The sequence below is a fragment of the Stegostoma tigrinum genome, chromosome 17 (genome assembly GCF_030684315.1).
Source record: "Stegostoma tigrinum isolate sSteTig4 chromosome 17, sSteTig4.hap1, whole genome shotgun sequence".
Classification (NCBI taxonomy): Eukaryota; Metazoa; Chordata; class Chondrichthyes; order Orectolobiformes; family Stegostomatidae; genus Stegostoma; species Stegostoma tigrinum.
In genome coordinates, this window is record NC_081370.1 from 62,328,320 (window position 1) to 62,616,677 (window position 288,358).

At 43.2% G+C, this 288,358-nt stretch overlaps 2 protein-coding genes across 3 annotated transcripts in view; both read left to right on the plus strand.

The window, feature by feature from the left end:
• The first annotated feature begins 19,924 nt into the window (after positions 1-19,924).
• On the plus strand, positions 19,925-228,198 carry ano1a (anoctamin 1, calcium activated chloride channel a). Of its 2 annotated transcripts, XM_059652199.1 has the most exons (28): positions 19,925-20,098; positions 33,140-33,330; positions 61,403-61,687; positions 65,789-65,878; positions 73,425-73,523; positions 77,212-77,363; positions 82,651-82,705; positions 94,257-94,308; positions 94,708-94,763; positions 97,071-97,112; positions 129,504-129,568; positions 132,040-132,174; positions 139,452-139,612; positions 160,995-161,077; positions 161,200-161,211; positions 162,709-162,783; positions 163,477-163,554; positions 168,774-168,848; positions 170,639-170,840; positions 173,211-173,322; positions 174,339-174,396; positions 174,689-174,789; positions 186,364-186,509; positions 200,184-200,336; positions 206,740-206,792; positions 219,321-219,505; positions 220,640-220,745; positions 226,568-228,198. In XM_059652199.1, the coding sequence occupies exons 1-28, from the start codon at positions 20,008-20,010 to the stop codon at positions 226,856-226,858; spliced, it is 3,204 nt and encodes a 1,067-aa protein (XP_059508182.1). In that variant the 5' UTR covers positions 19,925-20,007; the 3' UTR covers positions 226,859-228,198. The 2 variants fall into 2 exon arrangements, with proteins under 2 accessions (XP_059508182.1, XP_048401898.1); XM_048545941.2 differs by lacking the exons at positions 19,925-20,098; positions 33,140-33,330 and adding an exon at positions 54,248-54,669.
• Positions 228,199-284,109: 55,911 nt separating this feature from the next.
• The window catches only part of fadd (Fas (tnfrsf6)-associated via death domain), a 7,434-nt gene continuing 3,185 nt past the window's right edge, over positions 284,110-288,358 (plus strand). Inside the window, exon 1 of the mRNA XM_048545613.2 lies at positions 284,110-284,532. Coding sequence (XP_048401570.2) covers positions 284,220-284,532 — 313 coding nt within the window. The 5' untranslated portion in view covers positions 284,110-284,219. The remainder of the gene's footprint in view (positions 284,533-288,358) is intronic.

Sequence of the window (288,358 nt, forward strand, 5' to 3'; positions counted from 1 at the left end):
ATATCAACAAACAAACATTTAGCTAATGGAAACAGATTTCCTTTGGTAACAAAGAGTGGAGCTGGATGAACACAGCAGGCCAAGCAGCATCTCAGGAGCACAAAAGCTGATGTTTCGGGCCTAGACCCTTCATCAGAGAGATTTCCCTTGGTACTATTTACATAATAGCATTGGCCCACCATGAGCTGTGCATGCACTGATGAAGAAAGCTTGACAGTCCCTTCCCACCTTTAAGAAAATTCAAGTGGTTACAAAAATGAAGTACAAGAGTGATTCTTGCCCATGTTCCTGGTTTATCTTCTGCAAACTTCTTCACACCTTGCATTTAAATGTTCTTCTGAAACATTGCATATTTCTTAACTTTGTTATCAATGCTAGTCTTTCCAAGGTGCCTCTTAATAATAACATTGTTAATGCATAAGAAAGATTTCTGGTACTGGTTGAGGGCAAAATGACTCCTGGAACTACCTCATGTGTAGAACGTGTCTCTCACAGACTAGTCTCTCGGCTATCAACAAAAGCTCCCTATATAAAGCAATCCCATTCGCAATGGAAAGATGCTGATAACAGTCACAGGTAGACAAAGTAGTGAAGAAGGCATTTGGTACAGTTGCTTTCATTGGTCAATGCAGGAGTTAGGAAGTCATGATACAGCTGTACAGCACATTGGTTAGGTCACTTTCAGAATATTGTAGAATATTGGCACGAGGTTCTGCCTGACCTGCTGTATAGTCATGATGACTGTCGTGGCACGTGGCTAACAATGACATCAAAGTAATTATTGCACCGCGATAGGTATAAAAATGTTGTGATTGGCTGAGCTGGGAAAGTTAGAATGTCACTGCTGCTCTGATGAAGGGTCTAGGCCCGAAACGCCAGCTTTTGTGCTCCTGAGATGCTGCTTGGCCTGCTGTGTTCATCCAGCTTCACATTTTATTATCTTGGAATGTCACTGGCCTCTCTTTGAACTAGGCTGTGATTAAGAAGGCACCTCGGTGAGAGCCAGATGCAGAGCAGTCCCTGGCCTCTCCCACATGTGTGGTAAAAGAGCTCTGAATAAATGTCACTTGTACTGCTGAACACAGAATTCAAGACCCCCTGTTTGATATCTCTCCCTACAACAAAGTAATAGCAGAACATTGAAAAATTATTATCCAATCAAGTTGAGTCAGCAGGGCATCAAGAAAGGGAAATTGTATCTGATTAATTTATTGGAGTTTTTTGAGGGGTAGAGGGAAACCAGTAGGTGTGCTGTATTTGGACTTCAAGAAGGTGTTCACCAAGGTACCTCACCAAAGGTTAAGCCATGAGATAAGAACCTTTTCGTGTTGGAGGTAGCATATGGGCATTGATAGAGAATTGACTCACACCAAGGAAACAGCAAATGGAGACGAAGGTTTCATTTTCAGATTGGTGACCTCTGTCTAATGAGGTTCTACAGGGATCAGTGCTGGGACTAAAACTCTTTATAATATATATTAATGACTAACTTACCATATTACACTATTAATATCCCTCCAACTAACGTTGTTTACCAAATATATATTCCAAAAAGCAAGGTCAACAGGCTTAATAAATACCCACAACAAAATCTATTCTACACAATGTTAAGGGACCCTATATAGCTGTTTATGGCATTACTGACATAACTTCCATCATGAGGGGCATGGATAGGGTGAATAGCCAAGATCTATTTCCCAGGATAGGGGAGCCCAGAACTAGAGAGCATAGGTTTAAGGTGAAGGGGAAAGATAAGAAAGGGACCCAAGAGGCAACGTTTTCACGCAGAGGGTGGTATGTGCATGGAATAAGCTGCAGAAGGAAGTGGCCAAAGCTGGTGTAATCGCAACATTTAAAAGGCATTCAGATGGGCACATGGGTAGGAAGGGTTTAGAGGAATATGGGCCAGATGCTGACAAATGGAACTAGATTAATTTAGGATATCTGGTTAGCATAGGTAGGACCAAAGGGTTTGTTTGCATGCTGTATAACTCTATGACTTGATGGAAGAAGTGAATGCACTGTAGCCAAATTTGCAGGTGACACAAAAATAGGTGGAAAGGCAAAAGGGATAGAACATACAAAATACAAAGAGTTTACAGAGAGATATTGGTAAATTAAGTAGGTGGTCAAAATGTTGGCAAATGTGGTATAATGTGGAAAAATGTGGTGTTCATTTTGAAAGGAAAAACAGAATATTATTTAAATGGAGAGAAATTGCAGAAAACAGCAACAAAAAGGGATTTCGGTATTTGTGTATGAAACACAGAGAGCTAACACACAGGTGCAGCAGCCAATCAGGAAGGTTAATGGAATGTTTGCCTTTATTCCTGCTGCTACTTTCAAGGTGCTGGTGAGACCACATCTGGAGTACTGTGAACTGTTCTGGTCCCTTTTTTAAGGACAGATATTGTATCGTTGGAGGCATTTCAGAGAATGTTCACTTGGATGGTCCCTATTATGCAGGGATTGTCTTAAGAGCAAAGGCTAAACAGGTTGGGACTCTACTCACTGAAGTTTAGAAGAATGAGAGGTGATCTTATTGAAACATGTGGGATTCTTAAGGGGCTTGACAGGGTAAATGCAGAGAAGATGTTTCCCCTCATGGGAGAGTCTAGGACCGGGGGCATTGCGTCAGAATAAAAGGGAGCCAATTTAAGACTGCGAGAAGGAGGAATACCTGAGCGTTGAATGTCTTTGGAACTCGTTGCCACAAAGAGCTGCGGAGGCAGAGTCCTTGTGTATATTTAAGGCTGAGATAGATAGATTCTTGATCAGTCGGGGAATCAAGGGTTACGGAGAAAAGGTAGGAGAATGGATGTGAGGAATATCAGATCAGCCATGATCCTATTGAATGGTGGAGCAGGATTGAAGGGCTGAATGGCCTACTCCTGTTCCAATTTCTTGTGGTCTTAAATTGATAGAGTGAGCGCACAAAAACTGGGCATATTGGGGTTTAATGTAGGAAAGTGTGAGGTCATGCACTTTCGTAGCAAGCATCAAAATATTATTTAAGTAAAGAGAGAAATGAACAATTGCAGCCCAGAGAGGTCTCTGCGTTGCTGCATGCAAAAGTTTGCATGCAGATGCCACAAGTAATTAAGAAGTTAAAATGAATGTTTGACTTATAATTGCTTGAGGATTGGAATTTAAAAATAGAGAAGTCTTATTACAGTAGTATGGGGTGTTGGTGAGGTCATGCCTGTAATACTGTGCACAGTTTTAGTATCTGTTTTTGAAAAAGGACGTACTGGCATTGCAGGTAGTTCAAAAGTGATTCACTTGGCTGACTCCGGGAATGAAGGGTTGACTTACCAAGAATGGTTAAACAGGTTTAGCCTTTATTCATTAGAGTTTAGAAGGATGAAGGTCATCCTATTGAACGTATTAGATTCTGAAGAGGCTGAATATGTTAGAATTGAGACGATGTTTCCACCAGCAGGGATATCTGCAACCAGGGACCTATTATAGAATTAGCTGATACTCTTGTGAAACCGGGATGTAAAAGAATTTATTTTCCCTGAGGATAGTAAATGTCTGGAATTCTCTACTCGAGAGAGTTGTGGAGGTTCGGTCATTGGAAGTATTTAAAGAGGAGGTAGAAAGATTTTGGAAAAGTTGAATTGTTGAGGGCTGTTAAGAACTGGCATGAAAGTGGAATTGAGGCCGTGGGTAGATCAGCTACGATCTTATAGAATGGTGAAATAGGATTGGAGGAGCAAGATTGAAGGGCTGAATACCCTAATGTTTTTCCTTTCTAATGCTTGTGCCAATGCCACAAAGGGAAACATGGCAGTCCTGTCTCTCCCATTGCTGCGTTTGGACTACTTCGCCTTGCAGTAGTTTCTGTTTAATGTGCACAGATTTGTTTAGAGACGCAGGGTGCCTTCAAGCTGTTCATGATAGGAAAAGGTTACATTAACCCTCATTGCTAGGCTCCACATCACATGTGAAGCCCGACAGCAGCACCTTCTGATTAAAGTAAAACATCGCAGGTGCTGAAAATCTGAAATGAAAACAGAGAACATTCGGGAAATTCAACAGGTTTGTCAGCAGCTGATGATAGAGAAAAAACTGAGTTAACATTCTGAGTCCAACATGACTCTTCAGAACATTCTGCTTACCCACTGTCATCATTAAAACAGGGAGCTGGGATGAAGTTTGTGTGTTTTCTGCCTCCACAGGACTGGATTGGCTGGTTGGAGTTGTGGGGCAAGATGTGTGCTGTGATCACGACCCCGTGCCTGAAAATGGGCCAACTCCTACTTTTTTCCTGTCGTTTATATTTAATGCAAATACTTGATTTCCCTCCTTTTCTTTTAGTTTCAGAAACACCGCTCTACCATCTTTGATACACACCCTGGGAATTTAATAAAGACCCTAATCCTTTCTTTTATTAATTTGCATTGCAGTCAAATCATATTTGTGCAATCATTATAATAAATTCTTGGCAATATCCTGGTCAAATTGTTACCTTATCATAATTTAGCTCCTTACATAGTCACAGCAGCTAGCCACTCATCTTACAGCAGTCTTTTGCAGGAGATTCCAGACATGTTTCCTAAAACTTTCTTATTTCCAGCAGTCATGCTTCAAGTTGAATTGAAGAACATTTTCTACTGACCAAGAAAGGCGGACAGCACATTAACTCAGACATTAATTTCACTTGCCTCACCAACTCATGATCACTAGAGATAAACACATTAAAATTAAAAGTAAGTTCAATAAATTACACTTGCAGAGAAAGGATCTCCAGCAAGCTGCTCGTGTATTATAAACACAGCACACATGATGTGCCATTGCATTTCAGTGGTTTTATGTGGATATTTAAGTTTATTAAAGATTCAGCAAACAGATTTGATTACTGCAGACAACAATTATAATTTTGAATCTGTGGCCAACATTCTAACAGTATATAAAATAAATCTGATTTTAAGATTCATAAGGGATATAGTCACATTATAAAGAACAGCATTGCCTTTAGGTGCTATTATTGTGATAGAATCCCTTCAATGTGGAACTAGGCCATTCGGCCCATTAAGGATTGTCTGGGAAGCTAGGGAGGAGGTGGCAGAGCCTTTGCCCTTGATCTTTGAGTCCTCATTGTCCACAGGTTTAGTACCAGAGGACTGGAGGATTGCAAATGTTGTGCCCATGTTCAAGAAGGGCAGTAGGGATGACCCAAGTAATTATAGACCTGTGAGCCTTACGTCTGTTGTAGGAAAATGTTTGGAAAGGACGAGAAGAGATAGGATTTATAATCATCTAGCAAGCAACAATTTGACTGGAGATAGTCAGCATGGATTCGTCAAGGGCAGGTCGTGTCTCATAAACCTCATTGAGTTTTTTGAGAAGGTGACCAAGCATGTGGATGAGGGAAGGGCAGTTGACGTGGTGTACATGGACTTCAGTAAAGCCTTTGATAAGGTTCCACATGGTAGGCTATTGGAGAAAATACACAGGCACAGGACTGAGGGAGATTTAGCAGTTTGGATTTGAAACTGGCTTTCTGTACGAAGGCAACGAGCTGTGGTTGATGGAAAATATTCAGCCTGGAGTCTGGTTACTAATGGTGTGCCTCAAGGATCTGTTTTGGGACCACTGCTGTTTGTCATTTTTATAAATGACTTGGACGCAGGCATTGGTGGATGGGTTAGTAAGTTTGCAGATGACACTAAAATCAGTGGAGTGGTGGACAGTGTGGAAGAATGTTGCAGGTTGCAGGGAGACTTGGATAAACTGCAGAATTGGGCTGAAAGGTGGCAAATGGAGTTTAATACGGATAAATGTGAGGTGATTCACTTTGGGAGGAATAATAGGAAGGCAGAATATCGGGTCAATGGAAAGATTCTTGGTAGTGTTGCTGTGCAGAGGGATCTTGGTGTCCATGTACATAGATCCCTGAAAGTTGCCACCCAGGTTGATAGTGCTGTTAAGAAGGTTTACGGTGTGTTAGGTTTTATTGGTAGAGGGATTGAGTTCCGGAGCCAAGATGTCATGCTGCAACTGTACAAAACGCTAGTGCGGCCTCATTTGGAATACTGCATGCAGTTCTGGTCATCCCATTACAGGAAGGATGTGGAAGCATTGGAAAAGGTGCAGACAAGATTTACCAGGATGTTGCCTGGTCTGGAGCGCAGGCCCTATGAAGAAAGGCTGAGGGATTTGGGTCTGTTCTCATTGGAGAGAAGGAGGCTAAGAGGGATTTAATAGAGATGATCAGAGGATTAGATAGGGTGGACAGTGAGAGTCTTTTTCTGAGGATGATGACTTCAGCTTGTACAAGGGGGCATAGCTACAAATTGAGGGGTGATAGATTTAAGACAGATGTCAGAGGCAGGTTCTTTACTCAGAGAGTGGTAAGGGTGTGGAACACCCTGCCTGCCAATGTAGTTAACTCAGCCACATTAAGGGCATTTAAACAGTCCTTGGATAAGCAAATGGATGATGATGGGATAGTATGGGGGAGGGGCTTAGATTAGTTCACAGGTCGTCGCAACATCGAGGGCCGAAGGGCCTGTTCTGCGCTGTATTGTTCTATGTTCTATGTTCTAAGTCCACACCAACCCCTCCAACAGCATCGCACCCAAACCCAGACCCATTCCATACCCTATCTCTGTAACCCTGTATTTAACTTGGCCAACCCACCCTAACATGAACACATTTGGACATTGGGAGGAAGCCGGAGCACCCGGAGGTAACCCACACAGACACGGGGAGAATGGGTAAACTCCACACAGACAGTCGGCCGAGGGTGGAATCGAACCTGGGCCCCTGGTGCTGTGAAGCAGCAGTGCTAACCACTGAGCCACTGTCTACACCCAATTATTGTAAAAATCTACTTGGTTCACTTCAAACGCTGGACACCTACATCCCATGAATAAATAATAAAAAAAGTCTCACTTGCCTTTTATGCCCTTTCCCCATATCCTGAATATTGTTTCTCTTTAAATAATCATCCAATGCTTCTCTTAAATGCTTCTACCAAACCTGCCCCCACCACATTGTCAGAGATAATGGGGACTGCAGATGCTGGAGATTCCAAGATAATAAAATGTGAGGCTGGATGAACACAGCAGGCCAAGCAGCATCTCAGGAGCACAAAAGCTGACGTTTCGGGCCTAGACCCTTCATCAGAGAGGGGGATGGGGGGAGGGAACTGGAATAAATAGGGAGAGAGGGGGAGGCGGACCGAAGATGGAGAGTAAAGAAGATAGGTGGAGAGAGTGTAGGTGGGGAGGTAGGGAGGGGATAGGTCAGTCCAGGGAAGACGGACAGGTCAAGGAGGTGGGATGAGGTTAGTAGGTAGCGGGGGGTGCGGCTTGGGGTGGGAGGAAGGGATGGGTGAGAGGAAGAACCGGTTAGGGAGGCAGAGACCGGTTGGACTGGTTTTGGGATGCAGTGGGTGGGGGGGAAGAGCTGGGCTGGTTGTGTGGTGCAGTGGGGGGAGGGGACGAACTGGGCTGGTTGAGGGATGCAGTAGGGGAAGGGGAGATTTTGAAACTGGTGAAGTCCACATTGATACCATATGGCTGCAGGGTTCCCAGGCGGAATATGAGTTGCTGTTCCTGCAACCTTCGGGTGGCATCATTGTGGCAGTGCAGGAGGCCCATGATGGACATGTCATCAAGAGAATGGGAGGGGGAGTGGAAATGGTTTGCGACTGGGAGGTGCCACCACATTGTCATGCAGTGCACTCCAGGCCCTAATCACTTGCTGGGCATAAAAAAATTTTCTTGCTTCATATTTGCTTTCTTTGCAAAACACTTTGAAATTGTGCCCTTGGATTCTTGACCCATTTAAGAATAGGAACAGTTTCCCCCTTACCACTCTGACAGGACTCCTCACAATTTTGAAAACTTCCATCAAATCTCTTCTTAGTCTTTCAACTTCAAGGAAACCAGTCCCAAGGAACTATTCTCATAACACTCCTCTGCAGTCTCACCAATGCATTCATGTCCTTCTTAAAATGTGCTGCCCAGAATTTTACACAGTATTGTAGTTGAAGTCTACTATAACAGGTCTCTCCACCTGTCCTGCTGCATTTAGCGACTCATGTACGTATATACCCAGTTGTTTCTGCTTCTGCACAGACTTTCGAATAGTACCCTTTATGCCTCTCCATACATTACCGTGCGCTTCTCTGCATTAAACCTCATCTGCCTGCTACCTGATCATTCCAACAACTTAACAATATCCAGTTGATGTTCTGCACTATCCTCCTCACAGTTGACAATTCTCCCAAGTTTTATGTCATCCATAAAATTTGAAACTTTCCTCTTTACACCAAGTCAAGAATATTCATATATACCTAGAAAAACAAGGGTCTCAATACCAACACTTGGGGAAATTCACTATAAATCTTCTTCCAGCCTGAAAAAAAATCCCGTTTATCATCATCCGTCTGTTTTCTATCACACAGGCAACGTTGTAGCCAGGTGGCAATGACTGTATTGTAGTTGGGGGAATAGTAGAGCATCACAGACCTGCAAATAAAACAAAGAACTGGAGATCTGAAACAAACAAAAACACAAATTGCTGGAGAAACTCAGCAGGTGCAGCAGCATCAGTGGACAGAAAACAGAGTTAATATTTTGAGTCCACTGAGGGTTTACCTTGAGCAGCTGAGATACTGAGTCCATTCCTCCAGCACCACAGTGGCTTGCTTGATGACAGCATGGTTATCAGACGAGTCTCACTATATTCAGGCTGCCCCTATGTAGTCAGTAGAGGTTTCATGGAGCAGGTCTGAAGCTGGTTTTCTTTGTTGCCCAGCAGCTGATTCTTTGTGGTGGACCAAGGATGGTGGGAAAGGCTGAGTGGTGCAGTCTGAGTGCATTGTGTCTGTTACCATGATAGAGACCTTCTGACAATGGTCACACACCAACTATATATTAATGTAATACCCATATGGTTGCTGTATGTTCACCATTGACATATCAGACCCCTAGACCCATGTGCAAACAATGCCTGGATCTTTTAAATCCACATTCCAAGAGCAGCACAATGGCTCAGTGGTTAGCACTGCTGCCTCACAGCACAGGGACCTGGGTTCAATTCCACCCTCGGGCTACTGTCTGTGGGCTCATCCGAGTGCTCTGGCTCCCTCTCACAGTCCAAAGATGTGCAGGTGAGGTTGGATTAGCCATGCTGAAAATTGTCTGTAGTGTTCAGGGTTGTGAAGGCTAGGTGGATTAGTCATAGTAATTGTGGGATTATGGGATATGGTAGCAGGCTGGGTTGGGGTGGGATGCTCTTCAGATTGTCAATGTGGCTGCGATGGGTTGAATGGCATCCTCTGCACTGTAGGTGTCCTTATAATCCCTTCTATCTGGTTAGTGAGGAATCCTCTCCATCCCCTCTCAATCTATACAGGGCCTCTGTCACCTGCAAAAAGCAGCAATCAATGGCCATCTGTAAGATGTTGTCAATATCACCAATCCCAATCCGGATGTAAGTGCTGGTTTAGAAATTCAGGGCAACTGTTACCTTGACTTCAATTAAACCAACTCAACAGGGATGTGAGAACAAAGAGAGAATATTAGAAAGTAAATCAGGGTGCACACATTACTGGGAGAGACAACTCACACTAAACTACAGAAGAGTAAGTTAATAGATGGAGCCGGAGTAAATGAGTAAGCAGTGAAGTTTAAATCAGGGTTACACCGCATGGATGTGAATGCATGGAGTATACTTAATACGTCTGGGGAGTTACAAGTGCAGGTTGCCCTTTGGGTTTATGACATTGTGGAAAAATGGAGATCTGCCTTAAGGAAGGGTGGATCTGGATGTTAAATGTTCCCATTTAGAACATGCTCGGGAATGATAGAAAGGGAAAGAAAATCGGAATTTTGGTTAAGAGCTTTGCAGTGCTGGAGAAAAAGGATGTTTCAGAGGGCAGAATCAATTTGGCTAGAGCCAAGAAATAAAGATACCATTCCTTGCTCAGTGTAATGGAAACGCCACTCACTAATGAAAGAGATATGCAGGAACAAGTCTGCAAGGAAAAGGAAATTGCACAAAGGTGTAGACACTGATGGAGTAGTTACAACAGGGGACTTTAATAACCCATATTGTGACTGACATCATAGTATTGTGAGGGCTACTAAAGGACAAGTGTTTGTAGATGTGAGTTTCCTATGGTAGGATGTGTCAAGATCAAAGGAAAAAGCATTCATTGAAATCTCAACATTTTCTGTAAATACAAATTATTTATATTTTTATTCATAGAAACTATAAATAGTACAAGAGTGATAAAGGAGGAGTAGGGGATTTAGAGGATTTACAGTTGGAGTGAGAAACATGGTTAGATGTTAAATCAATACTTTGCATCTGCTTTCACCTACAAGACAGATGCTGACCAAGCCTTGCGACAGAAGGAAACCCAATCACTAGAAGAGTTTAAAATTGATATGGAGGAGGCACTGGATCAACTGCTGTGACTAAAAATTGATCAAGAACCAGGATTGGATGAGAGGTATCCAAGGGGATTGAAGGAGAGGGCATGAGAACTTCAGAGGCAGTGGCAATAATATTTCATCCTTCCCTGAAGGTGGTGCTGGAGGACTGAAGAATTGCAAACGTTATCCCATATTCAAAAAGAGTTTGTAAAGATCAGCCCAGGAATTATAGACCAGTCAATTTAACTTTGGTGGTGGAGAAACTTCCAGGAACAATTATTCCGGATAGAGTTAATAGTCAGATAGAAAAATGTGGAGTGAATGAGGAAAGTCAGCATGGATTTACTAAGGAAATTGAGTTTAACCAACTGCAAAATTTTTGGAAGAGGGTCCAGAGAAGGTTAATGAAGGAAAGTCTGTTAATGTGGCGTATATGGACTTGCAAAAATACAGCAGCACACATCAGACTTGTGAGGAAATTATAGAGCGTAGAATAAAAGAGATAGTGGCAACACAGGTACACTATTGGCTGAGGGAGGGGAACAGAAGGCAATGGTTGTTGGGCAGTTTTTGTCATGGAATTCCCCAGAGTCAGTATTGAGACCCTCACTTTTTATGATAAATTAATGACTTAGATCTTGGTATGCAGAGATCAGTTTAAAAGTTTGTGGATGCCACAAATCCTGGGAGAAGTGTAAACTGTGAGGAGCGCAATTGATAATATCAAAAGGACATCGACAAATTAGAGGGGTGAGCAGATAGGTGACAGATGAAGTTCAATATGGAGAAGCAGCAGGTGATGTACTTTGGTACAAAAAGCTCAGAGAGAGAGTATAAAATAAAGATTACTATTTTCAAGGGTGTACAGCAGCAGAGGGACCTGGGAACATTTTTACAGAAGTTATTAAAGATGTAAGGGCTAGAGAGAGGCGGTAATAAAACAGACAGTATGCTAAGCTTTATTATAGGGGCAGGGAGTACAAGAGCAGGATGAGGGTTATGATGACCCTACATAACACATTGGTTAGCCCTTAACAGGAGAACTCAATGGTACGGCTTTGAGGAGGAATGCAGAAGCAGAGGGACCTTGGGCATTCAAGTGCATAATTCTCTGAAGGTGGCCAGGCAAATTAAAACAGATGTTGAGAAGGCTTATAGGATCCTTGGATTTAAAAACAGAGGTATACAGTATAAAAGCAAGGAAGTGATGGTACACTTCTACAAATCATTGGTTGGATCACCAGTATTGTGTTCAGTTCTGTGCATCTTAATAAAACAAGAATGTTAAAACCCTGAAGGGAATGCAATGGAGATTTACGAGCATGATACCAGGAATGAGGGATTTTACATACAGGGAAAGATTAGAGAGGTTGGGTTTATTCTCCCTGGGGCATGTCGCAGCTGTACAGGACATTGGTGAGGCCACTTTTGAAATACAGCATTCACTTCTGGTCTCCCTTCCGTAGGAAAGATGTATTAAACGTGAAAGGGTGCTGAAGATATTTACAGGGGTGTTGCCAGGGTTGGAGGGTTTGACCTATAGGGAGAAGATGAATAGGCTGGGGCTATTTTCCCTGGTGCTTTGAGGCTGAGGGTTTACCTTATGGAGGTTTATAAAATCGTGAGGGGCATGGATGGAGTGAATAGCCAAGGTCTTTTCCTCAGGGTTGGGGAGTCCAAGAGGGCATAGGAGAGGGGAAAGATTTAAAAGGGACTTAAGGGGCAACTTTTCCAAGCAGATGGTGGTGTGTGTTTGAAATGAGCTGGCAAAGGAAGTGGTGCAGGATGGTACAATTACAGCATTTAAAAGGCATTTGGATGGATATATGAATAAGAAGGGTTTAGAGGGACATGGACCAAATGCTGGCAAATGGCACTAGATTAATTTAGGATATGGATGTGTTCGACCAAAGCGTCTTTCTCCATGCAGGACAACTCTATGGCTCTGTGACTCTAAGATTAAGGTGTGACCTTAATGAGGTGTTCAAAATTATGAATAATGTAGACAAGGTAAAGAAGGATATTCTGTTTCCACTATGTGTCACTAACTGCACGCCACAATTTCACAATTGTCAGCAAGAGCTAGGAATGAGATGGGGAGAAACCTCTTTATTCAGAGAGTTTTTAGGAGTTGGAATGGGCTGCCTGGGAGGGTGGTGAAGGTGGGTTCCATAGGAGCTTTCAAAAGAGAGCTAGATATATATTCCAAAGTGACAAATTTAGAGGGCTGCGAGGACAGAGCTGGAGAACAGGATAGCTGGGTAGCTGTCAGGAGCCGATAGAGACATGATGTATCCAATACCCTCCTTCTGTACTGTCAAATTCTACAATGCTTGATTCTGTTCTAACTGTGTACAGTTCTGGACATCACATTTTACGAAGGATATGAGTGCATTGGAGAGAAAGCAGGAAACGTTAATCAGAACGTATCCAGGGATGGGACACTTCAGTTTTATTTTTTATTTGTTTATGGGATGTGGGTGTCACTGGCTGGGTCAACATTTATTACCCATCCCTATTTGCCCAGAGGATAGTTGCGAGTCAATCTACGTGCTGGAGTTGGACGTAGGCCATGCCAGGTAAGGGCAGTGGTTTCCTTCCCTGAAGGACATTTGTGAACCAAATGGGTTTTTACAAAAGTATTTACATGGTCAACAATGGATTAGCTTTTCATTCCAGACTTTTTACTGAATTAAAAATTCAACAACCGTTATAGTGGGATTCAAACCCTTGTCCCCGGAACATTGGACTGTGCTGGATTACCTGTTCGGTGAGATTACTCCCACTATAAATTGTGAGAATAGTTTGGAGGAGTTGGAACTGTTTTTCCTGGGGAGGGGAGGGCTAAGAGGAGATTCATCAGAAGTTTTCAATACAGAAGTGGTCCACACAGTGTGGATAAGGGAAAAATTCCCACTCGTGAAAGGATCAAGAACTAAAACAATTTCCAAGAGAGTATTTCAAAGTGTTGTAAGAAGAAAATACAATTTGAGAAAAACCTTTTTAAACACAGCAAACAGTTAGGATATGGAACTTACTGCTTTGAAATGTGGTCACACAGGTTCAAAGCTTTCAAGACGGTAGTGGGAGTGGAGGATTTTACAGACACAAACAATACAGAGGGTACAGCAATAAGATAGAAGACCAGCTAAGTTGCAATGTTCAGGGAGCCAGTGCATTAACAATGGGCTGAATAGCCTCTTTCTGCACTGGAACATTTCTGAGATTCCATGAAAAACACGAGCAATGTCCTGTTCAGCCCTCTTAAACACATTCAAATATGTCCCGGAAGTAGAAAAAATCATATCAAAGAGAGAGTGGCAATTTGAGACCATGTTGGCTAAGGGCTGGAGAATGCAGTGGTGAAGAGATGTTTTCCAAGTGGAGGAAGGGATGGAGTGACATTGCAGGGATTGGTACTAGTACCTTTACTACTCTTGTTATAATTACATGACCTGGACTTCAGTATAGGCATTATGATTTCAAAGCTTGATGATCAAATGGAACTTTTTGATATAGTCGTCATCAGCAATCACTTGCTAAATGAGGACGATTGTCCTCCAAGGAAATTCCGTGTCAGTGGTCATGGGTTCCATAGGTTCTCGTGTGGTTGTTGAGCCTGATTTTAGAGCCACATCTCCCAATACATATTTGGCAGGTGTTTCCGGGAGATGCAGTTGGTACTTAGGCTTGAGATCATTGGCATTCCTTTCTCCAGTTCCCTTTCCATACATCCTCTTGCTGTTGGGTATTCCTGAACAACTGCATTTCTTCATAAAAGTGCTTCCTCCGTGCTGGTTTCTTCCAAATAAGGTCTCCCATGCATTCATATACATGCTCCATTTCTTGAGTCAAGCCTTTAGGGACACTTTCAATTGTTTCCTTTGTCCTCCTCTCATTCAATAGCTATTGATACGTCAAAGATGCTGATGTTTGTGTGTCTGTCCTCACAGCTGATACAGAGATTCTGTCACAAACAGCATTGAAGATATTTCCAAGGGCCACCGGTCTTCAAGAGAGCAAGAAAATAGACTTAAGGGACCATCTACTCTCCATCTGTGAGAAGATCATCCCTGAATCCTTGCCAGGCACCTTCGTCCAAAAATCTGAGAAAACCCTACTGGTTATCTGCAGAACAACTGATAAAAAAAATTCACGCTTACTCTGTTCACAAAGAGCCCAGATGGACATAAACTGCCCATAAGGGATAATGAATATTAGTAAGTCCCTCTAGGGAAATGCAAGATCAAAGGCTCCAAGCTGAGAAAGGGTTATGTTTACAATGATGGTTACATCAGGTTTTGAATGAAGAATTAATTGACCAATGTAAATCTTGACTCAATGATAGTGTTTTTATCTTTGAAACAGAGATTTCAGCTTCACACCTCACTGCATATACTTATAGGGTCTAAGATTGCAGTCTGCTGCACAGGACAATGTTACTCTGCCACAGGGGCTGCCTTTCAGGTGAGAGTTTAAACCTACTCTCCTGGGAACATAAAAGATTTTCACAAGATGAATTGAACAGTAGGTGATTTCTCCAGGTGTTCTGGCAAACATTTTTTTTATTCATTTGTGGGTGTGGGCATTTCTGCCTTGCCAGCATTTGTTACCCTCTCTAGATGCGCTGGGGCTGGTGATGCTGAGCTGCCTTCTTGAACTGTTGGAGTCTACTGCTCCCTTCCCAACATCCGCACCGCCCCTCCCCCAACCCAAGCACATCATTAAAACAGATTACCAGTATCCAGTCATTTGTCTCATTCCTGTTTCTGGCAATTTGCTATGCAAAGATTGCCCTGCCATATTTCCCTATGATACATCAACAACTGTTCTTTATTATCTGTTGACTCGTTTGCGCCATCCTCAAGTCGTGAAAGGTGCTATGAAAATGCAAACGACTTCAGGATCTACTGCCAGAGGCATTGCTACTTCACCTGCTGTTCCATCAGGATATTGGCAACTTTGAGACAATACCACAAGCCCTGGTTCAGAGCTTCCTTACATTCCCAAATCGTGCTTTCATATGTAATTAGCTATTTCACATGTGAAATCTATTAAGGAGTCCTTTTCTGGGTGGAATTTTTTAACACTCTGAGACAATATGAAGTATGAATAAAAGTCTATCTACAACAAAAGAATTAACTACTAAAGGAAGCTGAAACAGTGAATGGGTTACAACCAAGGGGAAGTGATGGCCTACTGGTATTGTCGTGAGACAATTAATCCCAATACCCAGGTAATGTTCTGGTGACATGGTGCTGGAGGAGGCTCGCTAAACCCGAAATGTTAACTCTGATTTATCGCCACAGATGCTGCTGAGATTTTCCAGCAATTTTTATTCTTGTTTCTGATTTCCAGCATCCGCAGTTATTTTGGTTTTCCTCTGTCTGAGGAAATCCTCTTGTAAGTCAGTGTGGCTTGCAACCAAACAGTGGAACCACAAATATGATTTCAACTGCTTGGTAACTCCAAGAGAAATGCCAGGAATAACACCAACCACTCTATGTGGCCTTCATCCACCTGACAAACATTTTTTACTCAGTAAATCAGGAAGTGCTATGAAAGATCCTGTCAAGGACCGGCTGTCCAGTGAAACTAGGACATAGAACACAGAAGAGTACAGCATAGGACTGGGCCCCTTGGACCACAATGTTGCGCTGAACATGATGCAAAATTCACCAATGTCCCCCATCTCCCCCACAACAAGATGTCAGTGACAGTCCTCACTGACAGTGATCTGGCAGAATCCTTTCAGGCCTATGTGTGATCACCCCCACCCTTTTCTCTATTATCCTCACCACCAAACTTCATCTTGTCAACAACAAGCTTCCCAGCAGGGGAGATATTATTGACAGGATGAATGGGAAACTTTCCAATGCCAATCGGTTGAAATCCAAGAAGGAAATGACATCAAACTCGCTTGTGGAACTTCAGTCTATGGATGGCAATATCATCTCCACAGTCTAGGAAGGAATCTTCAAACTGTGCTTACCACCTTCACCGATGAATTGATCTCAGCCTCAACCTCAAGAAGACTCAAGTCCCAGGTCATGTTCTGGTCTATCCCTCCATTAAGATCAACAGGAATATCCTGCCAACTGTGAAACAAGTCCCCTAACTGGACAGCCAACTCTCATCTAAGTCTGACATCAATGCAGAGATCCAACAGCTCATCCAATCTGTGAGTACCATCTTCTGATGAGAATATTCAGTCCTGATGAAGAGTTTTGGCCTAAAACATTGATTTTCCTGATCTACAGATACTGTTTGACCTGCTGTGTTTGTGCAATTCCATGTTAATGATTCTGGCTTCCGACATCTACAACCCTTACTTTCTCCTGTTCAATAACTGTGGCACCTGTGATGAGACAGATCTTGTGTCTAAGATAGTCATCCTTCTGACTCTCCTATATGGCTGTGAAACTTGGACTACATATAGATGTAACACCAACATAGTAGGTAGTGAAGAAAATATGGATGACTGAGATTGGTTCATGGAAAGGGCAGACAGATGGCAAATGTAATGAAACCTCGATGAGTGATGCAGTTTGAGAAAAACAATATGGGGAATAAGTGAAATGGCGTTGTGCTATAGGGGACAGTGGGACCAAAGTATGTATTTACAAGGACTTTGAAGATGGCGAGGCAAACTGGTAGGATTTTTCAAAAAGTGAATGGGATACATGGATTTGTGTCTATGTGTGCATAGAATTATAAAATGGGGATGTCATCCTAAAATCTTTTATAAAGCACTGATTAGGTCTCTGATGGAGCATTATGCGCAATTCTAAGTGTGATGGTTTTCAGAAGGTCAAAGGAAAATATGAAAACTGCTATTAAAATTGTGGGCAAAAGCTTTCCTCTGGCAAGTGAGTCTGTGACCCAATTTCAGGATTTCAAATAGTTGATAAAACAACTAAGGGACTAATTGGAAAGTTATATTTTCTTCACATTCCTGTGAAAGTCTAAAACACAGCCTGAAAAGGCAGTGGAATCAGATTCCATTGGAACTTTCAAAGTCATCTAGGCTTGTACATGAAGTGGACTGACTTACAGGGTTAGACAAGAAAACCACTCCTCACAGAAACAGGAACAAAAGCAGAAGCTGCTGGAAAAGCTCAGCAGGTATGGCAGCATCTGTGAAGAAAAAATCAGAGTTAACATTTCGGCTCCAGTGACCGTTCTTCAGAACCCTCCCCAAAGAAATAGCTCAGGATGAATATCTGCAGTTAATAACTTGCTGTGACCACAGACACATGATATGCTGGGGGTTGAGGAGATAACTGGTGTGTTAGATTGATTTCAGTTGCCTCTTAGGTAGAGCCAGTACAGGCATGACATGCTGAAAGGACACCTGTGGTGCTGTGAGATTCTATGATGGCAATGTGCTCAGTAAATCCTAGCTCTTTACATAAGATTTTCTGCCAACTGTCTGGTCTTCTGCCTTTGGCTGGCTCTGGGTCAAATCTGGTTTGATGAACCTCCCATGCAGCACCTTCGACTATGTCCTTCCATCAAAGGCTTTACATAAATGAGACTTTTAATTCCTTTTTTGGATGTGAACATCACCGACTGAGCCAAAGTTTATTGCCCATCCCTAGTTGCCCATTGAGAAGGTGGGGCTGAACTGCCCTCTTGAACCACTGCAGACCACATGCAGTGGGATGACCCACAATGTCCTTAGGGAGGGAATTCCAGGATTTTGACCCAGCAACACTGAAGGAATGGTGATACATTTCCAAGTCAGGATGGTGAGTGACTTGGAGGGGAACTTGTATGGAGTGGTGTTCACATGTATCTGCTGCCCTTGTCCTTCTAGAAGGGAGTGATTGTGGATTTAGAAGGTGCTGTCCAAGGAGCTAAGCAGTGGCAGTAGCTATGCCCAGGACTGGTTCTGATGAAGTTGACCAGCACCAAACCAGAATGATCTCTCAGTCCAATCAAAGTCTCCCACACAAGCTTCACCAGGCTTGTTGGCCTGTACAGAGTCTGGACATTGGGCGATTGCGCAGTGGGGTCCCAGATCCACTTCCATGAATCAGAGATGACCTCCAATTTGTTGCACGTGGTTACATTTGGCTAATGGGATTGTGGATGTTGGGGTTCCCTATGAATGGGGTGGAGGAGGGGGCTCTGAGTGAAGTGTGGGATGGGGCTGCACTCTCTGGGTGCGCTTTCAGCTCAGACCTGAAGCCTACAGCAATAACCGCAAAGTAGCATTTGATTTGCAAGTTCTGAGTGGCGGTAGACCCGGGGCTTGGAGACAGAGGGGGTGATTTCTGAAATATTGATGAGAGACAGCGGACCAAGTGCAAGAACAGATCCAGGTCCAGATGTGACAGAAAGGGAAGCTGCCGGCCCATTGGCACAGCTCCGTCTGTTTTATTTCTGTGTCTGTTTATAAAACTTCGGCGCACTTGTTACATGTTTGCTTTGTGTCCCTTTTATAGAATAAAAAGGGTTTCCAGGACCCAGAAACGCAAGTGACAGGAGGACTTGCTCAATGATTTCGGTCTCGGGGAGGAGGTCACACTGGTGAATGGTGCTACCCCAGGCTGGTATTTGCGACTTGTGGGGGGGGCGGGTGGAGATTACACAGAGTTTGTGCCGCTTTCTCCTGCCGCTCACATGGGCTCGGTGCTAATAGGAGTGGCGACAGGGAGTGCGGGGAGGGGAGAGGGGGTCGCCTATAAAGGAGGGCTGTTGTTTTCGGGGGCGTGCGTGTGAACAAGGCACAAGGACAAAGTGTAAAAGGCAGGAGCTCGCCGCCCAGCCTGGACAAAGTGAGCAGATCCCGGGGACTGGAGGAGCCGAGACCAGCGGGATATCAGCATGAGCAGGAATGGGCGCATTCTGACCCGAATTTGCGGCCAGCGGACCGGCCTGAGGGGTGAGTTTACACATCCCGGTGTCCCCCTGCTCCAAGGGAAGTGCCAGGCGCTACTCGCTGCAGCAGCCGTTTCAATAGCCGCCACCCCCCCCACCCCCCGGCACCCAGAGAGAGAGCCATCCGAGCTGACAGTCAAAATGATCCCCTCGGGCGATCGCTGGCAACCACTTGGCCGGCTGAGGGGCAGCCAATTTAAATCCCTTCCTGGAGGCTCTGAAATGGGGTTTGAAATCGCTTCCTTAGAGATGTTCCGTGCGTTGGCAGTGAAATCCCCTTCTTTCTAACATTAGTCACAGGTGGAGCGCACTGGGGCAATGTCTAATTGCTCAGAGAATCGTAAACTGCAAACGGCAGGAAGTGTTAGTGCGACCCATCATCTCCGTACTAGCCCTTTTAAAGACTCGGTTCAAAAGTAGATCGATTTGTGAAGTGCTTGTGAAGTGCCCCGTTGCTATTTGAACAGCAGGTTGGATACACTGTGCCTTTAAATAAAACAGGCAAGATTCAGATGCGTACTGGCAGCGCGCTGGCAGGGCAGGGAGACAGGGTCCCTGTGAGGGGGCAGGAGGAAGAAGTGGGCGGGGGGGGGGTTGGAGGTGGTAGAGAATGTGCTAGCCCTGCCTGCCCCCACCCGGCGGGCAGTGTCTGCTCACTGACACCGCTAAGGCATGTCCTTGGAGCGGAGCCCGGGACGTTAAGCGAGAGGGAGAGCGGCGGATGGAAGCGAGCGGAGCGGCGGCGGTGGCCCGGCGGTCGCTGTGGGGGCTCCGGGGGCGGCACCGCACTCTCCCGCAAGGCCAGCGGCAAGGTGAGCTACCCGGGCGGGAACATGCATTCTACCCTGAGGGCCTGGCCGAGTGGTCATGGCATAGCCTCACCCCCACCCTCCCCCTCCCCCCAAGGGTGAATGTCCCGGGGGCACGGGGAAATCCCATAGCGACAGGTAGAGAAACCTGCATTCAGTTAATCTATCTGGGTGCGATGTGCAGGGATGCGGGCTCAAGACAAGAGACTGGCACTAGGGGATATAACGGATCGATGGGCCGAATGGCTTCCTTCTGCCCTGTTATAATCGGAGATTCTGTCATCTGATGTTATTTTAAAAACCCATCTGGTTCACTAATGCCCTTTAGGGAAAGAAACTGCCATCCTTACCTGGTCTGGCCCACATGTGACTCCAGACCCACAGCAATGTGGCTGACTCTGAGCTGCGCTGTGACCCAGTGTGGAGAGCCACCGGGGAAAGGGGCTGCTCAAGAAACGCTGAAAATCGGAGGGGGAGTGGGATTCATTTGGTTTGACTGCCAGGCCTAGGGAGATTGGTCCTCCTCCCTTTGCTAGAACAGTCGGTAAGGTCACGATGGGCCGCAGGGCCTCTTCCCGTGCTGTAAAATAACCTCTAAAGGTGAGCGAGTAGACCAGAGCTCTGTGAGAGAATAAAGGGCCCGGTGCTGGGCCGGGTTGTTGCATTGCTTTATTCAAACCGGGGAGACGTTTAGACCCTCCGGGCAAGCCTTTCCGGTGGGCTCGGTTGGGGCTGAGCGGCCGCACGGGTTGGAAAGTCCTCCTCCCGGTCCCAGCATCCGCAGTGCCGCTTACAGCCAGTGAATACCAATCGGCAGCTGGTAACTCACTGCAGCATTTCTACCTGCACCTGCGCTGGTACTACCCAGCAGCGGGGGGTGGACGGGCTGAATGGCCGCGCCGGGCTCACTGGTAAAGGGACTTGTGCTGGCGGCAGGAGAATGCAGGGGGCTGTGGGTTTTATGTGGAAAGCAGTAGGGGTGGGGGCGGCGGGTAATTGATGAGGCTCGAGGGAAGAGGGGTACAGGTCCGAACGAAGCGCACTGTCTCTCACCCCCACCCCGGGGCACTTGCTGATGGTCTCCGGCCTGTGGCCAGCGGAGAGGAGCTTCAGGTTTCCCAGCCTCATCGACCTCATCCCTTGTCCCTGACCCTGAACCCGTCCCCAGGGAGCAGGGGCAGAATCAGGAACCAGGGCCGAATCTCCGCGGCTCCGCTACCGGGGACATCCTTTCCCCCACTAAGGGGCAGGTTTGGACTCACTCTCCCTCACTCTCCCTCTCCCTCTCTGAGGGGCAGGATTGGACTCTCTCTCCATCCCCATCTCTCTGAGGGGCGAGTTTGGACTCCCTCTCCATCTCCCCTCACCAAGGGGCAGGATTGGACTCCCTTTCCATCTCCCTCTCTCTGAGGGCCAGGTTTGGACTCCCTCTCCCTCTCCCCTCTCTGAGGGGCAGGTTTGGACTCCCTCTCCATCTCCTCTCTCTGAGGGGCAGGTTTGGACTGACTCTCCCTCTCCCTCTCTCTGAGGGGCGGGTTTGGACTGCCTCTCCCTCTCCCTCTCTCTGAGGGGTGGGTTTGGACTCCCTCTCCATCTCCCCTCGCTGAGGGGTGGGTTTGGACTCCCTCTCCCTCTCCTCTCTCTGAGGGGCAGGTTTGAACTCCCTCTCCCTCTCCTCTCTGAGGGGCACGTTTGGACTCCCTCTCCATCTCCCCCTCTCTGAGGGGCAGGTTTGGACTCCCTCTCCATCTCCCCTCACAGAGGGGTGGGTTTGGACTCTCTCTCCCTCTCTGGTCTCTCAGTGGAAGTGCTGGCCCTGGGACAGATCACTTATGACTATGAACCGACTCAGAGCAATGTGCCATAATTGGCAGATAGTGCCCTTTCCTCAGCATCTCAAGGGGCAAGGACTGGGTAGCCCTGGGCAAACCCAAACAAACCTCATCTAACTACATGTTAAGTGAGCTCAGTGAAGGTGTGAGCGCCCCTCCCGTGGCATTACTGTGAGGTGAACGGTATCATCCTTGATAGCATTGTACAATGTACAGAATGCTGAATGGCCTGGACAGATGGATGTTGGGAAGATGTTTCCATTGGTAGGAGAGACTAGGGCCCAAGGGCACAGCCTTCGAGTAAAGGGAAGACCTTTTGGAATGGAGATGTGGAGAAACTTCTTTGGCCAGAGAGTGGTGAATCTACAGAATTCACTGTCACAGAAGACTGTGGAGAGCAGATCATGAGTACATTTAAGAGTGAGATAGACAGGTTCTTGATTATCAAGGGGATCAAGGGTTACAGGGAGAAAGTGGGAGAATGGAGTAGAGGAACTTATCAGCCATGATTGAATGGCGGAGCAGACTCGATGAGCCAAATGGCCTAATTTCTGCTGCTATGTCTTATAGTCTTATGGTCTAATGGTCTAATGTGCCAAAGAGGTCTGCCAGCCCATTGTACCCATGCTAGCCCTTTGTAAGAGATATCCAGTTGACTCTACTGCTTTATCTGTCACTACACACTTGCATTGTATTTGTTCAGGGCAAGTGAACGGCATTGATTATTCATATTGTTTGGGAAAAATAATCATATTGAACTTGAAATCAGAGCTCTGTCATTCTCTCTCCCCAGCCACCCCACGCCATATAAGCTGCTGCCAGCTTCATCAGCACTTTCTGTTTAAATTTCAGAGCTCCAGAAACCGCAGAATTTTGTTGTAATTTATTTCCCATCCCTGATTGACCTTGAGAAGATAGTGGCCAGCTGCCTTCTTGAACCACTGTTTAACCCTCTGGTCAAAGCTACAGTCACAGAAACAAACAGAGAATGCTGGAGAAACTCAGCATGTCTGGCAGTATCTGTGGAGAGAAAAACATATCGAGTTCAATATGACTCTTATGTTCTGAATAAGAGTCACTGGACTGAACCTCTCCACAAAAGTTGCCAAACCTGCTAAGTTTCTCCAGCAATTTCTGTGTTGATTTCAAATTTCCAGCACTGGCAGTATTTTGCCTTTAGCTAAAGACACAGCCGTAGCACTGTTAGGGAGGGAATCCCAGGATTTTGACCCAGTGATGCTGAATGAACAGTAATATATTTCCAAGTCAGGGTGTGAGCGTCTTGTAACTGATGGCATTCCCATCTACCTGCTGCCCTTCTCCTTCTAGATGGAAGCAGTTGTGTGTTTGGAGTGTGCTCTTAAGGATGTTTTGTGAATTTCTGCAGTGCATCTTGTAGATAAAACACACTGCTGCTACTGAGCGTCGGTGGTGGAGGGAGTGGATGTGGTGCCAATCAGGTGGGCTGCTTTGCCCTGGGTGGTGTCAGTTCCTTGATTGTTGTTGGGGCTGCACTCATCTGGACAAGTGGGAACATTCCTGACTTGTGCCTTGTCGATGGTGGACAGATTTTGGGGAGTCAGGAGGTGAGATAACTGCTGCAGGATTCCTAGCCTCCAGTTTACTTTCTGGTCAGTGGAACTAGGATTTTGGTCATGGAGATTAGTAGCGGTGATGCCCTTGAACATAATATCCAATGATTGGGTTAGCACTTAATTCTAAATGTTACTGAATTGAATCTGCTAAAATGAGATTTGAACCCTGTTCCCAGGACATTAGACCGAAGGGTCTCAATTATTAATCCAGCGAAATTATCTTGACACCACAGCTTATGCCCAGAAAATTCCCTCCAGAAGCTATCCAGGTGTATTTGCCAAAGACAATGCACTTACAACTTTTCATAAAGACCAGAATAAGTGATGGGATTAGATTAGATTCCCTACAGTGTGGAAACAGGCCCTTTAGCCGAACAAGTCCACACCGCCCCTTGAAGCGTCCCACCCAGACCCATGCCCCTATAACCCACACACCCCTGAACACTACAGGCAATTTAGCATGGCCAATCCACCTAACCTGCACATCTTCAGACTGTGGGAGGAAACCGGAGCACCCGGAGGAAACCCACGCAGACACGGGGAGAATGTGCAAACTCCGCACAGACAGTTACCCGAGGCTGGGATCGAACCCGGGTCCCTGGCACTGTGAGGCTGCAGTGCTAACCTCTGAGCCACCATGCCAATTAAAATGATTGATCTGAGAGAGTTAATAGCTTGCTCATTATCCAGTTCACTTTTTTCCCTTGTGCCCATTATCATGAGGATGTTCGCTCAGCTGGCATCTCAGCGGGGCTTTTTGTCTAAAACACTTCAGAAATTCTTGGTGACATTTGTCTGTCAATATTTTGGAGACAGACAAAAGTTAAAATTATGAGCGAGATTGTTGAGTCCCAGTTGATGTGACATTTATCCAGATCCATCATAGTTATCAGACAGACATTGAACTACAAAGAAATGACTCTGCTTCCTGACCATTGGATTAAAAATGTGTCCAAGGGGAATCCCAGTTGTTTTATGTCAATAAGATGACCCGATACTTATGAAAGATAGTTTTACAGATCTATTTTTAAATTGGTTCTGCTGCTCCTCTGATGACTATAAACAAAATAGCTTGTGCTATGAGCCAGCGATGTTGTGTCCACCACTATGTGCATGCCAGAGTGCTCCTCTCACGTAATCTGTCTCACAAATACTGTTAGCACCAAGTGATTGGCATTCATTTCACGGTCGCAAGCCCATATGCAGGATGTTGGTGATGCCCAGTGCATCTAGAGACCGGAACAATGGTATAAATAGTATGTACAATGGCGTACAATTTATTCCAGTGGTGAAAGCAATCTGATTCCACATCTCTGACATTGTGATTTATGATGGTCATACCTGTGGTGGAATTAAATTATCTGTCTAGCATTTTGGCTTTGCATGGTTCTTGCTCAAAAAATTGTATGAGTTATTTCCAAGATGTTTTCTTTTCTCATAAACAAAGATCCATCATGAAGAGGTTTGTGCCCTTCTGTTTCCTTGGAGATGTTTGTATTGCTGCCCATCCCTTTGAAGTGAATGGTGTGTCAGGGCCAATTCAGAGCCAACCTCCATGCAGTAGACCTGGAGTCACATGCAGGCTGGCTAACGATGGCAGATTTCTGGCTAAAGAGAGTTACAATGATTAAAAGTTACAACAAGCAACAGGAATACAATGATCACCTTCGCAGAGATTAGCTTTCGATTCCAGGTTTCATTATTTGAGTTTAAAAGTTCTGTCAGCTGCTGAGCTCGAATTTGACCCCATATCCCTACAGCTTTGAATCAGACCTCCAGTCTAGTGACATTACCACAACACCACTATGTCCATCACTGTTAAATGGAAAATTATAAAAAGTACAGCACAGAAACAGGCCACTCAGTCTAAGTGCACTGTGCTGAAGTCTATACTCCACACAAGCCATCACCTAACATCCTTCATCCAACCCAATCTGCAGATCCTTACAACAAAAACAGAGTGTGCTAGAAAACTTAGCGGGTCTGGCAGCGTCTGGGTGAGAGAAACAGAGTTAATGTTTCAATTCCAGTGACCCTTCCTTAGAACTGATAGCATCTTGGAAAAGGTGCTGTTTAGTTTGATGACAAGGATGGGATGAATAGTTGGGGATGAAACCCAGAGAGAGAAGGAGAGAGGGGGAAACAAAGGGATATTAGTCAGTAGGACAGGGAAGAAGAGAAGCTAAAAGGAAATAATGAGGGCTCTGAGTAGGTCAAGACGAGTTGACTGAGCTGAAAGCAAACTGCATATCCTTGTATTTCTTTCTCCCTCATGTGCATATCTAGCTGCCCCTTAAAATATCTCTGCTATTTTCCTCAGCTGCTCCTCTTGGTAGCATGTGCCACATTTTTACCATCCTCTAGGGAAAGAAGCTGCTCCTTAATTCTGAACTGGTTTTATGACTAACTCCCCTATTTTTAAGGCTCCTAGTTTTGGACACCCTCACTAGTGGAAACATTTCTATATTTGACTAATTAACATCCTTCATTGTTTTAAAGACTTCTTTTAGGTCGCTCCGTTAATCTTCTCTAAAGGAACTAACCCTGACCTGTTCATTTTCCTGACAGTTATATCCTCACATTTCTGGCATTATCTTTTTGAATCCTTTTTCTCATATGCCAAATTTTTCTATATCTCTTCTCATAATGTGGTTCCCAGAACTGTGGACAGAGTCCAAGTGTAGTCTAATCAAGGTCTGCACAAGTTTAAGAATAACTTTTCTGCTTTTCAGTTCTATTCCTTTGGAGAGGAGAAGGGGACTTGATTTGCATTGTTCACGGATTTTACTGTGTATGATTCTAGACCCCTCTGCTCCTCTCTTCCTCTGAGAATGTTTTTTCTAAGGATAATAGAGCTTCCTTGATAATCATATCTTAAAGCACCTCTCCTCACTTACGTATATTAGAAGTAATTTCACATGTTCATGTAACTTGTAGCAATTTCTAAAGAAAGATGAGATTAAGAGATAGCATTGAAACTATAACTGAAATTAACTGCAAAACGGGCCAAATGTTCCCAAAGTTGTTGTGGTATGAAAGCATTCCTGTCCACCATATATTCAAAGAATAAGGCAAGAAGCAATTAAGCTGTTTCTTTGTCTACGTTCAAAGTTTCAAAATATTGATTTTATTCCTTTGTGCTCACTCTCTCCTCACTCATTCTATCAAGTCTTGCTGTTAATGTGTTGTTGCCAACTTCCTTGTTACTTTTATTTCTGTCCAGTTTGTAGTTTGTTTCTCTGTGTTAGAGCACACATAAAGTGCTGAGAGTTAGCACAGTGGACAAATGTCAGTTCTAGCGTTGTCAACATGTGTGACACAATGAAGGGAAAACAAATATTTTCGGCAAGATGTGAACTATATTTCCAAATGGTTGTGGCATCTGACTTTCAATCAGATACAATAAATACTGCAGAGCAATGAAAGCCACTGAAGGAATTATGGATTTTAGAGGAGTATTTCAGATGTAATAACTATCATATTTATCAAGTTTCAATTATTCCACTCTTTGACAGCATCATTGATAGGAATTGCAATTAGATAAGGGGTTTGGATCTGCAGCAGGTGGTGAGTGAACCAACAAGAGGGAAAAACATACTTGACCCCATCCTTACCAATCTGCCAGCTGCAAATGCATTTGTCCATGATAGTATCAGTAAGACCAACCATCTCCACAAGGACTGTGAAATGAAGACCCACCTTCACATTGAGAAAACTCTTGATCGTGTTGTGTGGCATTATCACCGTGCTAAATCGGACAAACTTCAAACAGATTTAGCAAGTCAAGACCGAGCATCCATGGGGCAATGTGGGTCGTCAACAGCAGCAGAACTGTTCTCCAGCACAATCTGTAACCCCATGGCCTAGCATGTCCCCCACTCAACCATTACCATCAAGCCAAGGTTCAATGGAGAGTGCAGGAGGGCATGCCAGGAGCAGCGCCAGGCATACCTGAATATGAGGTATCAACCTGGTGAAGCCACCGAACAGGACAAGTTACATGTCAAACAGTTTAAGCAGCAAGTGATAGACAGAGCTAAGTGATGCCACAAACAATATGTCAAGTCTAAACTTTACAGTCCTGACACATCCAGTCGTAAATGGTGATCAATAATTATGCAACTCACTGGAGGAGGATGCTCCACAAATATCCCCATTCCCAATGATGGAAGTGCCCAGCATATTAGTGAAAAAGATAAGGCTGAAATATTCATAGCAATCTTCAGCCAAAAGCGCTGAGTGGATGATCCGCCTTGGTCCTCTGCAGTGGTCCCCAGCATCGTGGGTACCAGGTTTCTGCCAACTTTGTTCACTCCATGTGAAATCAAGAAACAGTTGGATAGTGCAAAGGCTATGGGCCCTGACAACATTCTGGCAATAGAAATGAAGACTTGTGCTCCAGAAATTTCCACATCTTTAGCCAAGCCATTCTAGTACAGCAGCAACACTGGCATCAACCCAATAATGTGAAAAATTGCCCAGGTATGTCCTTTACCTGGAACATGGAATATTGTCATTCATTGCCAGAGGGATGGAGTTTAAAAACAGGGAGGCTATGCTGTAACTATATTGGGTCCTGGTGAGCCCACACCTGGAGTACTGTGTACAGTTTTGGTCTCCTTACTTGAAAAAGGACGTGCTGGCACTGGAGGGGGTTCAGAGGAGGTTCTCGAGTCTGGTTCTGGAATTGAGAGGATTTATGAGGGGAGATTGAGTAGGCTGGGACTATACTCATTGGAATTTAGAAGAATGAGGGTATCTTACAGAAATATCTCAAATAATGATGGGAATAGATAAGAAAGAAGCAGGCGGGTGAAACTAGAACAAGGGGCCTCAAAATAACAGGAAGCAGATTTAGGATTTTGCTGGGGAATAACTTCTTCACCCAAAGGGTTGTGAATCTGTGGAATTCTTTGCCCAGTGAGGTAGTTTGAGGCTACCCCGCTGAAGGTTTTTAAGGCAAAGATAGATTTTTGAACAGTAAAGGAATTAAGGGTTTCAGTGAGTAGGCGGGTAAGTGGAGCTGAGTCCACGAGAAGATCAGCCATGATCTTACTGAATGGTGGAGTAGATTCAATGGGCCAGATGGCCTACTCCTGCTCCCATTTCTTATGTTGCACAGAAAGCAGGACAGATCTAACCCGGCCAATTCCCACCCCATCAGTCTCCCCTCGATCCTCAGTAAAGTGATGGAAGGTGTCACTAACAAAGCTATCGAGCAGCACCTGCTCAGCAATAACCTGCTCAGTGATGCCCAGTTTGGGTTCTGCTAGGGCCACCCAGCTCCTGACCTTGTTACAGCCTTGGTTCAAACCTGGACAAAACAGTTGAATTCAGAGGTGAAGTGAGAGTGACAACCCTTGATGTCAAGGCTTCATTTGAGTGGGTGAGGCCTCAAAGAGCCGTAGCAAAACCGGAATCAATGTGAATCAGGTAAAATCTTTTCAGTGATTTTAAAGTCTCAAAATGTAGATTGTTGTAGCTGCAGGAGGTCAGTCATCTCAACTCCAGGACATCTTTGCAAGGAAGTCTCGAGGTAGTGTCCAAAAATCTTTAGCTGCCTCACTAATAATCTTCATCCGTCATAAGGTCAGAAGTGGGGATGTTTGCCAACGATTGCAGAATGTTCAGCACCATTCACAACTCAACAGGAGCAACAGGGTGGCTCAGTGTTTAGCACTGCAGCCTCACAGCACCAGGACCCGAATTCGATTCCACCCTTGGGCGACTGTCTGTGTGGAATTTGCACATTCTCCCCATCTCTGTGTGGGTTTGCTCCGGTTTCCTCCCACAGTCCAAAGGTGTGGCTGTGCTAAATCGCCCATAGTGTTCAAGGATATGTAGGTTAGGTGAGTTAGCCATGGAGAATATAGGGTTACAGGGATGGGGTTGGTCTGAGTGGAATGCTCTTCGGAGGTTTGGTGTGGATCCAAAGGGCCATTTGTCCTGCTTCACACTTGTGATTCTGTGATCGTATGAATAGATAGCAAAACAGTCCATGTCTAAATGTAGTAAAATGTGGACAATCTCTATGTTTGGGCTGACAAGCAGCAAGTAACATTTGTGCCACACCAATGTCAGGCAACGACCATCAACAAGAGTGAACCTAACTATACTTCCTTGATTTTCACAAATGCTAGTATCACTGAATCCCCCACTATCAACACCTCGGGGATTACCATTGAGCAGAAATTGAATTGGACTAGCTGTATAAATACAGGGGCTACAAGAGCAGATTAGAGGTTTGGAATCCTGCAGTGAGGAACTACAAGGGCTGGCTGTATTTGGGAGACACAAAGTTTTGATCCTACAGTAACTCACCTCCTGACTCCTCAAAGCCTGTCTGCCATCTCCAAGGCACAAGTCAGGAGTGTGATGGATTACTCCCCACTTGCCTGGATGAGCGCAGCCCCAACAACACTCAAAAAGCTTCACAATATCCAGGAAAAAAAAACAGTTCATCTGATTGGCACTACATTCACAAACATCCACTCCCCCCAACACTGATGATCAGTGGCAGCAGTGTGTACCATCTACAAGATGCACTGCAGAAATTCATCAAAGATCCTCAGACAGCACCTTCCAAACACATATCATGGCCACTTCCATCAAGAAGGACAAGAACCACAGATATATGAGGACACCACCACCTCCAAATTCCTCTCCAAACCACTCACCATCCTGGCTTGCAAGTATACTGCCCTTCCTTTAGTGTTGCTGGGTCAAAATCCTGGGATCCCTCCCTAACAGCACTGTAGGTACACCTACACCAAATGCAATGCAGTGGTTCAAGAAGGCAGCTCACCGCCACCTTGTTGAGGGCAACTAGGGGTGGGCAATAAATGCTGATCCAGCCAGTGACTCCCACATCCCATGAATCAGTTTTCAAAGGAGCTATATAAATTCAGTTTGATTATTGTCCCGCCTGTGGTGTCCCATTTTGGAGGAGACGGTGTTAAGTGAATGCATTTCCTCATCACACTGGAAAAGTGATGGTTTCTAATTGGATTGTCAAAGAATGAATGAAGCTATTTCTGTGACTGTGCGGCAGATATTTTGAACCACACGGATTGATATTTTTAATTGAAATGCTTGTCAATTTCAACAACCTCTGGCCCGAGGACTTCATCTTCCTCAACATCATTGGTCTAAATGTTAATTGACAGGAACAGGTGGCTGGTGCCGAATGAGACATTAAAACTTGAAATGTTTTGCATGCGACCTAACTCAAACCCACATAGTCTACTTTTCGATTTAACAGATGCTGGGTACTGGGTAGGGTAGCCAAGCAGCTCTCACCATAACCATTAGTTAATATGATATTTTGTTGAAACAAACAGAGGAAATCGTTGTAGGTTTGGCAGCGTGTGTGAAGAGAGAGAGAGAGAGAGAGAGAGAGAGAGAGAGAGAGAGAGAAAAAAACAGAAGTCATATCAGGCCGGAAACGTTAAACTCTGTTTCTCTCTCTATTGACACATTTCTCCAGCATTCTGTGTTTGTTTCAGATTTCCAGCATTTTGCTTTTATTCTCATGATGTGTTCAGTCTGGCTGTCTCTGATTGAATCTGGAATGGACTATTTTAAACTCGGCCAAACTCATGAAGTGTAGGGGAGTTGAGTTACTGTTGTGACTTGTTCCTGACTGGCAGCTAAATTCATTGAATAAAAACCGAAAGAACTGTGCATGCTGTAATTCAGGAACAACAGAAGTTGCTGGAAAAGCTCAGCGGGTCTGGCAACATCTGTGTAGAGAAATCACGAGTTAACGTTTTGGGTCCGAGCTGGAACCGTCTGAGCTATTCTCAGGCAGGGAACTGACAAATCCGAACATCCCAAAAGGAAAAACTGAATTTCCTAACAGAGATAGCAGGAACTGCAGATGCTGGAGAAACTGAGATAACAAGGTGTGGAGCTGGATGAACACAGCAGTGACTGTCCTCCTCACACCGATGCACTCAACGACATGCTTCTGAAGATTGAGTAGAACAGACCTCGGTCTTGGGTACCACTTTACCCCATCGCCCGGCGAAAGTACCTGCCTTCAATTACTAAATGACACTTTCTTCAACTCTCTCCCTAAATCCTTCCCTTTATGACCTTCTATAAGATAAAGCTCTTTGTCCAAATTTTCACAGGGAAAGGGAGCATGACGATGAACTTAAATTTGGAAAGGTTTTTTTTCACGTGTTAATCGCATGACTGAGATATTGTTTGAGTTCCTTCTTACACCCATCCGGACAGGTGGGATGGTCTGAAAGTTCCCAAAACCCTGGTTTCCAGATTCCAATCTTTCACACAACACACAGCAAAATCTTCAAAGATGATAATGTCGAAGATTGTTTTGTGAATAATTCTCTTCAGAATGTCAGAGGAGCGATGCATTACACATTCACGTAGACCAGTTCTCAGGAAACTGTGGAAGGCAGAATGAGATAGGTTACAAGTTATAAGTTTTGGAAAATCCAGAAATATCAAAAATTAGTTCGTGTGAATTTCAACTTCCCAATGTCAGAGTTCAATTATAGTTCAGTGAGTGAGCTGGGCTCCATACTGTTCCTTCTAGCAGTTAAAGTGTAGGCACTTCTTTTCCAGCCAGGATCTTGGAGACTGGGATCAAGTGTCTGAAGCAGGCTGCCAACTCCTGCCCTCTCTGGATGTATTTGTGATGGGCTGAAGGGTTACAGAGAGGGGGCAGGAAAGTGGAGTTGAGGCCGAGATGAGATGAGCCATGGTATTAAATGGTAGAGCAGGCTATAGGGGCTGAATGGCCTACACATTTGGAAAGATGTTATAAACCAAAGAGTATACATAAAGTAAGAGAGAAAATTTATTTTTGTAATGATAAGCAAACTGACAGGAAGGGATAGGCAGTACAAATCACAGGGTTAACAGTGAAGTCTAGAGGTTACAAAAATAATAAAAGGAAAAACTATTAGTTCTGCGTCTGATCTTTCTGTCTTTACTATCATTAACTATTCCAGTCAACAAATGATGTTGAGCCTGTCCCTTTGAATTTTTCCTATTGTCAGTATATCTCAATGAAATTCACTATTACATCCAATAATAAACTGTAGAACTTAAACAACAATCTTACGAAACGTATGTCTCTCAATTACCTTGACAAGAATCAATTTTATCTCCAGCCTTCAAGCTCAGCAAATATAAGTTTAGCATATGGAAGTTCTGAACTGACACAATTTTCCAATTTCATGTACAACATTTTATATAAAATCAAAAAACGTTAATCCCAGGTATTATTTTGCAATTAATACTTTACCGACAGCTATAAGGCACACATCACCCTGAGTTGGAAATAATGTCATTGGGTCAAAGTACTGGAACTCTCTCAGAAGTAGCGCTACATGGACTGTTATGATTCAACAGATAGCTCAACACTATCTTCTCTAGCGCAGTTAGCAATAGGTGATAAATGCTGGCCCAGAGAGCTCTGCTTCCATCTTATGAACGAATGAAAAGATAAATTGGGAAACTTGTAAATAAATATAAACACTTTTCAAATGAAGTTTTAAAAATTTGAACCATTTAATACTTCTGTAAAACATTACAAACGTTAGGTTTATACATTATCACTTTTTACTGTTTCTTGCCTCTTTTAGATACAAGCAAGGGACAGGATAAAAAGAACACAGCAGCCCTGACTGAATCTGAGGAGAAGCAGCAATCGTTCAATAATCCCACTGTGTTACAGAATGAGGTGCACTGTTCAATAACAGTAGAAGCAAAAGGTGTTGATATTATCAATATAAAAGAAATTGATGATATAGGATATACACAGCAAGAATCTATGGTAAGTCAATGGTTCTTTCTGAGCTAGTTTTCTACTTATTGATTGTTAACGGTAGGAATATACCAGTTTCAGTGTCATATGGTAAATATCTCAAGCATTGGCTAAGCCAAATGGAACAATTGCATCTAAATAAAAACTAGACACACATGAGGGAGGAAGAACTGGATGGTCATTGTGAGAGTTACATGAAGAAGGCTGGAAGGAGGCTTGTGTGAAGCATAAATACCAGTGTGGACCAGTTCAGCAGAGCAGCTTGTGTCTGTGTGTTATGTGCATTGTGCACACATTGTCACAGCAGCAATCTGATCCTCATTGCATTAGGGAATTGAAAGTGATACTCAAAGCAACTGGTAGTGTTTCAAATCCCTTCCCGCATAATAATCATGTCCTCCACATCCATTGTCAACTATAAATAGTTACCTGCCCACTGACTGTGTATCGTATGTAACTAAGCCAGAAACTGGACTTCCAGCTACAAGACTGGAAATCCTAAATTCAGTTTAAAAATAGAGGAACAGGAAGAGGCCATTCAGCACCTTATGCATTTTACACTATTCCATTAGACTCTGACAAATGTTTATCCAAACTACATTTATCTGCTTTGCTTGGTTTTGAGATGTTCTAGGCCCGAAACGTCAGATTTTGTGCTCCTGAGATGCTGCTTGGCCTGCTGTGTTCATCCAGCTTCACACTTTGTTATCATCAATCAATCATAGTTTGGAAATGTTCAGTTGAACTCCAGCCTGAATAGGTTTTGGATTGTGAGTTGCAAAATTTCATTATGCTTTGTCTGAAGGAGTGTTCCTGACACCATTCCAACGCAGCATAATGCTATGTTTCTGCCCTTACTGAACACTCCTTCCAGAAAATATTGTTGTTCACCTTCAATCTTATCAAATATTCTAATCGTCTTAAATGCACATTAGATCAGCACTTAATATTCAGTACTCAAGAAAATACGAGTCTAGTCTTTGAAATCTTCATGGCCTTGTAATTTCTCCATATTTCCTTTATATTTCCCATGTCTCCCGTATACCATCATAGCCCCTCCATGATCACTCAGCCAGAATCCACATGAATAGAAATCATGAGCAGGATAATGAAACAGAGAAATTTTTTACATAGATAAGCTGCAAAGCTGGGCTGAGAGGTGGCAAATGGAGTTTAATGCAGACAAGTGTGAGGTGATGCACTTTGGTAGGAGTAACCGGAAGGCAAAGTACTGGGCTAATGGTGAGATTCTTGGTAGTGTAGATGAGCAGAGAGATCTCGGTGTCCAGATGTCAGAACTAGTTACTTTACTCAGAGAGTAGTAGGAGAATGGAACGCTTTGCCTGCAACGGTAGTAGATTCGCCAACTTTAAGTACATTTAAGTCATCATTGGACAAGCATATGGACATACATGGAATAGTGTAGGTTAGATGGGCTTCAGATTGGTATGACAGGTCGGCACAACATCGAGGGCTGAAGGGCCTGTACTGTGCTGTAATGTTCTATATATGTCTATTCTATATATGTTGATCAAATAAATTAATAATCATCCATTCAACATCACAATTAGAAATGGCTTCTCTTTACTGGCTATAAATTTGTTAAAACAAACAAGCAGACATTGAATAACCTCTTAAAAACACTTTGTATCTATTAACTGCTCATAAAACTGTCAAATAGACATTACAGACCCTGCCCTCATGGCAGCTTAAACAACTTTCTGCTGAGCTAAATACATGAGTGGGTCTTGAAGATCAATCCTAATTAGATTCCATTACAGAATCATAAAGCAAAACTCCAGGGCTCAATATACGTTAAAGTTCACATACAGATAGATTTCCAATCAAAGAGGTCAAACGTCTGCACTGCTATTTCCAACGTTCAACAGACATTTACACTTCAAATCAGTTCAAAAAAATCAAAGCACAAATTCTAGACATCAATTTAAAATCTTGATTACTTTATCATAGTACTATATTGCAGCCGAACACTTTAACAATGTTGGTCAATTTAACTGTTACCTTTTCAGAACAATTCCTATCATTAACCAATGTGTTAAAACACACTCAGCTCATAATAAAACATTGCTTCCTGAGACATTGAAGTTGTCAAACAACTTTTGAAGTTACCAAATGCAAACCAACTGTGGACCGGGCTTCTGCTATGGCTCCTGATTACTCGGAGTTGCTGTGAAACGTTGAATTTTTTAGAAAAAGCTACAACAATAAATCATTCATTCACAGGATGAGGACATCACCAGCTAGGTCAACATTTATTGCTCCTCCCTAATTACCCAGAGGACAGTTAAGAGTCAAGCACATTGCTGGGGGTCTGGAGTCACAAGTAGTCCAGACCAGGGTAAGTATGGCAGTTTCCTTCCCTAAAGGGCATTAGTGAACAAGATGGGTTTTCTGACATTCATTAGACTCTTAATTCTAGACTTTTATTGAACTCAAGTTCCACCAACTGCTGTGGCGGGATTTGAACCTGAGCCCCAAGATAATTAACCAGGTCTCTGGATTAACAGTTCAGCAATAATCTGCATGCTATTCAAGCAGATTGTACCATACAAAATGCATCAGGGTAGCAGAATGGAGGGCAGAATACAATGTTACAGCCGTAGAGAAGGTGCAGAGAGAGAGATCAGAATTAACATTTGAGAGATCCGTTCAATTATAGGGCCTGACTCCAAGGAAACTCCAGGGGTTCTAAAATGCCCTGCCGTACAACAAGATGGGCAAATGCAGGAATTATGCATTTACTGTCCTAAGCAACTGGAATAGGAAGGGGGCAGTCGGAGTCAGGTTTGAATCCCACCCACCTTGATTTCGACATGGCCAAAGGCATGAAAACCCAGCCCTGATCTCTGTATCGATCAGCAATGAGAAGCCAGGCAGCCATTACCTTAGAGTAGTATTAGACATCCTGGAGAGAAGCAATACAGAGCCGTCATCAATTCTATAACTATGATCTCCCTGCTCATTCTTCTGAATTTCAGTAAATATAACACTAACCAATTCAAGCTCTCCTCATATCATCAGACCTGCTATCCCAGGAAGCAGTCTGATAAAACTCTGATGCACTCCCTCCATAGCCAGAACATCAATCCTTAGATAAGGGGACCAAAACCCCGCGCAATACTCCAGGTGTGATCTCATCAAGGCTCTATACAAAGTAAGACATCCTTGTTCCTGCACTTGAATCCTCTCACTATGAAGGTCAATAAACTATTTACCTACTACACTGCCTGCTGTACCTGCATACTTACTTTCAGTGAATGATGCATAAGGACACCCTGGTCTCATTGCACCTCCCTTTTCCCAATTTATTACAATTCACATAATAGTCTGTCTTCTTGATTTTGCTCCCAAACTGGATATCCTCAAATGTATCCACATTATACTGCACCTGCCATGTAATTGCCCATTTGGTCAACTTGTCCAAATCACACTGAAGCATCTTCATATCTTCCTCACAGTTTATCTCACTGTCATTTATAAACTTGGAATTATTCTACTTAGTTCCCACATCCAAATTATTCTACCTATTCATCAGAGGGTCTAGACCCGAAACGTCAGCTTTTGTGCTCCTGAGATGCTGCCTGGCCTGCTGTGTTCATCCAGCTTCACACTTTGTCATCAAGTGCAACTGGAGATGGGCAACACCTGCTGGCTTTACCTGCAGTGACCCAGCAAAATATACTCTTAGAATAATTTCAAAATCTCAGTTATTTGCGAAAAGAATGAAGCCACAAAATTCTATCTTGCCCTGTTAACACCTTTCTTGTCATGATCCTTTGCATAAAAGCTCTATCTTTTATCCAAATGATTCTTAAACTCCTTTGATTCTATTTCAGCAAGTATCTTGCTTCAAGGATTCCCTTATTTGGTGACACAGCCCTTAGAAGGGGACATGTCAAGCACTACAGTGACCACATTTTTTTTCATTTAATTGAAGAAAACCAGGTCTTTCCATGTTTTGAAAGCTCCTTTCACTTTGTCTAGACTTAAATAGCAATTGCAAGACAGGACAAGATAAGAAATAATAAAATACCATGGAAGGAATAATTAGCGTAGAAACATCGTAGTCAGCAAAGCCTAACTCTCTTTTCAGCCTTGATAAACTTTGCTTCTCATCATTGATCAGAGCCAGCTGCTAATTGTGAATGCTTTTGTTGGCTTAATAATGCACATACTCTCTCAGACTGTTCATAGTACTCAGGAGCAGTTTTGTTTCCCCAGAATCTAATCAGGAATGCTATAAGCTCAATTTTATGGATGCCTCAAAGAATGACTTGGCCACTTTTTCTAGTATTCATTTCACAACTGAACAGCTAACTAAATTGTTCAGGCTTTACACTGACATGAATGTAGTCCAAGTCAGAACACTCAAAGAGGTAGCTTCTCTCCACTTCTCATTGAAGTATGTTTGATAGCTGATGGTATGAAGTCACTTTAGAGCACACCTTTTACCATTTACAGGAACTGTCACTGTTGAACTCTCTTCGAAGAAAAACCATAGACAATTCTCCAAGCTTTTTTGCTCTTTCACAATTTTCCATCCTTGAACTTCTCTGCCAAATAAAATATGAATACACTGTACTTGCTTCAAGAATGTATTTCCTCAGATTCTTGTCTTCACCTGTTTGACTAATGTTGCATTCACATTGTTATCAAAAGAGAAGATTCATGGACTGAGCCATTGAAACTCAATTTCCATTCCTATCTTTACTGCACAGTGCAGGGTTGCTTTGTTTAAATGTAATTGTTCTGACAAAGCCATCTACATCAGACTTTCGTTCGTTGACTACAGCTCCACCTTCAACACCATTATCCCCTCCAGGCTGATCTCAAAACTGCATGGTCTTGGTCTCAGCTCCACCCTCTGCAGCTTTCTGACTCACAGACCACAATCAGTGAGGATAAGTAACTGCATCTCCTCTAATAATAACACTCTACACTGAAGCCCCCCAAGGATGTGTTGTCAGCCTCCTACTGTACCCAAGGTACATCTGTGACTGCGTTACCAAATTTCAAACGAACGCCATCTACAAGTTCACTGATGACACCGTAGTGGGACGGATATCTAACAATGGTGAGTCAGAATACAGAAGGGAGATAGAGGGCTTGGTGACGTTGTACAATGAAAACAATCTGTCTCTCAACTTCAGCAAAACTAAAGAACTGATCATTGACTTCAGAATGAAGGGAGGAGAACATACCCCGATCTACATAAACAGAATGAGGTCGAGAGGGTGAAGAGCATCAATTTCCTTAGAATGACAATAACCAATGACCTATCCTGGTCTCCCCACATAAATACCACAGTCAAGAAGGCACAAGTACACGTCTTCTTCCTCAGGCAGTTCAGCAAATTTAGAATGGCCATAACATTCCTCACCAACTTCTACAGAAGCACCATTGAAAGAAAATTGTCCAGATGCATAACGGCCTGGTCTGACAACTGCTCTGCCCAGGACCGTAAGAAACTACGGAAGGCGGTGTGCACGGCCCAAAACATCATGGAAGCCAACATTCCATCCATGGATCTATTTACAGCTCGCTGCTGTGGAAAGGCTGCCAACATCATCAAAGACCCATCACACCCTGGGTAATGACATCCTACAACCTCTTCTGTCAGGCAGAAGGTACAGAAGCCTGAACACATGCACAAGCAGGTACAGGAACAGCTTCTTCCCAGCTGTTATCAGACTGTAGAATGGACTCTAGTCTCAAATAATGTAACTTGCAGTATAACCTGTAATTTTTTGGTCTGTACATCCTTTGCTTGTTGTGATCAGACTGTACCATGTGTAAACAAAGCTGTTCACTATATTTTGGTACTTGTGTCGATAAAATCAATCAATTTGGAAAGATTTGCATGCAGCAACTTCTCTATTAAAGGACCTGGGATCTATCAATGCAAAGAAAATGAAGAAATCAGATCTTTCCAAATCTTCCGTCTATTGACACCCAAACAGACAAACCCATAGGGATAGGGCTAAGCACAAGGAGAAATTGAAGGGACAGCGGGCACAAAGTAGGGAAGGATGCATTGTTAGGACATTGTGAACCAGACAATCATAAACTGACATGAGTAAATCTTTCATTGAACACTAGGGGCAACTAGTCTTGGTGCAAGGGCAGTGGCTGTGGCTAAGTAACAGAAATGGATAAAACATGCAGCCAGCTTGAGGAAATTAAATTGATCCCATGATGCTATTTCAAAGCAGAGCAAGACCGTTCTTTCTGACCAATAGTTATCCCTCAATAATATCACAAAAACAGCTTATCTGATTGCTGTTTGTTGAGGTTTGCTGTGCACAAAATTGGCTGCCATGTTTTATACATTACAACATTGGCTACATTTCAAAGGTGCTTCATCATTTGTGAAGCACTTTGAGTGGTCCTGTTTGTGCAAAAACGCTATACACTGGGTAAATGCAAATCATTCTTTTATCAAGCACACTGATTTTGTTTCATTTCATTGCTTTGTGGTTCATTTAAGGCAACAAGATATAGGAGAAGAATTACGCATTCAGCTCGGGTCTGCTCGACCATTTGATCTTGTCTGATTTATTTCTCAACCCAACCCCATTCTCCTGCCTTCTCCTCATAACCCTATGTCCCCTTACTAATCAAGAACCTGTCTATCTCTATCTTGAATACATTTAATGACTTGGCCTCCACAGTCCTCTGCAGCAATGAGTTGCATAGAGTCACTACCCTCAGCCAGAAGAAATTCCTCCTCATCTCAGTTCTGAAGCACCATCATCTCACTGAGGCTGTGCCTTTGGATCATGGTCTCTCCTACTAGTGGAAATATTTTTTCCACATCCACTCCAACCGGGCCTCTCAGTATTCTGTAGGTTTCAATGAGATCCCTCCTCATTTAATGATCTCTAGGCCACCTATTCAAATTTTTGCTTTAATGTTTTATTAAATACTCATTGCCTTTAAGAATCAGTCATAGAGCTATACAGCACGGAAACAGACCCTTTGGTCCAACTCATCCATGCCAACCAGATATCCTAAATTCATCTCGTCCCATTTGCCAGCATTTGGCCCATATCCCTCTTAACCCTTCCTTTTCATATACCCATCCAGACACATTTTAAATGTTGTGACTGTACCAGCCTCCAACACTTCTTCTGGCAGCTTGTTCTATAAATGCACCATCCTCCGCGTGACAAAGTTGCCCCTTAGGAGCCTTGTAACTCCTTCCCCTCTCACCTTAAACCTTCTCCCTCTAGTTTTTACTCCCCTACCCTCGGAAAAAGGTTTTGGCAATTTACACCATCTATGCTCCTCATGATTTTATAAACCTCTGTAAGGTCACCCCTCAGCCCGTGATGCTCCAGGGAATATAGCACCAGTCCATTCAGCCTCTCCCTGTAGCTCAAATTTCCAATCTTGGCAGCATCCCTGTAAATCTTTTTTGAATCCTTTCAAGTTTAATGTTTTCCTATAGCAGGGAGACCAGAATTGAATGCAGTTGATTCTCAGTTCTCATTCCAATGCTGCTTATGTCTCAATCCTAAAACTAGAAGGAAAAGGAATTTTGCAGAATATTTGATAGTAGAAAATTTCAGAACAAAACCGAAAGAACAACTGATAAGTCTCCCAATGGTATCTACCAAGAATGTTCCAGTATAATTCTGTAAAATGTTTTATGCTACAATCCATTGGTTACAAAGCATAAAACAATATGTTAACTTGTACAATTTTTTTTAGTTGTTCAAGGGATGAGGGCGTCTCTGGCTAGGCAGCATTTATTGCCTATTCCTAATTGCCGAAAGGGCAGTTAAGAGTCAACCACATTGCTGTGGGTCTGGAGTCACATGTAGGCCATGAGTGAACCAAATGGGGTTTTCTCCATTCATCATTAGACTCTTAATTTCAGATATTTATTGAATTCAAATTCCACCATCTGCTGTGGCAGGATTTGAACCTGGGTCCCCAGAGCATTAGTGATAATGGGAACTGCAGATGCTGGAGAATCCAAGATAACAAAGTGTGAAGCTGGATGAACACAGCAGGCCAAGCAGCATCTCAGGAGCACAAAAGCTGACGTTTTGGGCTGAGACCCTTCATCAGAGAGGGGGATGGGGTGAGGGTTCTGAAATAAATAGGGAGAGAGGGGGAGGCGGACCGAAGATGGAGTGAAAAGAAGATAGGTGGAGAGGAGAGTATAGGTGGGGAGATAGGGAGGGGATAGGTCAGTCCGGGGAAGAAGGACAGGTCAAGGAGGTGGGATGAGGTAGTAGGTAGGAAATGGAGGTGCGGCTTGAGGTGGGAGGAAGGGATGGGTGAGAGGAAGAACAGGTTAGGGAGGCAGAGACAGGCTGGGCTGGTTTTGAGATGCAGTGGAGGGAGGGGACAAGCTGGGCTGGTTTTGTGATGCAGTGGAGGGAGGGGAAGAACTGGGCTGGTTTTGGGATGCAGTGGGAGAAGGGGAGATTTTGAAGCTGGTGAAGTCCACATTGATACCATTGGGCTGCAGGGTTCCCAAGCGGAATATGAGTTGCTGTTCTTGCAACCTTCGGGTGGCATCATTGTGGCACTGCAGGAGGCCCATGATGGACATGTCGTCTGAGGAATGGGAGGGGGAGTTAAAATGGTTCGCGACTGGGAGGTGCAGTTGTTTCTTGCGAACCGAGCGGAGGTGTTCTGCAAAGCGGTCCCCAAGCTTCCGTTTGGTTTCCCCAATGTAGAGGAAGCCAAACTGGGTACAATGGATACAGTATACCACATTGGCAGATGTGCACGTGAACATCTGCTTAATGTGGAAGGTCATCTTGGGACCTGGAATGGGGGTGAGGGAGGAGGTGTGGGGGCAAGTGTAGCACTTCCTGCAGTTGCAGGGGAAGGTGGCAGGTGTGGTGGGGTTGGAGGGGTGTATGGAGCGGACAAGGGAGTCATGGAGAGAGTGGTCTCCCCGGAAAGCAGACAAGGGTGGGGATGGAAAAATGGCTTGGGTGGTGGGGTCGGATTGTAGATGGCGGAAGTGTCAGGGGATGATGCGTTGTATCCCCAGACCATTATCTGGGTCCCTGGATTAATAGCCCAGCAATAACACCACTCGGCCATCACCTCCCCACATATGTACTAAAATGCAGGTTTAATTACAAGATGACTAATTTGTTGTTGAACCTGGGCTTAAAGTTACTAATTTTCATACACTGTCTGAATGTGGACAAAGCTGAGGCATGATTCACTGAAGCTCTGTGTAACATTTCCATTCACTCTCCTCCCACTTAGCAATAGGACTCTGACAGTCTGCAGCTGGGTAACTTATACGACCCAGTCTTGCAAGTACAACAAAATTTATATTCAAACTGTGATCTTTCAGAGTTTCAAAGCTGTCAGTGCTCTGCCTCAGTCACTGGGGAATGTTTCACTGCGCAGTAAATGCAGCACTGGATGCAGGGAAGGACATTGAGGCTTGAAGACTGCAGTAATATCTTGTGAACCCCTGCTAAGCCAAGACTGAACAAAAATTGTGAACCTGTCTGCGCAGCTGGAACAAGTGATTATATTCTTTTATCAAAATCTGTCAGTGTTGTGCCAAAGAAAATTTGCAAAATAAATTCATTCAAAATCAAAAACAGTGCAATGTGGAACCTGGTCCATTAAAACTAAATGTTCCTTGGGGTTAACTTTTGCAAACATAACAGTAGGTGTAGGTCATTCAACTCCCTCTGCCAGTTCTGTCTTTCAAGGAGATTGTGGCTGAAATGTACGTTAATTTCAACAAAAGCATAAAATGCTTCAGAAACCCAGCAGGCCTGGCGGCATCCATGGAGAGAAGGCAGAGTTAATGTTTGGAGTCTGGTGACCCAACTGTCCACCATTGCTGCCAGACTTGCTGAGTTTCTTCAGCAATTTCTGTTCTTGTTTTGGATTTCCAGCATCCACAGTTTTTTGCTTTATTTTGGTGTATCTTAACTTCAGTCAACGACCATGTTTTGTACCCTGTCTGGAAAACAAAATCTAGCACTCACATATCCGAGACTATAAACTGAGATGTTGGCATTTAATTTCAGTCTGAGGGACAAAGCTCAAAACTTCTACCACTGCTTGAGTGAAGCAGTGTTTTCTAACTTCTCTCCTAAAGGCCCTTGTTTTATTTTGACATGGACTCTGCAACAGAAAAATGAATTATTTAGAGTAAAGCAGGCGAAGGGGAGATTTGATAGCAGAGTTCAAAATCTTGAAGGGATTTTATAGAGTGCAGAAGGATCATTAATCAAAGAAAGAAGATTTAAAGGCAGTTGACAATGGAATCAGCCATCATAGGCAGATTGTTTTTGCACAAGTTACAATGATTTGAATTGCATTGGCTGAAAGCGAAGTGGAAACAGTTTCAACAATAACTTTGAAAGACGTTTGGAAAAATATTTCAAAGGTAAGATTTACCGGTTTAGGTTAAAAGTAGGAAAGTGATGTTGATTGGAAGGCTCATAAACTGCCAGTATAATCGATCCAAGTGACTTCCTTCTCTACAATATCATTCTATTGTGTAGGAACTGAAACTATGAAAGATAGGACCTCTCAGCAGACATCACAAAACATTTTACAATCAATGAACTACTTTTGAAATGGTCATTGATGTAATTTAAGAACAGGTGGACTGCCAGTTTATGCACAGCAAGCTCCCACACAACCATGTGATAATGATCCGATAATGTGCTGCTAAATGGTGCTGATAGGTTGCTTTGTGGTACAGTGGTAGTATTCCTACTCCTGGTCCAAGAGGCCCAGGTTCATGTCCTACCTTGAAAACAAAATAGTTTAAATTAAAAAACACTAAATGATATTGTTCAAGGATTAAACATTGAGCCACTTACTAAAGGTAACGCTTCCCTACTTGAAGACAGTCCTTTACCTGAGAGGGGGTGGATGGCACCCCAGCTTAATATCCCACTAATAAAGCAGCATCTCCAATACTACAGTGCTGCATTTACAACTGGTTATTTTTATCTTGCACTAGCCATGCAGTGGGAACTGAACTCAAGCCTCCAGAATGGAAAGCAGGTGTGTGGCTGCCCACTCAGTTATAGCTGCTATCCAATGAACGTTCTGCAGGAACAACATTTACCAAGTGACAGGTGCAGGAGTAATTATTACAGAAGGCAATTAGCAGACCTTTAATCAGACAAAACACAAATCCATCAATAACATCTTCCCAAAAATACTTCCAACAGCAGTGACAATTGAAGAGCTAAAATCAGTAATAGTGGGCAGGAACCAAGATATTCCTCTCGACTTCACATTTAGTACAATTCCTTTCCCACACAGTGCAATTTGTCGGTTTATCCCTCATTCTTCCAGTTGTAAACTCACGCTTCTGGAATCGCACCTCTATTTCAGGTGGGGAGAATGTTTGAATGAGCACAAACAGCAGCGTCTCAGTGGGGCTAAGTAATTAATTTCCTTAAAATTGATATGTGATTGATTCACCTTCAATTCATAAAAGTGGGAACAACCCCTAGCTGTGTTAGGTGTTGGTTTCACTTGTGGCTTTGACAAAGGATGGAGGTGCAGTAAATCCAATCACCTCTCATAACATCACCTCTTGTTTCATGTCAGCCTTTAGGCCCTAAACTTCCAGCATTTGTTTCTTAACCCTGTTCACCTTTCTCTCCTATGTTAAAATATTCCTAAAAACATATCTCTTATAACAAGTGATAATGGGAACTACAGATGCTGGAGAATCCAAGATAATGAAAAGTGAGGCTGGATGAACACAGCAGGCCCAGCAGCATCTCAGGAGCACAAAAGCTGACGTTTCGGGCCTAGACCCTTCATCAGAGAGGGGGATGGGGTGAGGGTTCTGGAATAAATAGGGAGAGAGGGGGAGGCAGACCGAAGACGGAGAGAAAAGAAGATAGGTGGAGAGGAGAGTATAGGTGGGGAGGTAGGGAGGGGATACGTCAGTCCAGGGAAGATGGACAGGTCAAGGAGGTGGGATGAGGTTGATAGGTAGGAGATGAAGGTGCGGCTTAGGGTGGGAGGAAGGGATGGGTGAGAGGAAGAACAGGTTAGGGAGGCAGAGACAGGCTGGACTGGTTTTGGGATGCAGTGGAGGGAGGGGATGAGCTGGGATGGTTGTGTGGTGCAGTGGGGGGAGGGGACGAACTGGGCTGGTTTTGGGATGCGGTGGAGGAAGGGGAGATTTTGAAGCTGGTGAAGTCCACATTGATACCATTGGCCTGCAGGGTTCCCAAGCGGAATATGAGTTGCTGTTCCTGCAACCTTCGAGTGGCATCATTGTGGCACTGCAGGAGGCCCATGATGGACATGTCATCTAAAGAATGGGAGGGGGAGTGGAAATGGTTTGCGACTGGGAGGTGCAGTTGTTTATTGCGAACCGAGCGGAGGTGTTCTGTAAAGCGGTCCCCAAGCCTCCGCTTCATTTCCCCTAACCCTGCCCTCCAACCCCACCACGCCTGGCACCTTCCCCTGCAACCACAGGAAATGCTACACTTGCCCCCACACCTCCTCCCTCACCCCTATCCCAGGCCCCAAGATGACATTCCACATTAAGCAGAGGTTCACCTGCACATCTGCCAATGTGGTATACTGCATCCACTGTACCCGGTGTGGCTTCCTCTACATTGGGGAAACCAAGCGGAGGTTTGGGGACCACTTTGCAGAACACCTCCGCTCGGTTCGCAATAAACAACTGCACCTCCCAGTCGCAAACAATTTCCACTCCCCCTCCTATTCTTTAGATGACATGTCCATCATGGGCCTCCTGCAGTGCCACAATGATGCCACCCGAAGGTTGCAGGAACAGCAACTCATATTCCGCTTGGGAACCCTGCAGCCCAATGATATCAATGTGGACTTCACCAGTTTCAAAATCTCCCCTTCCCCCACTGCATCCCAAAACCAGCCCAGTTTGTCCCCTCCCCCCACTGCACCACACAACCAGCCCAGCTCTTCCCCTCCACCCACTGCATCCCAAAACCAGCCCAACCTGTCTTTGCCTCCCTAACCTGTTCTTCCTCTCACCCATCCCTTTCTCCCACCCCAAGCCGCACCTCCATCTCCAACCTACTAACCTCATCCCACCTCCTTGACCTGTCCGTCTTCCCTGGACTGACCTATCCCCTCCCTACCTCCCCACCTATACTCTCCTCTCCACCCATCTTCTTTTCTCTCCATCTTCGGTCCACCTCCCCCTCTCTCCCTATTTATTCCAGAACCCTCACCCCATCCCCCTCTCTGATGAAGGGTCTAGGCCAGAAACGTCAGCTTTTGTGCTCCTGAGATGCTGCTTGGCCTGCTGTGTTCATCCAGCCTCACATTTCATTATCTCTTATAACAAGCTTCTGGTCAGAGGTCCTAATGTCACCTATCACTTATTGTTAGGTTCCCCCCAATGAGACTGAGGCAACTTTGCTATGTTTAAGGGACTATATAAATGAAAGTTGTTGTTGTGATTAATTTCTTTTTGCTGGTTTGTTACTGTGAGAATGGAATTTTGGAGAGGGCTGACGCTTCATTGTGATTTCATTGATTGTAAATTTATAGCATCCTGTACGATCAGTATCTATAGATCTATTGGGAGGACAGATTGGAATTTGTATATGTTACATTCAGCTCTCCAGCCTGCAGGACTGAAAGTTTATTGGTCTGCCAGCAATTAATGTCCTGTTGAGCAGTAGGACACATGCTTGTACCATATTTTGTTCTTAAATAAATTGCTGACCAGGCTGCGACAGGAAACATCAAAAATCAGTGGGTTCCTCCTCTCACACACCACCTAGTGGCTAGGTACAGGGTGGTTTCAGCAATGGGTTCAAATTTCACCCGCTCTCACCTTACACAGAGAAAGCGCTGGACATCTAAAACGTAAACGCACAGAAAACCTGCCAGCATCTATAGAAGTAAAATCAAAATACTGTAGATACTAGAAATCTGATATAAATACTTAACATGCCAGAGAAACTCAACAGGTCTGACAAATGTAGAGACAGACACAGTTAATATTTGTATGACTTTTCTGCAGCGGGTTATCTTGTCAACATTGATGTTTTGATAGGCAGAGAAAGATCTACATCCAGAACTTTAGCCAGTGTTTTCTTTTCAGAGACTGACAGGCTTTTCCCCTTCAATTATTTCAACTGTATTTCTTCTCAACTTGAAAGGCAAATTGATTATTTTGATTGGACTAATAGCATTACATTCATCGACCCGCCATAATCGCCAGGATAAAATGCCCCAGTGACTGCTGTCCCAAAAGAGATGTGCACCACTAAATTAAATGTCATTCAAACCAAACTTGCAATTTTGATGTTAGTTTAAAACCGGATTATCACTATCAAAAATGTGAAGCGCTTCTAATGGCACCCACCAGTTCAAGAACACCAGTGGGCCCTGTGTAATCTTCTAAACTTACCCTGTGTGCACAAGGCTTCAGCAGGGAAATAGGAAATGGTGTATGAGGTTATTTTTAAACATAGTGCTGAGGTTTGCTAAGTGCCTAGGGCCATAGCTACATTTTTCTGGAACGTTCCCTGGGGGCAAAACATTGAAAATACGATTGGCACCCAATCAACTTAGATTGCGATATGACTTTAAATAGACCCCAGTTGTCAACATCACCCAGTGGTATCCAGCAGTCCCTGAGCTCTTCAAGCTCAGAAACCTTGGAAGTGCGAAATGTTTCACCCATAAACTTGTGTCGCTAAAGAAAATGTGTATAGCTAAACATTCATGCTTACAATGACAGTTTAATGACTTAATCATTAATTTAGATAGAGAGAAAGATATACACTTTATAAACTTTTATTGGTAAGTTAATGCCTGAGCTGACTAGACAAAGATTATAATTTTGAGATAGTAAGAAATCGCAATGCTGGAGTCTATGATAACACAATGTAGAGCTGGATGAACGCAGCAGGCCAAGCGGCATCAGAGGAGCAGGAAAGCTGATGTTTTGGCTCGGGACCCTTCTTCAGAAAATGTTTAAAGGTTATAATTCTCTCTGGATTGCCATGATGTAGAGGTGCTGGACTGGGATGGACAAGGTCAGAAGTCAGTATATACCAGGTTATAGTCCAACAGGTCTGTTTGAAATCACGAGCTTTCGGAGGGCTGCCCCTTTGTCAGGTGGAGTGGAAGAGAAGCACGCAGATACAGATTTCATATATAAAGCCTGTGATTTCAAATAAACCTGGTGGACTATAACCTGGTGTCCTGTGACTTCTGACCTTTTCTCTGCATTATTACTAAGTTAAAGGAGACACCAACTGCTCTTGTGAAAATGGCTCCTTAGCACTTGAGAACAATTGAACAAGGAGCGGCAATGGGCCAGTCAGACCTTTGAGCCAGCAGTGCCATTTACTAAGACCGCCTCTGATTGGAATGTAATTTCAAATCCACATTCCTGCCCACTGCTAGCCTTTTAGCACCTTTCTTGACAGGAATCTATCTACTACTGCCTTAAATATATTCAAAGATTCTGTTTCCACTCTTTCTTCAGGAAGACAAATCCATTTACTCTCAAGCTTCTGAGATGAAGTTTTTTGGCCTCATCTCCATTTAAAATGGACAACTGCTGACTTTTAAATAGTGAAGCCAAGTTCTTGATTTCCCTCTGAGAAGAAACAATCTCTCCACACCAACAACACTAACAAGTAGTTCATTCTCTGTACTTTTTTGTATGAAAGGGAGAAAGATATCTCTAGGTGATGACACTATGGGCTTAAGGGGATTTAGGAAACAAACAATAAATCCACCATGTTGTTCAGTCACTTGGGAAATTATTTCTGAGAGTTTATAATAGGAATGCTAAACGCAGTTTATTTACAGACAAGCATAATCTCCATGAAAGTGCTCCTGCAGGAGACTTTCTTTAATCTGACATGTGGCAAAAACAATAAAATAAATCATGCTGATGGAATGTCACATTCAGAAAACTGGATTCTGCCAGGGATGAAGGGAGGTTTGAGACAGTGGAACTACATGCACCAGAATAGAGAAGGATAACTTTTAATTTAATCAAGGGTTCAAAAATAACTGTGCTCTTTAGTTGAGAAGTTAGTAATGATTGACGGTCAATTGGAAACCTTCAGGAAGAACACAGAGAGATGTGAGGAGAGTTATTCTTTCCTTTCAAAGTTATTGGGGCACAGACAACTTTGCTGCTGGGATTTGATAACAACCGGAACATTGTTTCTTTTTAAAGAAAAACATTAATAAACATTTGATACAGAGAAAGTAAAACTTTTTGAGGAGTGAGCTGAGCAATAGGAGCCTTTTTGATTTGCTCTACTCAAGACTGTGTGCAAACACAATGGACCAAATGACCCTGTTCTGTACTGTACATGTTTCTCATTGCAAGAATTTCAGGGTACAGGATGGGCACTAACCAATTTTATTTTTTCTGCAGCATTTGATAATGCTAATCAAGATATCACTTACAATTTTTATATGCTGTTACAGAACTAAACTATTGCTGTTAGAAGCATTTTTTCATCAGCCAGCAATGCCCAAATTCCATAAAAGAATTTTTTTTAAACTAACTCAAATAATTTTATTTTTGGTTTTCAGTGCATTTTCAAGCCTCTTTAAAACAGTAATCCCACCTCTAAGTAGTTGACATAGAAGTAGCATAGAATGTTTGCAGAATTTCTGTTCCCTTGTTTCCTGCCAAGGTGATGGCATCTGCGGCAAAGGACAGCTGGCATTATGGAGAATGTGGGGCAATAATTCCTGAAAGATCAGAGTCCATATGGTTTGTATCACCATGGGGCACGTATCTCATTCTTGAGAGTATTGTAGCCTTGGCTTTGGGCAGTGAGTTTTCTCATATTTTAATTCTCTCCACAATGATGGTTCAATGACTACAATTAATTTCAATTAATTTTAGACAGATTATGCATTGAGTCAATCAATGTATTATCTTTTGCTACAACAATGATACACCAGGACTTGAAATAGTTTTATCAACTGTTCCTATTTAAAAACATTGAAGCATTCTAAACATGTCTTGACATCCACAGGTACGTTCTAGTCTTCCTTCTTTGTCTCCTATACTGTACCATGACTAATGTTATTTGTGATCCTCTGGAAACTGCAGTAAAGCACAAAACACAGAGAACAACTTTGATTTAGTAGAACCAACATCACAAAGAAAAAGCATATCAATAAGACATGAAAATTACTTTCTTCTTGGCCACTAAACTCATTGTTCTGAGCCTAATGTTAAATGGGGACAGATTGCCTGATCAATTTTATAAATCAGATTCAAGCAAATGTCGACTCATTCTCATTCCCAAGCACAGACAGATTCCTCAAATAATACAATTCTTGCTGTGATCTTGTTGATACAACCACAACGGTAAAGTCAAAGGGAATCCTATTCCTCTGTATCTTTCATGCGAATGAATCCCATGTGAGCTCTGCTTGTGCACTTGGTTCCTCATTTTAGAACAAATAAAATCCTAGCCAAAAATTTGAAAGTCACATTTGAGCAGTGTCTTCAATTATATTGTAAATTTTCTCAGGAACATCCATGTCTATCTTAAGATAGTGTAATCTCTTGAGGTGCTATAAAGTACAGCTTTTCAGATTTCATTTGTTGGAGAAGAAAATTGGATGAGTTTTATAAACATCTGGAAGCCAGTGAAGAATGGTGCTGATTGTTTACCTTTGCAGCTGTCAAGCTGTCTAGTTTGTAAGGAGCTGTCTGGGATGGGGATAATGGTGGAGAGAATGGGTGTTTTATCACATTAATACCGGACCATCTTTAAGTGTGTTCAATTTGTTTTCATAAATGCTAATGTATGATTTCTTGTTCATGCTATGCTGCTTAAAAATAAAAGTCAGATGATAAGTTGAATGCTAAGATTATGTCTCATGAGGTCATATACCCGAGGATGTGTTTGATCATGTGGCACTACCTGCTCTTGCATCCTGTTTTTGCATTACCAGGTAATTGTGTCATTTACTGCCCCTCCTGTAATAATCAGGAGACAATTAGCAAAATGCAGGCTTTCAAATTGTCAGACTGATTTAATGACACAGTCAATGCCACAGGTTTTAGAAAGATACTGGAAACTATCACAACCCCGAACTCCAGAGCTGTTAAGCGATTGTAAAGCACACAGTCTGTATAGGTACGGTGATCCCTGACATTCTGGATTTACAAATTAACCAACCTTTAGGAACTGGCATTTTATCTGACCCACGCAACCTGTGTATTAGAAATGAACGTGGTTTGTGAAGTATATAACCAAAGGGTAATTCTTTTTTCTTTATTTTTTTCATGGGATGTTGGCTTCGCTGGTTAGACAGCATTTGTTGCCCATTCCTTATTGGCCAAGGAGCAGTTAAGAGTCAATCACATGCAGTGGGCTTGGAGTCACATATAAACCAGACCGGGTAAATAATTTAGTCACGTAATGAAACAAGTTGACCCACTGGTATTCCTGACATGTGCCAAATACAGTCCCAAACTCTTGCCAATGTAGATCACCTACAGCATCTATAAAGTTGCTTGAGTATTCATTCTATGCTACAAACAGTTCAAACACAGCCCTGGCAGAACGTCCTTGAGGGAACCTGAAATTTATCATTTTTTACATGAGCCTCTGTGTTCGTTAGATGTTAGGGTAAGTCCAGATGGATAACAGAGGGTAGATGTGATTTTTTAAAAATCCATTCATGAGATGTGAACATCATTGGCCAGGCCAGTATTTATTACCCATCCTCAATTACCCAGTGGACTGTCAAGAGTTAACCACATTGCTGTGGGCCTGGAGTCATATGTAGGCCTGACCAGGGAAAAACAGCAGATTTCGTTCCTCAAGGACTTAAGTGAACCAGATGGGTTTTTCCTAACAGTTGTCAACAATTTCATTGTCATCATTAGACTTTTAATTCCAGATTTTTTCCATCAAATTCAAGTTCCATCATCTGCCATGGCAGGATATGTCCCCAGTCAATATTACCTGGGTCTCTAGGTTAACAGTCTGCTGATAATACCTCCCAATGTAGAGAATGAGCAATTATTTTGTACCCAGCGAAATCCTTCATGATGGATAACTCTGAGGTTCAAATTATGAGAGATGGGCGCACCATGAAGGATTTTGGGACAACTGTCAATTGGTTGATGTGTGGGGGAAGTGGTGTATAATCATTTGAAATGTCTGCACTCTGCTGAGCCCACTCAAAGCATAGTTACAGCTATTTGTTGGAGGATGTTAGCAGCAAGTCAGGTTTAGCAGAATTACATTCTCATTGCAATAACTTCTCACTTTCCTCTTCTTCTTCCAACATACCTCTGAGATAGTGTACAATTCCAATTCCCATTGTTACAATGTGCTTTTCAAATCAGAGACATGCAGACCCATATTGCCAAATTACTTTAAACAAGTATGTTACAGGAAAACCTTGCGAATATTATCACAGGTAACAAAATCCAAGGCACAATTAAAACTAACAACACAGGGTGTCTCAATTTAACCATGAAAAGGACTCGTTAATGGTGCTCACTTGAACCCCTTGTTGAACTGTCTTTAAAGGTCCAATGTATTTTTCCAGCATTGTTGCTTCTAAATGAAAACATAACAGATAAGAGTAGTTGAATAGAAGTCAGATGGCTGATTATTCATCTCAACTGCACCTTCCTGCCTAGAGCCAAGCCTACAACATCTAGGCAAAATATGTGTTTATTGGAGCCTTATCCCAGACACCCACAATGACTTGGGGTGGAAAATTTGAAGGACTCATCGGAGTCCTAAATAAACGTACCCTGAGATGGTGACCCCTGTTCTCGATTCCCAGCTCTGGGTAAGCTCACTCTCAGTGTGAATCCTCTGAAGCCCCTTCAGAATTTTGTTTGTCTCAATGAGATTATCTCTCATCTTTCCAAGATGTTTTTCGTTAACCTGTTTGAAGATGTTGTTACACACCACTGGAGCAGGGATACCTGAACTTGGGTCTCTTAGCCCAAAGGTTTGGACACTACAACTGCACCTCTTCTCCCTCTTATTTTTCCAAACTCCAGATAATACGAGCCCAAGTTACACAGCCTCATGTCATTGGACAGGTGGTTCTGCTGGAGTCTGGCATTGTTTGACATAACCGCTCAAGTTGGATTTCAGAGTGAAAGGAATCGCCCTTGTTTGTTCTGTTTTAAATCTCTCCAATTTGTTGTATCATTGACTTCAATTTCCCTGATTCAGGAGCAGCTTTGGCCAGCATGTGTGTGTGTGTTAAGAGCCGGGGCTGATTAGGTTCAGTGACCCATTTTTTGGTGTGGTGGCCGTAGATAACATTCACCTTGGTCACATTAAGTGCAAAGCTGGGCTCTGTGGTTTTCCTAACCTATTCATAATCCTAACCGTAAACCAATCCCTGATAATATCATATACTGACCCTGACCTTGACCTTGACCTTAAACCTAATCCTAACCCTATCCCTTTCAGTGTCCCAGGCCCTAACCCTACCCCTATTACAGGAGGGTAACAGGTGTTGCAGGAACGGTGTGAGGAATAACAGCATCAGGTGACAGGCAATGAAGTCTTATCTTGTTTTTTGTTTAATTGGGGATAACTGAGTAAGAACACACAACACATTTCAGAACCAACAGAGCAGTTTGTTCCAGTAAGAAGGGAGTAGAAAAAGAAATGTTATTACTTGAGGCGATTCCCACTTCACCTGGGATGAATAACAAATAGGGACAGCATAGCTCTGTGAATGAGGTCGATCTACTGAGATATTTGAAGGCACCCAGTTAGGTGTTTGCAAGGGAGAATGTTTGTGATCTGTGTAATGGAAAGCGGCCCACAAAGAGATCCCATGAGGGATAGTAATAAAGTGGGCGGGTGACATGAGCAGATGCTAATTATTCAATTATACAACCAGAAGCAGCTCTCAGTGCCTGGGATCGCAGTTGCACCTTCTCTGTCTCAAACAGGGGCTGGAGAATAGCATTCGTCACCTTTCCACAAACACGGTACTCCCTCCCAGAGTCAATGCTGAGCTGTTCTCCCAACCAGCGTTTAGGTACCTCTGCTTGCCTGGCTAGAGCAAGGGGTCACCTTTAGTATGGCTGTTTAATCAGGTCCAGCTACCCAGCCCAAGGAAAAGTTTAGAGTCTGGGGGGAGATGGCCGCTAACCGAGCTGAGAACTTCACTACTGACTCGGAGCAAGCTCCAGACGGGCACGTTGCAGGAAGCCAGTCATCGGCTCAAGAGACTCCAATCTCTTCCTCTCCAAACAGCAAGGATCCTGCAGCCAAGGAGCTGGTCGGTGAGAATCCAGGGAACCAGAATCCGCCGCGGAAGGAGCAGTTGAATGAAGTGAACCCTCCTGAGGAGGTTATTGTAAGTGAACGCTGTCTTCCCTCCAGCAACAAAACCCCAGTTTCCGAACTTCTGTTAAATTGTTTTCTTAGGTCAATCCTATTTCCTACACTTTGGGTTTATTTGGTGTAATCCAATAGATATTGAGATTTAATCTTGATTGAGCTGTGTTTAGAGGTTAAGGCTGAGAGTTCGGAATGTCAGGATTAGAGTCAAAGTAAAATCCAGCGGGGGTTGGAAATCCGAAATAAAAACAACCAAGTTCTACAGAAACTGAAAAGGAACAAAACAGTTCTGAAGGAGGGTCACTGGTCTCGAAGTGTTAACTGTTTATTTCTTTTATTTAAGAACTAGACAGGGAGATTTTGTTTTTAAATTGCCATCTAATTATGTCGTCTACCTTAGCAATCAAGTCACTTACAAACATGATGCTTTTCTCCCTTCTGACCCTATCTCTCTTCGAATTCCAATATAATCAGTAATATTGAAAGCATATGATCTGTCTTCACTCTAATTGGTCTCTTTAATGTCTAGGCCACATTTCCGCAAATTAAAGCCCCCTGTGCTTGCACTTTAACACCAGGCCATAGTGTCCCAATGCCAAATATTCAATCTTAACAGATCTTTTGACCCAGAGAATAACTGGTCTGTGACAGCACAATTACGTTATTATCATCGTTTTCTCTAAATACTAACAAATAGCGTAAGGGACTAATGTTTCAAACAATTTAAGGTACACTTGGAAGTAATCATTTTAAATAGATAAAATGCATTTTAAGTTTAAGGTTTAGACTCTGAAATTGGGTTCCTGTTGTTGAGTGAACACTACATTTGTTTTTCTTGTGAGCATTATTGTTAATGCAGATGTTTACAATTGCATTTTAACTCTACTTACTCGTTATACAGTTGATGTTTCTCAGCTTTGAATGCTCAGGTCTAAGGCGTCCACCTGGGTATGGTCAATCTGTGCTTTTTTTTGAGCATGCCAAAATCTGCTATTATCTGCTGTTGTTGAATGGACCAAGTCAAAAACTACGTGTATGTAGCGAGCACTTGTTCCCTGCAGTAACTGTAAGGATGCAGTATTGAAAAACTGGCTGGGAATTTAGTGTATTTCCAAAAAAAATGGCAATTGCATGCAATAGTTAAACTGAAGCTGTTGTCGACTATCGCAGGTTTGAGGCTACAATGTTATAATATCATTGTACTTCTTACAATACAGTGTAATATATCATAGTCAAGTATCATATATATGAAGAATATGGATGGCAGAGACACAATTTCACAATAAACAACATTTTTGTTTTTCTCTAATGCCCATGAGAGGCAACTGTTAACTGCCACACTCTGCTCATTTGAGATTAATTTCACCACCATTAAAATATCATTCTGTACTTTGATTACCTGAGCAATTAGAGAGAAAGGGGGTAAGACTTTAATTTGATTACATTTTAGTAAAGGAAATCAAATTATCGATGACTCCAGATATTGAGGTCAAAACAGGGCACTTTGTGAACCAGGTATCAATAAAACGAGGTTGGACAGTTTAACACCGCCCTGTGAAGCATGTTGGAATTTGAGAGACAAACATGAGATCTATGGAATTCACCTGTTCAGACATGTTATGACCCACATCTGGAGTAGGTGGGAGATGAACCCCATCCTTCTGGTCCAAAGGAAGGGATGTTACCACTCCAATGCACAAACCCTTTGATAAGCTGGAGTTAAACTGTGGCTGTGCAGTAGTGGCTACAAATGAGCACCACTTAAGCATTAAAAATAAGGAGCACGAGTAGGCAATTCAGCGCCTCCCCCACCCCGAGCCAGCTCTGCCCTTCAATGCAATTGTAGTTGATCTGATGGTGACCTGAAATCTGTGTTCCTGACTACTTCACCCCTTTACTATCCACCTCTGCCTTAAAATGTTCAAGAACTCTGCTTCACTGTTTCAGGAAGAGAAAATCTGGGAAATCTACATTGAGAAATCTTTTTACTTTGCCCTGGTGTCACATCAGGCACTGTAATTGGATCTTATTGACATCTGTGCCAAAATGGGAACATAAAACCAACCAATAGCTTGGGTTTACATTGCCCAATGTATTTAAAGAAAGAGAGTAACAGAGCTAGTTTGTCAGTACAGTGTCTTTTCAGCTGTTGACTATCTGTGCTTCAATCCGAACCAGAAGGGAATAAGGTTTCCCAAGAGGCCGAAGTATCTTTTAGCACACTTGACCTCTCTCTTCAATTGCGACATGACCTCTCCATTCAACAGACCTGCCAATTTTCCAATGCAGAGCTACCTGTTTCTCCAACAGAAGTCAATGAATGCTTTCACCCGTCCATGTTGGAAACCAGCTTCTCTACTTCAGGAAAACTTTCCAACTCATATTGATTTTGCTATTCACAACCTTGCAACTGTACCCTTTTGAACTGCCTAGATACTTTTTTTTTACTATTATATTAAATATATTGATCAACTTCTAAGGCATTCAAGTCTTCTTTAATGTAAAAGCTGCCAACGTATGAATTAGGAGCAGGAATAGGCCATTCAGCTTTTTGAACTTGCCCCATCATTCACTTGGGAAAAATTGTACCTTATCAAAGCACGTTTCCAAAGCTGTTCCTTCTGGTCCCAGGATCAGCTTATTGCTGTGCTCTGTGTTACCTCCAGGGCCCAAGTGGCACCCTTGTGCTCCTAAATATTTACTGTACTGGTGTGGTAAGGCACTGTACTGCATTAGTGTGGTCTCTATAGATTTAAACTTGCTCACAGTATTATGATTCCACCTGATGGACAAGTCAGATTCCAGAGTGAAACGTGGCTTGATAAACCATTGAATTAATTTTTCTTATAGCTTCCCATGGTGGTCAGTCACTGTCAAATATTCACAAGAGGCTGCCAACATAGTTTTAGCAAAGAACGTAAGTCTCTGGCTGCAAAGTGTATCAAGCTAGGCAATAACTATTGGAGCAATTTTATTACAAACATCACAATTAAAGATTCATCCCTGCAACAGCCTCACAACACTTGACCCTCAATGAAGAGTCACCCTGTCTTCACACCAAAACCACTCATTCAATTGTAATTTGCTTTTCTTTCTGCAAAATGTTTGCACGTTAAAATATGATTTCTCCAGATAATGTGTCTACCCAGGCCCTAAAAAAGCAAACTACTAATTCATCTCACTGGCTTAACATGGGTTTCTGAGCTCACATCTTCAACAAACTTAAGATATCTTCCTCTGCAAAACCTCCACAACCTCTGCCTCTGGACTTCTAAGGAGCTCAAAACATCTCTGCAGCCCTGGTTGCTTGGGGACTGCTAATACCAATAGCACTTCAGCTGTTTTGGACCTTTCCCACACCCCATCCCCATTTGGTGGGTTCTGTTGCTTTTTTGTTTGGGAGGGAATAAAGTCTAACTTCACTAAGGTGTAATCCTACTTTCCCTCTAGTTTATTCTTTCTGCTCAAAGGTTGGTGTTGGCAGCGGTTTGTGCTCGAAGTTGATGTGTTGGTTGTGCTGACAGTTAGCTACATGGACCCTTCGAGTGGCCATGCAACTTACAGGAAACACTGGGTTAAAAACTAAAATCCGTTTTCCTCCACTTGAACAAAATGTACAAACACCTCTTCTGCTTTGAGTTTTTTTTCCCCCATTTTGTAATTTAGACCCAAACAGCATTACATCAGGTAAAACCATAAGATCTTTCCAAGGTTTTCTTTGATAAATGCTGTGCTCCTGGTTTTCAGGTGCTTTTTTGATTTCCCCATTGTGATTATAATGCACTGTTCTACGTTCTGTATTGCCACTAATCAGTCCATTATTTTAAACCCTGTCAAGTACCTTTTTGTAAATCCTGGCAGTGACATCCAGGTTTTACTCTTCACCTCCAGCTTGCCAGTTTAAACTGATGCACTTGGGTTTCAGGTCACAGGCATAAACGGAAAGAGCTGTATTGGAAAAGGGGCAAGTGATAACCTAATGGTAGTAATGCTGGACTGTCAATCTGGGTTGCAAGGACAGTTCATGTAATCCCAGAGCCTTTCTACATGACAAATATTCTCTATAGACTCCCTCACTTTTTCCCACTCTCCTCATAGTTCATCAGTTTTTTTAAATAACTCCAGAAAATCTATCCTTTCTAAATCTTCAGCTGTCACCTTTTTTTGTTGTTTTTAACACAAATGCACCTGTTTTAGTTATGATTTGTTGGTTTTTTGGGGATTAAACAAATTGGAATTTTTAAGGTGCAGCAAAACTATATAATGAAAAATAGGTGATAATGGGAACTGCAGATGCTAGAGAATCCAAGATGAAGAATGAAAAATAGGAGCTGCTTTCATCCTGTACTCTCCAGGAATGTTAATGTTCATTCCCTCTCTTGTGAACACCGAAACACAGAAAATAAGGGTTGGAATAGGCAATTCAACTCTGAGTTGGCACCATTATTCAATACGATCATGGCTGATCATGCAAACTCAGTATCCCATTCTCATCCTCTCCTATCCCTTGATCCCTTTAACCATAAGGGCTATGTCCAGCTCCCTCTTGAATGTATTGAATGAACTGGCCCCAACAGCTTCCTGAGGGGGAGAATTCCACAGGCTCACAGCTCTCTGAAGAAATTCTTCCTCCTCTCGGTTCTGAGTGGTCTATCTCTTTTATTCTTAGACTGCGGCCCCTAGTCAGGACTTAACCCAGCATCAGAAACATACTTCCCACATCCAGACTGTCCAGCCACACCAGAATTTTGTATTTTGAGATCTTTTCCCCCACACCCCCACCCCCGTTTCTTCTAAATTCCAGTGAATACAAGCACAGTCAATCCAGTCTTTCCTCTTTCATAAATGTCCACCTTTCTTTCTCTCATGGAGCATTTGGTTGATCGGATTTGAAGAATGTGTTGATCGTCAGACTATTTGAAGCCACAAACTACATTGCCTAGAAATGTTTTTGATGTTACATTTTGTGCCTTCCCTTTAACTTGAAAAGATAAGTTTAGGAAATAGTCTTGTTTTCATTTTAAGCTGTTCCTTCTCATTTACATGCTGAGCTGTGAAGAGCTTTGAGTTAGTGAAGTGTCTCTCTCTCTCTCTCTCTCTCTCTCTCTCTGCTTGTAAAGGTGCAATGCAAAATAACACTATTCTCCAATCTGTTCCTATTGAGCACAATCTTGCAGGAGAAACATAAATTAGTTGGCAGTTGTCAAGAGGCAAATACAATATATTAGACAATTTAAAGCTATTAAGATGGAAGTCATTACCTCAAACACGTATCTGATGCAATGTTTGGACACAAACATTACTTCATTCTAGGAATGATCTTGACAGAGGGGCACGAAGTGTTGATTTTCTACACCCATCACTGAAATCCTTGCTTTGGTCAGCAAAACATCCCTCAACAAGCTTGACACCATCCACTCCTTCCACCATGACGCTCAGTACACACTACTGCTACTATCCACCAGATGCACTGTAGAAATTCTCCAAAGATCCTTAGCACCTTTCAAATCCACAACTGCTTCCGTGGGCAGCAGATACAAGGGAACACCACCACTTGAAATTTTCCCCTCCAAGCCACTCACCGTCCTGACTTGGAACCACATTGTCATTCCTTCAGTCTTTGGATCAAAATCCTAGAATTCCTTTCCCAAGGGCATTGCGGGTCAAACCTTTAGCACGTGGACTGCAGTGGTTCAAGAAGGCAGCTCACCACCACCTTCCCAAGGAGCAGCTCGGGACAGGCAACAAATTCTGGCCAGTCAGTGATGCCCATGTCCCACAAATGAATTTTTAAAAATAGATTAATAACATATGTAATAAAAACGTTTTTCCTCCGGTCCCATTTTACTTCTGCTGGTGCAGTTTCAGATATTTGAAGTGAGCAGCTAAACAGCTTAAAAAAAACTGAATATCATGTCTAAGCTATAGTATTCTTTCCTTTAAAAAAAATTATAGAACTTAAGGATCTGTACAGAACCAGTAACACATACTATGAGACTGTTATTGATTTGTCATACGACCCCATCCTGATCATTTAGTTTTGTTTTTTAAGGATGGAAATTTTGCCTTTACCTAGTCTGGATAATGTGTGACTCAAGACTTCAGCAATGTGGTTGACTTGTCAATGCTCTCTGAGGCCTAAGAAGCCGTCAGTTAAGGGCAGTTTAAGAATGGGCAGTAAATGTTGACCCAGCCAACAGCGTCCACATTCTGTGAAAGATTAAAGAAAGTGAGGCAGACCGGGGAGGGACTGCAGATTTTCCTGTTGAGCCTTTCTTTTGGGACAAGTGACTGAAGCTCAGTCAAAATTTTTAAACTAACATCTAAAAACAGAGAGACACCCCTTCATCAAAGAGGGTGATTTATCTGACCTGCCATCATCTTATCTGACTGAAGCCATCAGTTTTGTACAGACCATGTTTGTTTTAAGATGCTATATAAACACAAATTGTTGTTGGAATTTATGCTTAGGTCATAGGCAACTGGAGGTACAGCTGGCAAAGACCCAGTAGTCTAGAGATGCAGTTCCCCAACTTCAGCCTTAGGAGCACAAGTCCTCAGTGCTAGCTGTAGGGGGGTTCATGGTAATGAAGATGCAATACCATGGAATGATGTGACCGTCCAATTCGGACAATGCTCTTGGAAACCTGTCTACTCCATTAAGCCAGCAGCAGTGTAACCTCTGAACAGCCACACTTCGATGTGAAAACATTCCATCTGTTCTTGTTTCTCCTTTTTTTTTGTTTTAGGTTTTGAACACCGTTCCTGCAGACCAGGATGTTAAAAAACCGAATGGTTTGTATTTGCAAGATGGGAAACGTCGTGTGGATTATGTACTAGTGTATCAGTTTAAGAAGGCCAACCGCAAGGGGCTCAGCTCCCGCCAGCAGAGCACAGCCACCAGTTCTCAGCAGGATCAAACAGAGCCCCCTCTCCAGCCCTCGGAATTTCCGGATGACGACAGGAGAATGCGCAGAGAAGAATTTGAAGTAAACCTTCTCGAATCTGGATTGGAACTGGAAAGCGATGAAGAGGTAATATTCCACTGCGTCAGATCAATGCAAAGATCTTGTAGATCAGCGAGATGTTCAAGAATGAATTGGATGGTTAATCATTACAATAATATGCAAGGATTTATTGGAAGAGGCCGGAGACTGCCAATAGCAAATGATGGTGGTTTGGCTCAGGTTGCTCATTTAACAAGCTGGTGCAGGCTCAGGTTGGCTGGGCGGCGTCCTGCACGATAACTGTTCTGTGATTCCGTGCTGACCCATTTAAAAATAAGTGACTAGGTTTGTTCGAGGAAATATATTTGTGTCTGGGGTTTCTAGGGGGAAGCCACTTAACTCAGTTGGCTGGACGCAGTGTAGATTGAAACGATGCTACCAGCATAGGGTTTCATTCCCCCCGCACCTTCACGGTAAAATCCTCCGTGAGCTGTAGTTTAACAGCCATTGACAGCTCAAAGGTATAATGTGAAGAAGATTGGCTTAATGGTAGCAGTGACATTCAGGCCTAGCCACTCTGATAATGTAGGTGTGAAACAATAAATATAGACATCTCCCACTATTGTTTGGGAAACCTGTGATTATTGTGGACAATCTTTAAATACCAGTCTGTAGCTCACTTTTTATGATTCTCAATAGGAAGGTGACAATCTAATACAGCAATACTGCCGGAATATGCAAAATAGAACTGAGTCACTGTTTTATAGTTCACAAAGATAATTTATTAGCAGAGCTGTTTTCCAGTTGTAATTACTTGGATCGGGATCAGAGGCAATCAAGTCCATATTTTCATCAGATGGACAGCTCATTACCCTAATTCAATTTATTTTGCTTTTGCTAACCTGAGTGGCCACAAATCATCATGCTTGTCCCTAAACTGTTACAATTATTATAAATGTTTAAATTGCGTAGGGCCATGAGCTAGATATAATTGAGCTTTGTCACTGCGTAAATAATTTAGGTGTTCATAAATAATTGCAGTAGGTTTAACAAGAGGAATTTTACACTGTATTTAAGTCTGTAACCGCTAATGCTGCTTGTAATGCATTGTATGTTGTGTTGGCTCACGTTGGACTCCCAAACAGGATGGACAGAAATAAATTGTTAGAGGGGCGTGATGCAGAATTCAGTTAACATAAGCATCTGCCACACTGCAGGTTCACCCTGAAACAACTTTCTTTGCATTGGTTTGGACCCCTTGTAAAACCATTACCCAAATGTTGATGTAGAATACCATTTCAGAGACACCATCTCTCCATGTGAACTCTGCCTGTCAACACCCAGAGTTGTCCCAAGTTTGTACAAACTCTGTTTATTTAACCAACATTATTATTGCGGTTTGTAGCAATTCATGGAGCCATTCCAATTCTTTAACTGGTGATCAATTTACATTGCTGTCAAAAGCTTTATTCTGTTTAATGGGACTTGAGTGGGTGGGGTTTGGGGGAGTGGAGAGGGGCTTAGTGTGTAGCAATATGTTGGGAACATGCATTTCCACTCCACTGAAGATTCTCCCCACAGCTCGCCCGCCTGTAGCATCAGCACCATTCTCTGCCTTGACTTTGCTGAAGCTCCAGATGATGATGGTCATTAACATGAGTAGTATTTCTCTTCCCAGACTGATTTTCATATGGAGGTATGAAATAAAATGTGGTAATTTTTTACATTTGTATATTAAGGATGTGGTACAAGCTTTTGAAGCTTGTTTTTAAAGTTTAAAGGTTTATTTTCTACTGTTCAAAAACTGGTTTATGATATATGATCTTAAATTATCTGGGGTGAGGTACAATTGGACAAGGAATTTCCATTCTTTCACTTAAAGTAAAACTAATACCTATTAATGTGGAATACTCCACTTTTTCTTCTCCTCCTGTTTGATCCGTTTGGGAAACTATATTCCAGATTTTCCCTTCCACAGTAAAATTCGCAGACCTAGTCTAAGTTGGTAATCCCTCCCCTCTGTCACTGCAAGCAAGCATCCTGATTACTCTGTAGAGATGACAGTTGATGTGACAAAATCTATTTTGATGATATATAGGATAATGCTGTTTCCCTGTTTCATTAACTTTGATTTTTTTTAACGTCAAATGTATTCCTTAGTCCAAAGATGTGCAGGTTAGGTAGATTAGCCAAGCTAAATTGGCCCAAAGTGTCCAGGATATGCAGGCTAGGTGGATCAGCCAATGTATATGTGGGGTTATGGGGATTGGGGAGGTGGCTAGGTCTGGTGTGATCCTCTTTGGACAATCTGTGCAGGCTTATTGGGCCAAATGGCCTCTTTCCACACTGTAAGGGTTTTATGATAAGTGACCCACTCACTTATAGCTCTAATCCCTGGTCAGTACAACCTCTTGGCCTTGATTTCCCCAAATCCTGCCAGCCCAGAATGGGCCCTGTGCTTTGGAAGGATCTTCTGTCTGAATGGAAGAATGTCCCCTGTGTAGCTTCCCACTGGTCTGACCCTTTTATGGTCCCAGGCTCTCGGAAGAGGTTTAAGATAATTGGGAGTTTGGCAGTGAAAGAGGCTAATGAGAGTGGAAGTATACAGAAACTGTGCAATGTGGAAAATCTAATGACCTGTTTGGGAAAATGAGAGCAGAATGTTGAGAGAGAATGTCAAAATAGACAACAGTAAACACCCGAGTCCCAAATAGTGCAGGAATTAGGGGTACAGACTGGAAAACAGAGAAACACAACTGCAAAGGTTTTGGCACGGAATGTAGTTACAGACTCAGTTACAAAAATACACCTCATTTACAATGAAGGAGGTCAATTAATTGTGTATTTGACTTTTAATGATCTAACTGTTAATCTTGGTGTTTTATTTCATGCATAATTATTTCAAATTTAAAGTGAATGGTTATGGCTGTATTTTGCTGCTTCATTCCCATTTGTAGTTGCCCCCTGTGGAACAAAATCTCATGACAGTTCTGACCAGAGCTGTGTGTAAACCCAACAGCTGGCTGTGTGGAATTGCTCCTGGTCAAAAACCCTCTTTCTGAATACTTCCAGTTAGTGCTGACGTTCAAATTAAAGCATCCCAAACAAACTCATCACCATCTTCAGTCAATTTAGAATGTGATATTCAATGTGGGGGCATATTTTAAGTTCTCTCGTTATTACCCAGTGTATAAAATGACAGCTACAACGATTCTATTGGAGCCCTCGGTTTGAAAAGTGTAGCTGAAATGTGGTTGAGGTATTTCATTTAAGTGAGTGGCTGTTTGCTAAAGTGATTTTAATCTGCCAAGTTATTTATATATCTAACTTGAGCATTTTTCTAATGTTACTTTATGTATTTAATTCTCTTTTTTAAAAATTTGTTTCTTCAGTATGCGTTACAGTTTAATTGTCATTCAGACGATTTTGGGTTTGTATGTATTAACATCCAGGATAATACAAAATGATTTTCTTCACCATGAAAAGGAATTTAAATGAAATGTATTTGTCAAATGTAGTGTGTGCTGTGAATTTACTGCTTATATGTAACACCTGACTGGATGGGATGTGAGAACTTACTTTCTACCACAGCATCTTTTGGAGAAATGAGGTGAACTTTATTTTGGGATTTCGAAAAAGCATCCCATTATTTCTGATGAACTTGGGGTACTTTGAAGTATTGTTCACTCCCTGAATAAGACTTTTTACTTATCCAGCTGTGAGATGGGCAATAGCCAAGCAAGCTTAAAGGAATTGAAGATAGTTATGCATTCTGATTAAACCGATGTAAGTTAACTCATCTTAGAATGTGGAACACCCTTTAGCAAAGTTCTGCCCCTCAATTGGTTAATTTTTGTCAGTAAAACTGGGCTTTAACCGTTGGGAATAATACAAAATAATTTTAAACATCTAATGAGGCCAAGTTATCCTCCTGGTGAGATGGCACAGTAGTTATTTGCCCTTGCAGTGAAGGGAGGATGAGTCCCAAAGTATTAGTTGTAACATGTTTACAGAATACAGATGATCAAACCTCGGCTGATATTTTTACACCTATTTATTGTGTGTGTGTGTGTGTGTGTGTGTGAGGGAGGGTTGACTTTGCTGTTTTACTTGGTTAAACACTGTGTGTCTGGAATATTGTTTGTCTCTCTTATATTATTCCTCTACTGCTGCTCCCTTGATGCTCAGAATGATCTCAGCTGTGAGTCCAGTCCAGTAATGAAAAGAGTTAATAGCTCTGAATCCATGCAGCAGGATTTGAATGGTGATCCACAACTGGTAGGAGCCACTAAGTAGCAATGTGATGAATGCAATTCTGGTAGCTATAGTCTTTGTAGTGATTAGCCATTGTGTAGTTGGCTGTGTATTTCCTGACTGTCCCAATTATATTTGAATATTAGTGGTGAAATGATTCTTGTAAATTGTGAACTGGGCACTTTGTATTAATACATTTGACTTTCATTTTCCTAACTCCTGTGTTCTCTCCTGCTTTAACTCCGTTCTCATGGAAGGGAGGCGATTCAATGGTATAATGACAGCATCTCTTGGAAATGAAAACTGGCAATATTTGGTTAACTGGATGTCAGACTTAAAAACCCACTGCTATTTGAGTTTCAAAACTAAAGAGTTTGGTACATCTCTCATTTTGCCTATACTCATTCCTAGTCTCAATTCTAGGTGGAAAAAAAACCCAGTAGTCATAAGATAGATGAGCAGAAATTAGACAATTTGGCCCATCAAGTCTGTTCTACCATTTAATCATGACTGGTAAGTTTCTCAACCTCCTCCTCTTGCTTCCCCCCCCCCCATTAGCCCTTGATCCCTTTGACAGTCAAGAACCTATCTATCGCGGTCTTAAATATATTCAATTACCTGGCCTCCACAGTATTTTGTGGCAACAAATTCCATAGATTCACCGCTGTCTGGCTGAAGAAGTTTCTCCTTATCTCTGTTCTAAACAGTCTTCCCTTTTACTCTAAGGCTGTGCCCTCGGGTCCTCGTCTCCTGCCAATGGAAATATTTTCCTAACATCCACTCTGTCCAGGCTGTTCAATATCCTAAGTTTCAACTCCCCCTTCTAATCTCTATTGATTTATAGACCCAGAGCCCTCAAACATTCCTTGTATATTAAGCCTTCCATTACTGGGATCATTCTTATGAACCTCCTCTGCACCCACTCTAAGGTCAGTACAACCTTCCTGAGGTATGGGGCCCAAAACAGCTCAATACTCTACATGTTGTCTGAACAGAGCTTTGTAGAGCTTCAGAAGTACATCCCTCCTTTTAGATTCTTTCCTGACTACCAATACAGCTTGCAAGCTTACTTTAAGAGAATCCTGGACTAGGACTCCCAAGTCCCTTTGTACTTCAGATTTCTGAATTTCCTTCCCATTTAGAAAATAGTCTGTGCCTCTGTGCTCCTGTCAAAGAGCATGACCCCATACTTTCTCCTGTTGTATTCAATCAGCCATTTCTTTGCCCATTCTCCTAACCTGTCCAAATCCTTCTGCAGCCTCCCTGCTGCCTTGATACAACCTGTCCCTCCACTCATCTTTGTATTATCTGCAAACTTGGCTAGAATGCTGTCAGTTCCTTTAGCTAGATCATTGATGTATAAAGTGAAAAGTTGTGGTCCCAACACTGATCCTTGTCACTGGCTGCCATCCTGAGAGAGATCCTTTTATCCCCACTGGCTGTCTGGCAGAAAGAAAATCTTCTATCCATGCTAGTACCTTGCCTTTAACACCACGAGCCCTTATCTTACTCAGCAGCCTCCTGTGCGGCACCTTGTCAGAGGCCTTCTGGAAGTCCAGGTAGATAACACCCATTGGCACTCCCTGGTTTACCCTGTTCATTACCACCTCAAAGAATTCTAGCAGATTTGTCAGGCATGACCTCCCCTTGATGAAACCATGCTGACTTTGCCCTATTTTATCATGCACTTCCAAGTATTTAGAAATACAACCCTTCACCATGGACTCAAGTCATACCAATGACGGAGTTCAAGCTAGTTGGCCTGTAATTTCCTGTCTTTTGCCTTGCTACTTAAATAGGGGGTTGCATTAGCTATTTTTGCCCACTAATCCTCTGGGACTCTCCCTGACTCTCGTGATTCCTGAATGATCACCTCTCATGCCTCGACTGTCTCTTCAGTTATCTCCTTCAGAACTCTGGCATGTAGTCCATCTGGTCCAGGTTATGTATCCACATTTCAGGTCATTGTTTGTTTTTCTAGCACCTTCTCCTTTGTGATAGCCACCAAACTCGGCTAGGACTTCCCCCAACTGATTCTCTGGAATCTTTGGGATGTAACTCGTGTCTTCCACGGTGAAGACTGATGCAAAGTACTTGTGCAGCTCCTCAGCCATTTTTGTTCCCCATTACTACTTCTCCAGTGCCTTTTTCCAGCAGCCCAATGTCCACTTTTGCTTCTCTCTTGCCCGTTAGATATCTAAAGAAACTCTTGCAATCTTCTTTTATGTTACTGGTGTGCTTACCCTAATTTAATCTTGTCCCTCATTCCTTTTTTTTGTTGTCCTCTGGTTTCCCACTGCCCTTTCCTGCATTATATGCTTTCCCTTTTGCTTTCCTGCTGTTCCTGACTTCTCTTTGTTAGCCACGGTTGTCTCATTTTCCCTGTACCATGTTTCTCTTTCCTGGGGATAAATTTTTGCTGTGTCTCCTAAATTATTCCCAGAAACCCCTACCATTGCTGTTCGACTGCCTTTCCTGCTAGGGTCCTTTCCCAGTCAATTCTGGTCACCTCCTCCCTCGTGCCTCTGCAGTTGCCTTTATTCAACTGTAATACTGTCACACAACACCCAAGTACATTTTAAGCTATTCTTGTATTTTTGTAGTTTTTCACCCATCCTTCGTATTCACAGTTGACATTGTTCTTCTGAATAGTAATCAGTCTGAAACTTTGCTATGATCACTGGAAGCATTACAGTTGGATTTCTGTTTGCCAAAGGCATGATTCCTCTGGCCCTGGAAGTAGATCTGTGATGCACTGACATTTCAGCTCAACCGTGAGTGGTTGTGGGGCTAACACAGTTAACATGAGCACCTTGAACTGTGAGGGCAGTCACACTTTGTTTTCCAAATGCACCAGTGTGTCTCCTGCAAACAGGAAATGTTAACATTATTCCTTGCAGTTGGATCCATAATACAGTTCACTGGGAATTACAGCCCAAAAGGAACCACAATGTTATAAAGAGATAGTAGGAACTGCAGATGCTAGAGAATCCAAGATAACAAGATGTGGAGCTAGATGAACACAGCTAGACAGGCAGCATCAGAGGAGCAGGAAAGCTGATGTTTCGGGCCTAGACCCTTCTTCTGAAGAAGGGTCTAGGCCTGAAACATCAGCTTTCCTGCTCCTCTGATGCTGCCTGTCTAGCTGCACACCTTGTTGTCTCACCTTGTTATAAAAATTGCTGATTTATTCCTCTGGCTAGCATCCGTGGGTGTGATTCGTTATGAGCAATGACTACTGACTAATTTGACTCTCAAACTGCCATAATTTGCAGTCATCCATTGCCACTCTTATAGCCTTTCTGATACAGCCCAAGGTGTGGATTTATGTCAATGGGTCAGGAACTGGAATGTTTTCCATCTCTACAAACCTCACCTGGGGATGAAGTGGGCTAATGTTTCTGGGTGACCCTGGAATAATGAAAGGAGACTGCAGAGGTGGACAGCATGCCCTGCTGCATTGGCAGGCTGCTGAGGTTCTGTTTTAAAATACAAGATGACCCCACTCTAGGCCTCACTTATAACCTCCTAATGCTCTCCACCCTTGCTCTGTCCTTGCCAAATCATGCCCACTATGTCAACTTTACACCATTTTGGCCATGGCACTTGGTAGATCCTATTCCAACTCATCCCACACACGTACAACATCAACCCCTCCATTCCAACAGGCCTACCACATTAACACTTATCCTGAGCAGACCTCAATGACAGAATGGAATTTAATTGACAGTATTGAAAAACATCTAATTCATAAAATGTCTTTGCAACTCTTGCATTTCTTCAGCTGAATAAAATCTTAACCTTTCTTTTAATGTGCGTAATTCCTTATCTGTCTTGCTGTCATTTGTAGTCTGATGTCAGTCTGCAACCATCAAATGGAAAAATCTGATACCAACTATGAAAATTGAAATCAATCCTATAGCATTAATTTAGTAATGACCCTCTGGTTTATGTCAACAGAATGAAATAACATTCAACGTTTTGCTTTCAATAATTTTGAAAAGGCAGGACTTTTAAATGCTTTACTACTTCTAACAAATGCTCTTGGCATCTTTTGAAAAGTGGTTTTTGTAGTTGATTCTGACAGCCCTGGTAAAATGATCTCAAATGAGCCCAACAGCAGTAATAGGCTTCTGCATTTTTAACGCACATTAATACTTTTAACAATTCCAATGGTCACCCCATTGCCAGCAAAAGGCATCTTATCTCCCCTGAATGTGTCTCCAAACTAGATTCAAAATGGGTTTACCTTCCACCTCCAAAGGCTGCCATAGCCCTGTAAATACATAATTGTTTATATTTGCTGATCCAGGGCCTAACCTGCACATTTTTTTGGATTTCACACTCCCAAGTCACCAAAATCCCACTTTGGTGAAGGCAACTAATAAATGGTCCAGCCACTTCCGTGAAGTGTATCTAAGGAGAAACATGAGGCAGCCCTATTTTCCAACTCCAACGCACGCACACACTTTTTTCACCCCCCCCCCCCTCCCCAAACCAGCAAACATCCCAATAAAAATTAAAAGCTGTTATTGGGGCCGCATTTGGAATTTTTTGCCAATTCCCTACCTCTCACAGAGGGTCTCCTTCCGATGACAGTAGCAGGTTCTACTGGTTCATTGGCTGAACAAGGCCAGTTGTCAAATGTCCTGACTGATGTAAATTCACTGAGCATGGACACTGGTTCACAGAGCTCAGTACCACGTCATTGCTTACAAAAATGTATGCTAGTGAAGTTTGGAAGCAAACATTTTGAAAGTGCCTGCTCACTCATTACTTGAAAAGGGATGGTTGTTTCTGTTTTTTTTATATTGTTGGTGTGCTGATCATCTGTGCATCATTATTTATTAGCCCCTTGATTGAAGTCTATAGCTTTGTCATGTGTGTGCACATCATATTTGGCAGTCTGATTTTTGTTGGAGGATGAGACTCTCAGCAGCCATTTGTTGCTTGCTGCCAGCATTCAAAACACATTAATCAAAGAGAGAGCAGGACAATATTTCTTGTGCTTATTATCATGCATTTTATCTGGGATAAAAATTATTCATCCAACCCAGCCACTTCAGAGGTCTTGCTGTACATGTAAGTTAGTATTACAAATGTTAGTCGGAGAAGGCATCTTGCCAATTCTCATTCTAATTTTGGTAAACTCTCTGCTGTTCTACATTGTGCTAGTGACAGACGAATGGATTCTTAAGTGGAATTAGTGAATTTATAATTTAGCACCAGTTCCCCTTGGGTACAATTTGAATTAATCAGCACCAAAGCTTGCTTCACCATCATAAGTTGCTGTTTATCAATGGTAACCCACAGCTATCACAATGTGCCTGAGGCAAAACATTATGACAAAACTATCATTTCACTTGCAAAATATTATTGTTTGATATGGATAATTTCATAATTTCTTAAAATTGTAATCATGCAAAGCACTTAAGTATTAAATTTTTGATTTGCCTTGTAGAATTGTGTAAAATTAGTTTCACTCTTGCATTTTGTGTTTTTGGAATAACCTTGATGCTACAGAAGTGTACATTAATTCTTTTGTACAATGCTTATACTTGCAGCTCCATAAGATGAATTCGAACTTTTGAATTGAATTTCCTGTCATTGAAATGACCAAGTTTGGTTGTAGCTGGATCTTCTGATTGCTCCTATCTGTTTCTCAGTCTGCCAGAAAAGTTCGTTTGAGATCAAAGAGTCACAAACGAAAATGTTGAATTTTCACATATGAAGTACCCAGTTCATCATTTTGAGTGTCATTTGGGCGAATAACAGGAAAAAGAGAACACACAGTTCAGGAATATCATTTTTATGTTCCTATAATTCTCAATCTGTCCCACACCATGACAAAAAGCAAAAAAAAATCACTTGAATTTTGGATACCAAAGCATTGTTACTTCAAATTATCTAAATTGTATATTGTTGCTGTTATTCATCCCATCACTTGTTGATTTGTTTTATTCCTTGCTCTTCTGACTGTAGGTTGATAGTTGGTTTCTTTCTGTCTGTGTGTTGGTGGTGGTTACTGTGAAACTCTATGGTAACTTTTTTTTTTACAGTGAACATGCATTGCTGTATGTAGTAACACCTGGCAGCATAACCACATTGTAGAAGTTCATGATCTGTAAATCTGTTGGCGCTCTTTGAGATCTAGACACAAGTGTTCCCTATTTCAGTGTTGAGCAACTTGCTGTTGCCAGTAAGTATCTGAACTAGCTTTGGTCTTTCAAATTGCCTAGTTTTTTTTTTAAATTTACATTGACAGTGACATTATTAAAAGTCACTCTCATTGACTGACCAGTGAGCTGTGAAAAAAAGTGAATTACTATGCTCCACTTATTTGAAGATATAATTTCCTTCCTGTGACGACAATGATGCCTGACATATCATCAGTCAAGGCAAGTGTCAAATTGAGCTTCCAGCCCAAAGAAACTCTAAGCCAGAGTTTATCTCCGAGTACCTGAATTTGTTCCATTTTTGACTTGGTCGTGCCCATTTTCTTTGGGGAAAAGAAGTGACCCGTATATATTTAAGTTGTAGACTTTAGCTCTGTATACCCGGTGCTCACTTCCTTGCCAAATAGATTCCTTCCAGACACAGTTGCATGATCAGTTTAACACAGGTAGTCTAATCTTCAGTATTGCAACTTAATGAAAAATCTTGCATCTAATGTCCAATCTAATTGTTCATCTGAGGGAGGGATTGCTTGAGGTTAGCTTTTGCAGAAGCCAAATCCTTACAGTAGAAAGCTGAGAATTATGTATTCTCTCTTTGTATTTGGTCTAATTGTTAGGGTAGGAGCAAGAATTTTCTATCATGTAACAAGTAATTGTATTTGTTGCCACTTTCCTCAGACTTGTTTGATTTTAAACTGAGATTTCAATACTGTTCACTTCTGTACTGTGTGCTTGCATTTATTGAAGAGTGAACAGCAGAAGATTAAAACCACTGTGTTGCTTTCCTCTGCTGTAGCCAAATATCAGTTTTTTTCTTTTTCATTTTATCCATTTTTACAAGAATTGATTTCCGTTCAGATGATGTTTACCATCATGATACTAATCTCTAGCTACTTGTTGAGCACTTTAATTACAGTTGGAGCATTTTTTTTAGGCTGCCCAACAGGAAAGTGGAATGGGTTAGGGTTAGGAAGTGAATAAACATGGGGATGGATGTGACCGACATAGGACACAAAAGTGAGTGAGGAGCAAAATGGAGAATTACACCTCACTGGAATGAACTTCGATTTCTGAAGTAAAGCACAGCTAATCTCGGAAAGCCCCAGGCAGACTTAACCTAGTCTCCTAAAGTTGGCCAACAGTAAGAAATGGAATACATGCATGTAAAGCACTTAGTGATTGGCACCTGGCTGAATTGCATTGCCAACTGGCTTCCTGGTGGTTGTATGTTAGTACATTGTCAGCAATGCAGTAATAAATTGAGCTTCAAGTCATTAAAAGAAAGTAATTGAATAAAGGCTAAATTTCTGTAAATTGTGGTTAATATTTTTTTTTCATCCTTCCCTTTGCCCTCTTTCACTCCTCCTCCCCCCCACCCACTACTCCTTTCTCAGACAAAAGCTTATGGCTTTGGATTTGTGAAGATACATGCACCATGGCATGTGCTTTGCAGAGAAGCAGAATTTCTTAAGATTAAGATGCCAACTAAAAAGGTGAGCTTGTCATTTTAAGATCGCTGGGTGTCTTGATCAAGATGGCTCCTTTTTGTTGATGAGTTGGGTATCTCAGCAATACTACTAAATCAATATTCAAGAGGCAAAAGAAGATTTAGGGATAAATCCATACTTTAAAAAAAACTGTATTTACTTCATAAAGTCAGAAAATATTAATGGAATCTTGACTACAACTTGTGAATCTAAATACGCTCTTCTTTCTAGTCTAGACATCATCTGTGCCTCCTCCAAATTTCTCCTTCAAGTAATGTCACTGAAAACAAAGAACCGACATGTCAAACTCTAAACCTTAACTGTGTTTTTGTCTCACTGTTGGACCTGCTAAGTTTTTCCAGCACGTGCTTCCCCTCATTATACTTTATGGGCTCTTGCTGTGCATGAAGAACCAGTATTCACCTAGGTGACTACTACAGTGGCATTCTAAAAGTAATTCATTGACATGACGTGTCCTTGGAATCTCAGAGCATGACTTGATATAAAAATTTAAAGTTCTTTGATTTTGTTGCCTACAAAAGAAGAGGAACAAGAAAGCTGCTCGGTTTGGCTGTTCCTAAGTGATCTGGCATCCACCTGTCACTTTCTTATCAATGCCAGGTATTTTTCTTTATTCAGCGTACCTGTTGCTCATGCTTATGAGAAACCAGCACGGTTTCAGTTAAAGAAATTGGTTTCTGTAATCTTTGGGGAAAGACCAAGGCAAATTTTTGACATTTCTCTCAAAAATCAATTTATTTTCTTCAACTTTAGGCAACCACACCTCCTGATGCTGAGCTAATTCTCTTACAAGACTATATCTTGCTGATCACACTTGTAGTCTGCTATTCTGACAGTCAAACAGTACAATGTTTTTTTTAAACTGATGCTTGATAATTGGATCCTAACTCTCTCCTCCTCTTAAATACGAGTGTTAGATCCAAGTCCACTTGATGCAAATTGTAGGTCCATCTGTCTAACCTTACTGTGCCTTCATAGAGGGGTGTACGTCAATAATTCAAAAGTAGAAGAATCTTAATTGCATCAGACTGGTGCATTTATCCCTTTTGTTAACCACTTGGGGACAAATTACGTTGCTGCGAGTCTAGTGTTTGTGTAGGTTAGACGGTGTAAAGATGGCTGATTTCTTCTCTCGAAGCCATTAGTAAACCAGATGGGGTTTGATAGAAATCAATCATACCTTAATGGTCATATTTCTGAGCCTAGTATGACTTATTTTGTACTTCCAGATTTATTTAAGTTGAAACAGTTGCTAGTGAATCTCTAGTGCAGTCTGGTAGAATTCAACCCATTTCCCCAGAACCTTAGCAGGGCCCCTCGATTAGCAATCTAGTGATATAACCATCACCTTCCCCAAAATGCTTAACATTTACACAAAATTAGACCTTATCAATTAATTAGTTTAATGAAGGTGAAAGATCGTTTATTTAAGGAATTGCCCACTAATTTTACCTGAACCATTCTTAAAGCTTAATGCTGTAAATACGCATTTGCTTGTTTGGAATATTGACTGAGATTCAATATACAAACTAGCAGGTTACAGTTCACCTTTCCCAAAGCCTGATATTTTGCTTGCGTGTGCACTCTCTACATTTGGAGATAACTGTGAATAGCAACATGATTCCCAGCTGCTTCAGTTGCTGTTGGCACAGTTTCCAGTTAATTCTTGGTTTCATCGGTAGGTTTCCCTAACTGCTTCGCTATTTCATGCCATTGGGCTTTTTTTGTTGTTTTTGGGATATTCCTGCTGCCAGCAATACTCCTTGAACCAGCTGTGCGCATTTGTAGTCTTTGAAAGATAAATCAACAAAGAGCTGGTTAAAATACCCAGAAAGGAAAAAGGATAGAGGGCTGAGGGAGGAGATATCTATGTCTATATTATTAATGATAAACAAAGATGATGAGTAAAAGTAAAGGGCAGCCAAACAGAATGTTTAAAAACTGCTAAAATTAGATGATGCTTTGGTGGGAAGGGGAAAGGAAATTAATTTGTCAATTGTTTGTAGTTAGTTTGTAATCTTCACTTACAATTGGGGAAACAACTTTCACTTTCAACTTCAAGATAATTGTGATTCCAAAATGTTTACTTTTGTAGTACTATCCCACACTAACGGCAGTGTAATGCTGATCAGATAACTTTTTTGCTTTGCTGATTTGAGGGACATGGGTCAGCTCAGACACCAGCTGTTCTTGGCAACAGCAGTGCCACTAGTTGGTTTGGGCCCAGTTGATAGGGCAGTCAGTTTAACATCTGACCTGGTGACACTCCCTCCATTTTTGAGCAGGAACACCAGCCTTGATTTATGTTCAAGTCTCTGGTATAGCGCCTGAAGCCACAACCCTTCTGTTTGGCTACACAGCTGCCAACTGATCTCATTCGGTCGTTGCCATTTTGATAGATGCTGTGAACATTTTAAACAGCTTTTGACTTTTTTAGCAACCTGTCCAGGGCCTGTCACCCTCCCAACACGTAGGCAGATCAGAGCAAATCTGAATGTGGACACTGTTCATGTTTTAAAGGCCCTTTGGCAGTGATTTGATGCAAATGAGGATTTGCAAAATACAGTGCACGGTTACATTGATCTGTTACTCGTATTCTGCATTCTCCGTCCCTGGTCTCTGAATCGGTGGGGAGACTAGGCTTTCTCCTTCTAGTTGCAATATTTAGTCACGATTTAAATGTCGAATCAGATCAGCATTAATAGATTAGTTCCTGAATACCATATTGAGTTAAATTCCTGAAAAATAAAAAAAACTTAATGTAGTGAAAGAGACAAAGCTCAGATACTCAACTTTATCAATCTCATTCAGATTTTAGTAAATTTACGTTGGAAATGGCTGTAGTAATATGCTGATGCAGATGTCAGGTTAGATTTTGTAGCAGCAGTGAAGCAACTTATCACCTGACCCTGAACAAAGCTGTTCTTGCACATTTATTGAACCATTAAATGGATTTTCCCCTTTCCTGATGTCTGTTTGGACCTGACACCAAATCAACAACCTCTCCACGCATCTGGCAACAAAAATGTTATCAGGCAGGATAAGCTGTCTGTTGCTTTAAAGTTTTTTTTAAAGAAAGAAATTTTAAATGTAATACCCAAATTAATTCCTCACATGCATGGAATTAAGCTAAAGACTAAAATATCAGACTTCACAATCCATATTTGTCATTCCTTTAAGTTATGGAGTTGTTTGACACTCAAACAAAGTTACCCTCATCCCGTTTAGGGTCAGAGGGGACGGTTGGCAGTAGTTGTGTAGTTTGTACACTTGTAAAGTAATCCAGTCAGATCAGTGACAAGGTACAATTTAACTTTGTTTAAACAATGAGACTCACAACATTAATGAAATTTTAGTTATTCCGTGATATCAATTGTAGAGTCTAGGATGCACCTGAACACTTTAATTTTTCTCCAGATTGTGCAGGCACTTTAGCAGCTTCTAGATTTCTACATTGAATGGTGCATGCATGAACTCAAGTTGCTGACTGTTTCAGAGGGTAAATGAGGGTTGCAGCATCAACACTGCAAAACCCAGGCCAATGTGGTCAGGAAGGATAATGTTTGTACACTATACTAACTTTTTATCTTGGTCAAATTTTACCTGAGGATATAAGGTACTAGTTCTCTGTTTAATTGCCATGGAGTTGCTTAATTTACTCCTAATTCTTCAGGTCTATGAAGTAAAGCAGAAAACTGGGATCCTACTGAAACTTTCTAATGTTGTGCATAAAATGACTTCGCCGTTGCGACCAAAAGTGGATGAACAAAGTGATGCTGCATTTAAGCACCTTTCTTACCCCTTCTCCAGAGAAAAGAAGCACCTGTAAGTTTCATCAGACAGTTAATGTTTCATAGTTTGTTCTGTTTTTATTATTTAGGTGTTGGTTTCTCTGGCTAGTCAAGCATTTCTTGCCCATCCCTAACTATTCAAGGGCAACAACATTGTTCGGAATTTGGAGTTACCATGTTAGGACTCCAGATTCCTTTCCATAAAGGACATTAGATAATTTTTAAAAATTATATAATTCATGATGATGGTTACATAGTCACTTATTAGGCTAGATTTTAATTCCAAATTTTTTACTGAATTCAAATCCCACCATCATTATAGATGGTGCTATTGAGCTGGTCATACTTCCTGGTCTGGAGGTGTCAAAGGTTGAACAGTTTTCTGCTCACCCTGTAAGTTAGCTGCACTCCAGAGTGGAGCTTTATAAAGGTGGGCTGCAATGTGGGAATCTGAGAATCTCATGTACAGAAGAGGCCCCTCAACCCATCAGGTGTATACAGTCAAAAATACACTCACCGCACTAGTCCCACTTTCCTGCCTTGAATGTTATGACACTTAAAGTGCTCATCTGAGTTCGAGGTTTCCCAGGCAGTACACTTCAGGTTGCCACCACCCTCTGGTTGAAAAGTATTTTTCCTCTCCCAATACCCTCACTTTAAAGTGATGTCCTCTTGTTCCTTCTTTACCCTTCAACTGTTGCAGTCCGAAGGGTGGCTAAATGTGATGACATCAGTTTGATGCAGTATGTGCTCCTGGTGGGTTTCTCCTTAAGGAGCATTGTGACGTAGGCAGAGAGTGACATATTTCTGCAAGTGGCTGAACTTGATATTGCACAACCCCCATGGCTGACAGTTGAAGAGGGCCTTTGTGAGATTGAAGTAAGAGTTGGGGTAGTTCCGTGCACCTTTTGGGTTGGTTGCATACTGAAATCAGAGTCACTAAGCAATGCAGTTGTGAGTTTTAAACCTCTCCAAATGCGCCTCTGGAATGTTATGTTTGTGCTTTCAGCCGGTCAGTCACCAACTGAGCCTGTAATTACCAAAGACAATGCTATATATACCAACCAGATCTTGTCGGAGGTCTTCCTGCAATTTGCTGTCTCTGTATGAGAGCTCTTGCTGAAACGGCGCCTGTGCTGAGAATACCTCTATGCCCTGCAGCTCACAAGTCAGTTCTGCTGCACCTTAAAGTGAGAGCTGATAACTGCTCAGTCACGATAGAATTGGGCCGTCACAGATATTGGTGAATGACTAGCCAAGGGATCGATCTCCTTAATCCAAACAAGATTGAAAGGAAGAAGCAGAGTTCAAGGCCGTGAAGGATATATTGCAACTAAATTGGGAATAATAAGAAAGGGAGGCTAGAATAGAGAGAAGGCGGCAAGTACAAAACACCTTTTTAAAATCTAAAGAATTCATTACATTAAAAAAAGAAGCTCAGTTTAAATGTTTTTGCACTTGCATGAAAGAAATTTCTATCATTTTGTTAATGCACAGTGCAAGTTTGTTTAGAGGTAAAATAAGGCTTCCCCCACAGATGCTGCTTGACCTGCTGAGTTTCACCAGCACTTTGTTTTTGTTTAAAGGCTGCTTGAGTTGTTAGCTTGGAGTCCTGATTTTTCTGGTCTAAGTTTGGTGGTCAACTGGTGTAAATTGAGCAGGTTCCTGAGAATAACATCAATGCTGCAGGGCAAGATTCAAGGCTTACAGTGACCTTGCATGAAGCTGATTATTTTTGAGATGCAGATCTGGGGTGTGGTGGTGGTGGTCATCTGCTGAATGGGCATTAAATGTGCAAACAGCAAGTATACGCCTGATTCCTGCTACTTGCCTGGGGAACCACCTTTGCCAACTTCTATCTCCCTAAAAGAGAGAGATTACATTTGAGCTCACTCAGAGCTGGTACAGCAGCAGTTCCAGGTTGAATTTCCTCCATAATTCGACCCTGATAAGCTGTGGCCCAGCTGATGAACCTTTTCCCTTTATCCTATTCTAAAACAGCACTTTCTTGCCTTTATTTTGTATGTGAACTAGTTCCTGTCTTCAAAAGTATTAAAGTTAATGGGAGCAAAGGGGAAACTTTTGGATAAAGCCAGCCAACAAGAAAGCCATCCATTTTCAGAGTGAATTGCAAATGAGTAAAAGAAATTTCTTGCCACTTGATGTAGAAACTCAAACGAAGGAGAATGCTCATTGTTGTAGTCATGTCATGAGTTTAAAATGATGTGAAAAGAAATTGATTGAAAATTCTTTTCTCCTTTCCTTAACAGCAAATGAGAAGTTACTGGTGATGAGACTAACAGATAAAAGCTTACAGCCTTCATGTGATAGCACCTGCAACAGCAGCTAACTGGATCATTGCTGTGTTAAAATAGCATACACTCACTCACAGAAATAGCTTGCACACCAGAGGCATTCCTAACCTACCCAAGTCTTTACATTTTGGTTTTGAAATATTCAGGGCTATGCCAGACCTGCTGAGCTTTTCTAGCAACTTCTGCTTTTGTCTCTGATCTATAGCATCTGCAGTTCTTTGAGTTTTTATAATGTATGTTTTGATTCATGTGCTGTTTAGTTCCATCTTTATTGCCTTGTTTGTTCTGGTTATCTCTTACGCTGTCTAGCTTGGGTAAAGTGGGTTCAACAGGATGGTATCTGTCCTGAAGTGGTTAATATTAATGTTACTGGCTCAACCCATTCCACTGTGTCTCAATCTGTGAATGGTGACAAGGAGTTCTCCTCCCAGTTTTTGGAGGGAACAAATATATATGTGCCAACTCCCTAAGATCCGAGACATTTTTTTGCCTGAGCAGTGTGATTGCACTTATTGCCTTCTGCAATAAACTTTGTTCAGAACAGATACTCTGCAGTGATATATTCCTGCTCATAACACCAAGATGGACTAAACGATACAAACAGCATTGTTGGCATCGAACAACCTCCAGACAATCCTTACCCAGTACTCCACAGTGATAGAGAAGAGCAATACAGTAAGGTACCAGGAGTGGACATCTCTGGAAATACGTCCATCAGAGCAATGTGATGTAGTGACCATTGTGGATGTTCTCTAATTGGTAACTTCAGCCTGGGTTAACCCAGACAGTTCAAGTTAATACCTGGCTTCAGTTCACTTGTGAGCTGGAGTTTTGGCAGCATCGTTTGCAATCAGAAGTTGTAAAGTCTGGACTGGTGACAAGATCTGTGTGAGAGAGAAGCCAGACTTAACCCAAGTCTATGATCAAGAGATTAGTTTCCTTAGCTTTATAAAAAGGAGCATGGAGTACAAGAAAAAGGTGATGTAGACCTTATCACTTGTTTGACCTCGGCTGGAGTATTGTGCACAGTTTTGAATACCTCATTATAGAAACAATATGGACAGGTTGAGGAGAATGCTGAAGCAATTCACAAAAAGGCTCAAGGAATGGGAAACTTCGGTATGAGGATACATTAAAGGAGTTAGGACTGTTTGCCTTGAAGCCAGCAAGACTGGGAGTAGATTTTGACAGAAGTTCTCAAATGATAAACGGCATGGATCGTGCAGTTGGGGAGAAGCTGTTCCCATTTATAGAGAAAACAACAAGAGGTCATAGATTTTAAAGTGAAATGCAAATGAAGCAGCAATGATAACTGTTTCGCTGAAGGGGTATTGGATAGTTATTTATAGTGAAATGGTGTCTAGGGAAGAGGCAGAAGTTCGGCACCAGATATTAGAATCAATACCAGTGCAGTGAGCCAAATGGTGTCCTGTACTGTAACAATTGTGCGATTGTGTAATGGGCTAAGTCCTCTTATTGAGGGAGTTTCTGAACAAAAACAGTTTTAAATTGAGTTAGGTCAGTTAATAACAAAATATTCCTTTAAATGCGTAGGATAGTGAGCATTTGAAACTAGCTACCAATACATTGAAAATTCCAAGACCAAATTTGGTTTTTATTGGATAATGAGCTATGCACTAAGGACTTGTGTGAAGGTACAGGTCAGACGTAATTAAGTGTGCAATAACTTGAGGCTAAATGACCAGCTGTTCTAAGTGGTAGCTGAAATCTGGTGTAGGATGATGGAGCCTGATGTGCCACAGGAGTTGTGTGCTGGATCCCTTGTTATTCACGATAGTTATAAAACTGATACAGAACAGAATGTGGGGGTGATGGTACATTTGTGGATGATCTGAATATTGACCAGAACATTAACAGTGGCCTGGGGTTACAGAGGATATAAACAGATTGGCCACGTTGGCAGATCAGTGATAGATGGAATTTAACCCTGTAAAGTGAGATTAAACATTTTGGCAAGGGAATACTCCATTAAAGCCAGGTCACTGGGAAGTTCAAAGGACTTTGGAATGCTTGTCCACAGATCCCTGAAGGTGACAGGGTAAGTGAAGGCATATGGGATACTTTTTATCTTTTATTAATCATGATGAGATAAGAGCAGGGAAATATATTGGAGCTATGCAGAATGGTCAGGCTGCAGCTGTAGTACTCTGTAGTTCTAGTCAGCGCACTGTAGAAAGGATATGATTGCACTGGATGGGATGTAAAGGAGATTCACAAAAATCTCCAGTTCTGAGGAAGGGTCACTGGACCCAAAACGTTAACTCTGTTTTTCCCTCCACAGATGCTGCTAGATCTGCTGGGCTTTTCCAGCAACTTTGTTTTTGTTCCTGATTTACAGCATCCGCAGTTCAGTTTTCACAAGAATGTTGCCTAGGATGGAACATTTCAGTGATGGAGAGAGGCTGGATAAACTTGGGTTGTTTTCTCTGGAGTGGCGAAGGTGTAAAGGGGCACTTGGTGTATAAGATTGAGGAACATGGACAGAGTGGATAGAAAGCAGCTGTTCTCCTTAATTGAAGGGCCAATAATTAGTCATGTGCCACTTTCCCACTCGGTTGTATAGCCATTGAGTATTGACCATCATTTTTGGAAGTCAGTCCCAGACCTCTACGCTAGAGAGAATCCGTCATGCAGAGACCAGACTGCATTAGGATAATGGATCTTTCTTTCTGTGTTTTTTTTATCCAAAGGATATTAGTGAATCAGATCGGGTTTTTAAAAACCCAAGCTAATGTTGACCATATAACCATTGTAATGAATTCACATTTCACCAATAGATTGACCTAAGATAATCATAAACATGTGAACCTGTGAAATGTTCAATAAAATTGTTTAATCTACAGTGCAGATATCTCCAGAATTTTACCCTGTCATTCTGGGCTACACTTGCAGTAATGTCTACACCAAACCATCATTTTGCTCTAATCTAGAAAATAGCTTGGTTGTTTTATTCACTTAGCTTGTTCTTTATTCTTCCTTTTTTAGATTTGATCTTTCAGATAAGGATAACTTCTTCAGCAGTACAACAAGGAGCACAATAGTGAGTATTAAAATGGACTTTGGACAAACATATCTAACTGTAAAAAAGCAATCATTAATGTCCTGCATGAGTTCTGGAATGGTTTGATCTGAAGGACTTTCCATTTAATGTAGCTCCTCCTCCACCTGCTGTCTCCGGTCTCAGTGTGCGCATCTGGAAACATTGGAGTTACCTCCTTGCCTACATCGTATTTGATTCTTGCTTGGAAATTAGGGTTTAAATTTGAGTTCCTGTAATACTGCTTCATAAGTTTTATGTTCCAAGAATCGATCACGTTGCTTAGCATAGATTAAAGTTTTGCTTGGGAACTCATTCCAGATGATCTGTTCTGGATCAAACTGATTTTTATGACCATAAAAGAGGCAAAAAGGTAGAAATACAACTTGTGTAATTTGCTCCCTGTTTGTCGTCTTGATAGATTGACCTAAGTTAATCATAAATATGTGAACCTGTGAAGTGTTCAATAAAATTGTTTAATCTGCAGTGCAGATTCTGGCTTGGTCATGTGTGCTGATGTTAGGTATTTGGATTCTGTTCAGGGGTGAAAAGTTACTGGCTGAAGTAGAACTTCAGACAAACTAAAAGGTGATTAAATTGGAAAGTATGATTAAGTTTATGGGTAAATCAACTTCCTTTTAAACCTAAATAGGGATGTTAGATTTTTGGATCACCGCGGGATGGTCTGCAACTGAACTGTTTTGGGACCAATGTCCTTGCAGGTAGGTTTGCAAAATGTTGGGAGGAGCTTAAACTAGTCTGGCAGGGTGAGGGGTCACCAGTATTAATGAAACAGATACATCGGGCTCCAGCAAAGGAAGCAAGTCACAATGAGTTGAGCTATGTTGAGTGTCAAGAGAGTAGGACAAAGCGAGAGTTGTAATAGGTATGACTGAGTTAATAGCATGGATTGACACATTTATGATATTGTTGCCATCACAGAAACACAGTTAAGGGAACAGCAGGGCTGGCAACTCAACATTCTGGGGGTATATAATCTTTAGACTAGAGAGAGGAGGGTGTAAGAAGGGTGGTGGTGTAGTGCTATTAATTAAGGAGTCAGTTAGAAGGGGTGGATTTCCTGAATATATCCAGGGACGTTTTTTGTATCGACAAGTAGAAGGCCCAACAAGGGATGGCATAATGCTGGGCCTGGTTCTGGGGAAAGAAGGTGGACAGGTGTTTGATGTGGCAGTGAGGGAACATTTAGGCAACAGTGACCACAAGGCAGTACAGTTCAAGTCTCTTCTGTACAAGGAAATGGATGGCCCTCGAAAGAGAGCTCTGGTTTGGTGGGGGGGGGGGGGTGGGGGGGAAGGCACATTTAATTAAAATTTAAAGCAGGATCTGGCCACAGTAGAGTGGAACAAAGCCTTGTGGGTGAGTTCACTACGGAGTAATGAGAGGACATTCAAAAAGGAGCTGGGAAGAGTATGGGTCCAATATGTAGCCTTTATAGGGAAATGTTGGAGCAATAAGTTGAGAGAATCTTTGATGTCTAGGGCAGTTCAGGGCTGGATAACGGATAGTGCTCTTGGCTAGCCCAAAGGGAGAGCAATCCTAAAGTAGCAGTCCTAGAGTAATGCAGGATAGCAAGTGATTTGGTGCAAAAAGTGGGCATGAAAAAGGACTTGCAAACAATATTAGAGAGAATTCTAAGATTTTTATAAACACATGAAAGGGAGGAGGGGTGCATAGGGGTGACTTGTGTGTGAAGCTGCCGGTTACTGGAAAGACGTTAAAGGAATTTTGCTTCTCTTTAATGTGTGTCTTTTTGATATTTCATCAACTTTCACATATTACATCATTTAGTGCAGCATGACCTCCATCTTCCCATTTCTGATATTTTATCAAATCAGAAATGGGAAGATGGAGATCATGCTGCACTAAATGATGTAATATGTGAAAGCTGATGAATTCTGAATGACCAAAACAAGCTTGTGGCTTTCACCATAAATTTACTGATGGGAAAGAATCCTCTGTCTGGCCTCATCTTGTCAGATGTCTCATGTGCCAGACGTTCATCCTTTGGTGAAAAGACATAACAAAACAAACCTCTGTCTAGCTTTGAAAATAAAGTCAATAAGAACTTGTTCTTGCTGCTAGATGTTTAATCAATTTTATCTGTTTTGCAGTTTATGTTGGTAGTTTCTCCATAGACTTTTTTCCCCTCTTATGGCATACGGAAAGTTCAGGCCTGATTTGCATTGACAGTTCCCTGATAGTCAAGAGAAGTACAATATTAGACGAAACCATTTCAGTGGGTGACCTGTGACTGATTACAGTATGTTGGTGACTCAGAACAGGAAATGAGTCAAACACAAATCGCTAGAGAAACTCCACAGGTCTGGCAGCATCTGTGGAGAGAAAAACAATTGGTTTCAAGTTCAATATGACACTCCAGAAGTTTAGACTCAAATAACTTGGTTACTGTCTCCACAGATGCAGCCAGTTGACTGAATTTCTCCAGCATTCTGTGCAAAACGAATATTCATAAGCCTGTTTAAATTACTAAATCACTTAAAATAAAGTTACAATCCTTCAATAAAAGTCTTTTACTTGTGTGATAGCCTGAGTCATAAAGCAGCAATAAATTCCAAAATCAATGGTGTTGTGTGATTTGGATCAAATAGCCTACTTCCCCGTGGAAAGTGTTTACAATCAACCACACTCTAACAGGGCAGAATTTAGTTCCTAGCATGCTTAATCAAATCAAAATTATTGCTTAAAGAATTACTTGATCCTACAAAAGGATTAATTAGGGAAAAGTACCTTTCTGCAACTTGATGTGAAATATAGCTTATTCTTCAAATAGTAACTAAGTATAAGCATGAGATTTCCTTGTCTAGATCTACGCTCTAGAAAGGGTACTCCAGATTTTGCAGTTCTTGGTTGCTGGTGTGAATATTTTTAACTTCATTGAGTGGCAAGCAAGCATTTCGAATATTAAGAGATAAGTGTGGAACTGGAGGTACATGGCAGGCCAGGCAACATTTCTGAAGAAAGGTCCTGACCTGAAATGTCAACTTGCCTGCTCCTCTGCTGCCTGGCCTGCTGTGTTCCTCAAGCCCCAGCCTGTATTCTGACTCCAGCATCTGTAGTTCTTACTATCCCATTTCAAATATTAAGCTCCCCTCTGAATTGTTAAATTATGCTTATTAGTGGTGTTGGCAAATATATATGTGCAATGAATCATACATAAATCTTACTCCCTCTCCAAGCTCTCATCAGTCTTGTTTTCAAATGCGATGGTCATGATATTTTTAGAAGCAGGTGGAACAGTTTTGTTTAGGGTTATGGAAAAGCAGTATATGCTTAAAAAAACACGCATGCTAATGAAGAGCAAACATTAACATCAACATTAACTTAAAATATCCCTTGGTGCTTCATGAATTGAGGTGAAAATTGCAGGAGTGGTAGCAATGTTGGGTCAGAAGCAAAATTCTAAGGAGAACCTTTCAACAAGGAGAAAATATTTTAATGACACAGGCTTAGAGGAGCTGGACTGCACACTTGTGATGCAGTGTGGCACCACAGCATGGGTTCAATTCTTACGCAGGCTGAAGTTACCATGAAGGTTATCCATCCTCCTCCTCTCCCCTCACCTGAGGCATGTTGACTGTCTGGTAAAACCACCACCATTCATGGCTTTCTCTATAATGAGAGAGCAACCATACAGTCTTCTGGGACTATGATGACTTCACAGAGGAAATGTGCATCTGGGCTATTGAAGATGTCAATGTTGGAGTGATGGAGGAGGTTTGGATATTGTGGGGAAGGCAGTGAGTTAGGGAACAAAACCTTCACTGAAGTAGAGCTGGAGGAAGTGCGTGATTAAGAGCAGTGACACACATAGGCAGCAAAGGAGGAAAATGCTTTGCTTTCAGGTACTGGAGAACAGCTCTCTGGATGAGGTTCCTGCCTCACTGGCAAAAATCTAGCCCTTTGAAGACCCATTGGACTTCCAGGGCTTTTGCAAAACCCAGTGTTTGCTGCAGAAGGCTTGATAGTGTGGCCCAGTGGCCTTGGGAGCAGAGCATGGATGGGCATGTTTCAATGATTTGAATTAAAAAGTCTGCTTTTATTTGTTTGGGAGTTTGCCCTAGTTGCTTTAAAAGATGTTAGATCCTGTGGCCTGACGACTTACCCCTAAACGTGAACTTGCCTTGTATCCCCCCTTGCAGACTTAAAGATTCCAAAGCCAACGTGCAGGTGGGGTGAGGGGATTAAAAAAAACTTACTTTGTCTAAAATAACTCTCATACCTCCTGTTTTAAAAGTCATAGAAAAAGAAACCATTCATGAAGCCCATTCAAGTACTTCAAATCTCCAAACCCCTTGAATCCCTTCTAAATACAAAAACACTAATTCTGTCTCCATACCATGGACAGCTAGTTTAGTTTTATTGTAGTGCCATGTACCCAAGTACAGCGAAAAGCTTTGTGAGCAGTACAGGCAGATCAAAGCAAGCAAGGACATACTCTGCCTAGGCACCTTATGATTTGTAAGGTATAAAGGTTACACTGTACAGAAGGTTTCCAAAGCAAGACCAACCTTATGTGAAGTTAGAGAGGTCCATTTAGTAGTATAATAGCGGGGAAGAAGCTGTTCTTGAGCCCATTGGTGCATGTTCAAGCTTCTGTGTCCTCTGCCTGACAGATGTCTTTGGAAGAGTTCCTTTTTTTAATAGCCTCATTTAAACTGTTATTGACAAGGTTGAACTCAGACCCCACCCCCAATGAGATCAGTCACTTTTTTGAAATTGTTATTCACTACAGATGAAATTAATCCTTGGGAAATGATAAAACCTCTATTGAAACAGAGGTTTCATAACCTTAAAGTAGATACACAAGAATATTGATGGTCTGTCTAACCATGAAATTAGCCATGAGTGAAAACTCCATAGAATATTCAGAATGCGTTGCATGTGTATTTTTCAGTATATATTTTCTAGATTATTGGTATGATAATCAAAAAATGCCAGCAAGTATCCAGGCTTGGTCTGACAAATGGCAAATAACACTTGTGCCACAAGAGCCAAGCAATGACCATCTCCGATAAGAGAAGCTAACCACGGTCCCAGACATTCAATGATGTTGCTCTCACTGAATCCCTCGCTATCAACATTCTTGGGATCACCATTGACCAGGAACTCACTTGGACTCGCCATGTAAATAGTGGCTACAAGAGCAGGGCAGAAATATTGTGGCGAGTAATTCACCCCCATGTCTCTCCAAAGCCTACCCACCATCTACAAGGCTCCACTTACCTGGGTGACTGTGGCTGCAACAGCACTAAGTTTGACGCCATTCAGGTTGGCATGGGCAAGCAGTAGGGAATGGGTCAGCCTTCTTGTTTTGAACAGTTCTGGAAGTTGCACTAAGGGATGGGTGTGGATGCTGTATTATGTTTGGTGGTGTGGGTGGGGCCCTGTTCAATTATCTTTGACTTAAATGGACCTAGACGACACCGCTGACCTAAGCCTAGCATCTGTGACATCCACCATTCGGCTCTGACACAAGGATTGTTTGAACCACTGGCCAACCTGATTGGCTGGTGACTTTCAGACAGGACCTCCTCCCACTGAGGGATGGGAATCTTTTCTGCTTGTTTAGCCCTTCAGTGTGTTACTGCTGGGGGCAATGTTTCTAAATTAGGCCACTTGGTGCCAACCTCTCAAACATCTTCACCACCACCACCCCCCCCTTCCCAACCCAAGCACCTTGCAGGGCAATGGCCCATGGGAGTGGGCTTTGTTGTGGAAATGAGAACTTGCCTTTTTAAGGGTTCCAACCAGTGACATTGTTCTAAAATGTGTTCACTGTTGTAAAGTTGGAAACATAGAAATCAGTGTGAGCACAGCAAGACATGCTGTGCAAGAACGTACCAGCAGCCCTTTCTCCTCTTCAAAATAGTACCCTGTAGTTTTTTTAATAGTTCGATGAGAAGACAGCCACTGCCTCCAGTCTAATTTTGTCTGAAAGTGGCACCTCCCAAAACTGACTCCACCTGTTTGCACTGCTTTGGGGTGCTCAACTAGGTTCTAGACTTTAAGTTGGATTTGAACCACAGGTTTCTGACTTGAGCAAGGTTATATCAACTGAGACTTGAGAACTAACCAATCTTTGCTTTAAAGAAAAAAAAGTCCTGTTTTAAATTTTGTCACCATTTTAAATGATCTATGTTCTGCCACACCTCTTTTATTTGAACTGTTATTAATTTTTGTTTCCTTGATCTTTTCTTTTAACCCCTGCTTGAGCATATACTGTGAAAGCAAACCCTTGTACTTAAATACTGTTGTGCCTCATTGCCTAAATGAGGATATTAATTAAAAGGAAGTATTGTTCATTAAGTATCTCAAATGGCAAGAGGCTTAATTTTCCATCCACATAGCAGAACTCTGAAGGCCATGTTTGATTCCATGTTGGCTGCCAACTTTCTTTCAGACTGCTAAATTAAGGTAAACTAGTGCACTGTCATGATTAACTAGGTGTTTGTTGGCTTCTTTCATTTTCTGAAAGTTACTCCCTGTGGGATACCTCCAAGCTCGACAGAATGAGGCATTGGGCCAGACTAATGCTGCCAGAATGAAGGTCTGCAGATGAATGGATTAAAGTTTGGTGTCTGGGATGGTACAAGGTTTTCTGAATGGTGGGAATTTCTCTTGTGTTCGTTACCCAACTAATTCCTGAGTGGATAGTCTTATCCCTGAGCATTCCGTGTCTCTCTTCACATAACATCATTGCATGCCAGAGGCCTTGCAAAGTAGACTAGACTTTGGTACCGTTTTTCATTTTTATTCCTTAGACAGCAGCAGACATTTCCCTCCTCTTCCCCGCGCACCCCCCCCCCCCCCCGCCCAGTGGAGGTATTAGAAAGTCAAAGCTATCACAGGTCAGTGACCTTCCCTGTCCCTATTTAAAAGCTTTGGAATGACGAAGACAGGCAGTAGGCGTTCTGTGGGTATTTGATGATGATTGCTACCATGTGGGATTATATTTTCTGAAATTTTTAGAGAGGTTGGGACAATAAGTTATTTTTGTAGCAAGTTGTTCCCAGCTTTTTTTCCAGTTATTTACAGGAAGTTTTATTCAAATCAGAAGCTTGCTTTTTTGTTTCTGGTACATGAAAATCGTTTGACTTGTTTATTCTTCACATGTTGCAACACAAAGATGAATCTAGCAGTTAAACGCTCTCTGGCTTCCTTTGCATGTACTGAATATTTTAAAAATTGAGTGCTATTACCTATTTGGTGAAATTTTCTTCCTGGAAATATTCCATACCATGTAATAAGGTTATATTTTAATAAGCATTTTTTGTTTTGTTTTGTCAAGATTTTAAAACCCTTTCTGATGAATCTTGTCACTGTTTCTCATCTTTGCACATTTCTTTACCTTAGTCAGAGTTGAACCCAACTTGTTAGTCATCAGCCTGGACTGTTTATTTTCACTGACTGTGTTTCCCTTTTCTCAACAAGCTTTTGTTTTCCCACAGACTGTGATACCCTCGAAACGTAGACATGTTTATAATATCTTGTGTCAGGGGCATTAGGAATATTACCCCATAATGAGCATTGCAGAATGGATCCCGATGGGCCTCCTGTACTGTCCCAAATAAATTAAAAATAGTCCTTGTTAATGACATTTGTCAAAGGCAGTTCTTGCTAATTTCCACTTCCTTTTTAATCCCATGTGCCTTTTGCTTAATCTTATGAGAATTTGCATGCTGCATCTACACAATTTTGGTAACTTTTTAGGCCTTTCTTGAACCCTTGCTGCCTGCTCATTTTTATTCTTGTAGGAATGTAGTAACAAGGATGCCCTTCACATCCCCCCCCCCCCTCACGTGTTTCATCAATCACTTAGGGTTGGCCTGTATCTTGACTTCATCAACTCAACTTTTGTTCCAGGCACCTTAACTGCAAAAGCTGGATGTTTGTAGTTCTAAGATTTTTCGGTCCCCTCTGTGAAAGTGTGTTCCCAAACATAATCACCTCTGAATGACCAATGTCTTGGCACCTTGTTGCAGTTTGCCCAGCTCCAGAAATGTACTCTTGTGGTCTTTTCCTTGTTCTTTTGCTGTTGCTGACTTGCTTAGAAATTCTTTTAATCACTGTGAGCCCTGCTATTGAATCACCTGTAATACTTTATATTCATGTTTTCCTTGCACTGCACATTAAAAGTGGTTTATGAATGAGACTGGGCATTAATGAAATAGTGAAGATTAACTAACCTCAGTTGCTTGAATCTGGTCAATTGTGGGCAATGTCCTCAATTCTTGGTGTTGTGGGGACACTAGATGGAAGATGTACTGTTTTGAAATCTGCCCTGTGAATGGCTGTGTACTGAGGTTACAAAGTTCAAAGATGGTTACTGTGGTGACTGCTACATATTATTCCAGTATATCACTAATTCTAGATCTTTTTGTTCATGTGTTGAGAATGAGAGCACGCGCACGTTTTTAGCTGATCATCAATGTGAAGGATACAACACTGTCGTGACAGACTGTGTGTGCATTTTCCCTCAATTGTTTGTCTCTTCTCCTCCCTTAATACTGTATACCCCTTAGCATTTACAATAAACCGGCATCCCCCTTTTTAATACAGGGGGAGCAGACATCTCTGGGCTGTAGTTTCTCATCTAGCACCAGTTTTCCCAACGGTTTTGTCATAGGCCTGGGAATAGTTTGGGGCAACATTTGTAGCACCAGGTGATGGGATAACCTTTTTTTTCCAAAACACAAGGCAGTTTTTGTCTAGACAAAGACTTTCATATTCTGTGACTGTTTAATCTTCACAAATCTCTCCTTTCCATATGCCAAGTTTAAATTGTACTGTCCCCTTGCCTCAGTGCTGTCAGACTCTAATCCAAGGCAATAAAATGAGAGGCTGGATGAACACAGCAGGCCCAGCAGCATCTCAGGAGCACAGGAGAGATGCTGCTGGGCCTGCTGTGTTCATCCAGCCTCTCATTTTATTGTCTTGGATTCTCCAGCATCTGCAGTTCCCATTATCACAGACTCTATTCAAATCTCATTTCAGATTTGTTCCATCTGAGGAAGTTTTTGACTGAGTCAATTCTGCCTTGTTCCAGTTTGACACATTCCATCCCCTGATTCTGTGCTATTTTGTGAAACAATTAAAATGGTTTGAGTAGACAAGTTGATGCAAGACTTGCTTTGTGCTTTTTATTTGATGTTTTCACAATCCAGCCTTCACTGACAGACAGTAAGAGCTGCCGATTCTGGATTCAGAGATAACCAGGTGTGGAGCTGGAGGAACACAGCAGGCCAGGCAGTGCCAGAGGGGTTTTCCTGCTCCTCTGCTGCCTGGCCTGCTGTGTTCCTCCAACTTCACAGAGTATTTTGTGTTTCTGAAGAAGGGTCCAGACCCAAGATGTCAGCTTCCCTTCTGATGCTGCCTAGCCTGCAGTATTCATCCAGCTCTACCCCTTGTTTTGTCAGTATTTTTTGTTTTTTTTTTAAAGACTTTTGCGATCTGTTCTGATTTCATTTCTCACTTTGCTTTCAAAGCAGTGATCCATTGAATCACCAAAAAGCTGAACACTTAATTTATCCTTTTCCAGTTCATTATGTTTGAATGTCATCTGGAAAACAAAACTCAAGTATTATTTAAAATTTCAAATAATTAATCACTGAAGAACAAGGAGATGCTGAACCTTTGTGCATTTGGACGTTTCAAATTTTGCCAAGAAATGGAGGCAGAATTGGTATTTTGCACTTAACTATATATAGCCACAACTTTTAACATTGTGATGTTTTGATCACTTGAAACTTCTGATAGTCACTCTCCATTCACAATATGCTGTCAAGAGTGAAAATGGTAGCAACTATCAGAAAGAAGTTAGAAAAGTCTAAGCACAAATTCTGATCACTTTATATTCTGCACATATTTATTAACATGATCATGACAGTAAATCGTTAAGGTCTTTCCTCAGTCCCAGTATAAACCAGTAATGAGGTTAAACCTTCACAGTAATCATGACACGAGATCATGCTGCTTATTGTAGTGCCTAATTGAAGAGGGATCAAATGTTGGAGAACAAAGCTGGTGACATCATCTTTTTCCAATGGTTTAGCCAAGTGTATTTCTGAATAGTAATTCCTACCAGTTCCATGTGAGCCTTTCCCAATAAGGGATTGAGCTGGATTTTACAGTGCTAATGATAAAAATGAACGCACACCTTCCTTATCCCACTTAACTCCAAACTTGCAGTCAGTTTCTTTGTTTCGTAAGCAGAATAACGGCAAATCCAAACATTACTGGCATTCATTGCTCCTCAGAAGTGCCCTGTTGTGACTTCCACTACTCCTTTCTCCCTTGACCAAACCACGAACTGATAAAACTGTCTTTATTCTGTCTTCAGAAAAGTTGCATCATGATGATTGAACTTTCACTGCCCATAGCTGCTGCTTACATTGACCCCAAGGGGACAACTTGACATTCCACAAACTTAGAATTTTCCTGTAATAAAGTTGAGCACTTTAATTGTCTCAGCTATATTGTAACAGCTTTAACTGATCATTCATCTGACAGTGTAAATTAAAGATGAAAGATTTTGGTACTACTTTGTGTGTACTACAATGTGGTTGTATGCCTTGCTTGCTGACATTGTAATTGCTGGACACCTGTAGATCCCTTTCACTTGATGCCAGATTCTGTCAGGAAAGTGGCAATCCATGTCAAATATCAGCTCAGTGTTTGAGGACAGCTTTCCTTGTAGTGTCAGTTTGGTCTGAGTTTTGAGGTCCGGCAGAAATCAGCAACAATGTTGAAATTGTCATTTGTTAACATGTGACAGAGCTCATGTAAGTACTGTTTGTACAAATAGCCTGAATAACCCTAAAATGTCTGAGGCAGCTGAAACATGTGATAGTAATGTTTGAGAGGCATACAGGTTGGAAATAGAGGGATGTGGACCATGTGCAGGCAGATGGGATTAGTTTAGAATGGCATCATGGTTAGCACAGACATGGTGGGCCAAGGGGGCTGTTCCTGTCCTGTACTATGCTTCTATGTTCTATTGCTGGTGTATTATTTGGGTGGTGGGGAAGGTGCCCCTTTGAATTTTGAGTAATATTGCCCCAGCACCTGAAATTAACAGTCTCAATCAGACTGAGCGAATATTGAAAGTGAGAGGCTTAAGCCAGAAGACAGCTTGTAGAGAAATGTGAGAAAAACAAAACATGAAAAACCGACTTGAAGATGGAATATTTATAAAAGTTGTCTAGAGTCCTTGAAAATTTGGAAAGATGACTTGAAAGGTGGAGTCTTGTTCTGATGAAGGGTCTAGGCCCAAAACGTCAGATTTCCTGCTCCGAAGATGCTGCTTGAACTGCTGTGTTCATCCAGCTCCACACTTTTTGTTATCTCGGATTCTCCAGCATCTGCAGTTCCCATTATTGCTTGTCCTGATGTCATGTCTAGATGTCTCTACGTGGAAACCATTGGGTAGTCTGTAGAACATGACTTGTAATGGGCAACACAAGAATGTCAATGCTTCATGCAATAATACACTTGTTCTTTTCTCTGCTAGGTTTATGAAATTTTGAAAAGAACAACTTGCACCAAGGCAAAATACAGCATGGGTAAGAGATTCCTTCTCCTCTTAAGTGAAAGACACATTTGTTATGATTGATCTTTATATAAATGGCCACTAAGGCAGCCAATGGGACTAATGTACTATATGTCTGGGTATACACACTCATGAAGGCGAGTACCAATGCCAGTGAAAATATAATTTGTGTAGTTACATGCAACTGACCTGTGTTGTTGTTGTTTCATGGCAAAAATCTACTGCCATGTTTTGAAATTTTCAAAAGGAAAACCTCTTCATACATTACTTTCAGACCTGGGTTCCTTCAGCCCTTATCCAAACATCCGAATAGTTCAATTGTAATAATGAAGCTTTTATTACATGGCAAGGACTTCGCCATGTCATGTAATTCAATTCTCTCATGTTTACAACAGCATCTGTTTCCTCATAGGGATCACCAGTCTGATTGCCAGTGGAGTTTACACAGCAGCCTACCCTTTGCATGATGTAAGTAATACAGTTCCACAAGTCACCTAATGAACAATAAAATGTGTTACATTCCTTGGGGTACAGCCATATTGAGCAACTGTTGAACAAAGTGAGGTTTGTGTTACTAGACTCCATGAGACTTTTTGCAAAGTGTCAATCATGGACAGCAATGGTGGATCAAAGCTAGCTGGAACCCGAGCTCAGGGTCATATTAGAATGAAACATATAGGTCAAACAAAATAAAAAGATAATTAGTGCCATTTGATTCACGACTAGCAAAAACATAATCTAACTGCTGGCTTGAAGCTCTTCCAGAAAGTGATGGACATTTTGATACAGATTCCCCAAGTGCCCCTATTTAAAGATGACAATCCATATGGGCGCTTGGATTTTGGGGAACCATTCCATTCATTGGCCTGCTTTGCAGGGTGATGATCCACTGACTGCACCTCCATTTCTCCCCACCCCATCCCCAAACCCTCAATTCACTCAATACCTACAGTGTTCTGCCTATGTTGGTCTTGGGTTTTCTAACCAGCCTATTCAATTGCACCTGTCCTTTATGGGTAGATGTTAGGGGGAATCCTTCTCATGGGGTTGAGACACCAAGAGTCATGAACTTGTAAACACTTTTCTAGATTTATTCTTAATGTTTGGAGGTTAAGTTGCTGCATTATTTTTCAAGAAGGGGAGTAGAGACAACCCAGGTAATTATAGACCAGTGAGCCTTACCTCAGTTGTTGGAAAAGGTTATAAGAGATAGGATTTATAATCATCTAGAAAAGAATAAATTGATTAGGGATAGTCAGCACGGTTTTGTGAAGGGAAGGTCGTGCCTCACAAACTTTATTGAGTTCTTTGAAAAGGTGACCAAACAGGTAGATGAGAGTAAACCGGTTGATGTGGTGTATATGGATTTCAGTAAGGCATTTGATAAGGTTCCCCACAATAGGCTATTGTACAAAATGCGGAGGAATGGAATTGTGGGAGATATAGCAGTTTGGATCGGAAATTGGCTTGCTGAAAGAAGACAGAGGGTGGTAGTTGATGGGAAATGTTCATCCTGGAGACCAGTTACTAGTGGTGTACGGCAAGGGTCGGTGTTGGGTCCACTGCTGTTTGTCATTTTTATAAATGACCTGGATGAGGGCGTAGAAGGATGGGTTAGTAAATTTGCAGACAACACTAAGGTCGGTGGAGTTGTGGATAGTGACGAAGGATGCTACAGGTTGCAGAGAGACATAGATAAGTTGCAGAGTTGGGCTGAGAGGTGGCAAATGGAGTTTACTGCAGACAAGTGTGAGGTGATGCACTTTGGTAGGAGTAACTGGAAGGCAAAGTACTGGGCTAATGGTAAGATTCTTAGTAGTGTAGATGAGCAGAGAGATCCTTGAAAGTTGCCACCCAGGTTGACAGGGCTGTTAAGAAGGCATACAGTGTTTTAGCTTTTATTAATAGAGGGATCGAGTTCCGGAACCAAGAGGTTATGCTGCAGCTGTACAAAACTCTGGTGCGGCCGCACTTGGGGTATTGCGTACAGTTCTGGTCACCGCATTATAAGAAGGATGTGGAAGCTTTGGAAAGGGTGCAGAGGAGATTTACTAGGATGTTGCCTGGTATGGAGGGAAGGTCTTAGAAGGAAAAGGGGACTTGAGGCTGTTTTCGTTAGAGAGAAGGTTGAGAGGTGACTTAATTGAGACATATAAAATAATCAGAGGGTTAGATAGGGTGGATAGGGAGAGCCTTTTTCCTAGGATGGTGACAGTGAGCACAAGGGGGCATAGCTTTATGAGGGGTGAAAGATATAGGACAGATGTCAGAAGTAGTTTCTTTACTCGGAAAGTAGTAAGGAAATGGAACCCTTTGCCTGCAATGGTAGTAGATTCGCCAACTTTAGGTACATTTAAGTCTTCATTGGACAAGCATATGGACGTACATGGAATAGCGTAGGTTAAATGGGCTTGAGATCGGTATGACAGGTCGGCACAACATCGAGGGCTGAAGGGCCTGTACTGTGCTGTAATGTTTTATGTTCTATGTTCTACCTCCTTTTAATTTAAATCCATCTTTTTGCTTTTCTTATCCTTTTGGCCTCTTCAATGAGTGAGCAATTAATTGTGGGATGTTTCTGTTAAGTACACTCTTTGCCTTTCACGTGCCCTTTAATTAGCCACAGTGCAATATAAATTTGAAAGTTTTCACATTTTTAACCATAGTGAAACATAGTTTTTCTAAAAGAAGATGATTTACTTGTATGAATGGAAGAGGGGTGGAAAATGAATGCAATTCTTACAATATTAAGTCATTGCCTTTGCTGTCCTGTAGGGTCATTATGTAGGTGATTCAGCAGAGCAAAATGATAGGAAGGTAAGTGAAACTTTGAACTAATGCCTGTGCTGGTACTTTTAAATATTTGAGAGAATTTTTCTCAAGTTGAATTTGAGATACCTTAATCAGTTTAACAATTTATAGTTGTGTTGATTAAAACAATAGTCAACTTTGTTTTAAGTTGTGCTGCTTCACTATAGAGCATTTTGCCATTCTTCAGTTGATATGAATGATTCCACTATTGAACATATTTCCGTGAGTATGCTTCAGAGCACAGTTACATTATCTCAGTTGTGGTGGCATTGGTAGGTTTCAAAAACAAACGGAGCTATTTAGAGATAAAACTCAATGTTCTGGGTGGAAGGAAAATATTGTTTGGGCTCTCTAAACCAATGTTTACGACTGTATAATGTTAAAGTCCTTTGTAATCACCTTTGCTTTACAGAACTTTGTAATGTAATAGAATTCTATCTGTTCAATTTGAAGTTTTTACAGTATATTATGATGAGACTGAAAGGAGTAAGGATATTTTGACAGGAAGAATTGTTTTGAAGTTAGTGCAGGCTTTACTTGCTGTCTAACATGACCATAATTTGCTGCCAACATCCATTCCACCCCAGAGCAGCTATAATGTCATATGAGTTTTGTGGAGTGTAACACTGTTAATGTGTGGTGTCAGGAGACCTAACCTACAGTTGTTGGTAGGAAGTAGCAATGTGTGGTATTTCTCCCCTTTCCAGACATCATGAGTACCACAAAGTGCTGATTAAGATCTGAGCTTGTGGGCAGGAGGCAGAATGGATATCTATCTGGCTGAATGGCAAACGGAATGATACAGATAATAGAAGGGAAGGATGAGGAAGTGAGCATCAATGCTGGGACCACTTTTTTAAAAATAGTCATTCACGGGATGTGGTGTCAGTGTATAAGCCAGTAATTATTACCCATCCCTAATTACACTCAGGGCAATTGAGAGCCAAACACATCGAGAACCTGGAGTCAAATATAGGCCAGACCAGGTGAGGATCAGAAATATCCTCCTCTGGAGGACATGAGTAAATCTCTCAGGCTCCTCTGACAATCTGCATGGTTTCATTGTCATCATTACACTCTTAATTCCAATTTTCATTTTCTGGGTGTAGCCTAGTCAAATTAATAAAGGTGGTCTTTCAGGAATCTGTATTTTGATTTGAAGTTTGTCATTGCATCAAGATTCCACTTTCCATTAGACATCAGATCCATGAAACATGAACTGTATTTTCCTGGGGGAGTGTTCAGTGTAAACACTCCCCAATCCCTAAAGATAATTGAGTAAAAATCCAGATGATTTATTTATTGCTGTTGCATTCTCAACATTGCTGTCCCTGGCAAAGCCAATACTGTCTGTTTTGACTAGTGAACCACTTGACCACATCAAAAAAAATTCCAGTCTCATTCTCCTGTAGATTTGGAGAAACACAGCAGGCCAGGTAGCATTAGAGGAGCATGAAAGTTGATGTTTCGGGTCAGGACCCTTCATTTTTCTGAAGAAGGGTCCCACCTAGAAACGTCAACTTTCCAACTCCTGTGCTGCCTGGCCTGCAGTGTTCCTCCAGGTCCACACTGTTGTTTCTGACTTCAGCATCGGCAGTTCTTGCTATCTCCAAGTGATCGACAATCTCATTCATTCTCTAACTCCTTTTCTAATGGAATTCATCAGCATGTGCTTTCCACATTGAGATGCAACAGGGGGCGGTGGATGGGGGTGGGGGGGAAGAGAAAGATGGTGTTGGTGAAGGAAAATGAGGGAACGTTTTCAAGTCTCTAGCAACTCTCCATATTTTTGAAGAGTTCTTCAGTTCTGAGGAAGGGTCATTGGAACTGAAATGCTCGTTCTGCTTTCTCTCCAGAGATGTGCCAGACAAGGGTTTTCCCAGACATTTGTTTCTATTTCTGATTTTCAATTTCCGGTATCTGTAGCTGTTTGGGTTTGTTTTCTCCAGATTTTAAGCGGTGTCTCTGGATCTGTTTACCTCTAACACATACAACATCTATGAATCTATGTATTTTACTTTATTCAAGTGTTTTTCTGACTGCATTGACTCATCATTGGAGCTACAGTAGGTTGCTAAGTCCTCCGTGCCTGCACCACCAATTCAGTAAGGTTCTGGCTGTGGTCTCAACTCTGATTTCCTGTCTGTCTTCCTGTAACTTTTGATCCTCTTGTCTCTCGATAATCTGTCCATCTCAGCCTGGAATAAATTATGTCCCCTTGTTTTATTCTCGCATACCGAAGAAAACACCACCTGGTATCCACCCTAACCCAGCCCCCATTTAAATTCCCCATTTCTTCTGGACTCCAACGTGTACACACCAGACATTGTCAGCCTTTCTTCAGGGGGAAACCTTTCATCCCAGGAATGACTAAAGTGTACCTTCCCTGAACTGCTCCCAAAACAGTTGTATCTCTTTTCAAACATGAGAGCAAACTGACTCGGAAACAATTTTTAATTAATTCATTCATGTGATGTGGTCTTTGCTGGCTCAGCCAGCATTGCTGCCCATCCCTAATTGCCCCTTGAAGGTGGTGAGCAGCTGTCCATGCAGTGGGAATCCAGGATTTTGACCCAGCGACAGTGAAGGAACGGTGATATATTTCTAAGTCAGGATGGTGAGTGGCTTGGAGGGGAACTTGCAAAGGGGTGGTGTTCCCATGTATCGCATGATGTGTCCAATTTAATAATTTGCTTGTCTCTCAGCATTTGAAAACTTAAGCCATAGTCCGATTGTACAAATCGGTTTCTACTGACTCTGAAGCTTTGGGTCTACATGTTGGTAATTGCCTCTCCTGCACCAACACACCGTAACAATGTTTTCTACAGTTTCAGTGTGTTGTTGGGTTGGGGGTGCATGGAGCAGGGGTGTGGAGAAGCAAGATGTCAGTTTTCAGCCAGTGCAAGGAACTTCCATTGTATTGTTGTTTGTATCCATTATGGCATCTTGATTATAAGTTTCCCTATTTCACTGATTGGGACAAGCTACACTCACACAGCCAGCTGGAGGCATATGGATTTTTGTTCCTGAGTTATCTCTTCAGTAAAAATCTGGACTCCCCATTGACTTGAGAATTGACTTGACAGTGAGACCACTTACGTGTGGCAAGAAATCATGTTCCAAATGTGGGCGCAGGAGCTTTGCATTGATGTAAGATGAGTCTGTGCCCTCGCTGTTGGATGATCGTGTTCAGCGGAAGAAATTATTGTTCTGTATGTGTGGTATTGAATCTAAGTTGTCATTTCGAATGTCTCAATTAGACCACTCTTAGACTCCAGGAACTACAAGCCACATTGCCACAACCAGCCTATAATTCAATTGTTAAAACCCGACTGCTCTTTCCAAGAGCAATATGTTAAACCTGCATTGCTGTGTCTCCAGCTGGACTCCATTTGGAACATAATCTGGCTCAGATTCTTCAGCTGAATTATACACATGTCTGGTTTGTATGGTATAAAAAGAGCCACGTTTATGCTGGAGCCTGGGCTCCAAACTCCCAGTAAGTGTCAAAGGCAAGTCTGCTTCTGCTAGGCTGATTCACTTTATAGCCAGTTGCAAGCCATCTTGCCATTCATTAGCATGAGGTGGGCCTTCCAAAGACCAAAACCCCCTCCACAACATGTGGGACCTTCTTCCAGCTTAGACCCTGTTTGTCAATTAAATGGCTGCCTGAGAGCCTATTGTGACCTCGCGATGCCACCAGGTGTGGCCATTAGAGGGGCTCTATGTAGTCATCTCCTAGATCGAGCACTGGTCTGAGTGCCATCTGTCACTGCCAGGTTGTGCCCTAGCATTGGGAAAGGGGTCACTATGTCCTGGCATGTGAAGCAAGATAAACGGAGATAAATGGAGGGGCTTGTACTTTGAAGCAGACCTTCAATGGGCCTGACAGCAACGCTGCTTGCTTGATCAGTTGTTTTCCAGGTTTGACCTGACAGTGTGAGCACTGTGCCAGCCTCTCCCACCTCAAGTAAAATCCTGATGACAGAGGGACGCGGCTCTTAATGGCCATTTGTTTGGCCACTTAAGGGTCACGGAAGTGCAAGGACATACCCCGTCCCCCATCCCAGTACCTGGTAAAATTGCAGTAAGGGCAGGTAAGCAACAGCGACTGGTGTGGCCATCAATTTTATGGCATGCTCTTGCTGCTATCCCAACTCCTGGGATAAGGATTCCTCTTTTAGAAATCTGTATCATATGATTGGCATAATCATAAGTGCCACTACCGTGTGTGACAAGGCTATTTGGCCCATCAAGTCCACACCGACCTTCTGAAGAGCATCCTTTCAGAGTTCACCTTGATCCAGCAATGTACAGAGCCAAATATTCTGGACCTCCTATCTCCGAACAAGGGAAAACAAGCCGTTAATGTTGCTTTTGGAACTGAAAGGGTGGCACGGTGGCTCAGTGGTGCGCAGTGCTGCTTCACAGTGCCAGAACACTGGTTTGATTCCACCCTTGGGCGACTGTCCGTGTGGAGTTTGCACATTCTCCCCGTGTCTGCGTGGGTTTCCTCTGGGTGCTCCAGTTTCCTCCCACAGTTCAAAAGATGTGCGGGTTTGGTGGACTGGCCATGCTAAATTGCCCGTAATGTTCAGGGATGTGTAGTTTAAGTGAATTACAGGGGAATGGATCTGGGTGAGACGTTCTGAGGGTCAGTGTGGACTTGTTGGGCCAAGGGCCCTGTTTCCACACTATAGGGATTCTATGAAAGCCCTGACAGATGACGAGTCTGCTGACTATCTTAAAAATCTGGATAAAATCAATTCAATATTTGTGAAGCTAGACTTTCGAATTGGATCATTCCCTATCCTAACACAAGAACTGACTCAGACCATTCGCCAGTTTCCAAGTAGATGTGGTGGTGGGAGGGCATGGGAGGTGTTGGTGGCAGGAAGGAAGGGAGTATAGTTGAGATTCCCTGCCAGAGCTAGGTAAGAGTGTGGCATCTACGTCTAATGACCATGTTCTAACCCAGGAGTTAAAGCTTGGAATAAATGTGACCTCTACAGTGCCCAGACAATGCCCTGTTTTTGGCATGAATGTAAGCCACGTGGCACCAGAGAATTCGAAGCATTGATGCAGAAAGCAAAGGCCAAAACGAGGCATTTACCAGCATGAGAAGACTATAAGGTGAAGGAGCAGAACTTGGCTGAGCTCATTGAGCCTGCTCCACTATAAAATGATTGAATTTTGTATTTAACTGAGAGAAGTGAAAGAGTCCTTGCCTTCATTTTAAAAAGTCAATAATGAGGGTGAGAGATCAGGATTGGTTAAAAGTCAATAGAGATGTAATTGCAGACATTTAAAGGGATATTACAGAATGAACAGAATCCATTCTTTCCAATGAGGTAAGAAAATTGAGGGATCTCCCATCAGTGGTTAACTGGAAATGTTGGATTGTTTTTCCTTTCAGGGTGATACAATGTAGAATTGTTCAGGTGACGTGCTGGAACATTGCATAAAATGCCGCAAAGAATGACCGTAAATTTAATGATGGAAAAGTTAGTGAGGTCAAGCTATCCAGAAATATCAAAACTAATAGATTTTTCTGTAAAGAATTAAAGAAGAGTTAGCAGGGCTCGTTCAAGACTCTGACTGGTGAATTCAAATATGCAGCACCGCTGTTTTGTTATGGAAAGGCAAATCGGGGCAGGATTATACACTTAATGATAAGGTCCTGGGGAGTGTTGCACTCCGAGGCCCCCTTATTCAGCAGCTCCTCAAAAGTGGAGTCATGGACATGGTGGTGAAGAAGGTGTTTGATGCGTTTGGCTTTGTGTCAGTGTTAAAGCAGTTGGGAGGTTATGTTGCAACTGTACAGGACTTTGGTTAGGCTGCTATTGGAATATTGCATTCGATTCTGGTCTCCAGCTATAGGAAGGACATTGTGAAACTTGAAAGAGTTCAGAAAAGATTCACAAGGTGGTTGCCAGATTTGGAAGGTTTTATCTGTGTGGAGACGCTGAATAGGCTGGGGGCTATTTTCATTGGAGCATCGGAGGTTGAGGGGGTGACCTTGTAGAGGTTTATAAAATCATGAGGGGCCTGGATAGGGTGAATGATCAGGTCAATTTCCCCAGGGTAGGGGAGCCCAAAATTAGAGGACATGGCTTTCAGGTGGAGGCAGTGGGGGGGAAATATACAACGGACCTAAGAGGAAACTATTTCACACAGAAGGTGGTATGTATGTGGAATGACCTGCCAGAGGATGTGTTGGAGGTTGTGCAGTTGCAACATTTAAAAGGCATCAGGATGGGTAGATGAATAGGAAGGGTTTGGAGGGACATGGGCCAAATGCTGGCAAATGGCACTAAATTAGTTTGGGATATCTGGTTAGCAAGGATGAATTGGATTGAAGTGTCTGTGTATGTTGCTATCCCTATGAAAACAAGGGAAGGTAGATGAATTAAGTGGGTATTTCACATCAATCTTCATCAAATAAGATACAAGTCACATCCCAAAAGCTGCAGTAAATTGGGAAATGGGAGGAATTGATGGAAAAAGTTCGAAACCGGCAGGCATAGTCAACATTAGCCTTGTGACGAGTAATCAGTTTAACCAGTCTATTGATCTTTTGAAGAAGTAGGATGTGCAATGGAAAACAGGAATTGGTGAATGTACTGTACATGTTTCTGGAAAGCACTTTTTTTGGTGGGATGCATGTTGCCAGTAGAGTGTTTGCACCCAGTACCCATTGATTGCAGTTTAGCTAGACCTCCTTGATGCCACACTCGGTTAAATACAGCCTTGATGTTTGAACCAAGGCAGTAATGAGGACAGGAGCCGAGTAGCTCTGATGGAACTCAAACTGGACGTCAATGAGCAGGCACTGCTTGATAGCCACTATTAGTGACACCTATCACTTGTGATCAAGAGTAGACTGGGGTGAAAATTATCTGGATTGGATTTCTCCTGCTATTACGTACAAGACATACCTGGGCAATTTTCCACATTGTCTGGTAGATACTAGTGTCGTAACTACTGGAACAGCTTGGCTAGGAGAGTGACTAGTCCTGGAGCACAAGTCTTCAGTACTATTGCTGGAATGTTTTCGGGGTCCATAGTCTTTGCAGTATCCAGCATCTCCAACTGTTTCTTGATATCACATGGAGTGAATGCAGGCTGAAGCCTCTAATGCTGGGAACCAATGGAGGAGGCCGGGGTGGATCATCCATTTGGCACTTCTGGCTAAAGATTGCTGCGAAAGCTTCGGTCTTATCTTTTGCACTGATCTACTGGGCTGTTGCATCAGTGAGGCAGGGGGTGTATGTGTAGCCACCAACTCCAGTGAGTTGTTTAAATGTCACCACAGTTCATGATTGTAAGTTGCAGGACTACAGCGCTTGGATCTGATCCATTGGTTGTGGGATCCATCTGGTTTTATTTCATTTCTTTAAGCCTTTACAGTGATTGGTACAACTGAGTAGTTTGCTGGGCCATTTCAGACGGCAGTTGAGAGTCAACCACATGCTGTGGGTTATGAGCCACCTGCAGGCCTGACCAGGTGAGATGGCAGGTTTCCTTCCCTGAAGGACATTAGTGAATTTGATCAAATGTCCTAGCAAAGGTCATTGCCAGAAATATAAGCTATGCTCTGGGTGTAACGCATTAGCAAGGAAAGAAGATTGGTTGGCTAACAGGAAGCAGTCGGTGAAATGCATCTTCAGGTTGGCAAGATATGACCAGTGTGCCATTGGGGTTTGTTCTGGAACCTTACAACTTTATAATTTACTTCAACCTTTTAATCCAAGCCATTTATGTATGATTGTCAGAAAATTTGGCAATATTTTGCTGTCTATTTTGGTAAGCAGTGAAGAGAACGCAAGCAGATTACATAGAGAAGGACAGAGTGGGCAAAGATTTGGAAAATGAAGTACAGCGTTGCAAAATGTGAAATTGTGCATTTTGGCAGAAAATACGTGATAAATGGTGAAATGCTGAAGTTTGAGATGCAGAGAGATCTGGGTGCCCCAGTGCATGACATAGAAAAGGTTAGTATGCAGTTACAAGTCAGGGCGGCATGGTGGCTTAGTGGTTAGCACTGTAGCCTCACAACACCAGGGTGCGATTCCAGTCTCGGGCGACTGTCTGCGTGGGTTTCCTCCGGGTGCTCCGGTTTCCTCCCACAGTCCAAAGATGTGCAGGCTAGGTGGATTGACCATGCTAAATTGCCCGTGGTGTTCAGGGGTGTGTGGGTTATAGGGGGATGGGTCTCGGTGGGATGCTTCAAAGGGGCAGTATGGACTTATTGGGCCGAAGGCGCTGTTTCCACTCTGTAGGGAATCTATTCTAATTAGAAAAAGCAGTAAGATATTGCCATTTTATTGAGAGATTAATTGAATATGAAACTAGGGAGGTCATGCTTCAGTTATAAAGTACATTGGTGAGATCACTAATGGAAGTATTGTATATAGCATTGGTTACTGTTCTTTGAAGGAAAGCTGAAATGTATTTGAGGCTGTTCAGAGTTTTACTGGACTTGTATCTGAAACGGATGGGTTGTTTTGAGGGAAAATTAGACAGACTAGACTTGGACCTGCTGGCGTTTAGAATAATGAGAGGAAACTCAACAAAAGCATACCACCCTAAGGGATTTGGACAGGGGAGATGCAGGAAGGATGTTTCCTGATGGAGTATTTAAAATTGGGGGTGACCTTTAAAATTTGAGAGTTGCCTTTAAACATGACTCAGGTGAATTCTTTTTCTGAATCTTTGGACCGCTGTTCCTGAAAAGGGAGTGGAAGCAGAACTTTTGAATGCTTTAAGGTAGAGGTAAGTAGACAGTTGTTTAAACAACTGAGGGATGCAAGATTTTTGGGATCCGTGGGTATGTAGATTTCAGGTTGCACTCTGATCTGCAAAAATCTTATGTGAATGGCAGGAGAGGTTTGAGGGCTTGCTGCTGCTCCTCAGTGACTGCCCTTGACATCGAGCCTGTATTTGACAGTGACAAACACCCCCCTAACAAAAGGAGCCCAAGGGAATCTGAGAAAACTCTGCTGTTTAAAGTCATACCTGGTACATAGGAAGGTGGTCATGATTGTTGGAGGCCAGGCATCTCCGCTCCAGGACATTTCAGCAGGAGTTCTACAGGAGAGTGTCCTCGACCTAACCACCATCAGCTGCTTCATCAATGACCTTCCTTCAATCATAAGGTCAGAATTGGGAATGTTAGCTGATGCTGAACATTCTGTACAGCGTTCGTAACTCAAATGAAGCACTCTGTCCAAGTGTAATAGGATCTAGAAAATATCTAGGCTTGGGGTGATAGGTAGCAATAACATTTGTACCACACAAATGCCAGGCACTGACCGTTTTCAGTAAGAGGCAATCAATCTATTGCACCAAGTCACTCAAGGGTGTTACTATCACTTAACCCCCAGGATGTTGATAGTGTTGGTTTACCTCTGAACAGAAACTAAACTGAACTAATAGAAGATGTATTGTGGTCAGAGGCTTGTAATCCTACAGTGAGTAATGCCATCCCTCTTCATCTGCAAGGCACAGCTTGCGAATGTGATAGAATGCTCCCACTTGGCTGTATGGGTGCAGCTGCAACAACGCTTGAAGTTTGACACCATGTAATAGCAGCCTGCTTGATTGGCACCGCATCTACCACCGATGCTCAGCAGCAGTGTGTACCAGCTACAATGTGCACTGCTGAAATTCACCTGAGATTATCAGACAGCACCCTCCAAACCCACGGTTGTAGTTGGTTCTGCTGCAATGCAACAGTAGAGTTCCAGTGCAACATTACGTTATAGAAGATCACCATAGAAATAATGGGTCCTGTGGAGAAAGCTGGATTAGGGGCAGATCATCAAAAAAAAAATCACTCAAGCCTAATACAGGACAGCACAACTTGAATATGTGTTTAATTCCTATTTCATAATGAAATAAAAATACATTTTAACATCTTACCTTAAATGCCAAGAGGTTTTGAGGTTGTTGTGTTAATGCCGGGGCTGAGGGTCATCACCAGCATCAGCTTGAGGTGCAGCTGTTGCAGGGTTGGGGTGAAAAGTAGTCACTCCGGAAGAGGATGGCTGTAGGTCATTGTCGTCTGACTGTATCTTGGGGGTTGGCCTAAAGTCATCCAGCTTTTGCTGCTTTGCCTTTTACCTTCTTTCATGAAGCTGTTCATCGACCTTATTCCACAAACTGCTGTTCTGCTGCATTCTGCATTGTAATTGTTGTCCTCCAAGAGCTGCAACTTCTCTATTACCCTCAGGAAAGAAGACAAAACAAGTGTAAATCTCACATGGTGCTGCATCCTGGATTTCAGCTGCTTCAGCTCCCACTTGCCCCTTAGGGACAAGTTGTAGATCCGCTGTGGAGAGGTCCTCACAGTGGGACTCGAGCAGCTCTTCAACATCCCCACTCCCCACTACTCCAAATTGCATTATAGCCAACACAAGTTCGTATTTCAGAAATAGTGTTCCCCTATTTTTCAGTCACAAAAAGCCAATTGGCTTTGCCAGAACATGTTAGCAGAACCGACTATATTTTCTTCTAGAAGGACAAGGGCAGCAGATGCACCTCCTAGAAGATCCCCTCCAAGCCACTCGTCATCCTGACTTGCAAATATATCACTTCCTTCAGTGCTGGGTCAAAATCCTAAAATTCCGTCTCTAATGACCTGATGGGTCCACTTCGAGCGGGTGGACAGCAGTGGTTCAGGAAGGCAGTTCACTACCACTACCTTCAAGGGCAGCTAGTGGCAGGTGATGAACGCTGGTCCAAATCCCATGAATGAATTAAAGGAAATTTGTCACAATCCAGATGACATGTCCATAGATGAAGAGTCAGCATAACCTCTATGCAAAAAGGGTTAATGGCAGTGCAAGCATTTCTTACACATGACCAATGGGAATACTTGTACCCATTGGAAACGGTAATGGATGATTCAGCAATCCCTGCCAAACAGCACATACTCTGGCTTGGAGATTCCATGTCTATGACTGAAGTCTTTCTACATAACCACTCCCATCAGTCATTGCAGATATTCCATGTTGTGTACACCATGGACCTAGAAATGAGCAGCCTACGGTAATCCCATTACCATTTAACAACTAAACATCCAATGGAAAGGTTCAGTCCAACAGCCAACTTTAATGGCACATGGAAACCAGCAAAATTGTCAGTATAGAATCTGTAGGCTGAAAGACCACCTCTGTGCTGTGATCCTATAAAATTGTAGGAACATAACACTTAAGTTAGGATTAGACCATTCAGCCCTTCGCACCTGTTCTAACAGTTATTATGATCCAAGTTGTGATCACGACTGCACTGCCCTGCCTGCCCTCACTTCCCTGGTCTCTCAGTAACCTATCTAAATCAGACTCAAATAGATTTAAAACCAAATTGCTGGAAAAGCTCAGCAGGCCTGACAGCATCTGTGGAGTGAAGCAGAGTTAGCGTTTTGGGTCAAGTGACCCTTCAGTCCTGAGGGCAGGGTCACTTGACCCGAAACATTAACTCTGATTTCTCTCCACAGATACTGCCAGGCTTGCTAAGCTTTTCCAGCAATTCCAGTCGATGTTTCTGATTTATACTATCAACAGTTGTTAAACACCCACCCTGCAATACTCCCTGCTGAAGAGAATTCTATGTTCAACTAACCCTCAAAACCAATAAAAAGCTCCCTGTCTGTGTCATAAGAGAGACTTCCTTTTCTTGTCAAGAAACATTCCCCCAGGTTTTACTCTGCCCCACAAGCTGGACTGCTTTCCTGGTATCCACCTTATCCAGTCTGTTCTATCAAATGCCCAGAATAAAGACTGTAGCGAGGGCAAACTCCAAAAGGTGTGATGATAGGGGCCAAATTGGAATCACTGTGCAACTTAAAAGAAACTATCCTGTTGCAAACGGAATCAAGGGTTACGATAAGGCAACCAAACTAGCACTCAGTGTGCATCAGCTTCCAACAAAGATCACTAAATCTGGGTGGATAAGCAAGACACCGATGACTTTCAGAGATTTCTACATAGTACAGTTGTGCAGTAATTCATTAAGACATGTAGTTTTCTTGTGTTATTTAGTCTGATTCTTTATCCTTAATGGTTAGGTGTAAAGGGATTTTGTGATGAGGGAATGTGTTTTAAGCAAATATATCCTTCTGTACTACCTCATTGGGACATTGTCTTAGTCCTGCCTCAAGAAGGAGGAGTGGCATCCAATAAACTCCTCGGATATTTTGGGACTGTTCTCCTTGGAGAAGAGAAGGTCCAGAAAATCCGAAATATTTAAAATCATGAGGGGTCTGGACTGAGTAAATATTGAGAAACTATTCCCACAAATGAAAGGATCAGTAACGGAGGGCTGAGATTTGTTTGTTTAACAAAATAATGAGGTGTGTATTTTTCCACAGTGAGCGCTTCGGGTCTGGGAAGTGCTGTCTGTGTAAGTGGTGAAAGTGGGTTCAGTTCAGGTATCCAACAGGGAATTGTATCTTTCCTTTTTTGAAAAGGAGGATTGTGCAGGGCTATGGGGAGAAGGCAGGGAAGGCATTGGGTGAGAGATTTATTGACACTCAATGCAGATATGATGGGCTGAATGGCCTCCTGCTGTACTATAATAAACCTATGATTCTGTTCATCTGCCTCTTTCCCCCCCCCCCCCCACCTCCCCCCCACCATTAATTACTGCTTTATCAATCTCTGATTGATAAATTTGCCTTGAAGAGAAGAACATCGGCCCTCCCAAGATTACAGGTCATTTTAAGTGGCAGAAATAAACCAAACTGAGATGAGGAAAAGTTAGTGAAATAAAACCCATACAATGGAGAGTGAGAAAGAATCGCCATGATGGAAGGGAATAGTGGAAATGGCAAAGGAGAACAGGGTCCTGTGATTGTACCTGTTGGAAATAAAAAGTAGCAACAGCTAATAAACGGAGTTCTGAAATGACTGGGTTGTTGCTGTAAGTTAACTAATGGTGAGCAGTCAATTGATCTGTTGTTGGCTGTAAAGCATTGGCATTGGTCCACCAGCCTTTTGTCTCCCCAAATGATGGGAACAAACTGAATGTCGGGGGTGATGTTTGTCATAAAATTTTAATGCCCTACAGTAACTGTATTTAGAAATGCAGTTCAAAAATATTTAGTCATTTTGGTAATGTGCCAAGCAAAATTCATGTTTTTCTCATACTTTGTTTTTTTTAAACTCTGCATTGTTAGTGTTATTTCATCTGAACTTAACTCCTCCCTCCTATTTGCTCCAAACCCTTCAGGCTCAGTGTCTCTGAGCAGATGTAATTATTTCGACAGGCATTTAAGTGCATACATCTGAGAAAATATAAATATCATTAACATGATGATGTTTTATCTGAACTGTGCTGGAGTTGAGGTGTAGAGCTGGATGAACACAGCTGGCCAAGCATTAGAGGAGCAGGAAGGCTGACGTTCCTGGCCTAGACTCTTCTTCCGAAAATGAGTTGTGCAAGTTCTAAAAAGTCCTATTCAATTTCCATTGGTCTTGATACATGGCAATTGCCAAAATCATATGCAGTATTGATCATGAAGTGATCATGAAATGAAAAGTATCTGACATTCACCAGCTCAATTTCAAATACACAAAACAAAAAGCAAGACTAAGCTATTTTGTTTCTGCTGTTTTTTTCATTGCTATTGCAGCTAACAACTTGTTTTGAAATGTTAGTGAAAACAAATATCAGCTGACTTGTAAGTAGATAATGTCTGTTACAATAGAGATAACACAGCAAAGATAACACCCTTTTCTGAAGGGTCCCGACCCAAAACGTCAGCCTTCCTGCTCCTCCTGATGCTGCTTGGCCTGCTGTGTTCCTCCAGCTACAGTGTTATCTCAGACTCCAGCATCGGCAGTTCTTACTCTCTCCTACAATAGGATGTGAATCTAAAGGAGCCACGTTCTAATATTGATAATTATTCTATGGTCAGCAGTGAGACGCTGCAATGTTAGTTGTGCAGAAAAGTATCCTGACAATGAAAAGTTCGTATGGAAAAGGAAATTTTAATGCCGTAAAGTTGTGTTAATTTTCAGAGAAAGATTAAAATGAGGAAAGGATTAGACAGGCTGGAGATTTTGCTGTGAAACGGAGGGACTTTTTACGAAGAGAGGTGGAGTAGATTGGGCCTATATACATTGGAGTTTACAAAACTGAGGTGGCTTTATTGAAACAGGTAAGAATCTTAAATGATTGTATCGGTGCTGCCTCATGCTCCCATGAGGAGCTTGAACAGTTCATCAAATTTGCTAGCACCTTCCACCCCAACCTCCAGTTCACCTGGACCATCTCTAATGCGTCTCTGTCCTTTCTGGACCTCCCTGTCTCCATCTCTGGTGACTGCCTCAAAACTGACACCTACTTCAAACCCACCAACCCCCACAGCTGCCTGGTCAACAACACCTCTCACCCACCTTCCTGCAAGAATGCCATCCCTTAACCCAATTCCTCCGCTGCATCTGCTCCCGAGATGGAGTGTTCCACACCCCAACATCCAGAATGCCTTCCTACTTCAAGGACTGTAACTTACCTCCTCCGGTGATCAAAAATGCCGTCAAGTGCATTGCTTGCAGTACCCACACTGCTGTCCTACACCATCCGCACCTGCCCCATATAAATAAAGACAGAATCCACCCCCCCCCCCCACCCCCAGTCCTTGTGTATCACCCCACCAACCTCTACATCCAGCATATCCTTCTCTGCCACCCACAATCCAATCCCAGAACCAAAGATAGAGATATTGCCCTCCCCACCCTATCTGCCTTTCGTAGGGTACACCCACTCCACAACTCCCTCACTTGCTCCTCACTCCCCACTAACCCCATCACACCCGACAGCATCTTTTCTCTGCAACAGCAGGAAGTGCTACACCTGCGCCTAACACTACACCGCCTCCCCACACCCCCACCTCCGCCCCCCCCCCCCACCCCCAACACTACACCGCCTCCCCACACCCCCACCTCCGCGCCCCCCCCCCGGCCTCACCAAACAAATCTTCCCCATCAGTCAGAGGTTCAGCTGCACATCAGTCAATTTGGTCTACTGTATCCACTGCTTCCGATGTGGCTTCCTCTGCATCGGTGAGACCAGGAGTAGACTCAGACCGTTTTGTACAGCATCTGCACTCTGACACGGCAATACCTTCTGGTCATGAAACACTTTAGCTCCCCCTCCCAATCCCTGGACAACATGTCCATCCTGTGCTGCTTCCAGTGTCATTACACCTCACCTTGTAAACTGGGGGAGCAGCACCTCATTCTGCCTTAGAAGTCTACAACCCAATAGTCTCAATGTGGACTTTCCCAGTTTCAAAATCTCCTCCCTTCGCCCACCACCCCTCCGCCTGCCCACCCCACTGGCCTCATCCCATGCCCAGTCCACCCTCTCATGTTGCCTCCTTGACCTGACATAACCTAACCATCCTCTCCCACCTATCGGCCCCAATGATCAATCCCCGCCACTCCCTACCTGCACTCACCTATCACCTTCCATAGCCCCACCCATCTCCCCCCTCTCTCTATTTTCCAGCTCCCTTCCCCTCCCCCTTTTTCTGAGGAAGGGTCTTAACCCAAAACGTCAACTTTCCTGCTCTCCTGATGCTGCGTGGCCTGCTGTGTTCCTCCAGCTCCACACTGTCATCTCTGACTCCAGCATCGGCAGTTCTTGCTATCCCTGAAGATTCTTAGAGGAACTCAGCTTTGGCAGCATGTGAAGAGAGAAAGCGGCGACATTGAGTCCACTAGCCCTTCTGAAGACTAGCTCCGCAGCAATTTGCTTTTATTTCAGACATGTAGTATTCTCAATTTGGTTTATTATTAAGGTTAATCGGGGACTTGACAAGTAGACGTGGAAAGGTCGCGTGCTTCTGTAGGCGCATCTCGTACCAGAGGGCATCATCTCTGAATAAGTGATCACTCCCTTAAGACAGTTGAGAAGTGGTTACCTCCAAGTGGAGTGAGTCTGTGGAGTTCTTTACACAGGATTATTGAGGCTGGGTCATTAAATATGTTCAAGGCTGAGAGATGGACAGATCTCTGAAACAATAAGGAATCGAGTTCCTGGAGAAAAGGCAGGAAAGTGGAGTTGAGGATTAATAAATTAGTCATGATCTCATCAAACAGCAAAGCAGACTTAGGCCATTCAGCCCACACCTCATGGTAATAAAGGCCTTCAGCTTTCTCTGCTCCAGAGAATATGTTGGGTAACCCAGTGGTTGTTTATAAAAATTATGAAGGAGATTGTACAGGGGAGATGAAGGGCATATTCTCTCTCATGTAGGGTGTCAATCAGAATCAAACAATATTTTTTCTGTGACTGATAATTTCCGTCAAGATTTTGGATGAACCTGCTTTGTCATGGGGCAGTTCGAATGTAGAACCACATGAGGTTGTTAGTGATCAGCCACTGGCCTTTTGAAAACTTAAGTGAGGTGTGCATGACATCAAGGGTAGGAAGAAGCACCATCCGTGTAAAACAAAAGTGAAAGGAAGCAGGTAGATTGGAGTTGATGTGTTTGGAGCACAAAAACTGTTAGGTCAAATGGCTTGTTTCTGTCCTTTTTTGTATCTTTCCTTCATTTGGGCTGTTGTTCAGAGTAGCTACAGAGAAAGTAACTGCAGTCAATTGTTTGAAATGTGTGCACTTTTTAAAATGGTTCAAATGGCTTTGGGTAGAATGTGACTTTTTAATTTTTAGTAGCAATGGTAAGAAAAGTGGGCAGTAACCAGTTGGAGATTTGAGAAAAGTACCTCCCGAAAAATTCATTTGATCGGATAATGTGAGCTTGGCGCTCCCGTGAATTTCACAGTTACAAAAATATAGCCTCGGAGCTGAGACTGGGCTGTGTGAATTCAAAATCTCAATTCTGTAAACACTAGCTGGATGAAGAGCAAGTACATATACCATTCAAAATGACATCGGCATTCAGTTTATTTTTGTCCCTTCCATTTTTTAAAGTAATTTCTTTGTTTAGAAACAAAATTCCTCCAGTTTCCATGAATAGCAATCCAGAAGAATGTAAGGGCTTATGCCAGTTTAACATGTACTGACTGTATTCACAGGATTGGAATGTATTTCCAAGAGAAGGAGTCAGATTTAAGCACGTTCCTTTTAGGAAGTGTGGATTTGTGTTAGCTTGAGCATATGTTTGAGACATCGCTCTCATAAGGTCAGGTGGCAGTTATGAATCAGGTGGGTGCCTAAACTCTTGAGATGACTCTTAGTCGACAGCATTTCTCAGCTCGGTGTTCTAGATGGTGGGTTCCAATGTGGTACTGAGGGATGGCTGTACTGTTTGGAGGTGTCTTTTGGGTGAAGCCAGGGCCCTCTTTCCTTATTGTGTGCATGGATGGATGCAAGGTTATATGATACAATGTATAAAAGATTTGTAATGGGAGGTGGAATCATATCTCCAGTGTCCAGGCCAGTACTTATAACATAACACAAAAATTCTCCAATTAAAAGGTTATTCTAACATTTTTCACACTGTTTGAGAGAAATTGGCTGCACTACATAGAATCATAGTCATATAGCACAGAAACAGCCTTTTGGTCCAACTCCTCCATGCCGACCAGGTAACCTAAACTGGATTAGTCACATTTACCTGTGTTTAGCCTATATCCGTCTTAAACCCTTCCTATCCATGTACCTTTCCAAGTGTCTTTTAAATATTGTAATTGTGCCAGCTGCCTCCACTTTCTCTGGCAGTTCATTCCACACATGCAGCCCCCTCTGAAAACTTTGCCCCTCATGTCCCTTTTTAAATCTTTCCCCTCTCTCTTGTTAAATCTATACCCTCTGTAGTTTTGGATTCCCCTACCCCAGGAAAAGGACCTTTGCTCTTCACACTATCCATGCCTGTCGTGATTCGATAAACCTCTATAAGGTCACCCCTCAGACTGTGCTCTGGGGGGTGGAGGGGGTGGGAACAGTGTTTTTTCTGAAGGATGTAGGCCTGAAATGTCAGCTTTCCTGCTCCTCTGCTGCTTGGCCTGCTGTGTTCATCCAGCTCTACACCTTGTTATGTCTTATTACATTCTGGGTATGGGTCAGATAATTTGCTGCAAAGTAGAAATTATTGGATATGTTAGAATTGTGTAGGAATATGGTGTGGAGGGAAAGAGGGGTTCTCAAAGGTTCTCTGACTCTCTAATGAAGGTTTCCTGATTTAAATTCCCAAACCTGCAAATGAAGTGCCAAACTGTTAGGTTACGGTTTTACTCTCTCTGAGCTCAAGGCAAATTGTGATCTGACTTGAAGTGATGTGAAGGTGTTCGTGTTGAATTGGGGCGAACTGTCAGAAATCACGTGACGCCAGATCAGTCCCTCTAGGCTGCGCTCCGAACATGAGATTTCAGATAAAACCTGTTGGAAGATAACCTGGTCTTGTCAGAAGCCACACTTTGACATGGTGAGTTTGATTTTTATTTTTCTGTACAAAGTTCAATCTACAATCTGGTCTCTCCAAATTGGTGTTAACAGAAAAAACCCTAAACCATTGTTCACTGTAGGTTGACAGGACTGTTAAGAAGTGTTTGTGTTTCAGCTTTTATCAATAGAGGGATCGAGTTCTGGAACCAAGAGGTCATGATGAAGCTGTACAAAACTCTGGTGCGGCCGCACTTGGAGTATTGCGTACAGTTCTGGTCACTGCATTATAAGAAGGATGTGGAAGCTTTGGAAAGGGTACAGAGGAGATTTACTAGGATGTTGCCTGGTATGGAGGGAAGGTCTTACAAGGAAAGGCTGAGGGACTTGAGGCTGTTTTCATTAGAGAGAAGAAGGTTGAGAGGTGACTTAATTGAGACATATAAGATAATCAGGGTTAGATAGGGTGGATCGGGAGAGCCTTTTTCCTAGGATGGTGATGGCGAGCACGAGGGGGCATAGCTTTAAATTGAGGGGTGAAAGATATAGGACAGATGTCAGAGGTGGTTTCTTTACTCAGTAGTAAGGGAATAGAACACTTTGCCTGCAACGGTAGTAGATTCGCCAACTTTAGGTACATTTAAGTCGTCATTGGACAAGCATATGGACGTACATGGAATAGTGTAGGTTCGATGGGCTTGATCAGTATGACAGTTCAGCACAACATCGAGGGCCGAAGGGCCTGTACTGTGCTGTAATGTTCTATGAAACAGTTTTTCTTTGGATCTGGGAAAAGAGATGTTGAAGTTCATATTCATTTCATTATCTCTGGATATACCAAGGTGCTTTATAACTAACAAAGCACCAGTATAATGTAGGAAACAGAAAGGTAAACACCCCCCCCCCCCCCCCCCACAAACAGCAGTAGGCTTGTAAGCAGGTAACAACCTGCCTTTTTGATGGTTAAGTGATTAATGTTGGCCAGGATACCTGGCAGAACTCTCCCCACTCTTTCACTATATTCCCCAAAGCTGGGCTTGGCACTTGGATGACCTAAAGGGTGAGCCCTTTAAGGCAGATGGCCCCCCTCTATCACACCGTTGAGTTCGGTTAAATATTGCTCTTCAGGCCTCTGATTTTCTTCGTTTGATAACATTCTGACTTGCAAGGTCAGAAATTCCACAAATTGACATCTTTCAGGCTGGGTAACCAGAACTGAATTGAATTGAACCCTCCTCCATTAGTGTGTGTGCACACAACACACGGATCAGTACTGGGTGCATTGCTTTATATTGTCGTTTATAGAAATGATTTGGATGTGAATAAAGGAGGTATGGTTTGCATGGTGCCAATGACACCAAAATTAGTGCCGCAGTAGAAGATGAGGAAGGTTATCTCTGGTACAACAGGATCTTGATCGGGTGGACCGTTGGGCTGAGGAGTGGCAGATGGGGTTTAATTTAGATAACTTGATGTTGCAATTTGGAAAGGCAAATCAGGACAGGACTTGTATGCTTGATAAGGTCTTGGGAGTGTTGCGAAACAAAGGGACCTGGGGTGCTGGTTTATAGTTCCTTTAAAAGTAGAGTTGCGGTTGGACAGGGTTGCGAAGAGTGTTTGGCGTGCTTGCTTTCATTGGTCAGTGCATTGAGTTTAGGAATTGCATTTGTCCTGTTGCAGTTGTACAAGACGTTGGTAACGCCACGTTTAGAATACGGCGTATGATTCTGGTCACCCTTCTACGGGAAAGATGCTAAATTTGAGATGGTGCAGAAAAGATTTTCAAGGATGTTGCCAGGGTTGGAGCTATAGCAAGAGGCTGAATAAGCTGGGGCTCTTTCCCTGGAGCTTTGGAGTCTGAGGGGTGAACTTGTAGAGGTTTGTAAAGTCATACAGGGCACAGTCAGGGTGAGTATCCAAGGTCTTTTTCTCAGAGCAGAGGAGCCCAAAACTAAAGGACATGGTTTAAGATGAGAGAGGAATGATTTTAAAAAGGATCTGAAGGCCTAACTTGCTGAAGCTAGCAGTTAAATGTTAGTGATACATGTATGACGTTTCCGCTTTGGGAGTTAGTCCTTTAGGTAGCCGCCTGATTTTAGGATAAAGGGATGTGATATTTAACCCCCATCTCAGGGAGAAGCTACTGGGAGTCATCAATACCTTATTTCAAAGTGCATGATATCACTAGCAATTTGAATGTAGTGCTTTGACTTCTGTCACCCTCCCATAATCTATCTTTTAAGCTCTTTTACTGTTTTTAATCCCCAAGGTTTTTTTGAAAAAAAGTATATCTTTATGCCAGACTCATTAAACTAAGTTTGAGCTTGCGTTTGTGAATTTATAGAGAATTTTTTGAAAATGAGATATCCAATTACATTATCGATTTTAAGTAATTTAAATGTTGGCCAATCTTCTCAACTTTCTCTACACCATCTTGTAAAAACTCTTATTCCAGGAATGAGCACTTCATTTAAACATCTGCGGAGAGACAGATCACGCTGCCTTGCCATAGCACCTGGAAATGGAAGGGAGTGTGAGGAATGACAGACAGCCCAAGAAACAGGCCCCAGCACAACTAATAGATGACAAATCCTGAAGTTAGATAAAATAAAAGATGTTCATGATTTGGGGCCACTATTATCCCTTTGAAAAAGCCTAATGGTCTGCTGGTTTTTGGGTAACAAGGGTTTTGAGTTTGCAAAGTCTGGTGCCCACTGTCTCCCATGAGCTCTTCAGATAATTGCATTCAGATCTTACTCCTGCTATGGAAAATCTCTAAGGCACCTTGGGATTATTTTTCCTATGTTACAAAGGGCACTATGCAAATATTGGCAGTTGTAACCTCCATGTTGTCAGCCAAGCCAGGTCTCAGTATGGCAGTAATATAAAAGGGAAATGCTGGGGATCTGAACTAAACAGTGGTTCACTGTTTCTCTCTCTCCACAGATTCTACCTGACCTGCTGAGTTTCTCCAGCACTGTTTTTCCCTCTTTATAACAATGCCTTGCAGAATTAGTGCAACGTATCTTGATCCCAAACACCAGTCTTTGCTTTAAGCCAGCATTTTCAGACGCCTAGTCTAACTGCTTCAGTATCCGACTAAAGTGTAAAGTTATCAAGAGAATACATTTTGAATGATGCAAAGCCAACTGCATCATCTGGTTCCACGTGACTACTTGCTTAAAACCCAAGCAACTGCAAAGTTTTTACATCCCCATCATCAGCCAACCACGAGGTAATAGGCACAGCCAGTATTAATTCTTTCAACATGAATTTGGTCTGACACCTTGGAATGCCCAGTTTTAACAGCCCTTATTTTTACTGGAATAAAGATAGGATTTTGTAGCAATTGCTGGGTGCTAAAGGGTTTTTCTCATTTGAAAATTGTTTGACACACAATTTGGAAATAATAGTGAGGGTCAGATTGGTCTGGATCAGCAGCGCATGTTTTATTTGCTTGGCACAGCAGAAAACCAGCTGATTTGATCATTGATAATAAAATGTGAGGCTGGATGAACACAGCAGGCCAAGCAGCATCTCAGGAGCACAAAAGCTGACGTTTCGGGCCTAGACCCTTCATCAGAGAGGGGGATGGGGGGATCCAGTTCCCTCCCCCCAACCCCCTCTCTGATGAAGGGTCTAGGCCCAAAACGTCAGCTTTTGTGCTCCTGAGATGCTGCTTGGCCTGCTGTGTTCATCCAGCCTCACATTTTATTATCTTGGAATCTCCAGCATCTGCAGTTCCCATTATCTCTGATTTGATCATTCTTGTCTTCTATTGATTTAGCAATATTTTAAGAGATTTAATTTCAAACCAAATAATAGTGGCAATGCAATTTAAAATGAGTCTCCAAGGACTGTCTTTGTGAATGTTGGCAGCAGAATCAAGACATGATGGGGAAAAACTAGCTGTCGGTTTTGCTACAGTACCATTTCACACTATTGGTATGGCCTAAATTCACCCCCCAGATTATCTTAAGTGATGTATTAATGGCACTGCATTTAATGCAATGGTTTATGCAGGGAGAGAAGTGATATGCATGAATGCCAGATGGAGTCGACCTACATTAGAATGAGAAAGAAATACCAAATTACACAGTGATATGAAGTAATAGTTTGGAAAGGGGTAACACAGTGTGGAGCTGGAGGAACACAGCAGGCCAGACAGCTTCAGAGGAGCAGGAAAGTTGACGTTTCAGGCCGGGACTCTTCTTCAGAAATCATTTCCTAAAGAAGTGTCCTGACCCGCAATGCCAACTTTCCTGCTCTTCTGATGCTGCGCGGCCTGCTGTGTACCTCCAGCTCCACAGTGTTCTCTCTGACTCCAGCAACAACAATTCTTGCTATCTCCTTGGAAAGAGGTAATGTTGCATTAGCCCCAAATTTTGACATGTTGCCTTACATCTTTAGCCCTTTTGTTGATTATAGTTCATTTTGATCACAGTCCTAGCCCAACAGCATATGTAAATCAGAAAATTCTAGCATGCTCGCACTGTCTGTTCCGCTAAAATTTCTTGGTTTTTTAAACTTTAACCTTACTGTAAACAAGCTAGCTTTTCTAATGCAAAGTGGGTGAAGTAGATTACAGCAGATTTAGTGTCACGCTGTAGTTGTTATTGAAAACGAATGACTTGAAGCGGCTGCACTGAAACTGGATCCTGCGTGAGAGGTAATTTTAACCCAAACCACCTGCTCAGAAGCAACAGTATCAGGGCATTTGTACTTGCCATTGAGTTCAATGGAAAGTAACATTATTGTCAGAAATAATTGCAGCCCAGCAAGGGACAAATCAGGGGAAAAATGGCAGATGAATGTTATAAAGATTGACATCTTTACATAGAGTCTGAACAATGTTCATTACATGCTAACACCCAGTAAAGGATTTTGACTTCAGAGCAAAATGAGCTGATAAGATATAAACTCAAGATGTGGTTCCAATACTGATCATTTGAGCTCATCAATTAATTTTGAAGAATATTTCACATTTGTGACCAAAGGCTAAATTTACTGCAGACAGTGTCTTTTCAGTGCTTTGCATACATTTTTCAAATGTGTAACAAAGTATTTATCTCTCTCACCTTCTGTTGTGCAGCAAATGTTTTATGAGCGAGTGTACAAGTTGACTGTTGTCACAATGTCCCACAAATCATGAAAGAACATGTTATTTGGGTCTGAGAAGGGTAATTCTGAGGAAAGATAGCAGTACCGTCCACTGTAATGTCATTATAGACCTGAAGGGAAAGCAGCTTTAGACAGTGAGACCCAGCATCTGGTCCTTTTCCAAATTTTCTGGATGTGAGTTTGCTCGCTGAGCTGGAAGGTTAGTTTTCAGACATTTCATCGCCATTCTAGGTAACATCATCAGTGAGCCTCCGACGAAGCGCTGGTGTTATGTCCCGCTTTCTATTTATCTGGTTAGGATAACCCAACCTCACCCAAGGAAACCTAACCAGATAAATAGAAAGCGGGACATAACACCAGCGCTTCGTCGGAGGCTCACTACTGATGTTACCTAGAATGGTGATGAAACGTCTGAAAACGAACCTTCCAGCTCAGCGAGCAAACTCACATCCAGAACCTCAACCTGAGCTACAAATTTTCTATATGTTGCATCAAGATGGTAGACATGTACAAAAGCAAAGTTGCTGGAGAAGCTTAGCAGGTCTGTCAGCATCTGTGAAGGAGAAAACAGTTAACATTTCCGGTCTGGTGACCCTTCCTCAGAACTCACATCTAACTAGACATGTCTAGGTAGACATGGAACTAGTTGCAATCATGCAATCTACTATACTGTTGAGTACGAGAGGGTTTTCTAGTTAGACTAGAACTTAGCTTCCCTCTGTCACACTAGACCAGTTTAAGTCCCCTGGCTTCCTGCAAGTAAACAGTAGCAGCAGCAATGGTCATGAGCAGGAGCTCAATACATTATAGTGAGTGCCGGGTGAGCCTGTACCTGTGCACCAGACTGAGTAAGCTGCTTGTTCTTCTGTGATGTTGGTTGAAGATATGTAAGGCTCAGTGAATCTCCTAAATCCCCACAGACATATTGCCAACTAAGAAATTCTTGGCAACGTCGACACAGCAACACCTATAGGCCATATACCATCCTTACTTGGAAATCTAGTTCTGAAGAAAGGTTTGAGACCCGAAATGTTAACTTCTTTCTCTGTACACATGCTGCCAAATCTGCTGAGTTTCTCCAGCAATCTTTTGTTTTTGGTTCTGACCTTCCGGGCATGTGCAGTTCTTTGGATTTTGTCTTTTGGGAATTTTCCCATCCCCTTGCCCCAAGTTGTTGGGTGAAAATCACGGGAGCTTGCTTTCTTAACTGCATTTTATCACACGATATACAGCAGTACAAGAACTAGTCACCACCATTTCATCAAGGATTAGGTGTTAAATGTCAGGATTCTACCATCCCAAGAATTTTTAAAGAAAAAGACACCATATTTTTCATGATTAAAGTGTGGAGCTGGATGAACACAGCAGGCCAAGCAGCGTGATGCTGCTTGGCCTGCTGTGTTCATCCAGCTCCACACTTTGTTATCTCAAATTCTCCAGCATCTGCAGTTCCCATTATCTCTCATAATTTCCATGCATTTTTTTTGATGGATTCCTGGGATCTTACACTATCCATTTGAAATGAGGAAAATGGCCCATTAAACAAACAGTATGTCCAACAGCACACCTCGTATTTTCAGTTCAGTGAATGTCAGGCTCGTCTTGGAGCTTGAATCCTGATCTGGGACTTGAGTCTACAACCTGATTTGAGGGGAAAAATGCCAAAATGTTTGAACTGGACACTTGCAAATAAAGTGTTTTTACTATTGTTTAAATAGAAACACTTGCAGTTAGTTTGATATTTTCCAGGAATAAAAGTTTTGAGCAGTTAAATAAATATCATTTTTTTTATTCTTTCATGTAATTCAGCCTGTCTGAATATTCTGTGGTGGAATCTTTGGTCACTCAGAGCTATAATTTCCAGATCACGTGGTCGGTCCAATACTTTATTTTAACAACATTCTAATTGTTACACACTGTTTCGTCTGTAGTGTTTTTATTTTGTCACCCCTTCGTCCATGCTGTCTCCCTGCCCCAATATTCCCATTCTTTCTGGTTAGTTAGCTACAGAAAATCTGTTTATTTTTCATTTTCTTCATCACTGCAGCTGGTTTTCTCAAGTGACTGAAATAGTCTGCAGGAAGTTGATGATTTGTTATAATGACATCCAAGCTCTTGCGGCAATCTGCATGTCTCATTGCAATTTATATTTTTAATGTGTTCATTGGTTATTATACTGAGGTTTCCTATGGGATTTGTTGCAACCCTTATTTAAGGCATAGTAAAATGTTTTAACCACTTGAGCTGAAGTTTTATTATTTCATGAATGGCCCTAAGCTCTATTGTATTGAATGCAGATACTCTCCAAAGGTCACAGATATGTAAATATTCTCAGGGAAGGGTTCATTATGATTTTTTTTTTGAGATGATTCTTTGTATAGAACAGTCATAAGTTCATCCTGTTCTCAGTTCAAAATATCTTCCCACAAAATAAATGAAGGCCAAAGGTCATGTAAATCTTCTGATCTTCAAGTGCAAGAGACTAATGACGCCCGACTGGTTGACGTCCTCAAAAGCTTTGCTGAACTCCTGTTCAGAAAACATCTGTTGTGATGATTCTGTGTGTGTGTGTTGTAAGGGTCACCTTGGCATGGTAAGTGTGGGAGAAGGGAGAGACGATGGTGTTTCTTGCAATAATGTTTGTAAACAACATTTGACAATTTGGTGTGCTCATGTCACTGCTTGTACACATTATCTGTCAGAATTTGATTTTGCACAAACTAGACCCTAAGCAAATTTTCAGATCTGAGGTGAATAATTGCATATTAATACTCTGGTAACCTAACAATGGATTTTAGTGAACTAAATCTGCATTTGTGCACATTAAGAAATTGATTACTACCTACATTTTATAGTTAAGCACATAAATGATTTTTGAGTAATATTTGCAATTTTTCCTGAAGACCATAATTCCAAAGGAATAGATTGTTCAAACCCTGCTCCATCATTCAGTGAGATCATGACTGATCTCCTGCGCAGAAAGCTCGCTGTTAGCTGGTGCTTTGGAACTTAGTCTCTCATTTTTTAAATAGTGACCTCTAACCTTTATCATTCATTTGCCCAAAGTGACAATCTGAAAAAATGGCCTTAAGGGAACAGACTGTCTTGGCATTTAAAGACTCCAACCCCATGCTCCAGACACAAACCACATGTGACCAAGTCCCAGTTCATTGCTTCACCTCTGGTGGCATCTTGGATTTAAATGGAATGTGTGTAATGGCTGCCAGAGAGTTGTGTACAAAGTCCCTCTCTGCTGAGTTAGGGGTCACCAGCCAGTGTACACAGTGCCACTGAATTCCTGAAATATCCTTTTTAAATTTAAAAATGTACATTGTTATTTCTAATTATAAATTACCCTGTGTGCAAAATCAACCATAAAAACCATCACTCATTAACAGAGCTGTGAACTTTTTAGTCTGCTTCATTCCGTCAGCCTTTGCACCCACAGCCAGAGACTTTTCCCCAGGGCAGGATTGACTGCCACGAGGGGTCATGGTTTTAAGGTGTTAGGAGGAAGGTATAGAGGAGACGTCAGAGGGAGGTTCTTCACCCAGAGAGTTGTGAGCGCATGGAATAGTTTGCCAGTGGTAGTCGTGGAAGCAGAGTCATTAGTGACATTTAAGCGACTGCTGGACATGCACATGGACAGCAGTGAATTGAGGGGAATGTAAGTTAGGTTATTTTATGTTTGGATTAGGATTATTCCACGGCACAACAACGTGGGCAGAAGGGCCTGTGCTGTACCTTTTCTATTACATAATCTAAAAATGTGCAGGCCTTGATCTTGTACTGACTTGGTTCCTGACAGGGTGAGCCTCCGCCTCCTCCGCCGCCTCCTCCTCCACCACCAACAGGGATGCAGTGACTATGTGAAGTCCTCTAATTCTGGTACTTGACTTTGGTCATCTTCAATTGCTTTGTTTACTTCAGTATCAAGCTAATCCAACAAGCTTTCTAGCAATTAGGATGGAAGCAATCAGGATCCAGTACATGAGATAGTAGGAACTGCAGCTGCTGGAGAATCTGAGATAATAAGGTGTGGAGCTGGATGAACACAGCAGGTCAAGCAGCATCAGAGGAGCAGGAAGGCTGATGTTTCAGGCTTCTGAAGAAGGGTCTAGGCCCGAAATGTCAGCCTTCCTGCTCCTCTGCTGCTTGGTCTGCTGTGTTCATCCAGCACTACACCTTGTTATCTCAGGATCCAGTACATCTGATCAATATTCATAGATCAATGTCAGCCACAACAACTCCCACTTTAGAATGATCATTGAGAATATGGCAGTCAGCATAAGATAAGCAATCAGATTTGTTACGCTCAGAGTCCACTTGACCCATTGTGACTGCACCTGCTCTTCACATTCGTGTCACTACCTTGTGCTGATTCCCTGTTTTGTCATTTCCCTTGTATTCTATTTACATCCAGATAAGCATTCAATGCGCTTACAAATTCCTCCATTCAACCTGTTACCACTGTTTTCCAAGCAGTGCATGCCACACAATATATATTCAGTTTGGAAAACCCTTTCCCTCACTTCACGCTTGCTACTTTTGCATAAAACTTTAAATAGCAGTTCCTACTATCTATAAATCTGTGCCAAGATAACAAAATGTGAGGCTGGATGAACACAGCAGGCCAAGCAGCATCTCAGGAGCACAAAAGCTGACGTTTCGGGCCTAGACCCTTCATCAGAAATCTGTGCCCTCTTGTTATCCCTTTTGAGTGGGAATAGTTTGTCCCTATCTACTCTATCACTCGCTTCACTACTTTGACTTTGAAAACACCTATCCAATCTCCTCCATCTTATGCCCGAGGGGAATAGCCCCAACTTCTTCAATCAACCTCGTAACTGAAGCTTTTTGTTCCTGGAACCATTTCTGGGAACTGTTTCTGCACTTTTCTCCAATGTGTTTGCATCTTTCCTATAATTGCCCATAACTGTACACTGTACTGTAGTTGAGGTCTAACAGATGTTGTTACTCTACTGGAACAGTGGAAATGTCAGTGGGATGTATGCACCCATCTGTGTTTCACATCTGAAAATGGGATGTGGTTATTGGGAAGAAGTGGAGTTGATACCAGGATAAGATCAGCTGTAATGGTGTTAAATGGTGGAGTGAGCTCAAAGGATTTAGTAATGTACTCTGCTCCTAATTCCTATTTAACTGGCATCCAGAATGTGGTTAAAATGCAGCTGCTTTCATCCAGCTTTGTTCGCCAGTGACCATCCGTTTTACCAGCTTGGTGAATAACAGGTGGCTTGGCAAGTTGTAGCAAAGTTTCTTCAATGGTGTCTGCATGTGTACTGAGAGCTCATTAAAGATTTATTGAAATCCTTTTGAATGTATGTTCACTCTTCTTCAGATCTTTCCCTTTCAACAAGCTACTAATTCAGTCTGTAGGAGTTGTCACTTTTTAATGATTCCCTTTTTCAGTTCTGACATTGTGTCTAAGACACAATGTTCAGCAGATTTGAGTTCACGCACATGTCACTTTTTGAAATGGCAGCTACCAAGAAGAGATCCAAGCCACATGAAAACGTTTATAAGGAACTGTTCAACAATTAGTAATTGCCAAATTCTGCATACCTCTTCAGAAGCTACTAATTTAAGATTTAGACTTTATTTGATTGAGATGAGCAGATTCTTTTTTGGCTGCCATCTGGAATTCCATCATCTTCCCATTGCAGGGCTTCTTAGCTTTATCTATCTACTTGGGATGAGGGTTATTCCATTACCACCTCAAGCTTACCTTTTGTGGGCTCCATCTAGAGTAATTTCTCTTGGGTCTGTGAACCTTGATGTTGCATGAAGCATCAGTGTCTATCTGACCCTTCACATTTTCTCAAAGGCCGTGCTTCTGCTGTCATCACTGTCAGTCACCATCCAGTTCTCCATCTTTTAGACTTTGAGATGCCATCCTATTGTATGGTGCAGGATGATTTACTGTCCGACAGCTCTCCAGCAGCCATTTTTATTGGCTTGCTTTGCTGTTAGCTAAACCATTCTGTGCAAAGGCAGGGTACCATACAGTTAGAACACTTCTCCCACACTGGGTATGAGCCCCTCCACAATATTTAAATCCCACCCTCTGACCTTGCTCTTTCTGCTGACTCTTCTTAAAATCCCTACTGTGTGGCCCATCTAGTCCACACCAACCATCTGCAGAACCTCCCTCCCAGACCATCCCCCTATTCTATCCCTGTAACCCTACATTTCCCATGGCTAATCTGCCTAACATCTATCTGTGGACGGTGGGAGGAAACCAGAGCACCTGAAGGAAACCCATGCAGACAGTGGGGGAGTGGAGAGGAGGGGAGGGGTTGCAGTACAGAAAGAATGTGCACACTTGTCACAGTCACCTGAGGCTGGAATCAAATTTGGGTCCCCGCTGCTGAGAGATAGCAGCGCTAACCACTGATCTACTGTGCCACCCCTGTGAAATTTCACTGCCTGGTGTATATTCAAATCTTATGTCCCTGCATTACTGACTAGATTCTGCATTACTAGCCCAATGATGTTACCACTATGCCGTGAATACCTTGTTCTCCCCTTAAATATTTCCCCACCCTAATACATTATTCTAAATCACTCTAATGTATCCTTACATAATGCAAAGCCTCATCATTTCTCCTCATCTAATGCTCCAGTTGCAGATTGAGTGACTATCTAGGACCTTATGCTGATGCTCATGTCTGTCGTAAATATTTTTCTCCTCTTCCAGCTGATTAGTATCTATCAACATGATCGTCTTGGAATTTAAGTCGATCTCTCAGGTCGTATTTTAATTGCCTGATCTCCCTCGCTCGCCCTCCCTCGCTCGCCCTCCCTCGCTCGCCCTCCCTCGCTCGCCCTCCCTCGCTCGCCCTCCCTCGCTCGCCCTCCCTCGCTCGCCCTCCCTCGCTCGCCCTCCCTCGCTCGCCCTCCCTCGCTCGCCCTCCCTCGCTCGCCCTCCCTCGCTCGCCCTCCCTCGCTCGCCCTCCCTCGCTCGCCCTCCCTCGCTCGCCCTCCCTCGCTCGCCCTCCCTCGCTCGCCCTCCCTCGCTCGCCCTCCCTCGCTCGCCCTCCCTCGCTCGCCCTCCCTCGCTCGCCCTCCCTCGCTCGCCCTCCCTCGCTCGCCCTCCCTCGCTCGCCCTCCCTCGCTCGCCCTCCCTCGCTCGCCCTCCCTCGCTCGCCCTCCCTCGCTCGCCCTCCCTCGCTCTCTTCCCCCCCCCCGGTTCAGTTTGATGGGTCAGTGGTGTCACGTACTGATAATGGGCCCCCTTTCCCTGGAATGCTTCTGAGCGAACGAGCAGCATCAATATATGGTTCAGAATATTTCTTCAAAGCCCTCAAAATCTCTGCAGTCTGGACTTTCTGCTGCTCAGTGAGGTTGGGGCTGCACTACAGCTCGTACTACTTTCTCTAGCTACTGTAGTGTAACACCTGAGTCTACAGTGCTCTAAATTTCTCTTTAATGCAATTGTAGCTATTTCATCGTTCTGCCACTGAGGTGGTGAGAGGAGAGATTAATTCCAGTTCACATCAGCAGGGAGTGAGAATGCATTATCATTTTGACATCAACTTTTTAAAAACACCCCCTTACTGTTTCTTACAGTAGCTGGCTCTCGCAGCTGAAGATGTGCATGTTTTTGGCTGTACAATGTTCTCTCAAAGCTGTGTGCACACACAGCGTCTGAGTGTCTGAGAGGTCAGTGTGCTATTACCCTTCGCAGCATTGTGCCTGATTCTAGATGTTGCTGCTGTGCCCATACTTCAGAGATCCGCACGGAAGGAAAGTAATCAGCAGGAACACTGTCCCTGATGCCACATTTGAAATGATATGTGCCACAGCCTCCCAGAAAGGGAAAAAACAGTAAAACTTACAAATGGCACATTGATTTGACTCTCTTGCGTACCTCCACATGGAGCTCCTGCTCATTTAGGGAAGACACAGTGGCTCGGCGGTTAGCCCTGCTGCCTTATGTCACCTGGGTGGGTTCAATTCCACCCTCGGGCAACTCTGTATGGAGTTTGCACATACTCCCTGTGTCTGCATGGGTTTCCTCCCATGGTCCAAAGAAGTGCAGGCTTGGTGGATTGGCTGGGCTAAATTGCCCATAGTGTCCAGGGATATGTAGTTTAGGTGGGTTACTGAGGGATGGGTCTGGTGGGGTGTGCTGACGATCAGTGTGGAATTGTTGGGTCGAAGGCTCTGTTTCCACACTGTAAGGATTCTATATTCTGAGTCCTTTTATTTCCAAGGGTTAATGTTTTATTATCACTCTTCCCTTTTGGGCTTCAGGGTGAAACAGATCACATGACAATGGCAAACCAGCCAGTAAATTACAGTGGCATTTCTCCCAACAACCTTGGCCCTGTTCTCTAGAAGCCTCTTGTCCAAACCCCTTTGCCTTTCTTTTTGATGTGATGGGTGTAATTGATGCTTGTAACTCCCTCATGTGTCTTGTTTTATTTGTGCAGTGCCTTGGGATGTTCTCTACTAAGGCTATAGATAAATGTTATTTTGTAGTCATTTTAATCATTGAGCTAATGTGTATTTATAATTGGGTTTGTTGTAGAGATATTCAAGTATTCACTTCCCCAAGTTGTAGGGCCTTGTGTTTTCATGAGCCCGAATGGACAGTAGTTTGCAGTACAGTACCTCTGAGCAATGTCACAGCTGTTGCAGTTGTGATTCTTGCTTTATGTACACAAATAGATGTGGATTGTGCCATGTTCTGGAAAGTGGGACTAGAATAGTTAGCTACTTGTTCTATGCTGTAGGTCTGTGTGATTCTATAAATGTTGTCACTAGGCGTGGCATTTGAGCTCTTAAAGTTTGATTCAAATCATAGAAATATACGTCAGCTTCTTTGATTGTGTAGATGGATAGATTTCAGGAAATAATTGTATAATTAACCAAAATCTGTACCTTCTCCTTCAGCTCCTCTATAAAGAATGGGCTAGTTATGGAATATTTTACAAATTCCAGCCACTTGATCTCATTAGGTAAGGAACATGTGGTTAATTCATTGACTAACTTGCAAAAATGATTTTTCATTTTATTGCGAAAACCTTCTCCTGAAACAATCCTAATGCGTGAGTATAAATAATGCATTTTATAATGATGCCATGCAGAAGTGAGAGCTTTCCAGTCAAGACTTATTTGTGCAAATTTTGTCTTTCACAAGCATTCAAGTTGAAATGAGTTTGATTTTTGTTGTAAAACTTGACCGTTTTTATTGCTTGGTCAATTGGTACATGGTTTTAAAAATTTTCGTAAAGCACACTTTTGAGATCAGTCCATTATGGAAAATACTTTTTTTTTCTCTTCCTGCCTTTTTTTGGTAAGTGTTCAATTTCAATAGGGTGCCACCTGTAAAGGAACCCTCCAAGTGTAGGGAGATGAGCTTATAAAAAGTCATTAGAAAGTGTTATAATTCATTCATTTCTAAATTACATTTAGGAGCAGTAATGTTCAGCTGAGGATTCAGGTGTACGAATGCTAATCACCAATGTACAATTGCCCCTTCACTCCCCCTACCCAACCCCAATCCTGACTCTCTCATATCCTTGCTACCCCCCAACCCCCTCATGCCTGATGGTCAAAACTAATGGTTAAAGGAGACAGTAGGATAGGCTAACATTCCTGATTTTTGTCTCCCCTTCCTTATTTCATAATTGTTACTGCTTCTCCACAAGTAGCTTGTCAGCTGCTATTAAATTACTAATGCCTACGTTAGCCTGCCACCCCTATTCTCATTGGCCCCTTCCCTCCCACCCCAAGGAGCTATGAAGAGGCAGTGAACTCCATAATTTGAGACTGTGCTCTGCCCTTGGCCTTCTGATATCTGTTGTGAAAGTAAACTGCACTCTGTGTGGTTTCCTCAGCGCTGTATGAAGTGCTGGAATCAATTTAATGAGCCTGTATGCTGAAGGTTGAGTTCAGATTTGGCGTTTGAATCTCGAGTATGGGAAAGTGAAAATGACATGCGAGAAGTCACCAGGGTGAGTCTTTCTGGACCACCAGAGAAACTTGTGTTTTTAAGCTATTACAGCAGCTAAAGTCTGTTTTAAATGTAAATAGTTAAAGTAAAATTAACCCAGTTTCACAACTACTTGAAGATAAAGCTGTTCGAATTTCAACATTCGAATCATCTCGACAGGAACAAGATGAGGCCAATCAGCCCTTCAAACCTGTTTCACCACTCACTTGAATAATGGTGGATATGTATCTCCTTGGCCTACCTTGGTTCTGTGACCCTAAATTTGGTCAGACAATAATTAATTAATCTAGCCTCACAGCTCAAGTCAGAAGATCTTGCTGACCTCCGGCAACTTGGCATTATCTTTAAATGAGGTCACTGGAAGAAGTCAGAACAAGAGAACACTTCTGTCGTCATCCATTCCTTTGATCATCTTCAAAGTCCTCGATTAGATTCTCTGTAATCGCTATGTTCATTCCAAATTTATTCAACCTGCCCTTGTCATTTAACCCCAGCGTCACTCTGCACCTCCGTGTCCTAGGGTAATGATTTCTTGCTGAGATTTGGTGCCTGAACGTGGTTACAGTAACTCCCAGACAGGTTTCAACCACGAACTTCTTACAATTGTAACATCATGTCCTCTGACTTTGATTTTCAGAAATCCAGCAATATTTAAAATTATCATTTCACTGCCCACTTTTTTGAATTAATTTTTGTGTTTAAAGCTCTAATTCTCCCATTCAACCACAGTTCCCTAGCTCATACTCACTCCAAGAAGTAATCAGATGTATCTTCATTGAGCCCAAGGTGGATAAACTGTTATCTATTGTGCAATAAACCTAATATGCTAATTTATTTCGTTAATTATTTGCTGTATCTATATGTTTAAGTTCTGATCTTCCAGAGCTTACTGTAAAATCTCAAAAGGATTGATCAGCAATATTTGAATTGTGCCAAAGTTTAAACTTGTTCCCCTCAAGTGAATTTTCTTTGAAGGACTTTTTGAAGCTCATCTTTGCTAACCTGCATATTCCTATTAAATGTCTAAATTCTGAAGATGGCTATCTTCAGTCACAAGAATACACTGGTTAGTCCTCTCTCATTTCTGCAATTGTCTTGGGCAATCGTTCCAGTTGGGAGTCACAGATTGTCTTGCCTTTTGGATGGCTATGTCATTATTTCTCAATTGGTTCCGATGAGAAGATGTCTCTTAGTAATAGATCCTTGGATGGAGTCTCTCTGTGGTCAGATGGTGTGAAGAAGCTTAATTGGTGAGTCACGGATGTTGAGAGCCTCAAACTTTTTCGCGCTGAGCTTTCGAAAGACTATAGCAAGGAAATTCCAATGCAACGAATGGAGAGAGGAGTGTGTTGTTCAATAGGCATTTTAAAAAGAAACACAGCTTGCATTTGAGGATGCAATCTTGATTTTGTTTACATTAATGTTCATTTGGAAACAACTAAAATTTTCAAAATGGGCGATTATCTTTTTCAGGAAGTACTTTGGTGAGAAAATTGCCTTCTATTTTGCCTGGCTCGGAGTTTACACACAATTACTGATTCCAGCATCCACAGTTGGGGTCATCGTATTCCTGTACGGCTGCGCAACTGTTGATGACAACATTCCCAGGTAAAGTTACAGCAATTTATTTATTACTCTATATGACTGGTTTATTACTTTTTAAACTGGGTACTTGACTCCAAACTTCAATTTATTTTTGTTTGAAAGCACCCTGTTAAACTTCTTCCTGAAGAGTTGTCATAACAAAACAAGCAAACTATATCCTGACCCTTCCTTGTGCCGTCAAACACACTGAGCCCATTCCATGTGTTAGCAAGTCTCTGGATCTGGCTCTTTTTGGGCATGTCAGTAATGTGTGACTGTGTAAATAAAAATTGGTAAAAGTAAAAGATTCATTTCCAGTTTTCTTCTGGCTCTCTGAAACAACACTTGGTTCTTGCCCAGAAACCAGTTTGAGCTCGGTGACTGAGGGTAACGTGGCCCCAGATGACCATAGGGCTGCTCTCCCTTTAGGAAAAGATAACTGGTGGTGGTTTAATCCAGATGGATCACCATGCCTCAGGTGAGAGGAGAGGGTGAAAAGGACAGTCCTTCATGTTAACCTCAGCCAGTGAGGGAATTGAACCCAAGCAGGATGGTCTTCACCTGAACAAGAGGGGTACCGATATCCTGGGGGAGAAATTTGCGAAGGCTATTCAGGTGGGTTTAAACTAATTCAGCAGTGGGAGGGGCACCAAAATTGTAGTTCAACTATAGAAAAGGTTGAGAGTAGGGAGGTCCGAGATAAAGTTTCAGGGACGCAAGATGGCACTGGCAAGCAAGAAGTTGGTTTGAAGTGTGTCTACTTGAATGCCAGGAGCGTCCAGAATAAGGTGGGTGAACTTGCAGCATAGGTTAGTACCTGGGACTTCGATGTTGTGGCCATTTTGGAGACATGGATAGAGCAGGGACAGGAATGTTTGTTGCAGGTTCCGGGATTTAGATGTTTCAGTAAGAGCAGAGAAGATGGTAAAAGGGGCAGAGGTGTGGCATTGTTAGTCAAGGACAGTATTACAGTTGCAGAAAGGATGTTCGGTGACTCGTCGACTGAGGTAGTATGGGTTGAGGTTAGAAACAGGAAAGGAGAGGCCACCCTGTTGGGAGTTTTCTATAGGCCTGTGAATAGTTCCAGATATGTAGAGGAAAGGATAGCAAAGATGATTCTCGATAGGAGTGAGAGATACAGGGTAGTTGTCATGGGGGACTTCAACTTTCCAAATATTGACTGGGAACACTATAGTTCGAGTACTATAGATAGGTCAGTTTTTGTCCCATGTGTACAGGAGGGCTTCCTGACACAGTATGTAGATAGGCCAACAAGGGGCAAAGCCACATTAGATTTGGTACTGGGTAATGAGCCTGGCCAGGTGTTAGATTTAGAAATAGGTGAGCACTTTGGTGATAGCGATCACAATCCTGTTATGTTTACTTTAGTGATGGAAAGGGACAGGTGTATACCACTGGGCAAGAGTTATAGCTGGGGGAAAGGCAATTACGATGGGATTAGGCAAGATTTAGGGAGCATAGGATGGGGAAGGAAACTGCAGGGGATGGGCACATGAGAAATGTGGAGCTTATTCAAGGAAAAGCTCCTGTGTGTCCTAGATAAGTATGTACCTGTCAGGCAGGGACGAAGCTGTAGAGTGCGGGAGCCGTGGTTTACGAAGGAGGTGGAATCTCTGGTCAAGAGGAAGAAGGTTTATGTTAGGATGAGATGCGAAGGCTCAGTTAGGGCACTTGAGGACTATGAGGTAGCCAAGAAAGACCTAAAGAGAGAGCTCAGAAGAACCAGGAGGAGACATGAGAAGTTGTTGGCGGATAGGATCAGGATAAACCCTAAGGCTTTCTATAGGTATTTAAGGAATAAAAGAATGACGAAAGTAAGATTAGGCCCAATCAAGGATAGTAGTGGTAAGTTGTGTGGAGTCAGATGAGATAGGGGAAGCGCTAAATGAATATTTTTCAACAGTATTCACTCTAGAAAACGACAATGTTGTCGAGGTGAATACTGAGATACAGGCTACTAGACTAGGTGGGATTGAGGTTCACAAGGAAGCGGTACTCAATCCTTCAGAGGGTGAAGATAGATAAGTCCCCTGGGCCGGATGGGATTTATCCTAGGATCCTCTGGGAAGCCAGGGAGGAGATTGCCGAGCCTTTGGCGTTGATCTTTAACTTGTCATTGTCTACAGGAATAGTGCCAGATGACTGGAGGATAGCAAATGTGGCTCCCCTGTTCAAGAAGGGGAGTAGAGACAACCCTGGTAATTATAGACCTGTGAGCCTTACCTCAGTTGTTGGTAAAGTGTTGGAAAAGGTTATGAGGGATAGGATTTATAATCATCTAGAAAAGAATAAATTGATTGGGGATAGTCAGCATGGTTTTGTGAAGGGAAGGTCGTGTCTCACAAACCTTATTGAGTTCTTTGAGAAGGTGACCAAACAGGTAGATGAGTAAACTGGTTGTGTATGTGGATTTCAGCAAGGCGTTCGATAAGGTTCCCCACAGTAGACTATTGTGCAAAATGCGGAGGAATGAATTGTGGGAGATGTAGCAGTTTGGATTGGAAATTGGCTTGCTGAAAGAAGACAGAGGGTGGTAGTTGATGGGAAATGGTCATCCTGAAGACCAGTTACTAGTGGTGTACCACAAGGGTCGGTGTTGGGTCCACTGCTGTTTGTCATTTTTATAAATGACCTGGATGAGGGTGTAGAAGGATGGGTTAGTAAATTTGCAGACGACACTAAGGTCGGTGTAGTTGTGGATAGTGACGAAGGATGCTACAGATTGCAGAGAGACATAGATAAGCTGCAGAGCTGGGCTGAGAGGTGGCAAATGGAATTTAATGCAGACAAGTGTGAGGTGATGCACTTTGGTAGGAGTAACCGGAAGGCAAAGTACAGGGCTAAGATTCTTAGTGTAGATGAGCAGAGAGATCTTGGTGTCCATGTACACAGATCCTTGAAAGTTGCCTCCCAGGTTGACAGGGCTGTTAAGAAGGCATACAGTGTATTAGCTTTTATTAATAGAGGGATCGAGTTCCGGAACCAAGAGGTATAGCTGCAGCTGTACAAAACTCTGGTGCGGCCGCACTTGGAGTATTGTGTACAGTTCTGGTCACTGCATTATAAGAAGGATGTGGAAGCTTTGGAAAGGGTGCAGAGGAGATTTACTAGGATGCTGCCTGGTATGGAGGGAAGGTCTTATGAGGAAAGGCTGAGGGACTTGAGGCTGTTTTTGTTAGAGAGAAGAAGGTTGAGAGGTGACTTAATTGAAACATATAAAATAATCAGAGGGTTAGATAGGGTGGATAGGGAGAGCCTTTTTCCTAGGATGGTGACAGCGAGCACGAGGGGGCAGAGCTTTAAATTGAGGGGTGAAAGATATAGGACAGATGTCAGAGGTAGTTTCTTTACTCAGAGTAGTAAGGGAATGGAACGCTTTGCCTGCAACGGTAGTAGATTCGCCAACTTTAGGTACATTTAAGCCTTCGTTGGACAAGCATATGGACGTACATGGAATAGTGTAGGTTAGATGGGCTTGAGATCGGTATGACAGGTCGGCACAACATCGAGGGCCGAAGGGCCTGTACTGTGCTGTAATGTTCTATGTTCTATTGGCATCACACTGCATGGCAAACCAGCCGCCTGAACTGAATGGTGTAATTGTATTTTTGTCCTGTTTGTTTCGATTTCATACAATACCACCTTTAAATCCTAGAACAGATTTTAAAATGAGGGTATTTCTTGGGGGATAAAAAGCAGGAGTAGGATAGTGGTTTAGTCAGGTATTGTTTTTCTGAAGTCCATGGTAAGTTTGAAACCAGCTTTAAACAAATTCTTTTCAGTGCATTCTTTTTAAAATGTGAATTTCTTTTGTGGAGTTGAGATGTGATGGTTAATTAATGCGGAGGCAGGGTGAGTCTTTGCCAGGCCTGGGCATTGAAAAGTTTCCTGTTGACTATCAGCTTCATGTTTGCAAAAAGCAGAGCGTTTTTTAAACCCAGTTTCTGCACAGCACAGATTTACAGCAGAAAACAATTCCCTAGGTGGCAGAAGTAACCATAAATGACCAAGTTGTTTCAGACAAACTGCGGGAACACTTTTAAAAGTCAGGTTGATTAACTGTTTGAAAAGCAGTATAGGAAGTTCAAACCCACAATGTGGAGCGTGACCTGAGATCCTTGAAGGTGCATTTTTTTTTAAAAATGTTTTATTCACTGGTATTGTTTTCATGAACCTAGAGCAAGGATTCACCAAAGACTCCATAATTGATTTTGGGGGAAAAAAAGTTTGGCTTAGTTTCATTTTGAATAGTTTTTTAGTATCTACTATTTTTTAGTATCAGTTCTGGGCGCCCTGTTATAGGAAAGATGTGGATGCTTTGGAGAGGGTTCAGAGGAGGTTTACCAGGATGCTGCCTGGACTGGAGGGCTTATCTTATGAAGAGAGGTTGACTGAGCTCGGTCTCTTTTCATTGGAGAAAAGGAGGAGGAGAGGGGATCTAATTGAGGTATACAAGATAATGAGAGGCATAGATAGAGTCGATAGCCAGAGACTATTTCCCAGGGCAGAAATGGCTAGCACGAGGGGTCATAGTTTTAAGCTGGTTGGTGGAAAGTATAGAGGGGATGTCAGAGGCGGGTTCTTTACACAGAGAGTTGTGAGAGCATGGAATGCGTTGCCAGCAGCAGTTGTGGAAGCAAGGTCATTGGGGTCATTTAAGAGACTGCTGGACATGCATATGGTCACAGAAATTTGAGGGTGCATCCATGAGGATCAATGGTCGGCACAACATTGTGGGCTGAAGGGCCTGTTCTGTGCTGTACTGTTCTATGTTCTATGTTCTATCTAGAATGTACACGCTTTTCATCTATAACTTGGGAATATTTGTCCACTTTATTAATTAATTTCACTTTCTAGATGTGTTAAGATTTCTGCTTGTCTGATTCTTTATCCATTGTACATTCATTGTTTCAACATGTTACCATGTGTCAGTATTCTCCTTCAGTGCCTCACTCAGTAACACCACATATGATTACCTCCTCATGCAAGGATGTTTTTAAACTGTGTAACATTTTAATTCCATGTGGGTACAAACTGTAAAAGATCAATAACATGCAAAATTGAGTGCCACTAACATTGAAATGCCCCAAGCTGGTTCTCATTTGCTTGAAATAATTTGACATTTTCTTTTAAGCTGCGTTCTACTAATCCCTAATGATGGAGGGGAAGAAAGTCGATTGCATAGAGCTGTTCAGTGTTAGATTGTTTTATGTAAATCTTTATTCTTCCTTACAAGGAATCTTCTAACTGGAAATACTAATGATGATGTTATAGCTGAAAAATGAATTGAATTAGCTTTAATGAGTACGGTGAAACAAGTTTTTAAGAGTAGCCATACTACAGCACCATGCTAGGTGCAGATACTTAAGATCAATTTCTTAGGAAACGAAAAAAAAGGACAGTGAAGAACTAAATCGTCCAGCATTATCAGCCCATCGGAATAAATTAGAAAAATAAAAAAATTTTAAAACTCCAGCTGGTACTGAAGTGGCTGCCCAGCAGGAGTGTGATGGTAGTTCTTTAAAGTTACTGAGTGTTGATAGCAGCCACACAACGAGTGGCACTCTGCCTACAGTGAAGCCCAGGACCAACCACTATGCAGACCTCACAGTCAGGTCACTTTAAAATGAGATATGGCATCCAAAAATTGTACCCTGATAGTAGGAGAAGCGATGGCCTAGTGATATTATCACTGGGCTGTTAACCCAAAGACCCGGATAATACTCTGGGGACCTGGGTTTGAATCCCACCACAGCAAATGGCAGAATTTGAATTGAATAAATGCCTGGAATTGAGTCTAATTATCACTGAATTATTGTCAAGTGTCAGAAAACCCACCTGGGTCACTATCGCCCCACCTTTTTAGGGAAGGAAACTACTTCCTGTTCATTTGTGGGATGTGGGTATTACTGGCTGGGTCACTATTTCTTGTCCATCCCAAATTGCCCTTGAGAAGGTGGTGGTGAGCTGCCTTCTTGACCCGCTGCAGCCCTCCTGCTGGGGGTGGACCCACAATACCCCTAGGGAGGGAATGCCAGGATTTGAACCCAGCAACAGTGAAGGCACAGTGATCTATTTCCAAGTCAGGATGGTGAGTGGCTTGGAGGAGATGGTGTACCCTTGTATCTGCTGCCCTTGTCCTTCTAGATGGAGGTGGTTGTGGGTTTGGAAGGTGCTGCCTGAGGATCTTGGGTGAATTTCTGCAGTGCATCTCGCAGATAGTACACACTTGCTGCTACTGAGTGGAGGTAGTGGATGTTTGTGGATGTGGTGCCAATCAAACAGCTTCTTTTGTTGTTGGAACTGCACTCATCCAGGCAAGTGGGGAGTGCTCCACTGCACTCCTGACTTGTGCCTTGTAGATGGTGGACAGGCTTTGAGGGGTCAGAAGGTGAGTATTCTTAGCTTCTGGCCTGTTCTTGTAGCCTCTGTTTATGCGGTGAGTCGAGTCGAGTTGAGTTTCTGGGTCAATGACAACACTGTTACCTGGTCTGGCCTACGTGTGACTCCAGGCCCACAGCAATGTGGTTGTCTCTTAATTGCCCTCTGGGCAATTAGGGGTGGGCAGTAATTGCTGCCTGGCCAGTGAAGCCCTAATCCTGTGAATGCATAAAAACAATTTCGGGGACCAATTTGGTTCAAGTGAGCATCATGCAGGATCCTCTCTTACAGCAACGAAAGAACAGAGAGCTCTTCCCTGTAGAAGGGCCACTAAATTCGATACATTAACTGTTTCTCTCTCCACAGATGCTGCCAGACCTGCCAAGTTTCTCCAGTTCTTGTTTCAGGCCTTCAGTAACTGCTGTTTTTTGTTTTTATTTTGGCTTATTTTAACGCCCTTTCTCGGTGCAGGGTTGGCGTGCTTTCCCCAGCCCTACAGACCTGGCCTAAACAGTTGCAGTTACTTTTCCTCTGCAGACTGTAACTGCTGTACACAGGCACGCACACCCCACCCACAACAATGTCACCTTTATTGTCCTGACTAATACTAGAGCCACTGGGACCAATAGGCTGCATCTGAGGAGTTCGCAGTACTTGTGACAAATTTCAACTGAATCCAATTCTGAGATCTGTTGGTCGTCTCTCTCTGGTACCTTGTACCAGCCAATCACCCAGTGTTGGGCTCTGGTTTATCAAATCCATCTCCCTGGATTGTTACCATGAGTAGATCCAGCAATCTTTACCTAGATCACATCCACTGGACCTTTTCATGATAGTTGTGTGTCCATTTTATTTCTTGGTGAACCTCAACTTATGCATTATCCTTCTGTCTCCTGCAGCATGGAGATGTGTGATGAAAGTGCCAACATCACAATGTGCCCTCTGTGTGATAAAACATGCAATTACTGGAAGCTGAGCTCTACTTGTGCCACGGCCAGAGCAAGTCATCTGTTTGATAATCCCGCAACTGTTTTCTATTCAATTTTCATGGCATTATGGGGTAAGGAACTTTTATCTGATGCTTTCCAGTTTTGCATTCAAAAGTAATACAGAATACCAGGAAATAACTTTTTTAGTAAATCAGAGATTCTCCAGTTGCACAGTTTATCATTGTAGCTGTTAAATTCAAATCAAAAATTACAAAAGATAGCCAGAAAAAACAAGTTTTTAAAGGGAGGCTTGTGTGAAAGTGTTAAGGGATTTTTTTTTTGTTCAGTTGTTGTTGAAGTGTCATTCTGTCCTGAAAACAACTTGCTGATAAACCCTAAGTAGAATTTAAAACTGGGTGTGGATCATATGTTTGGATCAGGAATTATGTACAATGTAAAACAGGGGTAGTGAGCTGGAAATAAATCTGGATTAAGTTTGTATTTATCTGTAGTGTAAAACTGTAAAAATATTTAGTCTGGAGAAAATCATTATTCTTATTTAGAAGCACATCAAATATGGAATTATAGAACAGTTAAAGCCTAGAAATAGGCCATTCTGCCCATCCAAACTGTACCAGCTTGAGCTTCTTGCATTTGTTTTAATGTCATTCACATGTCCCTTGGCACTGTTCTCCGTTTTAATTATCCAACTGCCCTCTGAAATGAATTATTTTCCTTGACCACTTGGTGTGGTACTGCATACCACGTTCTCCTTGCTGACTCGCACTCAGTTGAAGAGGTTTCAGCTAATATTCCCTATTGAATGTATTTGTGACGTTCATCTGCTATTGATGATGTCACTTGAATTAGTTTCTCTTCACCTAAAATGTTCCTATGTTTGTTCAAACAGAATCACTTGTAAATTTTGTTCAGTAACATATATTTCAAGATGATTACTTGACTAGAAGCAACATGCGAGGTTATGGGGAAAAGAGAGATACTTTAAAATACTCCTGAGCCAGTGCAGATATGGTGGATTGACTGGCCTCCTGCTCTGCAATAATTCTGCGTTTTGAGGTTTTTCCCTTTTTTAAGGCAACAATTATGTCATCCCTAGCTTTTATCCCTTGGAAGAAAGGAGCCCAAGCATGGTCATCCTCGATCATGCCCCCTACCCACCCCAATAAAAGATGTTAAGTTGCAGTTCCGGTATAATGCTTATAAACATTCCATTTGTTATTTGATTCAGTTCTCTTTTTCCCTCCCCCACCATATAATGTCTGATTTTATAAATGATCTGTGATCCTTTCCATGTCTAACTGCAATGTCTGGTGCCCATCTGCCCACTCATTCTGCAGTTTGGGAAAATCTTTCTTGTGATTTACTGCAATCTTCCACATAGATGGCAGCCCCAAGGTTGGAATCTTTTCCCCCTCCAGGGGGGTGGTGGGGGGAGGCACCTGGGAGTTGGCTGCCTTCTTTTCCCACAGTCTCAGGCATCCAGTTTGGGGCCAGAAGGCCCAATCTCAACTTTCAATTGTTAAATAAAACCTTTGTGTTATCACTTAATCTCTTCACTTCAACACCATGATTAACTGTGTACCCAGCTGTCACGAGCCCTGGCATCCTTACCCATTGGCAAAACTGGAGTAGCCAGTTGGATAATAAACTGTGGAGCTGGATGAACAGAGCAGGCCAAGCAACACCTCGGGAGCATAAAAGCTGACGTTTCGGGCCAGTTGGATTTTGTTGGGGAACAGCAAAGGCTGCTTTCTGTCCTTCTGAATACCTACCATTGCTTCCTGACTTCCAAACCAGACAGACTGTCCTTTCTGCTACCTGCTCCCAATTCTGCGTGGCTTTTTCTCTTTAGCTCGTTATGTGCCAGCTTACTAACAGCCTTTTAGAATTTGGGATCTGCATCAAATACATTAGATGGAATCACCCAAATATTGCTGTGCAGGAAGAAGCCATTCAGTCCATCATGAATTCGAATCAGAATCCCTACAGTGTGGAAACACGCCCTTCAGCTCAACAAGTCCACACCGAACCTCAGTTCATCCCACCCAGACGCATCCCCCTCTAACCCCCACAACCCTGAACAATATGGGCAATTTAGCATGGCTAATCCATCTAGCCTGCACATGTTTGGACTGTGGGAGGAAACCCACGCAGACATGGGGAGAATATGCAAACTCCACACAGACAGATACCCGAGGCTGGAATCGAACAGGGTCCCTGGTGCTGAGAGGCAGCAGTGCTCACCACTGAGCCACTGTGTCGCCCTAACAGTGCCTGCATTGATTCTATTACTTACAGCCAATCTTTCCTTCACCCTGAGCTCCAATCTATCAAAATTATCATCCCTTGCCTACTCCCTCTGTCAGCTCTTCCTAGGCCTACTCGAGAAAGGCAGACATTTTTGCAAAATATATTGACCGTTGATTTTTTTTTAATTTTCCAACTAGAATTAAGATGACTATTCGGGTCAATGGACCATTCTTGTTATTCCTCCTCAATATGTTGTTGGCTAACGATCTTAAATGTTGATTATTGTTATAGCTTTAGATCTGCGCTAAGCAAGTGCTCAGCAATGTACAAGTAGGTACTGAAATGTAACACTCAAACTCTAATCACACCAGATTCCTTATAACCTGCTTTCAAAAAATAAGTAGACAAGTAGTTAACAATACAATATATAGGACCTATCTACCCTCTAATACAGTTTTCTAATGAATTATTGACCCAAAAATGCAAAATTGGAGTGGAAAGTAGACATTCTGACCCTTCTAACCAGATCCATATTCAATAAGATTGTGGTTGATCTCCTTGTTTCAGATTCCACGATCCCATCTTTCCCAATCAATCACAGCACAGACACCCAGAGGGGGGAAAAAAAATTCTCTTAAAAGGATGACTTATAATTTTAAAACAACATTCCCTAGTTCTGGACTTGCCCACCAGGAGGTGGTAGCGATCTGCCTTGAACTGCAGCAGCAGCCCATGTATTGTAGTTCCACGTGTTGTAGGTAGCCACACAATGCCCTTAATTAGGGACTTCCAGGATTTCGACCCAGCAACACTGAAGATACGGCACTATATTTCCAATTCCAGATGGTCAGTGGCTTGGAAGGGAACCTGCAGTGGGTAGTGTTCCAATGTACCCGCAGCCCTGGTCCTTCTACTTGGAAGCCAGCATGGGTTTGGAAGGTGCTGCCTGAGGATCTTGTGTGAATTTCTACAGCGCATATTGTAGAATGGCACACACAGCATTCGTGTATCGAAGGGGGAGGAAATGAATGTTTGTGGATGTGGTGCCAGTCAAGTGGGTTGCTTTGTCCTGGAAGGTGTTGAGCTTTTTGTGTTGGGGCTGCACTCATTCAGGCAAGTGAGGAGTATTCCATCATAATCCTGGCTTGTACCTTGTAGATGGTGGACAGACTTCGGGGAATCAGGAGGTGAGTTACTCGATCAGATCAGAGGCTAGGAATCCTGCAGCTTGTCATTGTTTATATGGTGAATCCAGTTGAATTTCAGCTATTGACCTTGTCTTTGGACCAACACTTTGTCCCTTCTATACAACTGTGACCACTCGCTTTCATCTCTCATTCCCTAGGCTCTTAGTATTGTCCTAGTGTGTATTCCCTTTTTGTAACCCAATCAACATTTCAACATCCATCTCTTTTCCGCTACTTCAGTTCCGAAGAAGAATCTCAGACTCAAAGCATTCGCTGTTTCTGTCTGCACAGACACTGCCAGGCTGGCATCCTCTAGCACTTATTTTTGTTTCAAATCTCCAGCATTTTTTGTTGTTTACAGGATGCAGAACTTCTGTCAATCTTAGCAGCTCGACTTGGTCCAGGTCTGAATTTGCTTCTGTTTTGTCTTGTGGTATATCTTGCTTCTGCAGGCCCTTGTATTCATTCTGATAAACCTCTCCTTTCTCCCTGCAGGGACCAGGAGCAGGAGTAGGCTGCCTGCCCTGTTAAGTCTGCTTTGCCATTCAATATGATCATGGCTGATCTTTTTGCGGACTCGGCTGCACTTACCCGCTCTCTCGCCATGACCATTAATTCCTTTGCTGTTCAAACACTTAGCCATCTTAGCTTTTTGAAAGCATTCCATGAGGAAGCCTCAACTACCTCACTGGGAAGGGAATTCCACAGATTCACAACCTTTGAGTGTAGAAGTTTCTATAAGAAGTTTGTTTACCTCATTTTTAATTTGCTTACTGATCCATTTTGGATCCTTTTTGATTTTTGAGAGAGGATTATATGCTCAAACAGGAAAACTTGTCTGTTGGATGATTTTTTTTCTTAAACATGAGTATCTGGGCAGCATGTGGCTAGCACCGCTGCCTCTTAGTGCTGGGGGCCTGGTTCAATTTTGCCTCAGGCAACTGTTTATCTGTGTGGGGTTTGCACATTCTCCCCGTGTCTGTGTGGGTTTCCTTTGGGTGCTCCAGTTTCCTCCCCCAGCCCAGAGTTGTATAGGTTAGGTCAGTTGGACATGCTAAATTCCCAGGGATGTGTAGGTGAGGTGCACTAGCTGTGGGAAATGCAGGGAAGCTCTTTGGATGGTCGGCGATGGCCTAGTGGTATTATTGCTGAACTGTTAACCCAGAGACCCAGATAATTTTTTGGGGATCTGAGCTTGAATCCTGCCATAGCAGGTGGTGGAGTTTGAATTCAATAAATATCTGGAATTGAGAATCAGGTGATGACTATGAATCCATTGTTGATTGTTAGAAAAACCCATCTAGTTCATCAATGTCCTTTTGGGAAGGAACCTGCCATCCTTGCCTGGTCTGGCCTACATATGGCTCCAGACGCACAGCACTATGTTTGACTCTTAACCACTCTGTGGGCAATTAAGATGTGAAATGAAGGCTCCCTAGCCAGCAACACCCTGGTGTGGACTCATTGGGCTGAATAGCCTGTTTCCACGCTATAGGGATTCTATTTTCAGGAAAAAATTTTTTAAGCTGCATTTTCTTGGCTTTTTGATTACCAAAAAGTTACTTGTTTCATGTTTGTTTTCATGACGTACGTTTGTAAATTCTAATCCACTCTGTTCATTTGTTGTGCCCACAGTTGTAATGAGCAAGAGCTTGCTAGAAAAGTAATAATGTATTGACAACACCCACTGTTATTTATTAATGTAGAAACCTGCAAACAAACTGACAAAAGAGAAAGATACATTGCAAGTTAATCTTCTGCAGGGCTCGCATTTGCTTTGAAGGAGCGGGCATCTTAGGCTGGGCCAGTGTTTGCTTCCCATCCTAAATTGCTTGAAGTTGAACACAGAACATAGAACAATACAGCGCAGAACAGGCCCTTCGGCCCTCGATGTTGCACTGACCTGTGAACTAATCTAAGCCCCTCCCCTGACACTATCCCATCATTATCCATATGCTTATCCAAGGACTGTTTAAATGCCCCGAATGTGGCTGAGTTAACTACATTGGCAGGCAGGGCATTCCACGTCCTTACCACTCTGAGTAAAGAACCTGCCTCTGACATCTGTCTTAAATCTATCACCCCTCAATTTGTAGCTATGCCCCCTTGTACAAGCTGATGTCATCATCCTCAGAAAAAGACTCATTGTCCATCCTATCTAATCCTCTGATCATCTTGTATGTCTCTATTAAATCCCCTTAGCCGCCTCCTCTCCAATGAGAACAGACCCATGTCCCTCAGCCTTTCTTCATATGGCCTGCGCTCCAAGGTGAGCTGTTTCCCCAAACACTGCAATGATTGTAGCGCAGGGGGATTGCAGAACTGGTAGAGAAGGCGTTTAGTCCTTTGCTGTTACTGGGTGAGTGATCCATCTCCAAGTCAGGACAGTGAGTGACTTGGAAAGGAACTTGCATACGGTGGTGTTTCCAAGTATCTGCTCCCTGTGTCCTTCCAGCTGAAAGTGGCTGTGGGTTTGAAAGGTGTTGGGCTAAGAAGTCTTGGTAAATTTCTGTAGTGCATCTTGTAGATGGTGCACACTGCTGCTATCAAGTTTCAGTGGTGCAGGGAGCCAATGTTTGTGGATGTGGCCAATCAAGCAGAGGTTGCTTTGTCCTGAATGGTGTCAAGCTGATTGTGTTGTTGGGGCTACACCCATCCAGGCAAGCGGGGAGTATTCCATCACATTCCTGACTTGTGCCTTGTAGATGGTGGACAGGCTTTTGGGGAGTCAGGAGGTGAATTACTCCCTGTTGGAAAATGTGCTCCAATCATGTACATTTATTGTTTAATCCGAATTGCAATGCAGTGTAGTTCTTCAACAGTGAATTATTGTCTCCAAGGGAAATCAGAAATTTACAAAATTAGTTTTATCTGGTTGTGTTAAGCAATTTTGCACACAGGAGGATATGTGACCAAAACTTTCTCTTCATTGACTGGCCATAGTCTCTATCCAGTACCCACTGGGGCGGCACGGTGGCTCAGTGGTTAGCACTGCAGCCTCACAGCACAAGGGACCCAGGTTCGATTCCAGCCTCAGGTGACTGTCTGTGCGGAGTTTGCACATTCTCCCCATGTCTGCGTGGGTTTCCTCCGGGTGCTCCGGTTTCCTCCCACAGTCCAAAGATGTGCAGGCTAGGTGGATTGCCTATGCTAAATTGCCTGTAGTGTTCAGGGGTGTGTGGGTTATAGGGGAATGGGTCTGGGTGGGATGCTACAAGGGTCAGTGTGGACTTGTTAGGCCGAAGGGCCTGTTTCTACACTGGGGAATCTATGAAAAGTTTCACTATTCGTGCTCAGAGCAGTATTTGAATTCAATAGCAACAATATATCTGTTGGTACGTGGAATTCTTTCAGCATCATGGTAAAGAAGATAAAATAAAACACACTGTGCGTGGCCTGTGGAAACAATCAAACCTGTCAGGGACTTGAACCACCTATTGACTCTCCTGGGAGAAATTAATTTCATGTAAATATTCCCTGATTCCCAAAGGTAATCAAAAACATTTCCAAGATATTTCGCCATCCCCCACATCACCAGTATCGTGTCTTGGCCGACTGCCCATCATCTCTTATTTCCATAGCTGACCCCTACACCCAAGCAAAAGACGTGGCCTGAACTGTTCAGACACAATTGTATCTGCTGTACTATCTGCCTGTTGAGGAGAGCGTATTGTATGATGATATTTTAACTGATGTGTGCTTTGCCCTAGGAGTAGTGATCAAATCTTCCTTTCCAGATGTCGGTGTAAGCACCAAGACCATGTTCCACAGAGTTTCATAAAATGTGTCATTTTCTGTGTTGGACCTCAATGGAAAAGGATGAAATAAAAGTAGTGTTACTGTGTTTGTGGGCAATCTTGATCAGCTCGCCAGCACCCTCAGAAAAAGGAGCCTGAGGCCATGTAATGTTGAACTTGTTTGAATTGAAATCCCTAGATAATAAAATGTGAGGCTGGATGAACACAGCAGGCCAAGCAGCATCTCAGGAGCACAAAAGCTGACGTTTCGGGCCTAGACCCTTCATCAGAGAGGATGCTGCTTGGCCTGCTGTGTTCATCCAGCCTCACATTTTATTATCTTGGAATCTCCAGCATCTGCAGTTCCCATTATCTCTGAATTGAAATCCCTCTTGTTTTTGTTGTGTATAACTATGTAGCCAAAAGAATTGGATCATTTTGTTTAGAAAGTGAATCTCCAGAAAATCAATATAACTTTGTATCCTGTCTTTGCCTTCTCTTGGGCCAACACCATGTCTTTACAGTCACAAAGTACTCCTCTTAAGTGTTGGTACTAATGACAGAAGGAAACAAAAGCTAATTACTTTTTAAAGGCTAAAAAAGGGCATGGTGGTGTCCTGTAGTTGAGCTGCAATCTAATGTTTTTACAGCATGCTTAGAATCATAAAACCATAACGAACAGAAGAGCCCTTCAGTCTGTCAAATCTGTGCAACAAAACCTCTTAAATCTACATTGGTGTCAATTTCCTGCGCATAGCCCATAGTCTTAACTGTTATGACACCAAGTGCTTTTAAAAGGTGAGGTTTCCCTGCTTGATTAGTCTTTTAGCCTGTGCATTCCAAATTCTTACCACCTGGATGAAAATATTTATTTTCAAATCCTGCCCTCCAACCCTCCTGCCTTTCACCTTAAATTAATGTCCCCCTGTTTTTGAGCTTTCAACTAAGGGGGAAACAGCTGCTTTCTATCCTCCCTTCCCATGCCTTTCATAATCTTGTACACCTTGCTTGAGTCCCCCCTTAATCTCCTGTGCTCCAAGCTTATGCAGCCACTCTCCATGGCAGAAATGCATCATAGGCAACATCCTGATGAATTTCTTCTGCACCCCCTCCAGTGTAAACATTTAGTGCAAAAATTAAAGATGTGCGTTTGAGATTTAAATTTTTTTTTATTTTCACCATCAATTATTCAATATTTGGCATGCTCAGCTTGCTGGTGATATTTCACACTTTAACCACCCTTTTAACTCAGTGAACCCCTCCTTTCAAAGGACACCAAAACATCTGGGCTGTAGTTACGTGGAGGCCAGACCATCTAATGACAGCAAGTTCCTTTGCCAAAAGGATGTTTGCACCATCTGGACTTTTTGCAACAATCGATACTTGCTTCATGAAATAAAATCAAACTGCTGGAGAAACTCAGCAGGTCTAGCAGCATCTATGGAGAGAGAATGAGTTAATATTTAGTCTGCTATGAAGAAGTCATATTGAAATGAAACTTTGACTCAGTTTCGCACGCCACTGATACTGCCAGACCTGAATTTCTCCAGTGTTTTCACATTTTATTACAGCTCCCCAGCACCTGCATTATTTTGAATAATCATGGTTTCATGACGCTAGGACTTGAGTCCATTTGAAATCCGTGTGGATGAAAGCCCTCTAATCTAAGGAAGTGTTAGGTGGTGCATATGCTGTTGTTTGTGTGGTTATCTAGGTGAACAAATGAAGAAGCTAATTATTTTAGGTTAGTAACTATAATGTTAGCCAGACAGTATTACGCATGTGCTGTTAAATGTTTTTCACTCTGTGCATATAGGATCATAGAGACATACAGCATGGAAACAGAACGATCAGTCCAACTTGTCCTGGCCAACCAGATATTCTAAATTAATCTAGTTCCATTCACCAGCATTTGGCCCATATCCCTGTAAATTCTTCCTCTTCTTGTACCCTTTTTAAATGTTGTTGTAACTTTACCAGCCTCTGGCAGCTCATTCCATACACACCACCTTCTGAAAACATTGTCTCTTAGGTCACTTTACATCTTCCCCCACCCCAACTTAAACCTGCGGCCTCCAGTTTTGGGCGCTCTCGCGCTCGCTCTCGCGCTCTTCCCCCCCGCCCCACATTTCCCCCAAAGCCACATCTTGGGGGGAAGTCAGAAATAATGGGAACTGCAGATGCTGGAGAATCCAAGATAACAAAGTGTGAAGCTGAATGAACACAGCAGGCCCAGCAGCATCTCAGGAGCACAAAAGCTGATGTTTTGGGCCTAGAGCCTGATGAAGGGTCTAGGCCCGAAACGTCAGCTTTTGTGCTCCTGAGATGCTGCTTGGCCTGCTGTGTTCATTCAGCTCCCCACTTTGTTATCCTGGGGAGAAGTCCTTGTCTATTTACCCTATCCATGCCACTCCTGAATTTATAAAGCTCTGTAAGGTCACCCCTTGCACTCAGGCCCTCCAGGAAAAATAGCCCCTGCCTATCCAGCCTCTCCATGTAGCTCAAACCCTCTAACTTGGCAACATCCCTGCAAATCTTTTCTGAAATATATGGACTTTAATGTTGATAAAATGGTAAAGTGAGAAATGGAATAAGTTTTTCATTGTGTTGACAGCTTTGTTTACTGGTAACATCAGTAAATGTACCAAGAAAATGTGTTTATTCATTAGCTGGAGAAACTACAATAGAATGGTTTTTGTCACCATATCCACTCATGGTTCAACCCCAGTGTTTGTATTGTACGATGCTGTTCTAGTATCAGCAAATGGTAGTCTCAGGTATTACTCCATTGGCAAGAAATTATTTTACTGATGCCCAATCCTCAAAGCTAATGTAACTCTTAGAGGAATAAAGCAGTTGAGGTCGTGCAGTTTACCTTTTTAAAAAAAGATTGATTTAGACCAACTGTCATTTTGGCTGCTTTTCAACTGGTGGAAGGTATTTACATTAAAAATGTTTGCCCCACATGTAGGTTGTACAGTGAATACACTTTTAAAAGTGTCAGAAATAGGAGCAGGACTAGGCCATTCAGCCCTTTCAAGCCTGCTCTGCCATTCAATAGGATCGTGGCTAACTTGACATTCCTCACATCCACGTTCCTGCACTTTTTTCCCCTAATTCCTGGTTCTCCAACTGAGCAAGAACCTTTCTTAGTCTTAAATATACACAAGAGCTGTGCCCCCACAGCTCCGAGACAAGAGGTTCTAAAGACGCTCGACCCTCAGAGATTCCTCCTCATGCTGGTCTTAAATTGGTCCCCATTATTCTGAGACTATACTCTCTGTGGTTCTAGACTCTCCCATGAGGGGAAACATCATCTCAACATTTACCTTGTTAAACTATTTAAGAATCTGATGTGTTTCAATGAGATCACCTCCTTCAGAACTCGAGTAGAGTCCCAATCTGTTTAGCATTTGCTAAAGACCTATATCTACAAGATTGCACTGGTCACTTCCTGGGTCCTAATATAACAGTCAGTGCCACATTGCACTCTCCTATTGGTTTGTAAATGGTTTACAGTTCAGGACTTAGCTATGTTTCTGGTGAAGAATGCTCCTGAATCTGCATCCATTACCTTGGAAAGACAGTGCAATCTAGATCATTTCATTTTTGATTTTTGTTTTTAAAAATCCTCCATGTCATCTGACTTGATGTGTAAAAATGAAAAGTAATTTCCAGACCATTGAACTGAATTGACTTCCTTTCTCTTTAGTCAGGGAACATTCCATTGACTTTGCCCTATAAGGTTATACCAATCACGTACACAAGGCAATGAAAACATCTGAGTTTTTGAGGTATATATGAAATCTAAATGTGTATTATTGAGTCATTTTGGACAGATGAGATTCTGGTAAACGTGAGCCCTATTGATCGTGAATGAGCCAGTGTCATTTCTGTTTAAAATAAATTAACAGAAGGGAAGAAAAATCTAAAGCTGTTGTATAATTGACCAGATGCTGTGGAAGAAAAATATTTTGTGCAGACATTCTTGTTGTGCTAGTTTTGCTTGTCTAGGCTAGCCTCGTTCTTACTCTATGGATTTCTCTTCCTGCTCCCCTGTGCACTTGCCCAGCTATTTGGCATATGTAGAAGAACATCTGTGTCCAAACATTGTTGAATGATGTATCATGCTCCTTCTCTCAGTGGAGTGCACCTGGTACCTGGTTGCAGTACAGTTTGTTGTGGGATTCCCATTTTGCTTAAAAAAAGTAACTGTCCCTTTAGTGTATCTAAAGGAACATCATTCATTGGGGGAAGCCATTGTGTGTGTGTGTGTGTATATATATATATATATATGTGTGTGTGTGTGTGTTAGCTGCTTTTACATAGAGCAGAAATAATAGCTGCTTTTACATAGAGCAGCTATATAACTCCTGACAGGAACCATCAACTTCAATGAGAAGGATGTTTCTTAAAACAATTAGTTGGTGCGATAGTGAAATTAAATAAAACACTTGTCAGAAATGATCTCCTTTACTCTTCGCATCTTTATGTTCCACAGTTCATGTTTCCTTTTCCACTCCTTCGCCCTCTCAGAGCTGTTTCCTGTGTAGGTCGGTGCACATGAGTTTAAATCTCTCTGGCAGATCAGATGCTTAGGAGTGGTTCTCTGTCTCCACTGAAGGATGTGAAATATAATTAATTTTCTTCAGCAACAAGTTATCTGACCTCCCTCTCTGGCTGTGGATTTATCTAAACTTATCTTGGAACTACAGATTGAGTCTTTGCATTCTGGAGATTCCAAAGTGACATTTGTTTATTTGCCAAATATAATTTTTGTATTCCCCATTTTGTTTTTACAAAGCTGCTTCTGATCTTTTTAAACCAATTGTACTGCCATCAATATCAACAAGGCTCCAAGACCCACAGCTAAGGTTCTTGTGAGTGATAATGGGAACTGCAGATGCTGGAGAATCCAAGATAATAAAATGTGAGGCTGGATGAACACAGCAGGCCCAGCAGCATCTCGGGAGCACAAAAGCTGACGTTTCGGGCCTGGACCCTTCATCAGAGAGGGGGATGGGGTGAGGGTTCTGGAATAAATAGGGAGAGAGGGGGAGGCAGACCGAAGATGGAGAGAAAAGAAGATAGGTGGGGAGGTAGGGAGGGGATAGGTCAGTCCAGGGAAGATGGACAGGTCAAGGAGGTGGGATGAGGTTAGTAGGTAGGAGATGGAGGTGCGGCTTGGGGTGGGAGGAAGGGATGGGTGAGAGGAAGAACAGGTTAGGGAGGCAGAGACAGGTTGGACTGGTTTTGGGATGCAGTGGGTGGAGGGGAAGAGCTGGGCTGGTTGTGTGATGCGGTAGGGGGAGGGGACGAACTGGGCTGGTTTTAGGATGCGGTGGGGTAAGGGGAGATTTTGAAGCTGGTGAAGTCTACATTGATACCATTGGGCTGCACGGTTCCCAAGCGGAATATGAGTTGCTGTTCCTGCAACCTTCGGGTGGCATGTCCATCATGGGCCTCCTGCAGTGCCACAATGATGCCACCCGAAGGTTGCAGGAACAGCAACTCACATTCCGCTTGGGAACCCTGCAGCCCAATGGTATCAATGTGGACTTCACCAGCTTCAAAATCTCCCCTTACCCCACTGCATCCCAAAACCAGCCCAGTTCATCCCCTCCCCCCACTGCACCACACAACCAGCCCAGCTCTTCCCCTCCACCCATTGCATCCCAAAACCAGTCCAACCTGTCTCTGCTTCCCTAACCTGTTCTTCCTCTCACCCATCCCTTCCTCCCTCCCCAAGCCTCACCTCCATCTCCTACCTACTAACCTTATCCCACCTCCTTGACCTGCGCATCTTCCCTGGACTGACCTATCTCCTCCCTACCTCCCCACCTATACTCTCCTCTCCACCTATCTTCTTTTCGCTCCATCTTCAGTCCGCCTCCCCCTTTCTCCCTATTTATTCCAGAACCCTCACCCCATCCCCCTCTCTGATGATGGGTCTAGGCCCGAAACGTCAGCTTTTGTGCTCCTGAGATGCTGCTGGGCCTGCTGTGTTCATCCAGCCTCTCATTTTATTATCTAAGGTTCTTGTGCTCAGTGCAGCCAGCATTCTGGCTGGTAGTCATCTCACCATTGGTCCCAAATTTTGAACATTGGACGTTAGCAATCTTGGCATGTGTATAATCTCTTGCAATATCAGGACAGTTTTCTCTCCAGGAGGTAAGAAAACAGTATTTTGAGTCAGAAATTCTGGTACCATTTCAGCAGTATTTAGATAGTCTTTTGTTTTTCCATAGCCTCCAGGACTGTGGGCCAGGAGCTGGAACATAGGATCAGTGAAGTCGGATCTTTGTTGATCTGTGTGGACAGAATGGTCTTGTTTTCTTCTTTACGTGTCTGAAGAACATGGCTACAAATGGCCAGGTCAGCCCTGAATCTCAGACTTGATGGGCTGAGCGGCCTTCTGCTCCCACATTTTGAGGCCTTTTATGCTGGATGTTGTTTTCTCCTTCCACCCAGTACAGTGGAGTTGATAGCAGCGAGAGAACTCTTGCCCCTCTCTGCCTCCAATTTAAGACAGATTGCTTTCAAGGAACATTTATCCAAATCTGTCTTATTTCATGGGGCATGTTCATGGTCTTTTTCTCCCATCTTTTTGGGAAGGTGGGATGTGGTGGTGAGCCTTTACTGTGAAATGATGTTTGATATAATAGAGTAATTTGGTAGTTGAAAGTCAGCCATGTTGACCTGACAGGTGTACCAGAAACAAGCAGGAATGGCCAGCTGCCTTTTGACCTGGCTGCTACAATTGTGGACTAGTCCAGTAGCTTCGTTGATAGCAAGGTGCGGAGCTAGGTGAACATAACAGGGCACGCAGCATCAGAGGAGCAGGAAAACTGATGTTTCAGGCTTAGGGGTCTAGGCCCAAAATGTCAGCCCTCCTGTTCCTCTGCTGCTTGGCCTGCTGTGTTCATCCAACTCTAAACCATGTTATCTCAGATTCTTCATCTGTAGTTCCTACTACCTCAGCTTCATTGATACAATCTTTTTTGAATTCCTTTTGGTTTTAAACTGGTATTTCAAATTTGTAAATTACAAAGATGGCATTCAATCATATTTTCTGGATCAAAAATTTATTTCTCTGGATTCCTTGTCCATAATATAACCAATATCACCCTGATCTATTAACATATTTTTCTTATTTCAGAGAAGTATTTCCATCATCACAAGTGTAGTCTGTAGCACTAGACCAAAGTAGATGGAGTGGAGAGTGAAGATGATTATCTCCATACAATGGGATTATAACAGGATGGGCCAATAGATTGAAGAGTTATAGATGGAGTTTAATTTAAATAAATGTGAGGTATTGCTTTTTGGCAAGGCAAACCAGGGCAGGACTTGTACAGTTAATGGTGGACCCCTGGGGAGAGTTGCCAAACGGAGACCTTTGGTTATAAGTTCATAGTTGCTTGAAAGTGGAGTCGCAGGTAGAGAGGGTAATAGAGGTGGTGTTTGGCACACTTGACTTCATTGGTCACTACATTTGAGAGTCGGAGTTGAGGTGTTATGTTGTGGCTGTAAGAGACATTGGTGAGGCCACGTTTAGAACACCGCATATAATTCTGGTCACGCACCTATAGAAAGGAAGTTGTTAAGCTTGAAAGGTGCAGAAAAGATTAACAAGGATGTTGCTGGGATTGGATGCTTTGAGGTTTGGGAGAGGCTGAATAGGCTAAGACTGTTTTCCCTAGAGCTTCAGAGGCTGAGGGGTAACCTTTTATAGAAGCTTATAAAATTGAGGGGCATGGATAGGGTAAATAGACAAGTTCTTTTTTCCCTGGTGTGGGGGAGTCCAAAACTGGAGGACGTAGATTTAAGGTGAAAAGGGAAAGATTTTAAAATGGACTTGAGGGGTAACTTGTTCACGCAGAGGGTGATGTGTGTTTGGAACACTGACCAGTAAAAGCAAGCGCACCAAATGTGGACTTCACTATCCTGTTGACTTGTGACTCCACTTTCAAGGAACTATGAACCTGCACTTTGAGGTCTCTTCATTCAGCAACACTCCCCAGGACCTTACCATTTAAGTGTGTAAATCCTGCCCTGATTTGCCTTTCCGAAATGTAGCACTTCACATTTATGAGTTGAACTCCATCTGCCACTCTGCCAATTCGCCCAACACGATCATGGTCTTGTTGTACTCTGAGGTAGTCTTCACTGTCCAATACACCTCCAATTTTGGTGTCTGTAAAGTTACTAACCATTACCTCCCATGTTCACATATAAAACTGATTAGGATAAATGACAAAAATCAGTGGATCTAACACTGACCCTTGTGGCACACCACCAGTCACAGGCCTCCAGTCTGAGAAGCAACCGTCCACCACCACCCTCTGTCTTCTATCTTTTGAGCCAGTTTCGTATCCAAATGGCTGGTTCTTCCTACTAGCCGTGTGATTTAACCTTGCTAGCCAGTCTACCGTGAGGAACCTTGTCTAATGCCTTACTCAAGTCCATATAGATCACACCCACTGCGCTGCCTTCATCAAGCCTCCTTGTTACAACTTCAAAAAACACAATCAATTTAGACTTGATTTCCCACACACTTAGCCATATTGACTTTGACTAATCAGTCATTGCCTTTCCAAATACATGTAAATCCTGTCCCTCCAACAACTTGCCCACTACCAATTTCAGGCTCGTCGGTCTGTTGTTCCCTAGCTTTACCTTACCACCTTTCTTAAATAGTGGCACCACATTAGTCAAGCTTTAGCCTTCTGACACCTCACCTGTGGCTATTGATGTTACAAATATCTTAGCAAGAGGGCCAGTGATCTCTTCCCAAGTTTCCCACAGAGGTCTAGGGTATGCCTGATCAGGTCCTGGGGATTTATCCACCTTTGTGTTTTAGGATATTCAGCAGTACCACCTGTGATGTAGACATTTTAAGAGGTTGTTACTTTATTTCCCTGAATTCTCCATGTTCCAGATCCTTCTCCACAGCAAACACGCAGGATGCTTGTTTAGTGTCTTCCCCATCTCCAATTCCACACTCAGGTAGCCTTGCTGATCTTTAAGGGGCCCTTCTCTCTCTCTCGCTCGCGCACCCGCTCCCTAGTTAGCCTATTTTGATCTTGATGTATTTGTAGAATCCCTTTGGGAAGTAGGGTAGAAGACAATCCAAAGTTGGCTGAGTGGTTAGTGTGTGATGCTAACAATATGGCTTCAATTGCCACAGTGGTTGAGGTCACCATGAAAGTGTCTCCTCCTTGACCTCTCCCCTTGCCTGGGGCATGGTGACCATCGGGTTAAACCGCCAAACTCTAATCAAAGAGCAGCCATATGGTCTGATAGGACTGTGGCAACTTTAACTTTCCAACTGCTTGAGTTGAGATTAAAAGGTAAAGTTGGACAGTATATGCTAACAGTTGAAATAAACAAATAAATTAAATGAACTTGTTGAGAGCCTGTAGCCCCAACGGTAATGCTAATTTAATCTCCGAACCCAGTGTGACTCTCCACATTTGATAAATCAGTGAGGTTCTGGGACTGGGAGCAAATTATCTGGGAAGATCCATCAGAATAGACTGCTGGGGAGAGCTTATTCATTCTATCAAGATATATTTAATCTGGATTATTTTTAGAAAGTAAACCAAGAATAGTTTAGGATGACTACTGATGACTAGGATGACTTTCAATTTGACCGAAAGTAAAGAAGCTGCATCTCTTTCGAATCAGCATTGAATACAGATCTTCTCAACACCTGTAGATATATAAATCCTCTTAATCCAGCTGTGTCAAAACTAAAAACATGAATTATGTATGTGTGCTTTATATTTGCCAAGTCAGTGACATTGTAATACTGACCACAGTAGCATTGAGTGGCACGTGGAGAAAAGAGATGAGACAATTTCCTACAACCCTGAAAACAGACCCCGTTCTGAATCAGTAGAGATCAGTAAGAAAACAGAAATCAATGTTGCTGGTCTAAGATTCTGTGGGAACAAACTTTTAATTTTTTTTTCTTGCATGTTGAGCTTTGGCAGGGCCAAAGTTTATTGTCCATCCTAATATCTTTTTGAAAAGCTGGTGGTGAGCTGTGTTGGTCTGCTGTGGCCCATCTGGTGTATGTTCACCCACAATGCTGTTTGGAGGGAGCTCCAGGATTTTAGACCCATTGATGAAGGTAGAGCAGTGGATGTGGTGTATGTGGATTTTAGTAAGGCACTTCATAAGGTTCCCCATGGTAAGTTCATTCAGAAAATATGGAGGTATGGGATTCAGGGAAATTTGGCTGTCTAGTTACAAAATTAGCTGGCTGTCCAAGAGAAGACAGAGGGTAGCAGTTGATGGAAAGTATTCAGCCTGGAGCTCAGGGATCTGTTCTGGGACCTCTGCTCTTTGTGATCATTTATAAATGACTTGTATGAGGAAGTGGAAGGGTGGGTTAGTAAGTTTGCCGATGACACAAAGGTTGGTGGAGTTGTGGACAGCATGGAGGGCTGTTGTAAATTGCAACAGGCATTGACAGGATGCAAGGCTGGGCAAAGAAATGGCAGATGGAATTCAACCCAGAAAAGTGTGAAGTGATTCATTTTGGAAGGTTGAATTTGAATGAAATGAAGAATGCAGGGTTAATGGCAGGAACAGAGATCTTGGGGTCCACATCCATAGATCTCTAAGTTGCTACCCAAGTTGATAGGGTTGTAAAGAAGGCATATGGTATGTTGGCTTTCATTAGCAGGATAAATTGAGTTTAAGAGCCATGAGGTTTTGCTGCAACTCTATAAAACTCTGGTTAGATCTGGTATGCAGGGTAGTTTGATCTTAGGATAATAGGTCAGCACAACATTGTGGGCCAAAGGGCCTGTACTGTTCTATGTTCTGTGACACCAAGGGATGACAATCGTGCCAGGTCTCAGTGGTGTGTGACTTGTGGGTTGAGCTGTTCCAATGTGTCTGCTCACATTTGTTCTACACAGCCAAGATTGCAAATTTGGGAAGGCTCCTACCCGGTTTTCTTTGTTTGTTCAAATGTATGTCTGTTGAAAGGGAATAGGTATCAGACAGTGAGTGGGTGTAGCTGCAGAAACTGTAACTCCAATACCAGTGGATGCAATGGCCTAGTGGTAGTATTACTAAATTAGGAATTCGGAGACCAGGTATTGCTTAGGGTTTGAATCCCACCGCAGCAGATGGGTGGAACTTGGATTTAATTTATAAAACACTGGTATTCAAAGACTAAGATGAGCATGAAACCGTTGTCACTTGTACCGGATTGCTCTTTAGGGAAGGAAACTTTGTGACATGTGACTCCAGACCCACAGTGACATGGTTGATCCTTAACTACCCTCTGGGCAATTTGGGATGTCCGCATTTCATGTCCAAATATATCTACTGGCTAGATAAGTACAAGACCTCATGGGTTTACAAAGTGCTGTTGAAGACACCTTGGTGAGTTACCAAGGAAAAATTCAGATCTGCAGCACAGAAAAGACCCTTCAGCCCCTCACATCTGTGCTGGTCAAAAATAACTATCTAATTATACTAATCTCACTTTCCAGCATTTGGCCCATAGCCTTGTGCAGTTGCGATGTCAATGCATATGTCTAAATACATGAATGAGGGTTTCTGCTTCTGCCATCCTTTTTACAGGCAATGAATTCAAGATTCCCATCAGCCTCTTGGGGTGAGAATTCTTCCCCTTGCCCCCCCCCCTCTAAACCTACTGCCCTTCACCCTCAATCTGTGTCTCCTGGTCATTGGTCCAGCTACCAAGGGGCAAGGTTTCTTCCTGTCTGTCCTATAGTGCCCCTCCATAATTTGATACATCTCAATCATGTGTCCTTTCAATCTTCTCTCCTTTTAAAAGGAAAAGCAACTCCAGTGTGACCAGTCCCTACTTCATTGACACACTCTCCAGCCCAGACAATAAGGATGCGCTGGTTTAATTTGGTAGATTGAGTTTTAATTTAAGTGGGCTGCTCCATCCCGAATGATGCCAACCTCCCAGAATGCAGTTGGAGCCCTCTTGTGTTTTTATAAATGGTGGACCGCAGACTTTATGGAATCAGGAGGAAAAACTGCAGAATATGACGAGTAGTCAGCATGCTCCTCCACTGGCAAGTCTCCCACTGTGGCCATCCACCCATCACCGCTTTGCTGTCCCCATTCAGCCTGCAAGTGTGGGTGCATTTATCCACGATTCAAGACCTGCAGCGGAATGGGGTGTCATAAAACTGAAATTAGAAACTAGTCTTGTTGTCATGGCTACCAATAACATTGATTGTTGTGAAAATCCATCTGGTTCACTCGTCCTTTTTACAGAGGAAATGTGAAAATCTGGAGTCTCTCTCTCAGGCCAGACTCTGTAAGCAAAACAATGTTATTTACTCTTAACTGCCCTCTGAAATGGCTTAATAATCCATTCAGCTCAAGGGCAGTTAGGGATGGGCAGCAAATACTGCCCTTCCTAGTAACACCTTGTTCTCCTGAAATAAATAAGGAAAGAAAAATTAAAAGTTAATACTGAAGACTGAACTGCAAAATGTTCAATGGAAAGATAGTTTGCTCAATAGTTGAATAGCTTTTTATGTAGGAGCCAGGGCAATAATATTACTTTGGTTCTGTTACAGTCGCGTAGTCAAAAATAGAATGTCACCTCAGGTATTCCAAATGCTTTTCTCTAAGAGGTTCGTCTACATGTTACAGAGAAGTTAAGTCTAGCTTACATAAGGTAATTGACTGTTAGCAAAACAAAAAGTTCTAATGGATGATCTTAGTCAAAGTCTTGACTGGCATAATGTAACAATTGCTAAACATTATAAAAGTTGAGCCTCTACTATTTATGAAGAATGTAAACATTAAGAGTGCACTTTTTTATACAGAGACGTTTTGACCAGTTGTTGTTTATAGCTGCAGGACTTATCATTTGAAGTGTAGGGATATAGGAATTCCTAAAGAAAAATTGAGTCTGAAGTATGTATCTTTCGTCTTCAACCATCCTGGTCATTGCATAATATAACAATGGTCGTATTGTTGACTAATCACAAAATCATTCTCCATGAATTAGCATATGACAGATCCAGACAAGCTTGGGGATACCCATCTGTAGCAGAGACTTTTTAGGAACTACAGTCCAAAGTCACCTGTTTCCCTGAAGGCAACATACCCCTTCATATTGCTGGAGCTACATTCATCTAGGCAAATGGGGAATATTCCATCGCACTTAACTTCTACATTGTAGATGGTGGACAGGCTTTAGAGAGTCAAGAGGTGAGTTACTCACCACTGGATTCTCAGCCTCTGATCTGTTCCTGTAGTCACAATGTGTATGTGGTAACACAATTCAGTTTCTAGTCGGTAGGAATTTCCAGGATGTTAATGGGGCAATTCAGAGGTAATGCTACTGAATGACAAGGGGAAATGGTTACATACCTGGATATTTTTCCACATAGTCAGATACTGGTGTTTGTAGCTGTACTGGAACAGCTTGGCTGGGGAAGGTGTAGGCTCTGGAGCACGAGCCTTCAATATCGTTGCTAGAATGTGGTCACGATCAAAGCCTTTGCAGTATCTAATTCCTTCAGCCATTTCTTAGTGTGTGGTGTGAATCAAATTGGCTAAAGACTGGCCTCTGGTGCTTTCAGAGGAGGCTGAGATGAATCATCCACTCGGCATCTCTGGTTGAGTTTGGGGACACTCTCGCATTTCAGACCTTTGTTCTGATGTACTGGCAAGTGTTGAAGTCCTAAGAGAAAACAGCTGGATGACTGGTATCTTTGCAAAAAACCTGAAAACATGAAGAGTAGAAACTTGCGATATCTTGACATCCTGATCAAGATATTTCCAATTGCATGTAATTTTTGGAATGATGGAAATAATTTTACATTCTTGGCGGTGCTGTGGCTGGTGCAGAGATTTTCTACTTCCATATCCTGAAATCCTGCAATCTGTGGTAATGAAGGTGTGGGGTCTGAAGCTCATCTTGTTTCAAAACTGGTGCCAAGTCTGGTTCAGCATCAGATGTTTTTGTAGAGCAGCTATAGGGGATGGTGGCTGGGAACTGAGTTTCAAAGAGGACCATAAGCAGCAGCTTCTGACTTCATCTGAATATATTCAGTTATGCTTCTAACATGTTTAATTCCTTTATCCAAAAATGATTTGAATGCCATTAAACTGGTCTGAGAAACTCTTCAGTTTTTCTAGCTTGTCACTGGAAAAACCTGCAGTAAAACAGGTTTAGAGAGAACTGAATTTATTTTAAATTTTTATGAGCAAAAAACCTTTTTCAATTTATTAAACAATCTATTGTTTTTAACTTATGAGAGAAGCGGTATTTTAATAGAGGACACTTTTGCTTCCAGCTGCCATGTTTATGGAACACTGGAAAAGATGCCAAATGAGGCTCATCTCCAAATGGGATCTCTCTGGGTTTGAAGAAGATGAGGTTAGCCTTAAAAATTTGTTTTCTAAAGATTTTTAAACTCATATTAAATAAACTATCTTTTTATCACTGTTTTTTACAGTTTAATAACACTTGTTTCTTCTTCTGTTGCTGACGGCTTGAAGGAACGATTAAAGGTTGGAACTTTTTAAAATTAAATACTGTATGCCTTTTACAAGCTTTGCCTAGTTATGCTTCTAAGTAGTTCTTGTTTGGGCTGGGGAGGAATCTAATGTGTTTTGAATCTTTAGTGCTTTTGCTGCTCTTCCTACGGGTTGTGTTGTAGGAAAGAAGTGGTAATTTTGGTAGTCGATAAGAATTATTTTAATGTTGGGATCTTTTGCCTTCCAGACTGAAGGATTTTTCATGTTGCCCACTCAGTTATTTCACTTGGGTAACTTGGGATTTCAATGATGACGACAAACTGTAGTGCAGCAACGTTAGGTTACTTTAGAAGCTAGGACTCTGGTGATAATGGTTTATGATTTGCCCTTTGCTTCATTTTTAACCAAGCATGAAAGTAGCAGCATTTAGACATCCCACTCTGCAGTGGAGAGAAAGTGCTTAAAAGGTCAGGTGTAGTGGTACTGACTCTGCCTCTCGGCCTGGAGGTCTGGTTTTAAGACCTGCCTGCCCCGTGGGTGGGAAATAACGTAACCTCGCTGGTTGAAAATAACTGAAATGATGAGGTGAGTATTTAGGGTGAAGCAGTAACCAGTGGGATGGGAATTTGGGGAGCTTTCATTTCCTGTGTGTCATCCCCTGCAATGTCCAGTTGGGTGCCTGCCCTGACGATAACAGGTCAGCAATAGTGGAATAAAACCTCCCGCAAAGTGAGCTTTTCCCCAGAACCTGAGCAAGGATTGTCTCCCTTTCTCTTCTAGTAATATCACAATCCTAATTATGAACTTGGCATCTGGCCCATGACTAGAGTTTGATTTACTCGTCCCTCAATAGCGTGTTAATAGCCTCAGATCAAAGAAATTACTGCAAGCAAAGAGACGCTTCAGTTTTTTTTTCAGTTAGGAAAAGGCAAAAAAAAAACTGGACTGGAACTTTCAGTAAGTGTTGATTGACAGTAGAATAGAGGCAAATGCTTTATACATTATCAAACCAAAAGGAGTGGCTCAGACTCTATCCGAGAACAATGGATGTTATCCACCTTTTGGGGAGCTTTCAGAAAATGTTGCAGCTTCCGTTTATGTAAACCATGAATCATCCCTTGTTCCTTGACATGGTCAATAAAGACACTTTTTAAGTTGAAATTTAATAAAAGAAGCAATTTTTTGCTAGATCATCCCAAAATGATTTGGGTCTCCAATGATTGTAGTAGATCATGCAATAAAATAAAACACAAGAATTGTGGATGCTGGAAATTAGAAACAAAAGTTGCTGGAAAAGCTCAGCAGGTCTGGCTGCATTTGTGGAGAGAAAACGGAGTTAACATTCTGGGTCTCGTGACCTTTCCTCTCCGGCAACTTCTGTTTTTGTTCCTGATAAAATAAGGAGTTGTTCTAGAAATGATTCAGTGGCTGGAAAGAGTGCAGGAAGACAAATAGCTATATTTTCAATTGCTTTCTCTTTTAATTTATAAATGCCAAGATCTTTATTTCTGTCTCTTTGGAAACACACAGGATCATCCACGACCTGAATATGAGGCCAGGGTTCTGAGTAAGGTTCTTAAGCAGGAACTCCAAAAGAAGGAAGAGGTATGAACTTCTTAATGAATGAGCCTTGCATTTTGACTTTAGACTGGGTAAAATGGTTCTATGAAGGTCTGCTTGGAAAATGTCAAAGTTTTTGTGTATGCAACTTCAATTGATTTGCATACTTTTCCAAGTAAAATTACTGTATATTTAATCATTAAGTGCCTTTATTAAAAAGCTTGATATTCCAGAGTTGTTTAATATAATTCAATATAACGTTGCCTGTTTACGTCTAAGGTTAGAATATGAATTCCATCCAGTGTATTGAGCCGTCTTGTCGCACAGTTGGAAGCACAACCCAATAGGAGATGGAGGCTACCTATTGTCCTTACTGGGAGATGTCTTGTCTTGTCTTGTCAAAGACTGGTTAAATAAAGGAGAAACATCTATTCTTATTAGATTAGGGGGCCTTTCTGAGTCTAGGATAATGGTATGTTGTCAGATGAAAGTGGATGGAGTTTCACTGTTAATCTGGCACATTATTAACAAGCCCTGAAAGGGTTTGATGCTAAAACTCCATTTTTAAAATAGATTTCACCACATTGAGCCCACAAGGAAAGTTTATCCCTTTTCATTCTCCTCAAAGAGAATCCTTGAGTTAAATAACTTTGTAGTGGATCCCATTGTAGTCTGTGATAATGCTGTATGATTGAATTTAACACTTCCTATGTGGTCCTTTTCTCTGCCTGACCTCAGAAGTCATCGGAACCAGTGGAAGAACAGCCAAACAAATGGAAAAACAGAGTTTGGTCTGCCATGGCCGGGGTGAAATTGGTACAAGTTGAAAAATAAAACTGCTTATTCTTTTTTTCTTCCCTAAGTTTGTTCAGAAAGACATGGGGCCAAGCTTATTTACTTCAAAACAAAGTATATGTCTAATGTCAGTTGCTATTACAACCCCATACCACAATACAATTACAGCAAATAACTATTGCAGGTTTGGTTCACTGTCAGGAAATAGACTAGAAATTAGTTTTCCTTGTTTAGGTGCACGGTTTTAAAGTGCTGCCTTTTAGGATTATCAACATCCACCATTGGTCATTGGTTTGGCTTATCTCTCTGGCCCACCGTGAAGGTCCCATTCATAATCAACTTCATTAATTAAGATGAAATGACTGCACCATAAATAAGCTAGTGACACATTTAAACCAAAAACAATCTAAATTTTGAAGGTGTATGATCCTATTTGAAGTGCCAGTCTTTCTCAACAAGCTATACTTTCCCAAAGCTTTTTCACATTGTATCTAATGTATCTGATAGTTGGTAATACAGTGTATTTAGAGTGGCTGTGCATGTGAGTAATTATGTGGACACCTTTTTTTAAAATTTGATTTTGTTCCCAGTCACCTTGGTTTGGTTGCCACTGTGCATGTTATTAGTGACCTTTGTGCACCATGTGATGTGTTTTGTGATGCTTGACTAGTAGTAGCTTCATGTATTGTAGGGGGTTTACCATTTCTAAACTCCTCATTTTGATCTTTGCAGTTGATAAATATCATGCATTGGTCATATCAAAAAGTTTGAATTTGCACCTACTTGGTAAGACCACTAAGTAATACTGATGCCCTGCGAGTACTGTGTCTAATGGAAAGTGCGACAACATGGGTGCCCCATAAATTAAAACAAATGATGTAATAGCAATCGCTCTTTTTTTTTTCTGAAATCCTAAAGTACCAGACTTGCAAAGTGGCTTCACTTGATCATGTAATTTGCTATTGTAACTTGATATTCATACTTCAGACTCATCAGAAAGAGGGGTAACTTGTCTTTGGACATTAGTACGAAGCACTGACACCATCTTTATATCTCTTTCTGCCAGCACTTATGTAAATTGACAATTGACCTTTTTAAATTCATATCAGGAAAAGTGAAAGGATGTACAGGATATTTTGGACTGAAGAATGAAGTAGCTAAATACTGTCTAGATAAGAATCTAAGCAAGGCATGGTGAATGAGATTACATAGAACGTCGAACAATACAGCGCAGAACGGGCCCTTCGGGCCTCGATGTTGCAACAAACTGTGAACTAATCTAAGCCCCTCCCCCTACACCATCCCGTCATCATCCATATGCTTATCCAAGGACTGTTTAAATGCCCCTAAAGCGGCGGTGTTAACTACATTGGCAGGCAGGGCGTTCCATGCTCTTACCACTCTCTGAGTAAAGAACCTGCCTCTGACATCTGTCTTAAATCTATCACCCCTCAATTTGTAGCTATGCCCCCATGTACAAGCTGAAGTCATCAACCTCGGAAAAAGACTCTCACTGTCCATCCTATCTAATCCTCTGATCATCTTGTATGTCTCTATTAAATCCCCTCTTAGCCGCCTCCTTCTCTCCAATGAGAACAGACCCAAGTCCCTCAGCCTTTCTTCATAGGGCCTGCGCTCCAGACCAGGCAACATCCTGGTAAATCTCCTCTGCAGCTTTTCCAATGCTTCCACATCCTTCCTGTAATGGGGCGACCAGAACTGCATGCAATATTCCAAACGAGGCCGCACTAGTGTTTCGTACAGATGTACGAATCTCAAACGGGACTGTTCAATAAGACCATAAAGACTGACAATGCTGGAATTCATTCAGGAAGGACAATAGGGAAGTTATGTTAGACTCGTGTGGAATCTTGACCATAGCATACTTGGACAGTTGTAAAATCCTATGGTCTCAATATTCTAAACAGTTGTATGTGGGCACTGGAGAATGTTCTAAAGAGATTACAGAGGAATTCTGAAACTTGGACATTGCATTGTATCAGGATCAAACAGTCTGGAGTGGCTTGCTCGAAAAGTTAGCACTAATGAGCAATCAAATGTTTGTAGGATTTTTTTTTCAGTTGACATTGATTAACTTTGGCTTGCCTGAGGTGGAAGAATTTTGAGCAAACTAACTAAATTGAGTAGGGTATTCAGGAGAAATGTCTTTACAGAATGGTGAGAATATGAAGCGTGTTGCATGTTTTTAAAAGCAAAAAAAAATGGCTAAAGCAAATTTCAGGCACAAATCAGGAGTGTGATGGAACACACTCCACACACCTGGATGGATGCAGCTCCAACAATATTAAAGAAGCCAGGAAAAAGCAGCCACCACATTGACAAACATCCATTCCCTCTACCATTGATGCTCAGCCGTATCTCAGTGCATACAATCTACAAGACGCATTGCAGAAATTCACTTTTGACCTCATCATCCAAACCAGTGACCTCTACTACCTCAAAGCGCAAGGCTTTGACTGTTAAACACCTGGTGTTAAAATATTTGGACAAAGTTTAATAATCAGCAACACCTAGTTATAGATATTTTCCAATCAAAAAGTTCAGATGTTGTGATACACCTCTGGAGCAGGTGGAACTTGAGCCCAGCCTCCTGACTCAGGCAGGGACACTGTTAATACACAGCAAGAACCCTTCCACTATGTAACTTGTAAATGGGTGACAAATATCCACCCAATTCTGTTCTCATCCACATATTCCTTAGCTGACCTATAACCAATGCCCACCATCTAGTTACATCAGGTCTTGTGCATTTCAGACACATCCCATCAGATTTCACCACCTGTAGGTTTCTGGCCAAACAACTCACCATCTTGGTACACAACTATCACAAGTTTCTTCGTTGTCGCTGAGGTTGGAATGTTGGAATGTTGGAGTATTGGATCCTAGCAGCAATGGCTGCCACAGTACCTAAAGAACTACAGAATTTCTTCAAAGAAGCTCATTACTACCTTCTGCAAGGTAATTAAGTTTGGAGAATGTGTTCACCCAACCAGCAACACTCGCTCTCAGTGAATTAAACACAAAAAAAATTAATATAATACAACCTTCTATTCTCAATTTCTTTATCTGAGCTACCATTCACTGACTCAACTTCTGCAATTTAAGGCTATCTTTTTGAATCAACGAGACAAAGAAAAGCTACACTGTATAGACAGGCAGCTATTCCTGCCATTATTTTAGTTTTCAGTGTGAATGGCATAAAACAATTCATAACATCCCGTTCTCCATCTTTCCAAACTGCTCTCAACTTCTCAAATGTACCAAGAATAGATGGCCATTAGTTCATGTGATTATCGGTTGATGGTTCAAATTTTACCCTTGTAACAGTCCTTTTTTTCTAAATTAATTTCATCGTTTGTATATTCCAAAATAAAGATTTGCAAAAGAACTTTGGAACTTAAATTGTTGGAAGAGAAGTCTGCATCTAATTTTGAATTCTGTGCTTGTATTTTTGGGGCAAATACAGGCCTTGTAAGAAGCGCAATGCATTTGCATTTTCGATAGTAATCTAATATCATTTTATAAACACAGTTGCTGGAAAGGCTCAGCAGGCCTGGCGGTATCTGTGGAGGAGAAAAAGAGTTAACGCTTTGGGTCCGGTGACCCTTCCACAGAACTCTAAGTTTTTTTTTCCTCTTCCACAGATGCTGCCAGACCTGCTGTGCTTTTCCAGAAACTTTGTTTTTGTTCCTGATTTACAGCATCCACAGTTCTTTTGGTTCTTAATTTTGTAAAAATGAAGCGTACAGGAGCTGGTTGACTTGTCCTGCAGCTGGTATTACGTTCTGGGCAGAAAGACCAGCAGGGTAATGCGTTTGCTGGCAGTCAGATTTGGACAGGAATGGCTGAGCCCAAAGTTAATCATCCACAACTGGAAGGTAACATTCAGCTGAAGGAACATAGTGCATCCAAGGCTGGATGCACTACAAGCAGAAACCAAAAGGACTGCAGATGCTGTAAATCGGAAACAAATGAAAAAGCTGGAAAAGCTCAGCAGGTTGAGCAGCATCTGTGGAGACAAATCGGTTAGCGTTTCATGTCGCTGGACCCAAAACGTTAACTCTGATTTCTCTTCATAGATGCTAGCAGACCTGTTGAGGTTTTCTAGCAATTTCTCTTGCTTTACAAGCAGTTTGATCGCTCAGGCAGTTCCAGGTTGGAAGGATGAGAAAGGAGAAAGAAGAGGGAACTCCAAAGTTCATGTAGAAGTTTATCCCCACCTGTTAGATGTTTTTTGCCAGTAGTTGGGAGGGGCAAGTAAATCTCTCCAGGTGTTCGGGCAATGAATTTACAGAAGAGAGAGAAACCACTGCTAGAGGCCTGGTGGATGTGTTGCATACCTGGTGCCTCGCTGATTGAGTGTCAATGTAGCTTCACCCTGATGAAGGTGAAGGTTTTCAGATGTTTTCTTATCCATTGCGCAAGAACATTTTTTTTAAAAATCTCTTGGCAAAAACAATACTTAGCTGACATAAATCTAAGTAGTAATTGCTTTTTGCAACCATTCCACCAGAAATATTACAGACTTTCATTGTACTGAAGATCTCTGACATCTGACAGTGTTCTTTCGTGGTGCAGATAGGACTTTGAAAGATTTCTGTTAGCATTGAAAGAATATGTTGGTGTAGAAGTGAAGTTTTTTTAAGCAAGGCTTCATGATAGCTAATATGTCAGCTTTCATTTCAGAGTATTGAGCATCAGACTCCTGTAATAGTGGTGCAGCAAACTAAAACACAGATCATGATGAAATGAAATTTTTGGATAGAAAGATAAGCAGGTAGGGGGTGGGATGAAGCAGGAGAGAGAAGACTCCTGCAAAACGTGAAATCCAGCACAGACTAGCTAACTTGTCTCTGTGCTGCAGATTCTATGTGACCTGTTGGATCCTTGACATTTTAAGAAGCAGTTCGGAATATTACAGTTAAAAGAAAGTGTTATTAAAACACAGGAGTATGGGTTTGCCAATTGGCATTGTCAGTGAGTAGGAGAATACATTCAAGCGTAGATCAAACAATTGAGCAGAATGACTATTGACTTTTGATCCAGGAGTCAAATGTATTGACATTCTGCATTAATTCAATAATATTGAGGTGAAATCTGTTAGACTTCACAATTCCAATCAGGACTAATTTTTGAACTAAAGCTCCCAGCATTTTTTTGAGTCGAAAGACAGGCTTGAGGAATTAACTGTTTTTTTACTGGCTCTGCTTTCAATTTAGACTGAAAAGGAGAAACTGACTTGGAGGGACCGTACCCCTGCTTACATCACCAATTTCGTCGCTGTTCTATTTATGGTATGAATGCCAGTAGATATTTTATGAGCCTTGTTCTTCTGTATTTTAGATAACATTATTTTAGATAACATTGATTTATTATGAGACCTTATAACATTATGCACATTTACAAACTTAGCTATGAACTGAGTTGGTTTAAAAAATGTTAAACAGCACAACTGGAGGCCATTTGGTCTATTGTACTTTTTAATTTGGCTCTCTTTTCAGAACTATCCAATTAATCCTGTTCCCTTGTTCTTTCCCAGTTGCTGGGCATTCTTTCCCTTTCAAATATTGTTCAGTTTCCTTTAGAAAGTTGCTCTTGAATCTGCCTTCACTGCTATTCCTCCAGATCAGCATGGCTCACTGCTCAAACATTCAGCTCCTTTAGCTTCCAAAAATGATCATGTTGACAAATATCTTAAAGCTGTATCCTTCAGTAACTGGCTCTTTCACCAGTGAGAATGCTCTCTTGGTCACACGACCTGAGCCCTCCATTTTAATTTAAATGGCTTAAGCTACAACTCACAGCTGCAGCACTAAATACTTTTTAAAACCTTAGTGTAGCATTGCGATACTTAAGTTGGACATTTCTTCATTCTAATTCTGCTGTTAAAAGCGCACACGAGTACAAAGATGGGAATCAAAACTGATTCCCGGGCTAATAAGAATGAGCATCAAGAAAATGTTAGAAAACCACAACAATTTGGAATGACTTGGAAATACCTCATTGAGAACCTTTTTTATGCTGTCATCTGTTAATAATATTTGAGATCAGAACTGGAGAGTGAGGCTATAGAATAGAACTTTAGGAAATCAGTTTAAGCAAAATTAAAAACAGATATGAAGAATAAATGAGTGATTAAATGAAAGAATCTGCTTGGTAACGGAGCCAAAAATGATTATGAACATCCAGAATGGAACAGGATTTGGTAAAAAGCAAGTTAGGTTATTGTAGGGCTGAGACTGCATTAATCAAATACTTTCTTACATGGTATATGGTCCATGTGTTCTCTTAATGCTATTTTTGTTATAACCATTGCACAGTTTGTAGCTTACAATTTAAACAGTCCAAATGGAACCAACCGAATAACTAGGACACTCCAGTCAATAGTCCAAAGGAAAAGTCTCCAAGATCAAGGAAATGAATTAATTCTCCTTAATCCCTTTAAATACAAATGCCTCTCACTTTATGGCTTGCAGGTCATTTCCATCTACTTGTGCATCTGCTGAGCACAGAATCCTCACTGACATCTGGTTTTATTGTTGTAATCAATTTCCTTCACCTCTGCGCTATTGTCCGGCTTATTTTCACATTCGCCCCTTCCATGGGATGCACTTCTACTTCTCCCGTTCATCACCCTCCTCCCTCAGGTTCTGTTCTCTACCATTTCACTAGCCGGTCATCAACTCTATTGGGTGTATCTGCACCTGGCTACATCCTCCTTATTCCTGCCAAACTTAGATTTCCAACTCGGGATCATCATTAAAGCTCTTATTTCCACTTTAAAACTCCAATATCACCTTGACTGATCAGATTGCTGTGATCAGCTCTAGTTCTGATTATCCAATATCCTATAAGATTCCCAGAGGTATCTTTGGGCTCTATGTAAATACAGGTTGTTCAGCTGCTGACTTTGCCAACAATAAATACAGCAATTACCACTCTGATTCGATGATTAAAATGAAATTATTCTAAATAAAAACTATAACCGTGTGCTTGTATCACAACTTTTTTTAAAAAGCTTTTTAATTTTGTTTTGAGGCACCAAAGCTCTGGATTGTTAACTAAAATTGTCTGCCTTCTCCAGATTGGTCTGACCTTCGCAATAGTATTTGGAGTGATCATGTACAGAATCTCCATTGCAGCAGCTATGGCTGTGAGCCCCGACCCTTATGCGAGAAGCAATGTTAGGGCCATTGTCACAGCTACTGCGGTTATCATCAATTTGGTGGTCATTCTCATTTTGGATGAAGTATATGGCTCCATAGCCAGATGGCTGACAGTAATTGGTAAGGACAAGTTCTAGACATCACCTTTTCATTTCTTAGTTAATTTCACTCGCTTGATGTCGTGTCACCAGAATGTTTGTTTGTTTGTTTTTTAATGCACACATTGCATTCAAATGGTGAGCAATTTCTAAACTCTGTTTGGAAGCAAATGGGTTTACAGAGTAGAAGACCATTCTGTTTGCATTTGTACAATTTGTTGGCTAATCAAATCAATTAGATTCCGCTTGCCCCAATACTAATATTAGCTATTTGTAAATAGCCTTTATTTGAGGTGGTACGGTGGCTCAGTGGATAGCACTGCTGCCTCACAGCACCAGGGACCCATGTTCAATCCACCCATTAGACAACTGTCAATGTGGAGTTTGCACACTTGCCCCATGTCTGCATGGGTTTCCTCCCCGTCCGAAGATATACAGGTTAGCTGGACTGGCCATGCTAAATTGCCCATAGTGTGCAGGCCAGGTGGATTAGCCATGGGAAATACAAGGTTACAGGGATAGGTGGAGGAATGGGTCTAGGTGAGGTGCTTTTCAGAGAGTTGGTGTGAATGGCCTTTTTCTGCACTGTACAGATTCTATGAAAAAACCTGCCGTAAATCTTGCTGCTTTTTTTTGTTTAACCAAACTGAGAGCAAAGACTATTTATCCTACCACCTTATCCACTACTTATTCTAAATATTTTCTGCTTTTCATCATTATATTGCTTGCAGGTTGGTCTGTAACTCAACATTTTTTTAATTCCATGGGATGTGGGTATCGTTGACTGAGCCAGCATTTTCTGCCTACCCCTAACTGGCCCAACACGGAGTGCCTTGATATACTACCATTAAGGGCATTGAGAGTTAACCACATAGCTGTGGGTCGGGAATGGTGTGTAGGCTGGACCAGGTAAAGGATGGTACACTTCCTTCCCTAAAGGATAGTAGTGAACCAGATGGGTTTTTATAAGCGTAGGTAATGGTTTTTTTGTTTTGAATTAGCTTCCAACTTGAGGTTTGTGAATTGACCTCACCCGAGATGAAGATGTAGTAGTATTTGCACCCAGAGAATTAGCCTGGCTTTCTGACGTTACCATAATGCCACCACTTAGCTGTTTTTCCCATAAAAGCTTCAGCTCTGCTTCAGCTGAGAAGTGGCTCAATTGGACCCTGAAGTTCATTGAATTTCACAGCTGTTTGAGAAGTTTACACATTGCCCATTACTAGTAAACCTTAGATTCCAGATCATAGACTTTGTACACTTGACATTTTGAAGTATGATAGATGCTCTTAAAACCTTTGAGAATAAACAAGCAGTCTGTAATGGTAATGGTTATTGGAGGGAGGTCAGAAGAAGTTTAAAAAAGAGAAGAAACTGACATTGGCAGTTCAAGTGCGATTCCCTTAGCTGACTGCTGGCATGAAGGGATTGCCTTCGTAAGAATGGCTAAATAGTTGGGTTTTTTTAGTCATTCGAATTTAGAGGAATGAAGGGGGAATATTTTTTGAGCTTATACGATTATACGGGAGCTTGAGAAGGTGAATGTTGACTAGATGGTTCCAGACTGGGGGAGTCTTGAACTGGGGGGAAACAAGCTACAGATTAAGAGGGTAACAAAATGTGAGGCTGGATGAACACAGCAGGCCAAGCTGCATCTCAGGAGCACAAAAGCACAAAAGATGCTGCTTGGCCTGCTGTGTTCATCCAGCCTCACATTTTGTTATCTTGGGATTCTCCAGCATCTGCAGTTCCCATTATCACAGATTAAGAGGGTACTGGTTTAAAACTGACCCCCAACAAGAACAGCCTTTCTCCTATTGTGCCAGGGTATGACTCCATCCAGCAGAGGGACCCCCCGCCTTCCCAGTCACCCCAGTTTACATTGACTGCAGTTTTGTTAGGACTAAAACAAAAATTGGGATTACTGGAAAAATTGTCGGGTCCGGCAGAAATCAGAGTTAACGTTTCGGGTAGGGTAACCCTTCCTCACAACTTGCTGGGCTCCTTGATGCCACGCTTAGTTGAATGATGTCAAGGGCAGCCACTCTCTCCTCACCCATTGAATTCAGCTCTGTTTGGCCATCTTTAGAGCGAAGCTGTAATGAAGGGATGAGAAGTGTAGAGAGCTCAGGGCAGAGGAGATTAGAGAAGGTCAGGGGTGAGGCCGCCTTTTATCAGATGAAAACATTCTATTTAATATCTTGCAGACTTTCACTGGTTCTTAGTTCTATGAGAATTAGTGAAAGTACAGATCATTTGGAAGGTGGTGTGGGTTGGGAGGAGAGGTGCTGACCAAGAGAAATTGTGCTGTTTCTGCCATTATTTGTCCAATGCTGCTGCATGCTGTTTTAGCTTTATTTAGTGATCCTATTTTATTTTACCCCTTCTACAGAGATTCCCAAAACAGATAAAAGTTTTGAAGAAAAGCTAATCTTTAAGGCTTTTCTGCTGAAGTTTGTAAATGCCTACACTTCAATCTTTTACGTTGCATTTTTCAAAGGCAGGTGAGTGATTTTAGAACAAAATGTTCCCCTTCACGTGCCAACCTAGCAAGGACTCTGATACAATGAAATCGCGCTATGGCCAAAACAGGTTGTGTTCTTGTTGAAGTAATGTGCAGTCTTAAACATCTGCCCCAAGGCAGTGTCCTAGTCTTAACCAAGTTAAACTACTTTCTTCTGTCTCAAGTACAGAACAGGGAATGCTTGCTGTTGATTGCAATATGCAGTCCTAGTCTCAATTAGCGGAGACAACGCAGCAAGGACTGGACACTATTCAAGTTTTCGTTGATTAAAGTAGTGAGTAACATTTGTGAGACACAAGCCAGGATGGAATTTGGCTTTTTCAACTTGATCATGAGGTATCCATGTGCATCATCTGCAGGATGGTACTTCAACTTCCCAAACTGCACCCTCAAAGGGCAAGGGCCACAGGTGCAGGAAAACTCCATCAGCTGCGAGTTTGTCTTTAAGTTCCTTCACATTCCTGACCAAGAACTATATATTCCCATTGAGTTAAAATTGTGGAACTTGCTCCATGTGGGGCATAGCCTCACATGGAGCGTTTGGTTTGTGAAAGCAGCTCACCATTCCCTGCTCGATGGAAGCATTTGCTGAAATTGTCTGTGACACTCCTTTTAAGAAAACAGTTCCGCAGTTGGTTTGGCTAATTGCTGGTGGGGATGAAAAACTCTTTCTGATGGAGCCTCCTTGTGATTTTGACTCTGTTCAACCAAAGTGTGACATAACACAATGTGCCACTTTATTGGGAATATGATTTTTATCAAATATCAGATAACAAGGTGTGGAGCTGGATGAACGCAGCAGACCAAACAGCATCAGAGGTGCAGAAAAGCTGATGTTTCTCCTTTTTGAAGACGGGTCCAGACCCAAAACGTCAGCCTTCCTGCTCCTCTGATGCTGCTTGGTCTGCTGTGTTCATCCTTTCTCCACACCTTGTTATCGCATTCTCCAGCATCGGCAGTTCCTACTATCTCTTACCAAGTATTGTTTGCTTCTAGGTTCGCAGGCCGTCCTGGAAAATATACATATATTTTTCGTCACATGAGAATGGAAGAGGCAAGTTGGTTTTATTTTAAATAATTGAAAATTAGTCTGGAATCATATGAGATACAAGGTGTGGAACTGGATGAACACAGCAGGCCGAGCAGGAAAGCTGACGTTTTCGGGCCTAGAACCTTCCTGAAACATCAGCTTTCCTGCTCCTCTGCTGCTTGGCCTGCTGTGTTCAACCAGCTCTACACCTTGTTGTCTCAGATTCTCCAGCATCTGCAGTTCCTACTATCTTGGAATCATATAGCAAACTTTGCAGTGAGAGAAAAGACTGACTTTTGTTCAATTTATTGTTAAGTGTGCTCCTGGAGGCTGCCTGATGGAACTCTGCATTCAACTGAGCATCATCATGCTGGGCAAACAGCTGATTCAGAACAATCTGTTTGAAATCGGCATTCCGTAAGTATTTACCTTTATCCTCTACAGACTGGTGAAGGACATGAGACTAGTTCGATTACTTGTGAACTTGTGCTTTATTTTTCTTGTTTTTCTTTCTTCGTATTGCTTTCATCAATTATTCAAGCTTCCTGTGTCTTTTGAGCATCTGGCTTGAGGCCTATATCCTTGGGAGGAGGAGTCTAACCTGTACTCCAGCCTTTCCCAGAGTCGCTGGATAAAAGCTACCAGAAGGTGTACAACACCAATGGTAAGCAGTGTCTCTGATTTTGTGACTTCTGTTTGCAGCCTGTCCTCATCGGGAAGGCTGTGATCAAGAGCTCACCAATGGAACAGACAGTCACGCAAACACTATCCTAATACATTCCAAAAGCTGATGAGGTGGTGAGATGTTCTGGGTGACAGCTAACAGCTGTTATTGCATTGGCCTGTTGTAATCTCTGCCTGGTATTGGATTCTGGTGAAAGCGATCTGATATGCAATTGTGTTTCCAGGTGTAGATAATAAAAGTTGCAGCCCCATCCATTTTGAACAATCACCCAAGCTGTGCTCCTCCTCCGATATGCCAATAGTCCTATGTACATCTGTCTTTCAGGTGTTTTATATGATGTAACATCTAAATAGTAAATTATGTTTTTTGGTATTTTGAGATATTAACAAGGTTTGGACTGTTGTGTGGGAAGAGGGTTGATGATATGTTTATCAAATTCATACTGTCAAATCAAGACCATAATTAAAATCAAAGTTGCCATGTGTAAACTTTTTTTATGATTTGCACATTTGGTCAGAATATTCAAAATAGAACATTTGATCCAGGCCTTGTGGGAATTTTTATTATTGTCACATGATGTAATTGATTTGTAGAGCTCACTAAAACCCATTTATCAAATCAGAATTATTGAGCTGTAAGCCTTTCATGATAACTCCTTAATTTGTATTAAAGCTTCTGGAAGGTCAAGGAGATATTCCTAGGTAAAAGGTAGGAAAATTATGGCAAAGGGTGATGTGTGCAGGGTTGGTGTTGGAAAGTGTGGCTAATGGGTGCTTCAAATCCATGGATACCTCCAGAACTGCCTGAAGGCATTCCTGAAATAAATCAGTGGGACCTACATCAGGTGAGATTTGACTTTTATTGTAGTGATGTGTACCTAACTACTGTGGAAGGCTGTTCTTGCCAGCAGTACAGGCAGATCACAGCAAGCAAGGGAGTACAGATCATAGGGTGCTTAGACAGAGCAAGGCTTACAGGCTTCACTGCACAAGAGGTGCACAAAGCAACATTATTTGAAGTTAGAGAGCCCATTCATCAGCCTAATAACAGCAGAGAAGAAGTCGTTCTTGAACCTGTTCGCACAAGCTTCTGTATCTTCTGCCTGATTGAAGAGGTCGTAAGAGAGCATTACTGGGGTGAGTGAGGTCTTTGATAGCCTTTCCACAGCAATGAGAGGTAAATGGAATCCATAGATGGGAGTGGTCTGGACTATGCACACCACATTCTGTAGTTCTTATGATCCTGGGCAGAGCAGTTGCCATACCCACTGTTATGCACCCGGATAGTATGCTTTCAATGGTGCCTTTGTAGAATCTGATGAGGTGCCCTAATAACATGCCAAGTTTCCTGAGCCACCTGAGGAAGAAGAGACGTTGTCTCCTTGACTGTCACACGTATGAGAGGAGCCTTTTGGTCTGGTTGTGGCTGTAAACTTTCAGGACTTTTCATCCAAAAGTCAATAGCAACAGACATGTGAAGGATTAATTACAGTTTCTAAGTAATCCACCATCTCTCATTGAAAAGGAGTAGGGAAAGATATTGCTTTTTGTTTCACCTCGTTTGGCTCTTGGACTCGAAGCAGTAAGGTGCCTTGAATTAGGCCACATCACAATACATGGGCCTCAGCCTTGACTCTAAATGATGATGTCTCTGGAATTTATGCTGGCATTGAGTGAAGCCTGTACTGTCCCTTTAGACTATTTGAGCTGGAAAGTCAGATTTTTTCTTCTAAACAGCTTTTCATTTTCTTTTATTAGTTTCATTTGATCTGTATCTTCTGGGCTGTGTTGAACTGGTCAATGTTTTTGTTTCGAAAGTGAACATGTGACCATATAATGTCAGAGATAATGGGAACTGGAGATTCCAAGATAATAAAATGTGAGGCTGGATGAACACAGCAGGCCAAGCAGCATCTCAGGAGCACAAAAGCTGACGTTTCGGGCCTAGACCCTTCATCAGAGCTCTCTGATGAAGGGTCTAGGCCCGAAACGTCAGCTTTTGTGCTCCTGAGATGCTGCTTGGCCTGCTGTGTTCATCCAGCCTCACATTTTATTATCATGTGACCATATAAAGTAGGAATAGGCCACTTGGCCCCTCCAGTGTAGTGCTCCATTCAGTAAACTTATGGCTGATCTGATTACTCCACGTTTCCAACTATCCCCTCTGCTTATCAAGAATCTAATTACCTGTGCCTGAAAAATATTGAACAATTCTGCCTCCACTGTCTTTTTTAAAGAGGTGGGGAGTTCCATAGACTCATAACCCTCAGAAAAATAACCATCTCCATAGAATCCCTACAGTGTGGAAGCAGGCCATTCAGCCCATTGAGTCCACACTGACCCTCCTGAAGAGTACCCCACTCCCTATCCTATCCTATCCCATCCCTACATAGTTCTTTCACAAAACCATGTTGACTGTCTGGTTACGTTGAGCATAACTGTGTCCTGTTATAACTTCTTTCATGATAGCTTTAACATTTCCTCAATGCCAGATATTAAACCATCTGTAGTTTCCTGCTTCCTGTCTACCTAAATTTTTTTGAATAAATGAGTTAATTTGCTAACTTCTAATCAAATGAAGCGTTGCTCAAATGTAGGGAATTTGGGAAACCTTAAAACCGATGCATCTGTTATCTCGCTCACTGCTTCTTTTTAAGGTTCTTGGATGAAATCATTAAGCCCCTGAGGCCTGGACAAACCCTCAGTTCCAACAATGTTGTCCGTACCACTTCCCTGGTAATTTATAATTTTCTAGAGTTACTCCTTCTCTCCCTTCCATTTCCTGATTTAACAGCTATTTCTGGGATATTGCTCATATCCTGTATTTTACTGGTAATCTGGTTATGTAGTACATTACTGTAAAAAGGAGTTGATTAATATCTGCACAGATCATCTGAGGAATCTTGTCTCTTGTACTTGTTGTTTCAACTCTCATTGTTGCCTAATGCAGTGATCTGTTCAGTGAACAGCCGCTAAGATATCATCGGTATTTGTAGTGAAATCAGTATATTTTGAAAAATACTGAACTTAAATAATTTGCTTTATTCTTCACCTCTTTATTCCTCCATATACCATTGAGAAACAGAAAAAATACCCACAAGATATCATCTCACCAAATAGATTCATGATGCTTCATTGCACTATATCTGATCTTATCAGAAACAAGAAAATGTTGAAGCTGACTCTTCTTGTGATTTAGCCACATTGTAGAATTTGTTTAATTAAATCTTTCACAAGACGTGGGTGTCACTGGCAAGGCCAGCATTTGTTGCCCATCCTTAGTTGCCCTTAAGCTGAGTGGCTTGCTTAGGCACTTTGGAGAGAAGTTAAGAATCAACCATGTTGGTGTGGGTCTGGAGTCCCAAGTAGGCCAGACCAGGTGAGGATGGCAGATCTCCTTCGCTAAAGGACATTAGATGGATTTTTGATAGCGATGGTGGTCACAAAACTGAGACTAGCTTTCAATTCCAGATATTGTTTTGATTCCTTGCTGTTAAACTCTCTAGCCATTTACCTTGTTGGGATTTAAACCTGTCTCCCCAGATCACTAACTAGGATCTCTGAATACAGTGTTATTACATTACCATGTCCCTGAAGGAGTCTTACTGGCAAAGCAAGACCTGTTTCTAACTATTTTACCCATGCCAACCTATTGAAAGGGTGATCCATTTGAGAGTCTCTCCATAAACTTTGAATAAATACTTGGCCAAAAAAATGTATGCAGTTCCCTCTCCAAAGCTTCTATTGAATTTGCTATAACTCCCACCTCCCCGCTGGGGAATAAAAATCAGGCAATATGCCCAGACTATAACACTCCTCTCTGATTCCTTAGCTGATTTTTCTGAAATCAATGTCTTTTGACCCTCCTGCCAGGAGAAATGTATTCTCCTTATACACATTCCATCAAATTCCTACATCATTCTAAACATGTCTATTAAAATTCTCTCTCTAACCTTCTCTGCTCTAAGGAGGAAAGTCCCAGCTCCCTCAGTCTCAAAATGAAATCTCAGGCTAAAGTACAAACTAGCAAAATTGACATACAGTTCATTTGGAGTGATGTGTGTATTTTGAAAAGCCTTTTGTCTGTATAGTTTGCCAGATGAAGATGATGAATAGTTTGTTGTTCCTCAAGTTCTACACTGTCAAACACAATCCCATTACATCGGTACATCTGGCAAAACTCAGCTGCACATTAAATAACCTGAGATTTACCTCGAGTTTTCCTTTCTCTTAGCACACGTCAGTATACAAATTCTGTCTACCCACAATTCCCTGCTCTTTGTGACAAGTGTCTACTGTATCTTGCTGTAGAAATCCTCTGAGAAAGAAGGCTGTAGTTTCAAATCCTCCTACAGAGCCTTTAGGACAAAATCTGAGCTGATGATTCAGCTCAATGCCAAGAGCATGCTGCACTGTTAAACATCCTAATCCTATAGCTCTATTTTGGAAAAACTAGGAAGTTCTGCCCAGTACTAGCTAATATTTTCTCCTTGCCCACTGCCGAAACATTTTTTCATATAAATCAAAGAACTGCAGATCCTCTAAATTTTAAACAAAGCAAATTGTTGGAGAAACACAGCAGGTTCACAAGTATCTGTGGAGGGAGAAAAACAGTTGACATTTAGAGTCCAGTGACTCAACCAGCTCTGAAACAGGATCACTGGACTCTCAATAGTAATTCTGTTTTCTGTCCACAGATGCTGCCAGACCTACTGAGTTTTGCCAGCTATTTCTGTTGTTATACCTGAAACAGTTTGTCTGGCCATAACTTAGTGGCTTTTGAGGAATACTACTGTACACAAACTGGCTATCCCAATACTACTACAATGGAGATTGAGAGAGGTTCTATACTTGAACAAGTATTTCAGTTCCTTCGAGAGTACACCACTCAATGACCACACTTGCCTTGCATCACTTTACTCACTGTAGTTCTTTTGGAAGAACAGTGCTCTGAAGTTTACAAATGCACATGATGCCCATCCATATAGAAACGGCAAGGGGTTGACCTTCTATAACCTGACCTTGACACTGCAAATTTCTCCATGTTTAGTTTCCAATTATTGACGTTGGAGCATCACGTGAAGCTATTTGACTGTGTGCTGGCACAACCTCTTCAAACAACCTCTTCAACCAAGTCTCCCTAGACTAATGTTTTTACACTTTTGTTTTAGTATTCAGTGGCTGATACTTCATACTGAGACTAAACTTGTGCAAATCTGGAATTTTAATAGCCAAACAGATTCCCAAATGAAATAGTGAGACCCCATTCTCAACTGTCTTTTGTGCACTCTTACCATATCCCCGCATCTGGTTATGGACTAAATTCCATTTTTATTTTTACCATGATCATAGCATTCATGTAATCTAATTTTACTTCCAACTGATACTACTTTTGTAATGAGTGCATTGTGTTTATAGAATGAAGAATATCAATAATCAGTCAGAAGCCATGGAGTGACACAAACTCAACTGATTTGGAATGAGCTTCATGCCCAATTCCTGTTCATTGACAATCCCTGTAGTGACCAGTAACTTTCTTAAAACTTTGAACTTCCAGTTGAAAGAATGGCATGGAATTTCATTTTTAAGACGTTTGCATAACGAGCAAACTAAAAACGTTGACCAAACTTCTCTCCTGCGAGAAACCTTAAAAGTATGGAACAGAAGTTTCCTTTACGCGCAACCAAAAAACTCAATTCGACCGGATTTTCCCAAACCAATTCAATTTTTTGGCTCTGGCCCAAAGTCTGTCATCTCCCAAGCTTTTTTACTTTTATTTCCCAGCCTGGTAATATTTAACCCTAGAGCCAGTTTTTCGTAGTAAGATTTTATTCCCCTGGTAATTTTCATTGAAACAGAAACTAGACATGGCCTACAGCGTCATTTCAAGTCCTTATGTATTTGGTCTTTTCTAACTGAGCGCTAACTCCCACCTAAATTCCTATGTGGTGAACTTTTAAGATTTCCAGCCTCTAGTTGTTGTGTCTCTTCTGTGGCAGCATGCATAGGTCAGAGCCTGCAGACTAACATATATAAACTCTATCCTCTCAGTGCCCGTGTCCAAGAAAACATAGTATGTGATCGTTGTATCCAGGAAGCAATGTTAAGTCACAATCCATAGAATGAATCCCTACAGTATGGAAACAGACCATTTGGTCCATCAAGTCCACGCCAATTTTCCAAAAAGCATTTCTCCACCACCATCCACCCCGCGCAACCCCCCCCCCCCCACCCCCCACTCCCACCCAATACCTGTAACCTGTGGCTAATGCATCCAGCCTACACATCCTGATCACGATGTGGATAATTTCAACATGGCCAATCCACCCAACTTGCACATCTTTGGGCTGTGGGAGAAAAGCAGAGCGCCTGGCGGAAACTCAGACACAGGGTGGTATCGAACCCATGTCCCTGGCACTGAGGCAGCAGTGCTAACTACCGAGCAACCTACCACCCATATTAAACTAACTTTTAATTCCAGATTGTTTTGTTTTTTTATTAAACTCAAATTCCACTTTCTGATTATGGTGGGATTTGAATCCATTTCCCAGGACAATGGGCTTGATTTTTGGATTATAAATCCAATGACATTGCCAGCTATGCTACCACCTCCCCTTAAAGTTCCAACTCAATTTTACCTTAAACTGTAAACTACTCATTTACTTCTAACAGTTCATAATCCAAAATTCTTAACACTTTTGGGAACAACCAGCCTAGCCTCTGTAAACTTGGATGTTTCTGCAACTGTCTCAAAGTGTAAACAACTTGCACCTCTTCCCAGCAATACATCCAATTGTCCCTTAAATTTCACAGCTCCCCCTCACGCAGACTGATCATCAGCCAAATGCCAAAACAGTTTCATGACACCCATCAATATACCCGAAATTAAAAACCATCCCAAAGCACAACACTTTTTTTGTTTTTAAACCTTAATTGTAACAAGGATTGCAGTCAGGCCTGTAACTTAAGCCAGTGACTTTGTTTCGTACCATTCAGGGTCCAATGCATTTGTCATTGTCAGTAAATGTCACTCAGTAAAATGGAATTGTGACTGGCTTTCAGTTACACTCAAGAAAGCAGGCAAATTTGTGATTTCAAATACTGAAATCTGAATGAGCTTTCAAGCATTGTTTTAACTGCAGTAGACAAAAATGACGACATGTTTGGACATGTTGAGGATTTATACATGTTTTACATAATTGAATTTTTATTCGTTCGTGGGATAAGGGTGTTGCTGACCTGGCAGCATTTATTGCCCATCCCTAATTACCCAAGGGGCAGTTAAGAGTCAGTCACTTGTAGACCAGACCAGGTAGGGGTGGCAGTTTCCTTCCCCGAAGGGCATTAGTAAACCGGATGGATTTTTCCTGACATCAGCAGTACATTCATTGCCAGCATTAGACTTAATTCATTTTGTTTTCTAATTCAAATTCTACCATCTCCCTTGGTCGGGCTTGAACTCTGGTCTGGAGAACATTCCATGTCTTTGGATTAACAGACTAGTGATACTACCACTGGGCAATGGCCTGATGAATATGGATTAAGTGGAAAATGAACTAGATTCTCTAAACAAGAAAAATATCACAGCGTCATAAAACAAAGTTGTATTTCCATCTCGGTGCAGCTCCCAGGAGCAAAGAGAAGACAGAGTTTGATAAACGCATGCAGGTTACAGAAATCCTTGGTTGTAGTAATCACACGAACATTCGTGACCTTTTTGAGGCTGAAGTTCATAAATAGTTTAGCTTGTTTTCAGCCCATTCAGCTGATGCCTCTAAAGAGTGGATTGGGATTGGAAGACAATCTGTTGGTTTGATAAATTGATTTATTTTCCTTTAATTAAGCTTTGTAAAGGAAAAATTAAATCTTCTAAAACATTTTGACCTCCACAAGGACCTGTTTAAACACCCCACCCCCTACCACCAGGATGAGGTTGGGTAGGTCAATATTCTGATAATATTTTAAATTGAATTACTTCAATAATTTCCGCAATCCAGTATTATCTTTTTTTAATTACCTTTAAACACTCAGCTGATGTCCAAAGCATTTATTCTGAACTAACAGTTATGGCTTTGATTTCTCTCTTCACCTTGGCTTTCTTTGACTGTACCTTAGCACAAATTGAATCTTAGTAGATGCAATGTACCAATTGGTGCAACAATTGGAGATCTTCCCATTTCAATGTATTCCTTCGCCAATTCCTTAATCACTTTTTATAAAAACGCTGTTTATCATCTGAAGGAAAATGAGAAAGTTATAAACTTGCTGTTGGTGCTGCCATCCATTCCCACACTCTGCACCCAGACCCTTGCATCCTGCAGACACGTTTCAGTTTGCATTCTGGACCAGTGCCCCCTACCTGTTGTGTAGGTGACCAACATCTAAAGTTATCAGTGGCTAGTGGGAACATGGATTGAGGATGTAAGATCAGCCAAGATCATATTGAATGGCAAGAGGATTGAAGTGTCATGTGTTGTTCCAACTGCTCTGATCTTAAACCATGATTAGTCACCCAAAATGGGAAGTTGTTGTATAATGAAAGATTGAATAAGTTAGATCTGTGTCTGTTTGGTTTTAAAAGAATACATGGTGTGATACAAACAGAAGGCCCTGAACAGTGTTGACCAGGTTAATGTGGAAAGGATATTCCCTATTGTAGGAGAATTTAGAACTAGGAATGTTTGCCTAAAACAGGGAGCCCATCATTTTTTAAACGAAGATAAAGAGGTGGCGGGGGGGTGGGGGGAAACCAAAAGAACTGTGAAAGCTGTAAATCAGGAACAAAAACAAAGTTGCTGGAAAAGCTCAGCAGGTTTGCCAGACATGCCAAGCTATAAACGTATTTTCTTAGCAGGCCATATGTCTTGGGAGTTTCTGACTGAGTGTGTTTAATGCCAAGGTTGAAAAATATTTGGCCTTTCACCCTGCATTTTGAGAGTTGTGGAGTGGGAAAGAGGAGGAGGAGGAATGTGGCCTGTTAGGTCAGCTAAGAACTTGATGAATGGTGAAGCAGATTTGAAGGATGGTGTGTACTGTTCCTGCTCCTAATTTGTATGTTGCTATGTGAAGGAGAGCAGCTTGTTATGACATTACATCAGTAAACCAGTTGCTATGAGTTCAAATCATGTGGTAACTTGTGAATTGATCAATTAATTTGGTTATTAGTGGGAGGGGAAAACCTGCAATTTTTGTGATGAAAATAGGTGGATAAGAATTTGCATCTCTGGGGAGGCAGTGGTGTAGTGTTAATGTCACAGGATTAACAGTCCTGAACTTTGGATCAATGTTCTGGGCACATGTGTTTGAGCCCCATCATGGGACTTGGTGAAATTTGAAATCAATAATAAGCCAGTCCAATAGTAACCATGAGGCTATTTTGTGTGCATGCTGGAAGTGAACCATGAAGTGTGCATGCTGGAATGGATAGAGATAGAGGAAGCTGATGTGCTGAAAATTTTGTCAAACATTAAGATTGACAAGTCACCAGGCCCGGACCGGATTTGTCCTCTGCTGCTTTGGGAAGCGAGAAATGCAATTGCTTCGCCACTTGCGAGGATCTTTGCATCCTCGCTCTCCACCGGAGTCGTACCTGAGGACTGGAGAGAGGCAAATGTAATTCCTCTCTTCAAGAAAGGAAATAGGGAAATCCCCGGCAATTACAGACCAGTAAGTCTCACGTCTGTCGTCTGCAAGGTGTTAGAAAGGATTCTGAGGGATAGGATTTATGACCGTCTGGAAGAGCATGGCTTGATCAAATGCAGTCAACATGGCTTTGTGAGGGGCAGGTCATGCCTCTCAAACCTTTATTGAGTTCTTTTGAGGATGTGACTAGAAAAGTTGATGAGGGTCGAGCTGTGGATGTGGTGTATATGGACTTCAGCAAGGCATTTGATAAGGTTCCCCATGGTAGGCTCATTCAGAAGGTCAGGAGGAATGGAATACAGGGGAACTTAGCTGTCTGGATACAGAATTGGCTGGCCAACAGAAGACAGCGAGTGGTAGTAGAAGGAAAATATTCTGCCTGGAAGTCAGTGGTGAGTGGGGTTCCACAGGGCTCTGTCCTTGGGCCTCTACTGTTTGTAATTTTTATTAATGACTTGGACGAGGGGATTGAAGGATGGGTCAGCAAGTTTGCAGACGACACAAAGGTTGGAGGTGTCATTGACAGTATAGAGGGCTGTTGTAGGCTGCAGCGGGATGTTGACAGGATGCAGAGATGGGCTGAGAGGTGGCAGATGGAGTTCAACCTGGATAAATGCGAGGTGATGCATTTTGGAAGGTCGAATTTGAAAGCGGAGTACAGGATTAAGGATAGGATTCTTGGCAGTGTGGAGGAACAGAGGGATCTTGGTGTGCAGATACATAGATCCCTTAAAATGGCCACCCAAGTGGACAGGGTTGTTAAGAAAGCGCATGGTGTTTTGGCTTTCATTTAACAGGGGGATTGAGTTTGAGTCGTGAGATCTTGTTGCAGCCCTATGAAACTTTGGTTAGACCGCACTTGGAATACTGTGTCCAGTTCTGGTCGCCCTATTATAAGAAAGATGTGGATGCTTTGGAGAGGGTTCCGAGGAGGTTTACCAGATGCTGCCTGGACTGGAGGGCTTATCTTATGAAGAGAGGTTGACTGAGCTCGGACTTTTCTCATTGGAGAAGAGGAGGAGGAGAGGGGACCTAATTGAGGTATACGAGATAATGAGGCATAGATACAGTTGATAGCCAGAGACTATTTCCCAGGGCAGAAATGGCTAATACGAGGGATCATAGTTTTAAGCTGGTTGGAGGAAAGTATAGAGGGGATATCAGAGGCGGGTTCTTTACACAGAGTTGTGAGAGCATGGAATGCGTTGCCAGCAGCAGTTGTGGAAGCAAGGTCATTGGGGTCATTTAAGAGACTGCTGGACATGCATATGGTCACAGAAATTTGAGGGTGCATACATGAGGATCAATGGTCGGCACAACGTTGTGGGATGAAGGGCCAGTTCTGTGCTGTACTGTTCTATGTTCTATGTTCTATTGTCGGCAATATCCATTCACTAATATCCTTTAGGGAAGGAAATCTGCCATCCTTACCTGGTCTGGCCTACATGCGACTCCAGACCCACAGCAATGTGGTTGATTTTTTAACTGCTCTTTAGGAAATTAGTGATGGGCAATAAATGCTGCCCTAGCCAGTGACAACCTACAACCCCATAAACAGGTTAGTAAAATTGAATAAACCTACATGTCTCACGATTGAAACTTGTAGCTGGTTTCAGTCAGTGTGTGCCAGTTTCAATAACTTGGTTCTTATTACTTACATTTCAGGAAGCTGAAGAAGCTGATACGATATATCAAGGCAAAGAGAGAGGCCAAATTGGAAACCGAGAACAATTGTAAGGCACCCCAGCAATATGAAATCGACTACAACCTGGAGCCATTTGCTGGTCTGACTCCAGAGTATATGGAGATGAGTGAGTATTGTTCATCAAATTGTGGGATAATGCATCCTGTTCTGTGGAAGGGTCATTGGGCCCGAAATGCTAATTCTGATTTCTCTCCACAGATGCTGCCAGACCTGCTGAGAGTTTCCCTAAAATTTCACACATTTGGTCCATATTCCTCTTAAACCCTTCTCATCCGTGTACCAATTCAAAATGTTTTTGAAATGTTTCTATTGTACCTTTTTTCTGGCAGCCCATTCCATATCCGCAGTACTCTGAAGAAGCTGCCCCTCAGGTCCTCCTTTAAATCTTTCCCTCTCTCCTTAAGCCTATGGCTTCTAGCTTTCAATTCCCCATCCCTAGAGAAAAAGATTCTATGCATTCATCTGATCTATGGCCCTCATAATTCTGTGCACCTCAATAGGGTCACCCCTCATTCTCCTACGTTCCAAGGAATAAAGCCCTATCCTGCCCAACCTCTTCCTGTGTGATGTACCTTTTTAGTTCAGCGCAGGAAATCGAGGGAAAGCAAATACTGTGAAAGCACCATCTCGTGGCTTGTCCTTTTTTCGGATGAAATATCAAAATGGAGCCACTTATTGTGTCAAATACTTCCTTGTAAGATTAACAAATGTAGTGCTGATGAGAATAATATTGATGAGAAGGATGTTTTGTATTGAATTGAGCAGGTGTACTCTAAAAGATGAGTTTCATAATCTGCTTTCTCAGATTCAAGTTTGTTTCAGTAGTAAAGAACAAAGAAAATTGCAGCACAGCAACAGGCCCTTTGGCCCCCCAAGCCTGTGCTGATAGAGATCCTCTGTCTAAACCTGTTTTCTAAGGGCCTGTAACACTTTGCTCCCTGTCCAAATACATCTTAAAAGACACTATTGTGTTTGCGTCTACCACCTCCGCTGGCAATACGCTCCAGGCACCCACCACCCTCTGTGTAAAGAACTTTCCACACATATCTCCCTTAAACTTTCCTCCTCTCACTTTGAACTCATGACCCCTAGTAATTGAGCCCCCCACTCTGGCAGGGGGGAATGCTTCTTGCTATCCACCTTGTCTATACCCCTCACGATTTTGTAGACCTCAGCCCAGTCCCCCACTCAATCTCCATCTTTTTCTAATGAAAATAATCCTAATCTACTCAACCTTTCTTCATAGCTAGCACCTTCCGTACCAGGCAACATCCTGGTGAACCTCCTCTGCATCCTCTCCAAAGCATCCACATCCTTTTGGTAATATGGTGACCAGAACTGTCCGCAGTATTCCAAATGTGGCTGAATCAAAGTCTTATACAACTGTAACATGACCTGCCAACTCTTGTACTCAATACCCCGCCTGCTGAATGAAAGCATACCGTATGCTGCCTTGACCACTCTATTGACCTGCGTTACCATCTTCGGGGAACAATGGACCTGAACACCCAGATCTGTTATTTTTGAGTCACAGCAGGTGTCTCCCAATTTTGTGTTTTTTTTAAACAGAGTAAGGGCAAAGCAAGGCATTTACCCCGAGGCCCATGCTGGAAGCCAGTGTAGGGTGACCTCAGACGAGATGAGGGATCCCAAAGGATCTTGTTTCATTTCTGGTTCAGTTTGAAGATCGCAAGTAATCAGTTGTGTAAAGGAGCATCATGGAGAACCATACTGGGGGAAAGGCTGGGGGGAGTCTCCACCTTTCTCCTGACACCCCTCCTCTTCCCCCCCCTCACCCCCCCCCCCCCCCACCCCACCTATCCCCTCTCCCTAGAATAACTCTGCAAAATGGTATAATTACCGTTAAGTCTGAAGATTTGAGTTTGTGTACTCCTGAGCAAAGCTTGGAACTAAGCATCCTATTTGGTGTTATTTCAGATGTGACTGTCATGGCAATAAACCACACTGTAGCCCTGGGTAACTGATCAAATTGTTCAGGTATATGGTAAGGTTTTGCCAACCTCCTGAATGTAAGATTCACTGTTCTGACTCTCCCTGACCTAATTTTCCAAATTCCCCAAACTGCTGTCATTTTCAGTGTGTGTGGAATGGCCCCAGGAATTATTAATTTCCTGTTGCTCTCTTTATTTAAAAAAAAGCCTGTTGCAAAAAGTGTCTGAGCTAATATTGAAATGCTGTGACATTATCTTGTTACTATCACAGCCATTTAAGATCAGTTTCACAGCTGTTAGAAAGCCTTGATATAAAAAGCTGCTTAACTTATCCATTTTCATGAAGTTTTACTAAATAATATCAGGCTGATGTAATGTCTGCAATTCAGTCTGTTCTATGCAAGAATTGGTCAGATTAATGTTCACTTTGACCTGCCCACTTATTGAGCAAACTTCAGACAATATGAAATATTGGTTTTAAAGTAGGATTCACCTTCACAATTATTTATAATAAACTTAAATGCTTTTGACCACATGAAAATATTGTTCTTTGCAATAATATATGAATACATTACAAAAGTGATACAGCACAAAAGAAATCATTCAATCCATCAGCTGTGTAGCAGGTCTTTGAATGGGATATCCACTCCCCTGCCATTTCCCTATAGCCCCTCCAATTTTTTTTTCCCCCACTTCAAGTATTCCATTGGCTACTTGTGAAGCAGAGAAATGGCATTTGATAAGAATCTGGTCATACCCCCCACAGAGTACATAAAATGCAAATGAGACTGATCTCATGTATTTCTGAGTAATTTCCAGTGACGCTGTGGATCACCAAATCTTCTTAAAATTTCACAAGAGATTACTATACTTCATTTTTGATGAATTGGCCGTTAAAGTTCTTTTAGTCATGCGCTGTCCCTGAGGTTTGCTCCCGCTCTGGTAGTCAATGTTTATACCTCTTTCCTGGAATAATGCTCCTCTGATTTCTTGAACTGCATTTCAGCACATCCTCAAACACGTTTTCAGTTTCACCAAGCTAGCATGTTTGATTGTTTGTAAATGCCAGACCAGCAATTAATACCCATCCCTATCTAGACATTGCTGTGGTCTCGAATCACATTAGGGCCAGACCAGGTAAGGATTCCAGATTTCCTTTGGTAAAGTGTTAGTGAGCTGGATGGACAGTGGTTACATCATCATCAGTTGGCTAGTTCTTTGAATACCAGATGTTTTTTTATATTGTTGCATTCAAATTTTCCCATTGGCTGTGGTGAGATTTGAACTATATCTGGAGACATTAGCCTGGGATTCTGTGTTACAATTCTAGTGACATGACCATTATTTACCACCTGGGCTTTCAGGCCCTACACGCTCTGCTGCACTGCACAATAATTGTGCACTGGCTTCTTTTCAAGCTGTTCACAGCTGGGAAGAATTCCCTGAGCCCCCACTACAGTTATTCAACTTCTCCAGGATTTCTGAGGTCCAACGAGACACACTGTGGAATTCAGTTGCCTTCAGCAGCATTGTCTAAGATGGTGTCTGCTTTTCTCTCATTGCCTTGCTGCATGTCATGACCTATCTTACTAGTTGCAATTGTTAACCTTTGCGACCAGTTGATTGTTGATTGTCGATTGTCGATTGTGACAAGCAAAGAACTTGAATGGAAAATTAACTTGACACAAATAGGAGGCATTCTGCCAAATCTATTAAGTCATGTAAGTCTGTAAATTCATAGGATGTTGCTTTGACCCAGATACCAGAAATGATTGGTTCTTCCCCTGGAGACCTTTGTCAAACATTTGTTCTTGACCATGTCAAGAGGCCACATCTTGTCTGTGCTCATGGAGTAGCTGCTCACTGCTGCAGAAATCATCTTTCCTCTCATGTCACTGGTTCAGGTCTGCTTCACCATGTGCCCACAGGTGTGTTCTCGAATTGTGCTAGAGCTCCACAGGCCTTCTAGCCGCTTGGTGTGAGACTCTATTTCATAGGCACTTTGTCATATTGGCAAGTGTCACTATTTGCTCGGTTCTCATGTTGGAAAATGACTGGGCCTGGTGGCACTGCTCTTGAAGCAGTAGACTGTTCACAGGTAAAGGGATGACTGTTCAAAACAAGATAATGAGTTCAGAGACATTATGTTCCTGTTAGTGAGAAGCGTAAGGCTGGCAAGATTAGGGAGCAATAGATGAAAAAAGATATTGAGGTTCTTGTCAAGAATAAGAATCATCTTAGATACAGACAATTGAGTTCAAATGAATCTCTTCAAGCATGTAAGGGCAAAGAGGAGCTGTGAAATAACCTTGGCAGATAGGGTAAGGAAAATCCAGGGAGATTCTACAAGTACGTTAAGAGCAAAGGAGCAACTAAATAGATAATAGGACCCCTTCAACATAATGAGGCTGTATGTGTTGAATCTTGGATAGTGAGAGAGATACTAAAGGATTATTTTGTCAGTTTTTATCATGGAGAAAGAAGTGAAGGCTAGAGAACTTGGGGAAATAAATTGAAAACAGTCCACATTGCAGAAGTAGTAGTGCTGGACATCATTTTTCTTTAAAGAAAAGTATAAAGGTAAATAAATCTCTGGGGCCTGATCTGGTATATGCCAGGATATTGTGCAAAGCTGGGGAAGAAATTGCAGAGCTCCTCACAGTAATATTTGTATCGTCTATAACTACAGGCGAGGTGCCAAAGAACAGGAGGGTGACTAATGTTGTATCTTTGTTTAAGAAAGGCTAGGAGGAGAAGCCTGGGAACTATAGACCAGTGTGAGCCTGCCATCAGCGGTGGGTATGTTGTTGGAGGTGATGCTGAAAGATGGGGTTCACATGCATTTGGAGAGGCAAGGGATGATTTATGAATAGTCAGCATGGTTTTGTATGAGGGCAATCGTGTCTCGTAAACTTGATTCAGTTTTTTTTGAGGATGTAATCAAAAAGGTGAGGACAGAGCGATAGATGTTTGTAAAGCCTTTGACAAGCTTCCATATGTTAGACTAACTAGTAAAGTTAGATCACATGAGAAGCTTGCCAACTGGATCAGTTTAAGGTAAGAGGGGAAATAATGCATGGGAACCTGAGGGGTGACACTTTTTTGTTTACACAGAGGGTGGCATGCAAATGGAATGAGCTACCAGCAGAAGTGGTTGAAGCAGGTACATTAACAACATTTAAAAGGCATTTGGAAAAATACGTGGATAGGAAAGGTTTAGAAGGCTATGGGCCAAGTGTGGGGAAATGGGGTTAGCATGGACCATTCTGGGCTGAAGGGCCTTTCTCTTGGCCATAGGACTCTGATAAGCTGTTGGTTTGATGGTAGGAGGCAGAAGGTGGTGGTGGAGGGATTTTTTTTTGGCCTGGAGGCCTATGACCAGAAGTGTTCCTCTGGGTTGGTACTGGGTCCGCTTCGGATTGTTATTTACGTAAACAATTTTAATGAGAATATAGGAGGCGTGGTCAGTATTGTTGATGGATGATGCCAAATCAGTGCTATAGCAGGCAGTCGAGATGATTATCAAGGATTGCAGAGACCTTGATCAATTGGGCCATTGGGCTGAGGAGTGGCAGATGGAGTTTAATTTGGATAAATGCAAAGTATTACATTTTGGTAAAACAGTTGACCAGGATGTATACAATTAATGGCTGGGCCCTGTGCAGTGTTGGCGGGGTTCAGATACATAGTTTTTTTGAAATGTGCATCATAGGTGGGCAGGTTGGTTAAGCACACTTGCCTTCATTGCGCACACCATTGCATGCAGGACATTCTTCTTGTAGTACTGATTCTAGTTCTGGTCATCCTGTTGTAGGAAGCATAATATTAAGCTGGAGAGGGTTCTGAAAAGATTTACCAGGATGTCGCTGAGACTGGAGGGTTTGAGTTATAAGAAAGGCTGGATAGGCTGGGACTTGATTTACTGGCGTGTAGGAGGTTGAGGGGCAACTTCGAGATTTATAAAATCATGAGAAGCATAGATTAGGTGAATAAGAAGACCGTTTCCCTAAGGTGGGGGAGTTCAAAACTAGAGGGCATACTTTTAAGGTGAGAGGAGAAAGAATTTAAAAAGGAAATGAGGGCAACTTCTTACACAGTGGTCAGTGTGTGAAATGAACTGGCAAAGGAAGTTGTGGATACAGATAGAGTTAGAACATTTAAAAGACATTTGGTAAGTGTGCAATTAAGAAAGGTTTGAAGAAAGGCCAATGGCAGGAAAGTAGGACAGCTGTAGTTCCGTTTGGGAACATGGTTGGAATGGATGAATTGGACCTCTGTTTCTGTGCTGTGACATTATAACTTTGATGGGGGCGGGGGGGGGGGGGGGGGGGGGGCGGGGCGGGGCGGCGTGCAGCGGCGGGGAGAGCCAGAGGGAGGTTGCGTGGGGGAGGTGTGGTGCTGACTTTCTGCCTGAATGTTAAACCAACTTGAATGGACGTGAAAGATTCAATCCAGAATTGGAAGAACAACAGGTCTCTTCTGAAATTGCCCTAGACAATATTTGTCCCTCAAACAACAAGGATTATGCTTGTTTGTTTAAATTGTTTTGTGGGATTTGCTTTTGAAAAGAATTTCCACTGTGTTTAGAAAACAAGAGTGATGGCACATCAGAAAACCAAGATTAATTGACATCAGTGCTTTGGCACATAGTGGCTGCAAGAAAGGTGCTGAGTAAATGCAATATGCTTTCATGTTTTGATTTGTTTTACACAGAATGCTCCAGAGTCCTGAAGTGGGCTGTTTTCTGTGATTGGTTCATGGCCGTGTGAAACTGGAACACTTCAGTTTGTTTCTGTTTTTAATGGCCCGTTCACAAAAACATTCCCAGTAATGGCGAAACTTCCTGCTCTCGTCCAACTTGCTGACAAATTATGTCACGAAATTCCAACCAAATATTTATAAAATCTTTCAAACCGGAGTGCTGCTCAGTGTTTAGGATGTGCAGCAGCGATGCTCATCGTCTGACCTTTAGCCAGCTGTTATTTGAAAATGAAGCATCAGATCAGGAAAATTATTTTTGTATTTTAATCACAATGATTGGCATCCTTCAGAAAGGCTTTATTTTGGCACAGCTGTAATTGAGGTCACCCTTTCCATTTGTTGCTGTCTTACAGCAAGATCTAAGAGTTCCTTGTATATAATTGATGCACCTTTCTTTTATATGCAAAATGTTGGCTTTTATTCCTCAATTCATTTCCTGAAATCATTTTCTCAAAGTTCTGGATCTTTTGTCCCAAGTTCAGTGTGAATCAACAGACTAAACAGAATTGTGTTCTATCTCCAGTGTTAGAATTTGTGTTGTGTTCTGCTGCATCTTATTTCACCTTTTTATATCCTGTCTAAGTTACTGTTTTGTCATACCAAAACCACATGCGTCATAAGAATCTAACAGAATCGGGCTTGAATACCAAATGATAGTGAATGCTACACTGAAGATCTTTCTCATTCCTAGAATTCAGTGATCCCTCCAGGGACCCAGGGAAGATGATTCAGGCTGATGTATGTTGAGTCTTTCAGGATCACAGGATTCAGATTTGGAGTTGGTATGAGCTATGAATGTGTTGTGGGCAGTTAAGTAGAAAAATTAGAATTAGGTTTATTGCCACGAGTCCTTCAGAATCTCAAGTTAGAGATATTACTGAGTTGAAATTTTATTTTCCGTTCACTACTATCACTCCATCTGTGAGAAAAGGGAAATGTGCAGCAGTAGTTAAAGTAAATTGGTTTCACTGTACATTACAAAAAGTAACGGAGGATGGCAGCTGTTTAAGAATAGTCACTGTCGTTCCAGTCTTTTAGAAAACAATGTTTTGTGGCAGCAATGGGTGAGATTGGTTTTCACTGTCAATGTTTGTACTGAAGCTAACAATAACTTTGCCATTTTAAACATGGACTGGCAATACAGAGCTTGCAAGCAGTGACTCTGTATTTTCCACGAGGTGTGCTGCCGAAGTAAATAATGGCAGGCAATCAGTGACTAATTGCTGAACTGATGAGAACTTCCATTCTTCTGAAGGTTGCACTGTCCTTTCTCGGTGCCTCACATTAAGAAGGAAATGAGCTCTCCAGAGAGAATGGTATTGTTACAGTGCAGAAGACAGACATTCGGCCCATTGTGTTCATACTGACCCCCCCATTGTGTCAATAATGACTCACGACCCCCCCCTTGATGATTTTAACTTAATTGATTTATTGTCACACATACCAAAATAGTGAAAATCTTAGGATTGCTACCATGTGCTAGTCAGAGTAAAAATGAAAGAATAGGCACTATAAATGAGTGTTTTGAGAGATGGTGCAGGAGGGCAAGGTTCAGATTTTTAAGACATTGGGACCAGTTCTGGGGGAGGTGGGACTATTCAGAGTTGGACAGACTACACCTGGGCAGGACTGGAACCAGTGTCCTAGGGGGTACGTTTGCTAACACTGTTGGAGAGAGCTTAAACTAATGTGGCAGGGGAATGGGAACCAAATGAGGAGGATAGTGAACAGTAAGGAGGTAGTAACTAAAGCCTGTGAGGAACGAAACCATGAAGTCAGTGTGACTAAGGGGAAGAAGAGGTAGAGAGTAGATGAACGCAAAGGGACAGGTGGTCTGAGGTGCATTTGTTTTAATGCGAAAAGTGTGGTAGATAAGGCAAATGAACTGAGGGTTTGGATTAGTACCTGGGAGTATGATGTTATTGCTATTACTGAGACTTGGTTGAGGGAAGGGCAAGATTGGCAACTAAAAATCCCCAGGATACAGAAGCTTCAGGCGGGATAGAGAGGGAGGTAAAAGGGGTGGAGGAATTGCATTATTGGTCAAAGAGGATATCACAGCTATGCTGTATGGAGGACTTGAGCAGTGAGGCAATATGGGCAGAACTCAGAAACAGGAAGGGTGCAGTAACAATGTTGGGGCTGTACTACAGGCCTCCCAACAGTGAGCTGAGACTGAGGCACAAATATACAGACAGATTATGGAAAGATGTAGGAGCAACAGGGTGGTGCCGATGGGAGATTTTAATTTTCCCAACATTGACTGGGTTTTACCTAGTGTTAAGGATTTAGATGAAGCGGAATTTGTAAGAAGCATCCAGGAAGGTTTTCTAGAGCAGTATGTGAATAGTCCAACTTGGGAACGGGCCGTTCTGAACCTGGTTTTGGGGAATGAGCCTAGCCAGGTGGTTGAAATTTCTGTAGGGGGTTACTTTGGGAATAGTGATCACAACTCCATGAGTTTTAGAATACTGATGGACAAAGACGAGAGTGGTCCTAAAGGAAGAGTGCTGAATTGGGGGGGGGAAGGCCAACAATAGGAAAATTCAGCAGGAGCTTGGGAATGTGGATTGAGAGCAGCTGTTTGAGGGTAAATCCACACTTGATATGTGGGAGGATTTTAAAGAGAGATTGGTGAGAGTGCAGGACAGACATGTCCCTGTGAAAATGAGGGATAGAAAGGGCAAGGTTAAGGGACCATAGATGACGGGTGAAATTGTGACACTAGCAAAGAGGAAAAAGGAAGCATACATAAGGTCTTGGCGACTGAAAACAGACAAAGTTTTGGAAGAATATTGGGAAAGTAGGACCAATCTGAAACGAGAAATAGAGGGTGAAAAGGGGTCATGAAATAACTTTAGCAAACAGGGTTAAGGAAAATTCCAAAACCTTTTAGTCATACATAAGGAGCAAGAGGGTAACTGGAGAAAGGGTTTGCCCACTCGAGGACAACGGAGGGAAGTTGAGGAGTCAGAGAAAATGAGTGAAATTCTTGAGTACTTTACGTCAGTATTCACTGAGGGGAGGAACATAGTGGATGTTGAGATTAGGGATAGATCTTTGATTACTCTCGGTCATGTCAGCATAAGGAGGGGGCAAGTTATGGGTATTCTCAAAGGTATTAGGGTGGACAAGTCTGCAGGTCCAGATTGGATCTATCCCAGGTTTCTGGGGGAAGCAAGAGAGGAAATAGCTGGGGCCTTAACAGATATCTTTGCAGCATCCTTGAGTATGGGTGAGGTCCCGGAGGACTGGAGAATTGCTAATGTTGTCCCCTTGTTTAAGAGGGATAGTGAGGATAATCCAGGTAATTATCGACGAGTGAGCCTGACCTCAGTGGTGGGGAAGCTGCTGGAGAAGATACTGAAGGATAGGATCTATTTACATTTGGAATAAAATGCTATTATTAGCAATAGGCAGCATGGCTTTGTGCAGGGAAGGTCATGTCATACCAACTTGATAGAATTCTTTGAGGACATGACAAAGTTGATTGATGGAAAGGCTGTAGATGCCATATACATAGACTTCAGTAAGGCGTTTGATAAGGTTCCCCATGGCAGTTTGTTGGAGAAAGTGAAGTCGCATGGAGTCTACAGTGTACTAGCTAAATGGATAGAGAACTAGCTGGGCAACAGGAGATAGTTGTAGTGGAAGGGAGTTACTCAAAACGGAGAACTGTGACAACTGGTGTTCCACAGGGATCCGTGTTGGGGCCATTGTTTGTGATGTACGTAAATAATCTGGAGGAGGGTATAGATGGTCAGATTAGCAAGTTTGCAGATGGCGTGAAGATTGGAGCAGCAGATAGTGAAGGGGACTGTTGGAGAATGCAGCAGGATATAGAGAGACTGGAGAGTTGCGTGGAGAAATGGCAGATGGCGTTCAATCCAGGCAAACGTGAGGTGATGCATTTTGGAAGATCCAATTCGAGCGAACTGTATGGTAAATGGAAAAGCCCTGGGGAAAATTGATGCACAGAGAGATCTGGGTGTTCAAATCCCTTGTACCCTGAAGGTGACAACGTAGGTCAATAGAGTGATCAAGAAGACATATATGGCATGCTTTCTTTCATCGCATGGTGTATTGAGTACAAGAGTTGGCAGGTCACATTACAGTTGTATAGGACTTTGGTTCAGCCACATTTGGAGTACTGTGTACAGTTCTGGTCGCCACATTACCAAAAGGATGTGGATGCTTCGGAGAGGGTGCAGAAGAGGTTCACCAGGATGTTGCCTGGTATGAAGGGTGCTAACTACGAGGAGAGGTTGAGTAGATTAGGATTATTTTCATTAGAAAGACGGAGGTTGGGGGTGACCTGACAGATCTCTCAAATCATGAGGGGTACAGACATGGTGGATAGCAAGAAGCTTTCCCCCCAGAGTGGGGGACTCAATTACTAAGGGTCATGATTTCAAGGTGAGAGGGGAAAAGTTTAAGGGAGACATGCATGAAAAGTTCTTTATGCAGAGGGTGGTGGGTGCCTGGAACACATTGCCAGCGGAGGCGGTAGAGGTGGGCAGGATGGTGTCATTTAGGATGTAACTAGACAGACACATGAATGGGCAGGGACCAGATGGATACAAGTCCTTGGAAAATAGGCGGAGGTTTAGATAGAGGATCTGGATCGGTGCAGGCTTGGTGGGCCGAAGGATCTGTTCCTGTGCTGTAATTTTTTGTTCTTTTTGTTCTTTGAAAAGCTTTGCTTATGAGTGGTACAGGCAAATCACAGCAAACAAAGGATGTACAGATCAAAAAGACTTCGAGGCATACAGTTTACATCATTTGAAGCTAGAGTCCATTCAACAGGCTGATAGCAGCTGGAAAGAAGCAATTCCTGAACCTGCTTGTGTACGTGTTCAGGGCTTCTGCTTTTTCATGCCTTCTCTTGCCTTTTACTTGGGCTCCTACATATCGTTTGTATTTAAGTAACCATTCAATGCCTCCATTAAACCTGCTTCCACTGCATTCCAAGCGTCAGCTACTCAGTTTTTCCTTTCACAAAAGTAACGTGAGAATCACTTCAGTTGTGTCAGAGATAGTAGCCGAGGCCTGAAATGTCAGCTTTCCTGATCCTCTGCTGCTTGGCCTGCTGTGTTCATCCAGCTCTACACCTTGTTACTTCAATTGTATGTTGTCTTATTCTCAATTCTTTTCAAAGTTTGACCCTTTCTAGACCTGTCATGAATTTGAAAACTTCAAACAGATCTCCTCCTTAATCTTCTCTCAAGGGGAAACACCTCCAACTTCTCAATCTAATCCTCATAACTGAGAATTCTCACCCCGGATCTAGTCTCACCTTATGAATCCCTCCAATGTACTCTCCTCTTCCTAAAGTGTACACTGTATTGCAATGGAGGTTTTGAACATGTTTGGAATGGTTTCCCTGCTTTAGTATTCTATCTCACTCTTATATCCTAGTGTGGAAAAGATTCAGAAGTGGCTGTAGAGGTGAAGAATGTTAGTTATGGTGGTAGATGGGAGAACCTGGGGCTGCTCTCTTTGCAGGAGGGAAAGCTGAGTGCAGGTCTGATTGAAGTACTCAGACTCATGAGGCAAGTGGACAGACTAAACAAGGTGAAAATTTTCCCACTTAGGAAAGTGTTGGGATTTTATTTGATTTATTACTGCCACATTTAGCAAAATACAGTGAAAAGTATTGTTTTGCGCACTAACCAGACAAATCCCACCCTACATAAGTACATCAGGGTAATCGAACAATATAGAATATAGTGTTACAGATGCAGAGATGGATCAAATCTAATATTTGAGATGTCTGTTCAAGAGCCTGATAACAGCAGGGAAGAAGCTGTTCTTCAATCCGTTCGTACATGTTTTCAAACTTTTATATGTTCTCCCTGGTAGAAGAGATATAACTGGGGTGGGAGGGGTCTGTGTGATTATGTTGGCCAATTTTCTGAGGAGTGGGAAGTGTGGCCAGTCATGCAAAGGAAGTCCTGGTTTTCATGATGGCCTGGGCTACATTCATAAGTCTCTGTAATTTTGAATGAAAACGAACAATCATAAAGCAATTAATAAATGAAACAAAAGTGATATGATGAAAGACCTTTTTTAAAAACGTTCAAGATTTCAGAGATCCAAGATTTTCACATAGCCAGTGGTTGGGTTCTAGAATGCTCTCTGAATGTGGTGGAGGATAGTTATCAGTTTGAAAAAGGGAATTAGGTGGCAGTTTGGAAAGGCAGTATGTGCAGAGAGTGGCAACAAAGCAGGGGAGTGTTGCTGAGTGTGATGCTCATTTGGAGAGTTGGCATAGATGGGCAGAATGGCTATCTGCTACACTGTTATAATGATGAAGTGCACTTTTTTTCCCTAGGTATCAAGTTCATACATGCCACCAGCAAAATCTTTGCAAATTTTCTGAGTGTGAAGCTTCTCCATCAAGTTAATTAAAATTTTGGAATTCTTTGTGCTCTTAAGTTTTAATATTTCAACTTCTGTCTGAATGCAGACTGCTTGTCTCAATTTTATATTGTGTGTGTGCACTCGCGCTCTCTCTCAGTATTATGAAAGTGGCAGCTTATTATAGATGTGTGTCTCATTCCTGTGCTTGCTGTACAACATGGTTAGTTGCTCATTTAGTTTGACAATAAACAATAGGTGCTGGAGTAGGCCATTTGGCCCTTCGAGCCATTATGATCATGGCTAAACATCCACTGACATCACTGCTGCTGGATGACTCGAGATTCCTTGATTTGGTATCGAATCCCAACCAATTAGGAAAGGTCACAAGATCCATCAATTGGTGGATGCATTCTCCCCGTGTCTGCATGGGTTTCCTCCGGGTGCTCTGTCTTCCTCCAACAGTCCAAGGATGTGCGGATTAAGTGGATTGGCTGTTCTTGGATAGTGAACGATATTGGTTCAATGTTGAGCATGAAATCCAGGTCAAAATTTGACAGAAATGTATTATTTCTGTGCACTGCTGCATTTTTATGGTGCGATCCTATATTGGGAATGGCCTCAGGCTTGATTCTGTTTTGTTGACTACAAGCAAATACATTGTTGCTGCTCTGAATGTCTTAACGTGTGAACTGTCCATTCCGCAGTCATCCAGTTTGGATTTGTGACCCTCTTTGTGGCCTCCTTCCCACTCGCTCCACTGTTTGCACTACTCAACAACGTCATTGAAATCCGCCTGGACGCTAAAAAGTTCACCACTGAGCTCCGAAGACCCAATGCAACAAAAGCAAAGGATATTGGTCAGTCCATCTCTTGATTATTGTGTTAATGTAATATTCTTAGTGAGCAAGAAGGACAGTTTGGTATCTGATTTGGCACACCTTAGTTCAGCATGATGACCCAGTGGTTAGCACTGCTGCCTCACAGCGCCAGGGACCCGGGTTTGATTCCTCACTCAAATGACAATGTGTGGAGTATGCATGTTCTCCGTGTCTGCATGGGTCTCCTGTTGGTGCTCCGGTTTCGCCCCACATCCAAGGATGTGTGGATTAAGTGGATTGGCCAAGCTAAATTGCCCCTAGTGTCCAGGGATGTGCAAGGTAGGTGGGTTGCAATGGGAAATGTGGGGCTACAGTGATAGAGTAGGAGGGAGGGTTTAAGTGGGATGTTTTGGCGGGTCAGTGTGGTCTCTGGCTGAATAACCTGCTTCCATACTGTAGGGATTCTATGATCTGTACTGTTTTCAGAGCCACTTTTCAAGATATGGTGCTACGGTTTGTGATCTGGGACATTCCTCAGGATAGTGCCCTAGGCCCAAACATCTCCAGCTATTTCATCAATGACCTTCCCTCCATCAGAATGTCAGAAGTGGGGATGTTTTGTCAATGAGTATGATATTCAGCACCACTTGTGATGACTCGGTTACTGAAACAGTTCATGTTCAAATGCAGTAAAGTCTAGATGATATCCAGACTTGGACTTGCAAGTGATGAGTAACATGCATGTCACAGAAATGCTAGGCAATGACCATCTCCAATTACTTCTGTCCCTTAACATTCACTGGTATGGCGATCACTGAATCCCCCACTGTCAACATCCTGGGGGTTACTATTGATCAGAAGCTTATTTGGACTTGCCACATGGTTAGTCCAAGGCTAGCAATACTGCAGTGAGTAATTCACCACCTGGCTCCCTAAAGCCAATCCACCCTCTACAAGGCACAAGTCAGGGGTATAATGGAATACTTTCCAACTGTATGGATGAGTGCGGCTCCTACAAGACTTGAGTAGAACACACATCTTGAAATTCCCTCCCTAACAGTGTTGTGGGACCACCTACAGCTTGTGGACTGCGGTGGCTTAAAAAGGCAGCTCACCACCACCACCTCGAGGGGGCATCTAGGTATGGGTATCTAGGTATGGGTATCTAGGTATGGGTATCTAGGTATGGGTATCTAGGTATGGGTATCTAGGTATGGGTATCTAGGTATGGGTATCTAGGTATGGGTATCTAGGTATGGGTATCTAGGTATGGGTATCTAGGTATGGGTATCTAGGTATGGGTATCTAGGTATGGGTATCTAGGTATGGGTAATAATTACTGGCTCAGCCAGTGACACCCATGTCCCACAAGAGAATGAGAAATTGTGAATGAGCAATGGAAACAGTTTTAATAGTAGCTTTCAAAATGCAATTGAATAAATCCTCTGAAAGCTGCAAAAATAACAAAATGGCAACAGAATTAGTTGTTCAGCTCTTCCAAAGAACCAACACACTACGCGATAAATGGTTTTTTCTGATTTGTACCATTCGCAATGAGCTACTGAAATGCAAGATGCGTAAATTGTAAAATTGAAATAATATTCACCACCCAACAACTTTGTATACATCCTTCAACCAAACTTTTTCCTGAAAAAGGCTGGTACCCGCAACGTTAACTTCCCCTTTCCTCCCAGATGCTGCCTGGCTTAGTGTTTTCCAGCATCTTATTTGTCTAATATCTTTTTTATTTAAAACAAGACATGCAAAGAATTCCTACTACATTAAGCTTGTATCCTTGTTATGTTTTAGTTCAGGTTTGCTTTGTTTTCATTTCGGTCATTTTTGATATCTACTCCCAGGCTGTTTGCTTCTGCAAGCTAGAATTTCAATGTTTTGCCATGAGGCAGATAAATACATCCAATTGCAATAATCACTTCATATCAGTAATGTGTTTCTCGGAATCAGTTACAGCACAAAGACGCCAATCAGCCCATTGTGTCTGCAGCAGCTCTTCAAGTGAGCGTCATTACCTGTTGCTGTTCATCCTGCTTCCTGACCCCCGCACCCTTGTACCTTTTTTTAATTCCAAATAGCCATCCACTGCCCTCTTGAGTGCCTCATTTGAACTTGCCCCCACCAGGCAGTGTATTCTAGGCCCTGATTACTTACTATGTGAAGATGATTCTCCTTGCATCATCTTTGCTTCATTTGCACAGTACTTTAAATCTATGCCTTTTGTTCTTGCTTTTCATGAACAGGAACAGCTTCTTTCCATCTACTCTGTCCAGCCCCCACTCATTACTTTGGGAAAACTCTTTCCAATCTTCTTTCCACCACAATCACCCCCAGGAGAACAGTCCCAATTTCTTCAGGCTGTCCTCAGCTGAAGTTTCTTATTCCTGGAACAGTTCTTGTGAATTATTTCTGCATTTTTCCAATGCATTCATATTTTGCCTATAATGCAGTACTCACAACTGTTCACAGTACTCCAGCTGGGGTCTAACATGTACCTTGTACAAGTTCAACATCACCTCCCTGCCCTTGTACTGAGGACAGTGTATGCTTTATTACTGTCTGTTTCTCTTCCAGCATCTTTTGTACTGTGGGACTCAGCAACTCCTCCACTTTCATCAAGTATCTGTGTCTGGGTTTTTTGAGTTCTGATTTTGTTTTGATTTGTGCAGAGATTAAAAACAAATGCTAGTGACTTGTCTCTGTGTGTGGTTGATGTATTTATACAACTTTAGGAGCCCTGTCACAAAGAACAGTTTTCAGTCTTATCGCTTTTTTTCCTCAAAAGTGGAAGGGGAATTTGCTTTGAGACCAAATTAAAATGCCTAGGAGCAGGTCTTCCCATAGCTTGTATATACATTGTCTGGAAGGATCAAAGGATGGGGAAAAGGTCCCTCGGAAGAGCATTTAATCGCTTTTTAAAAAAAGCGTGTTTATTTTCAGCATTTCTGTTTTATTTCCTGATTTGTATTTTTGTTATAGTTTTCACTTCAGAGATTTAATATTATGCATGTTTGTGATGAAATCCCTGATCAACCAATTGAAATCAGAGCCATGAATTACAAAACTTAATCAAATCCAGGGTGAGAGCAGCTGATCTTTGACTCACTCAAATATTTAGAGCTCTATTTTGAAGAAGTGGATCTGTGGCCATCAATAATCTGACTGAGAAAGTATGTGAAATATCTTGGCGTATCAGATGAAAGGGAAGAGTTTGACTCATGGTTCAAAGTGCAAGTGAGTGTGAAGAAACAAATCTACTAAGGCATCCTGTAGTTAAGACAAACCCAGTTAAAATGGACCAGATCTTCATGCTAGGCCTGTTCAGGTTTGTCAAAAGGACAGTCAACCTGATGTTCTTCTGGTTTGTTAAGGATAGTGTTCTTGAATGGGTTTTAATTCAATACTGAATAAATAATGTTCAAGGAGGTGGGAGATGTGGAAAATAGTCATTTAAGTAGAATAATGCAATAAAAGTAGTCACTTAAATGGGAGAGTGTGGCAGCACATGGCTTTATTTTATTTTCTCAGGATTGTGTAGTGTGCAAATGCTATCATCTGAAACTGGGATGCACAGTAAACAATTAGTTAATGCATCTTAAAATAGAAAGTAGCTTCTTAAATTTCAGTAGCATCTGCAAACCATGGAAACCAGTCACTAAGCTAATTCCCAGATTCTGTTTTGTGGGAGATATCAGCCATCGCATTTTCTGGCTTCATATATACGCACACCATATGTTGGGAAGTTCCAGAAATAGCCGATATTGCAAGGTTGGTCAACAAAATGTTAACCCTTATCTAACACTACACCATTAATTGCAGTGTCCTTGCTGAAACTAGCAAGTGACATTGCAGTTTGTTTGTAAATGCTGTCATTTTGTGAAACAAAAAATCCTTGCTCACAAAAAGAAATGACATGTATTGCATGAAAAGATTAAAAACAAACATGCAGGAGTGTGTTACCAGTGCTGATAATGCCATCATTGACATAAAAGTTTATCATGGACTTGTAAGCTGGGCCAAGGCATGTAGGGGACAAGATCAGACCATCCTGTCCCTTGTGCCTGTTTGTCATTCAGGTAGATCAAAGCTGATCTGCATCTAACCTCCATCTTCACATCTTGATTCCATAACATTTCCTTAAGGAAAATCTATCACTGTGCAAGATAATAAAATGTGAGGCTGGATGAACACATCAGGCCAAGCAGCATCTCAGGAGCACAAAAGTTGATGTTTCGGGCCTAGACCCTTCATCAGAGAGGGGGATGGGGAGAGGGAACTGGAATAAATAGGGAGAGAGGGGGAGGCGGACCGAAGATGGAGAGTAAAGAAGATAGGTGGAGAGAGTGTAGGTGGGGAGGTAGGGAGGGGATAGGTCGGTCCAGGGAAGACTGACAGGTCAAGGAGGTGGGATGAGGTTAGTAGGTAGCTGGGGGTGCGGCTTGGGGTGGGAGGAAGGGATGGGTGAGAGGAAGAACAGGTTAGGGAGGCAGAGACAGGTTGGACTGGTTTTGGGATGCAGTGGGTGGGGGGGGAAGAGCTGGGCTGGTTGTGTGGTGCAGTGGGGGGAGGGGACGAACTGGGCTGGTTTAGGGATGCAGTTGGGGAAGGGGAGATTTTGAAACTGGTGAAGTCCACATTGATACCATATGGCTGCAGGGTTCCCAGGCGGAATATGAGTTGCTGTTCCTGCAACCTTCGGGTGGCATCATTGTGGCAGTGCAGGAGGCCCATGATGGACATGTCATCTAGAGAATGGGAGGGGGAGTGGAAATGGCTTGCGACTGAGAGGTGCAGTTGTTTGTTGCGAATTGAGCGGAGGTGTTCTGCAAAGCGGTCCCCAAGCCTCCGCTTGGTTTCCCCAATGTAGAGGAAGCCGCACCAGGTACAGTGGATGCAGTATACCACATTGGCAGATGTGCAGGTGAACCTCTGCTTAATGTGGAATGTCATCTTGGGGCCTGGGATGGGGGTGAGGGAGGAGGTGTGGGGACAAGTGTGGCGTTTCCTGCGGTTGCAGGGGAAGGTGCCGGGTGTGGTGGGGTTGGAGGGCAGTGTGGAGCGAACAAGGGAGTCACGGAGAGAGTGGTCTCTCCGGAAAGCAGACAGGGGAGGGGATGGAAAAATGTCTTGGGTGGTGGGGTCGGATTGTAAATGGCGGAAGTGTCGGAGAATGATGCGTTGTATCCGGAGGTTGGTAGGGTGGTGTGTGAGAACGAGGGGGATCCACTTGGGGCGGTTGTGGCGGGGGCAGGGTGTGAGGGATGTGTTGCGGGGAATACGGGAGACGCAGTCAAGGGCGTTCTCGATCACTGGGGGGAAAGTTGCGGTCCTTAAAGAACTTGGACATCTGGGATGTGTGGGAGTGGAATGTCTTATCGTGGGAGCAGATGCGGCGGAGGCGGAGGAATTGGGAATAGGGGATGGAATTTTTGCAGGAGGGTGGGTGGGAGGAGGTGTATTCTAGGTAGCTGTGGGAGTCGGTGGGCTTGAAATGGACATCAGTTACAAGCTGGTTGCCTGAGATGGAGACTGAGAGGTCCCGACTCTATCACTGTGCAGTTTGGTTTTGAGAATTTCAACTGAATAAGCCATAACTCTTGAGGGAAATGGGTGACAGATTTGCACTATTCTTTTGTGTGAAGTCATACTTCCCGATATCAGCCCTGAATTTCCTCCCGTTTGTGATTGTCCATCCATTTCTCGGACCTGAGAGGCCAATTAGTCTTCAATAGGATTCAGACTGCACAATATGAGGCTCTTGCTCTTCGACCAGCCTCCCGAGTTTAGGGACACACTGGGTGCTGTTAGTCCTTCCACAAACTTCCAATTTTAGCTGTGTTTGCATCAAATGCAAGCAGAAGACATCACACCATCCATTGGTTCGATCAGTTGTATTTCTCCCCCACCTCCCAAGCATCATATGCTGGAAATGTTGAAGTGAAGTCAACCATCAATGCTGAAGGCTGAGTTAGTGGGGAATGCTACTAGCTGTGAGCAACCTGAAATCTCAGGATCTTTTATCCAGTGTTACCAGTGTCTATCATTGTCTCTTAATCTAAAAACAAAATCCGAAGAATAATCTTCAGTTTTTCATGAGAACTATTCAGATGAAGATCATTATTGTAAAGCCCTACTGTGTCTCCTAGTCTGTCTGAGTTAAAATCCTACAAAGTATGTGGACAATATAGCAGTCGTGCTGTTTCAATGCCAGTCTTATGGTAATGGTTTTTGTAGTAGTGGGTATGGTTTTATACATTTCTAAGCTTGACTTAATAAATTTCTGAACGAGTGGGTATTCAATTTGGATTGGAATTGTTCTTTTCACCAAAATTGGTTTGATGTCAGCTATTATTATCAGAAAAGGGAAGAATGTGAAACTAACTGGACAATATCCTAAATGATGGAACTGCTGTCCTGTTGCATTTAGGTATCTGGTACAACATCCTGAGAGGAATTGGCAAGTTGGCTGTTATCATAAACGTAAGTAAATAGTATTTATTTAAATGTCCTTAATTAAAATAATTTGGAGGTAACTAATCCAGAGTCTGTATGCATTATCTAATTCTCAACACAATGCCAGTTAATTAAGTTACACTTAATTGGGGAGAGGGGGGCCAGAGGCATTTGAGGGGATGCTCCACAGACTAAGCAACAAAGTAGGGGCAAGAGAATTGATCCAATGAGAACTAACTGTGCAAATCAAATCTAATTGATTTTTCTGTAAAATTGAGAGAATGGGAAGTCAATGTGCCTTATTATTCTTTCTAATCTTTCTCAAAATAACCTGAATTAGGCTCCCCAACACCCCACACCCCACCCCAAGGCATTTGTAGATGTACAGAGACTGATGCATGCTGAGCTTTCCAAGTTAGACTGCAGCATTAATGCTAAGCTTTCAGTGAGCCCTGTTTCAGTACCAGTACCACAGAACAGGACTATAGTGATTGTGGCAATATAATCACCTGCAGCAGTTAATATCTGTGCGCACAAATCACAGCCCACAAATGATGAGGGTTACATGATGGAATTCTGTGTCATGAAGCCCACACGACCTGATGTAAACCCTTTGCGCCCATCTTGCTTATTTCTGAAGTCTGCGTGAAGTCCATGACAACGTTTCCAAATTCTTCATCTTCGTGGAAGAGCAACCTGATCTCTCTTCCCTTCTTGAAGGGACTATGATGTAGATTAGATTCACAATAGAGAGAGTGACCAAAGTCCTTTCTGTGACTCTGCAGCACTCCCTGACATTGGTGCTAGTGTGGACAGTAAAGGTGGTTATCTAAAATTAAAAAGAAATCTTGATCGCTTGGGTCAAAGGGCTGAGGAGTGGCGGAAGGAGTTTAACTTGGATAAATGAGGTATTGCATTTTCATAAAAAGGCTAGCCTTGTATAATTACAAGTAGGGCCCTGGGTAGTCTTGAGGAACAGAGACCTGGGTGTGCTGGTACATAATTCTTTGAAATTTGGGTCACAAGCAGACAGTGGTTAAGACAGCTTTTGGCACAGTTGCCTTCTTTGCTTAAATCATTTGAGTATAGGAGTTGAGATGTCGTACTGAGGTTGTACAGGATGTTGGTGAGGCCTCTTCTGGAGTCCTGTGCAGCTCTGGTTGGCCCTGTTATAGGAAGGAAATTATTGAATTGGAAAGGGCCCAGAGAAGATTCACCAGGACGTTGATTCACGCTGTGTTTCAGGAGGCAGTCACACCTGGTCAAAGTAGGTAGTTCAAATTTGGTCAGTGGCCAAGGACAGCAGGTGTTGACCAGTGTTGTGGCAGAAAGGGGTAAATAGGCTGGTCAACAGGACTTTAAACTAGAAAGTGGGGGGGGGGGAAGGATAGGGTAAAACATCCCACGCCAAACCTCCGCCCTGGCCACGCGCACGCGCACGCACACGCCTCTAGGGGCAGATGCCCCTGTGTGGAAACATAGTTTTTTTTTTAAAAACTACCAGAAAGGAGAATGCAGGAGAGGTTATTAAAGTCTGCAGCACAAATACAAATAAGACAGTGTTTGGAAAGGGCTAGGAATCAAACTTCAAGCACACTGAATAAATGAACGACAATAAGAAAGTGGTTAATACAGGACTGAAGGTGCTATGCCTGAATACACACAGTATGAGAAAGAAGGTAAATGAGCTTGTGGTACAGATTGAAATTGGCAGATATGTGGTTGGCATCACCGAGACATGGCTGCAAGAGGTTCAGGTTTAGGAGCTGACTATCCAAGGATATACATTTTAAAAAGATAGGCAGGTGGACCAAGGGGATGGGGTTGCCTGTTTTGTATGAAGTGAAATTACTTCAACAGTAAGAAATGAAGTAGGGTCAGATGATGTGGAATGTGAGAGGGTAGAGTTAAGGAACCACAGAGGCGAAAAACCATAGTTGGAATATTGTACAGGCCCCCAAATGGTAGTCAGGAGCTGGCGCGCAACATACACCAGGAGATAAGAAAGGCCAAGTTATAGTGACCTTGGATTTCAACATGCGGGTGGATGGGGAAAATCAGGCTGGTAGTGGATTGCAAGAAAAGGAATTTGTGGAGTGTCTACAAGTTGGCTTTTTGGAGCAGCTTGTGGTGGAGCCCACTAGGAACAGGCAATTGTGGATTTATTGTTGTGCAATGAGGCTCACTTAATAAGGGAGCTGAAGGTATAGAAAGTGATCGTAATATGATTGAACTAACTCTGCAATTTGAGAGGGAGAACATATAACCCGGGGAATGGTATTACAGCCGAATAAAGGGAACGACAGAGGCATGAGGGAGGAGCTGGGCAGAATTGTCTAGGAGAGGAGCCTACCAGGCAAGACAGTGTAACAGCAATGGCAGGAATTTCTAGGAATAATTCAGGAGACACAGCAAAATTTCATCCCTAGGAAAAAGAAGCATGGTGCAGGGACGATGAGGCAGCTATGGCTGACTAGGGATGTCAGGGATAGCATAAAAGCAGAAGGGAAAGCATATAATGTGGTGAAGGGCAGTGGGAAGCCAGAGCATTGGGAGGCTTAAAGGCCAACAGTGGGCAACAAAGAAGGAAATAAGGAGGGAGAAGATTAAATGAGGGTCAGCTAGCCAGTAATTTAAGGGAATTTTAAGAGTTTCTTTATATATCTAAAAGACAAAGAGAGGCAAATGTGGACATTAGACCACTGGGAAATGATGCTGGAGAGATAGTAGTGGGAATTAAGGAAATGGCTGAGGAACTGCATAATTATTTTACGTGAGTCTCCACAGTGGTATACACAAGTAATATCCCAAAAAATTGAGGGAGTCAGGGAGCAGAGCTGAATTTGGGGGCCATCATCCAGGAGAAGGTATGAGAAAAACTGAATGGCCTGAATGTGGATAAATAACCTGGGCCAGATGGACTACACTCCAGGAGATAGCTGAAGAGATCATGGAAGTGTTAGTGGTGATCTTTCAGGAATCACTCCAGTCAGGGAGGGCACCAGAGGACTAGAAAATTGCTACCGTAACACCCCCTGTTTAAAAAGGGAGAAAGGCAAAAGACTGGAAATTCCAGGCCAATTAGCTTAACCTCGGTTGTGGGTAAGATTTTAGACTCTATTGTGAAGGATGAGTTTTCTGAATACTTGGAAGTGCGTGGTAAAATGGGGCAAAGTCAGCACGGCTAAACCAGGGAGAGCCAATGGATGTTATCTACCTGGACTTCAAGAGGGCCTTTAACAAAGGTGCCAGACAGGAGGCTGCTGTGTAAGATAAGGGCCCATGGTATTAGAAGCAACGTGCTAGCATGGATAGAAGATTGTTTTCTGCCAGACAGCCAGAGTGGGGATAAAAGGGTCTTTCTGAGGATGGCAGCCAGTGACAAATGGTGTTCCACAAGGGTCAGTGCTGGGATCACAACTTTTCATTTTGTTCATTAATGATCTAGATGAAGGAACTATAGGCATTCTGGCTAAGTTTGCAGATGATACAAAGATAGGTGGAAGGACAGATTGTATTGAGGAAGTGGGGAGGCCGCAGAAGGATTTGGACAGGTTAGGAGAGTGGGCAAAGCGGTGGCAGATGGAATATGATGTGGGAAAGTGAGAGGCAATGCACTTTGATGGGAAGAATAAAAACGTGGACTATTTGATCATTGGGGAGAAAATTCAGAAGACTGAAGTACAAAGAGACTTGGGAGTTCTAGTCCAGGATTCTCTCAAGGTAAACTTGCAGCTTGAGTCAGTAGTCAGGAAGGCAAATGCAACTTTGTCATTTATATTGAGAGGATTTGAATATAAAAGCAGGTATGTACTTCTGAGGCTCTATAAGGCTCTGGTCAGGCCACATTTGGAGTATTGTGCCCAGTTTTGGGCCCCATATCTCAGGAAAGATATACTGGCCATGGAGCAGGTTCAGAGAAGGTTCACAAGAATGGTCCTAGGAATGAAAAGCTTAACATGAGTGTTTGAGGACTCTAGGTCATTATGTGATGGAGTTTAGAAGGATGGGCGGAGGGGGGGATCTAATTGAAACTTTCATAATAATGAAAGAAGATGAGAAACTTCTTCAGCCAGAGTGTGATGAATCTGTGGAATTCACTGCCACAGAAGGCTGTGGAGGCCAGGTCACTGAGTATCTTTTAAGATGGAGATGGATCCTGGATTGTCCAAGGGTCAAGTGTTGCTGAGAGAAAGCGGAAGAATGGGATTGAGAAACTTATCTATCATTAAATGGTGGAGCAGACTCAATGGGCTGAATGGCCTAACTTCTTCCCCAAATCTTAAGGTCTTGTGTTGGCTGGAATGGAGGGTTTAAGTTATAAAAATAGGGTGGGACGTTTTTCACTGGAGCATAGGAGGTGGGGGTGTGACTTGTCTAGAGGTTTATAAAATGGTGAGGGGCATGGATAAGATGAATAAGGTTGGGAAGTTCCAAACTAGGGGGCATCGGTTTAAGGTGAGAGGATAAGGATTTTAAAAAGGACCTGAAGCAGCTTTTTCACACACAGGATAGTTCATGTGTGAAATGAACTGCCAGAGAGTGGTGGATGCAGGTTTAGTTACAGCATGTTCCTATCCAAATGCTTTTATGTGAATAGGAAAGATTTGGAGGGATATGGGCCAAATGCAGGCGGGTGAGACTGGTTTAGTTTTAGGACGTGGTCATCGTGGACTAGTTGGACCGAAGGATCTGTTTCTGTGCTGCATGACTCTGTCATTTGAATGCGCTGCTGCAGAATGTTTTGTGCAGTCATCAATGTGTTGTTTGTGAACACAATGAAACCTGAACTGAGGGAGCCATAGCTAAATAACCAGTTCTTTAAAGTCCATATTGAAATATGCAGCATGGAAACAGACCCTTCAGTCTAACTTGTCCGTACCAACCAGGTTTCCTATGTAAATCTAGTCCCATTTGGCCCATATCCCTCTTAAACCCTTCATGTTCATAGGCCCATCCAGTTGCCTTTTAAATGTTGTAATTGTACCAGCCTCCACCACTTCCTCTGGCAGCTCATTCCACACACGCCACCCTCTGCGTGAAAAAGTTGATCCTTAGGTTCCTTTTTAATATCTTTCCCATCTCACCTTAAACCAATGTCCTCTAGTTTTGGATGTCCAAACCCTGGGGAAAAGACCGTTAAAAGGCGTTAACTCCGTTTTCTCCTTCACCGATGCTGCCAGACCTGCTGAGCTTTTCCAGCGACTTCTGGTTTTGTTCCCGATTCACAGCATCTGCAGTTCTTTTGGTTTTTATTACAGGAAGTTATTGTCTGGTTAGCCTGACCTTGGTTGTTAAGATTTGAGAGTTCATTGTCTGCTTTCTGCACTCCGGAGAAGTATAAAGACCGCTTCTTATCCCAGGTTTGCTCACGGCTGACATTGCAATAGCCAAGAGGTTAATGTGAGAGTTCATTTGTTTCAACAGTAATGCAATGGTTACCACACACTTTTTGTTTCATTTTAAACTTTTTTAAAGTTTTAAATGTAGTTTATGTAGCAGAGAAATACCTTGTGTATGTATATATAATGGCACATTGTATACACAACCAAGACTGATGGTGCTTTTCTTAAATTAGATTTATGAACTGAAGCCAGCCGCTTCATGCATCTTTCTGATCCGACATTATTTTGAGTTTGACTGTTTTGAAAGTGATGATGTTAGTTTCCAGTTAAGGTAAAACTGAGTCGACTAAAAACGCATCTCCTTCAGCGGTTGAGTTTAGGGGAAGTGGGTACACTATTGTCGCATTGTTACGCCTTGAGAAAAATCTTAGCTGTGGACAGGGCACTGTCACCCTGGCACGTTGGGGTATGAGGTCACACCATGTCAACCTGTGTCCTGCCTTGGAGTCTGCCTGTGTGGTCGATGGGCAGGGACACTGACATTTGGTGGGGGACGGGATCGTGGTGGCAGTTGGGAGGAAATAGTCTGCAGGACAAATTGTTTCAGCATGTTTCTGTAACATCAGCAACCCAACAACAATCACTGTTTCATCCTTTAATCCCAATTTTTGCATATTCAACAACCTTCTTGGGGAAAGAATATGAAAGGATTTATTGCCCTTTGAGGGCGAGGTGATTGTATAATTGCAGTATTGCTGGACTGTTAATCCAGAGACACTCAATGTTCTGGGCACCCGGTTTGAATCCTGCCACGGCAGATGATGGAATTTGATTTCAATAAAAACATCTGGAATTGCGAATTGATTGACTATGAAGCTGTTGCTGATTGTCGGAAAAACCCATCTGGTTCCCTAATGTGCTTTAGGGAAGGAAACTACCATCCTTACCTGGTCTGGCCTACATGTGACTCCAGGCTCTCAGTAATGTGGTTGACTCTTAACTGCCCTCTGGGCAATTAGGGATGGGCAATAAATGCTGCCTAGCCATGAATGAATAAAGGAAGTGACAGAGCTTCTCATCTCAGTCTTAAATGATCATCCCTGTACCTCGAGAACCAAAGAACTGCAGATGCTGTAAATCGGGGTCAAAAACAGGAATTGCTGGAAAAGCTCAGCAGGTGAGGCAGCATCTTTGGAGAGAAATCAGAGTTAACATTTCAGGTTTTGCAAGCATCACTCGACCGGAATCGTTGATTCTGATTTCTTCCCACAGATGTTGCCAGACCTGCTGAGCTTTTCCAGCAATTTCTGTTTTTGTCCCATACCTTGAGCCTTTGTCTTTGATTCCCCAAGTCAACACCACCTTAGTGTCTGCCCCATCAAGCTCTTTCAGAGTCCTGTAGTTTCAATAAGATCCCTTTCCTTCTTCCACACTCCAGAGAATATAGGCACAATTTACTGAGTCCCTTGTCAGAGAGAGTCCTCTCGTTTCAGGGCTCAATTTAGTGAAACATTGATGTACCGCCTCCAGTGCAAATACATCCTTCTTTGGGTGTGGAGAATAAAATTACATCGAGTATACTGTCTCATCAACGCTGTCTACAGCTGTAGAAAGGTTTCCTTTCTTTTGTACTCTAATACCTCCTTCATGGTGAAGGCCAACCTACCGTTAACCACCTTTTTTAATAGCTTGTTGTTCCTGTGACCCAGTCTTTCTCCCCCACCCCCAATATTACCTACAACTCCATTTGACATGTACCTTTCATATGCCACCTTCCTTTTTGGAATTCCAGCAAACTAATTCCAAAATTCCTTGCTCCCCTTTATCTATTCGGCTCATTACATATCATTGCACAAAGTAAGAATGCATTGTTAGGATTCCAGATTTTTCCCAACAAATGTCTGGTTAGGTCATCTGTTGTTGACCTCCTTTCTTGAGCAGCATTCCATTTACTGAAGTTCAATCTGGGGCTACTTTAGATACCAGAAAATTTTGGAAAATCAAACACAGTGCATCTACTATTTCTGTAGCTATCATTTTTCTCTCAATTATTCAATCCTTGGTTGCCCCATCCCTCATATCTAACTTGTGGGAATCGCTGCCTGTCACCTCATGCCCTCAGCAGTGTGTCGTTTCTGGTTTTGTTGCTGCCATTGATTTCTACATAGACCATTGGACATCTGCATTCCCCCCTCCTTGATCTCTCGCCATACGAGGGGCGTCCTTAACCCAAGCACTGGGCCATCAGCGCAACCTTCAGAGTGTTCGGTCGTGGCAGCAGAGAGTGAGGTCTGTACCCCTGGCTTACTGACCTCTGGCACAGCCACATTGCTTCTCCACGCCCCTAATTTGAATGACACCCTACACCATCGTGTCATATTTTGTCTGCTCCTTCATCCTTAATTCTTGTCCTCATCACCTCATAGCAAAGTCTATTTCAAGCTTCCATGTAGAGTTGCTGAATGTAATAATGTAAGGAATAGCAACATGTTTAGATGTGTTTACACAGGTGATAGAGGTGCAATGAGAAATGTGAAGTGAATGGGTTTAACCCATGACCTTGTGTATGAATGGATCTGAGGGTTGTGTAAATATTATGAACCATGTTTGGGTCTGTTTATTGAATGGACATTTACTGGATGTGATGATGTAGCAACATTGTGAAGCTGCCTTCTATCAGTGTTTGTAAATATACTGCTGCCTTAAATAGCAGCATGTTTTGTGAAAGTTGGGTTTTCATGGGCTCTACGTTTTGTAGCCTACATCTGTTGTGTGTCCTGGGTTTGAAAATCATGTCCAGTGTTAATATGAACAGAGAACAGCACAGCACGGGAAATAGGTCCTTTGGCCAACTAAGATTGCATTGATATGTGATGCCTTTCTAAACTTAAACCTTTTTGCCTTTATGTGGGCCATGTCCCCCTCTTCCCTGCCTATTCCTGCATCTGCCAAGATGCTTCTTTAAATGTTGTGACTCGATCTGCTTCTTCTACCACCCTCCATGTAGAGAGAATGTGCTTCTCACATCTTCTTCAAACTCAAGTCCTTAGTAACTGAAAATTCTGTTGGGGGTGTGTGGAATCCTCTCTTCATTCTATCCATGCTTGTCATAAAGTTTGTTAACTTCTATCAGGTCACCCCTCATCCTTCAGCATTCATGTGTAAACAAAGTAGATTTGTCCAGTCTCTCCCCATAGCTAATACCCTCAACCAGGCAACATCCTGGGAAACCATTTCTGTACCCTCTCCAAAGCCCCCACGCCCTCTGGTAGCGTAGTGACCAGAACTCTCTCCACTCCATTTTGGTGGACTGCATCAAAGATTTCCAAAACACCATGAGAGAACAGCAGAAGTCAAGTCTGTCCTGCCATTTGATCCTGGTTGATGTTTCTCAACCTCATTCTCCTGCCTTCTCCATGTACCCTTACTAATTAAGAGCCTGTCTATCTCTGTGTCAAAAACACTCGATGACTTGGCCTCCACTGCTGTCTGCAGCAATGAGTTCCACAGATTCACCACCCTCTGCCCTAAGAAATTCCTCCAGCTCAGTTCTTAAAAAGTTGTCCCTTCACTCTGAGGCTGTCCCTTCGGATCCTAGTCTGTATGGCTGCTGAGAACACCTTATCTACGTTCACTCTGTACAGGCGCCTCAATATCCTGTAAGTTTTTTTTAAAACCAGGTTCCCCTTCAACATTTCTAAATTCCATCAAGTACAGACCCAGAGTCCTCAACCACTCCTCATACGACAAGTCCTTCATCCCTGCAGTCATTCTTGTAAACCACCTCTGGACCCCCTCTAAGGTAAGCACATCCCTCCTTCAACACGGAGTGCAAAACTGCACACAATATTCCAAGTGCGGTCTAACATTGCATTTGTCTTCCTGACTACCAACTGAACCTGCATGGTAACCTTGTGAATCCTGAACCAGGACTCTCAAGTCCCTCATGCTTCAGATTTCTGAAGCCATTCCCCATTTTGAAAATAGTCTGCACATCTATTCTTTCTACTCAAGTGCATGACCTCGCACTTTCCCACAATTGTATTCCATCTGCCACTTCCTTGCTCAGGCTTCTAGTGTGTCCAAATCCTTCTGCAGCCTCCCCACTTCCTCAACACTACCTATCCCTCCTCCTGTCTTTGCTAAGTTTGCAAATGACTTAATTCCTTCAGAGATAATGGGAACTGCAGATGCTGGCGAATCCAAGATAACGAAGTGTGAAGCTGGATGAACACAACAGGCCAAGCAGCGTCTCAGGAGCACAAAAGCTGACGTTTCGGGCCTAGACCCTTCATCAGAGAGCTTAACTTCAGAAAGCCAACTTAATTCCTTCAGTTCCTTTATCCAGATCATTTCTTTTTGTAGGTATATTGTAGCACATGAAGGTGATGATGGAACTTTAAATGTTCAATGTACTGTTTTTTTCTTACTGTGACATACTTAAAACAGCAGAATGAGGAACAGGAATAAACGTGGAGTAAACAGGAATAAATGTGTTCATCCAGCCTCACATTTTATTAACAGGAATAAACAATTCCCTTGAGCTTGCTCTGTCATTTAAAACGATCATAGCTGATCTCATCTTGGCTTAGGGTCCATTTTTCTGCCGACACTCCATAAACTTTCAAACCAATAATTAAAAATCCCTCAGCATAAATTTGGGGAAACAATGTCCCACTCCTGACATCTGCATTTTTTGAGGTTTTATATACATACAATGGGAGAATGTTGATGTAAGATGTGCTGCAGGGCCTTGGAGCACTCTTTTTAACACCAGACCCAAACAGACGTCATTGCACTGATTTGGAAATTGCAGCCAACTTATCTCAAATAGCTCAGTATCTCATCCTGACCAAATTTCATTAAGAGCAAATAACTTCACCACCAGTTGTGTAGCTGGTAAATGGTCCATTGTATAAAATCATTTCATTCTGGCAAAATGCCCCACTGAGGGGCAGCTGAGGTGAATTGTATTTGGCAACTTCAGATACACTAAATCCTCAACACTACCATGAGGAATGACAAAAGTGAAGGTCTGGTGGCGCCCCATTGCAATGGCCTTCAATTTCTGTGGAGGAAAGAGCCATGAATAATGTTTGTACCTGACTTCCCAAAGAATTTCAGTGGTTTACTGATGATTTTAGAAATGTGCTGTCTTAGAATCTTATCATGACTGAGTTCCAAACCGCAAAGTGCTCAGTACACGAGGGAAACGTTTCCAAGGAAATTGCCTTTGTACAGCTGTGAGATTTTTTCTTCCTAAATCAAGATTTCTACTGGGAACAGAACAAAGACAGAATTTTGACCTTTTTTTTCCCTCCTTTTGGAAATTGGCCAAATAGTTGGGAACATCATTAATTCTTTCTTTCCTTGACTCAGTTCTTTGCTAGATACCTCAGAAGCTTAGGCCTTTAGAGCAGAGCCAACTCTGGAGCAGCCACAGACGGACATACCAGATTTAATCTGAGGCTCATGGAAGAGCGGCATGAGGTTCAGTAAGGCAACTGTAGATGTTAAACATACAAGTATGCAAAAGTCAAATGTCCCTTGGTAAATGATAGATGAGCACAACATAACAATCCAGGCTATTGGCCTAGTGTTGGAAAGTGTAACTAGTGTTAGGTAGTTGTGTAATGTTGCTGGTACAGACTTGATCGTGTAAAAGGACACTTGCAAATGATTGTATAAGAAGGCATTTCATCATTGCCTATTCCTAATTGCCCTGGAGAAGGTAATAAATGTTGTCACAGCCAATGGCGCCCATGTCCCATGATTGGATTTTTAAAACTGAAATCCCAGCCAAACAAGGGGTTTAAACAAAAAGCAGGTTTTCAGAGAGGTTTAACTAAATTTTATTTGGCAGCAATAGGCTCCTTTTTTGAAATTTCCACACCAATTTTCTGATTCTCTGCTCACATTCCTGCTTAAATAAATGGAAAGAGACATTTCACCAATTGAAGTGACTAGGAGGCTGCTTCACATTGACACTTGGATAATTTGTACACGATATTTAAAACAAAAATTAACTATATGCATCTGCCATAATTATGTTTCAAAGCCAAGATCAATATTTTTCTCGACTATAGCAACATTGATGCATTCATCTGTTTGCATGAAGCTTTCTTTGTCTGCTCTTTGACTCCCACACCTCACATTTCGTATTTCTAACATACTTCTCCCTCTTCCCCTGTTTGCCTGTCTTGTCCTATTCTCCTCAAACTTTCTCTCTGTTGGTCTCCCATTGTGTTTACTGTTCAGACTGTCTTTTGATTTGTATTAATAGCGTGGAGAATTGGCTTTTGATGTGATATTGAGGCTGCTTGTTTGTTTATTTCCCTCTGGCAGCATTGTTTTGCTGCTGCTGCTGCTCTGGTATCCTTTCCCAAACTATCATTTTGTCTCCACCTCAATGTGCCTGTTATTTAGTCATCAAATCTGGTGTGTATTTGCCAACAGTCCTCACAAACCCAGGAATCAAGTCTAGTGAACCTTCAACCCAGGGATTGAGGTGGTAGCTATCAGCATGACAGATCCTTTTGAACAGCTGTATAAAAGAAGTGGTTGAAAGGATCTGGGAGTAGGTAAATATAGTCAGTGCTGTTTGTTCTTCCTGCAAATTAGTAACCTTACTAAAGAATGGAGATAATACTGATTTTCAAGGATACTGTCTGACATAAAGGTAAAAAACTTGGGGGAAAAGTTTCAAATAATTCTAAAGAACAATGCAGAGCAACAGATTAATCTCAAAATAAAAGCAGACCATTACCAATAGTTGAGGGATCAATTACAAGAGTTCTTGCCTGGGGACTTACCTTGTTTCAAGCTCTTACAGCTAACAATAGAAGCTTCTGAGATCCAACAGTTCTGATGGATCCATGAACTGGGCTAACATTGCAGATTAAATTGGTTGTTGGAGGTTTAAGGTGGGAAAGAGTGATTCAGAGAGTTTCTTCACTGTAGAATGTAAGTATTGACTAGATTGAGTAACAGATCTTTGCAGCATCACTTCTATTTATTTGTTTGTACTTTTAGGTGTAGCATGTGCTGGGATGTCTAGATTGACAATCTGTTTAAGTACTGTGGGTCATGTTTACAGTTTTACAAGATGCATCAGCTTGTTTTTGTTTTGTTCAGTCTGTCTTCATTCACCTTTTTTATTTGGTCATATCACAAGACAACAGTGTTCAATTCTTCATTTTCCATTGTGCAGGCATTTGTGATCTCCTTCACCTCTGGCTTCATCCCACGCCTTGTCTTCATGTACTTGTACAGCCCAGACGGCACGCTGCATGGATTCACCAATAACACATTGTCCTATTTCAATGTCAGCCACTTCGAGCCAGGATCAGAGCCTCTTGATCCAATGGCAATCGGATACAAGGTTGAGATCTGCAGGTAGAATTTCTCTCGCAACTCGAGCTGCTTCAGACCAGGTTTTTCCTGTTACAATTCACTACCTGAAAGAGAGCCACCAGATTTCCAACACTAATTGTAATAAAAGCAAAATTAAAGAAATATTCATTACCAACTTGTTTTATTGTGAACCAGACATTTGATCAAAGGTGTTTGCTCTAACTATTAGCCATGTCTTATCAAATGCAATTGAAATCATTGATAACCTGGCTCACTGCTTCATTTTGCTTTCCCCACAACACCAGGTTGTAGTCCATCTGCTTTATTTGAAATCACAAGCTTTCGGAGCCAGCCCCACCTGACTAAGGAGCAGTTCTCCAAAAGCTTGTGGTTTCAAATAAACCTGTTGGGTGATAACCTGGTGTCGTGTCACTTCTGATTCTGACCAACCCAATCCAACACCACCTCCATGTCATCTGTTTTTTTCCATTCAATGTACAAGGGATTATAGAACTTATAATTATTTTCAAAAAACTTGTGATAAAACTGATTATGAAATTATATTGGAATAAATGCAATGTAGGAACAAATTTGTTTGTGCTCTCCATAGATGCTGTCTGTTTTCTGGCATTTTTGTTTTCAGTCTGTTGGAATACTGAGTTAGTAATTGATAGACAGATAGTGAAGTTAAATTTGAGAAATTGCCTGCTGAAACTATATGGAAAATAATCTTGCTCACTGTTCATATGTTTGAGTATGGTAGTCAGCCCTTTGAGCCTGCTCCACCAATGAGATCATGGCTGATCTGAGTTTAACCTCAAGTCTACAGTCCTGTATATCCCCAAAATCCTCCACCCTTCTTCCCAACAAAATTCAAAATACTAACTACCTCTGCCCTAAAAATATTTTAAAGCACTTTTTTTATCCTTTTGTCTCCTCAATTTTGTTCTGTTCTTTCTATACAAATTACAGTTAGGAGAATGTATGCAAGACTTGCTCTCATGTAAACCAGATCTAAGCATGTTTCTTATTAATCAAATTCCCCATGTTACTTCCAGTAATTATAGTGAATCTTTACTGAAACCAACAATACGGTCTTATAATCAATGATCCCAACACATCACCATCAAGGAAAAACCAACGTTGACCATTTGCCATTTAAACTTGTCTTTATAGGTATAAAGATTACAGAGAGCCTCCGTGGTCTTCTCAACCATATGATCTATCAAAGGAGTTCTGGTCTGTGCTAGCAGCCAGACTGGCTTTTATCATCATTTTTCAGGTAAGTGATTTGAAGCCCTGCCCTTATTGGTTTACTGTACTTGGTGTTGATGGCCTGTAATTCCCTTACAAAAGGTCATGAGGGAATATGGGCAGATCGAGTTTCTATCTTTGAGGCGCTCGCGCTCACTCACTTGGACAGTAGGGTGCACTGTATTGAAAATTGTGCTTTAGCATTTTTCTCGCTTAAGGCTATCGTTAACAGCAGCTGGAGTAGTTCTGCTTTTTATTGAAGCTTCCCATTTCTTCCCAAGGGGGCAACAGTGATAACTATCTGCCTGGATTGGCCCACTCCTTGTTGATCTCTTTAGCCACTTCCAATCTCATCCACGACAATTGTGGGAAGACCATAAATAGATGGAAAGGCAGTTTGAGAAGGGGATACATACAGTTGAGAGAGATTTTAATAATTAACTAAATGGGCAATAGCATCATGGCTGCTCCAACATTCCTCATGTCCACTTTCCTACCCTTTCCATGTAACCCTTGATTTCCCGATTGATCAAGAATCTACATCAGCCTTAGATAGGCACAAAGACTCTTGCCCCCCAGCTCTGAAGCAAGGAGTTCCAAAGACACTCAACCCTCAGAAGAAGTTCCTCCTCAACTCAGTCTTAAATTGGTGCCCCTTTATTCTGAGACTACACCCTCTGGTCTGAGACATTCCCATGAGGGTAAACATCCTCTCAGCATTTACACTGTCAAGCTCCTTAAGAACCCCACATTTCAATGAGGCCATCTCTCATTCTTCTAAACTCCAGTGAATACAGTCCCAACCTGTTTTAACCTTTGCTCATTTGCCGGATCATTCTAGTGAATTTTCTCTGAACTCCTACCTTCAAAATGACTTTTTTTTTCCCAAATAAGGGTCCAAAACTCTTCCTGTTCTCCAAATGCGGTCCCATCAGCACCTTGTGTAGTTGCTGTAAGACTTCCCTACTCTTACATTCCAATCCCTTTGAAATAAGAGGCCAACATTCCATTTGCCTACTGATTTACCCACTGTGTCCCTGTGTCCTAGCTTTGTTTCATGCACAAGTCCCCCAAATCCCTTTTGTTTCAGCTTTCTGCAGTTTTTCTCCATCTAAATAATCTCTTCTTTTTGTTCTCCTTTCCAAAATAAACATCTTTACATTTTCCCACATTATATTCTGTTTGTCAACTTTTTGCCCAGTTATGTAACCTACTGATTTCCCCTGTAGACAGTGTATCCCTCTCCCAGCCTGCTTTTCTACCTATTTTTGTGTTATCTGCAAATGTAGCTACAATGCATTCATTTCACTCCTTCCTCCAAGTCATTTAATATACATTTGTAAACAGTTGCAGTCCCAGCACTGATCCCTGGTAATCCTGGGTCACCCAACCTGAAAAAAAGAATTACTTATCCCCACTCACTGTTTCATGCCTATTAGCAAAACTTCTATCTGTGCCAATATATCACCTCCAACACATTTGCCTTTTATCTTATAAATTAACCTTATATGAGGTACCTTATCAAACACCTTCTAGAAGTCCAAATGAACACATCTACTGGATGCCCTCTATCCACTCTGGTTGAGACTTCCTCAAAGCTGTAATAATTAGATCAACATGATTTGCCTTTCATGAAGCCAGGCTGATTCTGCTTGATGAAATTATGATTTTCCAAACATTGTTCCACTACCACCTCTATAATGGATTCCAATAATAGATGTTAGGCTAATCAGCCTGTAGTTACCCACTTTATGCCTGCCTTCCTTTTATGAATGAGTGTCTTTTTTGGTAGTTTTCCAATCCTCTTTACTTCTCAAGAATCCCAGGATTTTTGGAAAAGTATGACCAATATATCTGCTATCATTCTTTCAGGATCCTATAATACAAGCCTTGAGTCCAAGGAACTTGCCTGCCTTTAGCCTAATTATTTTGCCTAATGTTACTACTTTTAGTGATGGTGATGGTACTTAATGGAATATTTGAAGCACCTGCCACCATAAAACTGATACAAACTATTTGGTGAACTCCTCTGTCATTTCCATGTTCCCCATTATCATCTTCCCAGATTTATTCTCTAAAGGGCCTCTGTCCATTTTGACCACTCTCTCACATTTAAAATATTTGATTCAGTTTTTATATTCCTTGTAATTTATTTTCTGTCTTTATTATCTTTTTAAAGCTCTTGATTCTAAATTTATCCCAGTATTTGGGGCTCTCACAGACTTTGCTTCCTGCTTTTTCTTTCTGTTTGAACTTGATATTCTTCCTAGTTAATTGGCTGGCCATGATTAGTTTCTCCCTCTTGGAATCTTTCCTTCCTTCCTTCCTTACTGCGATGTATTTTTGTGGAGAGTCATGAATTACCTCCTTAAATGTCTGCTACGACTTGCTCACTGTCATTCTTGTAAATCTATCAGCCCAGTTCACTTTAGGTAACTCTATCTTCGTTTTATTGCAATCCCCCTTTTTCGAAGTTGAACACTCGTTTCTGACCCAAGTTATTCACACTCAAAAGGAATATTAAATTCTATCATGGGATAATCAGTACTTCCTTGGGAGATCTTTTACTGCAGCATCCTGCCCCATTAGCAAAGGCAAGATAGCTGGCTCCCTGGTTGGCTCTATGCAACTATCCCTAATATACTCAATTTGTCATGTCTACCCTTTCCAATTTGATGAACCCAATCAACATAATGAAAGTCGCCCATAAAAATTGCTCTCCTCTTTTCTATATGCTTCTATTATTTGTTGAGCCATAGCTTTTCCTACAGAGTAGCTATTGTTTAGGGGTCTAAACTCTCCTACCAAATGCTGTCTTGCTGATTTTTACTTTGGTCCAACTGGACTATGTTATCTGAGTCTAGATCATTGCTCACAGCTGTTCTAATTTCATCCCTTATTAATCATGCTACCCCACCACCTTTTTCTATCCCTCCTGTGTCTCTGAGAAGTCACATGCTAAGTTCCCAGTTTTGATCATCTTGTAACTGTTTCCGAAATGTCTGAGATCATAATCATTTACCTTGATTTGTAAAATCAGTTTGTCTGCCTTTATTCTGAGCATATCTCAATGCAGGATACACAGCCTTTAAGTTTGTTGCATTATCAAATTTGCCAACGCTATCTTCTTGGTGCAATGTGACATTTGCACATTCTGTCTGTTCCTTTTTAGTTTCTGATACCAATCAACCCCATCACCATCCTGAAATCCTACCTTCTCCTTCTTTTGATTTTGTAACTTCCTATGCAATTGAACCTAGCCCCCAACCCTACTTCAATTTAACAGCCCTGGTTGTGTGATTCATGCAAGGACCAGACCAAACAGGTACCTCGTTACCCAGTACTCCATGAATCCAAAGATAATGGGAACTGCAGATGCTGGAGAATCCAAGATAACAAAGTGTGAAGCTGGATGAACACAGCAGGCCAAGCAGCGTCTCAGGAGCACAAAAGCTGACGTTTCGGGCCTAGACCCTTCATCAGACCCTCTGATGAAGGTTCTCGGCCTGAAACGTCAGCTTTTGTGCTCCTGAGATGCTGCTTGGCCTGCTGTGTTCATCCAGCTTCACACTCCATGAATTCAAACCCATTTCTCCCACTCCAATCTTTGATACTGTTGTAAAATGTGCGTTGTATTTATTTTGAGAAATGGGTTACCAGAATGGTGATGGATGCCAGTTTGTAAATTATTGGGAATAAATGGAAGGTAACATGTCTTATTCTATTCCCTTAAGTGTTATTCTATGGAGACCTAGAAGTTTTAAAAAAAATTGCAGATCCAGATACATAAAGCCATAAAGAATTTCAGTGTTTTGTCTTTTAAATGGGGACATAAAGCAGAAGCAAAATGAAGAATTCACCCAAAATATTAACTTGATTATGGTTAAATTTTACAGTTTCAGGTGGCTGAGCATACACACTTTTTTTTCCAATGTCCATTGTTTCTGAATGATAGTGTAATAATCACACGACTGGAACAGTAAACCAGCATCCTGGGTTAATGATCTGGAGTCAAAGCTCAAAGTCTATCCATTTTTAATTTAGTTATTCCATTACATTTGCAATAAAAATCTAATATCAATAATGGGATCGTGTATTGACTGAGATGTCGTCATAAAAACTCATCTGGTTCACTGACTTAAGGAAAGAAATCTTCCTTTCTTACCTGGTCTGATCTTCTTGTGACTCCATATGATTCCAAGCCCAAAGCAATGTTGCAAGCTTGCAACTGCTGTCTGAAATGGTGGACCAATGCAGTGCCTTATAAAGGAGATGGCTTCCCAGGAGGTTAGGGGTGGACATTAAATGATGGCCTAGCTGCTGAATCACCACAGCTCATTAAATTTTTTAAAGCTTTTTAATCAGGGTGATGCCAGATAAACCCATGTAGTTAATTTTTAAAAAGTTCTATTCAAAATGTTCTCTGAAGCAAAGGCAGCCAAGGAGAAATTAGTTCTCTCCAAAATTGTGAAGATTTCTGATGAAAAGAGTGAATATTATTTTGATCTCAGCTCAAATTCATGGCAATGAACAATTTTTTTTTAAAATGAAAAAGGAGGAAATGAAGGAAGGGTGTTCCTGTCTGCAGGGGTAGGTGTCTGTGTACTCCCCTAGTGACTGATTACTGCGTTCAGGTTCCAAGCAGAACCATGAGCAGACGCTGTGATTTGTTTTGGATCATCCCTTACAGTTAGGGACCTTGCTTACAAAGTTAGGATATAATAAAACTTACTTTCTAGTTTATTCTTGCATTTTATCCTTGCATCAGCTCCTTTCACCACTGTTTTCACATTATCATAGTGAAATAAGAGAGTCCTTCTGATTTCTGGCTCAATAACCCATATATATTTTCAAATCTCCAATCTCTGCTTCGGTCCCATATCTTCACCAGTGACTCACTTTCTGGATCTACTTTGATTTTGTTTCAAATGCTTCCTGTCATACACTCAGGCCTTTTATGACTGCTGAACTCATTTTCTTCCCGTTGTTCACCAGCTCCCATTCAGATTTTTGTCAGTCTACCTCTGCTTGCTAGCTCTTGTTCCTACTTAATTTTCAATGTCCTATCAATTTTACAGCCCTATCCAAATTTCAACTTATTGTTTTTCGTTAAACAGCCAAATTTGAAATCAAAATAAAACAATTGCCCACTGTTTTACACGCGGATGCGCCTCCTTGTTATTTTGGTCTCTTCAGTTCTCACCTTGTTAGATCCCTACAGTGTAGAAGCAGGTCATTTGGCCCATCAAGCCACGCTGACCCTCAAGCATCCCCCTCAGACCTACTCCCCTACCGTATCCCTGTAACCTTGTATTTCCCAAGGCTAACCCACCTAGCCTGTACATCCCTAGATATTGCAATTTAGCATGGCCAATCCACCTAACCTGTACATCTTTGGATTGTGAGAGGAAACAGAACAGCTGAAGGAAACCACACAGACATGGGGAGAATGTGCAAACACCACATTGACAGTCGCCCAAGAGTGGAATGGAATCCGATCCCTGGCACTGAGGCAGCAGTGCTAATCACTGAGCTATCGTGCTGCCCACTGTATTCTTTAAATTACACTCACCCCCCCCCCCCCCCACCTTTGTCTCACTCTCTTTATGTAGCCGCTAATAGCATCTTGAATTGCTATCAAAGTTACAGCTGATTTTACTGGTTTAGTTTGACACATACACCAAAAGCGTACTTTATTGAGTAATTGCGAAGCACTTGATGTCAGAATTTCAGATTTTGATCGGAATTGATGTACAAATGTAGTTTATGAATTTAGATCCTTCAGCTATATAATGCTCCTGAAGCTAATATACAAGTTTACTAACTGCGCCCTGTCTTGTGTCTTTGTAGAACCTAGTTATGTTTATGAGTGACTTTGTGGACTGGATGATCCCAGACATTCCAAAGGAAATCAGTGACCACATGTCTAAAGAGAAGTCTTTATTGGTGGATCTCTTCCTGAAAGAAGAGCAGACCAAACTCCACATAGTGGAAGCCCTCTCTTCCCAAGAGAAGGAGAGGAAAGAGGAAGACATTGATGAAATCCTCAAGGAAAATGACGCTGAGCCAGTTGAAAACTGCACAGGAGACACAGATGCTTCCCAGTCCAAACTCAATAATGCAGGACCGGAAGTTATATAGAAATTGCTTTAAAGTAAACCTATGTTTCTTTAGTTGGGGCATTCCATGATATGGCAAGGTGTCAATCAATAAGGAGCAGCATATCTCTGATCTGTATAACAGCTCCCAAGGCGAACAGTTCTGTTTTGCTGCTCATGTTGCCGTTTTGAAAATGTTGACGCAGGAACTACTTCCTTTCACAGACGTGGTGGACCATGATTTGGTTATTTAAAAATAGCTTTATTTTTACATCGTGCAAGGCAGGGATTGTCACTAATTTGTATTCCACAGGAATGCTTTTCCAGATATTTTCCATCTCCTAAGAGGACAATAAGCCCAGTCATTAGCTTAAAAATGATTCACAGCAATGTTAACAAACTTCCTTTTAGAGATTTTTTTTTGTTCTGCCACAACTAAAATATACTATCTTTTTATGGGAGATATTTATGGTTTAATTGGGAATTAAGTCTCCATTTTTGTTTCCTTCACTGTTTGTTTGGGTAAAGGCAGATTTCACCCCACTGCCCAAAGTTTAAAATGATTTATTGAAAATTTAAACATGCAACATGGCATTTTCATTTCACACTGAAGTTGCTGTCTGTTCTGCACACATCACTTGTATTTTGGAAGTGGTATCTATTTTGGTTTTTACGGAAGGGAATGTTTGAAATGTAATAGTTAATCAGAAATTTGTAAATGGTTGCTGTGATAGTGAGTTGTGCTAATCCAAAAGCAGCATAGCATTCGCAAATCTGTATACCTTACCCCCTTGGTAGTTGATCATTTGTGTAATCAGTGGAAAATCCTGGAATGGCTTCCATAGCAAGACTGCTATCGGTTCTATCCATATGAGCACCTTAGGAGCATTTAGAAGCAGCTCTCACTGGCTGGTGTTACAAAGAAGCTAGCTAGCTTAATGGCAGCACCACCAATCTTAGATGTTTTACAAACATCATTTCCTTGCTGTGGTCATGAAATCCAAACCTGCTGCCTGATTTGTTTTCACAACGGGGCCTTAGTGGGAGAGATGATAATGTAGTTATCTTCGAATCATGCACCTTAACTTTTAACAAAGACTGCAGGACCCTGAATGACACAAACCATTTACTAGCTTCTGAGTAGATAGGTTATTAACATTCATTAATATGGTTGGCTGAATAAAGGGGATTAATTCCTGGTAGAGTCCCAAATTCTAAGAATTTTTTTTCTGAAACTAATAGTGGGGACACGTTTTAGGATCCCATTTCAAATTGAGAAATAATTGTATTCGTAAACTTCCTGGATGTTGATATTTTGATACAGGAAACTAAATTGTTTAGAGGAAAAGACTATCCTCCATCCTTTTATCTCTCTCCCTCCCTCCCTCCCTCCCTCTCTCTCTCTCTCTCTCTCTCTCTCTCTCTCTCCCTCGCCCCCCCCTCTCCCTCGCCCCCCCCTCTCCCTCGCCCCCCCTCTCCCTCGCCCCCCCTCTCCCTCGCCCCCCCCCCTCTCCCTCGCCCCCCCCCTCTCCCTCGCCCCCCCCTCTCCCTCGCCCCCCCCTCTCCCTCGCCCCCCCCCCTCCCTCGCCCCCCCCCTCCCTCGCCCCCCCCCTCCCTCGCCCCCCCCCCTCTCTCGCCCCCCCCCTCTCTCGCCCCCCCCCTCTCTCGCCCCCCCCCTCTCTCGCCCCCCCCCTCTCTCGCCCCCCCCCCTCTCTCGCCCCCCCCCTCTCTCGCCCCCCCCTCTCTCTCGCCCCCCCCTCTCTCTCGCCCCCCCCCTCTCTCTCGCCCCCCCCCTCTCTCTCGCCCCCCCCTCTCTCTCGCCCCCCCCTCTCTCTCGCCCCCCCCTCTCTCTCGCCCCCCCCTCTCTCTCGCCCCCCCCTCTCTCTCGCCCCCCCCCTCTCTCTCGCCCCCCCCTCTCTCTCGCCCCCCCTCTCTCTCGCCCCCCCTCTCTCTCGCCCCCCCCTCTCTCTCGCCCCCCCCTCTCTCTCGCCCCCCCCTCTCTCTCGCCCCCCCCCTCTCTCTCGCCCCCCCCCCTCTCTCTCGCCCCCCCCCCTCTCTCTCGCCCCCCCCCCCTCTCTCTCGCCCCCCCCCCCTCTCTCTCGCCCCCCCCCCTCTCTCTCGCCCCCCCCCCTCTCTCTCGCCCCCCCCCCTCTCTCTCGCCCCCCCCCCTCTCTCTCGCCCCCCCCCCTCTCTCTCGCCCCCCCCCCTCTCTCTCGCCCCCCCCCCTCTCTCTCGCCCCCCCCCTCTCTCTCGCCCCCCCCCTCTCTCTCGCCCCCCCCCTCTCTCTCGCCCCCCCCCCTCTCTCTCGCCCCCCCCCCTCTCTCTCGCCCCCCCCCCTCTCTCTCGCCCCCCCCCCTCTCTCTCGCCCCCCCCCCTCTCTCTCGCCCCCCCCCTCTCTCTCGCCCCCCCCCTCTCTCTCGCCCCCCCCCTCTCTCTCGCCCCCCCCCTCTCTCTCGCCCCCCCCCTCTCTCTCGCCCCCCCCCTCTCTCTCGCCCCCCCCCTCTCTCTCGCCCCCCCCCTCTCTCTCGCCCCCCCCCTCTCTCTCGCCCCCCCCCTCTCTCTCGCCCCCCCCCTCTCTCGCCCCCCCCCTCTCTCGCCCCCCCCCTCTCTCGCCCCCCCCCTCTCTCGCCCCCCCCCTCTCTCGCCCCCCCCCTCTCTCGCCCCCCCCCTCTCTCGCCCCCCCCCTCTCTCGCCCCCCCCCCTCTCTCGCCCCCCCCCCTCTCTCGCCCCCCCCCCTCTCTCGCCCCCCCCCCCTCTCTCGCCCCCCCCCTCTCTCGCCCCCCCCCTCTCTCTCGCCCCCCCCTCTCTCTCGCCCCCCCCTCTCTCTCGCCCCCCCCTCTCTCTCGCCCCCCCCCTTCTCCCCCCCCCCCCCCCCTCGCCTTACCTTCCTGCCACCCTTTCAGCTCCACTTTGGTTTAGTATAATTTTGGAGTTCATCAAAGCTATTTTATTATCATTATTTGAAATTAACACATTTCATGTTTTGATTTTTGAAATTTAGCAACTTTTAAAGAATGTGCACTTTTAGTGTTTTAACTTTTCTCACAGGATTATAATTGAAATTTTCTGCTTTGAAAAGGGTGATTTTTCATTATGTAGAGGATGAACCTGTAATATTGTACCTCAGCTGTATAGAACATCCTTTCACTGAATGCATTGAGTAATCTCTAACAGCAGTATAGATTGTAGATTTTACTTTTCCATAACTTTATGCATTTCAAAGCGCACTTACCTTTTTGTATTTTTACAGCTTGTGAAGAAGTTTGTTAACTTGTGTTCCAACTCTCATCATTTCTAATTGCTCCTTTTAAAACAAGCAATGTTTAGATTTTCCCAGTGTATGTTCTGATGATGCAGCCATACAGTTCGCTACATTGCCAGCCACTACTGAAATAAAATAAATAGCTAGTAACATTTAATACATACACTTCCAACCAGATAAACGACGTCTTCAAATTAATAAATCTTAGTTTCATTGAATGTTTGGTTTGGGCTTCTGCCTAATTTGCGTCTAATGTTCAGTGCACTAAGACACAGTCCATAATGAACCGTAATTGCTTGCACACCAAGTACATTAGACTAGTACAAACCGAGAAAATATGGTAAATAATTCACAAATGTTTTCTTCCTCTGATCTGAGAATATACAAATCTTGCACCTTTAAACCAAAGTCAAGAATTAAGATAGTATCACCCAGCCCAAACTTAAATGCATGCTCTATGTCATTGTAAAACTCAGCATTCAAAATAACAAAATGTAGCAAACAGCAGAATCTATTTTAGAAAGATAAGTCATTCACTTTAAATTTAAACCTGATTTTTATTGTTTAAAGTTGAAATTCTTAGAAAGTAGTCTGCCAATAAGGCACATGAACTGGACTGAGAACAGTGTGGTCTACATGAGACAGCATTGAGTAGGGGATGTTACAGCATTACTCTTTGGCATAATTTGTGAACAGTTTTGAAGGACTGTTTACAAATGAAGTTTAAAATTTGTGGTTGTATACGTATTCAAATTCTCCTTTCATAAGTGAGATTCTGAAACTTATTATTTTAAAAATTGGGAATTCTGCTGAGTACTGTAGAAGGGGAGGATTAGTGTACTGTAGATACCTTGGAATGCTGAGTTGCTGCTCTGATGTAGGCCATACATTCAGATTTCCATTCTACAGGAGCATATTTCTTTGCAACCTGTTTTATAATTGATAAAATAAAAAACTGAGACCAGAGATCCCTCCGTTATTAGTTCTAAAATTGCCTCTGCTGCCATTAAATTTTGTTTTAACATGTTTCTGTTCATTAAGCATACACTGGGCCATGATGTATTTGAAATGTGTGCTTTCCATGTTTTACTTAAACAAGCTTCACCTTTTGCAGGCAAACTGGTTTAGGTCATTCCTCATTGTCCGCACTAGATTTTCAAGAAGAAAATGTCTTGCCATTCTTTTTCTGAAAAAGAAAACAAAATAATGTGTGTAAAGATTTTGTTAGCAGTTCATCCAGTGCATTGACTGTCACTTATATAAAAGCACACTGAAAATTGTGGAAATGGAGGGAACCAGATAGCAGCTTAGAATTCAGAAAACTCTTTTTCTTAAGTCTCACCCTGTTTTAAATATTGTTGTGTAAAACTATTCATTATCCTGAAAAGTTTACTAAAGTACTCATTTGCAGCTTGACTGTGATCGTACATTTCAAAATATGTTGAAATACTATCCTGTTAATGAAGCACAAATGTACATCCATCAACTCCATCTAAATGGGTCCTTGGCAATATTCTGCCATTCAACTCATCACCACGTCCCCAGTTCTCTCCTTAAATAATCAGTGTATTAATAATGTAACCTATTCTCTTGTAAGGAAGTTTGCACATGAGCAACTGTTTTTCTTATCCTGGTCTATACTGTTTGACAGGATTCCAATGTAGTGGTACTTTAATTATTTCGACATGTAATTTTATCTTTATACAACTATGCAAAACAATAATATGAATAATGAAAATATGCTGAAACAAATAAAGTTCAGTTTTAGGATTTTTATTCGATGTCCTTAATCCTGCTCTGTATTGCTGCATTTCTTATACTTTGCAATCACTTTGCCCCCTCTGGAGGAAATGCATTTAATCAGCTTTCCCCATGCCCATCAGCTGCTAGTGAGTGATACACTTTGTCTTAATTTAACTTTCTTTATTATTATGTGTGTCTTCTGTCATTGATGTAGGTACAGAGGTGGGGCAACTTGTAAAGCTTTTCTTTTTTCATGTAAGAGTACACATGACTATAAATTTCTATCCAATTCTAGTCTTGATGTGACAACACACAGGATTTCATACACCTGTCATAACGAGGGCCCTGAATACTGGACCCATGTCACAATGGGCCAGGCTGTACATCAGTCTCCCGAGGAAGGTAAGGAATGGGCCTGTGGGAATCTCTTAACCACAGCAGGATGTCAGTCAGGATCATTTCTGAACCAATCATCCCTGAGCCCCACCCATCGTCAGTGGCTCAAGCAAGTCAGTAGAATGGTGATCAGAGATAATGGGAACTGCAGATGCTGGAGAATCCAGGATAACAAAGTGTGAAGCTGAATGAACACAGCAGGCCCAGCAGCATCTCAGGAGCACAAAAGCTGACGTTTCGGGCCTAGACCCTTCATCAGAGAGGGGGATGGGAAGAGGGTTCTGGAATGGCATGTCCCTTAATCCAGAAGGATGCTAGGCAAACCCTTTTGTCTTTCCCATAGTCATCTAGGTGGGGGTCACGCTTTGAAAGTATCTGGGGACCTGGCTTCAGGAGAGACAGGCTAACCATTGTAAACCAAGCTAGTCCTTACCTCTAACTATCCCACTCCATCCAACCCTCTCTTGTGACATTCCATGATCCTACCTACTCTCTTACATGATTCCACGGATCCAGTGATGATCTCATGGAACTACCAACTTCTGATCAGCTAGAAGCCCTTGGAGACACGACTACAATACCAAGGGTCTTGGATTAAAGAGTAATCTGGCACTGACCAATTGTGAGTATCGGAAGAGACAGGGGACTCCCATGTGTTCTCCAATTGGTGGGTGGAATTGATGCTTGAATATTTAAATTCCAGCATATATTATCTTTATTGAGCCATTTGATCTTGTTCAACCTGAATGTCTGTATCTTTCTCCTTTGATCTCCACACGTAAATAAGATTAGCCATCATCTCAGCCAGGAAAAATCAATGACTTCAAGGATTCGAATTCCTTAGTTCTAAGTTATCACTTGTCCATTCCACTGTGGATCAGGGTGACTTTTAGTCATGTTCTTGCATTTTTGCCGGCTGGCTTTGTCAACACAGCCTCACTGAAGAGGATTTAATCCTGTTAAGCTTCAACAGTATTTGGTCAAGTGTTCTTCCTCTTTAAAAGAAAGCAACTGATCTCCATTGGTTGAAGATAAAGCTTCAACTATTTAACACTTTTTATTTGCTTTGGGGATCAATTTATGAACTGTTAGCCATCAGATCCCATGCTCATTTATTCACAGTAATACCCACTGTCTTGAAACTGAAGGACTCTTGGTCTACAGCTGTGAAGTTCCTAACAAGGTCCTCGAGGCTGAGATATGACCACTAGTTTTGATTCAAAAGCTAACTTTCCTACAAAGGAGCAGGAAGACCACTTTAGGTTAATCAGTGTCTCTCCTTGTGAAAAGAACAAGGATCCGAGGGCATAGACTTAAAATGGTCAGCAAAAGAAGCAAAGGTGAGAGAAGAAATTTTTTTTCATGCCACAAAAATTTAGGCCAAGGGATGCACTGCCTGAAAATATGGTGGAGGCAGGTTTAATTGAGGCATTCATGGCCATGTTGGATGGTTACTTGGACAGAAATAGTGTATAAAAGGATTGGGATAAAACAGCAGACTGGCACTAGGATAATAAAGCGTGAAGCTGGATGAACACGCAGGGCAAGCAGCATCTCAGGAGCACAAAAACTGACATTTCGGGCCTAGAGGACGAGCTGGGCTGGTTTTGGGATGCGCTGGGGAGGACGAGCGGGCTGGTTTTGGGATGCGCTGGGGGAGGGGGGAGAGGACAAGCTGGGCTGGTTTTGGGTTGCGGTGGGGGGAGAGGACGAGCTGGGCTGGTTGTGTGACACGGCGGGGGGGGGGGGAGACGAGCTGGGCTGGTCTTGGGACTGATGCTCATTTGAAGAGCCAGTACAGGTACAATGTGTTGAATGACCACCTGCAGTGACCAGTTTGACCTTTTTCTATGTTTTTCAAAGGACAAGCCGTTTCTGATTAAACCGCAAATTTTCCTTGTTCAGGGAATCCTCCTAGATTATAAAATCCTGTCAATATTGGAACATCTCATGAACATATCCATGAAAATGTCTCGCTCTTTCAGCAATGTGATCACAATATTAAAGGACCACCACCTTCAGTCAACATCAGTGACCTTTGTAATCCTCTGGTACCCTGAGGCTAAGAATAATGCTTCCAAAAGCATTTATTATTCAGTCATATGATATATTATTGCTACCAAAGTCAGCATTTATTGTCATTCCTCAACTGCCCTTAAGAGCATGATGCTGCTGTCTTCAACTGCTACATGGGTGCAGGGTCGCAGTTATTAATGAGTGAACATCAGTGTATTGATCTAGTGCCTATGGAGGAATACTACCGCAATATCATTCCAGATCCAGGAGTATTGCTTTGAGACGAACGTACAGATGATGGTGTTATCTCTCTATCAAGCTGTAAAGATACCTTATTTAACACTGAAACAAAGCCACAAAATTCAGGAGAAATTCAGTAGGTCTGGCTGCGCCAATGGAGATTGAGAAAGAGTGTTAATAAAGTTTGAAATCCAACACCACTCCTCTTCAGATTGCTTTGGAGTTCTTAAGAAATTGCAGTGGACTCCAACTGTTAAATGTGTTTTCTCTCCACAGATCTTCCAAACCTACTGAGTTTCTCTAGCTCATCCTGTTGTTTCTTCGGACTCCCAGCAGCAGTATTTTTATTCACTGAATTTTGTGTGTTTATTCACTTATGGGACATGGGTGTGGCTGGCTGTGTCAACATTAGTTGCCAGTCCCTAGTTGCTCCTGAGAAGGTGGTGTCACCTTGAACCACTGCAGTCCTTCTGCTGTGGGTTGACCTACAATGCCCTGAGGAAGGGAGTTACAGGGTTTTGACCCAGAGACACTATAGGGACAATGATATATTTCCAAGTCAGGATGATAAGTGGCTGGGAGAGGAACTTGATGGTAATGGTGTTCCTATGAATCTGCTGTACTTGTCCTTCTAGATGGAAGTGATTGTGGGTTTGGAAGGTGTTGTCTGAGGATCTTTGGTGAATTTCTGCGTGTGTCTTATAGTAGCACCAGTGTATACTTAGTGTTGGTGGTGGAGGGAACGAATGTTGTGCCTGTCAGATGGGCTGCTGTGTCCTGGATGGTGTCAAGCTTCTTGAGTGTTGTTAGGGCTGCACTCAGCCAGACAAGTGGAGAGTGCTCCATCACACTCCTGGCTCGTGCCTTTTAGATGGTGGACAGGCTTTGGGGAGTCAGGGAGTGAGTTATTTACTGCTGTATTCTTACTCTCTGACCTGCTTTTATGTTTATGTGGTGAGTCGAGTTTCTGCTCAATGTTGATCTCCAGGACATTGGCAGCAAGGGATTTGAATGGAAAGTATTAACAGTAAAAACCAAAAGAACTGCAGATGCTGTAAATCAGGAGCAGCAACAGAAGTTGCTGGAAAGGCTCAGCAGGTCTGGCAGCATCTGAAGAAAAAGATCAGAGTTAATGTTTCAAGTCTGGTGACCCTTCCTTCAGTTCTGAGGAAGGGTAACCAGACCTGAAATGTTAACTTTGATTTTTTTCTTCACAAATGCTGCCAGACTTGCTGAGCTTTTCCAGCAACTTCTGTTATTGTTGAAGGTATTAATGTGTCCGATTACCTGTGTGTATACTACTTGACTTCAGCCTCACCTGAGAGAAAGTTTTGCTTACAGCCAAGATGGCACTCCCAGAAGCATTTGACTAGTTGGGACCTGTTTCTATTTCCCAATAGATAACTACATGATAGAATTACCCGAGGGGTTCTCTGTTGTGATGCACAATAGATGTTCATGTCTTTACAGATGTGTGCTTCAATTTTTCTCTACTCGGCTCAAGCAAACATGTGGTGAAGCAAAACTGAAGGCAAATTAAGCTGTTGAGAGAAGCAACTGCAAATTCCAATGAAAAGTAATATCAGGCTCGAAATGTTAACTGTTGCTGCCTTCATAGATATCGCCAGACCTGCTGAATTTCTCCAGTAATTTCTGTCTAAGCATTTAAGTTCTCTCTCTCTCTTCCATCTTTATTTCTGACAGATTCGGTTTTCACTCATGAAGCGCAACTGAGAGTTCTCTTCAGCTAGTCATTCATGGTGGTCTTAGAGTTCTGAACTGCAAATGATGGGCTATTTCCTCCAACAAAATATCTGTGTGTTGCACGGATGAGAAAACAAGATGTCCGAGTGCAAGAGTTTTACAAATATTCTACAATCTTCTCAGTTTCTGCCTGTAATGCTTGAATATGCTGTTCGACTGCCACCAGGTTAGCCTTTAATGAGGTGGTGAGACTCCATGTAAATGAATTCCCCCAGTGTAGTTATAGGTCAAACACCCTGCCTGAAGCATCAGTGGTCTTAAATTTATTTCGAAGCTCTGAGACCCCTTTCTTGCAGGATTGAAGATCCCTTTCTAACTCCATACTACTTTGCATCTCGTGGTCCCTTTACTAATTTGGAAAAATTAACATGTTACTTTCCTCCTTTCCAAGAGTGAACAGGCTGTCCAATCTTGGAAGAATATTTTCATTGAAATTGTGACTGCAGTTTCAAAAGGATCGATAAATTTTCTATGGTATCCAAGTGAAAACCTGTTTCTCTAATATTTACTTTTTTCTCTACATACCAAAATTCCTCCTGAATTCTTTACTGTCATGGCAGTCAAATTCTTGCACTCCACCTGTCCCATCTGCCAGGAGGTGTTCATCTTGGCCCTCTGTGTTGTCCTGTTGCTGGCACTCCTGTTAATTTTCAGGGCTACCACTGTAGCATTGTCTCGGTCTTTCTCTGTGTATTTGTGACTTTCAGTAAAACTAGACGAGTTGGGCTCTGGCCAGAAGAGTTTCTTCATGGCTTGCTCTGTTATTTTTTGTGAACTTGCTATTTTGTGTACTTTTCCTGAAGGGTAATTTCTGCTCCAGCTCTGTAAATAAGTTTACTTCTGTCATGTTCACTTACTGGAATTGATTGATTCCTTCCTGTTGCTAACTGCACACTCTCTCTCTGCTTTCTCCACTTCGGCACAGGCTTTCCAGCTTAGCCGCGGAACATCTCAAAGCCTATTGCTCGCTGGTCCTGCCACCACTGAGATACACTTTCAGCACCTTCCCCAGCTCTGGCTGTGCATTGCTGGGCTGGTCTCATTTCAGGGTAGGGTTATCACTGGTTTATCTGGGCACTGTTGGAATCCAGAGACAGCAATTGACCTTGTAACATTTGTTGAGAGTTCAGTCATACTTCATGTACAGACATATGCCTGTATTCTATTGGAAAACTTACCTGTAATGTGATTTTGAGGGGGGAAAAAAAATCAGTCTTTGTAAAAACTGTGCAGGAAGTTACAGTTCCAGGTCTTTGCTAAGTCTCATGTTCTCCAGGACCGATTTTTTTTTTCCTGAATCAGCCGGTTCAGATGTGTTATTACAGGGTGGGACTTAAACTCAGGCCTCTGTGGTCCAGGACAAGGACACTACCACTGAACCACAGGGATGCTACCTTCCCTTCTGTGGTCTTGTATTGGAGGGAGTGAGAGCCAGCAGGATTCCTGTTAAAAACAACTGTGCACGCTGTAAATCCTGCAGGATTTCTGTTGTTGATTTGCTGTTTACTGACCCCTAGTGGAAGCATCTGTATTGACTACTAGCCATCATTGACTCAGCAATGTTTTCAAGCAAAGGGATCACAGCTCAGCACAAAGTCAATATTTTCAGAAGAGGAGGAAGAGTAAAGAGAAATGTAACTGCTGTGAAAACTGCTGCAACGCATTGAGCCAACATTGTGTGCCTAGTGTCCTACCCCTGGAAGAAGCCACCCTGGGCTACAATCAGAATTAACATTAACAGCCACACTCCCCAGGATTTCTGTAATATTAATGGTTACTTTTAGAAATGTGGCATTTGTGTTCTTGGCCTAATGACCCAAATGCCCTCCTAGCATTCCTACAATGGTGCCTTAATGAAGAAATGTCTGTTTGAGAGATTGAAGGTGCTAAGCGCGAAGGTTCGGTATAACAAAAAAATCTCTGGATGGTGACATTGAAATCTGTCTCAATCATTTTATGATAAATATACTAGAAATACACTAGATATACTAGAATACACCCCCTCCCACCCACCCTCCTGCAAAAATTCCATCCCCTATTCCCAATTCCTCCGCCTCCGCCGCATCTGCTCCCACGATAAGACATTCCACTCCCGCACATCCCAGATGTCCAAGTTCTTTAAGGACCGCAACTTTCCCCCCAGTGATCGAGAACGCCCTTGACCGCGTCTCCCGCATTTCCCGCAACACATCCCTCACACCCCACCCCCGCCACAACCGCCCCAAGAGGATCCCCCTCGTTCTCACACACCACCCCACCAACCTCCGGATACAACGCATTATCCTCCGACACTTCCGCCATCTACAATCCGACCCCACCACCGAAGACATTTTTCCATCCCCACCCCTGTCTGCTTTCCGGAGAGACCACTCTCTCCGTGACTCCCTTGTTCGCTCCACACTGCCCTCCAACCCCACCACACCCGGCACCTTCCCCTGCAACCACAGGAAATGCTACACATGCCCCCACACCACCTCCCTCACCCCTATCCCAGGCCCCAAGATGACATTCCACATTAAGCAGAGGTTCACCTGCACATCTGCCAATGTGGTATACTGCATCCACTGTACCCAGTGTGGCTTCCTCTACATTGGGGAAACCAAGCGGAGGCTTGGGGACCGCTTTGCAGAACACCTCTGCTCAGTGCGCAACAAACAACTGCACCTCCCAGTCACAAACCATTTCCACTCCCCCTCCCATTCTCTTGATGACATGTCCATCATGGGCCTCCTGCACTGCCACAATGATGCCACCCAAAGGTTGCAGGAACAGCAACTCATATTCCGCCTGGGAACCCTGCAGCCTAATGGTATCAATGTGGACTTCACCAGTTTCAAAATCTCCCCTTCCCCTACTGCATCCCTAAACCAGCCCAGTTCGTCCCCTCCCGCCACTGCACCACACAACCAGCCCAGCTCTTCCCCCCCCCCTCCCCCCCCACCCACCCACCCAACCCACTGCATCCCAAAACCAGTCCAACCTGTCTCTGCCTCCCTAACCGGTTCTTCTTCTCACCCGTCCCTTCCTCCCACCCCAAGCCGCACCTCCATCTCCTACCCACTAACCTCATCCCACCTTCTTGACCTGTCCGTCTTCCCTGGACCGACCTATCCCCTCCCTACCTCCCCACCTATACTCTCTCCACCTATCTTCTTTACCCTCCATCTTCGGTCCACCTCCCCCTCTCTCCCTATTTATTCCAGTTCCCTCTCCCTATTTATTCCAGTTCCCTCTCCCCATCCCCCTCTCTGATGAAGGGTCTAGGCCCGAAACGTCAGTTTTTGTGCTCCTGAGATGCTGCTTGGCCTGCTGTGTTCATCCAGCCTCACATTTTATTATCTTGGAATTCTCCAGCATCTGCAGTTCCCATTATCTCTCAATCATTTTATACTGTTTCTACAACTGTCACTTCTCAGGGCTGTGCATTTTGGATTTTCTTTTCTAAGCAATATTTCTTGCAACAATACTGTGTCTGTAACATACATCAGCACCTATTACCTAATGTTATTCATGAAATCTCCAAGCTGATACTCCATCATTAGTTATAATTTAAATAAATAAATTGTTAGTCAAGGGAGGATATATGAATTATTTTATGATTCTGCTTAGAATTGAACTCATTGTAACAGGGCATTAAAATATAGTTGATAGGGCAGCGATCACACCCTATTTGCTCCAAGTGACAGACGATTTGAAAGATTTAATATTATAGTTAAAAGGTTTACATTACCTAAACATTGGCTTCAGTTTATTTTAAGTCTCTGAGCATGACATTTATCTGAATTTCTTTTGCACAATCTTCTCTCCTTGGCTGCACAATCACATTCTTATTTTGTTTTCTATTTCCTGTGCTATAAATTAAACCCAACCTGTTCTTTTTATGTGACTGGTGGCTCTCCTGTGGTGCTGCCTATGCTGAGAATTTGTATTTTATAACATAGTATGAGACGTGGTATTGTGGAAAGTACCAGGAGAATAATATATTTATGCCTTTTTCAAAAATGCAGGTCATTCCGGGGGGAAAAAAAACTTCCCTGAGAAATATTTTGAATGATCCATCAATTCCTACTGTTTGTTTTTTACATCCATTGACTGCATACAATACATTTCACACTTCTTTATCAATATTCTGCCCAGAAACTACTTGTACGACTTTGATCTAATATTAAATTATTTAGTATCTATTACACTTTTTAATTCACTCAGGGGATGCAGGTGTCACTGTCTAGACTAGCATTTGTAGCCCACCCCTAGACAACATTAATAAAGTGGTGGTAAGCTGCCTTTTGGAACTGCTACAGTCCATCTGCTGTAGGCAGACCCGTAATTAGAGTGTTACCTGTAGGAGGAGAATAGACCCTTTTAGCCTATTGAGATTGTATCAGAGATAATGGGAATGGCAGATGCTGGAGAATCTGAGATAACAAAGTGTCAAGCTGGATGAACGTCAGCTTTTGTGCTCCTAAGATGCTGCTTGGTCTGCTGTGTTCATCCAGCTACACTCTTTGTTACCTTCAGCCTATTGAATTCACTCCGCCATTCAATGAGATCATGGCCACTCTGATCATCCTCAAACTCCACATTCCTGCCTTTTTCCTCATAACCCTGGATACCCGTTGATTAAATCTCATACATAACAGTGACCATGAAAGCCCTCTGTGTAGAGAATTCTGCAGATTGACTGACTATCTTCTGACAGGAAAAAATTCCTCCTCATCTTAAACGAGCATCCCGTCACTGTTCATTTTGCTGTTAGTGAGGAAGTTTCAGGATTTTATCCCAGCAACCCTGAAGGAACGGTGATATATTTCCAAGTCAGGCAGTTATGTTGATAATTAATAAATTATTGATTTTGATGTTGTTGATTCCTTTTCAAAATAGCTACATATATAAACCCAATCACCAGCTTGATCACTGTTAAACTTGCTGCTAATTGGCTTCTTATGAACTTATCCACAGCAAATGCAGGAATAAAAGTAGAAATTGCTGGACAATCTTGGCAGGTCCAATAGGCTTCTATGGTGAGGAATCAGAGTTAACGTTTCAACTTGAGTGACACTTCCTCAGCAAAGACAGGAGAGCACCAGGCCGTAATTGGAGGAGCAAGGGGAGGGGCAACAGTCATTTGAATGAAACTTCGCACGGGCAGTGAGCCGTCAGGGTTTAAGCTGACAGTGAGGCACAGGAGAAGGGATTTAGCTGGAGAAGTGTGGAGGGGAGGAGAGAGAAGCTCAGCAAAGTGAAGAGGCTGCAGAAAGGAGTAAGGGAGTTCTGTGAGCAGCCTTCATCCCCTTATTTAAGAAAATATATTATTTCATTGGAGGCAGTTCAGAGAAGGTTCACTAGATGATCCCTGCTATATGGGGATGTCTTATGAGCGAAAGCTAAACAAGTTGGGACTCCACTCACTGGAGTTTAGAAGAATGAAAGGTGATCTCATTGAAATATATCGGATTCATAAGCTGCTTGATAGGGTAAATGCAGAGAGGATGTTTCCCCTCACTGGAGAGTCTGGGACTAGACGGCATAGTCTCAGAATAAAGGGACCCCAAATTAAGACTGAAGTTGAGTGTCTTTGGAACTCCTTGCCCCAGGGAGCTGTGGGGACAGAGTCCTTGTGTACATTCAGGGCTGAGATAGATAGATTCTTGATCAGTCAGGGAATTGATTGTTAAAAGTGAAAGGGCACGGATTGGGACGTGAGGAACACCAGATCAGCCATGATCATGCTGAATGGCACAGCAGGCCTAAGGGGCTGACGAGCCGACACCTCTTCCTGTTTCTTATAGTTCTATGTGTTAAGGGGCTGGAAAGAAAAGCAAGTGGTTGCAATTGGTAGAAAAGGATTGAAAATGGAGAGTGGCAGAAAACTGTTCTAAACCTTTTCTTCAAGAAAAAGGAAGATTCATCTAACTGGGGACAGAAAAACTGGATAATGAATTCCTTGCAAATTAATTTGGAGTTTCTAGATGAAAGCTGCAAAGGGCTACAATATGGGGAAAGTGTAGGGGATATGAAGGGAATGAGCACTCGGTTCATTGTGTAAATTAACATTGAACAGTTTATTTCATTAAAATTTTCATTTCTGTTATCACATTTACTACTTACAATTACTAAAAATGTAGTGTAGATAATTTGGTGTGATCTCACCAGACTGCAGAAAGCAGTTTAGAATGATTGATTTTTGTACATAGATGTGTTTTAACAAATTTTGTGCTAAATTATGCCTTCTGTGCCTATTTAAATATTGTGACATCTAGGAGATTAATGTCTTTGCTGTGTGTTGTGGTTTTAAGTTTAACAGAGCAGTGGGTTGGGAATTTTGATGAATTCTTCTAATTCTACTTCTGTTTTGATCCAAATTCCACATCCATCACCACGAGCGGTGAGTGAGATTGGAAAGGGAACTTCCAAAAATCAGATAGTAACTAATGACAATCAAAAAGTAGCCCTCAGGAAATCGCAAGAGGAAATTGATACATATTGATCCCTACTACAATTTCAGGTGTGGCTCATGAGCAAGACAATGTCCTGAGGAATGTACGGCCCATTTAGTCCCAGCACTGGGCCGTACAGGCCTCAGCAGGTCGCCTTGCTCGTGTGTCACAGGGCTTGTGGCTTAGCAGTTGTTTGAAATTGCATTTTTTTTTGACAGCCAGCGGTTCGTCAACAGCACTTTGGGCAAAAGAAGCCTTCTGTTTGCCTGTTCCCTTTCGGCTGGCTTGTTAGGTGATTGGTTTCTAGCAGTCAAACTAAGGAACAATTTTACCTGCAATGCAGGGGTGGCTGCAACGTGTCTGTTCAACTGTATCTTCAGAGTGCACTGGCACTGGAACCTAGGCTGGTACACTGGGTGCCTCAGTTCACTGGCATATCTTTGTCCATTACCACACAGTCTTCCTCCAGCACACACACTGAATAGGGCTGCAGCCAGGTTTGAAACCTTTTTGTCTGTTCCTAGAGAGGCAAAACATAAAACATGTCTGCAAGAGGTGTCAGCTGAGAGAGGGAGGAAATAGTTAGCTCCTTCGTTATCCCTTCCTGTTAAATCTCTTGTGCTCTCTCTCTTGCTCTCTCTCATATGTTTTCCTGACACTTTATATGTGTGACATTCCATGAGTCCCACAAAGGGCTTTGTCACATAACACTGAATTTACAACCACAGCCTTTTTTTGTCCTTAGAATCTTTCTTTTTTAAAAGAAAACCCATTTTGGAATTAACCCTAACAATGTCCAGAGTACTTGAGTTCTGATTTGTCACGGGGAGTTCCATATTCTAACTACAGTCTTCACAGAAAACCGCCTCCTTATTTCCCTATTGAATTTATTGGTAACTGTTTTATGTTTGTAGTGCAAAGTTTTGGATTTTCCCACAAGTTAAAAGATTATCTCCACATTCACCCTCTCCAAGATGTAATTTTTAGAAACTTTTATTGTGATCACCGTCGTTTCTTTATGTAAGATTAAGTCCCAATCTCTCTGTTATATGCAACCTCTCAGTTGCCACTGCTTGTTTTGTTTGAACTCTTCTTAAGATAATTAATCAACTGCCTGAACTGTTCAAAAGCAGGCTAGGGAACTCCAAAAGAATAATGAGATTTCAATCAACTGCTAAGCCAAAAGTCCTGAAATTGATGATTATCATAAGAATCCCTGCAGTGTGGAAACAGGCTGTTCAGCCCAGCAAGTCCATACCAACCCTCAGAGCATCCCACCCAGACCCATCCCTAAAACCCACCTAATCTACACATCCCTGAACACTACAGGCAATTTATAGGCCAATCCACTTAACCTGCACACCTCTGGACTGTGGGAGGAAACCCCCACAGGGACAGGGAGAATGTGCAAATTCCACACAGATAGGTTGCCTGAGAGTGGAATTGAGCCTGGGTTCCTGTGAGGAAGCAGTGCTAATGACTGAGCCACCGTGCCACCCTTTCACTTACCAACATTCCATTATGTCCTCTTCTCAAACCACCAGGCAGACTGGTCTGTTTATCTTTTAACTTTTCTCCTGTTTTGGATTCACTTATTCCTAATCTCTGTGTTATGCATTTTGCATTTTTAAAGTTATTATTTAGTTTAGTAACAAATGAACTCACCTATTTGTTAACTGCTTGTTCTGGCCAACTGAGGGCCTGGGTGAATTAAGAAAGAGAGCCAACTCATCGCCCCTCATCCTGAAGCTTAACACTCTGGGATCTCATCCAGGGCTGTTCTAAATTTGGAAACTTCTCCTGGGGTCTGGTTGCAACATTGGCCATGGCTGGAGAATGTAGACAAGTACACAAAGGCAAAAAGATAAGTTGAAAGATTGGGTTGAATGGCCTTATTTGTTTTTATTCTATGTGTTTCTCATGCGGGAGCTCTAAGTCTAATTGCAGCACCACCAGCATTATTGGACAGCTCAGCACAGGCTTGTTTTCAAAAGTGGAAGATAGAACACAGCTCTATCTGACATGAAAGATATAATGTGGAGGTGCCAGTGAGGGACTGGGGTGGATAAAGTCAGAAGTCACACAATACCAGGCTATAGTCCAACAGTTTATTTGAAATCACAAGCCTTCAGAGTGTAATCCCTTTGTCAGGTGAAGTGAGTGAGAAGCGCACAGACACAGAATTTGTGGACAGAGAAATCAAGGGCAAGGAGACCAAAAATGATACAAATGGTGAGAGTAGCGTGTGAAATAAGTCTCTGCAGGTCAAAAATATCAGACGGTGGGAGTAAAGTGTCAACAACAGAATAGTCAGTGAAAGGATGACCTATAATACAATTAAAATGAGGCAGAGAGATAATTACAAAAAATTAAAAATAAGGTGGCGCTGGGGACAAACCAAATGGCTGGAATAACACGATAAGTATAAGAGTCGCATGGCAAGGGTCTAACCAGAGTAAAAAGTAATCCAAAACTGCACAAATTAGTTAAGGTAAAGAGATCATAACAATTTACCTAGGTGATGGTGTCTAAACAGAACAGTAAGGAAGATTTTACAGATACAGAACTGTCTGGTGAGGTCAGGTAGCATAACATCAACCCAAGAGCATCTTGAAACCCATTGTACAAGGAGCCCCAGCTTCTGTTGTGACACTACAGATTTCTTACAAAAAGTCAGCACCCACTGACCAGTTGAACCAGGAATATTCTTGTCACGATAGATGTCCTGGCACTCTACACCAGCATTCCCCACAACAATGGCATTACTGTAACAGCCTCAGTACTCAATATCAGCAACTACCAATTTCCAAGCATCATCCTATAACTCATCCATTTCATCCTCAACCACAACGTCTTCACCTTTAACAACCAGTTCTTCATCCAGACACACAGAATTGCCATGGACACCAATTTGTACTACAATGTGCCAGAACTTTCATGCACAGGTTCAAACAAAACTTCTTTGCTGCACAGGACCGCCAACCAACACAATATACCAGATACATTGACATTTTCCTCCTTTGGATTTATGGCAAGGAATCTCTATTGAGGACGGACACCTCAGTGCCTCACTCTACCATATGCCCATGGATAACCTCACAATGTTGCACATCTCTAACTTCTACCCTAAACACATTCAAGTAGCCATCCCCTGTGGATCTGCTCACATGAGGAGAAACACAATGGATACCTAAAGATTTTGAAGGATGGCCTCATAAGAACAGGACATGATGCTCAATTCATCAATCACCATCTCAGACATGCCACTATGACAAACCATAATGACCGCGTTAGAGGTTGGACACAGGATACGTCTGATTGGATACCCTTTGTCATCCAGTACTTTCCTGGAGCAGAGAGACTACACCATGTCTTCACAGCCTTCAACATGCCATTGATGACAATGAGCACCTAACCACGATCCTCCCTCTGCCTCCACTTCTCGCCTTCAAATACCCGCCAACTGTAAACAGACCATTGTTCACAGCAAACTACCCAGCCTTCAGGACAACATCGACCACAACACACAACTCTGTCATGGCAACCTCTGCAAGACATGTCAGACCATCGACATGGACACTACCATCACACGTGGGAACACCATCCACCACATGCACGGCAGATACTCATGTGACTCAGCCAACGTTGTCTATCTCAAGCTGGAGGCAAGGATGCCCCGAGGCACTGTACATTGGTGAGACCATGCCGGTGCTATGACAACGGATGAATGATCACTGTGCAACAATCACCTGACAGGGATGTTCCTTCCCAGTCGGGGAACACTTCAGCAATTAAGGACATTCAGTCTCCGATGTTCGGGTAAGCGTTCTCCAAAGCGGCCTTTGAGATACACAACACAGAATCGCCGAGCAGATACATATAGCCAAGTTCCACAACCATGGAGACGGCCTCAACCACAATCTTCGGTTCACGTCATGCTACATATAACCCCAGCGTACTGTTCTGTACCTGTAAAATCTTCCTAACTCTCCTGCTTTGACACCATCACCTGGATAAATTGTAATGATCTCTCTACGCTCAATTTGTTTGTACAATTTTGGATTACTTATTATTTTGGTTAGACCCTCGGCATGCGACTCTTATATCTATCATGTTATTCCAACCATTTGGTTTGTCTCCAGCGCCACCTTATTTTTAATTTTTTGTAATTATCTCTCTGCTTCATTTAATCAGATTATAGGTCACCCCCTTCGTTTGTTATTAGCCATTGACACCTTACTCACACCGTCTGACACTTTGGGTCACTTGCAGAGGCTTATTATTTGACACTCCACTCACACCATTTGTATGATCTTTTGATCTCTCTGCCTATGAATTCTATGCCTGTCTGCTTCCCACTCACTTCGTCTGACAAAGGGGCTATGTGATTGGCTTCTGATTACAAATGAACCTGTTCGACTATAACCTGGTGTTGTGTGACTTCTGACTACTGAAGATATAGAGGTACAACAACATATTTAATGCAATTTTCCAGAGTTGAGAGGTTACAATTATCAAAAATGATTTACAGCATGGATATCGTTTACCTTACAGAAGGTCAGCAGATATTCTGATCAGGTTTTATAAAATTATTAATGAGTTGTGAAGTTAGACATGGAGAAAATGTTGGGAAATCTGAAACTAGGTACTGTAACCATTAGACAGTCTAATAAATCATGTAGAATTCAAGATAAACTTAATAGTTTGATATGAATAACAGTAATTAGTACAAAGGGACCTTGGTGTACATCACCATACATCCTTGGAGTTAGCAGGACAAATGGATAAGGTAATGAAGACAGCAAATAGGATTCTTGTCATTATTAGTCAAGACATTGAGTATAAGAGCAAGGAGGTTATGATGGAACTGTGTATAACATTAGTTAGGCCACAGTTGGTGTACTGTATGCAGTTTCAGTCAAATCTGCGTGGAAAAGTTGCCCCTCCAGTCCTCTTTAGATCTTTCCCTCTTACCTTAAACCTATGCCCTGTAGTTTTGGACTTCCCCACCCTCAGAAAAAGACCTTGGTTATTCTTCTGTAGAAGACTACTGGATTCAAAGTGGTAGCTCCTGTTCTCTCTCGACAGCTGCTGCTAGACCTGCTGAGTTTCTCCTGCACCTTGCATTTGGTTCAGATTTCCAGCACCCACTGTTCTTTGTTTCATTTTATTCTATATCCCCTACCTGTTGAACAAAGCACACTGGAAAACGGTGAGCACTTTCCATACCTTAGCAGCTTCAAAGTCCCAGCATTGTGGAAGTGATCCAACACTCAAGGACAGATTAGGGAACCATGGATGACAGGTGAAATTGTGAGACTAGCCAAGAGGAAAAAGGAAGCATACATGAGGTCTAGGTGACTGAAGACAGACGAAGCTTTGCAAGAATATCGGGAATGTAGAGCGAATCTGAAACGAGGGATTAAGAGGGCTAAGAGAGGACAAGAGATATTGCTGGCAAACATTGTTAAGGAAAATCCCAAAGCCTTTTATTCATATATAAAGAGCAAGAGGGTAACTAGAGAAAGGATTGGCCACTTAAGGACAAAGAAGGAAAGTTATGCGCTGAGTCAGAGAAAATGGGTGGCATTCTAAACGAGTACTTTGCATCGGTATTCACCAAGGAGAGGGACATGACAGATGTTGAGGTTAGGGATAGATGTTTGCTTACTCTAGGTCAAGTTGACATAAGGAAGGAGGAAGTGTTGCGTATCCTAAAAGACACTAAGGTGGACAAGTCCCCAGGTCCGGATGGGATCTATCCCAGGGTACTGAGGGAAGCGAGAGAGGAAATAGCGAGGGCCTTAACAGATATCTTTGCAGCACCCTTAGACACGGGTGAGGTCCCGGAGGACTAGGGACTTGCTAATGTTGTCCCCTTGTTTAAGAAGGGCAGCAAGGATAATCCAGGTAATTACCAACCAGTGAGCCTGACGTCAGTGGTAGGGAAGCTACTGGAGAAGATGCTGAGGGATAGGCAACATGGTTTTGTGCAGGAAAGGTCATGTCTTACCAACTTAATAGAATTCTTTGAGACATGACAAAGTTGATTGATGAGGGAAAGGCTGTAGATGTCATATACATGGACTTCAGTAAGGCGTTTGATAAGGTTCCCCATGGCAGGCTGATGGAGAAAGTCAAGTCACATGGGGTCCAGGGTGTGCTAGCTAGATGGATAAAAAACTGGCTAGGCAACAGGAGACAGAGGGTAGTAGTAGAAGGGAGTTTCTCAAATTGGAGACCTGTGATCAGTGGTGTTCCACAGGGATTGTGCTGGGACCACTGTTGTTTGTGATATGCCTGGAACGCATTGCCAGTGGAGGTGGTAGACGCAGACACATTAGCGTCTTTTAAGATATATTTGGACAGGTACATGGATGGGCAGGGAGCAAATGGACACAGTCCATTAGAAAATAGATGACAGGTTAGACAGAGGACCTTGATCAGCGCAGCCTTGGAGGGCTGAAGGGCCTGTTCCTGTGCTGTAATTTTCTTTGTTCTTTGACAGGCTGAGTCTCTCTTCTTCTGCAGAATTGGAGAGACTGAGAGTGAATTACAAACCTGTGCAGAGTGGACAATGACACTACGGTCACCAGCATTCTGTGGGTCATGCATGTCTTTGGTGGACTATGGTGGTTTTAGCACAGAGCTGGCTGATGTCCATTTAGTCAGCACTTAATACTGACATGGGATAGCAATCAATGACAGTGTAAAAGCCTAAAGCCCAGCACATACCAACTGGGCGCAGTGTTGTGAAGCCTAGTCAGGACAGTTCAATTCAACTTGTGGTGTATTTCCCAACTTGGCTACCATTGTAATCCAAAATTAGAACATACTAAATGTCTTTTTTTTTATTTATGCAGCACTGTGTTGCAATTTCTTTTACTGTCTAAGATTTCCATCTTGTCTGTAATTATTCATCTTTTGTGTAGTATTTTTTAATCCTCTTCTGCTTTTGAAGTCAATGCTTTGAAGCTGACACAATCTAAAAAATATTTTTAAAACATTGTAGTTAGTTCTTGCAGATTCTAGTAATTGTCTTTCCCCTCCCCTAGGATTTGTGTTCCTTGTCATTACATTATTAAAACAAGTTTGAGCTGAAATTTACAATGCAATAACAAGTGGATGAGTAACATAATGCAGAGCCGTCTGAAGTTTCACTGAGTCTTTAATAATTTGAATTCCATCGAAGATCTGTCTTGATTAAACAATAATACTTGTACCTAATATGTTTCAGACTCCTTATTCACTGTCAACCATGGCGCCTGTTAAAGTTTCTTCAAAACAATATTCGGTAAAGTGGCTAAATTTATGTTTTATAAACTTCCTTTCACTTTCTGTGTGGATAATGCCAAGGTCACAAAATGTTGTAATGTTCATAGGATATCAGCTCCAACTGTTTATGATGCTGGCTTTTTGAATATGATTGACTGCTTCTGGATTGCTGTAAAGATACAATATTGTATTTTTCAGACAGATTAGATACTGCTGCCAAGTCTATTTCAGGCTTTGTATGGATTTCCAACTCACCTTTTCAGAAAGTAGAATACAGAATGTCACAGCACACATGTCTGCACCAGTATATATCTCACCACCAGTATACATATTTGCACCCGTATATAGGTCAGCACCAGCATACACGACTGCACCAATATGCGTGTCAACAACAGAACACATATCAGGACCAGTATAGATATCCACACTGTATAAATTTCTGCACCCATTTACATGTCTGCAATAGTACACATGTCCACAGTATAATGCATGTCCACACCAGTGTACAAGTCTGCAACCGTATACATATCAGCACCAGTATACTTTTACACCCATTTACCTGTTCGCGCCTGTATGCAAGTTCACATTGTATATATATCCACACCAAGTCAGCCATACACATGGTCAGGTCAACATGGAAATGATGTTTCCCCTGTGGGTGAACCCAAAATGTCTTCATGTTAGGAGGTGTCCTTCCAGGACAGGTACCAAAGAATGTTTTTTCCTCTTTTAAGAGTTTTGTGTGACTTTGGAACTCTCTGCCTAAGAATGTGATAATGCAGTCTTTTAATCTTTTTCAGACACAGTTGAATAGACTCTTGTTAGGTGAGAAATCAAGAGTTATCGGGGAGTAAATTGATTATGTGGAAATCAAAACACACACAGATCGGTTATGGGCCCAGCTGATGTCATGATTGGAACAAATCCGATCCCAGGCTAGAGCCTGTTCACTAGAATTTTCTGCATTTTAATGATGTGGTCTATCACTGAAACATAAACATGCAATGATGCAGGTCTGGTTTTGACAATAATAAAAATTTTATGCAGAAGAAGACAAAAAAAGAATAAACTAAGCTTGTTTGCATTTAACACAATTTGAAAGATTTTGAACCATACAGTAAAACATATTTCATCTATCCCATGAGCACATCTTTACTGTTCTCAAAGAAAGAATTTTCTTCTTTATCACATCTACAGGTTTGACTAAACTGTTGTTTTCAATTCCTAGTCTGGAGCAGTCACATACTGACTTCATACTTTCTCAGGTTTAAATAGCCTCTTCAGGTTCTGACCAAACACCTGTGCTCTGGAACTTTTAAACTAAAACCTTTTATACTGAGGTAATTAATTTGTAACTTTCCTGAACTAACTCTTTGCTTCAGAAGTATTATTTTATCCATGCAGGTTTAATCAGACCCTCTGTGAATGAAAAGCAAAATGTTTTCCAGGCTCTGAGTATTTCTCCCAATCAGAAAAAAAAAACAAATTTTGATTATTTTAACTGAAAATAAGTTAATGCTCTTCAATGCAAATTTTTTCCACTTGTAAAACTCTCCCAACAAAAACAAATTAATATAGCATTCAGGAACAACCTCTCTCATTCTGTTTGGAAAATGTAGTTCCAGAAAGCCTGACATGTTAATTATTCAACCCTTTCAAAAGCACAGTCCAATACTCATGTACCACTGGTCCGAAATCCAAACACTAATATAAATGATATTAAAAAGTATATAAACCACATACCTATCATTGCATTATTGAACAGTAGAATGGGCCAAACCACGCTTCTTTTTCATATTTTTGGATGTTAGGTTCCAGAGAAAAATGATAAGCTTGTATTCGTGTAGCAACTGTTACAACAGCAGAAAATCTGCATCTACATTATAGCCACTATCAATGGAAGCTTCTGAGGACCTTGAGGGCCCCATCATGACAAATGACAGTCTCCAATCAATCTGATACATATCACATTAAGGAACAGCTGAATACAAAGACTACAAACTCTGACAACATTCTGTTGATAGTACTGGACACTTGTGCTCCAGAACTTGCCACACCCCTTGTCAAGCTATTCCAGTACAGCTACAACACTAGCATGTGGCCAACAATGTGGAAAATTGTTCAGGTATGTCTTGTCCACAAAATGCAGGACAAATCCAGTGTGGACAATTCCTGGTCCATCAGTATATTCTTTATCATCAGAAAATGAATAGAAGATGCAATTATAGTTAAGACACAGTTTGTTGCCTCTTAGAAATAGGTTATAGGTTACACTGATATGCTAAACATTGTTACAGAGACTGTAAAGAGAAATAATGTGAGGTCTGACTCCTTTGAGATCTTCAGCTGATCTTTCTACAAGTATATTTGACCATCATGGTAGGCAATGCTTATAGCACTCCTTAATATTAGCCCATTCAGACCCATACAAGTAGGTATCACCTGGGCCTCTCAGCTCCTAACTGCATCACTGCCTTGAAGTAAAGAGCTAAACTCAGGAAGGAAAATGGAGATTACCGCCCTTGACAAGGTCATGATTAATTGAACGTGGCATCAAGAAGTTTGAGCAAAACTGGAATCAACAGGAAATTCTTCACTGGTTTGATTTATACCTTGGTATATAGAAAAATGGCTATATTGGAGGTCGGTCATCTCAGCTCAGCTCTGCAGGAGTTCCTCAGGGTAGTGCCCAAGGCCCAGCCATCTTCAGCTGCTTCATCAATGCTCTTCTCTCCTTCATAAAGGTCAGAAGTGAGGATGTTCGCCAATGATTGCACAATGTTCAGCACCTTTCGCGATTCCTCAGATACTGAAGCAGTGCATGCAATTTGGCCCAGTCAATGTTCATGCATTAATTGATAAGTGATAAGGTATATTCACTTCATACAAATGCCAGACAATGTCCACCTCCAATAGGAGATAATCTACATTTCTCCTCTTGCCATTCAATGGCATTACCATCACTGAATTCCCCACTATCCAATCCCGCAGGTTACCATTGAATAGAAACTGAACTGGACTCACAGCATAAATGCAATGGCTGCAAGAATAGGTGAGAGGATAGGAAAACTGCAGGAAGTAACTCACCTCCTAACATTTAACATTAACTCCATCCTTCAGAAGCAAGAGAGTGCCGCATCAAGAAGATGCATAGAGAAATCTGCTAAAGATCCTCAGACAGCACCTTCCAAACCACGACCACTTCCATCTGGAAGGAAAAGGACAGCAGATACATGGGAACTTCCCCTCCAAGCCACCTACCATTCTTACTTGGAAATATATCGCTGTTCCTTCACTGTCACTGAGTGTTATGATGATGTACTATGTTAAGCATTAATTTTTAATTCTGTTGGCTGAATTTTCAGACTTCCATAAAGTCAGTTTCACCTGGAAAAAGGAGATTTTGCTGAAACAAAGACACTGTAAAATAGCTGACAATCTGCATTAGCCTGTTGCCACATTCCGCTTCATGGCGATGCAGGGTCTGTGATGACCTCAACACAGAAAAGCCAGTTGAGAATTGTGAAAGACACTGTCTTCTGTGCTTTAAACGAGCATTAGGTTAAAAGGGGGTTGGATTTCAAGTCCATATTGTAGCTTAGTCGATAACCAATTCTGCTATTTATTGTCAGCATTAATTTTGCATTTAATAACCTTATTTTTTAGTGAAGAAACTGGGTGAAACTTTCTTTTGTTCTCAACTGAAAACGAACAAATTGACCACTTTGGGATTGAATAAGACACTTACCATCTGTGTGTGTCTCATAGAGCAATGGGGCTTGATTTCCAGCGCCCTCTTCCTGTTAAAGTTGTAACAACTGGTTTGTTCTCTCTTCACAGAATAATTCTCCATTTGTATCAGGGAATCATTCTGGAACCAATCATAATCATGGGAAAGGGTGAGTTTTGTTGAATTGTTCAGGTTTGACTTAAGTGTTAAACACAGAAATGATTACAGAAAATCATTCTGTTGTACTGCAATAACCCTTCTTGTCATGGTGGGACAGCCAACAGAATAGGTGAATTATGGGTATGATTGTGGAGCAGGAAACGTGGCAGGCAGTTTGTGCATAGCACATGATCCCCAAACCAGTTTTAGTGCTGATAATGGAGGGCTAGATATCAATTTGTCATTAGCAACTGAAGCACAGCCCAGAAACAGGTTGTTCTGACTCCAAAACAAAAACAAAGTGCCAGAGAAACTCAGCAGTTCCAGAAGCATATATGAAAAGAACAACAGATTTAGCATTTCAAGCCAACAGGAGCTAACATTTTGTCCAAGGCCTGCTACAGTACCCCTGCAAAGTAAATGCAAGCTGAAGAAACAGCACTTAACTTTCTACTTAGGCACTTTACAACCTGTAGGACACAACATTAAATTCAGCCAAGATAATAAAGTGTGAAGCTGGATGAACTCAGCAGGCCAAGCAACATCTCAGGAGCACAAATTCAGCCACTTCAGAGCATGAAATTTGATATTCAATTTAGTTTCAAAATGTCTTTCCACCAGTATCTTGTTTACATACATTACTTTCAGCGCATAAGACCTAATTTTCTGCCAATAACACTGAACACCCATTTAACACATCTATCACTCTCTACTTCCATTAGTATTCCATGTGCCTTTTACTCTGCAAACTTTTACCATTCACTCCACTTGCTCCTCCTCCACCTTCTGTCAAATACCTTACGCTTGTCTCTTTTCCAGCTCCTTTCAGTTCTGAAGAAAAGTCATTGGACACAAATTGTTCTGTTTCTCTCTCCATTAGTGCTGGCAGACCTGCTGAGTTTCTCCAATGCTTACTGTTTTTATTTCAGACCTCCAGCACCTACTTTGCTTTTATTTGAGTGTTCTGACTCACATTGTTCAAAATATTTGCAGTATGGTGCTGTTCACTTCATGTCATTCATTGTCAGCTCCTGGACTCAGCAGCACGACGTAATGTTAAACAACAGCAAGTAAATGCTGAAATGTGAAAGAGCTGCCTGCTTCACTTGACAAGTGAGGACTTTATTGTTGATGAGGAATGCTTTTGGTTTGCATTGAGCAAAGAGTAGCACAAATGCCATAGTTGGCGATCACATCCTCCAGCTGTCTGGGTGACACGGGCTGCAATGGCATTTCCCAAACACCAAGCTCATCCCACATTCACCAAAATGCCTAGGGTCCAGTTGTGTTGGGGAGTAGGATTTCCAGCCAGGCTGAGATTTTCTTTTAGCAGCTTGGCTTGAAGTCACTGATGTTCACATCACATCAGATGGTTTCTGTATTGAGATGGCACTTCTATTAGATCCGACCGTAAGCTACAGAGGAGAAAAAATACCATCTGGCTTCCCTCTGTCTAAAGGTGTATTTACACGACAACAGTATTTTACCTTTGCAGAAGTACAAAATGAATGCGCCATTAATGGATGGGATAAACAACAATCTAATTTAGACAGACTTTATTGTTACGGGGAGGCAATGGCCTAGTGGTATTATCACTGGACTGTTAATCTGGAGACCCAGATAATATTGTGGGGACCAGGGTTCAAATCCTGCCAATGGCAGATGGTGGAATGTGAATTCAATGAATATCTGGAATCATGAATCTAATGATGACCATGAACCCAATATTGATTGTTGGAAAATCACATCTGGTTCACCAAAGTCCTTTAGGGAAGAAAATTGCCATCCTTACCTGGTCTGGCCTACATGTGACTCCAGACCCACAACAATATGGTTGATTCTTTGGGCAATAAATGCTCCCTGGCCAGAGACGCACTCATCCTGTAAATGAGTAAAGAAAAAAAATGTACTTGAGTACAAAAGTACAGGAGTACAGTGAAAAGTATACAATGTCGCCACACACACAGAGCACCATCTCAGATACAAAGTATTTAGGTACAGAGGCTTAAAAACCAGGCAGAAAGAAATAGGAACAAAGTTATGACATAAAACATTGCAGTCACTCTTAGGGTAAAAATAAGAAATAAAGTTAAACATTATAGTCCTTCTTAGTATTAAGTCAAAAAATAAAGAAATAAAGCTAAAAATTCAACCATTTCAGGCTTACATAGAAACATAGAAGATAGAAGCAGGTGGAGGCCATTCAGCCCTTCAAACCCGCTCTGCCAAACATACGATCATTGCTAATTGTCCAACTCGATATCCTGATCCTGCTTTCTCCCCATAACCTTTAATCCCATTCGCCCCAACTGCTATATCTAGTCACCTCTTGAATACATTTAATACTTTAGCATCAACTACTTCCTGTGGTAATGAATTCCACAGGCTCACCACTCTTTGGGTGAAAAAATGTCTCAGCATATCCTTCCTAAACGGTCTAACCCAAATCCTCATACTGTGCCCCCTGGTTCTGGACACACACACCTTTGGGAACATCCTCCCTGCATCTACCCTGTCCAGTCCTGTTAGAATTTTGTAAGTGTCTATGAGATCACCCCCTCATTCTTCTGAGCTCCAGCAAAAACAATCCCAACCTAATCAATCTGTCCTCATACGTCAGACCCAGCATCCCTGGAAATCCGCTGCACTCCCTAGAGAGCAAGAGCATCCTTCTTCAGGAAAGGAGACCAAAACTGCACACAATATTCCAGGTGTGGTCTCACCAAGGCCCTGTATAACTGCAACAACACACCCCTGCTCCTGTACTCAAAACCTCTCACAATGAAGGTCAACATACCATTTGTCTTCTTTACCACCTGCTGCACCTGCATGCTTACCTTCAGCAACTGGTGCACAAGGACACCCAGGTCCCACTGCACACTCCCCACTCCCAATGTACAGCCATTCAGGTAGTAATTTGTCTTCTTGTTTTTGCTTTGGAAGTGAATAACCTCACATTTTTCAAAATTATACTGCATCTGCCATTGATTTGCCCACTCACCCAACATGGCCAGTTCATGCTGAAGGATCTCTGTATCCTCATCACATTTCACCTTCCCACCCAACTTGGTATCATCTGAAAACTTGGAGATGTTACATTTTGTTCCCTCATCGAAATCATTAATATATATTGTGAATAGCTGGGTTCTCAGCAACGATGCCTGTGGCATCCCACTAGTTACTGCCTGCTAATATGAAAACAACCCATTAATTCCTACTCTGTCTCCTCTCCACCAACCAGTTTTCTATCCATCTCGATACACTTCCCCCAATCCCATCCACTTTAATCTATACAATAATCTCTTACGCGAGACTTCATTAATGCTTTCTGAATGTTCAAATATGTCTGGCTCCCCCTTGTCAACTCTACTCGTTACATCTTCATAGAATTCCAACAGATTTGTCAAGCGTGATTTCCCCTTCATACATCCATACTGACTCTGAATGATCCTGCTACTGCTTTCTAAATGCTCCAACATAAAGTGCTAGATATTGGGTTCGAGAATTTTCCTCACTAACAATGTCAAGCTTACTAGTATATAATAAAAATAGGAACAGGATTAGACCATTCAGCCCCTAGAGCCGCCTCCACCATTCAAAAGGATCATGGCTAATCCAACGTTCCTCACATCCACCTTCCTGACCTTTCCCCATAACCCTTGATTCCCCAACTGACCACAAATCTATCAATCTCATTTACACTTGATTCTATATACCCAAGGACTCTGTCTCCACGGCTCTGTGGCAAGGAGTTCCAAAGAATCTCAACCCTCAGAGCAGAAATTCCTCTTCATCTCAATCTTAAATTATCACCCCTTTATTCTGAGACAATGCCCTCTGGTCCTAGACTCTCCCACGAGGGGAAACATCTTCTCAGCACTTATGGTTCAATCTCCAACAATTGTAGTAACACTTCCCTCCTCTAATACTCCAAACTGCTTGAAATAATGGCCAGTGAGCGAGCACTGATTCATCAGCAATGGGTTGGGGATGGGGTGGGGTGGGGGATGGGGATGGGGATGAGGATGGGGTGGGGTGGGGTGGGGGGTGCGGGGTAAGGGGTGTGGGGGGTGGGGTGGGGTGTGGGGTGGGGATGGGTCAGGGTAGGGCATGGGATGGGGGGTGGGGCGTGGTAGGGGGTGGGGCAGGGTGGAGGGTGCGGGGTAAGGGGTGTGGGGGCTGGGTGGAGGGTGCGGGGTAAGGGGTGTGGGGGCGTGGGGTGGAGATGGGTCGGGGTAGGGCATGGGGTGGGGTGTGGGGGGTGGGGCAGGGTGGGGGATGCAGGGTAAGGGGAGTGAGGGGGGGCAAAGTGTGGTAATCAGAAGGAGGCCTCCTTGCTCTGGTATGGTTGACCTGGTAACATGAGACTTCATGTGCTCTGGCATGGTTATGTAAGTGCATTAACATAGAATCATAGAGATGTACAGCATAGAAACAGGCCCTTCCATCCAACTCATCCATGTCAACAAGTTATCCAAGATAAATCCAGTCCCATTTGCCAGCATTTAGCTCATATTCCTCTAAATCCTTTCTATTCATATACCCATACTTGGAGATGTTACATTTTGTTCCCTCATCCAAATCATTAATATATATTGTGAATAGCTGGGTTCCCAGCACCGATCCCTATGGCAACCCACTAATTACTGCCTGCCGATATGAAAGATATCCAGATGCTTTCTAAATGGTGGAATTGTACCAGCTTCTAGCACTTCCTCCAGCAGCTCATTCTATACACGCATCACCTGCTAGGGAAAAAAAATTGCCCTTTATGTCCCTTTTAAATCTTTCCCCTCTCACCTTATATCTATGCCTTCTAGTTTTGCATTCCCCAATCCCAGAGAAAGGACCTTGACTATTTATCTGTCCATGCTCATCATGATTTTATAAAACCTCTATAAGGTCACCTCTCAGCCTCAGATGCTCCAGGGAAAATAACGCCAGCCTATTCAACCTCTCCCTGTAGCTCAAACCCTCCAACCCTGGCAACATCCTTGAAAATCTTTTCTGACCTTTTCAAGTTTCACAACATCCTTCCTATAGCAGAGAGACCTGAATTGCAGGAAATATTCTAAAAGTAGCCTGACCAATGTACTGTACAGCCACAAACTGATCTCCCAACTCCTGGATTCAAAGTCCCTTCTTCACTATTCTATCCACCTGCATCTCTAATTTCAAGGAACAATGAGCCTGCATTCCAAGGGTCTCTTTGTTTAACAACATTCTCCAGGACCTTACCATTAAGTGTATAAGTCCTGTCCTGGTTTGCCTTTCCAAAATGCAGAACCTCACATTTATATAAATTAAACTCCATCTGCCAATCTGGTCAAGATCCTATTGTACTCTAAGGTAGCCGTCGTCACACCACTACACCTCTCATTTTGGTGTCATCATCAAACTTACTAACCATACCTCCAATGTTCATCTTGAACTCCTTTATATAAATGACGAAAAGCAAAGGACCCAGCACCAATCCTTGTGGACAATCGCTGGTCACAGACCTCCAGTCTGAAAAGCAACCCTCTACCACCACTTTCTGATGAAAGGTCTAGGCCCTAAACATCAGCTTTTGTGCTCCTGAGATGCTGCTTGGCCTGCTGTGTTCATCCAGCTTCACACTTTGTTATCTTGGATTCTCCAGCATCTGCAGTTCCCATTACCTCTACCACCACCCTCTGTCTTCTACCTTCAAGCAGGTTCTGTATCCAAATGGCTAGTTCTCCCTGTATTCCATGTGATCTAACCTTGCTAACCAGTCCACCATGAGGAACCTTGTTGAATGTTTTACTGAAATCCATCTACATTATATCCACTGCTCTGCCCTCATCAATCCTCTTCGTAATTCTTCAAAAAACTCAATCAAGTTAGTGAGACGTGATTTCCCACGTACAAAGCCATGTTGACTATCCCTAATCAGTCCTTGATAGTAATAACTGCCAATGCTGAAGTTGGAGATAACACAGTGTAGGGCTGGAGAAGCACAGCAGGCCAGACAGCATCAGAGCAGCAGGAAAGTGTGTTCTGTTTGTGACAAACGACACTCCATCTGGTCACAAACAATTTCAACTCCCTTCCCCCTCCCACTCCCTGGGTGACATGTCCATCCTGGGCCTCCTCCAGTGTCACAATGACACCACCCAGAAACTGGAGGAGTAGCACCTCATATTCCACCTTGGGAGCTTATAACCCAATGGTCTCAATGTGGCCTTTACCAGTTTCAAAATCTCCCCAATCCCAGCCTCATCCTATGCCCAACCCTCCCTCTCATCCCCGCCACCCTGACCTGACAAAACCTGTCCATTTTCTCTCCCACCTATCCACTCCTTTCACCTCACTGACCAATACGAACACGACCTATCACCATCCCACCTACCTTCCTCAGTCCAGCCCCCACTCTCTATATTTATTTCAGAGCTCCCTTCCCCCTCTCCCATTTCTGAAGAAGGGTCCTGACTTGAAACATCAACTTTCCTGCTCCTCTGATGCTGCCTGGCCTGCTGTGTACCTCCAGCTCCACACTGTGTTATCACTAATTAGTCCTTGCTTTTCCAAATACATATAAATCCTGTCACTCAGCATTCCCTCCAACAAACTCCCCATCACCAATGTCAAGCTGTCTGGTCTATAGTTCCCTGCTTTTCCTTACCCCCTTTCTTAAATAGTAGCACCATGTTAGCCAACCTCAAGTTTTCAGGTACCTGACCTGTGGCTGTCGATGATACAAGTATCTCAGCAAGGGGCCCAGTAATCACTTTTCCAAATGTCGCTATTTATTTTCCCACATTCTCTAGCTTCCATATACTTCTCCACAATAAACATTGATGCAAAATGCTCATTTAGTACTTCTCCCATCTCCTGCAGTTCCACACATAGTGGCGTTGCTGATCTTTAAGGGGCCCTATTCTAGTTAGATTAGATTAGATCAGATTCTCTTCCTAGCTACCCTTTTATCCTTAATGTGTTTGTAGAATTCATTTAGATTATCCTTAATCTTATTTGCCAAAATTATCTCATGCCCCTTTTTTGCTCTCCTGATTTCCGTCCTACTGCTTTTATACTGTTCTAATGATTCACTCACTCCCTGCTGTCTATACCTGATGTATGCTTCCTTTGTATTCTGAACCAAAGCCTCAATTTCTCTAGTCATTCAGCATTCCCTTCACCTACCAGCCTGGCTCTTCATCCTAACAGGAACATACTGTCCTTGGACTCTCATTATCTCATTTTTGAATGCTTCCCACTTTCCAGAAACCCTTTTACCTGCAAGCTTTTTATCCACCCTCAATCAACTTTTGATAGGCCTTCCTCCAATTTAGAACTTTAATTTTTATATCTGGCCTATCCTTTTCTATCATGAGTTTAAAACTAATAGAATTACGGTCACTGGACCCAAATTGCTCCCCCACTGACACCTCAATCATCTGTCCTCTGCCTTATTTCCCAAGTGTAGGTCATGTTTTGCTCCTTCTCTAGTAGGTACATCCTTGTACTGAATCAGAACATTTTCTTGTACACACATAATAAATCCTCTCCATCCTAGACCTTAACACTGTGGCAGTCCCAGACTGTTTTGAAAGTTAAAATCCCCGACCATAACGACCCCATTATTTTTACAGATAATTGAGGCCTTCTTACAAATTTGATTCTCAGTTTCCTGCTGACTACTGGGGGTCTATAGTACAATCTCAATGAGTTGATCATCCGTTTCTTATTTCTCAGTTATACCCAAATAACTTCCCTGGATGTGTCCCCAGAATATCCTGCATAAATAGTCATAAAAGTTGTCCCTGACCAAAATGCCACTCCCCCTCCTCTCTTGACCCCTCCCCCACCCCTTTGATCCTTCCTATAGCATCTATACCTTGGAACATTAATCTGCCAGTCCTGACCATCCCTGAGCCAGGTCTCTGCAATAGCTATGATATCCCAGTCCCTTGTTCCCAACTATGCCCTGAGTTCATCTGCTTTTCCTGTCAGGCCTCTTGCTTTGAAATAAATGCAGTTTAACTTATCAGTCCTACCTCATTCTCTGCTTTGTTCCTGCCTGCCCTGAATGTTTGACTCGCTCCTTTTCTCAACTATATCAGTCTCAGACTGATCTCTTTTTTCACTGTCTCCCTGAGTTCCACCTCCACCACCACACACCCCCACCCCCAGTTTAAATCCTCTCAAGCAGCTCTAGCAAACCTCCCCACCAGTACATTAGTCCCGTTCCAATTGAGGTGCAATCTGCTCTTCTGAAGGTCACTTCTACCCCCGAAGATATCCCAATGATCCAAAAATGTGAATCCTTCTCCCCTGCACCAGCTCCTCAGCCATGCATTCATCTGCTCTACCCTCCTATTCCTACCCTCACTAGCTCATGGAACCAGGAGTAATCCAGATATTATTATGCTCAAAGACCTCCTTTTTAAATTCCTGCCTAATTTTCTATATTCTCTCCTCAGGATCCCATCCTTTTCTCTGTCTCTGTCATTAGTTCCAAAGTGTACCACAACCTGCTGACGGTCCCTCTCCCCTTTGAGAATATTCTGCAGCTTCTCTGAGATATCCTTGATCCTGGCACCAGGGAGGTAACACACCATTCTGATTTCGGCTGCAGAAACATCTGTCTGTGCCTCTGACTACAAAGCCCCCGATCATAATCAACTGTTTGTAACCTAGTGACCTAGTAACCTCGTTGCAGTAGAGCCTGTCTCGGTATCAGAAACCTGGTTGTTAGCACTACATTCCCCTGAGAATCCATTACCCCCTACATTTTCCAAAACAGTAGACTTGTTTGAGATGGAGATAGCCACAGGAAACACCTGCACTACCTGCCTTCCTCTCCTACCTTTCCTGGAGGTCACCCATCTACCTGACTATATCTTTGGTTTATCTCCCTTCCTGTAACTGCCATCCATCGCACCTCCTTGCTCCTGTAAATTACCCATTGACTCTAACTGCTGCTCCCGCCGATCCATGCAATTCCACAGGATTTGCAACTGAACACACTTCCTGCAGATATAATCATCAGTAACACGGAAACTCTCCCTAATCTCCCACATCAGACAGGAAAAGCACAACACTCTGCTAAAGGGTGGCCATCTATGTGTCTTAACAATCTACAGACCCAGAAAAGAGCACAGTCTCACTGCTGTAAAAACACTGCTACAGGCTAGCTTAGTACCTATGTACTAATATTTTTAAAACTTAATCAAGAGACAGATCTCAATAAAAACGTACAATCAAAAAAGAAGCTACTCTACTCACTATTGTACACAGTAAGATTACAGCTAGTGCAGGTGCTTCCTTCTTTCTGATTCTAACTGTAATGTTTTGACTCTGTCACTGTCCAGCCTGTTAACAAGGAATTCAATGAACTTACCCGAGAGTTGTTTGGAGGTATGCAGCTTCCTGTACACTTTCGAAAACATAAGAAAGTAAAGGAGACGTTAAGATCCTGCTACACTACACAACTGTGCTATTGTGCACAGCCCCTTACATTCATTATCTTTGCATCATCTGCAATCACTCTGCACACTTTGGTAAATGAACACAGCATTGTAAAACTAATAGTGAGAAGTTTTCATTGTCACACCCTCCAATGGTTATTGTTTAGACTCACACATGAACAATTGCCATTTGGAGAATGTACCAAAGCAGAGCACTTTCAGAGAAACAAAGGAAACTTTGGAAAGTAAGTTTGCGTGGGAGGCAACGGCCTAGCAGTATTACTGCTGGACTGTTAATCCAGAGACATAGATAATGTTCTCGGGATCCAGGTTTGAATCCTACAATGGCAGATGGTGGAATTTGAATTCAATAAATATCTGGAATTAAGAGTCTAATGGTGACCATGAATCCATTGTCGATTGCTCGAAAAACTCATCTGGATCACTAATGCCCTTTAGAGAAGGAAAATGCCATCCTTACCTGGTCTGGCCTACATGTGACTCCAGACCTCCAGCAATGTGGTTGACTCTTAACCGCCCTCTGGACAATTAGGGATGGGCAATAAACGCAACCAGGTTAGTGATGCAATCATCTTACAAATGAATAAAGAGAAAAAATACACCCAGCTGTTGTCCATGCTAAATTATCCAACTGAGTGAATGCACATTTTACTGCAATAGTACCAGAAGGAAGAATTTTTACCCAATTAAATCATAATAAAAACCTGGATGTGAGTTTGCTCGCAGAGCTGGAAGGTTAGTTTTCAGACGATTCGTCACTTTTTTTATTTGAAAAAATACACTTTATTCATAAGATTTACAAAAAAAAAACATTTATAAACTTACCCAGTCATGCAAGCCGCTCCAGGTTACCCAGGGGGTGCGTACACCAACTAAAGGAAAAGAAAAGAAGAACAAAAACAAAGCAAAGAAACCGCCCCGGCAGTCGTCTCCCCGCACAGTCCCAGTTGGCCCCCTGACCAGTTGGGGAAGGTGCCGGCTGGGCCCAGTTACCAGATAGGGCCCTTTTTTCTATTCTGGACGAGGGGTTTCATGCCGTGGTCTTTCCCCACCGCGCCTTGGCAGTGGCTGCCCCAAGCTTTAGTGCATCCCTCAGCACGTAGTCCTGGACCTTGGAGTGTGCCAGTCTGCAACACTCGGTCAGGGTCAGTTCTTTCACTTGGCAGACCAGCAAGTTGCAGGCAGACCAAAGAGCGTCTTTCACCACATTGATGGTCCTCCAGGCGCAGTTGATGTTGGTCTCGGTGTACATCCCGGGAAACAGCCCGTAGAGCACAGAGTCCCATGTCACGGAGCTGCTCGGGAGGAACCTCGACAAATACCACTGCATCCCCCTCCAGACCTCCTGCGCACAGACACACTCCAGAAGGAGGTGATCGACAGTCTCGTCCCCCCCCGCCCCCGCAGCTGCCTCGAGGGCAGCATGCGGTGGCGCAGAGATTCCGGGCACGCATAAAGGATCTCATTGGCAGAGCCCCTCTCACCGCAAGCCAAGCAATGTCCTTGTGCTTGTTTGAAAGTTATGGCAATGAGGCATTCTGCCAAACGACTTTGGCAGTCTGCGTGGGGAACCACACGACGGGATCCACCCTCTCCTTTTCCCGAAGGGTCCCGAGGATACTACGTGCTGACCACTGCCTGACGGCCTTGTGGTCAAAGGTGTTTCCTTTCAAAAATTTCTCCACGAAGGACAGGTGGTATGGGACGGTCCAACTACTCGGAGCGTTCCGCGGCAACGAGGCCAGGCCCATCCTTCGCAACACCGGGGACAGGTAGAACCTCAGTAAGTCGTGACACTTGGTGTTTGCGTACTGAGGATCTACGCACAGCTTGATGCAGCCACACACGAAGGTAGCCATCAGGGCGAGGGTGGCATTCAGTACGCCCTTTCCCCCATTTCCCAGGTCTTTGTACATAGTGTCCCTGCGGGTCCGGTCCATCCTCGATCCCCAAATGAAGTGGAAGATGGCCCGGGTGACCGCAGAGGCACCGGTCCAGGGAATAAGCCAGGCCTGCGCCACATACAACAGTACCGAAAGCCCCTCGCACCTGACAACCAGGTTCTTACCCGCGATGGAGAGGGACCGGAGTGTCCACCTGTCCAGCTTCTGCTTCAGTTCGGTGATACGCTCCTCCCAAGTCTTAGTGCACGCCCCAGCTCCACCGAACCAAACACCCAGCACCTTCAGGTAGTTTGTCCTGACAGTGAAGGGGATGAAGGAGCGGTCGTCCCAGTTCCCGAAGAACATGACCTCGCTCTTACCCCTATTGACTTTGGCACCCGAGGCCAGTTCAAACTGTCCGTAGATGTCCAACAGCCTACTCACCGACCGACGATCGGTGAAGAAGACGGCGACGTCGTCCATGTACAGGGAGGTTTTGATCTGAAGGCCTCCGCTGCCTGGGATAGTCACGCCCTTCAGGCTCACGTCCTTCCTGATGGATGCGGTGAAGGGCTCCACACAGCACACGAACAAGGCAGGAGAGAGCGGGCAGCCCTGACTGACTGCCGATCTGACGGGAAAACTGTCCGATTCCCACCCGTTGATCGAGACTGCGCTAATGATGTTGGTGTAGAGCAGCCGAATCCAATTGTGGATGCCCCCCCCCAAACCCCAATTTGGAGAGGACGTCCCTCATGTAAGCATGAGAGACCCTGTCGAAGGCCTTCTCCTGGTCCAGGCTGATGAGGCGGGTGTCCACCCGCCTGTCCTGTAGTAGGCGATCGTATCCCTGATGAGTGCGAGGCTGTCAGCGATCTTCCTGCCCGGCACAGCACAGGTTTGGTCAGGGTGAATCACTGACTCCAGGACAGACCTGACCCGGTTGGCTATGACCTTGGCCAGGATTTTGTAGTCCATGTTCAATAGTGAAATGGGACGCCAATTCTTAATTTCTTCCCTCTCCCCCTTCCTCTTGTAAATGAGGGTGATGATGCCCTTCCTCATGGACTTGCACATTTCCCCTGCCCGAAGCGCACTACCGTACACCTCCAGCAGGTCCTGGCCGACCAGGTCCCACAGAGCGGGATACAGCTCGACCAGTAAGCCGTTGCTCCCGGGAGTCTTATTCCTCTCCAAAGACTTGAGGGTTCTGGTCAGCTCGTCCAGGGATATCGGCCGGTCCAGCCACTTCCTCGTGCCGTCGTCTAAGACCTCCGTGATAGACGACAGGAACGACTCGGAGGCCGTGCTGTCAGTGGGCTTCGTGTCGTACAGTCCGGCATAGGAGGATCTGCTGATCCTCAAAATGTCGGGCCAAGACGACATCACCGAGCCGTCGTCGTCCTTTAGCCGGCTAAGCACAGAGCTCTCTTTGTGCACCTTCTGAAAGAAGAAACGTGAGCACGTCTCGTCCTGCTCCACGGAGCGGACCCTGGACCAGAAGATTATCCTGGAGGCCTCCGCAGCGAAGAGCGAGGCTTGCTGGCCCCTCACCTCGCGGAGGTCCTCCGTGACATTGACCCCCATCAACTGCAGAAGGAGCAGGTTCTGCACCCTTTACTGGAGTCGCGACAGCTTTCCCCACCTCTCTCTCGCGTTCCAAACACCCTTGAGGACAAAGAACCTCTTGATGTTCTCCCTCACCGTCACCCACCAGTCGTCCGGAGACTCAAAGAGGGGTTTCACGGTTCTCCAACCGGCGTACTCCCTCTTAAGCTCCTCGACGTTCTCTGGGGTCAACAGAGTCGTGTTGAGCTTCCACGTCCCATTGCCGGCCGGCTGGTCGTCCTGTAAGTGACAGTCGGCCAGCAGGAGGCAGTGGTCAGAGAAGAACACCGGCTCAACGCTGGTGGACCTGACCGAGAACGCCAGTGACACAAACAGGAAGTCTATCCTTGAGCGGATAGACCCGTCTGGCCGCGATCAGGTGTACCTCTGCTGCGCTCCGTCTGCAGGGGTGCTGAAGACGTCGAGCAGCTTGGCGTCCTTCACCATGCCCATCAGGAATCTGGACGTGACATCCAATTGACTCCCTCCACCCGCTGTCCCCACGCCGGATCTTCCATCTGCATCGATGATGCAGTTGAAGTCTCCACCTAGGATGACCGGCCTGGACGTAGCCAGCAGGGGTGGAAGCCGCTGCAGGACGGCCAACCGCTCACTCCGTACCGCTGGGGCATACACGTTGAACCTCAGGGGAGCGCTCCTGTAGGTGACGTCAGCCACTAGGAGGCGCCCCCCCACCATCTCCTGAACTTGAGAGATGGTGAAGTTGCGCCCCTGCCGCAGAATAGCCAGGCCCGAGGAGAGACAGTCATTACCCCCCGACCAGATTGAAGGCCCACAGGTCCAGGCGCCCGACCATTTCCCGTACCTGCTGAGGTGCGGTATCCCACACTCCTGCAGAAACAGGAGGTCCGCCTTGATGGTGGTCAGGTAGGCCAACGGGGACACACATCTTGCGGTGGACTTGACGCTGTGCACATTAATGCTCGCAACTCATACCCCCATTGTGGGCAGTGACCGCAGTACCCTCCCCAAGTCCAAGGTCCAGCCCCTCCATCTGTCCCTTCATGCGCATTGCCCGGGCTAACTGCTGGATGCTCTCCGGGCTCAGGAAACCGTCCGTGCTGCCTTCCGGGTGGCATCCCCCCCATCGGGGGTATGGAGGCAGGAGGGTCCGGCTCCGGGTCAGGCTGGGGACGCACTGTTTCCTCCTTCGTGCCTGGAAGTTCCGGGGGGTCCTCCAGGGCCCAGCGGCACATGACCGGGTGTCGGAGGGAGCCTCAGGACGCTTCCCATCACCTGGAAGTGGGGTGCTGCTTTCCTTCTCCCTTGAAATCTTTAGCTTCTGCTTTTGGCGGGCCCCCTCCAAATCTCCCTCGTCAGAGGAGCTCTTATAGCCCCCCTGTAGCTGCCTCTTCCCGCCTGATGGTTGCGGTTCCTGGGCCCGCCAGTGCGCCTTCCTCCTCGCTTTCCGGGCCGTCGTCCACTCCCCTGGGTCGCCTGTCGCCGCCTCCATCGACTCCAGGTTGTCGGTGGGGGGAGCAGAGCCTGGAGGGGTGCTTTGCTGGCCTCGGTCCCATCCTGCGGGGCTGGGCCCTCCTGCACAACCTGGCCCTCCTGCGCATTAGTGGGGTCCTTGCAGGGCCCTGGTGCCTTCCTCTCCTCCGGGGGGGCGGGCAAGCCCTGCATTGCCCCTGCCGGCGATCTGGGCGTAGGTGGTCCCCTGCCGCGGGCATGCCCTATAGAAGTGGCCCGCTTCCCAACAAAGGTTGCAGCTTTTTTCTTGTGGGCAATCCTTTGCAAGGTGTCCGTCCTCCCTGCAGTTCCTGCAGATGGTGGCTTTGCAGTCGGCCGCCACGTGACCTGACCTACCACAGGCATGGCAGACTTTAGGTTGCCCTGCGTAGGTCAAGTAGCCCTTGCTCCCACCGATCTCGAAGCTGGACGGTGGGTGTACGATGTTCCCATCTGCGCCCGTCCTCAACGTCACCCTGACCTGCCTCTTACTGGTCCAGATGCCAAAGGGGTCCATGATGTCGGTTAGGTCCCCTTCCACCTTCACGTACCTTCCAAGGATGGTCAGGACATCAACTGCTGGCACATGCGGGTTGTACATACGTACAGTCACCATACGGCTCCTCTGTTCTGGCATCACAAACAGCGGGACAGCGGTCAATGCAGAGAGGGGGCCCTCACCTCCTTTCTCCTTGAAAACCTCCAGGAAGTACTCACAAAGCTTGGCACTCCTGAAGGTCACGTCGTAAAAACCTCCTCCAGGGAAATCCTGCAGGCAGTAAATGTCCGCAGCAGCGAACCCACATCAGTCCAACAGGACCCTCTTCACGAAGAAGGTGCGGTCCACAGGTGCACCTTCATCCACCTTCTTCACAGAAACACGGATGGTGTTCCGGACCCGCTGACCCGGGGCACGAGCACTTGCCGCAGCCATCATGGCAGGTTGGCTGCTCCCCTGAACCAGCGTTAGGCCGAAGCCAGCATTAAGATCCACTGCTTGGAAGGGTGCACAGCCAAACCAACGTCTTCCTTCCACCTCCAACTCAGCGCTCTTCTCCTCACGGTCCACAAAAGAGTGGGTCTTCATTTTGTTCCAGATGTAAGCTGGTTCACTGAGCTGGAAGGTTTGTTCCCAGATGTTTTGTCACCATTGTAGGTAACATCAACGGTGAGCCTCCGATGAAGCGCTGGTGTGTTTGTTGATGGAGTTCTGGTTGGAATGCCATGCTTCTCGGAATTCTCATGCGTGTCTCTATTTGGCTTGTCCTAGGATGGATGTGTTGTCCCAATCAAAGTGGTGTCTTTCCTCATCTGTGTGTAAGGATACGAGTGATAGTGGGTCATGTCATTTTGTGGCTAGTTGATGTTCATACCCGTGGACCGCACCTTCTTCGTGAAGAGGGTCCTGTTGGACTGTTGTGGGTTCGCTGCTGCGGACATTTACTGCCTGCAGGATGTCCCCGGAGGAGGTTTTTACGACGTGACCTTCAGGAGTGCCAAGTTTTGCGAGCGCTTCCTGGAGGTTTTCAAGGAGAAAGGAGGTGAGAGCCCCCTCTCTGTATTGACTGCTGTCCCGCTGTTTGTGATGCCAGCACAGAGGAGCCGTATGGTGACTGTACGTATGTACAACCCGCATGTGCCAGCAGTTGATGTCCTGACCATCCTCGGAAGGTATGTGAAGGTGGAAGGGGACCTAACTGACATCATGGACCCCTTTGGCATCTGGACGAGTAAGCGGCAGGTGAAGGTGATGCTGAGGATGGGCGCGGACGGGAATGTCGTACACCCACCGTCCAGCTTCGCGATCGGCGAGAGCAGGGGCTACCTGACCTATGCAGGGCAACCTAAAGTCTGCCATGCCTGTGGTAGGTCAGGTCATGTGGCGGCCGACTGCAAAGCCACCATCTGCAGGAACTGCAGGGAGGAGGGACACCTTGCAAAGGATTGCCCACAAAAGAAAAGCTGCAACCTTTGCGGGGAAGCGGGCCACCTCTATAGGGCATGCCCGCGGCGGGGGACCACCTACGCCCAGGTCGCCGGCAGGGGCAATGCGGGGCCAGCCCCCCCGGAGGAGAGGAAGGCACCAGGGCCCAGCAAGGACCCCACTAATGTGCAGGAGGGCCAGGCCGTGCAGGAGGGCCCAGCTCCGCAGGATGGGACCGAGGCCAGCAAAGCACCCTTGTAGGCTCCGATCCCCGCCGACAACACGGAGTCGATGGAGGCGGCGACAGGCGACCCAGGGGAGTGGACAACAGTCCGGAAAGCGAGGAGGAAGGTGCGTCGACGGGCCCAGGCGGGAAGAGGCAGCTACAGGGGGGCTATAAGAGCTCCTCTGGCGAGGGGGATTCGGAGAGGGCCCGCCCGAAGCAGAAGTTAAAGATCTCGAGGGGGAAGGAAAGCAGCACCCCGCTTCCAGGTGACGGGAGGCGTCCTGAGGCTCCCTCCGACACCCAGTCAAGTGCCTCTGGAGCACTGAAGGGCCACCCGGAACTTCCAGGCGCGAAGGAGGAAACAGCGCGTCCCCAGCCTGACCCGGAGCCGGACCCTCCTGCCTCTGCACCCCTGACGGGGGGATGCCACCCGGAGGCAGCACGGACGGTTTCCTGAGCCCGGAGAGCGTCCAGCAGTTAGGCCGGGCAATGGGCGTGTAGGGACAGATGGAGGGGCTGGACCTTGGACTCAGGGAGGGTACTGCGGTCACTGCTCACAATGCGGGTACGAATTGCGAGCATTAATGTGCACAGTGTCAAGTCCACCGCAAGATGTGTGTCCACGTTGGCCTACCTGACCACCATCAAGGCGGACCTCCTGTTTCTGCAGGAGTGCGGGATACCGCACCTCGGCAGGTACGGGAAATGGTCCGGCGCCTGGACCTGTAGGCCTTCGATCTGGTCGGGGGGTAACAACTGTCGCTCCTCAGGCCTGGCTATTCTGCTGCGGGGGCGCGACTTCACCATCTCTCAAGTTCAGGAGGTGGTGGGGGGTCGCCTCCTAGTGGCTGACATCACCTATAGGAATGCTCCCCTGAGGCTGATCAACGTGTACGCCCCAGCGGTACGGAGTGAGCGGTTGGCCGTCCTGCAGCGGCTTCCACCCCTGCTGGCTACGTCCAGGCCGGTCATCCTAGGCGGAGACTTCAACTGCATCATCGATGCAGATGGAAGATCCGGCGTGGGGACAGCGGGTGGAGGGAATCAACTGGACGTCACGTCCAGATTCCTGATGGGCACGGTGAAGGACGCCAAGCTGCTCGATGTCTTCGGCACCCCTGCAGACGGAGCGCAGTAGAGGTACACCTGGTCGCGGCCAGACGGGTGTATCCGCTCAAGGATAGACTTCCTGTTTGTGTCACGGATGTTCTCGGTCAGGTCCACCAGCATCGAGCCGGTGTTCTTCTCTGACCACTGCCTCCTGCTGGCCGACTGTCACTTACAGGACGACCAGCCGGCCGGCAAGGGGACGTGGAAGCTCAACACGACTCTGTTGACCCCAGAGAACGTCGAGGAGCTTAAGAGGGAGTACGCCGGTTGGAGAACCGTGAAACCCCTCTTCGAGTCTCCAGGCGACTGGTGGGAGACGGTGAAGGAGAACATCAAGAGGTTCTTTGTCCTCAAGGGTGTTCAGAAGGCAAGAGAGAGGCGGGGAAGTTGTCGCGGCTCCAGAAAAGGGTGCAGAACCGGCTCCTACTGCAGTTGATGGGGGTCAATGTCACGGAGGACCTCCGCGAGGTGAGGGGCCAGCAAGCCTCGCTCTTCACCGCGGAGGCCTCCAGGATAATCTTCCGGTCCAGGGTCCGCTCCATGGAGCAAGACGAGACGTGCTCGCTTTTCTTCTTTCAGAAGGTGCACAAAGAGAGCTCTGTGCTTAGCCGGCTGAAGGACGATGACGGCTCGGTGACGTCGTCTCGGCCCGACATTTTGAGGATCAGCAGATCCTTCTATGCCGGACTGTACGACACGAAGCCCACGACAGCACGGCCTCCAAGTCGTTCCTGTCGTCTATCACGGAGGTCTTAGACGACGGCACGAGGGAGTGGCTGGACCGGCCAATATCCCTGGATGAGCTGACCAGAGCCCTCAAGTCTTTGGAGAGGAATAAGACTCCCAGGAGCAACGGCTTACTGGTCGAGCTGTATTCCGCTCTGTGGGACCTGGTCGGCCAGGACCTGATGGAGGTGTACGGTAGTGCGCTTCGGGCAGGCGAAATGTGCAAGTCCATGAGGAAGGGCATCATCACCCTCATTTACAAGAGGAAGGGGGAGAGGGAAGAAATTAAGAATTGGCGTCCGATTTCACTATTGAACGTGGACTACAAAATCCTGGCCAAGGTCATAGCCAACCGGGTCAGGTCTGTCCTGGAGTCGGTGATTCACCCTGATCAAACCTGTGCTGTGCCGGGCAGGAAGATCACTGAGAGCCTCGCGCTCATCAGGGATACGATCGCCTACGTACAGGACAGGCGGGTGGACACCTGCCTCGTCAGCCTGGACCAGGAGAAGGCCTTCGACAGGGTCTCTCATGCTTACATGAGGGACATCCTCTCCAAGTTGGGGTTTGGGGAGGGCATCCACAATTGGATCCGGCTGCTCTACGCCAACATCGTTAGTGCAATCTCGATCAGTGGGTGGGAATCGGACAGTTTTCCTGTTAGATCTGGGGTCAGGCAGGGCTGCCCGCTCTCTCCTGCCTTGTTCGTGTGCTGTGTGGAGCCCTTCGCCGCCTCCATCAGGAAGGACGTGAGCCTGAAGGGCGTGACTATCCCAGGCAGCGGAGGCCTTCAGGTCAAGACCTCCCTGTACATGGACGATGTCGCCGTCTTCTGCACCGATCGTTGGTCGGTGAGTAGACTATTGGACATCTGCGGCCAGTTTGAACTGGCCTCGGGTGCCAAAGTCAATTGGGGTAAGAGTGAGGTCATGTTCTTCGGGAACTGGGACGACCGCTCCTTCATCCCCTTCACCGTCAGGACAGACTACCTGAAGGTGCTGGGTGTTTGGTTTGATGGAGCTGGGGCGTGCACTAAGTCTTGGGAGGAGCGTATCACCAAATTGAAGCAGAAGCTGGGCAGGTGGATGCTCCGGTCCCTCTCCATCGCGGGTAAGAACCTGGTTGTCAGGTGCGAGGGGCTTTCGGTACTGTTGTATGTGGCGCAGGCCTGGCCTATTCCTTGGACCTGCGCCGCTGCAGTCACCCGGGCCATCTTCCACTTCATTTGGGGGTCGAGGATGGACCGGGTCCGCAGGGACACTATGTACAAAGACCTGGGAAATGGGGGAAAGGGCGTACCGCACGCCACACTCGCCCTGACGGCTACCTTTGTGTGTGGCTGCATCAAGCTGTGCGTAGATCCTCAGTACGCAAACACCAAGTGTCACTACTTACTGAGGTTCTACCTGTCCCGGTGTTGTCAAGGATGGGCCTGGCCTCGTTGCCACGGAACGCTCCGAGTAGTTGGACCGTTCCGTACCACCTGTCCTTCGTGGAGAAATTTTTGAAAGGAAACACCTTTGACCACAAGGCCCTCAGGCAGTGGTCAGCACGTAGTATCCTCGGGACCCTTCAGGAAAAAGAGAGGGTCGATCCCGTCGTGTGGTTCCCCACGGAGGCTGCCAAAATCATTTGGCAGAATGCCTCATCGCCATAACTTTCAAACAAGCACAAGGACATTGCTTCGCTGGCGGTGAGAGGGGCTCTGCCAGTGAGATCCTTTATGCATGCCCGGAATCTCTGCGCCACCGCACGCTGCCCTCGAGGTGGCTGCGGGGGGGACGAGACTGTTGATCACCTCCTTCTGGAGTGTGCCTATGCACAGGAGGTCTGGAGGGGGATGCAGTGGTATTTGTCGAGGTTCGTCCCGAGCAGCTCCGTGACGTGGGAGTCCGTGCTCTACGGGCTGTTTCCGGGGACGCACACCAAGACCAACATCAACTGCGCCTGGAGGACCATCAATGCGGTGAAAGACGCTCTTTGGTCTGCCCGCAACTTGCTGGTCTGCCAGCTGAAAGAACTGACCCTGACCGAGTGTTGCAGACTGGCGCACTCCAAGGCCCAGGACTACATGCTGAGGGATGCGCTAAAGCTTGGGGCAGCCGCCGCCAAGGCGCGGTGGGGAAAGACCACCGTATGAAACTCCTCATCCAGAATAGGAAAAAGAACCCTATCTGCTAAATGGGCCCAGCTGGCGCCTTCCCCAACTGGTCAGGGGGCCAACTGGGACTGTGCGGGGAGACGACTGCCGGGGCGGTTTCTTTGCTTTGTTTTTTTTTCTTTGTTTTGTTTTTTCCTTTAGTTGGTGTACGTACCCCCCGGGTAACCCGGAGCGGCTTGCATGACTGGGTAGGTGTATAAATATGTTTTATTTTTTGTACATCTTATGAATAAAGTATATTTTTTCAAATAAAAAGAAAAGGTGACGAAACGTCTGAAAACTAACCCTCCAGCTCAGCGAGCAAACTCACATCCAGAACCGCAACCTGAGCTACAAATCTTCTCAAAACTCAATAATAAAAATCGAAAGAACTGCAGATGCTGTAAATCAGGAACAAAACAAAAGTTGCTTGAAAAGAACTGTTCTTAGGAAAGGTCACTGGACCTGAAATGTTACCTCTGTTTATTCCTTTACAGATGCTGCCACACCAGCTGAGCTTTTCCAGCAACTTCTGTTTTTGTTCCTAAATATAAATCATGGTGCCATAGAATCACTGAATGGTTACATCCAGCACATTGGTCACATGTTGTCCGTGATATTTATGAAATAAAGAAGAGAATACGTAGAACTGTCTGTCTTGTGAAATATAACGTCCTTAAACAGCTTTTACTGAATATGACTGAACACCCTACGCCAGCTAGCACAGACTGGTTTGGAAGCTGGCTTCGCTCCAAGGAGAAATAGAGTCAAAGTTATCACTCCTGGCATCTCTACAATTAGTTTGCTGATGCATAGAACATCTGAAAATCAGCTCCCATTCTTGCAGAACAAGGATGTAGCAAAGATGCAAAAAAAAGCAACTACTGACCTTGCTCAGTGCATCGGGGACAGTTATGAACTGTGTCTCTCCTCGAACATTGATTAGACACCTCCTCCATCTGCTGGAGACTTTAAGTTTTTTTTGATCAGATCCCCTAACATGCGGCAGCTGATAGGGAAGGAAAATGAATGAAAATTGGCCTCTTGGGTCGAGCCCCTTGCTTCGGGAATGAAAAGTTACATGAGATTAAGAGAGTGGGACAAATCAAAGGACAGAGAAAGAGCACAGTTCAAGCAGTGTCACCTTCAGTTAGATGATCTACTCTTCTCTGGTTCCCCATATTCTGAGCTATCTATTGGTTACAGCAAAAGTCAAGATATTAATAGCAATTAATAGTAACTATAATTAATATCAGAAAGAGTGTTTAGACACAATCTGTTTGTTCTCTCCAAAGCAGAGAGAATGCCACTGCCACCAGTGAATACCCAGTTTACTGCATTTAGTTTTGGTCTCCCTAGCTAAGAAAGAATATAGTTGCAACAGAGTTTATGCAGTGCAGGTTCACTAGACTGATGCTGGGGATGGCAAGGCTGTTATATGAGGAGAGATTGGTTCAATTGAGCCTGTGTTTACCAGAGTTTACAGGGACGAGAGATGATTTGATCAAAAGGTGTTATGGCTATGCCCTGAGATAGTTTCCCTAATTTGTTTTCGTTACAGCTGGCTTATCTCAAGCCATTAATCTTCCAGATATAGTCAAATGATTTGGCTTCTGTTCTTTCTTCATCCACTCATAGGTTGGTGACAATAAAGTTTATCTAAATATCCTGTCCATTTTGAATACCTTTCCTTTACACCCAAATGAATGTGTGCTTTAACAGGAACCAGTTTAACCAGGATAATAAAATGTGAGGCTGGATGAACACAGCAGGCCAAGCAGCATCTCAGGAGCACAAAAGCTGACGTTTCGGGCCTAGACCCTTCATCAGAGAGCTCTCTGCTCTCTGATGAAGGGTCTAGGCCCGAAACGTCAGCTTTTGTGCTCCTGAGATGCTGCTGGACCTGCTGTGTTCATCCAGCCTCACATTTTATTATCTTGGAATTCTCCAGCATCTGCAGTTCCCATTATCTCTGATACCAGTTTAACCAGGCTTGTTTGACCTACCACAACAGAGATTATTCATTGTTAAACATGAAAAGTCTTAGATATACAACAGACATGCACAAGATTAGGAGTACGAAGCGAGTCCAAAAAGGAAAAGTGTTTGGTGTAAAGTTGAAATCGGTCTCTGAATTGTTCCTGAGGAGTTCTTGAGGAGCTGTAAAGCTGTTACCGCAGATTTTACTCAGAGTGTTGACATTGGTCATTGAACAATTGAATTCAGGATTCTTGGCTTTGAAGGTTGATTGAGACTTTTTTTGGTTCTGATTTCATTTGGCAGCAGCTGCTTACCTGCATTCAGAGAGTTGGTTCTCTTTTCCTATTATCTGCAGTGCACAGGAATTTAAATGCCTGTTCTCCGAGCACTGATCCTCACAGCACATGAGTCTACACACCAGGATGTTAGACCATTCACACACATAGACTAATACTGCAATTTGTTTTTAATCCCATGTGGGCGTTGCTGGCTGGCCCAGCATTTATTGCCTGTCCCTAGTTGCCCCTTGTAAAGGTGGGGGTGAGCTGCCTTCTTGAGCCACTACAGTCAATATGCTGTGGGTTGATCCACAATGCTTTTAGGAAGGGAATTCCAGGATTTTGACCCAGTGACAGTGAAGGAACGGTGATATGCTTCCAAGTCAGGATGGTGAGTGGCTCGGAGGGAAACTTGGAGGTGGTGGTGTTCCCATGTATCTGGTGCCCTTGTCCTTCTCGAGGGAAGTGGTCGTGAGTTTGTGAGGGGCTGTCTAAGGATCTTTGGTAAATTTCTGCAGTGCATCTTGTAGGCACATAGTACATACTGCTATCGGTCAGAGGTGGAGGGAACAAAATTTGAAGGCGGTGTGTGGGATGCCAATCAAATGAGCAGCTGTGAAAGTGAAAGATGGGTGGAAATTGGAAGCAGAGTTGATGAAATTTCTAGTTGAAAACAGCAGGGGGGTGGTAATTATATCCTCATGAACTACTCAAAAAGGTATGAGAGTACCAGTGACAAAAATATTGCAAATTTCCAATATACCTCTTTGTATGGCTTAATATCAATCTTACCTGGCCATTTTCCCATAAAAGACCAAGAGGTATTTTACAATATTAAAGACATTGTCAAAATGCAAGTTGTTGGTTGCGTTGTATTTGTCTTGTTTAATGGAAAAACATCTGAAAGGGACAAATGAGACTGATGAAAGTTCCTTGTTTCTAGATTGAGAAGTAAAAACACAGTACAAACATCTCAATATCTCACCTGGAACAATTCCTCCTTGTATGAGCTGCTGACCTTATCCAACGTAAGAGGTTTATAAAATCATAAGGGGCACCAATAGGATGAATAGACAAGGACTATTCCCCAGTGTAGAGGAGTCCCTGAGGGCATAGGTTTAAGGTGAGAGGAGAAAGATTTAAAAGGGAACTCATGGGCAACTTTTTTACACAGATGATGGTGTGTGTATGGAATGAGCTGTTAGAGGTGGAAGCTGGTACAATTACAACATATAAATGGCATCCGGATGGGTATATGAATAGGTGCACATCGGCAAAATGCTGGCAAATAGGAGTAGATTAATATAGGTTTTCTGGTCGACATGGACGAGTTTGACCAAAGGGTCTATTTCTGAGCTGTACCTCCCTGTCACTCTGTAAGCAAAGGTGAGATTTGTGGCATTGCCACTGAAATTTAGAGACTTTTTCAGATTAACCTCCCAGTATCTCAAATCTCCAGTAACAGCTCAATGAATCTAAAGTTTTGAAATGTTGCCGTTAAAATTTATGAAAATTCTGAAGAAAATTCTTTCAGAAATCCAAACAAGCTCAATTCCCAAGTCCTAAATTTGTAGAAAAATGTTTCAGCACAGAAGAAATCCTCTCTGCCTGGCATATTCATATTGGCTCTCTGGAAGAACACTCAGCATATCTCATTCTCCCAATTTTTGCCTGTAGTCCTGTATTTTTTTTTCACTTTAGATAATAATTAGGATTTTGAAGGACATGCTGACTACCTTCACCACATGTTCAGGTCGTGCATTTCAAATTCTAACACTACATTAAAGAAAAGTCCTCAAGTCATTTATGATCTTGTGCCATTCTCGTTAAAACTGTGTCCTCTTATTCGTATCTCTCCCACTACTAGAAACAGTTTTCTCCTATCGACCTGGCCCCCCAAATTTGAACTAGGGGATCACTGTTTAAAGGCAAGGGATAGACCATTTAGGACTGAGATGAGGAGAAATTTAATCCGGAGAGTGATGGAACTTTCTGCCACAGAAAGCAGTTGAGGGCAAAACATCACATGTTTTCAAGAAGGAGGAGGATATAATTATTGAGGCTAAAGGGATCAAAGGAAATGGAGGAACGGCGGGAACATGGGACTGTGTTGGATGATCAGCCATGATCCTAATGAATGGAGGAACATTGGAGGTTGAATGGTCCACTCCTGCTCCTATTTTCTACGTTTCAACAAACATCTCCATCAAATCTCCCCTCCAAAGGAAAGCAGCAGCAGCTTCTCCAACTGACCTATATATCTGTGGCTCCTCATCTCTGGAACCGTTCTCATAAATATTTTCTGTATCCTCTCCTTAACGCCATCCAGTCCTATTTTGAGTTTGGTTAAATAATATTCTACACAAGCCACAATCAATCTAAACAAATGCTTTGAAACCAATTATGGTGAGAATGAATTGAGATTTAATTTTGAAAATATTGAATTCTGTCAGCATAAATCAAATGGAATGACAAGATTTGGAATGTTGCAGACCGCAGTGGATTTATCAACCAACAGATGGTGCTAATGTGGAAGATGTTGTGAGAATGATTGTTGAGGTTGACTTCCTTTATTCAAAGCTAGAGTTGGCGTCGTGATATTTCCAGTGTGCCTGTGATTTCCTGGCATTCCTTTATGGTTGAAAGGGTCCCACAATGACCTTGGAGAAAGACACCTTGCATTTTTTATTGCAACAAAAGCAATACTTTTGAAATATATCTTCAAGGTAACACACCCTCTAAACTGTTACATAGCAGATAAATCAAAGTACACCTCACAGGATCTGACAGGGAGTGCAGAAATTACCATGGCCACTGTCAAAAAATTTAGTCAGACTTTGAAGCAGGGAGAGAGGAGTTAGTCAGAGAATCACAGGGTACATGAGTATTGGAGCTGAAGGACTTCCCACTCACATTAACCATCATTTTGTGGTTGTCATTACAGTAAAACAGTCTACAGCTGCTCTGATGTGACATGTGAAAATGACAGAGAACACAGTTAAACTCTGATATCCCAAAATTACTGTCAGTGATTCTCTGCTCCTCCATGTAATGCAAGATTCAAGCTCGATGATCAGAAATCTTTATCAAAATACGGATCTGATGATAACTTACTCTTTTACACTGGAATAGCGCTGAAAACATCACAAACAAATGTAGAAATTGCTGGAGAAACTCAGCAGGTCTGGCAATATCTGTGGTGAAGACACAGAGTTAACATTTCAAGTCTAGTGGCCGTCCTTCAGAATTGAAAGTATTATATATTGTTAAGAAAATACAAAAGGATTTTTATAGCATATCAACTTCTATCTACTAGTGATCAGTAACAGCTTAACTTCTGGCTTATAAAAATAATTTTATGATTTTGAATCTTTATCATTATGATAAAAATTATGATTAAAAACCTCCTAAATCTCATAAAAATAACACTTATGATATTTCAGCTGTTGATGTAGTATGCCTCAATCTTTAATTTGTGCTCAGTAAAATTTACACAAAGGTATGTATTTATTTTCTGATTTAGTGTCTGTGAGAATGGGTGGCACGGTGGCTCAGTGGTTAGCACTGCTGCCTCACACCGCCAGGGACCCAGGTTCGATTCCAGCCTCCACTGACCGCGTGTGTGTCGTGTTTGCACATTCTCCATTCTCTGTGTCTCAGTGGATTCCCTCTGAGTGCTCCAGTTTCCTCCCGCAGCCCAAGGGTGTGGTGGATTGGCCATGGGAGATTGCCCATAGTGTACAGGGATGTTTAGGTTAGGTGGGTTAGACATGGAAAATGCAGGGGTAGGGGAATGGGTCTGGGTGGGATGCTTTTCGAAGGGTGGGTGTGGACTTGAACAAAATGGCCTGTCCTCACATTGTTGGGACTCTATAACTCTTCAATGTGATTGGTTGCTTTGCCTGTTTAATGAGTTCTCTAATGCTGGATGCCTGGAGATATCCTTGACCGAGCTCCAAATTCAGACTGACGTCAGGAGAGGAAAAAAACCATGTCACAGAGACGAGCACAACTGTGTGTGCAGCTTCGAGGGCAGCAGGGAGAACCGTCACTTTGCAGCTGACTGTGAAATATGAGCCAGAAGGAACCACAAATTGGAGATACTGGAACTATTCGGGAATTAAGGCAGCACCTGTGAGGCCAGACACGAAGCCAGGTTTGGGAACACAAAGGATACTCATCGGAAAATTGAAAAACTAAACAAATTCAAGACAAACAAATTTACATTACAAAATAAAAGCATTGCTCATATTAGATGCATTTGACTGTTGCTGAAAAGACACATATCTTGACGAAGCTTGTCATTTTGAACTTATCAGCTCTCTTTGCAAGAAATACCAAAGTAAAAAGGAAACATTTGTACTGAATGAGAAAAGGTTGGAAAATTGTTTCTATCAATCTGAGACATTACCATGGAGAATTCACCAGTTACTGATGATGGACAGTTAACTGCTAGGCTTTGTTTACATTTTATACCAAGCAGGTTAACTCTAATTGGTCAAGGTATTGTTCTAAGAAATGAACCAGTGAATGACTGTCACCTATCATAGAACATTGAACATAGAACAATGAACAGTACAGCACAGTACAGGCCCTCTGCCCATGATGTTGTGCCAAACTTATTCCCTAAACTTAAGGTCTATCTAACCTCCACTCATACCTTAAACTATCATCCATATGCCTATCTAACAGCCGCTTAAATGCCCCTAATGAGGCCAACTCCATCAGCCTCTCCGGCAATGCATTCCACGCTCCAACCACTCTCTGAGTAAAGAACCTACCTCTGACGTCTCCCTTATATCTATTTCCACTCACTTTAAAACTATGCCCCCTCGTAATAGCTACCTCCGCCCTAGGAAAATGTCTCTGACTGTCCATGTACAGCTGAAACAGGTCAAATGTGTGTACTTTCTTTTTCTTTACAAAAAACAAAATAAAACATAAAAATATTAACATATATAGCTTTCAGTAGATGCTACCTGACTTTTGTTATTATTATTCATTCAAAGAATGTGGGCATTGATGGCCAGGCCAGCCTTTATTGCACATCTGTTACAGCACAGAGGAGAGTTAAGAGTCAAACAGACTGTTGTGGTCTGGATTCACATGTAAACAAGACCAGGTAAGGATGGCAGATTCATTCAGGACATTAGTGAACCAGAGATAGTAGGAACTGCCAATGCTGGAGAATCTGAGGTAACAAGGTGTGAAACTGGATGAACACAGCTGGCCAAGCAGCATCAGAGGAGGAGGAAAGCTGATGTTTCAGGTTGAGACCCTTCTTCAGAAATGAGTGGACTAGATGTGTTTTTCCTGACAACTGATGATAGTTTCAAGGTCATCATCACACTGTTTTTTTTAAAACTGAATTCAAAATTCAACATCCGCCATTGGACAATTTGAACCCCAGTCCGCAGAACATTACTTGGGTTTCTGGATTAAACAGTCTCATGCTAAGACCACTAGACCATTCCCTCCCCTCAAAATCCTAATCTGCATGACAGAGTAATTCTTCATATCTGATTTGGGATATTGCTATGAGTTTTGCAAGTGCTTCGAACTTACATCATGTGAACAGCTGAAGAGACATGCTGCTTGATACAAACTTCCAGATTTTGGGACATTTATCTACATTTCAGCACCATAAACAGCAGAATTCTCATTTGTCACTTGTGAATCAATCAAATAGTGTTCTCCTTTGATCTAGGATAAATTTTGTTTTTCTTTACATCAGTATTTCTTGTGAATTGACCTGATGAATGTAAGACAAACAGTTTGGACAAATGGACCATGATGTGACATAAGGAGGATATTGTTCTGCTGTATGCGCATCTCTTTTTTTAACCACAGGATTAAATTTATGGGATGTGGGCATCGCATTGCCCATTTTGTTGCCCTTGAGAACGTAGTGGTAAATGGCCTTCTTGAATCCCTGCAGTCCATGTGCTATAGGTGAACCCACAGTGTCTTCAGGAAGGGAAGTCAGGATATTGACTCAGTGACACTGGAGGAACTGCAATGTATATTACAAGTAAGGATGGGGAGTGGCTTGGAGGGATTTTGTGCGTCGTATTTCTATGTATCTGCTACCCTTGTCCTTCTAAATGTTTGAAGTCACAACTTTGGAAAGTGTGGGTAAAGGTGCTTACCACAATGGTGTGTTTTTTGGTCGGATCGGCCGGTAATTTTCTGGAGTGTTCCTGATTGTAGAGTGTCGGTACCCTTTCTTGCAGTGGTCTGTTCTATTCTGTATGATGGATGAATGGTCACTGCACAACAATCTCCAGACAGGGATGTTCCCTCCCAGTTGGGGAACACAGTGATCAACAACATTCAGCCTCCAATCTTCAGGTAAGCGGAGTCCTCCAAGGTGGCCTTTGAGATGCACAACACGGCAGAATTGTCGAGCGGAGACTGATAGCCAAGTTCCATTCTCACAGAGACAGCTTCAGCCATGACCTTGGATTCATTTCATGTTATATGTGACCCCACCATACTGTTGTGAAACGGTAAAATCTTCCTTACTGTCCTGTTTTAACATCATCACTTTGATAACTCATTTTGGTCTCTCTACCTTAATTGGTTTGTACAGTTTTGAATTACTTATTACTTTGATTAGACCCTTGACACCTGACTTTTATACCTATCATGTTATTCCAACCAAGATAATGTGAGGCTGGATGAACACAGCAGGCCAAGCAGCATCTCAGGAGCACAAAAGCTGACGTTTCGGGCCTAGACCCTTCATCAGAGAGGGGGATGGGGAGAGGGAACTGGAATAAATAGGGAGAGAGGGGGAGGCAGACCGAAGATAGGGAGAAAAGAAGATAGGTGGAGAGAGTGTAGGTGGGGAGGTAGGGAGGGGATAGGTCAGTCATGGGAGGATGGACAGGTCAAGAAGGTGGGATGAGGTTAGTAGGTAGGAAATGGAGGTGCGGCTTGGGGTGGCTGTCCGGGTCAATGTGTCCTCCCGGCCGCAGGGGGCGGTGTGTCCTCCCGGCCGCTGGTGCCGGAGTGCCCTCCGGGCCAATGTGTCCTCCCGGCCGCAGGGGGCGGTGTGTCCTCCGGGTCAATGTGTCTTCCCGGCCGCTGGTGGCGGAGTGCCCTCCGGGCCAATGTGTCCTCCCGGCCGCAGGGGGCGGTGTGTCCTCCGGGTCAATGTGTCCTCCCGGCCGCTGGTGCCGGAGTGCCCTCCGGGCCAATGTGTCCTCCCGGCCGCAGGGGGCGGTGTGTCCTCCGGGCCGCTGGGGGCGGTGTGCTCTCCGGGTCAATCTTTCCTCCCGGCCGCAGTGGGCGGGGTGCCCTCCGGATCAATGTGTCCTCCCGGCCGCAGGGGGCGGTGTGTCCACCGGGTCAATGTGTCCTCCCGGCCGCAGGGGGCGGTGTGCTCTCCGGGTCAGAGCGTCCGTCCGCTGGCGGCGGAGTGCCCTCCGGGCCAATGTGTCCTCCCGGCCGCTGGCGGCGCACTGGCGGGAGGTCGGTCTCCCGGAAGCGGCGTGTGCGGCGCCATTTTGTGGTCTTCTTTGGGGAGCGTTGGGGTTTCGGTTTGAGCGTGCGGTCCAGGCGGGAGGAGAGGGACATGGACATGGCCGTCCCTGAGGCCCGGCCCGGGGCGATGCGCTTTGCTGCGCTGCTGAACAGTATCTCAAACAGCCTGAGCCGGGACAATGTGGAGTCGCTGAAGTTCCTGTGCCGAGGCCTGATCAGGAAGAGGCCGCTCGAGGCCATCACCAGCGGCATCCATCTCTTCCAGCAGCTCGAGGAGCTCGACCTGCTGGGCCCCGACAACACACAAACCCTGAGCGGACTCCTGTCGGAAATACAGCGCCAGGACCTCCAGCAGCGACTGGCCGATTTCCAGCAGCGGGGCCAGGAGCCGCAGGCAGACTCCGGTAACAGCAGCAATGGGAGTGGGGAGGCTGGGCAGTCACATACCCCCCTAGCCCTAACCCTGGGGGAAAGGGACTAACCCCATCACTGCACATTAAACCTCACCTAAAAACCTGCGAATAAACTCTACCCACTTAGACTACCCATTGAGATCAAAAACCATCACTGCTGTCTTTACAATCACAGAGATCTACAGCACAGAAAAGACCCTTCATCCCATCATTATCTCTGCTGGTCAAAAACAACCACCCAAATATTCTAATCCCATGTTCCCGCACTTGGCCCTAGACGATTATGCCTTGGCAACTCAAGTGGACATTTTTTTATTTCAAAAATATACTTTATTCATAAAACATCTTTACTAATATCCATAATCACTAGAGCAGTTCAGTTCTGTGCAGTCTTAATGGATGGAGAACAAACAAACCCAAAGCATTTCTGATCCATATAAGACTATAATTATGTACGTTTGACACACCAAGAAGGTCTGAGAACTAAACAGACCTCCATCCCCCATAGAACAGTACAGGCCCTTCAACCCACAATGTTGTGCTGAACTTTTACCCTAAACCTAAGGTCTATCTAACCTCCACCCCTACCTTATGCCATCATCCATATACCTATCTAATAACCACATAAATGCCCCAATGAGGCCGACTGCACTACCCTCTCCAGCAATGCATTCCATGCCCCTACCACACTCTTGAGTAAAGAACCTACCTCTGATGTCTCCCCTATATCTACCTTCACTCACTTTAAAACTATGTCCTCTCGTAATAGCTACCTCCACCCTAAGAAAAAGTCTCTGGCTGTCCACTCTGTCTGTACATCCGATCATTTTGTACCCTTCTATCAAGCAATGATCCTTGTGGTACATTGCTGCTGACAGGCCTCCAGTCTGAAAAGCAATGCTCCACCACCACCCTTTTGTCTTGTACCTTTGAGCCAGTTCTGTATCCAAATAGCTAGCTCTCCCTGTGTTCCATGTGATCTAACTTTGCTAACCAGTCTACCATTAGGAACCCTGTTGAATACCTCACTGAAGTCGATAGGATCACGTCCACCACTCAGCCGTCATCAATCCTCTTTGTTACTTCTTCAAAAATCTCAGTCAAGTTCATGCAACATGTCACAGTTTCTGCCTCCACCAGTTTTACAGCCAGAGCATTCCAGATCCCCACCACCATCTGGGTGAAAATGTTTTACTTCATGTCTTTCAGCCTTCTGTCCCCTGGTCATTGATCCCTTTAACAATTATAATAGTTTGTTCCTGTTTATGCCCCTCATAATTTTATCTGTCTCAATCATGTCCCCCCCCTTAGTATCCAAAGAAACACAATCCCAGTCTGTCCAATCACAGTTCATCCCTGAAATCTTCCAGCCCAGGGAACATCCCGGCTAGTCTCCTCTGTGGACCTTTCCAGTGCTACCACATCCTTCTTATAGTGTGGATTCTAGAATGGCACACAATACTATCTGCAACCTAACCAACATTTTATACAGTTCCAGCATAACCTCCCTGCTCTTAAACTCTATGCTTTGGCTAATAAAGGCACATATCCCATATGCCTTCTTAACCACTTCATCCACCTGGCCCACTACCTTAAGGGAGCAGTGGATATGCATACTAAGATCCCTCTGACCCTCGGTGCTTCTCAGGGTCCTACTGTCATAAATTCCTTTGCTTTGTTTGTCCTGCCCAAGCACATCACCTGACATTTATCTGCTTTGAATTCCATTTGCCTCTGACCAGCCTGTCAATATCCTCCTGTAACCTAAGATTACTATCATCATAATTTTCATATCATCCATGAACTTACTGGTCAATCCTCCTACATCCAACCCCAAAAGCATAAATAGCAAGGTCTCCACTACCGATCCCTGTGAACCCCCACTGGGCACAGGCTTTCTGTTACAAAAACACCCCTCGATCATCATCCTCTGCTTCCTACCACTTAACCAATTCTAGATTTGATTTCCCAAATTTCCTTCAGTCCGATGGGCTCTTACATAGAACTGTGTGTCAAATGCACAGGAACGGGCCCTTCAGCCCACCATGTTTTCCCAAATATGTTGCCAAATTAAACTCATCCCTTCTGTCTGTCAGTGGCACATATTCCTCCGTTCCTTGCTTATTCTTGTGCTTATCTAAAAGTCCCTTAAACAGGCGTATCATATCTGCCTTCAGCACCAATCCCGGCAGCATATTCCACGCAACTACCACTCTGTGTTAAAAATAAAACTTTTCCCCCACATCTCCTTTCAACTTTCCCCATCTAACCTTAAGTGCATGCCCTCTAGTATTATTATTAGTATTAGAAAAAATTCTAACTGTCAACCCTATCTATGCCTGTCATAATTTTTGGACTTCTAACAGGGTGGTATGGTGGCTCAACAGTTAGCACTGCTGTCTCATAGTGTCAGGGACGTGGGTTGATTCGAACCTCGGGTGTCTGCCTGTGTGGAGTCTGCAGATTCTCCCGTGTCTGCATGGGTTTCCTCTGGTTTCCTCCCAAAGTCCACAGATGTGCAGGCCAGTTGAATTAGCCATGCTAAATTGCCTATAGTGTCCAGGAATGTACAGGCTGGGTGGATTAGCCCTGGGAAATGTGGGGTTACAGGAATAGGGTGAGATGCTGTCAAAGGGTCAGTGTTAACTCAATGGGCCTAATGGCCTGTTCACACATTGTAGGGACTCCAAACCTCTCTCCTCAGTCTCTGCTGCTCCAGAGAAAACAACTCTAGTTTGTCCAGTCTCTCCTTATAGCTCATACCCTCTAACCCAGGCAGCATCCTGATAAACCTCTTCTGCATCCTTTACAAAGCCACCACAATCTTGCTGTAATGCGGTGACCAGGATTGAACACAGTACTCTAGGTGCTCGCTGACCAAAATTTTATAAAGCTGCAATATCACTTCTCAACTGTTGTACCCAATTCTTCCACCAATAAAGGCAAGCGTACTGTGTGTCTTCTTTACCACACTATCTTCTTGTGTGGCCACTTTCAAGGAGCTATGAACTCGGACCCCAAGATCCCTCTGTACATGAATGCTGTTAAGGGTTTTGCCATTAACTCTTTACTTCCCTTAACATTTGCTCCCCAAAGCGCAACACCTCGCACTTGCCCGAATTAAACTCTATCTGCCAATTCTTCGCCCGTATCCCCAACTGATCTCTATCTGGCTGTACCCTTTGACAGCCTTCTAATTATCCACAACTCGTCTGATGTTTGTGTCATCTGCAAACTTACTAACACGCCCTTTAATGTTTTCATCCAAGTTAGTAACACAAGTCACAAACTGCAGAGGACCCAGTATGTATCACTGCGGAACATCACTAGTCACAGACCTCCAGCCTGAAAAACCCCCTTTCACCACTATCCTCTGTCTTCCATGGACAACCCAATTCTGAATCCAAATACCAAGTCGCTGTAGATCCTGTGCATATTTATCTTCTGATGAGCCGATCATGAGTTCTGAGGAAGGGTCAGTCGACCCGAAATGTTAACTCTGACTTCTCTTCACAGGTACTGTCAGACCTGCTGAGCTTTGTCAGCAATTCCTGTTTTTGTATTTACCATGAGGGGACATGTCGAAAGCCATGCTTTTTCTATCAGTCTCCCATGTGGGACCTTGTTAAAAGCCTTGATGAAGTGCAAGTAGACAACATCAAAAACGTTGCCCTTACCTGCACGCCTGGTCACCTCTTGGAAAAATTCAATCAAATTGGTAAAAATGACTCCCACTTAATAAAACCGTGCTGACTGTTCTTGATTAATCCCTACCCCTCCAATGCAATAATTTTGTCACTCAGAATGCTTCCAATAG

What these genes read in the sequence shown, in the direction of transcription:
- ano1a (XM_059652199.1), top strand. Translation starts at nt 20,008, where the DNA reads ATGGAAGCGAGCGGAGCGGCGGCGGTGGCCCGGCGGTCGCTGTGGGGG. An exon ending in TTAAGATGCCAACTAAAAAG is followed by an intron (nt 73,524 to 77,211) that starts GTGAGCTTGTCA and finishes CTAATTCTTCAG; the next exon opens with GTCTATGAAGTAAAGCAGAA. An exon ending in GTCACATGAGAATGGAAGAG is followed by an intron (nt 174,397 to 174,688) that starts GCAAGTTGGTTT and finishes TTTATTGTTAAG; the next exon opens with TGTGCTCCTGGAGGCTGCCT.